This window comes from Prionailurus viverrinus, chromosome C1 (assembly GCF_022837055.1).
Source record: "Prionailurus viverrinus isolate Anna chromosome C1, UM_Priviv_1.0, whole genome shotgun sequence".
Lineage (NCBI taxonomy): Eukaryota > Metazoa > Chordata > Mammalia > Carnivora > Felidae > Prionailurus > Prionailurus viverrinus.
The window spans coordinates 47,438,054-47,726,411 of record NC_062568.1 but is presented as its reverse complement, the minus strand read 5'-3'; the positions used below and the strand labels follow the sequence as shown (position 1 = coordinate 47,726,411).

The window sequence follows — 288,358 nt, the reverse complement described above, 5'->3', positions numbered from 1 at the left end:
TTTTTTTTAAGTGATTTATAAAACTTCTTCATATGAGAAATTAAGAACATAATCCTTTGTCAGTTTTTTTTCAATGTTTATTCATTTTTGAGAGACACCGAGATGCAAGTGGGGGAGGGGCACAGAGAGAGGGAGACACAGAATCTGAAGCAGGCTCTGCTCTCAGAGCAGAGCCCAACGTGGGCCTGGAACCCACAAACTGTGAGATCATGACCCGAGCCAAAGTCGGACACTTAAGTGACTGAGCCACCCAGGCGTCCCCCTTTGTCAGTTTTATCGAAAATATTTTTCCTAGAGTATCACATTTTTACTATTTTATTGCATTATTCATTCTTTATCGACTTTTAAATGTTTTCTATTTTATATGCCATGCTTAGATATACCTTCCTTACCCCAGAACTACAAATTGTTTTTCTTCACTTGTATGCTACTCATTCATTAATAAGTTACATCAAAATACATTCCATATGAATTAAAGACAGGATCTAAGATTTTTCTAGGTTTTTGGCTTTTAGGTTTTGTTTGTTAAAGTAGAATAGCAACAAGTGTTTTCCTCTTTTTGCTTTTTAATTTTTTTAATTTAATTTTAAATTTTTTAAATGTTTATTTTTGAGAGAGAGAGAGACAGAGCACAAGTGGGGGAAGAGCAGAGAGAGGGAAACACAGAATCTGAAGCAGGCTCCAGGCTCTGAGCTGTCAGCACAGAGCCCAACATGGGGCTTAAACCCACAAACCAGGAGATCATGACCTGAACTGAAGTCGGATGCTTAACTGACTGAGCCACTCAGGTGCCCCTTAAATTTTATTTTAGAGAGAGACACGGAGAGAGTGAGAGAAAGCACAAGGAGGGGAGAGGGAAAGAGGAAGAGAGAGAGAGAGAGAGTTCTGAGCAGACTTCACTCTCAGCTTGGGGCTCCATCCCATAACCCAGATTGATTGAGCCACTCAGGTGCCCCAATAAGTTTTAAAAATAGTAATAACCAAGGAAAATGGAGAAAGATTCCAATGCTGATTATGTTCTATTGATAATCTATGCCATGAATTGTTACATTTATCATGTATTAACACCCATATATACCTGAGTCTCTTTCTTGACTCTTTATCATTGATCTCTATTGCAATTCAATATCGTATCACTTTAACCATTACAATTTAAAAAATACGGTTTGATACTTAGCTCCCTTTTTTCTTCAAATGCTTTTTAATTCATGAAGAGCTGTTCAGTACTTGGTTCCTTACTCTGCTTCCTCTCTGACGATCTTACTCAGGCTAATGCCTTTAAACACCTTCCGTAATGACAGCTCCCCTATTTATATCTCCAGTCCAAGACTCTCCTGTGAACTCCAAACCCAATTACTCCCTGGGATTTGAATACGCCTCTTTGTTTCAATATGTCAGAACTAAACCCTTAATTTTTCTTTTTTCTCTCTAGATGTCCTTATCCCTCCATCTTTCCCAACTCAATAAATAGCATTACACCAGCTATTCAGGTGATATAATGACAGCCAAACTTAATATCGTGGTAGCCAATCATTATATCAATGTAGAAATGGTTGGATTATTTTAACATATCAATAAAAATAGGAAATGTGGCTTTGGGGGGACAAGTTAAACCTACACTGAAACTAGAGCATCAGAATTCATGCCTGATTTAGCATGTGAATGAAGGGTGCTATAAAGGTGAGTCATGAACCCTTGGTCTTGTGGAGTAGTTTAGGAGTTTATTTTTATATTTTTTATTTATGGCATCTATTTATAGATTGTGTCTTCAGTCTCTTTCTCAAGGCTATTGTGGTTTCTTGTTCGTTCCTGGGGGTTAACACTGTTAATAAGTTAGTCCACAAGCAAAAAATGTACTATTACATTTCCACATTTCTCTTACAGAGGATTTTTTCTTAAAAATGCTTATATTTGGGGGGTGCCTGGGTGGCTCAGTCAGTTGAGCATCTGACTCTTGATTTTGGCTCAGGTCAGGATCTCATGGTTCCTGGGACTGAGCTCTGCATGGGACTCTGTGCTAACAGCATGCAGCCTGCTTGGGATTTTCTCTCTACCTCTCTCTCTGCCCCTCCCCTGCTCACAAACTCTCCCTCTCAAAATAAATAAATAAACATTTTTTTAAAAATACTTATATTTTGTTATATGTTTTAAATAATTAAAGTGAATATGTATTTGTGATTTGAAAAAGTGAGGTATCAAAGTAGTTTCTAAGAACATGCTACCAAGTGGAGATATATTATAGATTTCAATAAGAAGTAAGTTTAATATTAAAAATCACACATTAGAGGCTCCTGAGTGGCTCAGTCAGATGATCGTCCAACTCTTGATTTCAGCTCAGGTCATGACCCCAGGGTCACAGGATCCCAGAGCCTTCTGTTTTCTGCCTGGGCCTTGACTGATAAAAGTTCCAACTTTGGTTCAGTTGTATTCATAAAAGGAAGAAGCATAGCTTGTGAACTCTACTGTGATCATCCTTACAAAGCTATTACTGATGGCTTACTGCTCTTCTCTCACGTCCATTAAATTTAAACTTCCTTTGGGTGGTTTTTCCTAAGCCAGCCACCAAGCAATACTCTGGTGATAAAAAGAAAGATAAGAGTACCTGGACCTAAAGAAGCTTGGTTTATTCAGCAATTTATAAACACTTGAAAAAAGTTCAACAAGATAATGCATGACAGAATGTACAGAAGAGCCACTCGCTGCGAGTAAATGCAATTGAAAACAAAGAAGAAAATAATGATTTGAGCTAGCAGGAAAGGTGTCTTTGAGGAGGGAGGACTTTAACTGGACCTTGGAGGATATAAATATTCTTGCATATGACTCCACCACAAAATGCTTCCTGTTTCATCACACAGATAGTATATTTTGTTCCACTTGGATTTCTCTTTCAATACTTTAGAGTCACTTATGTACCATGTGAAGAAGTGTGCCTATGCATGACTACTAAACTGGTTTTCTTCCCTGACCTACCCTGTGCCAAGATATGTTTTGAGTGGTACAATGATTCCTTTGTTCACCTGTTTGATGCCCATTGTGCCAACACTGTGTTAGTCACTTAAGGTTTACATGAGGAGAGATCCAGATGACTTCCAGACAACCGTATAGGAAGAATTTGCCAAAAGTAACCCTCAAAAACTCTACGGGGAAAACGATGGCCTTGCTCTAGAATCATCATTTTTTTTTAAATTTTTTAATGGTTAGTTGTTATTGAGAGAGAGAGAGAGAGATCATGAGTGGGGGAGGTGCAGAGAAGGGTGGGGGGAACAGACAATCTGAAGCAGGCTCCACACTGACAGCAGAGAGCCCGAAGCAGGGCTTGAACTCACAAACTGTGAGATCATGACCTGAGCCAAAGTCGGATGCTCAACTGAATGAGCCACCCAGGTGCCCCTGTTTTTAATTCCAAACTTCTCCATCTACAAGTCATTTTACAAATTACTTAGGTAATTTTACAAATTACCTAAACTTTTGTGGTCTCTATTTCCTCTCCTATAGAACTTTGACTTTCATATCTTCTCAACAGGTTCATATTGAGTTCTACATGAAATGAAATACGAAGTGTCTACCACAAGGTTCACCCATTTTAAGTAATTTGTCATAAATGGCATCTGTTTATATACTACTACCTTAATTTTGCTATTGTTCTCATTATTTCTAATTATTAGATTATTATTATTTTACAATGGCAAGGTGCCTGGGTGGCTCAGTCAGTTAAGCTGCCAACTTCAGCTCAGGTCATGGGTTCTAGCCCCACGTCGGTCTCTGAGCTGACAGCTTGGAGCCTGGAGCTGCTTCAGATTCTGTGTCTCCCTCTTTCTCTGCCCCTTCCCCACTTGTGCTCTGTCTCCCTGTCTCTCAAAGGTGAATAAATGTTAAAAAAAAAAGAAAAAGAATAAGAAAATAGAAGCCCAAAAAATGAAAAACAAAAGAGATCTACAACATGAAAAAAATAAAATCATGCGCAGATTTTTCGTCTGCAACGTATGTAAAAAGAAAATGAGAAATGGAACAATGTGTACAGCTCTGAGAAGCAAATCACACCCCCAAATATTTATACATAGCCAAATTGTCTTTCATGTGTGGGAACAATAGAAGTACGTTCACAGATGTGCAAACCTTAGACAAAGTCTTACAGAATGGATAGCTGACATATCTATCTTGAAAAAACTAATTAAGATATATGCCAACCAAGGTAGAACTCCTCAAAATGAATACCTCAAGAATGGAAACGTTAAGAAATATTTCTTTGAAAGAGAGAGAGAGAGTGCAGGGGGAAGGACAGAGAGAGGGGAGAGAAAGAATCCCAAGCAGGCTCCATGCTGTCAGTGCAGAGCCCGATGTGGGGCTCAATCTCATGAACTGTGAGACCATGACCTGAGCTGAAATCAAGAGTTGGCCGCTTAACCAACTGAGCCACCCAGGCACCCCAAGATGAAAACTTTTTAATAAAATATCTTTCTCTCCAGGATTCACCATACTGCAATTTCTGCAGTTTGCTTTTCTTCACTTAAAATTTATTGTGGAGACTTTTAATTATTATTTTTCAACTCATTTCATTTCAGAGAGATTTTTTTCACCATTTTATGGCTTTTTTATAGCTCCATAGTATTCTATTTTTGTGGATTCACCATAAATTATGAAACCAGTCTGCCACTGATGAACATTGACGTTTTCAGTATTTTGCTATTTCAAAGGATGATACAGAGATAACAAATTGGAATTCTATGCACTGAGGCGCCTGGGTAGGGCTCAAACCCACGATCTGTGAGATCACAATCTGAGCTGAAATTAAGAGTCAGACAGTTAACTGACTAGGTCACCCAGGCACTGTAGCATATGACTTATATAATTATGAAAAATTAAATTTCAGGTTTTCTTCTTAAAACCAATATGTAAAAGTCCGTGCAAGCTTTAGGATCTTCATTATATTTAAAAAATAGAAAAACAATATAAAATACTTAAAAATATTAGCAGTGATTCTCTCCACATGGTTTTACTGTGGCTTACTTTTTTCTTCCCTTTATTTTTCTTTGCTTTTACAATTTTATAAGTCACTGAGTGTGACTAATCTTTAAAATTAAAAAATTAAGGTTTTGTGGTGAATGAACTGTCTTGTGTCATGTAGAGATTTAAGGTTATCCTCTGGATTTAAAGTATCATATGGAAATTAAATTTGTCACTGTCACTGATTCTCATTACCATTACTTAGATTTTCAGATCACATTTACTCATTCCTAACTTCCTTATACATTCATCAAAAAAGCATGTTGATTGCCAATTCCATTCAATTAAATATTTATGTAATTTTCTTAAGAAGTACTAGAGGAAATATGTTTCTAAACTTCTGCTTGAATAACTTCAAAACTAAAATTTTAATTATAAAAATAGAGACATTAATAGGTGCCACTGTGCTGATAGCAATGTCATAATTATGACACATTTGTTTATGATGGAATAGCAGAACTCAAAACAATTTCAGTTTGACATATCAGTTTTATAAGTTAAGTACTTCAGGATATTTTTTCAAGAAACAGCAAAATTTCTCTGAAACATAATATTTCAGTGGGTCATATCTTTAAATTTTAGATTTATATAAAAGGAATAGAAATAATTGAGCTTTTATCTATCTTTTTGATCTTTTAAATTTGTATTTCTTTCCATAATTATATCAAAGGGTTTTTTTTTTAAGTTATTTACCTTTGAGAGGGGGACTGGAGGGGTGGAGAGAGAGGGAGAGAGTGAATTCCAAGCAGGTTACTCACTGTCAGCATACAGCCCAGCAGCTCAGTCCCATGAACCTGAGCCGAAATTAAGAGTTGGTCACTCAACCAAATGAGCCACGCAGGTGCCCTTCAAAGGGCTTTTGAATGAATAAATAAGCAATGTAGTTCCAAAATGCCAGTTGAATACTCAGACATAATTTTATTACTGAAATCGAAGAGTCCATTCTTTCTTTCAAACCAAATTACAAAGTAGAACTAGCCTTTGAATCATGAATTTTAATTCTTAACATTTCACTTACTCTCTCCCTTCCATTTAATATTTTTTCTCAGAAACAGCTCCTACTTAAAAAACAAGCTCAGGTTTAGATTTGTAAAGCCTATCTTTATTGAGCTCAAAACAAATGGGAAATTTCCATAATCTAAGATGCCATGATCATTAAAAATAGTGCCCCTAACATCTTTACCTTATGTCTGACCACAGAAAGAGATGTAAAGTACAATTACAGCCAGAATTCTCCAAGCCAAATGTGTTTGTTAGGTTTCTTTATCCAGTCATACCACGTGCCACACAGCGGCCAACTATTTAGAGAAGGTTTACTAGGCACTTTTCTGTCTAGGAATTTTTCCTTTCTTTTCGATTTTCTGCCTCATATCACACTTGGGATGATTCAATGTGACTACATTAAGTGTTTTCTGAACCACTGCTATTTCTAAATAGCTCTGATGTCTTTGGGGGCATCCTTTCCTCAAAAGCCAGATTTCCTTGAAAGGGATTCTGGTTCAATTAATTAATTTAGCATACTGAGCATATAAGCTGATAAAAACAACCACAATTATTATTTTGTCAAACAATGGCCTAAGAACTCAGGCTAAAACATGAACATGGCACACAGATGGAAGTTTTTTATGGAGAGTACATTCTGGTGGGAGAGACCTAAAATCAATAAATAACCAAATAATTAAAAGGGAACATACGTGCTCTAATGATAGACAATGTAAAGAATGACTGGGTGACAACTTTTCTGGAAGGCCCTTTTCAGTTCTATTTTCTTTTCTTTTTTTAAAAGTATTTATTTTTGAAAGAGAGAGAAACTGAGGGAGGGGCAGAAGGAGAGGGGAACAGAGGACCCCGAGCGGGCTCTGTGCTGAAAGCAGAGAGCGCAGTGCGGGGGGGGGGGGGGGGGGGCTGAAATTGACAAACTGGGAGATCATGACCTGAACCAAAGTCAGACACTTAACTGACTGATCCACCCAGGGGCCCCTCAGATCTATTTTCTAAAGAATCTACAAGAGCATAGTTCATATCAAGAGGTAGAAAATCTTTATCATGCCCCCTTTCCCTTGTAGAAATTTTAGGAGATATAAAGAATGGAGAATTAAACAAACAAACAAAAACAAAGGACAGAGCAAAGAAAAGGAACTGGCTTGGTTATGACAGTAAACTAGCCAATGTGCAGGACCAGTGAGCAGGAACACCAGGACAAAGGGGCTGAGAAAACATGTGCCCACAGGAAGGGTGGGTGTCTTGAGTGGTCATCACTGTTACCGAGGCTCTAGGCCTATAGAGCTGGAAGTGATCTTTGGTCATTTATTCCAACCCTCCTATCTTAGAGATGGAGTGTGACGATGCTTGCCCATGTCATGGTTAGAGATTTAGAGCCAGAACTAGAAGTTAGCTTTCCTGGTATAGTTTACATCTCTACCAATGTCTGCTTTCACCTGGGTTCTTTGTGATGTGGATACTAAAAAATAGGATTCCTGAGGTAGAATCAAGAAGTGATAGTATGGGTTTAGGTATTCCCAAAATTTAGTATTTATTAGTTTATTATGTGGCAAATAATGTGTCTGTGGGTCAGGACATCCTGCAAATTATTAGTGAGTCTGGCTCATGACCAGACCCTTGCCATGGGGTTATAAAGAAATGCAGGTCTTGTTCCTTCACCCCAAAACCATGAACCAAAGCAGCTTAAAAAGTTAAAAGATAAAGAACTTCTGTTCTGTTGCAAGAGAGGTGCTTAAAAAGGCCCAAACTAGAACCCCGCCCCACCCGAAAGAGGATGATTAGCTCCCTAGTCCTTAGTTATTTGGAAGGAATTCTAGAAAAGATTAAAAAACACCATGGTCTGGTCTGTAGTTAAATCCCATGATATATAATTTTAGCAATCATCTGGGAGACAGCCAATCGCGGTGTGTAATTATGGAAATGCTGACATAGCAGAACACAGTGGAAACCAAATTAATTTTCAACATGCATACCCAAGACCTAGTAAGAAACTTCCGTTCAGGATGAGGAATATTTGGGAAATAGAAAAAGGTGAGTGGGAATACGTGAGCAAATGTAGAAAATGAACTGAAGTCTCCTTACTCTCTCTCCATGCTCTTTCCACTAGCTCTTTGATTCCTAATCTAAGGGAGAGACAGCGTCATGGGAATCTTCCCCCCCAAGTCCTCTGAGTAAAGGTGAGAAGCTGGATGAATGGCTCAAGGAACTTTCTAAAGCAAACTGCTTCTGCTAACGTGAGGAAAAAGTTAACTAATAAGAAAGATAACTAAAATGTATTTTTGAAGTTGGTAGGGGGAAAACAAAAGCATTAAATTACAACTTTATAACTCTCAATTTACTTGGACCTAGGTAGGGGCCCAGGAAAGCTATACGGTTGCACATGAGGGTGGAACTGAGAGATGGCGACTGCTTTGAGCCCCTTCCCAAACAGAAAAACAACAAGAGAAATAGCAAATCACTTAACGTTTGGGATTCAGAACTGTTGATCTAGGTCACACCTCTCAGACCGACCTCCTGTGGGGAAGACACCGCATTTCTTTTGGCTACGGAGTCTGTACTCATTAAAAGCCTATAATCCTCTTGTCAGAAGGAATAAGTGACAGTAAACACTTTGTCAGATAGGAGGTACCATGTGCAGACTGAGCCAGAAACAGAAGCAAGAGGTATCTGACTTCAGCTCTGTGGAACAGAAGTTTCAGAGAAGAGGAGGAAAAACAATACTAAGTAGGAGCTCTGGTAAATGGGATTCCCTGTCACTGTTTCCCAGTGTTGCTCATGGTATGGTATTCTTTATCTGTTATTGGCAATCTAATGCTGCTAACAAATTCCCCCCATATTTAGCATCTTAAAACAACAGTAAACTCATATTATCTCACACAGTTTCTATGAGTCAGAAATTCTAGAGGGTCTTAGCTGAGGTAGTTCTGGCCCCGGATGCCTTACAAAGCTGCAGTCAGAGATGCTGGCTCTCTCACATGGTTGTCAACAAGAAGATAACATTCCTTGCTGGCTGTGAGCTGGAGGCCTCAGTTATTCAGCACACGGAACTCTTCATAGGGCTCTTCTTCATGGCATGGCAGTTGACTCCCCTCAGAATGAATGACCAAAGGTTAAAACTGTCCTAGTCTTGGAAGTCAGACTCTTTCACTTCCACAATAGCCTATCAGTTACCAGTGGGCACTATTCAATGTGGGAAGGAAGTATCCAAGGGCATGAATACCAGGAGTTGAGGCCCACAGAGCCATCTTGGAGACTTCCCTGCCAGAGTCATTACACAGCAACATCAGAAGTTTTGCCTTTTCCACCACATGTCACTTATACGGTTACTTTTGTAATATTTTCCTTTGTATGAACTTTTAAAATACATCCATCTTAAACATTAATACCTCTGAAATCATGCATTTGATGCAGTCTTTATATTAACTTCCATATGAGAATTTCCAAATAGAAACGTAACTACTAAAAACAAATACATGTTTTTTTTCTTGTGACTCCTAATAGCATCTCAAGCATAACCAGCATTATATGTATCACCCTTTGGAAAACACGACCAGCCACACACCTGAGCTGGTGTCACTTGAAGGAGAGCCTTATAAGTCTAGGGCAAGTCGGGAGGCATTTGTTTTGTGTGACATCCTCACTGACACGGAATGCCCTAGAAGTCTAAGATAATAGTGCTCAGGGGTAAACTACAACACTACAACGAAGTCCATTTGCTACAGCGGTTATAACTGTCACTTGCCAGCTAGCTTTGTAATTACTTAAAACAGAAACAGTTTAAAGAACTGAACCATAAGGGTAAAGCAGATTGTTCTCAGGACATAAAACTAAACTCACCTTATTATGTATTGTTATACTGCTGTCCACTCTCATTACCAAAGGCTATAAAGCAATTTTAACTGTTCCCTGGAATGTCACCAGCAATAAGCGTTTTTGCTTTACTGTTCTGTTGAGCTGAATGTGATAGTTATATTTTAGAACTCTTACAGCTGGGAAATCTAGAAATGGCTTTGGGTCTTTGTGAATTCATTAAAATACTTGGTTTGAGTAACCTTGGTGTTACCTTAAGTAACGTTGGGGAAATCATATCATAATCACTGAATTTTATTAGCCACCAGCCCTTTTTAATCATCAAATGCAATGTTCTGAAACCGAGAGCCTGTTCTGTCCCATGCTGGTGACTTCACGTCTTCTCTTGGCAGTGTGTCCATGAGCCCCCATTATGCTTTCCTGAGGGTGCTGTATTTACTGACATCCTTCATGGCCAAAGTGACAATACAGACAATGTAAAAGTGTGGCTGGTGAGAAGAATCTTTATGCTGGGTACACAGACCCTCGCGCTCACTTCAGCCTACAAAGCCTGTGACCATTTGCAGAGTCAAGATTCTATGATTTTTATCATAAACCCATTAGCTTTAAATTTTTACTTCATTTGAGAAGAAATTCATCTCTTTTAACTTAATTTTAAATTCATTTCTGAATTAATATTATATTGTTACGTTTTCTTCGCCATTCTCCTTCATAAAAAGGGAGGAATTGTGGAGAGCTGCAAAGCAGTTTGTACGTCCACCATCCTGATGCAGTTATTTTCCAGAGTCCTTCCTCTTCCTACATAAGTTTCCGTTGATTAGGAAATATAACTTCCAAGAATAAGTGTTTTGCAACTTAAAACTATAGATTCCCAGCCTCTGCTTCAGTAAGACTAGGGAGAGAAAGATCAGCCTGGATTATTCTGGAGACAGTTAATACCCGGTCTTGATTATACTATAATGTGACTTGGGCATTTTTGAAGGTAATGTATGCAGTTATTATCTTCCTTTTCCTTATAATCAGGCAGTAAGTGCAGTGTATCTTCATCATCAAAACTCATTAAAGCTAAATTAAATAAAAAGAGATGTAAGGCTATAAAGGACCATTGTGCAGGTATCTAAGAAAGAGTCAAGTAGCTCTGGAGCTAAAAGTGGATCTGAAGGTCATGCTCAGGGTTTGTTGCTTCTGTTTCTCAAATACCATGTGTTTTCTGTCCTCATTTCTGTCTCTGCTTCTCAACTCTCTGGCAGCTTCTATGGCTTAGCCCTGGTCCTTAACCCCTTACACTGCACAACTATTTTATTTTTTTTTTTTAATTTTTTTTTCAACATTTTTGGGACAGAGAGAGACAGAGCATGAACGGGGGAGGGGCAGAGAGAGAGGGAGACACAGAATCGGAAACAGGCTCCAGACTCTGAGCCATCAGCCCAGTGCCTGACGCGGGGCTCGAACTCACCGACCGCGAGATCGTGACCTGGCTGAAGTCGGACGCTTAACCGACTGCGCCACCCAGGCACCCCTAACTATTTTAATGCCAGCAATCATCTAACAAATATCTCTGTATGTCACCATTCCCATTGGAGAAAAAGAAAGAAATCTGAATGTTATTTATACCTTTCCTGTAATAGATTCTAAGGATGATGATATTAATGATAATGTCTTGTTTAGTGAATGGGATGAGGAATATGGAAATGCAAAATTACACATGGAGAGAGATTTTTTTTTATGGAGAGAGATTTTTAATTTCCCTAGGAAAGAAAAGGAAAAGTTAAAAGAGATGAATTATCTTGTAGCCATTAAGAAACTTGGTGAGTCCTTCAGAAGGACATAAATGTTTAATCAGGACTTTTGCTTAGGTTTTGCTGTATATTACATAATGGAATTCTCTTTTTGTGTTTCCCCATCATGCCTTCTGCAATATCTATTTTTGTTCTCCTTTGTATTGTCAAGATTGCATTCTGGGGATTGAGATTAAGTGTTAAGTCAAGGTGAGTAGGGTTGAGAGCAGAGAGGCTCCACTCAGTGATGCACAGCCAAAAGACCCAGACTTCTTGGCTTCCTAGCTCACTTTTCCATGGTTTAGTACATATCTACTTTTTTAGCTTTATTTCCCAGAAGTCACCCTCGCATATGCAAAGCCCAGCTCGGATGAACTGGTTTGTAGATTCCCCTTGTGTTTTCATACTTCTGTGACTTTGCTCATGTTATTCTACCTCTTTAACAGAAGTCCATGGCAGCAGTGTCAACAGCTACACTACATCAAGACCAAACCCAAATGCCACTCTCTCTGCCAAAATTAGCCTCTCCTCAACTCTTAGAGCACTTGGTTTAGCGCTCACGTGATACCGCTATTGCATTTGTGCCCTGCACTAGACGTACTGATAGCTACCTCACCTGCCCTGTTGGACTGCAAGAAACATGTTATTCACCTCTCAGATTCCCCACATATGAAGTCAAGCACAGTGCACAGCACTGAATGTGAGCATTCAGTAAATGTTTCTTGAATTGAATAAAAATGGTCAGTAGCTCAGTTCACTGTGTGGTTTATATACAGTGTGTTCTTTTCTGATTTTATTTTATATTTTATTTTATTATTTTATTTTATTTTATTTTATTTTATTTTGCATATGGTGTGTTCTATTCAGATCTTTATATCATGATACTAACAAATAGTAGCCAAAACATGTACACTTAAGTAAATGCATTTCCATGATGAAGATATGTTGGCTTCTTGATGATAAAATAATAAGCTTTCATTTGCCTGCAACAGTATGTCCTGAAGATAAATGGGAACATGAACATGAAAAGACTTTGGGAAGTAAAAAAACATGCTACCATAAGATATTATTTGTTTCTGTAGTTACTCTATGGAGTAGGATAGGACCCCTATCACTCAAATGTCCCTCTATACTGTAGGTAATCATGCTAGTTTTGGTTAATCTGAACCCTCCAAGTCAACGCAACCCAAACTGTAAACCCTGGGCCAGTGTTGCTAATCCATGAACAGAAATGTTGGGAGTAAGCATTTAAAAACTTTTATAGCGGGGCGCCTGGGTGGCGCAGTCGGTTAAGCGTCCGACTTCAGCCAGGTCACGATCTCGCGGTCTGGGAGTTCGAGCCCCGCGTCGGGCTCTGGGCTGATGGCTCAGAGCCTGGAGCCTGTTTCCGATTCTGTGTCTCCCTCTCTCTCTGCCCCTCCCCCGTTCATGCTCTGTCTCTCTCTGTCCCAAAAATAAATAAACGTTGAAAAAAAAAAATTAAAATACTAGTATCAACAAAATACCAATAAAAGAAGATATTTAAAAAACCATATAATGAATGATAATGAGAAAAAAATCATCTGAAATATGACAGTTCTGATTCATTTTGATCAAAGTCTTTCTGAAACCTTTATGTACAGCTTTAACAGTCCTCTCTGCAAACTCCTCTTTCTAGTATATGGGCTTACATTCTGGAACTTCTAGAGAAATAACAATTTCTCCTATTATTACATAAATTTGGGGTTGTGTTTGCTTGGAGAAAACTGCTATGCACCCACTGAATTAATATCAGCAGTAATCCCCCAGTCATCTGTAAGTCTTCTCTGTGAAAAATTCCTTCAAGAAGTCAATAACTCAGTGTTTAAAATACAACTGAACTTTGGTAATTCGTCACTTCATCACCAATCTGATGCTCACTTATGGAAAAGTCTTCTTAACATAATTCAGGATATTCTGAGCAAACCGTGTGTGTTTTTTTTTGTCAGAGCATCTTGTTTCACCAGATTAGCAAGATAGATACATCTTACAGGGCTTCAGACAATGTTGTATGGATTTCTCATTCTATAGAAAATAATACTTGTCAGTGTCTTAAAATCTAATATTCATGAATCACATTGCAGAATTTGATTTGAGAAGTCTTGGATTCGTTATTTGGATTAGATCACAAAATCAGGAACTGGATTAGGTGTCAGGCTTTGTGTTGAGCCTAATGGGGCAGAATTGCTCAGAAACAGTTCTGAATGTTTGCGAGGCCGAGTCCTCGACACTGCACCAATCTAGGCAAAGTGGGAGGGCTTTTTTTGATCCATTTATAATGTAATTTTGACTTTCCTACATTTCATTTCCAGTTTCTTTCCTCTTCCTGCTAAACAAATCTGGCCCCAGACACTGAGGTTGTATGTGAACTGAAATTAGCAACCTCAGCAAGCCCTGTTTATGGTCCTCTGGGGTATATACTCCACTTCTACCTCTTTCCTCCCACTTTTCAGACTCAGATTGCCTTGACTCATTTTGCAAAGTAGACTATATTTCTTCAGCTTTTTTATTTTTTAAGGAACTAGAATGTTTTAGGAAGCTGACCATGTTCCAATAAAGAGAAAATTGGTTTCCTGCTAACCAAATTGCTTCCTATAATACATTAATCTGTTCTAAATGATGTGTATTTAAAATTCCCTCCTATATCACTGTTTGTGGGGTGAGAGAAATAGAGAAAGTCTATGTTAGAGTCATTAGAAGTTCTGAAAGCTTTGCTAATTTTTTTAACATTTATTTATTTTTGAGACAGAGAGAGACAGAGCATGAACAGGGGAGGGGCAGAGAGAGAGGGAGACACAGAATCGGAAACAGGCTCCAGGCTCTGAGCTGTCAGCACAGAGCCCAACGCGGGGCTCGAACTCATGGACCGTGAGATCATGACCTGAGCCAAAGTCGGACGCTTAACCGACCAAGCCACCCAGGCGCCCCAACTTTGCTAATTTTTTAATATGTTTTGATTTAGTAAACTCAGAGTTAAATCCAAGGACACAATTAAAAAAAATGAGGTGTGTTGATTTTTCACCTTATCTGTCTTTGCCTCTTGATCTTGCTATCTTAGGAATCCTTGATGGCTTTTGCTTGAATGTCTTTCCAGTCTGACTTTGCTTCAGATGTGGATCCTAAACCACATTATGCCCTTAATGCACTTCCTTCAGCTATGAGTTCAGCTGCAGCTGCTCCAGAATGCTCTCTCCACCTACACACCCTTGGCTCTGAGGACAGCTCTAGACTCCCTCATCTATCAGGCCATCCCTCACTGGCCCTCCCGTTCTCCTGCCTCTACACTTCCTCCTAATGGCCAATCCATCACTTCTAATCCTAGATTTTTTCTCTCTACCTGCTGCTTAGATGTGATGTTTTGATCTTCCCTGATCTCTCTTCCTGTCCTTACTGAAAATTCAGCCTCCCTAAACACATAGTATCTACCTCCACCTCCACTATCTCAAAGTTCCCTCTTTTCTCTTAAATTCATCCCTACTCCCAAACCCAGTTCTGGCTTCAAATGCCTGGGTGGGAAATCCAGATACTTTGAAATATTATCAGCCATGCTGATAACAAAATCCAAGAGCCTGAGAGTTTAATGATTTCAACAGTCACCCACCCTTCTTTGGCTCCTTACTTTAGTACTCTCTTGTCCTTGGTGAAGTTGTGAGTTCTGTATTGCTGAATGTAGTTGTATTAATGACATTGCTTTAGCTACACTTGATCACATACTAGAACTTAAGCCTGGAAATTCATGCCCTAACAGAAGCAAGAAGAGAGGCAGTCGAGCCTCATGTGTCTTGTTGCTTGCTGACAAAGTACTTGACAGAATACTTGCATCATCTCTGCTTATCTACCTTTGACTTTTAAAAAAGGTATCAATCAGACAGGGAAAGAAAAATACCATATGATCTCACTTGTGGAGTCTAAACAATAACAACAACAACAAACAACAACAACAACAACAAGCTTATAGAAACAGAGAATAGATGGGTAGTTTCCAGAGGCTGGGGGTAGGCAAATGGGTGAAGGACTCAAAAGCTACAAACTTCTGGTTATAAAAGAAGTCATGAAAATGTAACGTACAGCACAGTGACTATAGTTAATAATACTGTATTGAATAGTTGAAAGTTGCTAAGAAAATGAATCTTAAAAGTTATCACAAGAAAAACATTTGGTAACTATGTATGGTGATGGATGTTAACCAGACTTATTGTGGTGATCATTGCACAATATATGCCAATGTCAAATCATTGGACCACCTGGTGGCTCAGCCAGTTAAGTGTCTGACTTCAGCTCAGGTAATGATCTCACAGTTCAGGAGATCGAGCCCCACATTGGGGTCTCTGCTGTCAGCATGTAGCCTGCTTCAGATCCTCTGCCCCCCCCCCCCCGCCCCTTCCCCACTTGTGCCATCTCTCTCAAAAATAAATAAACATTAAAGAAACAAATATCAAATCATTACATTGTATACCTGAAACTAATATAATGTTGTATGTCAAATATGCCTCAATAAAAAAAGATAATAATAATACAATGAAATTTAGAAAGGTACTAACTCAGAAACCTGAAACACTGTTTCCCACTGTGCTTAGCGCTTTCCGCCCTCTGAGTCTGGTGTCTGCACCCTGTCTGTCTGTTGGCATCCTATGTGAGTATTTCACTTGGCACCAGCAGCAGCTGCTCCCTATGGCAAAGCAGCTGTGAAAGCTGATCAGCCAGGATTTTTCACTTGAATCAGTTTAAACTGAGCACACAAAGATGTGGCAGACACAACTAGACACGTTTTCTAGCCATTTCTTTCAAATTTACCTTCTTAGCCTTATGCTTGGAGCAGCATGTTTGGTCTGTGCCTTGGGTATTAGGAAGAATACCAAAAGCCTCCTGTCACCAATAACACCCTTTTCCACATTAACCCTTCAAATCTCGTGAATTTTTTGAGAACAGATAGAACTGATTTCCCGAGGGTCTGGCTTCTCTCTCGGTGGGTGACACCATAACACATTTTATCTTTTTGAAGTGAGCAATCTGTCAGCTTCAACACATCATTTCTCTTTTCCTCCCATATTTACATCTGTAGCCAAAATGGATTCTTTTCACTTACCAGCAGCTCTTAAAAGAATTAAGTCTTTTATCTGTCTACCCACTTATCTTTTTATTTATTTAATATAGCCACTGCCTTATCATCTGTCTTGAATGATCTCATGTCTTTCTCTTCCACTCACCCTAAGCCTATCCATTTGACCCTTCTTTCTTGCAATCTTGCTCTCCTGCTTGCTTTCACCACCTAATCCAAGACTGTCTTGCTTTGCTGTTTCCATCCTTTTCTATCTGTCCCTGTGCTCCTAGATTAACATAATCCTATTTGAGCCTTTCATCTTATTACCGCTATCGTGTATGAGCCTTGTTTCTAATTGATTCCATCTCAGAGATGCTAGTCTCTTAAGATCACCTATACAGATCACCTATACAGATCACCTATGCAAATCACAACTGTCAAAGAAGAAGGAACTGGATCCTGTCTACCAATCTGATCTTGGCAAGTGTGCTTGGGGAAGCTACTTCAGTGTTATCTCAAGGGTCTCTAATACTTATTTTTACATTGTGCTTCGTAGTGTGGACCATATTCTAAGTGCTGCATACATATGCACTCATCGAATCCTTACAATGCTAGGAGATATGGAGCATTATCATTCCTGTTCACAGGTCAAGAAATTGAGGCACAGAGGGATAAGTGCCTTGCCAGTCACTCATCAGACAGAAAGCAGGCTTGACCCAGGTGATTAGCTTCAGAGCCCATGCATGCTCTGAACCACCATGTCACAAAGCCATGTTTCAACATCCAACATTTCTGCTTTCTATCTCTTCTCCAGGTCCCATGAGCTTCTCCTACGGCCCCAGGCTTCTCATTCAGCCACATTCTGACAAGCCAGGGGAAAATCAAGTGTCTCTCTTGAACTCACAAATCTTATGACTTCCTCTTTCCTCACCATACTTTCATTTCTTTTTACAAATTGAACTCATTTCCTTTATGTCCATGGCTTTCCTCCAGATCCTAGCCTCCAATTCACTCTACCAAATATAGACATTTGCGGTCTTCTTACTGATGTTTCCGTCACGAGGTTCTCTCTGCAGAGGGAACACGGGCTCTGAAGATGCTCACAGCTCTCTTCTGAGTTCCCAGCTCTTGAGAGTCTAGAATGAAATTCCTGGCTTTCCTCTTTGAGCCATTTCTTGGCCATTACACAGTTAGTAGCACATTTTAAAACACAGAGGACTACTTGTAAGCCCTTACTTTCTCACTCTGGGCTTAAATTCAAACACATGATAAGGCAGGCTCGGAACCAGCACAGCCGGAAGGGGGGCAAAAAAGGAGCCCAGGAAATGGCATGAATTTCAACATTTTCAATGACTGAATCACATGTTTAATTTTCAGAAAGCGAGCATTCAAACTTGATGATCCAGTAGTCAAATGTTGTGCAGAAGTTTAGTCGCATGAACTGAAAAGTCTCTGCCTGATGTGAAGCTACATGACTTCTCCTCATAAAAGGGCAGGGTCTCTCTTTTCTACTTTTCCTTTGTGTTTTTATAATGACTAGCATCAACTCAGTGGGTGATATTGAGGAGTTTTCCCTGATTCCTCTTTATCTTTACCTCCCCCCTCCAAGCCATCAACTGAAACACTTCTTTCTCTGGTTTACAGAGCCCAACAAGTCCTGCCTCTGGTTATTGCTCTGACTTATCTCCCTATCACCACACACTCTGCCCACACTGGCCTGCTTGCTGTGCTGTGACCATCCTCAAGTAATTTTTTTTTTCCTGCCTTAGGACTTTTCTCATTAGCTCTTTCCTCTGTTCAAAATGATCTCTCTCCTGATCTTTTGCATGGGTCAGTCTTTCTTGTCAGTAGAAGCCTTCCTGAACCATCAAATCTGAAGGAATTGTCTAATCATCCTATCACATCGCCTTATTTTAATTTCTACATGGCACTAATTATAGTTATAAGGGTTTATATTGGGAATCTTTACCTAAATTTTGGCTGAGTTCATAAAACAAGAGGTGAAACATACTTCAATATTCTAAAGGGAGGTGTTTGACTACCTACATTGGACTTTTCAAGGAGGTGGACAAGTTGGTTTTGCAACTCTTGGTTAACCATGAATCAATTTACAGTCTACAAAATGGGTTGGTGGAGTCAAAAGAGATATTGGAGATTGAAAATTAACTTTTCAGAGGGAATTGATGGTGTGCTGTGAGCTTCCCCCCCGCAATACATACACTAAAGAGTAGGGGTAGGGTTGTATCCCCCTCTTTTCTGCCTTCTGGAGAGATTTTGGTAAGACTGCTCAGTGACCTCGACCTATGTCTCCTCAAATCAGGGGACACAGACTCACACCTAGAAGTGTGACAGACTCACAGACTCACACTAGAAGTGTCTAAAAGTAAAAGACTAGCTATTCTGACAGACAAGCAGGAAGAAGAGGCGAAGTCCCTGAGTTGAGAATGGTCTGGACTCCCAGAATTTGTTGGTAACAAATTTATTATGTCCAAATGATGGTCACAGGAGAAAGCCCCAACCCAGAGCCCTTCTAGTTCCTACCAAGAGGGCTGTGTAGAGAGGAAAAGTAATTTTTATTTTAATGTCTAACTACAATAATTTTTTTGCTAGAAGTTTGAAATCACTTCACATCACCCTCTAAAAATTAATCTCTGTCTTTAATAACAATGGTTAAACCCTAAAACTAGCTCCAATTACTTCCCTGTAAACACCAGACTGAGAGCTTCCCTAAACCCGTGTTTCATCAAGTCAGTCAAGAAATAGTTATTGAGCCATTTCTACAAGGTGCCGGATAATGTTCAACTCCTGAGAACAAAGCTTGGAACAACCCAAAGTTCTTGCTCTTACCTAAAAAAAGCTCCTTTTTTGACAGTGATAGCCTCTGTGGTAGTAATTAGGACACCTGACAGTATAGTTTTCCAGACTTCTCTGATAATGACTCACCCAGGTGGCTTAGTAAAAATACAGAGTTCTGAGCTCGTCTCCTGGAACTGCTGATTGATGACATCTGGGGTGAGTCCAACAAATCTAATATTTTACACACGGCCCAGGTTTGCCTAATCAGGCAATTGTAGGAAGGATTTGATGGAGAATCTCAGGGCGGGGGTGGTCTGAAAAAGCCTGCTAAAGAGGTGGTGTTAGAGTTGAGGCCCAAATGAAGAGAAAATATGGAGGAGGTAGAATCCAAGCAGAAGAAACAGCAAAGGCATAGACCCCAAGCACACAATGAGGTTGCTGAATTTTAGAAGCAGAGCAAGCCAATAAAATCAGTCTCACCAATTAGAAAACACTTGGCCAATGGAGGTTTAGACAGGGAGGCGGGAGCTATGCCAAGGAGTTTGAAAGTTTTCTAAACTCAGGGGGCAGCTGTTGGATGGTTTTAAGCTAGAGGAATGACAATCTGATAAGCATTTTGAAAAGATGTATTCAAAAACACTTTCATCAGAACGAGACTTGAGAATGTGCTTCAAAATCGCCTGGAATGATTTCTTTAAAGTGCCGTTTCCTAGTCCATATCCAGATCTTTTGAACTAAGGCCCAGTCATCTCTACTTCTAACAGGCATGCCAGGCCTGAATAAATACAGCCTGCAACTAGAACTCCCACGAGGGTCTGGACTCTATTTTGATAATACAATGGCTAGTGGAAATCTTAATTCCTGAGGATCTGTGAAACTTTTTAAAATGAATTATAAATGAACAACCAAATCTTTGATATTTAAAATGTAACTAACTTTTTTAAAAAGTCAGATATTTTATAAGCTAATTGGCATAATAAAGAAGATTATTAACAGTTCTTACATGTTTCAAACATTCTCTAAACAAGTAAACTATAAGCCAGAGGTTTCATCATATTTATTAATATATGAATGTAATAATCTGGCTCTTCTAATTGACCTAGATCTGGTTAGAAAAGTCTATCAATACAGAAGATTATTGATGAGTAGATGATAAGTAGATGATTGTTACAGATTATGAAAGTAATGAAAGTAATAAAGCGATAATTATGCTTTAATAGTTTTAGTTGCTTCATACTCAGACTTTGGTCACATGTATAGCCTCTATAATCTGGAATGGTTGAGGGGAAAAAATATGAATTGAGGCAAAGTCCCATAGTTGGACTATCAGCGTTTTTCTTCTAATGTTCACCTCCTGTACATAGACATGGAGAGTCTATGCATGGTGAGTTTGCATTTACATATTGTATAGTATATGTTGGTGATTGCAAATATCCTTTTTTTCCCCCCATAGGATCAAAAGAAATACTATAAAATACAATAACGATCTGTAAAACTTTGAAGAAAATATAAATAATCAAGCGTATATTAAGATATGCTCTGGGTCATAAAAAGGACAATGTAAACAGGAGTGATGTATGAGAATCAGTGTATTTATAATTAAAAACTACTAAAACTTCTTAAAATTCTGGAGAATAGCACAGATTGATTCATAAAAAAGTATTTCCAGTGTGAATACACATCAATTCCACAGGTAACATATGAAACGTTAAATGTAACTAGATCGGTTACAAGCCTGATCCAGACTTGGGCAAATGCTACGTCTTACTTTATCTTCAGAGAGTAACATAGCAGACCTTTGATAAATGTTTCATGAATGACTGAACAGTTGTCACAGTTGATATAGATCATGAAGTTAATGTGACCAAGTTCATGTTCATTCAACTGGACATATCTGTTTTCTTGGCACCAAGAGGCACTTTTTTCTTTATTTCTAACCAGAAAGCTACTGTATCCTTTTCCCATCACCCAATTTACTCATTGATCACAGAAGAAACAGGGCAAGAAAATGCATCCATCACAACTTTTCAATAAATACTAATAGTGTTATATGCTGAGACGAGGATAAGTATATATATATATATATATATATATATATATCCAGATCTACACTGATAGATGCACACACACACACACACACACACATATATGGATATATATGGATATATACACATACATGCACATAATGCCATATGTATATGAATACATGTGTATGTATACAAATTTAAAATATGTTAATCAATATTTTATAATTATATATAACATGCATCATTACATAATGACTTATTATGATTTCAAAGGGAAAAAAGTTAAGGCCTATTATCACAGGCCTGACACACATTATTGGATTTTGAACAAGTGTTCCAAAGAGATTGCACTGAAGAGTTAAATGTATTTAAAGCTAATAAAAATAAGAGGTTTTTTGAAAAAAATTATGTTGAAGCTCCTTACACAACCACTTTACTCTACTTTCTGTCAGAGCTTATGTGCTTCCAAGGGAGTGCAGTAATTTGTGCATTTTCTATTTTTAAATCATTCATTGTTCTAGTTAAATATTATGAGTGTATGCCAATTCCTAAGAGAGCCATGCAGAGATAGTAGGTGCAATTGTGTTGTACTCAAAATAAATTCACGGTTAAAGCAAATATTTAACAACTGTCAAATACTGGATTGCATGAAGAAAAACTAATCCTGTATAGCTCTGGTAAATTAAAACTTCAAACCAAACCTTCCTTCTGTGCTTTATAATTAGAAAACCAAATGAGGAACTCTTCTGAGCAGCCTGGTTTAAGAAACCCACCTGTTTTCTCTTCTGAAAAAAATACATCTCTGAAGTTAATATGTTTAAGTAAAGGATTTAATTGACCCAGAAAACTGGAATTGAATTGTAAAGAATAACCTCACATTTCAATATTTCTCTGTATATTTGTGACATAATGTAATTTGATAAATTGCTTATGAGGCATTAATTATAAATAACATGCACTAAAAAAGAAGCTCAGGTTATTCAAAGAAGACATCACCTGAGGAATGGAAACCATCCCATGGATAATCCTTTAAGTCTCATATCCAGTGTCCTTTATCTTTTCTCCACATCAGCCACCCAGGATCATGGCTGCATCTGGGATCTTGTCAGCATTCAGAAAAGCTATACTGAAGTATTAAACTTGGACATTCAGCTATCTGATCACCAGCCCCCCTCTATGAGCCCCACCACATCTGTCTTCAGTCTTTCAGGGACATTTAGTCTCTTGACTCCTCTTTTCTCTATCACTACCTTCCCCATTCAAATAAATTCCATGCTTCATTATTTCAAATACTTGCTTCCTAAGTCCCCAACTCTCTTCTCCTGTTGTCTTTCAGTCTGACTACTTAGAAAAACCCCACCCTGGACCAACTAATTCTTCCCCTTTTCTGAAAGAATATCCATGTTCTTCAGTGCTCCTGGACAAACTTCATACACACTGTGGATTGGTGCCAGCCTCTGTGCATGATTTTCACACTCAACAGGGTTCTCGAAGAGTTCTGACAAACCCCCTCCTCTTTTTCAGAATATTTAGAACTTCTCTTTTCTTCTTAAATCTCCTACCTCCTTGCTTACTCTCACTTTCATCAGGTGACCTTGCTTTCAGCTTCATGAGGAAAAGAGAAGCCATCAAAGTAGAATAGTTTCAGTCTCCCATTCTGCTTTCAGACTTCCTGCATGGAAATCATGCTTTCCTCCTTCCCTCCTATGACAATGGAAGGGGGTCTCTTCTAGGCTTTCTGTTAGGAGGATCCTATTTCCTTTCACCTCCTTAGGGGGACCATGCTCTAATTGCTAGCTTCTTTTTTCTTCCCCCCTGTATCTTTAAAATCACTTTCTCTTTTTTTTAAAAAAAAATTGTTGTATGGCAGTTATATCTCAATAAATCTGGAAAAAATTTAAAAAAATTTAATATTTATTTGAGAGGGGGGGACAAATGGGAGAAGGTTCAGGGGAAGAGGGAGAGAGAGTATTCCAAGCAGACTCCACACTATCAGTGCAGAGCCTGATGCAGGGTTTGAACTCACAAGCCGTGAGATCATGACCTGAGCCAAAACCAAGAGTCAGACGCTTAACCAACTGAGCCATCCCTTTAAAATCATTCTCTATACAGACTTATTCTCACAAATAATGAAATGATATTTGAAGTCTTCCCAATATGAAAAGAAAAAACCATAAAATTTCTCCATATTTTATGGCCCCTGCCCCTTCTCTCTGCACCCTTTGATAGCTAAACTTTGTGAAAGAATACTCCTACTTGCCCTTTCCTCTCCCTCACCTCCCACCTATTCTTTGATTCACCTGTAATCTGGCTTCTGCCTCCAAGACACCAACTGAAAGGATTCTCACCAAAGTCACAAAATGACCATCGTGTCAATCAAGACTTCAGTAGGAAAGAGAAGGGACATTCAAGTTGGAATAATTTGAAGAGAATACAATAAAGAGATTAAAGGCTGTTGAGAGAGTAGAGTGAACCCCCCACCCCCACCCCCAGGGATAGCACAATGTTGCAGAGCTAAAAAATGCAGGAAGCTCTTGCCCATACTGGCCCAAAGGGGGTAAACAGAGAGAACTATCTGGCATGAACAGAAAAGCGTAGCCTGCAGCTAATCCACAAAGAAGAAACTGAGGGAAAAGTATCCATTCTCCTCCCTTATTTCCTCCTCCTCATCTCCTGCCAGTGCTTGCCATTGGTCTCACTCAAACAGAAGATAGAAAATACAATGGCAATCATTGAGGTCATTCCTACTGGTCAAACTTCTGGGTGTGAAACAACTTGAAGAAGGATGGGGCAAACAGAATGTAACCAGCACGACATTATTGCTAAATCTATTGTGCAGCCCTTAGCCTTCATCTAACTTAGGCTGTTAGGAATACTTAAAAATGCTGGCCTCTTCTTGAAACTCCTTTTTCTTTTGGTGACACTTCTATGCCAATGTAATCATCCACCTCACCTCGTTGTCCTACACCCTTTTTTAAGTGCTGGTGATCTTCACGGATATGGCTCTTCAAAGACTGCTTTTCCCTCAGTGTCTCTCACTGGACTCATCTGTTCTTAGGGCTTCGGTCACCGTCTATAGCTTTGTGATTCTCAAGAATATATTTTGAACCTAGATCTTTATCCGAAGCATCCAGACCTACTTCTTCATCTGTCTCTAGTGCATCTTCACTAAGAAGTCTCATGGATACCTTAAGGTCCACTTGTCAAAAATTAAACCATCGTATCTACCCTCAAATCCATTCCATTTGTGTTTCTTATTTTAGTACAGGCAGGTCTGATTTTGTTGCACTTTGCTTTACTGAGCTTAACAGATAATTCCTTTGTTTGTTTGTTTGTTTTTAACAAATTGAAGGCTGTGGCAACCTGGCATTGAGCAAGTCTATTGGCACTATTTTTCCAACAGTGTTTGCTCACTTTGTTTCTCTATCACATTTTGGTAGTACAATATTTCAAACTTTTTCATTATTATTAAATTTGTTATGGTGAGGCCACGTCTGGGTGGCTCAGTCAGTTAAGTATCTGACTCTTGATGTTGGCTCAGGTGGTGATCTCAGGATTCCTGAGATCCAGCCCTGCATTGAGTTCTGTGCTGGCAGCACGGAGCCTGCTTGGGATTCTCTCTCTTTGCTGCTCTGTGCCCCTCTTCTTCTTGTGCTTTTTCTCTCAAAATAAATAAATAAACTTTAGAAAATTTTGTCATGGTGTTCTGTGATTACTGATCTTTGATGTTACTACTGTAATTGTGTTGAGACACCACAAATTGCACCCATGCAAGATGGCAAGCTTAACCCGTAAATGCTGTGTGTTCTGACTGTGCTGCTGGCCAGCCATTCCCTGTATCTTTCCCTCTCCTCAGTCCCCCTTATTCCCTGATTCCCTGAAATATTGAGGGGTGCCTGCATGGCTCAGTCGGTTGAGCGTCTGACTTCAGCTCAGGTCATGATATTGCAGTTGTGAGTTCAAGCCCTGAGTCAGGTTCTGTGCTGACAGCTCAGAGCCTGGAGCCTGCTTCAGATTTTGCATCTCCCTCTCTCTCTGCCCCTCCTCTGCTTGCCCTCTGTTTCTGTCTCTCTCTCAAAAATAAATGTTAAAAAAAATTAAGAAATATTGAAATGAGGCCAATTAATAATCCTACAACAGCCTCTAAGTGTTCAAGTGAAGAGTCACATATCTCTCACTTTAAAGCAAAAGCAAAAGTGATTCAGCTTAGGGAGGAAGGCATGTCAAAAGCCACAATAGGCCAAAGGTAGGCCTCTTGCACCAAACGGCTAAGTTGTGAATGCAAAGGAAATATTCGTGAAGGAAATGAAATGTGCTATTCCAGGGAACATACAAATATTACGAAAGCTAAAGAGTCTAATTGATGATATGGAGAAAGCTTTAGTGGTCTAGACAGAAGATGAAACCAGCCACAACATTCCTTTAAGCCAAAGCGTAATCCAGATCAAGGCCCTGATGCTCTTCAATTCTGTGAAGGCTGAGAGAGGTGAGGAAGCCACAGAAGAAAAGTTGGAAGTTAGCAAAGGTCTGTTCGTGAGGTTTAAAGAAAGAAGTCGTCTCTGTAACATAAAAGTGCAAGGTGAAGGAAGTAGCAGGTGCTGATGGAGAGGCTACAGTGAATTACCCAGAAGACCTAACAAAGATATTAATTAGGGTGGCTACACTACACAGCAGATTTTCAATGTAGATAAAACAGCCTTCTATTGGAAGAAGATGTCATTGAGGACTCTCACAGCTGGAAAGGAGAAGTCAATGCTTGGCTTCAAGGCTTCAAAGCTTCAAAGGACAGGCAGACTCTCTAGTTAAGGGCTAACATAGCTACTTTAAGTTGACGCCAGTGCTCGTTGATCATCCCCCAAATCTTCAGAGCCTTAAGAATTATGCTAAATCAACTGTGTCTGTGCTCTGTTAACGAAGCAACAAAGCCTGGATAACAGTACGTCTGTTTATAACATGGTTTACTAAATATTTTAAGTCCACTGTTCAGACCTACTTTTCAGAATAAAAGATTCCTTTCAAAATATCACTGCTCATTGACCATGTACCTAGTTACCCTACAGCTCTGATGGAGATGTACAATGAGATTAATGTTGTTTTCATGCCTGCTAACACATATCCGTTCTGCAGCCCATGGATCAAGGAGTAATTTTGACTTTCATGTTTCATTATTTAAGAAATACATTTTGTAAGGCTATAGCTGCCATAGATAGTGATTCTTCTGATCGACCTGAGCCAAGTAAATTGAAAACCTTCTGGAAAGGATTCACCATTCTGGATGCCATTAAAAACATTCGTGATTCATGGGAAGAGGTCAAAATATCAATATTAACAGGAGTTTGGAAGAAGTTGATTCCAACCCTCATGGATGAAGTTTAAGACTTTAGTGGAGGAAGTAGCCACAGATGATGTAGAAATAGCTAGAGAACTAGAATTAGAAGTGGAGCCTGAAGATGTGACTGAATTGCTGAAAACTCAGCATAAAACTTGAACAGATGAGGAATTGGATCCTATGGATGAGCAAAGACAGTGATTTCCTGAGATGGAATCTACTGGTGAAGATGCTGTGAGGATTGTTGAAATGGCAACAAAGGATTTAGATAGAATGTGACATAAACTTGGCTGATTCAGCAGCAGCAGGGTTTGAGAGGACTGACTCCAATTTGCAAGAAGCTCTACTCTGAGTAAAATACTTTCCAACAGCATCAAATGCTACAGAGAAATCATCCATGAAAGGAAGGGTCCCTCAATGTGGCAAACTTTATTGCTGTCTTATTTTAAGAAATTGCCACAGCCACCCCAACCTTCTGCAACCACTACCCTGATCCATCAGCAGCCATTAGCATCGAGTGAAGACCCTCCACCAGCAAAACGATAACTCTCTCGAGGTGCAGATGATAGCATTTTTTCCTATCAGTAAAGTATCTGTAAATTAAGGCACATACATGTTGTTAGCTTAATGCTATTGCATACTTAATAGACGACTGTATAGTGTAAACATAACCTTTACGTGTATTGGACAACCAAAAAACTTATTTGACTCATTTTATTGCAATATTCACTCTAGTGCAGTAAACCGGAACTGAACCTGCATTATCTCCCGGGTGCTCCTGAAAAGGATACCATCGTTCTTGCGGTTGCCCAAAACAGAAGCCTGGGATTCAACCCTGACTTACCACATTTACAATTAATTAGAATTCCTGTAACTTCTGCCTCCGCTATTCCTTAGTCTTATTGGTTTACATTCATCCTCACTGCCACTACTCAAATCTAGGCCACCTCAAACTCATATCTGGGTTCTAGAAGCAGCTTCTTACCCGGTCCTCTGCTTCTCTTCTTGGCCCATTCTGCACCCTTCAGCCAGAATGTAGTGTCTAAGCCAAATCTGCTGGTTGTATTTTTTACTTTAAAAACCTGCAGTAGCTCTATATTTTTCTTAGAATAAAGCCCGGATGTCTAATCGTGGTTTCAGGATTTCTCTTCTCCTTTCTTAGGCACCGCCAAGGCACCGCCATACTACATTCCCATAGAGCGAACTTTCCTTCCGTTATTTAAATAGGGTATGCTCAGTTTCACCTCTGAATCTTGACACGCTCTTTGTCTTTTCCTTTGTGTCCCGCTAGCCCATTGTTCAGCTGGAGGATTCCTGCTTTGCCTTCAGGCCCCAGTGTGAATGTCACTTCCTTTGAAAAGCCTTCCCTGGCAAGCCAAGCCTGAGTATTCTGGGTATGTGCCTCTGCTACCCTGTAGCGTATCGTGTTTCCTTGTGTGCACACCGCCCTAGACTCCAAGTGGCATGCACTCAGGGACTGTGTCTCTGATTCTCATTGCTGCGTCCCCAGCATGTAGCAGAATCACAGGCATTTTTTTTTTTTTTTTAATGAATGAAATTGCCTTTGAGGATATAAAGGCATTTGACAGAGCAGGAGTAAAGTAGATAATTGACAAAGTTCAAAGAGGTTGCATCATGGATGGCGTTATAGTTCTGTCTGAAGTTTCATATTTATTCTAAGGGCAGTGGTAAGCCACAGAACATTTTTAAAATAACAAGAGTGATAAGCAGAAGTTGTGTTTTAGAGACTGTAATTTTCCTGCTCTGTGTGGAATAAAACAAAAGTGAAGAGAATTGGAAGCTGAACAAACAATTTTGAAGACTGAGCAAATTCCAGCCACAGGTGATACTTTATAAGACTGCAAAAACAGGTACAGCTGTGGGAGCTTTTTGGCAAATATAAAGAGCGACCGTTGGACGTTACAGGCTAAGTGGAAGGAAGAAGGAAAACATGAGTATGATTTCCATCCTGGTAACTAAAGAAAACAGTTCTGTCACTTACCAGAATAGGGAAGTTAGAAAGGGGAATTTATTTGAGAGAGACATATAAAGAGAATTAGAGACTATGATAAGGTCATAACATCTAAGTAAGATTGTTCTGAGAAATGGGATATAGGACGAGACTGAAATATCTCTGTGGTTTCTTAAGGGACACGACTTTTCTTCTGGCCCTAAAATATGCTGTCAGGCATGAAAAGAAGCACTTTAGGACCTGAGTTCTTTTTGTGAGCTCCTGCTACTTAAATTCTGAGTCCTGGCAAGACTTTTAATGATGATGGACAGAGGACAGAGAGGTACAAACCGCGTTGTGTGCTGTGCATCACCTCTCTGATCAGAGGAATCGTTGAAGGACAGCGAAGAAAATTCCAAATCCTTGCTTTTGCTGTTGTAAACCACTGCTTAACTAAACACAGGCTTCTAATTGCTGTGTTTGGTCTCAGCACACGGCCTTTAATGGATGCTTGTTAATTAATAGGCAGCATGCTTGAAATGTGCAGGGAAGAGTTGTTTAGTAGTCACGTGCTAGAAAATCTGTGTACATGTGCGTGATGCATGTAACAGCACTTTGTAAGTGACCTCCATAGGCTCCACATGAGAAGAAGGCAATCACCATCTGACCAAAGCATCCCCACTATACGTAAGGATATTTGAGTCATTTTTTTAGAACAAAGCAAAATATATACTACAAATCATAAAACAATTTTATTCTTTTACCTCACAGCCATTCAAAGCTGTTTTGTGGGGCTGGCTCTTTCCCGCCCTCTGAGCTGTCTGTGACTTTTCAGTTTCTGTTATTTGACAGGTGTTTAAAGTGACTCTTTTCTCATATGGGTATTTTCCTGGACTCTTCTGAGTTTCGCTATCACTAGAGAGATCTCATTTTTGTCTCCCAGCTTCTTCAGCTGGTCCCCAGGAATTTCTCCTTCAGTCCCTGGTTATTTGGCAAAGTCACCTCGAGACTCTCAGCTCAGGCCTCCTTGAGCTCCATCAGCCTTGTTGGGAAGAACCCCTCCCCCTCAAATAAAAACCTGACAACTCTTATATGTGGCCCCCATCTGGGCCTCTGTCTGCTGGCCATGCAGTGACTTCCAAGAGCGGCACTCTCCTCTACTGCCCTGCTGAGTTACTTCAGCCAGCCAATTGTTCTCATGAGACTCTCAGGCATGACTCCATAGTTCCAGAAGATACATATGAAACTTCCTTTATGGCTTCCTTCAAGCCTTCCTCACTTGACTAGAGGTAACTAGGATATGCCTCTCTACCTTCTCCTCACTAGAAAGATTCACAAGTACTCTGACCTCTCTCTCTCTAGAGAATCCTCCTGGAAACCCTGTCGTCTCTCTTGAACTTCCAAGCTTCTTTATAAGTTGGAATCAGGTATTTAACTGTGAGTAGCAAAAGCTCCTTCTGGTACAAGTGCAGCCGGAGTTGGTTAGCACCTCACATGTGAGGTAGGAGTATACTTGTCACCTCTGGTTTAAGCCTCAGCTAAAACCCAAACAGGAAGAGCCCTGTTTAACATTCTGCTACCATTGAAATGTAGATATGTGTTAAACACTTACCCAAATCACCAAATTAATATTTGGCTGTAAGACAAATCTGGGTCAATAAAGCTCAGAGAAGGCTAAAAAGGAAAACTATGACCAGTAGGACGACAAAGCGCAAGTGCAGAAGACATGGAAAACTCATGGAACCCCACCTGTGGTTCTTGTTTCCATAGAAACTGTACTTTCAAACCCATACTGCACTTCAAAGGGGAAAATAAACGATTCTCTCCATCTATGAAGCACACTCACAAGAGAAACAAATGAGTCATATGACTTCATCGCAGACTATTTGCAAGTGTGCTCCATTTAAAAAACTAGAGAACTAATGAAGGATGTTTAGTTCAATAAACATGAAGTATGTTCCACAAAATTCTTCAGATATTGAAATAGATAAGGACTACAAATTTCTCCTTCAGCTTTTTTTGTTTGTTTCTTTATGTGCAGAAGGACCCACACGATGTAGGAAGAGGCCTGACTTTTGAAAACCTCATTTCAACCTTGACATATCACCTCAGAGTGACTCATTGGCTCTTTGGAATGTTTTTAAGCTTCACAATAGAGGCATACGCATGGAACAGATTATTCCTGAAAAGCTGCATTGTTGTAGGTTGAAATGTGACTCCTCAAAAGATATGGCGGACTCATTTCCCCTAGCACCTGGGATTGTGACCTTATTTGGAAAAAAGCTCTTTACAGATGTAATTAAGTTAACATGTGGTCATATTTGAAGAGGGCAGGTCCTACTCCAGTCTGAGTGATGTCCTTATAAGGAGAGACAATGCCATGTGAAGACAGAGACACACAGGGACACACACAGGGAGAAGGCCTTGTGATGACAGATGAAAATGCTGTGGCTACAAACAAGGATGGGCATTCTTCTCTGGAAGCCAGCAAGCGGCAAGGAAGGATTCTGTCCAGAGTAAGGGGGGGGGGGGGGTGCGCGGACACCTTGAGTTCAGATTTCTCAGCCTCTATCTAGAATTACGAGAGAATACATTTCTGTTGTTTGAAGGCATCCAGTTAGTGGCACTTTGTTAGGGTGGCCCTAGGAAACTAACACACGCAGAAAGGACCATTTCAGTTGTGAACATGGAGACAGTAGCGTAGTTTTCTTCTGAGATTCGGGCCTCTACTAAAGTAGTTGCCTGATGGAGAAAGTTGCTTGGACTGATGTCTTTTTCTGGAGGAGTGGCGCTTCCAAGTTGGGTGCTGATATATAGACTACTGCTGAAAACAGTTGTGTCAGGCCAGAAATTGCTCTTTCTTTCTGACTTGAGTATTGATCTAAATACATTGCAAGCCCCAGTGCTCTTTAGCAGTCCTAAGGGGAAACAGTCTCATTTCTCAGAATGATGACCACGCCTTGTAGAATTATTTGTAGGGATGCGTATATCAAAATATTTTCTTTTTCTTATTGGAGGAAAAAATTCTTTAGTTTGGGCAAACTCTGATGCAACATAAAAGTAATGCAGTTAAAATTTCATTCATTTTCATGGTTTGGCTGTATACTCACAGAAACCATGTTTACCCCCAAAGTCTGTCAACTCAGGAATTCTGGGTTACAAAAATCCACGAATCAAATAACTGTTCACATTAAAGCATCTATAATCATATTTTTACATTGTGCTCTCAAAAAGAAGTCATTTATTTGTGCTTGTTTCACAAATGTAAAAGTCAAGGAGTCTTTCTTTATGAGATGATGGAAATATTCTAACATCAAATTGTGGTGGTGGTCTTACAACTCTGTAAGTTTATAAAAGTCGCTGAATTGTACACTTAAAATGAGGGAATTTTCTGGCATGCAAATTATATGTCCTTAAAGCTGCTTAAAAACAAAAAACAAAAAAACAAAGATTCTATTCTCCTAGCAGGAAATATCAGTTCTGTAGAAATCCTTGTAGTCAGGGTTTAGTAAATAACAGTTGGTGATGGTGTTTACATCACTCTGTAACAGTTCAAGCAAAACAAAGATGCCTTACGTATGTTGTAATTTTGTCTTACCCAAGGATGAATGTAGATAAACCAGGACTCTGTTGGATGAAAGGAATTCCAGAGACAATGGCCCTCCAGAGGATAAATAAGTGCTTCTCCTGCAGTTGATCTCGAGCCTGGGATTAATCTTTTGAAGACCTTTCAAGGCATTATCTTCACAAGAATTTGCATGACCCCTAACTACACTTCCACCCCATATGTAAACACTGATCACTTGAGAAGAGTTTAGTCAAGCAATCTATTGCCTTGGCACCAATAAAGAGTTGTTTAGATCTAGAAAAGGTTCAAGTCTATGACTATTCACCACTAACCAATTGGTCTGTTCCATGACAGATCTTTTCATCAGTGTGGATAAACTAAGTTAGTGGATAGGGAAGAAGGAGAGAATGAGGAGGCCATTTTTTTTCATGAGTTAAAAGACATCCCATTTATTCAGCATGAAGGTGTCCAAGCCTCTTCCTTAAGGAAATCAGGCTGATCAAGAAATTACAAAAGTTTCACAAATGCCTTTTCAGAAACATTGACACTGCCCTTTGACATGCTTTTCCTTGGTGATTTTTCTTTTACCAACAGCTCTCAAGCTACTCGAGTTTTAGGAGATCTGAGTGGTACTGGAGAGTCTTGTTTCTCCAGGCCCATCCCATAAGCATCTCCATTCTGCTCTGAGTGTTGAGAGGCCGACAGTTATAGGCTGCATCAATTTACAACCCTGCCTCTTGCCCTAGTTGGACTTAGCCATTGGGAGGGCCTTGAAAGTGATTAAAGGATGCAGGGGAAAGAATTGGGGAATTTATTCAATGTCAGACCATGGGCTATCAGCAGCTTGTTTCCTCAGTAGGAAAATCCTCCTATGGTATAGCTCTCTATTAGCTCTACCTCACTCTCTCTCTCTCTCTAGGATCCAGTAACTGCCTCCTTGCCTTGCGCTTTGAGTCGAGTAATGGATGATACAGGTGCTCAACCATCCTTTTTACCTGCCCATAACCTTGACCTCACTCTTTTAAGTAGCTCCCTGATTAAATTACCTTCATTTACCCCTTCTGAGAATCCCATCTCTTTCCTGATACACCAAGAATTCTTTTTATAGAGAATTTCTGTTTGCCAAATTTCTCCTTGAGCTGGTCATTGATGTTTTTTTGAGCCTTTGAATACCTGGGACTCATTACAGTGTCCACTTGTTAAAGCTAACATCTTCAAGAGGGTAAGTTGAATTTATGTGTATCTGTTTAGGAGGCCACAAAATATTTCCCACAAAATGATTATGTACAGCTAAGCCTACAGCTCGTGGATATATAGCACTGTCACTGTTCACATCTTGCAAGTAACAAGATAATTCTAATCCAAAAATTACCTTTCAAAGTTAAAAGGGAGCTTAAGGGACATTTTTAGGGACAGAAGAAAAAGTCTGCAATTTTGGAAATTCGTCTGCAGACCCACTGATTTTAATGATCCACCGGTTGGGAGGCCAATGCACTACACCTCCTTGGTGCATTGCAAGGGAGCTCAAGGCAAAGCACTAAAAACTACCTGTGATCTAAATTTATTAGGAAGAATGTACTTTCTGGAAAAGTAGAAGTCTATTTTCTCTATAAACTAGTAGTACCTAAAAGTTGCTGTCTGGAGATCCTGCTTTATTAAAAGAAGGAGTGAGCTATAGTTTCCGTATCAAAGCCCAACCTGAGTTGAGCAGGGTGGTCTTTGGCAATTTCAGTGTTTGCACACCCCTCAAGTGTTTCAAAACAGTCCTCCCCCAGTTCTGGACAGACAGTATTCATTTTCTTAACAAGCTGTTCTTCCCCCCTTTCCTCTCCTCAAGAGAGAATGTGAAGATACACCACACCTTAGGTCTGATATGAATAATCACAAATTTTGCATTCAAGAAGATTGAAAACTTCACTTTGTTGTCTTTGCTTTTTATTTTTTGCATATTTTCAAATCCTACTCTGTTCACAGAAACTGTCTTAGCACAAAATGATTTATTTTATGGTGAAGTTTTAGTGAGTATGTAAACCCTATAGATTATTTGAACACCAGTTTTCAATAATGTTACATAGGAAAAAGGATAAAGCCATTGCATAAAGCTTCAAACATAGAACAGTGAGCTCTCAGTTGAAGTATTAAGAGTATGGATCTTAGAATAACTAAAATTATTGTAACTTATTCTTCTTAGGACCTAAATTCTGATATTTTATCTTTTTTTCATTTTTTTTAAGTTTATTTATTTATTTGGAGAGAGAGGGGGGAGGAGCAGAGAGAGAGGGAGAGAGAGAATCCCAAGCAGGCTCAGTGCTGTCAGCACAGAGCCTGACAAGGGGCTCAACTCCACAAACCATGAGATACTGACCTGAGCCGAAATCAAGAGTCAGAGGCTTAACTGACTGAGCCACCCAGGCAACCTAATCTCTTTTTCATTTTTAAAGTTGGTACTTTTAAGTACATTAATGAGTTGACAGATTATTCTCAGAAGACTGACTCCTGAAAAGCAGAATATTTTAAACCATTTTTCAGGGCAGTATAAATATTTTCACGTGCTCACTGTTCAATCATGTTTGCGGTCAAATTTTCTTTTCACTGTAGAATAGAAAATGGTGCAGCTTATTAGTTGAGCTACTAAATACGATCATTCATAAGATAAACTAGCTTGTCTGTATTTCTAACTAAGGCAATAGGTCAGGAATTTCTGCTTTCCTTTGATTTATGCTTCTGGATATATTGGCAAATGGTTTTTTTTTTACATTTTAATATGTACAGTAATTAAATAAATGAATGCAGCTATAAGTCATTTTGTGTGGAATATAAATAATGCTATACCTAAAAATCTAAAATCTAAATGTATTATTCGATTTTACTTTACACTAAGATACTACTAAGTAATATGTACTTTTTTTGCATTTAGAATAAAAATGTTTCCCTAACTTCCTTCCACTAAAAGATAATCTATAGCAGAATCTACATATGGATCTGAGCATAAAGATGACCAAATTCCTCCTACTGAGATAAATAATCCATCATCTGAGCTGATGTTCAATTGTACATTGGTACTTTCTCAGAAAGGACCTGCAAGTTTGAGAAATTACAGAATGAGATTGTCTATGATTAAGAAAACTTAAAATTAGAGGGCATATGTTTATTCCATGTGCTTAATTCAGTTAGTGACCATTAACATATTGATACTGTGGGGGCATGTTTTCATTTCTAGGTGTTATTCATAGTAAGCTTGAACAGTGCTAGATTTGGGGATTGATTTTTACAAAGTCAGAGAGAGTTAAATGATTTTGCAAATGATAGCTCTGGAACCAACTCTCTGGTACATGAATGTGTAGTTTATAAATCCGTGGCACTGAAGCACTTGCAAGATCAAATCAAGAAACTCCATTTAATGACACTATGGTAGTAGTCAGGTCCCATGAAGAGGAGGAATCCTGTTGCCAAAATGAGCTGATGGATGAATCAAGAAATACATTCTTGCATCACAACCCAATACATACTAACACACACACACACACACACACACACACAGAGTTATATACAATTGAAACTCAATTCCATGAAACAATATTTACTGGAATTATAGCCCAAAACACTGCTTTACTATTACTATTATTATTTTATTCATCCTATTTTTTGTATGTCAACCATGACCCAATAGGTTATTCCATTTCCCATTAAAGAGTACAACCCAGTGTAAATTAAAATGTGTTATAAAGAATGACATATACAACGAGCAGCTCTTATGTTCTGATTTCCAAGTAGGGGTGGCTAAGAGAACACGAACTTTCATTGATCAGTGGATCAGTGCCTTCTACAAATTCTTTCACTTTTACTCTTGCAAAGATAGAAAGTTGGAAGATAGAAGGCAGTGCTCAAGAACTTTGAGCTTTTAAGTCATGGAGGAAAGTAAATGGAAACCCCTGAAACATAAATTGGATCACATCATCTCATTAAATTTACTTACAGATAGTAGATAGCGATTGGTATTTATTTGGTTCACGACTGTGAGATTACAAATGCACTCTATGTTCCTCAGATTAAAAACTGGGGTAAGCTGTTACTTCTAGTCACCTAGAGAAGCAGTGGCAGAGATGAGAAGAACCCAGCCTCTTTTTTTCTCTCTTTCTCTCTTGGAAGGGGTGCTGAGCCCTGCTCTACCCTGAGAATCTGGTAAGAGAAGCTTCTTTCCATTTCAAACACAAGGGAAAGTCTAGCATTTTATGATATAATTAGACACTGGCATGGTCTGTGGACTTCTGCTTGAACTTCTGCCAACAACAAAAAATATATGTTCACCTGGATTAAGTCACAACTCTTAGGAAAACAATAAGTACTTTTAGGTGAAGTAATGGCCTATATAAAGTTCTAGAAAATTGAGTTCATCAGAGTCCTTTAAAAGTGCAAAACAGCTAAAAGAATAAATGCAACAGAACTTGGGACTTAGAAGTCAAACAGGCTGAGAGCATGAAGGAAAGAACCCAGAACAGAGCACACACTCAGGTAGCTTCCCAAGGGTCCTGGTGAGTGAGATGGCACCATGAACACAGAGCAGAATGTGACAGGAGAGTGGGGGGACACCAAGGATGGCTTTAACGCCTTTATTATTCAGTATAAAAGGCTAAGCTGCCACAATGCTATGCAAGTCAGTCTTAACAATAGAGAAGCTTTAAAAATGACTCCCCCCCCCCCCCCCCCCCCCCCCGCCCAGTGAAAATGAAGTCACATAGCCATGTTTAGCTGCAAGGATTGGGGGAGGGGTGGCAGTGCTAGAAAATGTAGTCCTTGACTTGGTAGTCAGACCCCTAGACTAACTGCATTGCTAGGGAATCAAGAGAGAATAAACACTGGTATACAGCCAGCAGTCCCTGCCACGGCTACTTCTTGGTTCTGGTTTATCGAATATTTCTGTGTCTACTGGCCAAAAACAGACTGTGGTGTGCCCAGGATGCAATGATTGTGTATAAAGCATTCTTACTGGTGAAAATTTTCCTTGAACATTTATCAGCAGGTCATTGACATAACTACAAAGGCTTTTGAAAAATAACTTCACATTAATTTTAATCCAATTTTTCTATTAACTTGGAATGCTTTATATTGCTAATATGAAACTTCTGGGACTAAGGCCATAAGTTAAAAGTGGATGTCTTTAATCAGTTCCAGATTTCCAATCTAACTTCTAATATAAATCTCGCTCCTTGAATTTAATATATACTATAAGACCAAGGTTGACAGACAAGCCATAAGCTTTTAAAATACTGGTTTGGACAGCAATCGGGCTACGTGTTAAAGTCTAACCATATCATCTATACTCAATATTCTTACATATAAGTAAAATTAATTTGGGTTCTTTGTATGTAAACCAATGCACAGCCCAGATAAAACTGGTCAATTTATGAATAACCTAGACTTGAATTTTAATATCTTGTAAGAAGTTTTTTAAGGAAGTTTTCTTTAAATAGAATTTGAATGTAAGGAAAGGATCAGTGTTGGCCTGAGTGGAAAACTGAAATTCAAAACCCAATATGTGGAAGACACCTTAGATTCTGTCTAATGCTGAACTGTTTCTTTGTCCATTTCAGTCTGTGATACTTTTTGAAGAATCATTTCCCCGTTCCTAAATCTTTAAAGATAGCTCTCCCTTATAGTGATGAGAAAAAGTCTCTGGTTCCAACATCGGTATGATAGTATTGTAGACTCGAGGGATGTCAACAAGGAGGCTCAGACAGTGGTTCCAATGGAATAGAAGGTAGAGAATTTCAAAATCAACCTTTGCAAATAGAATTGTTTAGCCTTGCTAACACCCAGCAAATTCATCCTCCTCTCTTGGTTTAAAGAAGTTTAAGGATATTAACTAGTTCTGTTCTTTTCTACACAGAGAATTTATAAATTAAGGTCTCCAAATGATTTCTACTACTCTGTCATCTTTACAAGCATCTTATCACTTCTTTTAACTGGCTGTGATGGTTTTCTCTTTCAGCTTTATAAATCTCATTCATTTATTCATTCCGTAAACGTTTGCAAGCCTACTATGTGATGCACTAAGTGCTGAACATACAAGGGAAAACTCATGTTTTAAGACCCTGAAGGCAATAGAAAATAGACAAGTATAAAAATATAGGACAAAAAAAGGTGGAGAAGAAAAATAAAGCAGGTGTCTTGCAGACCCTGACCAGGGAGGCTCTCCTTGAGGAGGTACCATGTGAACAGGAAATAAGGGAACAAGTGGTATGAAACTCTGAAGAATGAAACTTCAGGGCAGAAGAGAGAAAGTTCTGAGGGCACAGTGTAGAAAAGAAAAGAAAAGGAAAGAAAAGAAAAGAAAAAAGAGAAAAAGGAAAAGAAAAAAAAGAAAAGAAAGAAAAGAAAGAAAAGAAAGGAAAAGAAAAGAAAAGGAAAGGAAAGGAAAGGAAAGAAAAGAAAAGAAAAGAAAAGAAAAGAAAAGAAAAAAGAAAAGAAAAGAAAAATAGTCTGGCATTTTGGAAAAACAGGAAAAAAAAAAAAAAGCCAGGACTACTATCTGGAGTTTATGCTAAAAGAAATGGAAAGCCATTGGAAGGGTTTGATCAGGGAAGGATTGTGATTTATGTTTTGAAATGACCACTCTGGTAGCTGTGTGGAGAAATGATTGCAAGGGGACAAGAATGGAAGCACCAGGAAAATGGCTTTTACAGAAATGAAAAAAGATGGTGACCTGAACTGGTATGAAAATGGTGAAGGTGAACACATTTTTTTTTTTTAAATCTCCTAAAGGCTTTGTTAGATGCCTTCCTGGAAGCCATCCCCCCTTTCATTCCTTACTAATAGTCCCCTGATATTAACCTGGTACACCAGCCCAGGGTGGTAATGGTATCCTTACCATCCCATCACCCCTTTTTACATATTCACTTGCCCAACACAGCTTGAATATCCTGGTTATCCAAAAAGAACTCAGAGAAAGCTTCCTGGAGGACACTCCTACGAAGCCTTTCCTCTTATTGATGATAGAAGGAAAGGCATTCTGTCCAGCTATCCTCACGCCAACAACTTGATAAAAAAGAAAATGGAAAAGGGGAAGATTTTCCAAAGCATATTTCATGTATTCTAAATAATGAATTTGAGAAACATTATGATAGAGTGCAATAGGTTTATTCTCAAAGTATTTTGAATATCTGTGTATTTTATGTATGCCCAAGAGAGAGCTAAAGAACATAGATTTTTCTAAACATATGCAACCATAGAATTCCCATTTGGGGAATAATAATCCAGTTCACATAACTAATCTTCTTCAGAGCACCATTGTGTTAATATTGGACAAAAGACTGAATTTTACAGAATCAAATAATATTCTTTAAAATCATGGCATATCAGTGATGTGCTCAGAGAACCCAAAGCAGGCTGAAAATATCTAAAGATAGAAGTGTTAATGTCTTCTGAGATAAAAACAGATCAACTACTTGGGAGAATCTACCAACATAGATATTTGGTGTTAAGATTTGGATTCTCATAAATCTTACTTATTCTCAAGAATTAGAAGACTCATTTCAGGGGTGCCTGGGTGGTCTAGTCAGTTAAGCCTCTGACTCTCGGTTTTGGCTCAAGTCATGATCTCATGGTTCATGAGATTAAACCCCACACTAGGTTCTGTGCTGACAGTGCAGAGCCTGCTTGGGATTCTCTCTGCCCCTCCCACACTCTTGCTCCCTCTCTGTTTGTCTGTCTCTCAAAATAAATAAATAAACTTCTAAAAAAAAAGAGTCAATTCATAAGGATACAGCTGGAAAATTGCTTCCTGGATTTTCCTCCCTTTAAATAGACTCATTATGAACTTAAGTTATTCTGGAAGCTACTACCCTCATCCCAAGAAAGGAGGGAGAGAAGGAAGAAAAGAAACAGTTAAGAGTTGTTTTTCACTAATTTCTCATTCCGTTATTATTTTAAAAACCATGTAAGTAAAGAATATGAACTACACTAGAAATTTTACCATGACAATTTACAGACACTCATAGGGAGAGATAGGATTTCTGAGTATAATTCATTGAATTTGGTAGTAAAAGACAGCATGCTGCTAAATTTTATCTCATCATAAAAAAGGATTAATATGGCTTATAACTAAATGTCAAAATAGATTTTCATTACATATTCTTAGAATATTAGATATTCTAATTTAATTTCTCAACCACAAGATGTTAGCAGAAAAGAGTAATGTACACTTAGCTGCTCAGTTCCGATTTTCTTTGCTGGCATTTCTGACAATAGACTTTATACTTTGCTGCTATAACTGTATAATGAAAGTCAACTAAAAATATTCTCTTAGGGACGCCTGGGTGGCTCAGTCACTTAAGCATCCAACTCTTGGTTTCGGCTCAGATCACGATCTCACGGTTCATGGGTTCGAGTCCCACATTGGGCTTTGCACTGACAGCTGCAGAGCCCGCTTGGGATTCTGTGCCTCCCTCTTTGCCCCTCTCCTGTTGTCTCTCTGTCTCTCTCTCTCAAAAATAAATGAACAAACATTAAAAAAAAAAGAATATTCTCTTAAAACCTTATACTCAAAGTGTGATCCATAGCCTAGCAGCTTTGGCATTATCTGGAAACTTGTTAGAAATGCAGAATCTAAGGCTTCACCCCAAAGCTACTCAACCAGAATTTGCATTTTAACAAGATTTCCAAGTGATTCATAGGCTCATGAAAGTTTGAGATGCACTGTCTTAGAAGACATTCTCCAGGTGTTTTACTATCATTGAGGATTGTTCTGCCAACACCTGGGGGTGATCACCAGGTTTTCCTGAGATCGCAACACAGATTATAGCTCAACACCTTCACTGTGCACCCACTTAAAATTTGTAATGTGCAATACACAGAAAACGTATATAAATGGTGAATAGATATTAATTTCATATCTTCTACCCAGTCTTACTTAATGGGGCACAAGTTTATAAAGCATGGTGTGTGTGTGTGTGTGTGTGTGTGTGAGAGAGAGAGAGAGAGAGAGAGAGAGAGAAGGGGTGGGGGGAGAGGGCAAGTGAGCTGCCTGGATTCCAAGTTCACCAATTAGCAAAAATGCAAACAGCCAAGTCTTTAGCCATTGAGTTCCCCAGAACAAGATCCCCATTTAATTGGTAGCATTTGGCCCCTTTGAAATGCTTCCATTCTAGGTTCTGAACCAAATTTCTGAACCAAGTTTTTCTAAAACCCCCAAGTTTATTTAAAACTCAGCCCACTCTCAAAGAAGTCACCAGATTACCTGGGTGGTGTGAGCTCACTTAAAATGTCAAGAGCCTCCGATCTTCTCAGAGCCTGGCCTTCTCCACGCGCTATCACATGCTGGTCAGTCAGCTCAGCAGCACACCATAGGTCAATGATACTGGGAAGATCTGACATCTGATAATATGGTTCAGTGTGTTACGTTGAAGTACAACCACATCCTTGGCTGCTTTCGTTTTTCCTCCACTGAACCCAAGACCTGGCATTCCATGTAGACCCTCTTGCTTCCCTTCCTTTTTTCAACACTCCTTGGTACAGTTACATTCTCCATGTGAGGTTTGCAAGCACTAACGTTCATATGCCCACCATCTTGTTCCAAGAACCAACTCCTAAATTTGAGGAGACTGAGGTCAGCTGGAATTGGGATCAGTGAAGTTGCCCATGGGCAGTGGTCACCCTTAGCTGCTCTCTTTAGAGGATGATAGAGGGAACTAAAAGTTAGGACCAAGGCTGGTAGAGGTGAGATTTGACGGAGGGCTTGACATCTGGTGAAATCATGGGAAAGAGAGGAGATGAGGTATGAGCTGTCTGAAAAGGGTAGGGAGGGAAATGAGGAAACCAGCCATGCAGATAAACCAGCATTCAGGGAGTGGTCTTCCTTCCCAGGACTGACTTTTGGCTTTAGTGCTGGTCCCAAGTATAAGCATGTGATGCTCAGGGGGGCCCTCACTCAGGCCTCCCTTTGGAATGGAGCAGATGTGCAGCCCCAGGGTCATCCCCACGACCCGTCTTTCTTACCCAGCTTCCTCCAGGTACCCTAAATGTTTGAAAGAAGCCTTATAAATCATGTCTCCATAGATCTCCAAACTGCTAAATTCCCATCGTGTTTGTTCTGTCAGTACCATTGAACATGGAGGCCACTCTCGCTTTTCATTATTAATTTTTTTTATGTTCACTTATTTTTGGGAAAGAGAGATAAGTGCACATGTGAGCAGGTGAGGAGCAGAGAGACAGGGAGACAGGGAGTCTGAAGCGGGCTCTTTGCTGACAGCAGAGTGCCTGACTTGGGGCTCAAACCCAAGAACTGTGAGATCATGACCTGAGCCAAAGTTGGATGCTTAACTGACTGAGCCACCTAGGTGCCCCAGAAGCCACTCTCTTCTTAATAGTCTCTCCTCTTGGTCATCAGAAATATGACTTTCTTTGATTCTCTCATCTTTCTAATGATTTCTTCTTAGGCCAAATTGTGGGTTGCTTTTCCTCTTTCTTACCCTAAACTTTGGTATTACCCCAAGATTCTCTCCGATGCTCTATTTTCTCTCTTTTTCCCATGTGTTTGCCATCATCTACCTGCATGTTTATGATGCTACAAAGATTATATCTTTGGCACAGGTGTATCCCCTGAGGCCCCCAACTGTCTAATTGTCTCTGGAACATATTCACTTGCACATCTCTCAGAAAACCCCAGCTCCACACAACCAACCCTGTTGTAATTATCCTCCCATTCAGATCTGCTCCCCTCCTTTACCCCTTGTCACAGTGGATGGCACCCGAGGACTGCGGATACCATGCTTACTTCCTCCGTTGCCCTCACCTCATTCCTTTCTCTTTAGCCCTTTAAGACCCATTTAATTTGGGCTCTTGGTATCTCTCTCCTCTACTAATCCATCAGCCATGTAGACTCTCTGCTTCTAATTTCCTATTTCACTACAATCTCTCCAGGCATGTTTTCCTACTGCATAATTGTTTTTTTCTGAATAGAATAAAAATTCATATTCCTTAGCATGGCATATGAGGTTTGCATAATCTAAGTTCTGCCTACTTCTTTTGCCTCTCTTCCTACTGCTCCCTGATCTATGCCAAGTACCTCAAGTCCCCCTAAATGCACTGTCTTTCATGCTGTCTTAGTGCTCTACCATTGTATCCAGTAAGCACCTACTTATATGGAAAGATTCAACTTACATTCTCCCTTAAATAAGCTTTTCCCGACTCTGTGTTAACCACTCGTTTCTTTGTCCCCACATGGAAAATTGCAATTTTAAAAAGGACAGTACTTTACCTGTTGTATGTTGATCTCATGTACACATACTGTAACTTCCTTGAGTATGGGATCCTGTCTTATTATCTATGCATTTGTAGCACCAAGCACAGTGCCCAACATAGGGTAGGCATTGGTGAGAGAAAGAATAAATATATAGGCATGGAATGAATACGAGGGAAACGGGGAACTTGTCTACAGTTTACTTGTTGATGCCTAAAATTTGTTTTTCATGAAAAAGCCAGGTTTAAAATGAAATGCCTCTGAGAGACTAGACAGCATTCACAGTATGGGCTGAAGAAAAGATATCGGAGTCATTCTTGTGATGGAGGGGACTGAGAGGAAGCAGATGTGGGCCTCTGAAGGATATCCTCTGAAGGATATGGGCATGGACAAGTGGTCAGGGAGGTTCCAAGAGAGGAGGGGCAGATTTTATCTGTTAACAGACATCTGAGTTACAAATACAGAGCAGCACGAAAGGACAAGAAGGCTTACCCTCAGACTAATGCTTCGCTCTTAGGCTCAGCTCCCATACAGGAGAGCTTTTGATGTTGTTTACAAGTCAGACTATCATTTCACTTCAAACAGTATCCATAGCCTGTGTGTATCTCCTGTCTCTTCTAGCTGAGCTCTCTGTGGTGAAAAATGATGAATTCCTCTAAGCTGGAGTCAAAAGCCATTTGAAACTCCTGTCTGTGAAAGATTATCAAATGAAAGTTATGGAATCTGAGAGATTTTTTTTTTTTCTCTCTCCAGATACTTCTCCTGGCTTAAAACCAGGGCTGGTGCTAGTAACACTGTGCTTTAGGATGGGAGTCTGATGAGGGCAGTGGAAGAGACTTTTTCCTACCCTACCTCCGTTCTGCTCTCTGGTTTTTATTTTATAACCAGCCTGAGGGTCTCAGAGTTGCTAACATGCCCATTGGCAGTAATTACTGTCAATACCAATGCTGATCCCAAAACAAGGATTCATTTCATTCAAGCCACTAAAATTTCATTAGACTCAATGAAAGTTTTTTCAATGGAGTTATAAAAGCATTTTTGCTCATGCCCTAAACTATTACTAGTTGGAGATTGAATTGGATTTCATAAAGATTTATGAACACTTCCAAAATGACTTAACAGCTGAAAGCCACTTAATAACTTTTTCCATGTCTGCATAAAACGTGAGTCCTGAGGAAGCGACTGTTACGAAACAGCAGCGACATACATTTGGATCATTTCTGCCCAGACCGTGCTCGGTCTACCACAGGGCTCATGGGTCTGCTACCAACCAGTGTCAGTTGCCCCTGAAGAATTACACAAGCTTGCTGAAGCCTTGGAGTGCATTCTTTATACTATTAACTTTTTGGAGTTCAATTAAATGTTGGGATAACCGTAATTATTGGCAGAAAATAGAAGGGGCAATTATGTCTCAAGTGTGAACAACCTGAAAATTATTCTGAATAAGAGGTGAAGTAGATGTATTTTAAAAATAATTTTTTAATTATTTATTTTGAAAGAGAGAGAGCATGAGCAAGGGAGGAGCAGAGAGAGAGGGAGTGAGAGAGAATCCCAAGCAGGCTCTGCACTGTCGGTGCAGAGTCCGATGTGGGGCTCCATCTCATAGATAGTGAGATCATGACCTGAGCAGAAATTAAGAGTCAGGTGCTAGGAGCACCTGGGTGGCTCACTGGGTTAAGCATCCGACTCTTGATCTAGGCTCAGGTTGTGATCTCGCAGTCCTGATCTCAACGTCATGATTTCTTGGTCATGAGATCAAGCCCTGCGTTGGGCTTCCTAATGAGCATGGAGCCTCCTCGGGATTCCTTCTCTCCCTCTCTCTCTGCCCCTCCCCCACCGACGCACACATGTTCACACACTGTTTCTCTCTAAAATAAATAAACATTAAAAAAAAAAAAAGAGATGCTTAACCAACTGAGCCACCCAGGTGCCCCTATTTTTATTCTTGAATATAAGTCAGTCGGGTGATCCAGGAATTATTTTTAATAAAAAGTCTCATTATTAAATTGGACTTACATGGATCTAGAAAGCCATTCTGTGTAATTTCATTCCTTCAGGCTTATTTCCAGTACTTCCCTCTTATGCACAGGCAAGGCACGAGGCTAGGTGGAGTGGCTTCTCAAAACTACCTTGATAGAGTGGTGAAGAGTTTGAACTCCCAAGGCTTCCTTAATTTATAAGGAAAAAATATAAATCTGAATCCAACCAAGCTTAGAACTAAACAAGTACTGTCAACCTGTAATGGCAAGATTTCTTTAGCTACTGAGCTTCTTTCCTCTATACATAGCATAAGCCTTCAAGTGTATTGGAAATAAATAGTAAAATAAATAAGTAAATAAATAAATAATAAAATAAAATAAAAAAGTAAATTTGAATAGCGGACCAGACCTTGAATCTTATCTCAGTCATGTAATGACACTGTAATATGCCCCTCTCCCTGGGCAATCTCCATATGTTTTTTTTAATATGAAATTTATTGTCAAATTGGTTTCCATATGACACCCAGTGCTCATCCCAACAGGTGCCCCTCCTCAATGCCCATCACCCACCCTCCCCTCCCACCCCAGTCTCCATATCTTTAAGATATCAAAGCCAGTCAAGAAAATCATACATGCTTCAGCTTGGTTTACAGTGATTACCCAGGAACATTCAGACCTGCTCTTGTTTTGCCCATTTCCACCTGTTTCTGGAAACTTAGTTTTGCCTCCCCCCACCTCCCCCCCCCCCCCCAGCCATTTCTATTCTTCATTTGAATGGATTAATCTTAGTTTCTCTGACTCAAACTTGAGAAAGGTCTTTCTGGTTTTGCCTAATGCAGTTCCTGGAGATCTGAACCCTGGCAACCCCCTCAGATGGCTGTCCCTCTAGATAGGCCAATCTAGTGTCCTTACAAGGGAATGTGAGGGGGTCAGGAATGTAGTCGCAGGCCTTGAGCCAGCCAGTTAACACTTTGGAAGCCATTGCCTCATCTCTAAAATGAAAGAAATTATTCTCCCTCACTCAATATTTTCTTCTACGGGTCAATAAAGTAGAACATTAAACCTATAATAGAGAGTTTACTTAAGGAACCAAGAGTAAGACTTGGTAAGACAGCATTACCTCCTGCTTAACTGGTTAAGTATTCTTGGTAGCAGAGTATTGACTGCAATTTTTAGTTGAGATGCTTCTAGGTCAAAACTGGTATCTCAGCACTCTGTACTAAGAATAAAAGATCAACTAAGATTAACTAAACTCACAGAGGAAAGTGAACTATATATAATACTATTAACTTTAAAAAACATCAGCTAGGTTGCAGAATTCTTTTTTTTTTTAATGTTTATTTTATTTTTCACAGAGAGAGACAGAGCATGAGTGGGGGAGGGGCAGAGAGAGCGGGAGACACAGAATCTGAAGCAGGCTCCAGGCTCTGAGCTGTCAGCACAGAGCTCGACAAGGGGCTCGAACTCACAGACCTCGAGATCATGACCTGAGCCGAAGTCGGATGCTCAACTGACTGAGCCACCCAGGCACCCCTAGGTTGCAGACTTCTGATACTAAAATTTCAATCTCTCTGAAGCATTGGTAGTAATCTTTACTTTGTTGTGGCTAGAGGGGAAAACACAAACAAAAATGGTTATTAGCATGGGGTCAGTGCTATCTCTTGTCTATTCTCTTGACCTGGTTCCTACCCATTCTTGACCTCTATGCCCCAGTTTGTGATGGCATCACATTAATAAGACCTGTGGTGGCACCTCCTTCTATTAGGTCAGTTAATCCTAAGTATAGAGGCTTCTCAGTTTTTTTACATACAGTTCCTCAAAGCTTGATCTCCATTAATAGAGGTTACAGTGTTCTCCAATTATACTACAAAATGGTCTTTAATTTGGTCAGCACTGCTCCAGAAATATTCTGTCTCTGCAGTTCTCTGTGTCCCAGAGATCTAAGTGTTAGTGACTTGTCTAGATGTCTCTGAGTTGACAGTGCTGCTCTTAGTTGCTCATCTATTCATGAGAAGAGTAACTTCCAGATTAAGCCTGAGATGAAAATTATGTCCCTATACATATGTTTTTTAATTTAAAAGTGTAGCTTTGGCTACTATGATGCATTTTGTATTGTTTCCCTTTGCACCTATACAATACCCCTGGGATCTCAGGCTTCACTGATAATTATTTCACAGCTACCTTAGTGCAGCTTGGAAAAAGTACTTTGTAAATTGTAAAGATCCATACAAGTACAATTTTTTTTTTTGATCATTTATCAGAAGACCACATCTAGAAGAGTACAAAGGGAAATGAGTCTTGGGGAAGGCAATTGTAAAACACTAGTAAAGGAAAAACCTATTTCTTTTCTCTACATTAATCACTTCTAACACCAAATGTGTGGGTTTTCCATACCAGGTAATTCTCCAATTCTCTGCAGACACTATCAGGGTATCCTAAGATTTAATTCAAATTTTGACACTGACACCCAGAGTTAGTTTAGACCCTACAGGTTAAGGGCTCCATCCGACAAAAAAGGTGCCAGTCAAAAGCCTGAGCCCCCCCTATTTCTGACTGTCTGGTTAAAACTCAGGCTTCCCTGTGACCCTGTTCTTAGGTTCAATGATTAGCTAGCTGGGTTTACAAAACCCAGAGAAACACTATCTTTACTGGTTTATCACAAAGGATACAACTCAGGTAAGAGATGCATAGGGCAAGGTACAGGGGTAGGGGGCCATGCAGAGCTTCTGTGTCCTCTCTGAGCACACCACCCTCCCAGCACCTCAGTGCTCACCAACCCAGAAGCTCTCCACACCCCAACATTTAGAATTTTTATGACGTTTCAACATATAGACACAGCTGATTAAATCATTAGTCCTTAGTGCTGGAACCTGATTTCTAGCCCCCCTGCTCTCTTCTTGAAGGTTGGGGGGATGGGGCTGAAAGTTCCAACCCTCAAGTCACATGGTTGGTTCATCAGCCCTCGTTTTCAGAGGCTTTCTAAAAGTCAACTTCATCCTTACACAGCTACTCAAGGAGCTGGAAACAAAACCCAAATACTATAATCAAGATGGTTCCTTAATCTTTATCACTTATGAAATTATGAAATTTTAGGAGCCCTGGCTTGGAGCTAGGGACAAAGAGCAAACTATAAGGGCACCTGGGTAGCTCAGTCAGTTGAGCGTATGACTTGATTTCAGCTCAGGTCATGATCTCATGTTTTGTGAATTTGAGCCCCACATGGGCTCTGAGCTGACAGTGTGGAACCTGCTTGGGATTCTCTCTCTTCATCTCTCTGCCCCTCCCCAGTCACGCTCTCTTTCTCTCTCAAAATAAATAAATAAATAAACTTTAAAAAAAAAAAAGATTCTCCCTTTGTCTCTTCCCCTCTTGCCCGTTTGTTCTCTCTCTCTCTCAAAACAAAAATAAATAAATAAATAAATAAATAAATAAAATGTTTAAAAAAAGAGCAAAATACATATTTCTTATTATATCATAGTATCACAGCTAGAAAAGAGTGTTATCCAACTCTGGAAAGAAAAGTGAAACATTTCTATTTTGCACATATTTAACTAAGCCAGCATATGATAAAGAAAAGATAGATAGATGATTGATTGATAGATACCCAGCCAATTATAGATTTTGATAGGTGGATACATAAATGTTGACATGTATTCAATATTCATATTTTTCTTCTTGTTTGCATCATCTCACCTTCTTCAATAGTTATCAGCTAAATTGAACACCCTACACCTGCCTGTCTGTCTATGTCATTTCCTGATTCCTGTTGCAGGTTCTGAAAGAACAAAGTTCTCCAAATGTGTATGGTAACTAAAAACAGTAACATTTTGGAAACCGAAAGAACACTAATGACAACCTGAATGAAACCTTTCATTTTAATAACAAAGAAGCTATAAAAAAATATAAAGACCACTTCATTATTAGACTTCGGGTTTCCCAAATCACTGCATGGTCTAAAACCAGTTTTAAAAAAGCCTTCCAGGACACCTGGGTAGCTCACTGGTTAAGTGTCCAACTCTTGTTTTCGGCTCAGGTCATGATCTCATGGTCTATGAGATCCAGCCCTGTGTTAGACTCTGCACTGACAGCATGGAACCTACTTGGGATTCTCGCTCCCTCTTTCTCTCAAAATAAATGAATAAACATTTTTTAAAAAACATAAGAAGAGAAAAAAAAAGAAAAAAAAAGCCTGTCTATTCTGGGGTGCCTGGGTGGCTTAGCAGTTAAGCATCCATGCTGTCAGCATGGAGTCTGCTTGGGATTCTTACTCTCCCTTTCTTTCTCTGCCCTTCTCCCAGTCATGCTTTCTCTCTCTCTCAAAATAAATAAAACAAAACAAGCCCGCCTATTCCTATGTGAAGCATGAAAATAGTAAGAAATATCTCTACAGTCCGCAAAGAAAGTGTTTATATTATTATTATGTTGAATTAGTATTACCGTCCTTTGGACAATAATAAAAAGATGGGTCTGAAATGGATTCTTTTTCACATGTACCCACTATCTAATGAGTTCCTTATGAACAACATGTGGCTTTAAAACCAAGATGGTTTTTCTAGTTTCTTTAAACAAAGGAAATTTACTTTACTGGGTCAATATACTGTGCAACTGTTATAAACCAAGCTGATTTTCAGTGTGCACCAAAAATAGAACATCCAGTCTGTCTGCTGGTTTTCCAACACACAGACATGAGATAGGGCTAAAATTAGTTCCTATAGCATAATTCATTACACTTTGCTAATCCAAATCAGAAATAATTCTGAAGTTTCTGTATGATTTTAAACAATTCAGGAAACTTTGATACATTATTTTTCTTATTTCTCACTCTTATCCTTACAAAGTGGTATAGCCCCTTTCCACTATTTACATTCCTCCCATTTACCAATGATATTTTAGTCTCTGCTGTTCTCTTATCTTTAATCTGGTCTACAAAGCATAATCTTTTATGTTCTCCCAAAGTGGTCTGGTTTAAAAAGAAGAAAAGAAAGAAAGTTAGATAAATGGAAGATTAAACTAGATTTGTTTTTCCTTTAGTGTCCCTTCAAAACATTTAGCTACTTTGTTTTTTTGTTACATTTAGCTACTTTGAATACATCACTATTACATTATATAATTTGTGCCATATTCACAATGCATTTCGTTTGTTGCTTTGAAATTGTTTTCTGGTTTCAAGTTAGTGTGTGTTGTCTAATTAGGTTGCCAGAAATTCAAGAATAACAACATATCTTTAACTTCTTTCGTGTCTTCAAAGTGATTGGAACAGAGGTACATAAATGGTTGTTGTGTGATATAACTTCACCCACAATTAGCCAATTTTACACTGCTTATTCACCATTTCCCTTTCCAGAATGCCGAGGAACACTGTTTTTCCCGATGAGGTCTTCGTATGAGAGGTTTCAGACAAGACATGTTGTGTAGCACTTTTATATTGACTCTACCCTCTGATAATAGAAGAGATTGTGAACTATCTGTGTGTCATGTGAACCTCTGAGATCCCTGCGTGGACCAGTTGTTAAATCATTCCAGTGCACAAATCCAATCTTCCAGGTCAGATTACTTATGAGATAAAATGTTGTCACATAATAACTATGTGCTCTGAGGGGAAAATGGTTTTATACCAGGCCCTCTATATGCTGTAACAACAGGAGCAATTGTTTCTTTTTCTGAACTGAAGCATGAAATAGACTTGGTTTAAGAAGTTATAAAGTATCAGTAGTTTCAGGAGTTTTGAAAAGACTGTAAAAAGAAAATTTCACAAAACTGCCCTTCTACTCCAGAAAAATTGCCCCAAACACCCCAGCCAGAAGAAGTCCCTCTGTCGGTTGAATCTCTCCACTATAAATACTATTTTCTATGGCATTTGGTACCTACTGCTTTAAGTAGTTATTTATTCATCTGTTGATTTCCCAAACTAAAGGGAACATTTCCAGAAGGAAGGAGAAATAGGCTATGTTTGGGGTAGGTAAAAAGGAAGTTGGTTTGAAGCCAGGCATGGACAGTATTAAACCCCAGGTAAGAAATTCTAATTTAATTGGGTTGAGTTGGGGAAGGAACGATTAGGAGTCCCTGAGCAGGGCGATGATGTATTTATTCATAGTTACGCTGTAGAAAAAATGTCATCTACGTATGTATGTCAATGTGTTGAAAAGTCACAAAACTAAAAAGAGGAAATATTTATTATCATTTATTGCCTACTGCCTTTTGGAATGCACATGTAAAAAAGGACAAGGATCCCAAATTTTTATACCATGTTATGCACAGTGTGTCTCAACCACGCACAATAAGTGTTCATTAAGCGTTTGTTGAGTGAGTAAATAAATATAAGCAATTACAGACAGAAAATGCCTCTTATTAACATAGACAAGCTTTCACATGAGTCAGTAGCCCTGAGCTCAGATTTCCATACATTGTTTCTTTCTATATGTACTTTATTTCTACATAAATTATATCACTAATGATGATGATGATGATAAGAAAAGAAGAATGAAAGAGTAAGTGCTGTTATTTATTCTGTTTTCATTATGTGCTAAGCACTGTATTAAGTGCTTTACTCATTTTCCCCAACCAACCAGAGAAAACTTGAGGGATAAAAAACCAGGTTTGAGCAACACTAGTAAACCATCTAAAGTTTCGATTGACAGTTGTAACAGACACCTTCAATGACCAGTACCTGGGGTTACCTGAGCTCCCCTCCTGCTGGGTAGACAGTTTCAGCCCACTGGCAGCTTCCCAGGGAGCCCGTGTCTCTCCTCTCTGCCTGAGGACTTCTCCAGCACCTGGGAGTGGGCTTGCCTGCAAACAGGTGCAATCTGTAGGTATGGGGAGGTCAAACTTTCACCAGTAGAGCATGAGTCCTGGGATAAATGCTACAGACTCATTTTCCCAGTGAGAAATTCTAGGGTGTTTTCCACACAGTTTCACAGCAGGTTTCTCAACCCTTATGACTGAGAAGATGCATTGGTTCATGTTTCTTTAAAAGCAACCGTGCCATTGATATTCACATTCAAGAATCAGGAAATCTGATCTAATAGTACCTTTCAGGATAAAAGAATTGGAGCTTCCTGTTTGTTGTTGAGAACTTTATTACTGTAAAGACAAAACAACAAAGAAGCCCTTGTATTGTCTTAGTTTGAATGCCCCAAGAGCAGACCTTGGGACAAGCACTTGAGTGCAGTCAAGTTATTGAAGGAAGGGAAGGAGGTGCCTCAGAAGGGTGGATTAAAAGGAAGCAGGGAGAGATTGTAAACATTTTCTTTATGCATCACTAAATGTTTTACATATTGCATACTTCAGTAATTTTAATTTTTTATTTATTTATTTTTTTTTGAGAGAGAGAGAGAGAGAGAGAGAGAGAGCATGGGCATGAGTGGGGGAGGGGCAGAGAGAGGGAGAGACAGAATCTTAAGTAGGCTCCATTTTAAGTGCAGAGACTGGGATCATGACCTGAGCCAAAATCAAGAGTCAGACACTTAACCAACTGAGCCACCCAGGTTCCCCTACTTCAATTATTTTGAAAAGTAAAGAAAAAATAAAACTGGGGCACCTGGGTGGCTCAGTCGGCTAAGTATCTGACTCTTGGCTTTGGCTCATGTCATCTCATCGTTTCCTGAGTTCCAGCCCCACATCGGGCTCTGCATTGGCAGCATGGAGCCTGCTTGGAATTCCCTCTCTCTCCCTCTGTCTCTCTGCTCCTCCCCCACTTGCTGTCTCTGTCTCTCTCAAAATAAATAAACTTAAAAAAAATTTTTTTTAAAAGAAAAAGTATGGGGCACCTGGGGGGCTCGGTTGGTTAAGTATCCAACTTTAGCTCAGGTCATGATCTCACGGTTCATGAGTTTGAGTCACGTGTCTGGCTCTGTGCTGACAGCTCAGAGCCTGGAGCCTGCTTCAGATTCTGTATCTCCTTCTCTCTGCCCCTCCCCCACTCACGCTGTCTCTCTCCCTGTCTCAAAAATAAAGAAATATTAAAAAATTAAAAAAAAAAGAGAAAGCAAAAAGAAAAAAATAACACTTGCTAGACATATCTATAATTATTCCACCTTCTCAGGCTCATCTCTAAAACTCACCCAGCATTATCCAAACACATTCCCTCTTTTCTCTCCATTCCCACTTTTTCCTCTGTTGCTTTTTCTATTGTTATTTTCAGTATCACCATTGTTTCGGTCACCTGCCCTAAAAATGCCCCTGCTACCTTATTTCTCCTTATATTACCTGTACTTGGCAATTCATGTCAAGTTTTTACCCAATGTATCATACCAATTCTTTCATTTTCCCTGCCCTATACTTACCTAAATCTGGGTCTTGAGACTGCCCTTTATGCCTACACCATTTGTTAGCAACCAACTGTCCCTTCTCCCCAGTGTATATGACATTCATATTTGACTGTATTGTCTGGTTCTGTGAGGCATGTCATCTGTCTCCTTGAAATTTATAAGCTGCTTGAGAGCAAGACCTATCTTTATATGTCTTTGCATCTGCCAAGAGACTTCATACATTGCTTTGCGTGTAATAATGCATGACAATAAGCTCATAAACATCCAGGTTTCTCTCTGTTTATGGCATTAATAATGTAAAAAGTCCAAATCATGCCAGGGCCATTCAAAAACTACTATGGAGCACCTGCTATGTGCCAGCCAGAATGTCAGGTGCTGGAGATTTAGTGGTGAACAACTGCAACAACACAACACAAGTGTTCTCTGCTCATATTCTAGAAGGAAAGACAAAATGAAGTAAATACGTGTACGATTATGAGTTAAAGAGCTCTGAAGAGAATAGAGAGCATTGTCTGTGAAAGAACGATGTGGTGGCTTATGTTAAATGGATAGGCAAGGAAATCCTCCGTGAGGAGACCTTTAGGTTGAGACTGAAGACAGAAAAGAATCGTGTGAAAAGTCAGAGGTTGTGTGTCCCGGCAGAGGGAGCAATATGAACAAAAGCCCCTCGGGTGAAAACACTGTGATGCATTTAGGAAATTAACAAAGGCCTGTGTGGCTAAAGAAAGTGACCTGGGGCAAGTGGCCAATGGCAATTTTGCAAAGTCCTAGGGTCCGTGTCAGCCCCGTGGAGTCTGTACTGGAAGAGCAGTGGGAAATTATTTAAAGGACTTAAGCTAGGGAGTAGCATGCATGATTTGATAGAATTTAAAAGTTCACTTTAGCTTCTTTGTTGAAAATTGATAGTGTGGGGAGGGATGAGTAGGGAAACCAGGTGAGAAGCCCAGATGAGGTCTCTGCACTTGGAAGAGGATACCAGCAGGGCAGAAGACAATAAATGGATGAACTTGAGATATATTCTGAAGGTTGAATTGATAGACCTTGACAATTGATGGAGTGACGATTGATGGAGTAGATGTGGGGAATAGAGAGAAGAAGAAATCAAGGATTATTTGCCAAACTTCTGGTCTGAACAAGTGGGCAGATGGAGTGCTATTTGTTTGAAAGGAAGACACTGGGTGGAGGAAAAGTTTAGTCTTGAATGAGGAACGGAACTCAGTGTTAGATATGTTATGTTCACAATGGCCGCTGGACATCCAAGTAGAGAGGCACTAAACATATGTTCATAAACCCTATGAACCTGGAGCTCTCAAGAGAAACGTGGAGACGTGAATTGGGGATTCATGGTGGTATTTAATAATATTACGTAGCTGGTACTGAAAGATGCAGGAAATGGGTTAGATCTCCTAAAGAGGAGAAAGAGAAGGAAAGAGGGCTAAGAAGGAGCCCCGGGGCTTTACAACACGTGTGGTGTAGAGAAAAGAGCCAGCAAAGGACACTCATAGTGGCTGGATAGAAAAGGGGAAAAAAATCTCAAAAAGGTAGTATTCCAAGAAGAGAGGTTTTGAAGAAAGAGGAATGTTTATTCTGAGAAGCTGGTGAGCCTTTATTAGAGTCCTCTCTCCTGGGGAGGACTTCTTACCAAGGATAGAGATCACCTGCTATTTCAACTTTTGAGTCCTTGCTGAGGCTCCTGGCACACAGTGGGCACTTGAAATCTATTGATCAAATGATACATATTAACTGAATGAGTGCACATTTAAGTTTAGTTGAAGGTGAAGTGTAGGCATAAGTCATTTTGAAAAGTCCTCCTCTTCTCCCCACCCGTGCACCTCCCCCCACATGATTCTCACACTTGCCTACAAAAGCATTGATTAGAGACATAGCAGTATCTTCAGGCTTTTTCAAAGCAATATGAAACAAACACCCTTTATTTATACTGACTTAAGAAAAGTGAACTGTTCTGTAAGCCTTGGAGGAAGGAAACTCAGGGCTAACTAACATAGGGTGTGAAGTAGTTATGGGTGGTTTTTCTGCAAAAGTGGTGAAATTATAACCATAATCACAGAAATAAGTTCTTGCCTTATTAAGTGCCCTATTGACTGCTACTCTTCTTAATTATGTGATGAAAAAAATTATGTTGAGTGGATTTCATTGCATAAGAGTTTGGTAAAGGAGGGAAAGAAAGAGGTAGGTGTTGAGGTCAGTGGCATGGTTGGAGTCTGGAGGGTGTGGGAATGCTTTTGATATATCTGCTTCTCAAGCCTCAACTGAAAATGTTGTGGCTGCAAACCAGAGGGACCGCTGATTTCAGAATGATGACAACCTGAGCTAGTTGTAGACTGGGTTGAAATCAGCACATAGATCTACCCAGAAAGAAATATACCCTGAGTGGAAAAACAGAATGGGACCCTTCACCATGGGCCTCATAGCTACTTTTCTGGAAGCCATTTCATTTCATTTTTACAATAGATTTAACACAGCTTTTTTTTTTTCCTTTTACTTTGTTGCAAATAATGAGAGAGGGTTACTATTCCTCTTGTTTTGTCTGTTGGCCAAAGAGTAAAAATAATTGGATTGGATATGGCTAGAATATCCTAACATTCCACAAACATCTCAAACTCCACCTGTCTAAAACTTAGTTCAGCAACACCTGCCAGTCATACACGTTCACCTGTGCACACACACATGCATAACTTCATTCCCCCACTGTTTTTTTCTCTATGAATTAGCACCACATACCCAGATCCCAAACGGACACACTCTGACTTCTTCTCAGCTTTACATTCATATTTAACAGTACTATCACCAAGTTCTATTGGGTTCTAACTCTCAGATATCTCTTGAATCTATTTTTTCCTCCATCCCCCTTCCTAGTTTAGGGCAATGCCATCTTGACATGCACTGTTGCGGGAGCCTCTCAAATGAGCTTTTCTGTATTCAGTCTTTTTGTTGCAAACCTGCAACCCAAGACAAATCCTTCAATAGCTTCCTATCCACCCCAGCACAGAGTTAAAAATTCCTAACCTGGCTTAGGATGTTCATGATGTGTTCCTGCTTCCCTAGTCAGCTTCCTGTAGTACTCACCTGTGTGTGGGCAGATAAATGATCCAGCCAAGGCCTCCTCTCCATGTTCCTTTATCTGGCCTTCTGGGCACATCCCTCCTCCCTCCTCTCGAACTGCTCAGCCTAACTCACTCCTCTGTCCTTAAACTATCGTTTAAAGTGTTCCCAAGGCATTCAGAACTTTTCCTAGTCATGCAAAGTTTGTCTATCGTGCACTTGGCTAAAAATTTTCCTGAAGGCTTGTCCTGCTTTGCTCACGGTGGTATCCTGTGGGCTTAGCATAGTGACTGTTCAATAAATATGCTGAAAAGATGAACAAGTATTTTAATTATGTGTCTGCCATTACAACTTAAGATGTGCTATTTGTTTGGTTTTAATGAGCCTCTTTTCTTTCTTTTTTAAAATCCATACAGCAATAATAACTGAACCTGCATCTCCTGCAAATATCAGCTTAACTATCTATGGCGTCTCTCTGTTTGCTCTGGAAACTTAAGGCACATCTGGAACGCACTGGGATAAAAATCATCACCCATTTCAGGTATGTAGTGCTGTGGGTCTCCAGCGCATTTTCAGGGGCTTCTTATGGTATCTGTCTCTTCACCTCATACTGGGTGGGTCTAGACCCCTGATGGCAGGTGTGTCCGGTGGCAATGATGGATACCTGAAAGTAGGAGCATCAAGAACCAGAAGGAGATATCCGTTAAAGTGAGGCAAGTCACTGCTTCCTTAACCCAGCCTCCCTGTTGGACTCAGCAACAGCTGAAATAAACCTTGTGCCATTCACCCTGAACAGCTCACCACTAGTCTGCCTCAGGAACGCAGCCGGTACTTTAGAGGAAGCTTGGGGAGGAAGGAAGTGGGCATAGAAGGGTGCAGGGCACTGAGTCCTGAAGTGAATAGCCATAACGTCTTTGTCACCAAAATATGCCTCAGGAGCTTTCAGGGAGAGTTCTTTTTGTTTCTAGTTGCGGCCCTCTTGTTAATTTCTCTAGCGGTTGCTAACGCCCCTGCAAATCAGAGACAGACTTTAACTATCCACGAAGGATCCAGACGGTTCCCTGCCTCCGTCCTGGTGCCAGAGTTTGTGGCTGGCTTTTTTTTTGGCCACGCTGGGCAGGCCACGGAGACCCTATGCTCATAGCGGTGCTCGCGCGGGGCAGGTTGGGGCCACGCCGCTCCGCAAGCAGGCCTTAACTAAGGTTAAAAGGCTAAGTCCCGTGTCCCTTCCAGCTCCACTCTTGCAAAGCCCGGGAGCCCGAAGTCATCCCGCGTTCCTCGGGCTTGGAGGCCCCGGCCCCGGCGCGCGTCCGACACAGCGGAGGTCCCCTAGCGCCCCCTACAGCCACGCGCGGGGTGAGACGGCGCAGGGTCCTGTTCCTCCGCACCACGCCCGGGACCCCACCCAGCGGCGGGCGCCCCGAGACCGCGCGAGCGCCCGCACCTCCCGGCTGCAGAAACGGATCGTGGGGCCCGGCGGGCGTGCTGCATCCCAGATCAACTCAGATTGCTCCGCCCGCGGCGGCCCGACTTCCCCTCCCTTCCTCTGTCCCTCCCTTCCTCCCTCCCTCCTTCCCTCCCGCCCGCCGGCGCCGGACACGCTGCACTTCTCTTGGGGCGCTCTTCCCCTTGGCCGACCGTCTCATCCCGCGCAACTTTGGGACAGCGGCCTTTTGGTGTTGAATGTTCCCCTCCGAGAGCGCATGGCTGGGGAAGCGAGGTGCTGGCCGGGTCCCCGAGGGGCCGCCGTCCGGGAGGCGGTGTTGCTGCCGCTGCTGCTGCTGTGCCTGGGCGTCCCGACCGGGCGCCCCTACAACGTGGACACCGAGAGCGCGCTGCTCTACCAGGGCCCCCCCAACACCCTGTTCGGTTATTCGGTGGTGCTGCACAGCCACGGGGCGAACCGATGGTGAGTGGAGTGGGGCTCGGCGCTCTGGGCACCTGGGAGCCACGAGTGAAGGGCGCCTCAGGGATTCCCTGCCGGGTTCAAACTTTCCTCCCTCTGGAGGAGCCAGAAGGGGAGCGCTGCGACGGCCAGCTCGTAGGGTCTGCTCGGGAAACGAGCCGATCTCGGGGTGGCACGCCTCGGGTGCGCTCTGGCGCAAGGCTCTGGAGCTGAGGGGCCGGGGTGGCGGTTCGTTGCGCGAGGCGGTGGGCGGAGGAGGGGGGGGGGGGGGGATCGCCCCGCTGCCAGCTGCAAGCGTGTAGAGACCAGGAGTTCAGTGGGCAGCACGGCTCACGTCTGCGTGCACGTGCACATTTCTCGCTTTAGGCTCGTAGTGGGGGCGCCCACCGCCAGCTGGCTCGCCAACGCTTCAGTGGTCAATCCTGGCGCGATTTACAGATGCAAGATCGGAGAGAATCCAGACCTGACGTGCGAACAGCTCCAGCTGGGTGAGTTGGGCCTGGGACCAGGGGCGAGTGACCCTGGGGTAGCACAAGTCGTGGAAAACTCCATGTTGCCTATTCTAGTTTAAAGTGAGTGATTTTCACCCTTCCCTCAAAACCATTCTAACCTTGGTAGTGTAAAAGTGACTGCCTTCTTTCTGCCAACATTTTTCTCCCTTTTGCTTATGAGAATGATTGCAGTACTCTGGCAAAACTCTGGAGAGGAAAGTTCCTTATGATACATTCTCTTCACCTCTCCCTCTCTCCTCCTCATGTAAGACACATTTTAAATAAGTCTCTCAGCACATTAGGGACAGGATCCAGCTAAGCCATCACTTAAGAATTTTATTTCCATCTTTGACCTATCAGCCTTGTTAAAGAAAAGGCTAAGGGACAGGTCAGGGAAAGCAGTTGGAGTTGATCCCATATCCTGACATTTAGCTTAAGGACTTTCTAAAAAAGAAAATGATATAGTTTTATTTAGAATATGAAATGTAAAAGAAGAGAACAAGGAAAAATTGGCATCTCCATTGTTAATATAATTTAAATGAGGACTAAGACATAATTGTCAATTTTTCTCTCCCCAAACTCTCATGTTAAATGAATACATCTATTTGAAGTCATTTCTTAATGTCTCTTCTTAGTTATGCGACAACTTGAAAACAAATGTGTTTTTTGAGGCACCTGGGTGTCTAGTGGGTTAAGCGGCCGACTAGCTCAGGTCGTGATCTCGCTGTTCGTGAGTTCGAGTCCCAGGTGGGATCCTGTGCTGACAGCTCAGAGCCTGGAGCCTGCTTTGGATTTTGTGTCTTGCTTTCTCTCTCTGCCCCTCCCCTGCTTGCACTCTGTCTCTCTCGCTCTCAAAAATAAATAAAACCATTTAACAAACAGGCAAAAACAAATGTGTTTTCATGGGGGAGGGGAGAAAGTTCACATGTCAAAGCCAAAAACAAATTTGTTTTGTAGACACATGGAGGAAAAAAGGGGAACTAATATTAATTTAGACCTATCTTGTTCCAAACACTGTTAGACACTGCTATATGTATATGTTACTTAATTTTTTTTCTCCTCAAAGCACCAGTGGGTCATGGTTGGCATTGTTCCTACTTTACACGTGAAAATTCTGTGACTCAGAGGGTTGCAAGTATTTTTTCTAAAGTTACTCGGCTAATGAGTGAAAGATGGGATCTCAGGTCAGTCCAGTCAGCTTGGTTCCAAAGCCCAAGCCCTTTCCTTTCCTGTGTGTGTCTTCAGTGCAGACAAAATTAAATGAAGAGTCCAATATGTTGTCTGCTGTACTGATATGTTCTCTGTGAATGGTGAATAAAAGGTTACAACTGGTACCTTTTTCATATTTATCTTTGCCATAAATAGACTATTGGGATAAGCTACTGCATCTTTAATCCCTTTTTCTTTTTAGAGTAGTCCTTGCTTTTTCTCCAACTGGGAAGCTGGTTTCCCTCATTTAGAATGAATTCAAAGAGAGTATGCCCATAACTCAGAGAGCATCCATAAAAGTCTAGCAGTTGTGTGCAGCATGTAGAATAAACCCTAGCCTCTCATTAATTATCTTCCATCCCCAAAAGGCAGACTAGGAAAGCCTAACACGTTCACAGACCTACCCATTTGGAATAATTCTGCAAAGCATAATTTTCATTGTATGAGACAGTTGTGGGATGAAGAATTAGCGACTGGAGGACACAGAGTTGGTCTGCCAGAGTATCCTGACAAAGTCTCAGCAAGGAGAAGTTGCATTTCTGTCGTCCTGTCACGGTTTCCTGATCCATGGCATCATAACTACTGGCTTGTAGTACCTACTTCCTATCTGGAGGGGCACTGAATCTATTTCTAGATGTCTCTGTTTCACTGGAAAGATCACGTCATAATATTGCACACAATTTGAGATTAAAATGCCCGTCAAAATGGAAGAAAAACCTAAATTTGGGGGCATGTGGAGCATAGAGATTGACTATAGAAACATCCTCAGAGAAATGTATCCATGGTAGATACGGAACAAGCGTGAATTAAGCGAAGATTTATTGGATGGATAAACGAACAAAGGCAAAGTGGAAGTTTGATTGTCATCAACCTGATTGATGAATAGGGGAATAATTAGAAATGATAAGTCAAATGACATTTTTTAAAATTTATTTTTGATAGAGAGGGAGAGAGAGAGAGAATAGGGGAGGGGCAGAGAGAGAGGGAGACACAGAATCCGAAGCAAACTCCAGGCTCTGAGATGTCAGCACAGAGCCTGACACAGGGCTTGAACTCATGAACTGTGAGATCATGACCCGAACCAAAGTCAGACGCTTAACCAACTGAGCCACCCAGGTGCCCCACCAAATGACATTTTTAACTTTCACATTTTCAGTCAATACAAAAAGATATTGATGGAGATAAACAGAAAAAAGGAAGACAAGATTTTCAGTCAATCCATTGGTTGAAACACTTATAGCCTTGGTAATAGCTTGGCATATTTGTAAAAGAATTGACTGAAGTTGCCTCTCCTATAACATTTTTTTTTAATTTTTTTTTTCAACGTTTATTTATTTTTGAGACAGAGAGAGACAGAGCATGAACGGGGGAAGGGCAGAGAGAGAGGGAGACACAGAATCGGAAACAGGCTCCAGGCTCTGAGCCACCAGCCCAGAGCCCGACGTGGGGCTCGAACTCACGGACCGCGAGATCGTGACCTGGCTGAAGTCGGACGCTTAACCGACTGCACCACCCAGGCGCCCCTCTCCTATAACATTTTAAACAATATACCTTCTGTTCCTTAAATAAGGAAATCGTGTTTCTATTCAGAACAAACTCAAGTCACTTGAAGCTGTAAAATAAGGGATTGGGGATGAAGTCTAGCAGAGAAGCACTGAAAACAATAAATTGGTCATGAAAGACATTTAAGGATTTTCAGGTTTGTGAACTATGTAATATTTTCTGTGAAGAAGTTTTAAGAAAAATTTATGTAACTATGGACACACACAGTATTCTAATTCTGTAGATTATGAGGATTGCCTCAGTTTTCCTGTCTCAAATGTGGGTCACTATAATGTATAGAAAATGCTTAGCTCAATACCTGACATAGAACAGATATTTAAAAAGCATTAATTTATTTCCTTTAGTCTCTATTTTCTACTTAAATCTCTATCTGTATGTTATCTGTTATAGTCAGGTTGAGGGTGATAAATAGGTAATTAATAAACAAAGAAAAAAGTTACATGCATAAAGTAAGAGGTAACAGTTGAGATGAAACATGGTGAGAAATATTTTCTTGTTGACTCAACCAACAAAATCTTACAATTAAATATTGAGCTATGGTTGCCATGTCAGTAAGGTGTTTTCTTTCACTTGGAATGGATTCACTTACTATCAAGGAAATGAAGTTGGCAGGTCTCTTAAAACGGTGCCCATCTCCTAGTAATTTCAATACTATTCACTTGGACTGGTGTTTAGGTTTCAGAATTTCAGATCAAAGCTTGAATCAGATGGACTCCTCCCTTGAAAGAGGAGATCAATACCTTCCCATTACATGCCTCCACCCCTGGATGATGTTGTCACACACTATGGTGTATTCACTGTGGCCATAATCAGAAGTGAGCAGCAGATGCCCGTTGGTCTAAAACGTCCAGGGTGTAAGGTGTTGAGAGTAAGATACGCCTTTCAGTGAAGTGAATTCATTGTAGAAGAGGCACTTTGCATCCTGCGTGCAAAAAGGCTTCCTCCACCTCCCTGCCTGCCTAAGAAGTGTCTCTCCTCTCACTTCTTCCCTCCTTCCCTCTGCCAGCCAAAGGAAGGTGGTGTCCCCATCAGGAAGGCCTGAGCCCAGATATGTTCATGAACACTTTGTGTCTGAGGAGGCCATAGTGACTTCACATGTCCAGTTGCTTTTCCACTCAGATGTTCTGTGTCTTTGCTGAGGCTTTTTAAAAAATGTTTACTTAGTTATTTTGAGAGAGAGTGTGTGTAGGGGAAGGTCAGAGAGAGAGAGGGCGAGAGAGAGAGACCCAAGCAGGCTCCACGCTCAGTGTGGAGCCCCATTCAGGGCTCAATTTGACTACCATGAGATCATGACCTGAGCTGAAATCAAGAGTCAGACACTTAACTGACTGAGCCACCCAGGCACTTCTTGTTCAGGCTTTTTTAATTTTTAATTTATTTTTATTTTTATTTTTTTATTAAACAAGTTTTTTATTACATTTATTTATTTTTGAGAGACAGAGCATGAGCAGGGAAGGGGCAGAGAGAGGGGGAGACACAGAATCAGAAACAGGCTCCAGGCTCTGAGCTGTCAGCACAGAGCCCGACGCGGGGCTCGAACTCACAGACCACGAGATCATGACCTGAGCCGAAGTCGGCCGCTTAACCGACTGAGCCATCCAGGCACCCCTGTTGAGGCTTTTTTAAAAGAAACTGTGATCACAGATGACTCCAGAACTGTATGTAATCATAGACTGTCCATGGATTACCAATATTCAAAGCATTAGAAAATAATAAAATACATAAATGATTTAAAATTATACTAAACAGATTGTTTTTATTTGGTTATTCAGAAGATATTTTAGGTCTTTTATTACTTTGGAGTCACCACTAATAGCATTATATGCTTGCTACACTCACACACACACACACACACACACACACACACACACACCATACATACACACACACACACTTATCTGGGTAATAAAAGTCTAAAGTTACACGGTTACACTGCCTGATATGGTAGCCAGTAGCCACATGTGGCTGTTGAGCATATGAAATGTAGCTAGTTTGCAGCGAGAGGTGCTGTAATATTGGATTTCAAAGACTTAGTATAAAAAAAAAGAATTAAAATAACTCATTAATTTTTTAGATATTAATTATATGTCCAAATAAATATATTAATATTGATTACATATGTAAATGAGAATATTTTGGGTGTGTGAAATGAGGTATATTTTTATTTTTATTTATTTTTTTTAATGTTTATTTTTGAGAGAGAGTGTGACAGAGCGCAAGTGGGGGAGGGCCAGAGAGAGAGGGAGACACAGAATCTGAAGCAGGCTCCAGGCTCTGAGTTGTCAGCACAGAGCCTGATGTGGGACTCAAACCCACAAACCACAAGATCATGACCTGAGCTGAAGTAGGATATTTACCTGACTGAGTCACCCAGGCGACCCATAAAGGAGATTTTTTAAATTAATTTTGTTTATTTTACTTTTTAATGTGGCTACCATAGGGGCCCCTGGGCGGCTCAGTCGGTTGAGTGTCCGACTTCAGCTCAGGTCATAGTCCTGCAGTTTGGTGAGTTTGAGTCCTGCATCCGGCTCTCTGCTAACAAACAACTTGGAGCCTGGAGCCTGCTTCAAATTCTGTATCTCTCTCTCTCTCTCCCCCTCCCCTGCTCATGCTCTGCCTCTCTCTGTCGCTCAAAAATAAATAAATGTTAAAAAAAATTAATGTGGCTACTATAGGATTGAACACTTCACATATGGCTTATATAGTAATTTCTTTTGGACAGCACTGCCCCAGAGAATTATAAATTCCCTGCATGAGAAAACACCAACTTTGTAGCAGGTGCTTCCCCAGCGTCTGTGTGTAAATGAATAGGACTTTCACTTTTCTTTCCCAGACAAGTGCTGTATAGTTACTAGACCTTTACGGTTCTTGCTTGTGCCTCTCTTTTCTTTACTGGAAAGAACAGTGATCCATCGCAAGTTAGTCATCATTATTCCCCTTCAGATTTCTTTCTAGAATTTTATCACCCTAGTCAGCCTCCTGGCTCATTTTAAATAACCTGTTTGGAAGAGGTGAATTTAATTAGCATTGTGCCATTAAACTAATGATTACCTCATTCTCACTTCTGCCTGATTTGTAGGAATTATTAGCTTAACATTGAAGGGCAAACAAACCTCACACTTCAAATAATGTTGCAACTTCAAATAATGTTCTTGATAACTTTTCTTTTTTATTTGCAAACTCTTTAAATTGTAGCTTATGAAGCTGATACAGACTGGTCATTTTGAAAACTTCTCCCTGAACATAGGTTCTAATCATGCAGAAAATCAAGACAGAGAGCTTCATTAATAAACTATCATGTTAAGAAACGTAAGTTCCCTGATTTCTAGAAATTTCCCAAACTTCGTCTTTAAAGAATGCTTGCCATTGAATTTGAGAGGTGAGGTTTTCTAAATGCATTTTGCTTTTTGCCTTGAGTTTACTTGGTCACCCACTAATATTCCTAATGATTAAGAATATCTCCCCTTAGCAACAGTTCTAGGGCCAGATATGGCAATCCATTGTACACGTGGGTTGTTTATTCTTTCAGTCATTTACTGAGGACTGCAAAAGGGCTAGAATTTGGATGTAAGAAAGAAACACGGTCCTTGCCCCCAGGGGGGTTTACAGTTTCTAGCTCAGGTTCTTATAGGAAAGTAGGGTGAGAACATCTAATCTAATTAGAAAATAAGGTGATGGCTTCCTGAGCAATTGATGTTCAACTGGAGAACTGAGTAAAACTCGGGGGTTGGCTAGAGGAAGAGGTTTACGGGAAAGGGTGCCAGACAGAGCCAACGGTGTGTATGAAGACCTGAAGTCTTTGAGAGCATGGCATCTTTGAAATGCAAGAAATACGCGTACGACTGGACTGTGGAGTATGAAGTGGATGGTAGGTTGGAGATTATTTTTAATACAACTTTGTGAGCTGTCTTTAAGGAGTATGAATTACCCACTGGTAATTGAACCTGGGGACTGACCTAATCAGATTTGTGTTTTAGACAGATACTTCTGGTTGCAGAATAGTGAATGCTTTGGAGTAAATGAGTCAAGGCTGAAGGTAGTAAGACAGTTGTAGAAGGATTTTGTTATAATTTAGGCTACCTATGAGAAGTGCTTGTACTAAGGCACTGGCAACAAGAATGGAGCAAAATAGATATTCTACTGTTATTTAAGAGACAGACTCAATAGGACTTGGTAATTATTAAATGAGAGAGATGAAAAAGGAGGTTTCCAAAGGTGTTACCCAAGGTTCCGACCTGGGCTGTTGGATGGATGATGGTGTTGGCCACAGAAGACATAGGAGTAAATATCTAGTAGTCAGTTGGATGTATGGGTCTGCTGGGCAGGAGAGGTCTGTACTGGCAATTCAGAGTTCACTGCAACTGACATAGAGATGGTAATCAAAACCATGGGAGTTAATGAGTTTAACTTGGAAATTCTAGGATGAATAGATCAGAGGGTCCAGGATAGATCCAGAGGATTCCTACAGTTTGACAAGTGGCTTGAGCAGTGCTGCTCAACTCTAGCTGAAACTTGGATTCTCCTGCAGAGCTTTAAGAGTACCAGTTCTCATCCTAAATAAATAAAAATCTTTGCAGGTGGGTCTAGATAGGTGTGACATTGTGATTTATAGTAAGAATAATATATTTGCTTTTATTCCCTGTTTTTGGCACAGAGCTCCTAAAAGTCTTGAAATTTTCTAAGAAAGTTACAAAGGTGTCTTTTGTTAATGAGGTGGCTTTTGGACCCTACCTAAGGATGGGGGCTGGTTGCCAGTAGAGCCAAACATATGATTGGAGGGTTGGAACTTTCTGTTCTACCCCCTAATCTTCAGGATGTGGAGTGGGGTTGGAGGTTGAATCAATCACAAATGGCCAATGATTTAATCAGATATGTCTGTGTAAGGAAGCGGCCATAAAAGCCCAAAACGACAGGGTTGGGAGAGCTTCTGGGCTAGTGAACAGAGTGGAGTACTTAGAGAAAGTACTTTCCTCATGCCTTGCCCTATGCATTTGGTTGTTCCTGAGTTATATCCTTTTATAATAAATTAGTAATCTAGTAAGTAAAATGCCTTTCTGAATTCTGTGAGGTGCTCTAGCAAATCAATCAAACCCAGGGATGGAGAATTTGGAACCTCTGAGAACCAGGTGGCCAGAAGTATAGCTGACAACCTAGACTTTCAATTGGCCCCTGAAGTGTCTGTGTGTGTATGTGTATGTGTATGTGTATGTGTATTGGGAGAGGGGCAGTCTTGTAGGACTAAGTCCTTAACCTGTGGGATTGGGTGCAATCTCTGGATAGATAGTGTTAGAATTGAGTTGAGTTGTAGCTAGTGAATTGACCCAGCTAGTGACAGAAAATTGCTTGTTGGTGGTGTAGAAACCACTCTTCCACCCCCACCCTCTACAAAATGGAATTGAATGCAGAATCCTTAGTAGGGCATTAGGGTTTCCAAAGGTCCCCAGATGACACCAGTATTCATGCATGGTTTCGAACAACTGGAGAAGAAAAGAGGAGCCTGAGAAAATGACTAAGAAGGAAGAGCCAAAGAGGTAGCAAGGAAATCTGGTCAGTATGGCATTATGGAAGTCAAAAGGTGAGAGATCTTGAGAAGAGATGAGTGGTTGGCAGTATCGAAAGTTGCCAAGAGGTCAAGCAAGGTAAGAACTTAAGAGATTTCATTGAATATAGAGAGAAACTGTTCATGAATAACCTTTTGGTCAGACCAATTTTAGTGGTGAAGCCAGACTACAGAGAGTTGAGAAGTGAGGAGCGAGAAAATATTGGTAGCAGGTGTCAACAACTTTTTTTATCTGGTTTCTTCCTTCATTGATTAAACACATTTTATTGGTTACTTATGCCAGGTACTGGGAATACAAAGTTGAGTAAGACTTTGAAGCTCGCAAAGAATTCAGTTTAAATGATGAGAGACAGGTAAACGTTAGATCATTAATTATGAGAATATGCAATAAACGTGATGATGGAGACACAGTGGGGAGAGGAAATTGTTTGGGTGATGAGAGAAGGGTTCCTGGAAGAGCAGATACCTGAGTAGTTGAGCCAGTTCTGACCAGTTTTGACGAGAGTGTAGTAAAAGCTCAATAAATGTGAAATGGATGGATACATTTCTCAGATTTGGGTGATTCCTCTGCTGCACACGTGAGCATCATCCCAGGAGGTCTGGGCCAGCCTTGGTTTCCAGAGATTCTGCCTGCTCATACCAGGAAATCTAAACAATAATGGGCACTCCTGAGATAGGGAGCTTGGAACTGACCATCTTTAAAAACAGGGCTTTTTTTTTTTTTTAAGATAGCTGGAAGCATCAAAAGGGACCATGGAAGTGGACTTACAGGTGGTCAGTGATGCAGTGTGTTTGTTCTGATATCTGATGTCTGTTCTGTTAACCCCCAAGAATTGGGGGGGGGGGAGGAATCTTTTTCTTGTAAATTATTTGAAATACTATAATTCACAATAAATACATTCAGAAAGAGTAAGCATGCAGACTTAGTTGTTGAATCTCTTTTATGGGAAATATTGTGTGAAATGGATTAGAGGTGCCCTTTTAACATTACACCCTATATAGATTCTTTCAGTGTATACCCTACATTTGTGAAATCATTCTAGGTCTACCTCACCTGATACTATTCTTGGTTTCTTGTGAAAGCTTTCTACTATTCTTGAGCACATCACTTTGCCTACAAACCGTTGTCTCTGTAACATCTTATCCCATCCTTTAAACCTTGGACAGAGACATGTCTTCTGACATCCCTAACTCCTCATCTCAGTCTGACCCTCTACTGGATGATGCCATGGAGTTCCTGACTGACTTTTCTTTCATGTACTTCAGACCTTGCATCCTCCGGACCTCCTCCGTCCTACCGTGTAAATTCCAAAACCAAGCACAGTGATTCGATATTGACCACCTACCATTGAGTGAGGGCAGGTTTTCCTGGAGGTTTTGTTTTTGTTTTTGTTTTCTATTTTACACTTTTGTATTGCTCTTGTTTCAAAGACACTCAAAATGGTATCCGTGTATTAGTGATAGTCTTTCAGATGAACCCCTAAGTCCAAGAGATGAATTGCAAACCATGGAAATAGAGAATTTTCTTTCCTTATTTCCTAATATTGGAAATTAGTGTTATAATAGTAGGTTATTATAGACAGTGAATTAGTATAGGTTTATTAATAACGTCAATATTTGGATTCTTTCCCTGCTTCACAGGGAAAAGTACTAATAGCAATCATTGAAGGGTAGTACAGGGTGGCGGTTGACAGCATGGACTTGAATCCTTCCTTTCCCACTTTGAGCAAGATGCTTAATCTCCCTTTGTTTCAGTTTCTCCCTCTGTAAAATTTGGATTATGACAATAACAATATCTGCTCATAAGGCTATAATGAAAATTAAATGAGTTCATATATGTTTGCATGGATTACAAGTGTGCTTGGGTATATAGGAAGCATTTTATAAATATTAGTTGTTGTTGTAAGACAACAGTGCCTCTTTAAATTATGCTCACCAAATGTATCAGTTGTGGTACACTTTTCTGCTGTAGTTAGTAAAAAATAAAAATAAAACTTGTTTAGGTTTTCTGTAGGAATTTGAAGAAGTTTGGGCCTCAAGTCCCTGGAGGAGAACCCGAACCTAGAATTAAGCTCGTAAGTGACCTGGTTTTCTAGAACTTTGAGGTCTAGTGATGACTCAGGATCAACCCAGATTTATAAAATTGCAACCCTAAAACTTGGCTCTTCTGCTTGGGGACATCCACCTCTTTCTGAATACAATAAAGTAAAATAAATAAAATTATAAAGTAAAAAAGGGCTATTAAATAAAATGAAACAGAAGACACAAATAGCAGGCTTTTTCAGCCCTATGGTTATATCAGCCCTGTCTCACCTAAACTGAGTGTGATGATCAGTCATTGTCAGATATGGACCAGGAAGCCTGAGAATATGGCGTGTAAATACGTGTTTTCCCTGAAAGAAAATACTTTGAGACTGGTTTCTAATTTTGGTGTTTATTTTGATATCTCGCCTCTTGTTTGCTTATTTTTATATCTTGACTCCAGACAAGCTGGAGGAAATGGTCTTGGAAGTTCAGTACTCTCACGTCCCATATCATCTCTAAAACCTGGATATTTTCCTTTTCATGACTCAAAATTATTGTTATTGCTACTGAATTCATAAACATCACTGTTATCTTTTAGAAGCATCATCGCCACATCTTATTTGGTGTGTGGGAAAAGTACATAGTTTAATATAGTAAAAATAATGGATTTAATAGTAATTATAATTTGATAAGAAAAACTAAAAGGGGCCACTTGGCTTAAGGAGCAGAAGGCCGCTGATCAAATCTCACAGCACTGTGAGCGCCCTCTGCTGGTGAAGTCCAAATCAATGTAATGTGGGGGGATGTTGGGGAACAGAAGCATTTCCCATTTAATGAACACTTACTAGGTACCAGGCAGTCTTGTATCTGTTAAGAGTAAATTTTATATAATCCTCATAACCCTCCAATGGTATATTTTATACTCTTCATATTTGAATTGAATTTTTCAGTTTAATCCCATATGTTTTTCTGATATAATGAATTTAGGTAGAGGAAAGAATTATGTGATTAATTTTACTCGATAACTATTGCTTCTACAAATAAAGATATGCTGAAGAAATGACTCTTAATACAACAGAGAAGAGAACAATGTTCATCCATTCTTCAGGATTATTTAAGAAAAATTTGAAAAATACAGGACTCATCTTTCAATGGAAAAGAACTTCAACTTAAAAAAAAAAGTAATTGGTGGGGGAAGGGCTTTCAATATTTTTCTGAAACTTAAAATTAACATCACATTTTGGAAAGGTCAGATAAATGTGTATGTTGTTGTAGTATGGAGAATGTCAGACTGAGTGCTTCCCCTAACGGGGAAGCCACAGCAGTGTGACGCAGGCAGATAAACCAAACATGTCATTGCATGCAAAAGTCCCAGGCTCTCTCACTCACAAAGTATTTCACCCAAGTTCTCAACAAGTTATAGAAAGAAGAACTTGGGGTCTGATCTTTCCCCTTGGGCCTTCTTCAGTGGAAATGCCAACATACTGAGAACTGATCCAAATTGAGGAAAAGGGCGGGATGAGATAGGGACTAAGTCAGTGACATTTTTCTTGAGCACTGGACAGTTGACTCAACACTGTATGGGCAGGTTTGTGGTATTTTACACATTTGAAGCTGAAACAAAAGATTTAGAAAGTGAAATTGATCTCAGTTAATTCACACCTCTGAAATATTTGTATACACCATAGAGTAGTGTGAAATAACAGAGGTCTTCGATTTCTGACAAGTTTTTGACTTTTGTATTCTAATCTTTTTCATTAATCAGCCCCATGGATTCAAGGAAGTTACCTTCCTTCTTTAAGATTCAATTTGCTCATCTGTAAAATGGGATTGATAACGTAGTCCTCTGCTGCTCCCGTGAAAATTAAATGAGTGAAATGTGAATGATAAGGCCTGACCGCGATGTGCCATAAATATTTTATGGAGGAGGATATATGAAAGGACATACATGCAGCTTAAACATGGTTAGCTTAATCCTTAAAGTAATAATAATGTCAACGTCAACTATCATTTGCGTGCTTCCTCTGCTAGGCTCTGACGCAAGCACTTCCTGAATATCTCATTTACTCCCCCAAATCCTCACAGAAACCCTCTGAGATAGGCATCTCCTGGAGGCCCCAGCTGATTCTCAGCCTTCAATCGTCCTATTCCCAGAGCACACATTGTAAAGCTCTTCAAACCTGTAAATGTGGTTTCCCTTCAGACCATCTGTTACTGTCTTAATACTTAAGGAAGGGGCGCCTGGGTGGCGCAGTCGGTTAAGCGTCCGACTTCAGCCAGGTCACGATCTCGCGGTCCGTGAGTTCGAGCCCCGCGTCAGGCTCTGGGCTGATGGCTCAGAGCCTGGAGCCTGTTTCCGATTCTGTGTCTCCCTCTCTCTCTGCCCCTCCCCCGTTCATGCTCTGTCTCTCTCTGTCCCAAAAATAAATAAAAAACGTTGAAAAAAAAATACTTAAGGGAGTTAATATTTCAAAGGAGAGACAGAGTAGTGAAGGAAGAAGACCTCTCCAAAGCTTAAATCCCTGAGAGTTTGGTGAAAATTTTGTAGGCATATCATCATTCAAGATTTGACGGTAAAAGGTATTACCTCCCTCAGCAGATACGTATTTCGCTCCTGCCTACTGTCCATAAGGTCCTGTTCTGTGGGAATGTTGCAGTCAACAAACTAGCCAACCTGCCTTCATGAGGTGACATTCAAGATTGAATATCTAGTCTTCCATGGTCTGTCATACTTTGGCACTTGAGCGATGATGTGAAAACTGGTGATACAAGTAACAACAAATACAGGGATGGTGATGAATGTACTTAACTGGCTTTGTACTAACAACCTTTATATTCATCTAACAAATTTAACTGCTCGTTCACATTTATACACATGTGGATTTACTGATAGAATATCAGCAGATGGCGGGGGTGGTGGTTCCTGGAGGGCTCAGTGGGTCTAACTCTTGATTTCGGCTCAGGTCGTGATCTCCCGTGCATGGGTCCAAGCTCTGAGTCGGGCTCTGTGCTGATAGTGGAGAACCTGCTTGGGATTCTTTCTCGGCCCCTCCCCTGCTCTTTCTATCTTAAAAATATATAAATAAACATTTTTTAAAAACCCAAATCAGCAGATAGAAATAAAAAAATTGAAGTAACAAGCACACTTCTTGTATGTTCCTTCACAAATGAAAAATAATGGAAAAAGCAAAACTAGCCTAATTTTTCGAATAAAGGATATGGTTTTATGTGGTTTCGTATTTTTAATATATACTGAAAAAATGCAATCAACTTTGCTAAGATTAGTCATTGTAGTTGTATAAAAGCATGGGAAATTATCACATGTTAATTTGGCTTCCCTCCTTTATGTAAAACCATGTAAAGTACTTTCTCAATTATGAAGCTGATTTGATTTACTAACAGTTTAGATTAGAAATGTATGAGCTGAGTTGAAAACCTGCTTACAAATCATTTCAGTATGACATTTGGATAAAATATAAAGATAATCTGAGTTTATTTATGATGTTATGTCAGGGAAATTCACGAGAATTAACTCATGACAGTTCTAATAATAATCATTTCTGACACATTACAAATTCTGTATTTCCACAGGAAGAAAGTTTGCTTAACACTTGATATCCTATTTCAGTATCTAGCTGAAACCAAGGAGGACAAACAGCTAGTACTAGTATTTTGAAAATAGAGTATTTTCAGATACGATGTAGCCCAGGAGAAGGCACAATCGTTAACATTGTAGAGCACAAGCCCAGTTACACACACCTGTCTGGGGAGCCTTTCAAAAACTCTATGTCTAGGACACATGATCTGAGCCACCAGAAAGTGGGGACCAGGTGTTGGTACTTATTCGGAACTCCTCCCTGGTGATCCTAATGTCCAGTCAAGGCTGAGAACCACGTGCTAGAGGCGTGAACTCGGGCAAGCAATGTTAAGGGAGAGTGCTGAAGATGGTCCTGAGCATAGGCTGACGATGCAGAGGTCTTGCTTCTCCGACATGATTCTGCAAGCACTCCAGAAGACGAGGGTAAAAACTTCCTTGAGTTGAAGAAAAGACCCAGAACAGTGATGATGACTGACAGGCTGTTTTTTTTTTTTTTTAACGTTTATTTTATTTTTGAGACAGAGAGAGACAGAGCATGAACGGGGGAGGGCCAGAGAGAGAGGGAGACCCAGAATCTGAAACAGGCTCCAGGTTCTGAGCTGTCAACACAGAGCACAGAGCTCAAACTCAAGGACCGAGAGATCATGACCTGAGCGGAAGTCAGAAGCTTAACCGACTGAGCCACCCAGGCGCCCCAACAGGCTGTTCTTTGAATGGATCCTGTCTTGAAACCAGTGCAGAGAGTAGCTTGGCAGGACCTTCGCTGTTGGGTGCTGCCTCCGGGGCAAAAGCAGTGTCTGGAAGTGGGAAGGAGAAGCCTATACAAATGTGAGTGTGTGTTCACTTAATAGAATTAGTTTTTATTTCTCATTTGAAAGAATAATTGTTTCATGACTTTATGAATTTTCTTTCTGCCTATGCATTCATCCTTTCATACATGTTTTCCATTAAGATATGAAACACGAATAGAAGATACTTAAACTACCATGGAAGCTTTGAACTATTTTTTAATGTTCATTTATTTATTTTGAGAGAGAGCCTGCATGTGTGAGCGGGGGTGGGGGGGAGGAGCAGAGAGAGAGCGAGAATCTCAAGCAGGCTCGGTGCTGTCAGCTGAATCAGATACGGCTACAGGGCTCGATCTTACTTACCGTGAAATGGAGACCTGAGCCAAAATCAAGAGTTGGGTACTTAACTGGCTGAGCCACCCAGGCGCCCTGAACTGTGTTTTTAATTTACTGACCCATTTTCAACACATGTTCCTGGGGTCCGTGTTGGGGGCGGGATAATGGTGAGCAAGATGTGGTCCTAGACGTGATGAACTAGGTTGTTAGTGACTAAGCTTGGGAAGTAGGCTAGCTGTGAATAAATAACTGTAGTTGTATTAGAGTTCTCCCGAGAAATGGAACCAGTAGGGTGGGAGGATAATAGGTAGGTAGATAGATATAAGAAGACATTTATTATGGGAATTGGCTCCTTCAGTTAGGAGGCAGAGAAAGTCCCATGATCTTCCCTCTGCAAGCTGAAGAACTAGGAAAGTCAGTAGTGTCATTCAGGCCCAAGGCCTGAGTGGCAGCGGGCGGGAGGTGGGGCGTGGTTGGTGTAAGTCCAGAGGTCTGAGAGCTACACAAAGACGTGGAGAGAAAAACATTTGCGGGAAGTGACCTGGAGAGAGGTGGGAACATGAATTGTTTGGCTACGCTGGATGAAGCTCTGAGCAGTGATGATTCTGCCACGTCACCGGGTGAAGCTGATGCAAAGTGGAATCATCTGTGGCTCCAGGAAATGACTTAACAGTTTCTCTGGTTTTTGTTTTCATTTTTTTAACATTTATTCATCCTTGAGAGACAGAGAGAGGCAGAGCATGAGCAGGGGAGGGGGGGAGAGAGAGACACACACGGAATCCGAAGGAGGCTCCAGGCTCTGAGCTGTTCGTTGGCACAGAGCCCAACGCGGGGCTCAAACCCACAAACTGCGAGACCATGACCGGAACCGAAGTCGGAAGCTCAACTGACTGAGCCCCTCAGGCGCTGGTTTTCATTTTAAACTTGACGGAAGTTCACAGTTCACAGACGAACTTTTTGGCCATTTTTATCGAGCAACTTACAGGATATTTTGTGCAGCTCTGAATTACTGCATATTTATTTAACTTTGGGGTAGCAGCTCCAGAATGGTAAATTTGTTTCTAACTATTGGCTGTATTCAGTTGTGCAATCATGATGAAAACAGCGATCAGGTGTTATTTCTGACCTCCTTTCTCTCCTGTCCTTAATTTTCCTCTTGCTCAGGTGCCTTAGTCAACCACGTGGCAGTTTCACAAAGGCTTTGGTGTTTTCAGAGAAGATAGTTTATTTAGATGTCTGTTGTGGTAATTAGGAACTTCACCTTCAGGTAGACAGAACCTACCATTTATCTATTTTTGACATTGGCAAAAATAATGGGTAGTTCTTGTGAAAAATTTAAACTGGAAGTTGCATCACAGTGAGTTAAAATTTTGTGTTTGTCACTGTCTTTTTTACTTTTTTTCAATTAGGTTGGCATCATGTAGCCATGCTAACTCTGTTAGACCTTACCCACCCAACACTCACAATGGTCTTTCTCCCTCCTTCTCTCTCCTTTTCTTTATTTTTCCCTTTCTTCATTACTTTTAACATGGGGATCTTCTGTTTCTCCCTGGACCGTCTTTTATCAAGGTTTGGGCTGCAGCAGACCCCCTTTTCATTCCAGGTACACATTGCTTATCAATAGCATTATTTTTTCAGACCTATACTTAATCATTTTCAAGTCCAGTGCTCCGGGGAGCAGCTACCAAGATGTGGAAGTCTGGTAGAAAACTCTGTAAGAAGCCTGGCCAGAAAACTCTTATCCACATTCTATTGGAACAATATTCCAGACCATGAGAGTCAACTGGGGTAGTCTGGGCCTCACCTGGCCTTACTGAATCAGAACCTTCAGGGGAGCAGCTAGGAAACTTGGTTCAGTTCAGCTGTGTTTTACTGTTTGTCCTGAACAGCATTTTGGAGAACAACTGAATACACAAACATCTTCCCATTCTCATTGAGACAAAATTTCCTCCTACTCAGGACATTGCTGCAAATAATTTCACTTTCAAAATACTAGCCTTATCTATGTAGTTAGTATGAGTTTGCCTGGGAAGCTTTATGTCAAGGTTATAGGAGATGGAGTGCCTGATGATTTTGAGAATGGTCGCTATAAATATATGATAAAGTGGTACAAGTGACTAGTGTTAAGAGTTAAGTAAACAAACCCAAGTTCCACATCCTTATCCAGTTAAGCTGATGAAAAATGTAATCACCTGCCTTTGGAATTCAGTTCAGGTGGAATGGAACTGTCACATGGCAATTGAAGAAGGTAGACATAAGGTCAGTGAAAGGATTCCTAAGATACTACATCTTACTGTACCCCAAAATCACTTACTTTAAAGCATGTTAATAGGATTCTAGCTATAAAGCAAAGAAGTCACTCTAGCAAAAGAAAAAAAATTATCATTGGGAAGATCACTTTCTTTTGTACAGTTTAGAAGTGCTATATTACCCATGAAAATATTTATGTTTGGTTTTCTGGCTATTCATGCATTTGCCGAAGTACCTTTTTAAGTAACTTTTTTTTTTTTTTTTTTTTTTTTAGTTATTTTTGAGAGAGAGAGAGAGAGAGAGAGAGAGAGAGAGAGAGACAGAGCATGAACAGGGGAGGAGCAGAGAGAGGGAGACACAGAATCTGAAGCAGGCTCCAGGCTCTGAGCTGTCAGCACAGAGCCCAACACTGGGCTCAAACTTACAAACCGTGAGATCATGACCTGAGCCAAAGTCAAGAGGCAGACGTTTAACCGACTCAGCCACCCAGATGCCCCTAAATAACTTTTTTTCTTGTTTACTTATTTTTGAGAGACAGCATGCTTGTGAGTGCAAGGATGAGTGGGGGAGGGGCAGAGAGCGTGGGAGACGGGATCCGAAGCAGGCTTGTACTGACAGCAGAGAGCCTGGTAAGGGCTCAAACTCCAGAACCCTGAGATCATGACCTGAGCGGAAATCAAGAGTCCAGTTGAACGCGTAATGGACTGAGCCATCCAGGAGCCCCGCCAAAGTACCTTTTCATGTGTTTTATTCACTACTGAAAAAAATCAAGTTTTCCAGTCTTTTTTTTTTTTTGGAAAATAGTCACAATAAACTAAATGTAAACTGTAGGGCAGTTTGTCTTCAATGCTAGGCATTATTAATGTTCTGCTAATTAGACACAGCCACTTTCCATGTGCTCAGTCATCACCTCCCAGCTTCAATGCTGGAATGTGACTTAAATTCTGAGGACCATATTCTTGCCTTTTATTCCTAAAGTCTCAATGCAAGAAATGTCTTTAACGGTGCTCTGATAGGGGTGCACAGGTGACTCTTGGTTTCAACTCAGGTCATGATCTCACAGTTCATGGATTCGAGCCCCACATCCAGCTTTGTGCTGAGGGTGTGAAGCTTGCTTGGGATTTCCTGTGTCCCTCTCTCTGCCCCTCCCCTGCTCATTCTCTCTCTCTCTCTCTCTCTCTCTCTCTCTCTCTCTCTCTCAAAATAAGTAAACATTTAAAAAATAATGAAAGTATTCTGATAGCTTGTTCTTTAGAATAAAGTGTCTGAGGGTTGATGGAGGGAGGTGGGTGGGGCTGGGCTAAATGGGTGATGGGGATTAAGGAGGGCCCTTGTGATGAGCACCTGGTGTTGAATCACTAAGTTCTACACTTGAAAGCAATTTTACCATATGTTAACTAGAATTCAAATAAAAACTTGAAATCAAAAATTTTAATATAAGAAAACGTGCTCTGGTAATGTTGCCTGTAATGCTAGCCAAATGGTCAAAACAAAGGCACATTCTTTACCACAAATGACACCCTGTAATTGTATCTGCACAGCCTGTGTGGGTTTCAACTGGTCTCCTTGCCACTCTCTACCCCCAGTTGTGTTGGTTACCTGTCTTCTATATTGAGCCCATTGCTTCATGATGTTACCAGCTGGAGATGTTGTGTTCTACAAACACAAACCACCTGGTGAGAGAAAAGTTATGTTGGCACAGAGTAACTCACTGTCCCCCCCCCCCCCCCATACTGTGCACTGAGTATAAGGTGATAGAGGAACAGGAGTCAAGGACGTTTTATATGTGGTGAAGGAGAAAACTTGGGGATAAGCATGTTTATTTTCTCTGTTGTCCTATGGTTTTCAGGATAACTGATGGTATTTTTCCCCCCCAAATACTGTAGGTAGCCCTACTGGAGAACCTTGTGGAAAGACTTGTCTGGAAGAAAGAGACAATCAGTGGTTGGGGGTCACACTTTCCAGACAGCCAGGAGAAAATGGCTCCATCGTGGTACGCTATTGGGATTAGTCCACTCAGAAAATCAGGGGATCAGATATTCTGGGTGTGATGGTCACATCATTTGATCTACGTTTGTGTTTTATTCAGGCTTGTGGGCATAGATGGAAAAATATATTTTATATAAAGAATGAAAATAAGCTCCCTACGGGTGTTTGCTATGGAATGCCCCCTGATTTACGAACAGAACTGAGCAAAAGAATAGCTCCGTGTTATCAAGGTAAGGAATCATTTTGGTACTACCTGGATCAAGAAAAACAAGTGAATGCCTTTAATATTTTTTTAATTTTCAATTTTGCATATGCAGAGAGAGGAGAAGAAATCTTATTAAAATAGCTGTATTTTTAACTACTTAAGGTATTTCTTTTTTATTCAATTGCGGTAGTGTGAGTGCAAAAAATGTGCTTTGTGCTTTTAGGAATAGAAATTTGTACGGTTACATTTGAATAATTCTAGAATTTAGTTGATAATTACCCACTTTTGCACTAAATATATTTTGAACTCCACATGAATGAGTCTAATGTCCAGAATATAGAGGACACTTAAAATCATGAAATTATGATGAAAAACTTGAGATTGAAAAGTCTGGGAAGATGAAAACTGTTTAGGTTTCTTGTTTTATCTTTAGCCTTCAAGAATATTTAGAAAGATTCAAGTGTAAGTGTAAGCAAATCTTTCCCACTCACTGTGTCTTTATTTTTTTAATTCACCAATCCCTTGTTGTTTCAACGAATATATGTATCTTAACTTTGAAAATTTTTCCCATGAAAATTCTAGATTGTTAGGTAGCAGTAGTGTAAGCAGAGTTGGGACGTTAACACCTGAAGTGAGCAAAATTAGGGGTGAATGTCAACAGAACATTAAAACCTATCTTAACAGAACTAAAATTCTAAAAATGTATCCTTGGAAAACTCAGAATTAAATATATATGCATTCCATTTTCCACTTTTTCTAACCAAAATGATCACTACAGTGTCCAAATAACCTTTCCCTTACCTGACAAAATTTTGACCATGCATGCAAATTCAGTTATTCTGTTAACTTTGGGGTCTTCTGTGGTATGGGATGTCTTGGAAAAACTCCTAATCTCTAATTGGCCTTTGGACATCCAAGAAGACAAAAGGTGAATTTTAAATTCTTAATGAAGTGAAACTCAGTCTAGTGTTCTGTATGTTTATCCTTCTCTTTTTCTCCGGGGTGTATGGTTGACACTTTAAAACCTTCTCAGAGTAGAATTTTGTGCTGTTGTTCAGTTATACCCAGCCACATCCTGCAAAACATTAAACTTACCTTGAACTTAAAACACCTAAAACTATGAGGAAATTTATTTTTAAAAAGGGTGGGGGATATAAAAAGGAGTGAAAAATCATGCCAAGGACTATTAATTACAAATGACTTAACTGATTTAACTCTTCCAGTTAGCAAAGCCAAAACAAGGATGTGGGCCTGATTCTTCTATCGAGGTTTACCTACATCCGTTCCCTGGGAGAAGCAGAGCATTGTCTTCCCAGTAGGTTCCAGAAGCATCCAATTCATGGGTAGTGGGAGACCTGAGCTGAAGTTGGCTGTTCAACTAACTGAGTCACCCCAGGCACCCCAGGAAATCTATTTTAATGCAGACCTGGACTGGAAGACACAAATTCTACCCCTGTCTTAGATACTCACTTGACAGTTTTTTCGAGTGTATGCTGCATGTTCTTTCCATGAGAAAGAGGCAGAGGTAGCTGTTTTTATTGCTATTTTGCAGGAATATTTTGGGGGATTAATATGGAAGAGATTTTTTATCTTAAATTTTATCAAAGCTACTATCTTAAAAATGGGTTAGTATAAAATATAGACTCTAAAAGGTATGTTAGTAAGGATTTATAAGATAAACAAAATTATGCAAATTTTGTCTTTTTCAATGAAATCCTGAATTGTTTTTTGTTTTTTGTTTTTTTACTTCATTTTAGATTATGTGAGAAAATTTGGAGAAAATTTTGCATCATGTCAAGCTGGAATATCTAGTTTTTACACTGAGGTAATAGCTCCTAAAATACAGAATTTTAATTCTTAAGATTCAGACTTCTGGTTTACAGGTGTTACGCTTTATGGTAAAAATTGTATAACACCTAAATAATAGTTTTCTTAAATTTGAGTATATTACAGCTTAATTTTCAACACTCAATATTCAACATATTTCGAAAACCGGTTAATACTTAAGATGGCTGTGTCACACAAGGCCAACTAAAAGTCTACACTAAAGAATATGACTTGCATCAAAAATTTAATAAAAATAAAAGGAAGCTATTGTTATTTGTTTTAACTTATACATTTAAAATATTCAAATATGTTTTTAATTACTAGTTGAGGGGAAAAACATATGAATCCACATCTTTCATTAAAATTATGAGATTTGAGAGATTGAAGAATTTAGTATCCTTTTAAATTAGACGTATTCCCAAACTCTGTTTTTCTCTAACATTCCAAGCAGGATATACAATCAAAGATCACAGTTGTATTCAACTTCCAAATCTCCCATTTTACCTTCAAAACCCATTAGGAATTTCTGAATGTTTTCTGGATCTATGCGGTCAGACTATCAAGCCTTGAGTTAACAATTTCCATAAATATTACCTAAAAAAACCACTTTATACTTAAATTGACCTTTTTATAAGGTCAGGATCATTTAGGAAATTTAGAAATATGTTAAATAGGTTTGATCACTATAAGTTTTCATATTTCACCAAATATATCTGTTCATTCTGACTTTACTTTTGTTTCCTTTTCCTAAATTTGTATTTATCGTCAAATATGCCCCCAAATTCCATTGGATTTGTTTTTTTTTTCTAAGCTAACGTTGTTAAGGAAACTAGTCATTGACTCTTAGCAAATAGGAATAAATTAAATCCACTTTTTACTCTTCAGCAACACGTGATTATCTCCATAATAAGCACTAATGAATTATCCAGATTCGATTCACTTGATTAGAAACCACATTACCTGTCTCCCAAAAGCTTTCTCTAGTATTCCATGATTCTTCAATTTTAAGGTTCACTGATGAGTGTGAAGGGAGAGTTTCTTCTATGAGATTGTGCTTGTAGGTGAAAATTCATTAGCTAGCTTCTCTGGCTTTTTTTCTGATATGTTTTTAAATTCATAAAATGCTCAGATTTTAGAAATGTATTATCAAAATGTATTCTTGTCACTACTTAAAATGTATATTTGGAGGATGTTTTGAGTGGATTAAACTTTGAAATGATGATAAATTGTTTTTTTTCTTACAGGATTTAATTGTGATGGGAGCCCCAGGATCATCTTATTGGACTGGCTCTCTTTTTGTCTACAATATAACTACAAATAAGTACAAGGCTTTTTTAGACAAAGATAATGAAGTAAAATTTGGAAGTTATTTAGGTACTGTAAAAATGGACAAACTCCAGTCCTCTAGGTCTTATAGATACTATTTCTCTTACTTATGATTACTAGTCTCTTCAAAAGATCAAAATGGCCAATAGCAATTAAAGAGTTCATAAACTGTCACTTTAAGGGTATAATCGATGAAACTTTAACTTAATGATTGTAATTATGTTAAATATTAATATTTACTTGTTAGACTAGAGAACTGGTTTAGTTTACTCTTACAAGCTTGTATCTTGATGCAGTAAACATGTTATCATAAAGGTTGCATCTATTGAGTGCTTACCGTATCCAAGGAACTTTTGTTTTTAAGTTTATTTATTTGAGAGAGAGAGAGAGAGAGAGAGAGAGAGAGAGAGAGAGAGAGAGAGAATGAACATGTGGGGGAGGGACAGCGAGAGAGGAGAAGAAGCGAGAATCCCAAGCAGGTTCCATGGGCTCTGTGCTGACAGCAATGTGGAGCTCAAACTCACAAACCATGAGATCATGACCTGAGCCAAAATCAAGAGTCAGAAACTCAACCAACTGAGCTACCCAGGCACCCACCAAGGAACTTTTATAGGCATTCGACACGAATTCATTGAATCATGTATGAGTAAGTGTAGTTTCTTAAAGGACCAGCTGAAAGTCAGTGGGGCTATCGACAGCATTCTACACAATGAGTAACATTATGAAGCATACGGATCTAAAAACAGCTCATTGACCTTAGCCTCATATGTTCTTAGAAAATATTTCCCAGCGTTTATTCTTGTCTTTCTCCTTCCTCTCCTTTTCCTCCCCCTCCATTGCCTCCTCATCCTGTGTAGTAGGACACTTTATAGTCTGTATTTCTACAGAAACCCAAGATTTCTCAGCATTGATTCCTGTTACAGTAAAAAGGGATGCTTTTCCCATAGCTTTTTAGAAAATACAGATTTGTTAATCATATGTGCTTCAAATGTAAGCAACCTATACTCAGAAATAATTACAATAAGAAAAAGTGGTGTTATTTTTTCCCATTCATACAGTAAGAATTCTTTTTCAAACAGAGGGAATTTGCTTACAATTCAACATTTAATTATTTGTGGTTGAAGTATATCTTGAAGTATTATAAGAAATATAACTTAGCATTATGCCTTTTGTCTTGTAACAAAATATCTTACCATTTGTGTCCTCATACGGTTTTATCACTGTAGGAAGATTCCATGGTGAAAGAGTTGAAGTTTAGGGAGTTTTTGCTTAAAGTTTAACATGTTAAATTTTAGATCTCTAAAACATTTCACTTGTAATACTAGAAGCTAGCATATTCTGGTACTACATAGAGACCAACAGACCAGATGTAAAAGTGCTCTCTTTAATTTCTAGGACTTGGAAATGAAAGCCATGTGCCTAGCTTCATAACACAGACTAATAATTGCTTAAAGCATATGATAAATGAACAGTTTTGAATATTGCTATGCTAAATATTCTTAAAACCGTTTAGTGTAGTCTTTGGAATTCAGTCTCCTTTGATTCTGTGAATGGATTTATGATGATATATTTTACCCATTGCAAATAATGATTCCCATGGTTGTTGTCCACTTTCTTTGAAGGCTACTCAGTTGGAGCTGGTCATTTTCGGAGTCCGCATACTACCGAAGTAGTTGGAGGAGCCCCTCAACATGAGCAGATTGGTAAAGTAAGAATTACATTTTTACATTAATTCTTGACAAAACTTCAAGGAAACTGCATGAGAGAATGAGATACTAAAGGAGAAACTGCAAAAATTCTAAGGAATGAAAACTAAAAATGATGAGCTGTGCACTGCCTTTCATGGTGAAAGTTGTATGGCTTTTAGATTAAATTTAACAGAAAAGCTTAAAGGAAAATTCTGAAAGTCAAATTGAGGCTTTTCTTTCTTTAAAAAAAATTTTTTTAACATTTATTCATTTTTAAAATTTTTTTTTCAACGTTTATTTATTTTTGGGACAGAGAGAGACAGAGCATGAACGGGGGAGGGGCAGAGAGAGAGGGAGACACAGAATCGGAAACAGGCTCCAGGCTCTGAGCCATCAGCCCAGAGCCCGACGCGGGGCTCGAACTCACAGACCGCGAGATCGTGACCTGGCTGAAGTCGGACGCTTAACCGACTGCGCCACCCAGGCGCCCCCATTTATTCATTTTTGAGAGAGACAGAGTGTGAGCGGGGGAGGGGAAGAGAGAGGGAGACACAGAATCCAAAGTAGGCTCCAGACTGAGTTGTCAGCACAGTGCCCGATGCAGCCTGATGCAGGGCTCAAACTCATGAACAGTGAGATCATGATTTGAGCCAAAGTCAACGCTTAACCGACTGAGCCACCTGGGCACCCCAGAGGCTTTTCTTGTGAGTAAATTGTTTTGGGAAAAAGAAAAAGATCTCAAGATGTCTAGGGAATATATTTACTGGTTACCACGTTTCTAGGTGAAGGGATATTGAGCGAGCTGTATGTTTTGTGTAAGACCAGAAAGAATCAGATGTTCTTTCTGGTTCTGGGTTTTTGTTCCACTGTAGTGTGGACATCACTAAACTTTTCTGAGCCTTACTTTGGAAAGTGAGGCAAACAGTACTTTGTGCTCTAAGGGATTAAGACCGTAGTCCCTGAGAAGATAGTTCAAGGAAGGCATATTAATGCGAATGTGGTTCCCTAAAGCTTTTGAATTACACCCAAAAGGATTTTTTTTTTTTTAACTCTTTGGGCAGTTACAAGTTGTGAACGTTGATGTTTTGATCACCTGAGGATTTTTTTTTTTTTTTAACGTGATAGCAGTCTTAGTTTTTCTAACTCTGTTCCTAATTGCAGGCATACATATTCAGCATCGAGGCCAGAGAACTAAACATCTTATATGAAATGAAAGGTAAAAAGGTAATGTCTCCACCTTTGGTATCACCGAGGGCTTTCGTGAATCACCCTGCTGCTTTTCTCGGTGACGGGATCTGGTTTGTTTTGGGCAGCTTGGCTCCTATTTTGGAGCTTCTGTCTGTGCCGTGGACCTCAACGCAGACGGCTTCTCAGACCTCCTCGTGGGAGCTCCCATGCAGAGCATCATCAGGGAGGAAGGCAGAGTGTTTGTGTATATCAACTCTGGCTCAGTAAGTCCAATCACTCACCAGCTGCAGTCCGTCTATGATATTATGATACAAACTGAAGTTAGTTCAGGCTTCTGAGGCTATAGATTCTCAGGCTTATTTTACCGATGAAAGTAGAAACTCTGCTATTGTACTAATGCTCTAAAAATGAAATGGAACATTCTGGTGGATGGGAAGCAGTCCCATTTTGACATTCCAGAAGTAGGAGATTAGTTGTTCTGGTGTTTTTCTACTGACATCTTGAACTTCAAGTAAAGTTTCTTTTAGTTTTATTATAATGCAAATCTCATTTGAAAGAATGATTTTTATCTATCCCTCAAAATGTAGATTTATTATTGGTTCTGTAGTGAATGTCTTTGCTTACAAATATTATCAGAAGTAGAAGATAAAGTACAAAATGTTTTTAATTTATTTATTTGAAAAGAATAGGAAACAAGATGTGTTTGGATAAAATGTTAATTTACACAATTTATGTAGATGATATTCTTGATATAAGAATATAAGGGAGGGACCCGGGTGGCTCAGTCGGTTAAGTGTCTGGCTTCTGCTGAGGTCATGATCTCACTGTTGGTGGGTTCAAGCTCCATGTTGGGCTCTGTGCTGACAGCTCAGAGCCTGGAGTCTGCTTCAGATTCTGTGTCTCCCTCTCTCTCTGCCCCTTCCCTGCTCACACTCTGTGTCTGTCTGTCTCAGAAATATTTAAAAAAAAAAAATTGAAGAATATAAAGGGCACCTGGGTGGTTCAGTCAGTTAAACATCCAACTTGGGCTCAGGTCATGATCTCACAGTTGGTGGGTTTGAGCCTCACATTGGGCTCTGTGCTGACAGCTCAGATCCCAGAACCTGCTTTGGATTCTGTGTCTCCCCCTCTCTCTCTGCCCCTCCCCTGCTTATGCTCTGTCTTTCTTTCCCTGTCTCTCTCTTAAAAATAAACACACATTTTAAAAAATGGGCATGGTTCATTCCAAAGTAGATACAGTAGGTGTACAAGTAAGTAATTACTGCTTCTGGTTGAGTTATAAATTATGGGAGATGTTGTGGAGTAGAAACTAACCACTTCACAATTCAATTTAAAGAGTTCTGTTGACCTTATCTTGCCAGTCTGTCTTCTTGGCATTAAATAAAAACAAAGAATTGATAGGGCCTTGATGGAGTCTTCTTGGTCTGTTCCTTTGATTTAAGAGAAAGAACGGAATTGTGAGAAAAGTGACTAATTTCTTAAGGCACAGCAATTTTAGTTAGGATTCAACAAAGTAAAATCTGTTTCAAGAAAGTATTTGTAGTCTTAATCAATGGTTTTAGAGCATTTGATAAGGTCCTATATTAAGCACTGGCCTAAACACTTTATGATTTGAGAGTGAATAGTCTTATACAGTTAAAAGATTTTCAAAGTGCCGAATACAGAGCAGCAAAGTTGTTAATTGGGATTCCCTAGACTGTGTTTCCACTTAAATTTAATAGTCAAGGCATATCATCGACAAAGTGATCATGCATATCTCCTTAACAGTGATCTCAAGCATTAGGTTTTTTTGCACAGATATTTCACATTCCCCTACTCATAAATGGTCATCTTATACTAGCTACATCCTCATCATGCATACTTCTCTTTATAAACTAAACTTTTTGGAAACAGCTTAAAAAGTAATCCTATACACCTAAAATAAGGCAGTATGTGATCTTTTTTTCCTCGTTGAAGTCTAAAGCAATCCTAATGGGAAAAACAAATAAAGTGTGTTCCTTTGATTTAAAGGGCAAGGAAGGAGCTGTACCCGTTAGGCTACCCTCTTGTTCTTCTCTCATTCCTACCTGGAGGCACCACTATTGAACATGGGGTAATTTCATAACTGATTGCGGTTTTTAACCCTTCTGACCTAGATTATTCTTTCTTTGTTCCCTTCTTACTTCCTATTTGTTACCTCTCTAAAATGGCACTAACCACTGCCTGGCAATATATTAGTTTGGCTTGGTACTGTCTGATCTTCTCCTGGAAGTGTTTTTCTACTGCTGTGTTTTTAGGGTTTGAAAGAGGACTGAAGAAATAGGTGCTCAGTAATTGTTTCTGAATGAACTGAAGGGAGAATGATACTTGAGTGAATCTTGCTTCCACCTGCTTCTACGAAAATAATTCTTAGAGGTCGCCAGAGGTCACCATTTTCTGACTGGAGAATACTTGAAGAGTGATCACTACTTCTTGAAACCCTCTTCGTGGAACTTCAGTGCCATTCTATTGTTTTAGGTCTATACCTTCTCGTCCTCTCTGGAGCCCATTCTCCCTTCTCTTTAAATTAGGATTTCCCTTGGAGTCCAGCTTTTTCATCCCTTATTCCCTGATAAAATAATTTCTGTTTTCGGTGCCAGTGATTTTTGTCTGCAGAGATGATTCATTAAAAAAAAAAAAACACTGAGCAAATATCTGAAATGTAACAAAACCTATGGAAATAGCTAAGAATAATCTTAGTTCTGACCTCTAAGACCTCAAGTCTAGAAAAGACACAAACATGAGAGTAAAGAATTTAAGTTTAGGAGTTGTTTGGTTGGAAAATAAAAGTGGAAGGGTATTTCGTAATCAGAAGGAAAAGAACCTGTGTGATTAGGGGATTATGAAGAGACTTATTTAAGAAGAGGAAAGGATCTATGATGAGTGCATGGATTTTTTTTTCTTACTACAAAGGAGTGACATAATCAGAGTTTAGAAAGAGGTCTGGCAGTTGTTACTGCAGTGGCTCAATATTGCAACATTATTGAATGTCTCCTTGTTTTTTTTTTTTTCCTTTTATTTTTGAGAGACAGAGCACAAGCACGGGGGGGGGGGGGGAGAGAGAGAGAGAGAGAGAGAGAGAGAGAGAGAGAGAGAGAGAGAGAGAGAGAGAAACACAGAATCTGAAGCAGGCTCCAGGCCCTGAGCTGTCATCACAGAGCCTGATGAGGGGCTCACACTCATGAACTGTGAGATCGTGACCTGAGCTGACCTCAAGTCAGAGGCTTAGCTGACTGAGCCACCCAGGTGCCCCTGAATGTCTCCTTGTAATACCTCATCTTCCAACTTAAGAGATAGCAGTTGACCAACCCATGTTTCATTGCCGCTAGGATAAGGCTCAAGGCTAGCTTCCGTTGTGCCAACTCCTCAACTCAGAAGCCTTCAGTGGCTTCCTGTTCCCTAAATGGAAATAAATTTCCCTCAGTATTCAAAATTCCACACCATAACACTTTGGTTTTGTTTTTTTTTTTGTTTTTTTTTTTTTTGTCTCCTTCATTCTACATACCGTTCATAACAGCCAAATTCTTTGGAAATTTGTTTTGCTGATTGTATTCTCTGCATATTAAAATTGTGTCCATCCTTCAACAGCCTCCTTGAATACCATCTCTTATGAAATCTCTCCTTGCTTTTACAGTTAGATATGCTGTTCTTGATAATACAAAGCAGTCTGTGCTTCTCCGTCATTTCCGTGTTCGTGCTAAGCCTTCCATGTAACTGGGCTTCTTCAGGAAGGGGAGACTGTCTCCTACACACACTGCTTGGTCCTCCTTCGCCTCCTTCCTCTTTGCACAGTGCATTGCCTTTAGTAGGAACTCAATAAATATTTGCTAAATTGAATTATCAAAATGATTTATTGGATTTTCAAAGCCAGGGATCATGAGTTCGACAATTTTTATGTCCTCTGAGCTCTAATCATACTATTATATGTGTTGACATACTTGATAAATATTTATTGAATGGAACGGAGATGTGTGTACTAAAGCTCAGTCTGTAGTTTGTCCAACTTGTTTGAAGCATTAGAAAAAATCCATATCCAATTACAACAGTAAATCATGTGTAAAGTTGTCAGAGAGGGTTATAATGACATCTTTTCTCCCCTTTTCTGTCTAGGGAGCAGTAATGAACGAAATGGAAACAGAGCTCTTTGGAAGTGACAAATATGCTGCAAGATTTGGGGAATCTATTGTTAATCTTGGAGACCTTGATAATGATGGCTTTGAAGGTAATGAAAAGTATCTAATTTGGTACTTGACTTCTGCTTTTAAAATGGAACATGGAAGATAATATGATTGGAGTTTTAAGTTGTTTGCCTTTCTGTAGAAAATGGAGCCAAAATGTTATGCTAAGCTCATTTTCTTTTTGGTGTTGTACCTGACTTCTCCTCACTGGTTAATTATTCTTAATTGATTGCAGACTCATTAGACCAGGCTATTTAACTCTGTGTACAGTAAAGACACTGACAAGACCCAACAGAGGCTGGCTGCAGAGCTGGAGCAGGGTTCTAGAGGACCCCGTTGTGCCAGGCATCCCTTGTTCAGGTGCTACGTTGTGGGACGATTTGGTGAATGGCAGGAGAGCACGCTTAGCAGTAGTGAGGGGCAGCTGGAAGACCCAGTAATATTGGCTATTGACCAACTTATATGGAAGCCATTCCCTAATGCACTAGATAGTTCTGTCATAACTGTGCCTATTGCCTGGATATCAGCCCTGCTGTTGAAATACCTGTGTCTACCAGCCTTTCCTCTTAAAATTTACTTTTTTTCAGTCTAATATGGAATGGTAACCAAGTCTGGTAAAATTGTGCATAGGATGATGAATGGGTTTGAAAGGAGGGTGTGCAATTTGTAGAGTTCAGTAAATAACTATTTGATATTTTCAGGGCTCAGAATTGTCTATCTTAATGTAATCATTAGCAATTGGTATATGGTAATAAGTTGAAACTGAGTTGGATACAGGAAATAGATGAGGGAGCACTATAAGTTCTCGCTTATTTTTAATACCTCTTACACCACAAGGCTTCACTCTAATTGTTTAAAATGTGTTGGTCTTTGGGGCGCCTGGGTGGCTGTTGGTTGAGCATCCGACTTTGGCTCAGGTCATGATCTTGCAGTCAGTGAGTTCGAGCCCTGCATTGGGCCCTGTGCTGACAGCTCAGAGCCTGGAGCCTGCTTTAGATTCTGTGTCTCCCTCCCTCTCTGACCCTCTCCCACTCATCCTCTGTCTCTTTCTCTCTGTCAATAATAAATAAACATTAAAAAAATAAAATGTGTTGGTCTTCAAGAAGAAAGTTAGTGGGTTACTGACTATATATTTTGAATACTTTGAATATACATTGAATAGATATCACATATTGAATATATGGACTCTATTAAATGTAAGAGTATAATTTGGTATACAAATATTACCATTTCTAGAGTTTTACTATCTTATTAAAAATAAAGGAAATTAAGTATATATTTTTAAGGTTATGGTTACATGTAAGCTTTACATTAAAACTTCTATAAGGTTTTATTATGCTGTATTTCACAAGAGTCAGCAATTCTGATGTTTATTGAGCGCTTACTTTGTGTCAGATGTACCATGCCAGGTGGAGAGTATATGCCATAATAAATGTAAATAAAAGAAACAGTGACACCCTTTTCTATAATTTTAAAATCAAATGGAATATAAAATTAAGACCTTAAAAAAAATCTTAAGTGGTGAAATTTAGGGAATTTACCTAATAAATATCTATGGATAAAGCCATGTTGATGCACCTTGACATTTCATAGATATTATGAGATAATGCAGTTCTTTCCTTGAAAAAGAAAATCATTCAGTAAGATACTTAGTTATGATTCCTTATACATCTTGTTTTAATTGAGACATTTGAGGAAAACCATTTGCTGTTTTGAATGTACTAAAACATGGGTGAGTGCACATGAGAAGTGATTTTTTTTTTTTTTTTTTTTTTTTGGTGGCATCAAAATGTCAATGACAAATCTGAATTCTTAAAATCAGATATAGTGGTGAAAAGGTCATGGACATTACTCCTGTAGCGAGGAGAATCCCAGGCAGTTTTCCAGTGGCGTGTGAAGGACAGAAAGTGTTCTGTCCATGAGACTTAGGAAGAGGAACTAGGGGAGACCTTGGGGGTACGAGGCGGTCTTCCAGACTGCATGTGAGAACCTAGGTTTCAGACAGCACTTTGTGTCCTAAAGTCTTCAGCTCTTGACTCCTAAAGGTAATGGCTTTACGTGTTCTATTCAAACGCATATGATTATATGATTTAGGATTCTATTCAAATGATTATTTCTCATATTTCAGTATGTTTTTGTGCTATTACAATTTCATTTATAATTTACCTCATATTTACATTTAGTGACTCTATTAATGCTGATTCACTTCAGTGCATGCTTGTTTATCTTTTTCTACTTTATCAGTTCTAATTTTTTTTTTAGTTTTATTGAGATGTGACTGAAATACATCGTGTAAGTTGAAGGTATACAACAGAATGACTTAATATATGGATGTAGTACAGAATGATTACCACCTTGTGTCTAGTTAACATCTATTCCCTCACAGTTAATTTTTTTTCCTTGTGATAACTGAAGATCTACTCTCTTAGCAACTTTGAAATAGATGATACAATATGGTTCACTCTAGTCATTACACTGTACTTTGCATCTCCAGAACTGTATCTTAGAACTAGAAGTTTGTACCTTGACCTTTTCACCCAATTCCCCCTACCCCTCAACTCTGGCAACCACCAATCTGATCTGTTTCTGTGAGTCTGATTTTTTTTAGATTCCACATGTAAAAGTGAGATCCTACCGTGTTAGTCTTTCTCTGGCTTATTTCACTGAGTAAAATGCCCTGAGTTCATACATGTTACCACAAATGGCAGGATTAATTTCTTTTTTATGGCCAAGGTAGCCTTTTATTTTTGCCAATGAGTAAGCATTTTGCACGTTTTTGATCTTAACAAGACTGTGCTGATTTGCAAGTGGACTCAGCGTGTTGTACTTCTTCACTGAGGTTTTTAATTCTTCTCTACCATATCTGCCTAGGTGAGAAAGCAAGGAACCTGTGTCTTATATTTCTTTGTTTCCCTATTCTTTTACCGCATCTTCTATCTTATTTAATTATTCTGGAGTAGATGGGTGAAGTTACTTTTTGTTCATGGCAGTGTGTGGGATTGTGTAGAAAGGGGATGAAAATCTCACCTGTTCTTTTTCCTTCCACGTCCAGTCATAGATGCAAACAGACTTAAAGTCTTTACTATTCACACTTTCGTGGTGCTTTGTAGAGGAGACAAGTTATTTTTGCATTCATTATATCCTGTCCTTTTTCTTTTTTTTAAATCAATAAGAAAAATCAGGCTGAATTTCCTGTGTACTTAGAAAAGCAATGCAGGCCATTTTCTAAGGAGATAACCAATTTGGCAAGAGTCCAGCATAAAAATCTCATCAAGAGTGTGAGGAAGTTAGGGAATAGGTACATGAATAAACCTACATGATGGACACAACCGACAGCATTTTGGATTTCATCCATAACATTGATAAGGAAAAACCACTTATATTTTGGCTTAAGTTTTTTCACCTTGAGCATTGACTTCTAGACTGTATGTTTGAGTATTTTTTAAGCAGAGCCATAATGAAGTATAAGCTGTGTATTTATGTGCCCCTGAAATGTTGATATATTATCACGTCATTAATTGAGCAGTTCTTTTGACTGCAGGAGTTTGCAGGAGAGGAAAACACTGGAGATAGTCTGTAGTGTTCATGATTCCGTAGAGCATGGTTGATGGGTGAACACAGGCTCTGGGAGCCAGACCGCAGCACTTATATCCCAGCTTCTTCATATCCTAGCTCTGTGCCCTTTAGCAAGTTACACTCTGTGCCTCAGTTTCCTCATCCAAGTTGGAATCAAAAAGTACTTATTTGATAAAGTTTAAGAGTTACATGAGAAAAGCCCCTACTACAGTGCCTGCATTATAATAAAATTGTGTTTATTTCCATTGTTAGCTGATGTTAAAATTATTTTGATTATGCCAATAATTGTTACAGTTTGCACTAACAATGAAATAAAATGTTCTAAAAATTGTCAGTGTTTTGCTCTGTATGTTGTGTCCCAAACTGACTTGGATAGGCATGAAAAAAATATTATTAATAATACGTATTTTCCTTATTCCTGTAACGTTTGCTAACATTTAGTATGTTCTGTAACAGATCCAAATGTAATCATAGGAAATAAGAATTTGGATCTATATATAAGAAAGGAAAAAACTGAATATAGTCCACAAGTCTTCTGCTTGAAATGACATTGATTTGGGCTTTTTTATATTTCATTTGAAAGGGCACATCTGTATCGTGTCAAGACTTGTGCCTTTCATCACTAGTGCTAGTGACTTATTGCGAGAATTTCTGTGTGTCAACAGCTTCATAGCCCCAGGCTCGTTAGCTTTACGTATCATCGAGAATGAAGATCCAGGACTCTAGTTTACTAATGATGTAGCCATAGTAGTTGAAGTATAAACCAGCCCTGACTACTGAGATCTGTGACAGGTCTTGCCTTCAGTGGCCACGGGATGCTTTCCCCCCACTCCTTCCCTTACCTCCCTCTTCCTCTCTCCTTCTCTCTCTTCCTTCCCACTCCTTCCCCTTATGTACCTGTGAGTATTTAGTTTGCACAGGTATGGCTCCAGCTATTTCAAACTCATTGCCATTGTTCCTGTGTCCCATGCTGCCCCTTAGTCCCCTGTCATGATGCAGGCTATTGTCTCTGTCTAAACTGCCTTTACCCCCCTTTTTTTTTTTTTTCTCACCTGGCTATGACCTGTCACTACTTGAATCTCAGCTTGGGTGTCCTCTTCTATGTGAAGCCTTTCCTCATTTCTACCACCTTCTCATATGTGGTGCTTTCATTCTGGTTTTACGTTCTCTTCTTCCCTGCTAGACCACAGTCCCTTTTCATGGCCCTCTCCTGTATGGCTGGTTTCTGTCAAATGCCCAGAATACAGTAGATGCTCAGTAGTTTTCCACTGAATAAATCAACAAATGGTTATAATTGCACATGAGGATTTAAAATAACTGGCACAAGTCAAAAGAGCGCAACCTTATTATGTTTAAACAATATATAAAGTATGTCTATTATTTACTTTTAGATGCCATTAGAAATTGTACAACATTTGGCATAGAATCATATCAAAGAGGTATTTATTCTCATTGAAATAGCAGTCAGCAATTACCACCGTAGCTGTTAAAAAGGTTTCAGATCTGATAAACTAAGAAGTATTGACTATCATGAAAGCAAACTTGCTGTATTTTGGGTTTCTATGAAAGTAATAAGAAAACATTGCATGTAAATGAACCTATGACTAAACCCAAATAAATGTAAAACTAATGAAATGCTCTTGCAGCTGTAGAAAATTATTTTTCTCCTGTGTGTTGTATATTTATGGCCCTTAAGCAATCATGTCATTCCTAGTTTGTTTTCTTTTGCTTATGTCAGTTGATGAACTCTTTTTTCTCTTGGCATCATAACCTGATACGAATCTCCATAAAGTCGTAAAGATGATGTAGTCATTACTTTACAGAACAAATTCAGTTTCCGAAATCCAGTTTGCATGTTTATACATGGGTGGGTGGATACAGATGTTCTTAACAAATACCTTAATACTTTCATTAGAACAGGAATTTAGAGGTCATTTGCAAATAAAGTAAAACCCAGAGCTCAAAACAAGGACTCTTATGGTTATAATATTCACAGATGATAATTTATTATGTGCTCAGGTCTGCTCTAAGCACTGTACATGAGTTATGTCCTATGCTGAGGGTGAGTTCTCTCATGATCCCAGGCTATCTGTGAAGGAACTGAGACACAGGTTAAGAAGAGGGCCCTGCTGGGGGTCATGATTTGGTGGTTTGGCTCTAGAGGCTGGACCCTTAACCATTACTAGAGTGTCTTTCAGAGCCATTTGCTCTTCTTATTCCATGCACAGACTGTTTTATACCATTCTGCACATTGTTATGATGACGGATGCATCTTGTGATGTTTGTTTTCTGTGTAGTGAGTATTCACTTCTTGATAAGGAACTTTCATATGTGATATGAATTAAGTAGCATGAAAGTCTTCAGAGTTGCATTATTTCTATTAAGAATTCATTTTTTCTGCCATTTAAATCCTTGAACAGATGTTGCAATTGGAGCTCCACAGGAAGATGGCTTGAGAGGTGCTATTTATATTTACAACGGCCGAGCAGATGGGGTCTCACCAACGTTCTCACAGGTAGGATACTATTCTGCTTTCAAGAGAAGCATTGATGATAAACGGTTCCTGAAACTTCCAGGGTTAACGTAGATTTATTTTTCTTAATTTCCTCTTTCAAGTACTTAATGTATTCTATTTCACCCTTTTTCTTATAATAAAAGTAGTTGGGGGGCGCCTGGGTGGCGCAGTCGGTTAAGCGTCCGACTTCAGCCAGGTCACGATCTCGCGGTCCGTGAGTTCGAGCCCCGCGTCGGGCTCTGGGCTGATGGCTCAGAGCCTGGAGCCTGTTTCCGATTCTGTGTCTCCCTCTCTGCTCCTCCCCCATTCATGCTCTGTCTCTCTCTGTCCCAAAAATAAATAAAACGTTGAAAAAAAAAAATTAAAAAAAAAAAAAATAAATAACAGTAGTTGGTCTCATTTTGAAGGTCATTAATAACTCTTTGGAATCACATGTTTTCTCCATAACTAGGAGTTCTGGTTCACATCCATTCTAGTTTGTATTTAATCTAGTAAGGATTTCCTCTGGGGGCTCTTGGGTGGCTCCACCTCTTGATTTCGGTTCAGGTCGTGATTTCTTGGGATTCTCTTCCTACCTCTCTCTCTGCCCCTGCCTCCCTCACACACATGCATGCGTGCTCTCTCTCTTGCTCTCAAAATAAATAAACTGAAAAAAAAATAATTTCCTCTGCATTCCATCAAATTTATGTTCTGAGATAGTATCCGTACTCTTTCAGATAAGTCCATGTGGATTTGATTAACTGTGTCTTGCAGTGTGCCTAAAGTCCCATGTTTCAGGGAGGTCGCACAGGGAGAGCAAACACATGATACTCTGATTCTTTCAGGAAGCAGCCGCAAGATGGGAGCTTTTAATAAAGTTCCCTGGTCTAACTCTGACTTGACTTTTGTCTTTCGATAAATCGGGGTATTTCAGTGTATAGGAAACACTACATACATATGCAGAGAAGAAAAGTTTTTCCAAAGATCTTTTTGTGGAAATATTAGCTAATACTGTTATCCTTGACTGAGCAAAATAGGTAAATGGTTCTCCATATTGAACATGAAACCTCTGTACTTGTCTAGTAAAAACTATTGACTTTCTTAGTATGAATAGTGGCCAGACACGAATAAATCTATCCGGATGTGAAATTAGACATATGGAATAGGAAACACGTGTCTGATGTCAGTTGTCACATGCTAGGAAGCAATCTGGCCAAATGAGGTGGCTTTCATCATAAGCCTGAGTAGTAGGGAAATAAATACAAAGCCTGAAAGAAGACTGGGGAGAGAGAGAGTGTCAGGACTGTTTAAGATCCCTTCTGTATAATTTTCTCTTTGTGACTTTTTCTGGTCAGAAAGTGATTTTTTTCTTGGCAAAAAATAGATGTTATCTGCCCAACTCAAGCTGGCAACTTTCATTTCTTTTAGATGCAAGTATTTGACTTAAATGCATTTTGTTACTAAATGTGCCTAGGTGTTGTAAGGCTCATGATTTAACTAGATCGTTGCTGCTTTGAGATATTCTTTGAGATATTTGAGTGTTAAGAAACTGCTTCCTACTTACCGATTTTTCAGAGAATTGAAGGACTTCAAATCAGCCAATCATTAAGTATGTTTGGACAGTCTATATCTGGACAAATTGATGCAGATAATAATGGATATGTAGGTGAGTATTAAATTGACTATTTCATAAATTGAAATGAGCTCTATTGGGGTGTTGCCTTATTACAAAGTACATAGAACTGGTATGGAAAAGTCCTAATTTACTGGTAATTTGTTTCTTTCCTTTTTAAAGCTTTTTTGAATGCAAGGATGGGTCAGAAATGATCAAATAATTAGTCAGTTGTACCGTGTTAGTTACTTGACATTTTATTCCTTGTTCTTGAAAAAATGAAAGGCACCCATGAAAATTAAACATGAGGTGCTGGAAAAAAAGACACTTTTTTGTACCTTGAGAGGAAATTCCTGGGTGACTATGTGTAGTCTAAACGTTGAATTTTTTAGTAAACTTTATAAGTTTTTATCATAAAGTTTGTTTACATTATAAAGGGATGAATGTTATTACAGATGAATAGACTCTGATAAATGTGGAATGAATCCTAAGATGTAAGTATATCTTTTGTAATTAATTTTCTGTAAATAGTGTTTTGATACAGTCATAAGGTGATACATAGGTATTTGTGGCTGGAAAGCAATTCTTTTTGACTAATGATGTTCATTAATCTGTTGTTTTTCATCCTCCAGATGTGGCAGTTGGTGCTTTTCGGTCTGATTCTGCTGTGCTGCTGAGGTAAGGTTGATGCATTTCACTGCTTAATGACAATTGGGCTTAATTGTAAATGATGGGAGGCAGTTTTTAAAATTGGCAGTTGTGGTGACCTCATAATGCTTTTTTCTTGGTATTATGAAATTTTATTGAACTTTAGGATTGTATTTCCATCTTACGTGGCTATTATAATTAAATCCTCAGGCAAAGCCAGTATTTTTAGAAACTCAAATGAAAATTGCTCTTGATTCATTCACAGAAATGTAATTGAGTATATATGCACTTTCTACTAATAAGGCAGTTTCGTGAAGTTACTTGGTCAATGGAAACTGAAAAAACAAATCCAATTTTTTCTAAAGGAAAAGTAATATTGCTAATTTTATTTCCTTCTTAGGACAAGACCCGTAGTGATTGTTGAAGCTTCTTTAAAACATCCTGAGTCAGTAAATAGAACAAATTTTGACTGTGTTGAAAATGGATTGCCTTCTGTGTGCATGGATCTAACACTCTGTTTCTCATACAAGGGCAAAGAGGTTCCAGGTTATATTGGTAAGGATGGCCTTACAGAATTTACCCTGAGTGGGTACTTCACTCATTAATCTCATGGTCGTCTTCTGAGCCCTGACATTGTTTCACCTTAGAGGTGAATACTCCTTTCTGCCTCATCTTTTGGATTCTCAAGTTACTCTAACCAATGAGTGGGCAACAGTAAGAGGCTGTATATAGTTTTCTGAAAATTATGACAAGAAGTAAATCAGGAGTATCACCTTGCTGTATTGGGGTGAGCTAAACTGAGCTTAATATATGAAATATCTTTAGAATAGAAAGAACATGACCATAGCTTCTTCTTTGTTTAACTGGGCTCCTTTCACAGCTGGAGCTGGCTTAAATTGGAAGTCCTGAGAGGGAGATTGTTCTCTTTATATTTTGTCTTTTGAGTGAGTGAAGAAGCTTATCTCAAACCTAGACGTTGATTTCAATTTCCATAAATAACACACATCTCTTGAGGATTTCCTATGACTGTCAGCTTCTGAGAGCCATGTCCATTCCCTTTATATAGGTACCTCTCAGTTGCCCGCTCTGGAGAAGAGAGTATTGATAGGGCTCATGCAAAATTGTGGTTAATCTCAAATCACATATATGTGACTTTATACACATTAAATTTTTTCTAGCAGGTTATGTTCCTAATTATGTTATACTTAAGCTAGTATTAGAATAACTACTAGTGAAACTAGCCAATGGTAGAAGAGTGGCATACTTGGGTTTATTATTTGGACATTAAAATTAGATAAACTTCATGAGCCACCCAGGACCTATCCAGAGTTGATTGTATTCATGACCCTGCAGACTCTCATCATCTAAACATCACAAAGGGCAGCAAATACACCGAATCAAACTATGGATATGTAACAGAAATCTCCTTCTGAATCAGCCTACAATGAGAGGTATAGAATGAGCGTAGTGTATCTACTTTAGAACAGACTCACTTTTCATTGTGCACTGCAAAAGTCCTGGCTAGGCATACAGTAGTAGGAAAGTGGGCAAAACTTTAACCTGGTTACAAGAAGTGGCATTTTCAGGGCATGACCCCAGTAACACAGACAAATTGATGGATTAGCTGAAAGACAGACGTTGAATTGATACGACTGTCTCCCTTTATGTAAAATCCGTGTTTGTTGTACTACCGATTCCATTGTGACCAGATATTTTTAAAAATGGTTGAAAACAAATGTGACACTCGTAAATAATCACAGCGCTGTTACAAAAGCAAGCTTTAGAGGTGCATAGAATGAGTCCTTGGGAGAAATAATTCACATGGTAAGCATTTTTCATAAAAGCCGATGTTTTGCCACTTACTGTGAATGGATTTTTATTCACCCTTTTTTCCTTTACTTTTTGCCTGAACTCCTGGTGATGAATTGTGGATGGCTGTTTCAATTACTCTTTCATCTCTGAGACACTGAATCTCCGCTATTGTAATTTTGAAGCCAATTGATTGGGACTTCATTGTTTATTTTATAAATAAAAGTCAGGTTAAAAGATTTATTTGAAACTTGTAGGAGTAATATAGGTTTTATCCTTATGTTTCCTTGAAAAAAGTAGATAAAATCGCTCCGAAAGAATAAGTTACTCCCAAGATGTAAATGAAAACTTCAGGAATTATATAAATTCTTTAAAATATCACTTATGAATTTATTGCTCCTATATAATGAGCGATATCTCAGCAGACTGTTAATGTAGCTTGTTTTGCAAAGAATTCTTTTAGATTAAAAAAAAATTGCTCTTTCTTTGTAATATCTGTCTTGGATTTTTTTTTGGATACTTATTAAATTTCCTTATATTTTTGCTTATTGAGGATATTCTTCAGCAGATGATTATCTACTATGTGATATTTGAAGTAAATATTACTAAACTGCCAGAATATTTATTCAGAAGATGTCTATATTTGGCACAAACCAGCACTGGAAGGTCAAACTGGAAACCAATAAAAACATGGAGGAGACTAATCAGGGTCTAGGGCTGGAAAAGGAGACGCCTTTGGGTGAACTGTTTATATGGGTTTGACTTTTGAACAATTTGTTCACTTTTCATTTTGAAAAATAATAAAAATCAATCACCTCTCAAGTCAGAAACAACAATGAACCCCACCGTGTATAAAATTAGTGATACGTGATACGTGAGTGCAGTATTCTGTCTGTGGCTCTTTAGTTGGACATTCTAAGAACAGAAGGATTCCAAAGAAATATGAAACTTAGAACTTTTATGAGTAGTTACAATTTTAGTATTGTAGTTTTGAAGCATATACAGGAAGATTAAGTAAATACCTGAAGATGGTAACAGTTAAAACTAGAAACCTAGAGAAAAGTTGATTGATATTTTATAACAATTTTTTCAACTTGTGTTTTCAATATGTGTCGTCTTCCAGATTTCAGGTTAGTTTTGAAAAGCCACTGAAATAAGAAAATACTGGATATCATTTTGACTATTTTCATTTCAAAAATAAATGCTTTTAGGTACTTATTTGCATTAACTGCAATTCTCTCTACATTTTTGCAGTTTTGTTCTATAACATGAGTCTGGATGTGAACCGGAAGATAGAATCTCCATCAAGATTTTACTTTTCTTCTAATGGAACATCTGATGTGATTACAAGCAGCATGAAAGTGTCAAGCAAAGTAGCTAACTGCAGAACACATCAAGCATTTATGCGGGTAATGTAGACTAGTTTTTTATTAATGAATGTGTAAACTTCAGTATTACCACTACAGTGAAAATCTTACTGCATTGGTATCTTTTTATAAAATGTGGTTTAAAAGCAGATGTGATTCCCTCCTGAACTAGCTGGCCTATTGTTACAGGTTAAGATGTTTGGCAATCCTGTGATGTGGCTAATGCAGAGTCCGCATTTTGCATCTTCTTTATTTCACATTTATCACATTTTTACTGTGTCATTCTTTTTAAAGATTTGCCTTTTCCTTTGTACAATTGCTATTTTCCTATCCCTGTTTTATATGCTTCCCTAGAAATGTACATATTGAGTAGCTCTGCTGCTTCCAGGTAGGTTTTTCTTGACAGGGGTGTGGTAGGGAAGGGTAGGGTGGGGGCAGGGAAGTTGGTTTGTTTTTCGTGTGACTCTAATGAAGCAGAAGCCATCGTGACTGCGTTTGGATCAGGTCTTTGTCCCCATGCCAGCATTGTTAGTGATGTCAGTGGGAACTCGCACAGTTGCAGCGTGGTAGGGATCATCTGTGGGCCAGGACAATGACTCTCAAGATGTTTGGGGGTATGTCCTGCCAAAGCACAGCCAGTTTCATGTTTCTTTTATTAAAATACTCATTCCCAAACTGATCATCACGTTCCTTGCGTTGGTCAAATTTTATCCTATGGAGCAGTGCCAGGTCGTTTTCATTAGGGAATGGTGTACTTCATCAGAAAATCTATGGCCACAAAGAAGCCAAACTATTCCCAGGAGCCCCTTCTGGGATTGCAAATAGTAGCCTCCGCTTAGAACTTAATTTTCCCTTGGATACTTATTCCAAGCAAATGCAAACAAGCATCAAGGTTCTAACACTATTAAATGCTAAGAGCAATAATCCCTATGCTACTTCCTCATTTCCCTTAACACTTTTTATTGTACTAGAATAAAGCTATGAGATGGTTGAGAACCAAAAACATAGAATGATACTAATGTAACCATCATCTATATGTTAGGGATGAAAGAGGGATTTTTTTAATGCTATATAGTTGAGATTGTACTTAGTCTCCAAAATTGACTCACCTATCATTGAGACCATTTTCAAGGCAGTAAAAGGGCTGACATTAGACATTCACAAAGAAACATTGTGTTGAATTTGTATGACAGGAAACTGATCTGACTTGCTTAGTTACTCCTGTGTTTCTTGGCATTGTTCCAACAAGTAAGAGTTCATCAAAAATTGTGTATTTTCGTTGGGATACATTTGTAGTAGAAATGACAATTTAGCAGAGGTTTCTTGACACACACTTGTAATGTTACCCTGGTGTTGATGGTGGCAGGTTAACGGCGATTGACTTTCGGCCATATTGTCAATGTCAAACAAAAGCATTTACCTCTGGGATTGGTACACAGTAGGGACTTTTTAAAAAGTGATTGACACCATTATTAAAATTAAAACAGGTCTAGTTGTTATTCAGGAAGATATGGGAAGATAATGAGTGCATTGTCCATTCCCACCACCCTGGTAACTGGAGGTATTTCACAATGCTAATACTACTGTGCTTCTAGAGTCCAAAAGAACCTGATAGTCTTTTTTTTTTTTAATTTTTAGAAGATGTATATTTATTTTGAGAGGGTGAGAGAGAGAGAGAGAGAGAGAGTTGGCGAGGGGCACAAAGAGAGGGAGAGAGAGAATTCCAAGCAGGCTCCACACTGTCAACACAGAGCCTGTTGTGTAGCTCGATTTCATGACCCTAGAAACATTACTTGACCTGAAATCAAGAGTCAGACAATTAACTGATTGAGTCACCCAGGCACCCCAGAAACTGATATTATTCTGCCTTCTTAATGATAGTAAAAAAAGAAGAGCAGTGGTCAGGACGCTTGGATTGTCTGTCCCTTTGTTCCATAAAACTTGTCCAGTATCAGGAATATTAATGGTCATATTCTACTTCAACGTCACTTACAATGAAGTGGGGTACACTTGTTAATTATGTGGCCTGGCCCACAGCCTCCACTTCTCACAGGACTCTCTGTCTGCCAGTTGGGCACACTTTCCTCCTATGGTCCTTGGCATTGGTCATACCAGATAAGCTCCACTTAATTGAGTAGGTATTTGAGTACCAACATTCTGTTTGAGACACTTGTATATATCAATGAAGGAAATGTAAAGAGATTACTGCCCTCACCGTGTTTATAGTCTAGTGGAGTGAGGTAAACAACATGATAAAAATGTAAATTTTAGACTATTTTACAAGATAAACATGATCAAAAAAGAAAAGGGCAGGGCGCCTGGGTGGCTTGGTCAGTTAAGCGTCCGACTTCGGCTCAGGTCACAATCTCACAGCTTGTAGGTTTAAGTACCACATCAGGCTCTGTCCTGACAGCTCGGAGCCTGGATCCTGCTTCGAATTCTGTGTCTCCCCCTCTCTCTGCCCCTCTGTCCTTCCCTCCCTCCACCTGTCTGTCTCTCTTTGTCTCTCTCTGTCTCTCTCTCTCTCTTTCTCTCTCTTTCTTTTTCTCTCTCAAAAATAAATATTTAAAAATTTAAAAAGGGCAGAGTACAGGAAACTGTGGAGTGCTGGAGAAAAAATGAAGGGTGCATTTTCTTTTATTTTTTCAAGTATAATTTACACACAGTGTTAGATTAGTTTTAAATGTTTTATATAATGATTCAATCATTCTGTGCATTAGTGATGATCACAAGTGTCCTGTTTTTAAAATTTTAACTGCAGTGTTTCACTAGTTGCAGCTGTACAATGTAGTGATTCAACGGTTCCATATGTTACTCAGTGCCCATCAGGATAAGGGTACACTTAATCCCATTTATCTGGTTCACCCATGTCCCCAACCTCTCTCCCGCTGTTCTCTATACTTAAGAGTCTGTTTTTACCTCTTTTTTTCTTTGTTTTGTTTCTTAAATTCCACAAATTAGTGAAATCATATGGTATTGGTCTTCCTCTGACTTACTTTATTGAACATCCTACCCTCTACGTCCATCTGTGTTGTTGCAAATGGCAAGAATGCATTCATTTTTATGGCTAATATTCCAGTGTGTGTGTGTGTGTGTGTGTGTGTGTGTGTGTGTGTGTGTACACACATGCCACATCTTTATGCATTCATCTATCAGTGGACACTTGGCTTGCTTCTATGTCTTGGCTATTGTAAATAAGGTTACACTAATCATATGGGTGCATATTTTTTTTGAATTAGTGTTTTCATTGTCTTTTGGTAGATATCCAGTAATGGGATACCTGGATCATATGGTAATTCTATTTTTAATTTTTTGAGGAACCTCAATACTGTTTTCTAATAGGCTGCATTAGTTTGCATTCCCACTGGAAGTCCCAAGGGTTCCTTTTTTCTCCACATCCTCACCAACTCTTGTTTTTCTTGTGTTTTTGATTTTAACCATTGTGACAGGCTTGAGGTGACATCTCATTGTGGTTTTGATTTGTATTTCCCTGGGGATGAGTGATGTTGAACATCTTTTCATGTGTCTGTTGGCCATTTGTATGTCTTCTTGGGAAAAATGTCTATCCAGTTCCTCTGCCTGTTATTTAATTGGATTTTTAAAATTTTTGGTGTTGAGTTGCTTAAGTTCCTTATGTAGTCTGTATATTAACCCCTTATTGAATATATCATTTGCAAATAGCTTCTCTCAGTAGGTTTTTTTTGTTTGTTGATTGTTTCTTTTGCTGTGCAAAAGCTTTTTATTTTGGTGTAGTCCCAGTAGTTTATTTTTGCTTTTATTTCTCTTGTCTCAGGAGACAGGTCTAGAAAAATGTAGCTACAGCTAGTTTCAAACACATTACTACCTATATTTTCTTCTAGTTTTATGGTTTCAAGTCTTTCATTTAAATGTTTAATTCATTTTGAGTTTATTTTTGTGCATGATGTGAGAAAGTCCAGTTTCATTTTTTTGGCATGTAGCTGTTCAGTTTTCTCAGTACTATTTGTTGAAGAGACTGTCTTTTCCCTATTGTATATTCTTGTGGGTTTATTTCTGGGTGCTCTACTCTGTTCCATTGATCTATGTGTCTATTTTTATGCTAGTACCATACTGTTTTGATTACTACAGCTTTGTAATATAACCTGAAATCTGGAATTGTGATACCTCCTAGTTTGTTCTTTCTCAAGATTACTTTGGCTGTTTGGGGTCTATTGTGGTCCCATACAAATTTTAGGTTTATTCTAGTTCTGTGAAAAAATGCTTTTGGCATTTTTATAGGGATTGTATTGGATCTAGATTGCTCTGGGTAGTATGAACATTTTTTTTTATTGGTTTCAGGAGTAAAATTTAGTGACTTATCACATACACCCAGTGCTCATCACAAGTGCCCTCCTTAATGCTCATCACCCATTTATCCTATCCCCCCCCACCTCCCCTCCAGCAAACCTCAGGTTGTTCTCTGTTTTTAAGAGTCTTTTATGGTTTGACTCCTTGTTTTCATCTTCTTTTATTTTTCCTTCCCTTCCCCTATGTTTATCTGTTTTGTTTCTAAAATTCCACATGAGTGAAATTATTTGATACTTGTCTTTCTCTGACTTATTTCACTTCGCTTAGCATAACACACTCTAGTTCCATTCATGTTGCTGCAAATGGCAATTTCTTTTTCTTTCTTTCTTTCTTTCTTTCTTTCTTTCTTTCTTTCTTTCTTTCTTTCTCTTCCTTCCTTCCTTCCATCCTTCCTTCCTTCCTTCCTTCCTTCCCGATGGCCAGTTAATATTCCATTGGGTGTGTGTGTGTGCACATCTTTTTTATCCATTCATTAGTCGATGGACATTTGGTCTCTTTCCATAGTTTGGCTAATGTTGATAGCACTGCTGTAAACATTGGGGTGCATGTGCCCCTTCAAATGAGCATTTTTGTATCCTTTGGATAAATTCCTAATAGTGCAATTGCTGGGTTGTAGGTAGTTCTATTGTTAACTTTTTGAGGAACCTCCATACTGTTTTCCAGGGTGGCTGCACCAGTTGGTATTCCCACCAATGTCACAAAAGTGTTCCCCTTTCTCTGCATCCTTGCCAACATCTGTTGTTGCCTGAGTTGTTAATGTTAGCCATTCTGACAGGTGTGAAGTGGCATCTCATCGTGCTATTTGGTCTGTATTTCCCTGCTGATGAGTAATGTTGAGCATCTTTTCATGTGTCTGCCATCTGGATGTATTCTTTGGAAAACTGTCTATTCATGTCTTCTGCCCATTTTTTTTAATGGATTATTTGTTTTTTGGGTGTTGAGTTGGTAAGTTATTTATAGATTTTGGATGCTGACTCTTTATCCTATATGACATTGGCAACTATCTTCTCCCATTCCATCAGTTGCCTTTTAATTTTGTTGATTGTCTCCTTTGCTGTGCAAAAGCTTTTTATCTTGATGAAGTCCTAATAGTTCATGTTTGCTTTTGCTTCCCTTTCTTCCAGAGACTTGTCTCCTAAGAAGTTGCTGCAGCCAAGGTCATAGGGGTTGCTGCCTGGGTTTTTTTTTTTAACATTTTGATGGTTTCCTGTCCCACATTTAGGGTTTTCATCCATTTTGAGTTTATTTTTGTGTGTGGTGTAAGAAAGTGGTCCAGGTTCATTCTTCTTCATGTTGCTGTCCAGTTTTCCCAAGACCATTTGCTGAAGAGACTGTCTTTTTCCCATTGGATATTCTTCCCTGCTCTGTTGACAATTAGCTGACCATATAGTTGTGGGTCCATTTCTGTGTTCTCTCTTCTGTTCCATTGATTTTTGTGTCTGTTTTTGTGCCAATACCATACTGTCTTGATGATGAAGCTTTGTAATACAGTGTGAAGTCTGGAATTGTGATGCCTCCAGCTTTGGTATTTCTTTTTCAACACTACTTTGGCTATTTGGAAGTCTTTTCTAGTTTCATCAAATTTTAGAATTGTTTGTTCTAGCTCTGAAGAATCCTGGTGTTATTTTGATAGGGATTGCACTGAATGTGTAGATTGCTTTGGGGTAGTATAGACATTTTAACAATGTTTGTTCTTTCAATCCATGATCATGGATTGTTTTCCATTTCTTTGTGTTGTCTTCAGTTTCTTTCATAAGTGTTCTATAGTTTTCAGAGTACAGATTTTTACCTCTTTGGTTAGGTTTATTCCTCGGTATCTTATGCTTTTTGGTGCAATTGTAAGTGGGATTGATTCCTTGATATCTCTTTCTGCTGCTTCATTATTGGTGTATAAAAGTGCAACAGATTTATTTATGAACATTTTGACAATACAGTTTCTTTCAGTCCATAAGCATGGAGTATCTTTCCATTTGTGTCCTCTCCAATTTCTCTCATCAATGTTTTATCACTTTCAGAGGCCAGGTCGTTCACCTGCATGGTGTATTCCTAGGTATTTTACTCCTTTTGTGCAATTGTAAATGGGACTGTTTTCTTAATTGCTCTTCTACTTCATTATTAATATGTAGAAATGCAACTGATTTCTCTGTATTAATTTTGTGTTTTGTTACCAGACTGAAAATATTTATTAGTTCTAGTAGTTTTTTGTAGTCTTCAGAGTTTCCCACATATAGTACCATGTCATCTGCAAAGTTTTAATTTTTCCTTACCAGTATGGATGCCTTTTAATTTTTTTTTTTCTTAGCTGATTCCTGGGGTGGGACTTCCCATACTGTGTTAATAAGTAAAGGTGGTGAGAGTAGGCATCCTTGTCTTCTTCCTGATCTTAGAGGAAAACTTTTCAGTTTTTAACCATTGGGTATGATGTTAGCTGTGGGCTTTTTATATATGGCCTTGTAATGTTGAGGTAGGTTTCCTCTAAATCTACTTTGTAGAGAGTATCTATTATGAATGAATATTGTACTTTGTCAGATGCTTTTCCTGCATTTATTGAGATGATCATATGGTTTTTATCCTTTCTCTTGTTGATGTATCACATTGATTTGTGAATATTGAGTCCTCCCCACCCCCCTGTATCCCTGGAATAAATCCCACTTGATTGTGTTGAATGATTTTTTAATGTATTATTGAATTTGGTTTACTAATATTTTGTTGAAGATTTTTACATTTATGTCAATCAGAGAAATTGGCCTATAAGTTTCTTTTTTTGTAGTGTCTTTGGTCTTGGTATCAGGGTAATGCTGGCCTCATAGAATGATTTTGGAAGTTTTCCTTCCTCTTCTAATTTTGGGAAGAGTTTGAGAAGAATTGGCATTAACTCTTCTTTAAGCATTGGGTAGAATTCACCTGTTAAGCTGGTCCCGGACTTTTTGTTTGTTGGGAGTTCTTTGATTACTCTTTCAATTATTATTGGAAGCAATTGGTCTGTTCAAATTTTCCGTTTCCTTCTGATTCAGTCTGAAAGATTACACATTTCTAGAAACTTAGCCATTTCTTCTAGGCTGTCTAGTTTGTTGGCATATAATTTTTTCATAACATTCTTTTGTAATCTTTTGTATTTTTGTGATGTTAGTTTTTTCTCCTTTTTCGTTTCTGATTTTATTTACTTTGGTCTTATCTCTTGTTTTTTTCTTGATGAGTCTGGTCTGAAGATTTATCAATTTTGTTGATTTTTTCAGAGAACCAGTTCTTGGTTTCCTTTATCTTTTCTCTCTCTCTCTCTCTCTCTCTCTCTCTCTCTCTCTCTCTCTCTGTGTGTGTGTGTGTGTGTGTGTGTGTGTGTGTGTGTGTGTATGTTGTCTCTATTTCACTTATTTCTTCTCTAATCTTTATTATTTCCTTACTTCTACTGGTGTTGGGTTTTGTTCTTATTTTTCTTGCTCCTTTAGATGTAAGGTTGAGTTGTTTGCTTTAGTTTTCTCTTGTTTCTTGAGGTGGGTCTGTGTTGTATAAAACTTTCCTTTTAGAACTGTTTCTTTTGCTGCATCCCAAAGATTTTGGACAGTTATGTTTTTATTTTCATTTGTTTCCATGTATTTTTTTATTTCCTATTTGATCTCTTGATTTTCCCGTTGTTTAATAGCATGGTGCTTAGCCTCCACATGTGTGTTTTTTCCAGTTGTTTTCTTGTAATTGATTTCTAGTTTTATACCCTTGTGGTCAGAAAAGATGCATGATATGATTTTAGTCTTCTTAAATTTATGGAGACTTGTTTTGTGGACTAACATATGGTCACTCCTGGAGAATGTTCCATGTGCACTTGGAAAGAATGTGTATTCTGCTGTTTTTAGACAGAATGTATATATCTGTTAGGTCTATCTGATCTAGTGTAACATTCATAGCCACTATTTCCTGGTTTTCTGTTTGGATGATCTATCCAGTGATGTAAACGGGGTGTTAAACTCCCCTAATATTACTGCATTCCTGTCAATTCCTCCCTTTATGTATGTTAATAATTCCTTTATGTATTTATGTGCTTCCATGTTGAGTGCATAGATAAATTGTTACACCCTCTTGTTGGATTGTACCCCTTATGTAGTGCCCTTCTTTGTCTTTTGCTACAGTATTAAGTATCTTGTCTAATAAAAGTATTGCTACTGTAGCTTTTTTCCCCCACTTCCATGTATGTATGTTTTTTTATCCCTTCATTTTCAGTCTGCACCTAGTATCTTTAGGTCTGAGGTGAGTCTCTGATAGACCGTATATAGGTGGTCTTATTTTTTGAATCCGCTCAATCACCTTGTGTCTTTTGATTGAAGCATTTAGTCCATTTACTTTTAATTATTGGTAGGCATGTATTTATTGCCACTTTATTGCTTGTTTTATGATTGCTTTGTAGTTCTTCTCTGTTTCTTCTCTTGTTCTCTTCCCTTGTGGTTTTATGGCTTTCTTTAGTGTTATGCATGGATTTCTTTCTCTTTATTTTTGTGTATCTATTACAGGCTTTTGATTTTTCAGTTACCATGAGGATCATATATAACATCCAAAGTATACAGCAATTTGTATCCAGTTGATGGTCACTTAAGTTTGATCCCATTCTAAAGGCACTAAATTGTTACTTTCTCCTCCACATTGTATGTATATGATGTTATATTTTGCATCCTTTTATTTTGTGTATTCCTTGACTGATTTTTGTGGATGAAATTGATCTCACAACTTTTGTGTTTTAACCTCCATATTGGTTAAAAGAAGAATGGGTATTAACTCTTTTTTAAGCGTTGGGTAGAATTCATCTGTTAAGCTGGTCCTGGACTTTTTGTTTGTTGGGACTTCTTTGATTACATAAGTGATTAATCTGCTACCCTTATTGTGCGATCACATTTGCCTGTGAAATTGCTCCCTTTTATAATTTCCTTCTAGTGGAAATGCTTCATTTTTTACATCTTAGTGTGTTATCTGTTGAAATTCTCTTCTATTAGATGTCACTCTCCCTCTATGATAATGTTCCTTGTCCATGTAAATATATGACGATGAATCTTTGCCTTTGCCATATTCATATATATAACTTTATTAGATCCTAATGATTTCTGAAAACAAGATCTTAGAACAAGGGATAATTTTGAGGCTGCTTTGATTTAGGTAAACTCAATTAACAATTGGCAGCAGTTTTTAGAAATGTCGGAGCAGCCGTGGTGAAGTGAGACTTTGCTTAAGGCTTTTATAGATGGTATTTATTGGTTGATCTTGATGGAATCTCTGCATCAAATTATTCACTGATGTTTAAGAAGAGAAGAGGGGTGGTAAAGTGGGATGACAAATGAAGTAACAAGATTCTCTCCCTGCTTGCAATATTTCCAATAAAGCTAAAAATATGTAGCTTAGGCATCTGATCAGGAATGCCTGCCACTGTTTATAATCTGAGAGACCCAGTGAGTTCAGTGGCCTTAGCAATATTATATAATTATGAAATCAACCTGCCTACATGTATAGTAGATTAGTTTGTTCTTTCCCTTGGTTTCTGAACTTTCTGGATTTTGGATTTATGAACTAAAACAGTTTTATTTTGTTATGTGAGTCTTTAGGCAACTTCTAAAACCCATCTTTTTCAATAATAACTTCAAGGAAGTTAAGGTATATTTGGTTTGTAATTATATTTTATTTGTATTTTATGTATTCATTTATACTGTTAAACTGTACTAGTACATAATTCAGTGAGCCGTTATATATTAACCGTTATATATTAACCAAAGCCATTCTATATTAACCACAGCATACTATGGACTGATCCATATAGGCATATAGTTGTCCAAGTACAAACAGACTATATAATTATACTGACATTATGGTAGTCAGGAAGGGGATTAATTATTCCAGGATATGTTAATTCTTTGTTAGATTGGAAGGTGTTTGAAGACAGAATATTACTTTTTGTATGTTTGCATTCCCTTAGAGTTAATACAACTCCTTACATAAGGTAGAAATCCATGAATATTCTTAAAATTGATGAGTGATGTTTCTCTGTGCTATTTAAAGAATTCTATAAGGGAAAATCTGAGAATGTTCTATTGGTGTTACGATTAGAGCACCTGTTTGGGGGCTGCTGTCTTTTTTCAGGATGTTGGTAGTGCCAGCTGTTTGACAGTTCTCCACTTCCCAAAGCAAGCTTATACTAGATAGAGTGGTTATAATTACAGATGGTGGTGCTGGGTTAGGTTCCAATCTATGCCTCAGCCTTACCTTCTCCCTCCCCGATCCACTTCCCACATTTGTACCATTTGTACAAAAACATAAATCTGGGGGCACCTGGTGGCTCAGTTCGTGAAGTAACTGATTCTTAATTTAGGCTTAGGTCATGATCTCATGGTTCATGAGATTGAGCCCTGCATCAGGCTCTGTGCTTACAGCATGGAGCCTGTTTGAGATTCTCTCTTTCCCTCTCTCTCTCTGCTTCTCCCCTGCTTGCTCTCTCTCTCTCTCTCTCTCTCTCTCTCAAAGTAAATAAATAAACATTAAAAAAACCCACAAATCTGATCATATTCCTTGCTTAAAATTCTTCTAAGACTTTCCAGTCCTCTTTTTTTTTTTTTTAATGTTTTACTTATTTTTAAGACAGAAAGAGCATGAGTGGGGAGGGGCAGAGAGAGAGACACACAGAGACTCTGAAGCGGGCTCCAGGCTCTGAGCTGTCAGCACAGAGCCCGATACGGGGCTTGAACTCACGAACTGTGAGATCATGACCTGAGCCGAAGTTCGATGCTTAACCAACTGAGCCACCCAGGCGGCCCTCCAGTCCTCCTTTAAGTGTAGATTAGGTGCCCCTCCTTCTTCTGTACTTGTGTGTACTTACACTGGAATGCTCATACCCTACATTGTATGTAGATTTATGGATTATATAGATGCTGACATAGGTATTGACTTTCAGTTTTGTGTCCCCAGAGCCTTCCTTGTACTTGGCAGACCCACGAATAGATACACTGAAATGTTTATAGTGCAGTATCATTTTTCATTCAGTAAACCTTATAAATATTTCTGGCTCCACCCTTTAGGTTTTTCCACTGCATACACACAATAGGAAGACATGGACTTACTGCTTAGTGGCCATAAATACAAATTTCTATAAAAGTTAAACAAGAAGGCAGACTTTGTATAATTTCAGACATGTGGTAATTTGCATGCTTATGGGTTGCCCTATTTTATGTAATGTCCATAAAAATGTGGCATGGAATCTTCATTATTTTTAATATAGATAGCACGTGACCATCCAAATGAAAAATTTTAAGCAAATCTATTTTTTCCCTCCCAAATACGTAATTAGTCACTTCAAGACATTTTTGCTATTCTTGTCTTTAGGTGGAGCTGTTAAAGTTAAATAAGTGTGAATATCTGTCAAACACAGTTCTTGCAAGAGTGCACGTACATTTTATATATTGTGAGAAAAGCATAATTAATAGCTAATTAGGATAATGAAAGTAATATACACCAGATGTAGAGAAGACCTTGTGGAAAATTAGTATGAATTAGGTAACATGTGATTTGGTCAAAGCAAGCTTGTTGAGAAGAATTAAAACAGTGGACATGTGGAGGGACAATCAGTGGCTGTCTAGCTCCTACACCTAGGGAATAATTTAATCAAGTTTGCTATTGTAATACTCAGGGCTTCAAGCTGTTCGTTTTTCACAAGTTGATAACTTGGGATTTGGGCCTTGATTTGCAGCATTCCTATATGGTCAAAGTTTCATGTTGAGATGATCACTTTTCAAGTAATTTAATAAAATCCTCTCCATGTATAAGAATGGAAAAGTAATAAGAGATCTCAGATACTCTGTTTCATGCCCCAAATCGTCCAGATACCACTTAATTAATACAAGTCTAATACTTGGTATGTAACTCATTTTCTACTTAATGTTCATTGATTGGCAATAGTCAGATTTTCTTTTTCATTAAATTCCTTCCAAACGTTCACCTGAATATCCTATTATAAGAAGCTGAAATTCAGTAATATCTTGATTGGTTTATATAGCTATATTTTGAAGCGACATCTACATAATCAATTTCTAACATCTGTTGATATCTGAAATGCCAGGCATTGTTCTCAGTAAGTATTTTACAAACATCATACCACTGGATTCTCATAACAATAGGTATAGGCATCATGAGAATCATCATTATCCCCATTTTCGATGAGGTTAATTGAGCCATAGACAGACGAAGTAATTTGCTCAAGGTCACACAGATACAGATAGGGTTGCACCTGAGACTGGCAGCCCAGTTACTGTACCTCCAGGCCTCTTGTTTTTAAGCATGGTATACATATATTGGTAGTTATAAATAATGTAAAAAGAAAAATTATCTTTTTTATTTACATAAGGACGTAGAATAGTCTTTTAAGTGATAAATCCTCTTGATTAATTTACTTCACTGACTGTATCCAAAGTTACTACAGATGTAAGTAGCACAGCCATCATCTGTATTACAGGCATTTTTTCCTACCCATTCGGGATTACTAATTGAGCTTTACAAATTACTTGTTCTTCATTTGCTTTCAGGCAGTAATGTTTAAGCCATATTCTAATCTTAAAATGTTTATAGGTACTAAAACCTTGTTCCACTAACGTTATGGACTAGGAGTTCTGTAAATAACAATGCCATGGATCTACTCAGGAGCTGAATAAATAGAAACCTCAATTATGGGTTAAGGTAATATATCTAGCCCTGATGCAAACACTTGAGTCTATTTAATGTTTAAAAGGAACTTTGTTGAATTTCTGTTTTAAAAGGAGAAGACCCTAGAGATTGAAATGAGTATATGAAAAGTAGAGTCAAACTGTGATATAAAGAAACTAATTTTGGGGGCGCCTGGGTGGCTCAGTTGGTTAAGCGACCGACTTCAGCTCAGGTCATGATCTCGCGATCCGTGAGTTCGAGCCCCGTGTTGGGCTCTGTGCTGACAGCTCGGAGCCTAGAGCCTGTTTTGGATTCTGTGTCTCCCTCTCTCTGACCCTCCCCCGTTCATGCTCTGTCTCTCTCTGTCTCAAAAATAAATAAACGTTAAAAAAAATTAAAAAAAAAAAAGAAACTAATTCTTCAAATATTTCCTGAGTATAGTAACAATTCTAATATCAAGAAAAGTAAAAATGGTCTAGTTCCATGTAGATAGACTTTATCTACTGATTGTTAACTGCGTTCTCAAATCCTGAGATATAATGTCTCTGTTTAATTTTTGTTGTGCTTAAGATACTTGTTTTATAGGTTTGTCATCAACATATCTCATTTCATGCAATTTAATTAAATTGTCTCCTGAATTCTGTTAAAATCCTCCTGGATTACTTTATCAGTAAAATTTTATTTGCCTACCTACTTAGAGAAGGAGAAAAAGAAAGGAGTCTGTTTTTGTCAAGTACACTTTGAAGATCTCATTTCGGTCTAAAGAGGGCTCAGATTAAGGGCTTTTTAAGCAATACCATGTTTTATATATTACTGGACTCCCATATTTTTTTATAGACCTGAGATTCTAGAACAATTTTACTGTCAAAGTTATCCTTTAATTGAATGCTAAATGATTTCAAAGTTATTTTCCTGTCACTTATTTTACTATTGGTACATATATGTGTGTTAGGAAACAAATTTGATAGTATGTAGTTGTATCCTTTGGGTAAATACCTTTTTTGTATCCTTTGGGTAAATACCTAGTGCAATTGCTGGGTCATAGGATAGTTTTATCTTTAACTTTCCCAGGAACCTCCACACCGTTATCCACAGTGGCTGTTCCAGCTTGCATTCCCACCAACAGTGCAAGAGGGTTCCCCTTTCTCTGCATCCTGACCAACATCTGCTGTTTCCCGGGTTGTTAATTTTAGTCATTCTGACAGGTGTGAGGTGGTATCTCATTGTGGTTTTTGTTTTTCCCTGATGATAAGTAATGTTGAATATCTTTTCATGTGTCTCTTTGTCATTTGTATGTCTTCTTTGGAGAAGTCTTCTCATGTCTTCTGGCCATTTCTTAACTGTACTATCTTTGGGGTGTTGAGTTTGATAAGTTCGTCACAGATTTTAGATATTAACCCTTTATCCTATATGTCATTGGCAACTATCTTCTCTCATCCCATTGGTTGCCTTTTAGTTTTGTTGATTGTTTCCTTTGCCAAGAGCTTTTGTTTCCCTTGCCTCCAGAGACTTGTCTCGTACGAAGTTGCTGCAGCCAAGGTCACAGGGGTTGCTGCCTGTGTTCTCTTCTAGGGTTTTGATGGTTTCCCATCTCACATTTAGGGTTTTCATCCATTTTGAGTTTATTTTTGTGTATGGTGTAAGAAAGTGGTCCAGGTTCATTCTTCTGCATGTTGCTGTCCAGTTTTCCAAACACCATTTGCTAAAGAGACTTTTTCCCATTAGATAATCTTTCCTGCTCTGTCAACAATTAGTTGACCATATCGTTTGGGGTCCATTTCTGGGTCCTCTGTTCTGTTCCATTAATCTGTGTCTGTTTTTGTGCAAGTCCTATACTGTCTTGATGATGACAGCTTTGTAATACAGCTTGAAGTCAAGAATTGTGATGCTTCCAGATTTGATTTTTCTTTTTCAATGTTACTTTGGCTTTTCAGGATCTTTTCTGATTCCATACAAATTTTAAAATCATTTGCTCTAGCTCTGTGAAGCATGCTGGTGCTATTTTGATAGGGATTGCATTGAATATGTAGGTTTCTTTGGGTAGTATAGAAATTTTAACAATATTTGTTCTTCCAATCCGTGAGCATGGGGTGTTTTTTCCATTTTTTTGTGTTGTCTTCAATTTTATTCATAAGTGTTCTATAGTTTTCAGCATACACATTTTTTTTAACCTCTTTGGTTAGGTTTATTCCTAGGTGTCTTAATGGTTTTTGGTGCAGTTGTAAATGGGACTGATTCCTTCATAATTCTTTCTGCTGTTTCATTATTGGTGTATAGAAATGTAATGGATTTGTTGATTTTTATATCCTGTGACTTGGCTGAATTCATGTACCCGTTCTAGCAATTTTTTGGTGGAGTCTTTGGGTTTTCCACAAAGAGTATCATGTTGTCTGCAAATATTGAAAGTTTGATTTCTTCCCTGCCTTTTTTCTTTTTGTTGTCTGATTGCTGAGGCTAGGACTTCCAGTACTGTGTTGAACAACAGTGGTGAGGGTGGATGTTACTGTTATGTTCTTGACCTTAGAGGATGATATTAGCTGTGGGTCTTTGATATATGGCCTTTATGATGTTGAGGTATGTTCCTTCTATTACCACTTTTTTGAGGGTTTTTATCAAGAAAGGATACTGTATTTTATCTAATGCTTTTTCTGCATCTTGAACCATATGGTTCTTCTCCTTTTCTTAATGTGGTATATCACATTGATTTGCAGATTCTGAGGAATAAATCCCACTTGATCATGGTGAATACTTCTTTTAATATACTGAGGATTCAATTTGCTAGTGTCTTAGAATTTTTGCACCATTGTTCATCAGAAATATTGGTCTGCAACTTTCCATTTTAGTGGGATATTTGTCTGGTTTTGGAACCAAGGTAATGTTGGCCTCATAGAATGAGTTTGTAAGTTTTCCTTCCATTTCTTTTTGTTGGAACAGTTCCAAAAGAATAGGTATTCTTTTTTGGATGTTTGGTAGAATTCCCCTGGGAAGCCATCTGGCCCTGTACTCTTGCTTATTGAGAGATTTTTTTTATTACTGATTCAATTTCCTTATTTGTAACGGGTATCTTCAAATTTTCTAGTTCTTCCTGTTTCAGTTTTGGTAGTTTATATTATTTATTCATTTGTTCCAGGTTGCCCAATTTATTGGCATATCATTGCTCATAATATTCTCTTATAATTGTATTTTTGTGGTTTTGGTGGTGGTCTCTCTTCTTTCATTCATGATTTTATCAGTTTGGGTCCTTTCTCTTTTCTTTTTGGTAAGTCTGGCTAGGGTTTTATCAATTTTGTTAATTCTTTCAAAAACCAGTTCCTGGTTTAGTTGATCTGTTTTTTGTTTTTGTTTTTTCTATATAACTTGTTTTTGCTCTAATCTTTGTTATTTCCCTTCTTTTGCTGGTTTGGAGCTTTATTTACTGTCCTTTTTCCAGCTTTTTTAGGTGTAAGGTTAGGTTGTATATTTGAGATTTTTCTTCCTTCTTGAGGAAGGCCTGAATTGCTATATACTTCCCTCTTAGGACTGCCTTTACACTTTTGGACTGTTACATTTTCATTTTCATTGGCTTCAATGTACTTTTTCATTTCTTCTTTAATTTCCTGGTTAACCGATCCACTCATTCTTTAACAGGATGTTCTTTAACCTCCATATATTTGAGGGCTTTAAATTTTTTTCTTGTGGTTGACTTCAAGTTTCAGAGTGTTGTGGTCTGAAAATATGCATGGTACGATCTCGATCTTTTTGTAGTGGTTGAGGCCTGATTTGTGACCCAGTATGTGATCTATTCTGGAAAAAGTTCCTTGTGCACTTGAAAAGAACGTGTATTCTGTTGTGTTAGGATGAAATGCTCTGAATATATCTGTTAAGTCCATCTGGTTCAGTGTGTCATTCAAAGCCATTGTTTCCTTGTTTATCTTCTGCTTAGATGACCTATCTATTGATGTAGGTATGGTGTTAAAATTCCCTACTATTACTGTATTATTATCAATGAGTTTAAGTTTGTTATTAATCAATTTACATATTTGGCTTCTATCAAGTTGGGGGCATAAATATTTAAAATTATTAGCTCTTCTTGTTGGATAGACCCCCTTTATTATGATATAGTATCCTTGATCTCTTACTATCATCTTTGGTTTAAAATCTAGTTTGTCTGGGGGCACCTGGGTGGCTCAGTCAGTTAAGCATCCAACTTTAGCTTAAGTCATGATCTCATGGTTTGTGAGTTCTAGCCCCATGTTGGGCTCTGGACAGACACTGCTGAGCCTGCTTCAGGTTCTCTGTCTCCCTCTCTCTCTGCCCTTCCCCCACTTACACACACTCTCTCTCTGTCTCAAAAATAAATAAACATTTAAAAAATAAATAAAGTCTTATTTGTCTGATATAAGTATGGCTACTCCAGCTTTCTTTGATGTCCATTGGCATGATAACTGGTTCTCCACCCCTTCCCTTTCATTTTGGACATGTCTTTGGGTCTAAAATGAGTCTCTTGTAAGCAGCATATCAAAAGGTCTTTTTTTTTTTTTAACAATCCATTCTGATGCCCTGTATCTTTTGACTAGAACATTTAGTCTATTTACATTCAGAGTAATTATCAATAGATATGATAGATATGAATTTAGTGCTGCTGTATTACCTATAAAGTTGCTATACATTTAGATTGTCTCTGTTGCTTTCTAGTCTTTGTTGCTTTTGGTCTCTCTTTCCTACTTAAAGGGTCCCCTTTAATAATTCTTGAAGAACTGGTTTAGTTTTTGCTTGTCTTGGAAACCTTTTATCTCTCCTTCTATTCTGAATGACTGCCTTGCTGAATAAAGTATTCTTGGATGCATATGTTTCCTGTTTAGCATGATGAATATATTATGCCACTCCTTCCTGGTCTGCCAACTTTCTGTGGACAGGTCTTTTGCTAACTTTATGTGTCTACCCTTGAAGGTTAAGGACCTTTTGTCCCTAACCGCTTTCAGAATTTTGTTTATATTTTTCAGGTTTCACTATGATATGTCATGGTGTTAACCTGTTTTTGTTGATTTTGAGTGGAATCCTCTGTGTCCCTTGGACTTGAATGCCTATTTCCTTCCCCCAGATTAGGGAGGTTATCAGCTATAATGTGTTCAAATAAACCTTCTATCCCTTTTTCCTGCTTTTTTTTTTTTCTGGGACTCCTATGATACATATGTTATTGCACTTTGTAGAATCACTGATTTCCCTAAGTCTGTATTCATGATCTTACAGTTTTCTTTCCCTCTCCTTTTCAGCTTCATTATTTTCCATAATTTTATCTTCTATATCACCTATTCAGTCCTCTGCTTCCTCCATCCTTTAATCACATCCAGTCAGTTTTGCATTTCAGTTATAGCATTTGTTATTTCAGCCTGACTAGTTTTTAGGTTCTCTTTCTCTGCAGCAAGGGTTTCTCTGGTGTTTTATATGCTTTTTTCAAGCCTAGCTAGTATTCTTATGACTGTTATTCTAAATTCTTACTTAGATATATTACTTACCTTTTTTGAGCACATCCCTGGCTGTATTTCTTCTTGATCTTTCTTTGGGGGAGAATTCCCTGTCTAGTCATTTTATCTAGTTTTCTGTCTTTTGTGTTAATGAAAGCTTGTTGTATTTTCTGCTCCTAAATGTAATGCTATATTAAGAAGGGGTTATACTCTGTCTAGAGCATGGTGCTTCAGGAAATGCTTCTGGTGTGAAATGCTTCTGCTGCTTTTTCCCAGATCAGTCCTCTGCAGAGTTCCTTCTTGCTTTCACTAGGGAGTGTTTGGATCTTTAACTAGGTGTGCTTTGATTTGTTTGTTAAAATAAGCCTGATTTAAAAACAACAACAACAAAAAACCTCATCCAGAAAAAGAGAAAAGGAAAAGGAATAAAAAAGGAAACAAAAAACTATAAGCCTGATTCCAAAGAAAAAGAAAATTAAAAAAGATGGGAAAAAAAGAAAGAAAAGAAATAAAAAGAAGCCTGATCAAAAAAAGGGAACAAAAAACTATAAGCCTGATTCCAAAAGAGAGGAAAAAGACAAGAAAAAGGAAAAAAAAAAAAAAAAACAAAAAACACCTGCTCCTATTTCCACCAGAACTGAAGAAACTGATACCTTAGAGTACTCTGTGATCAGTAGACTTGGTTGGAGTGTCTACGTTGGTCCTCTGGGGGAGAGGCCGGCTGTGCTGGCTCACAGAGCTGACCTAGTAAAGATGCTCCTGCAGGGTGGGGGTGGGGTTTGGTATAAGTGACTCCACCCTCCACTGGGGGCACTGTGTTGCTCACTGAAGTCCAACCCCACTGGTAGGCAGGGGGGAAGATGGTGTTACTCTGCTTTCTAGTCCCCAGGTCTGGGAGCTCTCACCAGCCACTGTTCAGGAAACCCTTACAGACACGCACACAGTCTCCCCTCCTGCGCCCCAGACTTCCATCAGATCCTTGCACTCAACCCGTCTGTGCCTGGGCCACTGACATGCCTGGCGTCACAGCTCTTCTGTGTTTTAGTTTTAGTGCGCGGCTGGGATTCAAAACGCCAAATCTTTTTTTTTTTTTTTTTTAGTATAATTTGTCAAATTGGCTTCCATACAACACCCAGTGCTCATCCCAACAAGTTCCCTCCTCAATGCCCATCACCCACTTTCCCCTCTCCTCCACCCCCCATCAACCCTCAGTTTGTTCTCTGTATTTAAGAGTCTCTTATGGTTTGCCTCCCTCACTCTCTGTTTAGTAACTTTTTTTTCCCCTTCCCCTCCCCCATGGTCTTCTGTTAAGTTTCTCAAGATCCACATATGAGTGAAAACATATGGTATCTGTCTTTCTCTGGCTGACTTAGTTCCCTTAGCTTAATACCCTCCAGTTCCATCCTCGTTGCTGCAAATGGCCAGATTTCATTCTTTCTCATTGCAAAGTAGTATTCCATTGTATATATAAATCACATCTTCTTTATCCATTCATCAGTTGATGGACATTTAGGCTCTTTCCATAATTTGGCTATTGCAAAACTCTAAATCTTAAAGGATTACACTCCTCTTCTCTGGAGTAGAGCCTTGCAGTGCTGTGCCTGGTGACTTTCTGTCCCAGAAAAGCAGCTGCAGGGCTGTGCAGGTGCCTGGAGTTTATGGTGAAGCACAGAGAAAAGCTGCAACCAGTTATCTACCTTCTGCACATGCTTCTATCCCCTGCTGTTGAATGGCTACTCAAAGGTGCCACCCAGGTCTTTTGTCCTTAGGAAATATATCCTTCCAAATGCACTCCAGGAAGCAGAATGTTGTCTCCCAGAGTGACCCAGGGGATCCCCATACCACTCCGTCCACTCTCAGGGGCCTCTACCCTCCTTCTCCCCAGGAGCACCAACACCCTCCTAGATCAACTCCGGTGAATGGCATGAACTTCCAGAACCTCAGAATTTGAGCTCTAATGTTGGCAAAAACTTGTGATAGTCCATTCCTCCCAATTCCCCAGTCATTGGTTTTAGGGGAATGCTTTTTTTTTGCCTAAACCCAATGGGATGCTCACACTCTCTTGCTCCTGCGTGCGTGCGCGCGCGCGCGCTCGCTCTCTCTCTCTCTCTCTCTCTCTCTCTCTCTCTCCTGTGCAGAAAGGGTTCCCTACCCTACATGGCACTATAGCTTTTCTTTCCCCCACCTCGTGTCTCTGCAACTCATACCTCAAATTATGAAGATTGTTCTCTTAATCCCTAGATCGATTTCCTAGGTGTTCAAAATGATTTGATATTGCTCTAGCTGTGTTCAAAGGACAAGACTAGCCCAGGGTCCCTTTACTACACTGCCATCCTGACTACTCCCTCTGTAGTATATTCTTTTTTAATGAGGAGGCTAGTGAATAATCATATAAAAAATAATTTAAAAACTTTTTAATGTTTATTTATCTTAGATAGAGCATGAGTGGAAGAAGAGAAGAGAGAGAGGGTGACACAGAATCTGAAGCAGGCTCTAGGCTCTGTGCTGACAGCTCAACACGGGACTCAAACTCACAAACTGTGAGATCGTGATCTGAGCTGAAGTTGGATGCCTAACTGAAAATACAGGAAATAACTTTCCTACATACCATTTATAATCTATTTAGAAATATAATTGGAAAAGCTCCACAAAGAATAGCAAAGAAAATGATATATTTAATAATAAATGTAAAATCAAATGAATCACACTGAATTAAAACGTTACTGAGAGATATAAAAAGAAAACTTGAATAAATTGAGAGAGATCTCTTATTTCTACAGGTCTGCTACACAGAAATGTTAAATAGACTAAAATGTTGATTAGTTCTTTGAAATGATTTACAAAGAATTTGTAATGGAAAAAGCTTATGATATAATGTCAGGTGAAGACAGGTATGCCAAGAAAATATCACAAAAGTATGTCCAAATGTAAAACTATGTAACTATTACAGGATGGATAGGTTTTTTTCTATTTTTACACTTTTTGTGTCTTTTCCAATAAACATAAATGCTTATGGAATGTGGAAAAAAACCCACATTCAATGTATTTTAACAATTTAGATGAAAGGGTAAATTGTTTACCTTTCCTATGTTTGGCCTTAATGCAAGAAAAGAGGAGCTTTATGTCTATGTTTTTTGATTCACATGCTTATTCTGATTTGTAACTGATGGTTTTATATTCCCTTAGAAAGATGTGCGGGACATCCTCACCCCAATTCAGATTGAAGCTGCTTACCACCTTGGGCATCACGTCATCAGTAAACGAAGTACAGAGGAATTCCCCCCACTTCAACCAATTCTTCAGCAAAAGAAAGAAAAAGACAGAATTGAAAAAACGGTAAGAATATTTTCCTTTGTTCCAAACATTATGTGCATATAACTCAGTTTTTGAAATATTGCATAATTCTGGGGAAATGAATTCTCTTTCTGAATTCTTTAAAATTTTTTAAATCAATTTTCTTAATATACGGAGAGATTTATGCTGTGCCTTATTTTCCACTTTTCTTTACTTTTTATATTCCCTTTAGGATATTGAGCTCTGAGTGTGTTTCCATATGCATTTAGTTCAAGAAACGGTTTCCCATATACGTGAGATGTTAATTTTCCTTCCTTGATACTTTCATATTCAACTATAGGCTTTTTAGCCACATCCCAGGACCCATTGCATTTTGAGATGGATCCTGCATTCTAACCAGTGGGCTGCTTTTTCTAGTGTATCCCCTAATAGCTCCATTTCACTGGCAGATTGTTTACTCCCAGGAATCCAGTTGTTCGGACCTTTACTGTCCAACAGTGTCATCAACAGGATGTTTGGAGGCATGTTTTAAAGCATTTGCTAATGGCACACAGTGTAAAAGGCAGAAGTGACATTTATTATTTTTTTAAATATGAAATTTATTGCCAAATTTGTTTCCATACAACACCCAGTGTGTTCATCCCAACAGGTGCCCTCCTAATGCCCATCACCCACTTTCCCCTCCCTCCCACCCCCATTCAACCCTCAGTTCTCAGTTTTTAAGAGTCTCTTATGTTTTGACATTTAAAGGGCTAGTTCATATCCTGTTTAGAGTAATTGCCCTTAAGTCACCTGAAGATATTCGAGATTACAATCATTGCTCTCTAGAATACTAGATCAAATGAACATAACTTAAGAGCAAGTTTTCTTGATACTCTTATGAGTATAATTGTGGAAATCAGTGTTTTCACTCTTCTTTTGAACTTCAATTGTCAATATCAACTATTTTTAAATATGTTTAATAATGAAAAATTCAATATTGTAAGTACACAAGCCAAAACCTTAGCAATTTATAGTTACGTTAGAATAATCTGCATTTTGGGGGGCGCCTGGGTGGCTCAGTTGGTTAAGCATCCAACTTCAGCTCAGGTCATAATCTTACGGTCTGTGGGTTCAAGCCCCGCATCCTGCTCTGTGCTGACAGCTCAGAGCTTTAGATTCTGTGTCCCCGCCTCTCTCTGCCCCTCCCCCACTCATGCTCTGTCTCGCTCTCTCAAAAGTAAATAAATGTTAAAGAGAAATTAGAATAACCTGCATTTTGATTTTTAGAACAACCTGCTTTACAAGTAAAAGTGGTAGGAAAAATATCACATTTACCTCATCATTTAGAGAAAGATTTACACTTCCCTTCTGCTTCCCCAGGCTGAGGTAGTCTGTGGTCTGACACCCTATCTGACAACATGCTAGTCATTTCCCATTTAATGAACCTAGCTCCTTCTCTGACTTGGTAGATTTCTCTCAGCATCTTTCCCTTTTTGCCTGTTCCTCTTAGCTTCCTTTTTATCTCTCTCCTCTTTTTCCTCTATCTTAGACCTCAGGTCTTCCCACATACCTCTTAGTATCTCTGGGTCCTATTAAAATGTTCCGAGTTAAATAAGTTCTGGAACCCTTAGGATAGACTATCATTTAATTTAGCTCCAGTAAAATTTCTAACTTTCTACATTTTGCTGTTTTCACTAAATGGAGGCTCACCTCCCATCACCTGTGAAAAGTGCATGCCATGCTTCTTAGTCATAAGTGGGATCGCACGGTAGCACCAGAAAATTGAGAGGAATTCAGCGAAGGACCCCCTGGCAGCACAGGCTTTAAATACCTACCTAGGGTACTACCTCAGTCTGCCTAAACTTATTTTTTTATAGCAATTGTAGAAGAAACACTAATCTTTCCATTGAACACATCTAGGCTTTATGTTAACCTGTTGGAAGAACTTGGTACCTTTTAGTCCTGCAGTTACTTGTCATTGGAACTGTGACTAATTATCAAATCAAACTCCAAAAGGGACAAAATGAGGTGTTCATCAATTTTATTTCACTTTTCTCGTGTACTACAGATGGCAATTTCTTTCTAAAAAAAAAAAAAAAAAAAAAAGCATAGAAGCATACCTCCTTATTAAACTAACATAAAAAATACTGTTCTGTTTTACTTCCAGATAAATTTTGCAAGATTTTGTGCCCACCAAAATTGCTCTGCTGACTTACAGGTTTCTGGGAGAATTGGATTTTTTAAGTAAGTGTAGTTTCCTGTTCCTCACTGAGATGGGTAACGGGTGTGTGCTTGTCTGTTCTGAAGAGACTAATCCTTGGGGATTAGAGGCATTCAATGAATTGAACAACATTCTGCTGAGAGAGATGAAGGGGTCTGTATATCCCTCCCTGAACATATATACTCAGAGTTAAGCACTTTTTGAAAGAATGAGAATATGTGAGCACCAAGGTTTTAATCTTTTACTGACCACTCAGGAGATATTTCAGGATTTAATTGTGCCTTGGGTTATCATTATTGTAGTTATGTTTTAGACATTGTAAGTGCCTGTTAATAGAGTTTAGGTGGCAAAACGGGCTAACATCCACTAACATAAGGATTAGTTTGTTTTTTTTTTTATCATCCACAAACTGGTTACATAAGTCAGACTGATGTACAAAACAAAAGAAATACCTAAATGTATATATGACACATTTGAAAGGGAATAAACCACTTTGCTTCTCTAAATTCATGGATGGGGGGACAGTAAAAAGAAAATACATGTATCATGCCAAGAATAATGCCTCCACAAGACATAGTGAAAATTAGATAAAGGTTGCTTGCTTTTACTATTTTATCATGGGAAATAAGCCACTGCAACTTTGTATCCCGTCTAAATACCTTATTTGGAAATTGCTCTGTGTACTAGAGGGAAGATAGGAGAAATGAGGACCAGAGAGAGAGAATCTAAACTTAGGTTGAAGGCTCACTGTGTACAGGAAGTGAAAGAGGAATCAGTGGCAGGACAGGAAAACAGTAAACGATTTTGTGGAGGTAGGGATAGAAAGGAAACAAGTTTAATTGGGGCATGTTGAATCTGGTGCGATTTCCATATATGCAGCTTTCCTCTTGAAAATCTAGTTCAGGATTGTATTTGGAAGTCTTCTCCCATTAGCAGTTTGTGAGCATGTAGGGCTCGGGGGTGGGGAGATGTGTGGAGATGGGAATTTCAGAGAAAAGAACCAAGGATCAAGTTGGGGAGGAGTCGATTTTATTTAAAGATCTTAACAAGAATAGCAAGTCCCCGGGGGGAAACTGAAGAGGTATCTTTGGAGAACTAAGAAGAGAACCAAACCCATCGTGAAATAGCCACTGGAGAATATAGAAAGAGGGATTTAATACCGTAAAATTTTGTAGAGAGATCAGATACCATAATGCCTGAGGAAAGGTCATGGGAATTGGCATTTAGAATGGGACTGGCGGGTGAGAAAAGGCTGTCCCTGGCAAATTGTGAGATGGGAATTTCATTGCAGTAGTAGGCAGTCAGGTCTTAAGGGAAAAATAATATACCGGGGACGAGTAGTTTCAACTAAAGAATTTTTATGTAGTGATGAAATCTGTTATTTATTTAATCATGGAAAAACATGAACACGCGTGAGGGTCAAAGGCAGAGGAAAGACTAAATCCAAGAGAGAAATGTTCTTAAAACCAGGGGGCACTTTTCAGACTCGACCTGAACTCTCCTCTGAAACATCTGACAGCCGCTCACTTCACCTTTTGCACATCTTTGGCTTTAAGTTCCATGTTGCCATAGAACTCGCCTTCTGCTCCTACTTCTCTAGCTTTTTCTCAGTTTTTCGAGGATCCATGCTTTTGGCTCTCCTGGGTTCCTGGACCATTCTCTCTCACCCCTTTCTCACACTCCCATATTTTCCCTGGGTAATCTTGCCCACAGCTGTGACCTCCCCTGGCCTGTCTACACTGCTGTTGCTCAGTATCTCAGAGTTCCACACCTACACTGGCAACTGTCCACTAAGACAGGTCCTGTTGGGGACCCAGTCACTGTCTACCAATGACACACCGATAGTTACCAAGGCCAACAACCTGGAGCTCAGCCTGCATTCTTCTCTTTTATCCCTGAAACACAATAAATTACTTAGTTCTGTGATACTACCACCTAAAGGTGTATTTGTTAATCTGTCCTACTTTTCTATCTCTACCACTATTGTTCCAAACCAGGCAAACCAGGCGCTCAATATCCTCCCTGGATCACAGGCTTTCCCACTTTCTGGCCTTTGGGCCTCTGGTTTTGTATTCTAGTTCCTCTACCTGGGGTGATTCCAGAGTGTGAGCTTTCTGACATAAACTCCCTAGTGTTGTTAGCAATGCTGCAGGACTTTTTTCCATTGATGGCAGGATACTTCAGAGTTGCTTGGCCCCGCGTGCTTCCCTGAGCCTCTGTATCTTTTTGTTTCTCCCACTTACCTACCTGATTAATTCTTATTTACCTTATAAATCTCAGCTCTTTTCTAGGTAAAGCCCCCTTTGTCTCCAGCTACCCGAACCCAAGTCCTCCTGTGACCCTGGTCCCACTGCACTTAGGTTCACCACCATTACTGTCTGTCTCCACGCTATCCTGTGAGCTGCATCAAGGCAGGTTTCTGGCTTTTCATCCCAGTGCTCCCAGTGTCTAACACAGTGCCTGGAATGCTACAGGTGACTAATGGATGTTTGCTGAGAACAGAGCAAGGGCCTAAGGAAACAGTATGTAATGCGGTCAGACTCAGATGCAGGAGTTCGCCTTAGAGAGAAGTTAAGATTCTCCTTACCCTGAGCTAAGAAATTGTGAAAAGGTGCTTGACAATAGACTAAGAGAGCTCTGTGCGGAAGGAAGGGAAATGCAGAGAATTCATGGATGGCCAGGATATAAAGGGAGTTTATGTATGGAAAGCGAAGGCTTTGAGAAAAGACTTGAGAACTTGAAGGGAATGGGAAAAGATTCAAACGAGCTGTTAGGATAAATGGGATAGGAATGAGTAAAAAGGTTGACAAACAGTGTTGAGTACCCTGCTGGGGTGGGATCACATATGGCAGAGAATAAATTAATTCTTTTCACTTAGTCAATGCCAGTATAGCCTTGAGCATCCACAGTTGAGGGCCAAGAAGCCCTAACCTATTTGATTTCTAATTGGACTTTATACTTAAATTATCCAGATTAGCTGTTCAAAGAGCCCAAAAACAATGACTACTAACTACTTTGTACCCCAGCATGTAATGTGGTGCCTTTGTTGAGTTATTAGATGAATAATTTACAACCTTCCCATTCATGTATTTATTTTCTTTGTCAAACGCTTAGTTTTCTTAGTGTTTTTGCTGTCACCGGCCTTTGATAAGAAGAGCTGTGTGGGGGAAAGCTTATCTAAGCTATAAATAAGTCATGTTTTCATTTTCATAAATCAGACACTCCCATTGTCCCTTTTGTCACCTTTCTCTGCAACCACTCTGGCCGATGAAAAAATGGGGCGTTGAAGTTTATGTGAAAATATCACCATGGATGCTTCTTTCCTGAAGAATGAAAGTACATCTTATTGAATTAAGATATTCTCTCACAATAAATTATATTACCTACTTTACATTTTTAATTTGATCATTTTTCTTGAAATCTATCAAGTTTATTGTGATTTTAAATAGCAGCCAGGGAAGGATAAGGCAGTGTTTCTGAAGGTGTGGCCTTTGAGTCACCTTTATGAGAATCACCTGTAATGCTTGTGAGAAATGGAGTTTTCCAGGCCATACACCATCCAAATAGGAATCTATGAGTGCCAGGCCAGACATGTTCAGTAGTCATAGGGCTACGAGTGTTTCTTATCAAACTAAAATGTGGGCAGTGATGTTGTAGTTGAGTTTCAGGTTCGGAGTCAAACTAACCTGGTTCAAGTGGATCTACCATTTACTATTTGAATGACCTTTTTAGAGAAGCCTTATCAGTTCTGTAAACCTCTTTCCTCATTGATAAGAAAGTAAAATCATACCTACTCTACAAGGTTGTTTTAAGATAAAATGCAGTGATACAAACCGAGGGCATAGCACAAAGCCTGGAATACATAAAGGTTCCTAACAGTTATTGTTGATAACATTGCTGTTGGCATATGTACAGCCTTTGATTAAAAAATAATAATAATAAAGTTAGGGCATCTGGTTGGCTCAGTCGGTTAAGCTTCAGACTCTTGATTTCAGCTCAGGTCATAATCTCACAGTTTGTGAGATCCATCCCTGCCTCAGGCTCCATACTCACAACAAGGAGCCCGCTTGGGATTCTCTCCTCCCTCTGACCCTCTCTGGGTCACCTGCACATGCTTTCTCTTCTCTCTCTCTCTCTCTCTCTCTCTCTCTCTCTCTCTCTCTCTCTCGATAAAAAAACATAAAAATTTTTAATTAAAAAAGTTTTAGGGGCGCCTGGGTGGCGCAGTCGGTTAAGTGTCCGACTTCAGCCAGGTCACGATCTCGCGGTCCGTGAGTTCGAGCCCCACGTCAGGCTCTGGGCTGATGGCTCAGAGCCTGGAGCCTGTTTCCGATTCTGTGTCTCCCTCTCTCTCTGCCCCTCCCCCGTTCATGCTCTGTCTCTCTCTGTCCCAAAAATAAATAAACGTTGAAAAAAAAATTAAAAAAAAAAAGTTTTAGTTTGGTGATAAAATGAAATAGTGCCAAAGAATCCTAAACATTCTCCACATATGTACTGGTTATTTGCCCAAAGTTTAATGTCTCTTTGTGTCCCAAGAAAGCCGCTGATTGACTAGGTCAGAAGTTGTTAGTTTCACGAGGTTTGAGGTGGCAAGGATGCCAGTGTAAGGTATAAGTCCCACATCTTTTGTACCAACTAGGAAAGTTACAGGCTGTTTCTGTTAGGTAAATGATAACTTGAGAAATTTTCAAATGAAAACTCTTAATTAACTTTTAGGCCCACAATGAAGGGTTCTGAAAATTGCTTTGCATTATAACAAATTCTATGCTATCAGACAGAAGTATGCCTCTCTCACCTAGAAGTCCCCTCTCCCTTGTTGGTAATAGTAAGCACACGTGACCACTCGTTCTATACGTTCCCCTGAATATAACCCCACTGATACTAACGGTGTTCATGTGCCTCAGAGCTAGAAACCTGCTTTAGCTAAATGCATTTATTTCCTCAGTAAAGAACATGAGTTGTGAGGACTGTGGTAGCAGACTGCCTAGAGCAAACTATATAGCACACAGGCACACTCTGTCTCATGTCTTCATTAAGTGGAGGCTTCCCCCGAATGTCTAAATTCTCAGGACAATAAACTCCAATCAAATGGGCTTGCACTGCAAAATGATCAACAAGGATGGTTTTATCAAGATCACAAATCTAATAGCAGGTATTAGCCATCACATAGGCTGTTTCAAATCCAGCCTTTCATATAGATTACTGATACAAATGACACTGCTTCCCTTGTCTACCTCAGTCATGTGTCCCAGGCAAGTGGTGTAGCTTTTCCTGAGCAAGTGCATTCATATCAGTTAGGAATGCATTTCACTGCAAGTAAGGATACTTGATGAATAGTGCCTTAAACAAGGAAGGCACTTAATTGTTTTGCATAAGAAGCAGAAGGTGGTGGGGCGCCTGGGTGGCTCAGTCGGTTAAGCATCCGACTTCAGCTCAGGTCATGATCTCGTGTTTTGTGAGTTCGAGCCCCGCGTCGGGCTCTGTGCTGCCAGCTCAGAGCCTGGAGCCTGCTTCAGATTCTGTCTCCCCCTCTTTCTGCCCCTCCCCTGCTCATGCTTTGTCTCTCTCCCCAAAATAAATAAATATTAAAAATAAATACAGCAGTAAGTGGCTGCAGATTAAATGGGCAGCTAGCAAAATTGGGACATGCATGGTTATCTTTCTAGTTCTCTTGGCTTTTCCCTCGTGGTCACCCCATGGCTGTAGCAGCACCTAGATTCCCAACAAGAGAAAAGGGGCAAGAGTAAAATTCTGGGTCCACTTGAGGCTGCCTTTCTAGGAAGGGAAGCATCTTTACAGATTTCTTCTTCTGATTGAGACCTTGTCACATGCTCATCCCTGAATCTGTCCTGGTGGAAGAATGGAATCATCATGACCATTCTAGATCAATCATAATTCATTCCCTGAAGCTAAACTAGGGGCTTCTCTTCTGAAATTTCAATGGAATACAGCCTTCTGCCTGAATAATCTGGGGTTCTTCTAGCAGCTAAGAAGGAAAATTACTGTTGGGTGGACAGTGGGCAATGCACAGCCTCTGCCACTATGCTGTTTGTCCCCAAAAGAGCAAGTCTAACAAAATTGTCTGTTTTTAAAACGGAGATGGTAGGAATATATGCTTCACTGATCTCAGAGTTTTAGAAAGATGAATTACATGCTTTATACATGAAAACATGCTAATTACTAACTGTATCTTCCAATCTGTGTTCTTCTGCTGTACCTCTTGGGACATCAATGAGTTTGCCCCTATTCAAATGCAATCTTCTTAAATGTCAGTTAACTGATATATTGTGGTTGATGAGAATTTTCCAGTGTTTTATTTTCTCCTGAGGTCAGTAGTAAAGAAAAAAAGAGGATGATTTGTCACATGGACCTATAGGCCACTTGCTGCAGGCTAGGTTTTTGTCAAAAATAAATGAGTCCTGTACCTTGACACAAGTACATTATCAGTTTACAATTAGATTTTGTTCTAACATCTTGATTAAAAACACATTAGCTATGAAGCATTAATTCATTCTATCAAGGCAAACTGCATTCATTATACTAAGACTTGAGGAGGATTTCTTATAAAATAATACTCAGGGAAAACAGAGCCTCGTGCTGAAATACATCATTTTTCTATCTTTCCTCTTTCACTTATTAAGTTATGATTCTGTATGTACACAGTACCTTGATTTGTTTAAATTATGTGGGTTCTCGGCTGCTTTGTAAATTTCAAGTGTGCATTATGCACGTTTTAATGAAGAATGAGCTACGATTCCCGGGGAAAGCTCTGGTTCAGCCTTGTCGCACTTCCAGATGTGCACCTGGTCCTTTATTATGTCTCACATAAAAAGCTGGTGGGTATCTTTCTGACGGCACCTTGTTAATGAATCAAGATACAGTAAGATGTATATTAAAAAAAAAGAGAGTAGAGTTGTAATTATGGTAATGTGGCAAAATAGCTTAAAAATGGAAAATAAACCAGGAGTATAGCCGCTGAAATGTGAACATTGTGTTTCTCTTTAATTTGCTGTTGTCTTGGAACCTAGCTGCTTATGCAGTACTTTCACCTTCTGTTGCTTGTCTAAGTGCCAACTTCTTTCCCAAAGGTGTTCAGTGACTAATGCTTTGGGTACAAGCCAGAATATTTTATAAATGTCTATTTCTAGGCAGCTCTTCTACAAGTCTTAATTAAACTTTAATGTCAAGCTGAAGTTTACTTTTAGAACCTCCTAGGCTCCTGTAGTTGTGACGGGACTGTAGAGCAGTGGGGGGTAATGTAGGGCAGCCGTGTTCTCCCACCTTCCCTCTCTGCCCTCTAACAGCTCCACCAAGCAGACGTGTACTTATGTAACGTAAAGGTTTACGCCATAAGAGTGATCAGTCACAGGCATTCCCTACGATGGTGGGAAAAATGGAGCCTGCTGCCACAGAGTGGCATTCTCCCACCTGAAATGGTAGCCATGGTTTAGAGTGACTGTTTTGTTCAGTTGATACGCATCCTTGCAGAAAAGCTCCAACTTCTCAAACCCAGGGCTTAGAAACTAGAGATGCTATGTATGAACATGTTCCTCATTCCCTTCTCCTCAATGTCTCCCGAACCAACCAAGGAATTATGAGGTCTGAGGCATTGTTTTCTCTGATGCTGCATCTGATGCCATCCGAGATAACAAAGCCTTTGTTACTGCCAAAATAATACAGATTTTAAATATAGTCCTATTATGTTGTATGCTTATTTTGAAACTAATGGTATTTCTCAGTCAGATTGGTCTGTGGTATAGCCAGCAAACTTTTTCCATGAAGGGACAGATAGTAAATACTTCAGGCCCTGTGGGACAGAGGTCTGTCTCAGCTACTCAACTCTGCCATCATAGTGCAGAAGTGGCCACAGATGAATGAGCATGGCTGTATTTCAGTAAACCTTTATTACAGACCTGGACAGGGGCCCAAATTTGGCCTGTAGGCAGTTTTTGAAACCGTACTCTATGGGATGTTGGCTTTTTACATGACAGTTCTGTGGTACATTTTTTATTTATTGATACACTATAATTCCCTATATTTTATTAAATATAGTTTGTTGGTATAATTTAAGATGGTTGCCAAACTTAACCAGATTTGGAGATTTTCAAGAGTTAATCCTGGATTAACAAACTATAGCAGTCTGCTCAGAGACAGACTAACCCAAAAGAATTATATTTATATGTTCACCAAAAGACTGTAATAGCTCCAGACTAGGATTGCCCAAATTCCCAATAATTGAATGGATAAATAAAATGTGGTATATTTACAAACTGCAATTTATACACCAGAGAGCATAAACAATTTAGAACTCCATGCATCAATAGAAATTAATGTTACAAGCAAAATTTTAAGTACAGAAAGCCTGATATTTAAAAATTCTCTGTGATTCCACTTACATGAAATAAAACTGGGCAAAGCCAGTCGATACTAATAAAAGGAAGATGATGGGTGGGGACAATAACTGGAAGGGGGGGCAGAATATCCTATTCTGCCGTTAATATGTCTTCTTGATGTGGGTGCTCCTTTCTTCAATGCATTCAGTTTATAGTAATTACTGAGCTGTGCTCTTAGGATATGCATATTTTTCTCTTTGTACTATCGTGATAAGTAAGTGTAAAATGAAGAAAAAATCAGGATGAGAGGGGAAGAATTTTTAGGTTTAAGTGAACTGTCTAACTTCTTAGAGCTATACCATTTAAAGTTAAAGAATACGGAGAAGTGTCTAAAATTTGCCCATTCCGAGGTTCATAAAAATAATTCTCAAAAATCATACTCTTTCCAGTATGGATCTTGCCATTAATGTATTGGTCAATTCAACAATTGTATTGCCACTACAATGTCAGTTGTGTGATGGGGTACAGATCATGTGAATGTAGTAGATGTTTACTTAATGAAACACTTAGAATTCACAGAACACTGGGGCGCCTGGGTGGCGCAGTCGGTTAAGCATCCGACTTCAGCCAGGTCACGATCTCGCGGTCCGTGAGTTTGAGCCCCGCGTCGGGCTCTGGGCTGATGGCTCAGGGCCTGGAGCCTGTTTCTGATTCTGTGTCTCCCTCTCTCTCTGCCCCTCCCCCCGTTCATGCTCTGTCTCTCTCTGTCTCAAAAATAAATAAAACGTTGAAAAAGAAAAAAAAAAATTAAAAAAAAAAAAAAAAAAGAATTCACAGAACACAGAACCATGACTGTAACTTGGTAGAATTTATCATGATGAGTTAATGAACTTTTTACAAACTTGTATCCAGCATTTTCTCCACTCTTTTCTTTAGTGTTACCCAGCCCTTTTTAAATGTTTGATACAGTTGTATACCACGTATATTTTTTGAACACTACTTACATTTGCAGGCTCTGAGAAAGCAGTGGTAATCATGATTTAGCATCTGCTGTCTAGGAGAACTTATTCTAGTGATGACAAAAGCCAAACCATGCGAAAATACTTCCTTATAGGGGTGTCCAGTGTGCTTTGGGAGAGGGAGAAGCTGCTTCTGTTAGGGAGAATGCAGTGCTGAGTGATAGGGGTTAGCACTGAGTATCCACGGGAAAAACTTCTGAGAACTAGTAACACTGACACTTCACTGAGTCTTGAACATGAACAAATCACCCAGAGACGTGAAGAGGGAAGGTGTTAAAGGCAGAGAGAGAGCTTCACAGAAGGTACAGAACGCAGGTGTTTGGATACCTGTTTGCAGTTAAGTATGGCTCAAGCAAAGGAATGAGTTGTGCAGAGTAGTGAGGCCTCATGTGCTGTGCTAGTAAGTTAGCACTCTGTCTTGAAGGCGCTGAAGGACATTAAGTGGGCCTATGACGTTATCAAGTTTGCTTTCTTTTTTTTTTTTTCAATATGTGAAGTTTATTGTCAAATTGGTTTCCATACAACACCCAGTGCTCATCCCAAAAGGTGCCCTCCTCAATACCCGTCACCCACCCTCCCCTCCCTCCCACCCCCCATCAACCCTCCGTTTGTTCTCAGTTTTTAACAGTCTCTTATGCTTTGGCTCTCTCCCACTCTAACCTCTTTTTTTTTTTTTTCCTTCCCCTCCCCCATGGGTTTCTGTTAAGTTTCTCAGTTTGCTTTCTGTAAAGTGACCCTCCCTGGCAGCGTGAAAACTGGATTGCAGAAGGAGGACTTGAGAAATCAGTTAAGGGTATAATCCACATTAAGTCATGTTCAATCATGAAATTTTCATACCTTTATATTAAAAAAAAAAGTACTCCCAAAATTAAATCTAAATAATCAGAATGGCAGAAAAAAAAGAAGCAACATGCCTTTGCTACCCTAAGGCAAAAGTGGTTCCTGCCTTGGTTTCCCAAAGCTGCTTATTCACAACTCCTTTCCATGTATTTACAATATTTGTTTAAATTTTGTTTATACATCTGTCCTTTACTGTATATGCTCTAAGGGTGGGAATTTATTTTTGTATCTGGAATAATGAATGTCATGATTATATAGGAGCTTCCAATTACAGTTGATCAGTCATTCATGTGTCTTCACAGCATAAATTTTGAAACCTGTTCTTAAACTCTGTTCCCAGACACCCTTTGTTTGAAATCAATTCAGCAATAACTATTAAATGCAGACTGTATGTTTAGTTTATCCAAACACTAATCTTCTATACAGATGTTGATTAGAATGATACAATGTAAACATGGGGAAACTTTCTCTGGTACTAGGTGAATATTTACCTTTCTAATTGTTAGTATTATCCTCACCTGATGCTTTGCCTTGGGTCACATCCTTCACTGGTTAAAAATTAATATCTAAGAATGTCTGTCTTTAAGGAGAGATTATAGAATCATTGTGTACAAGTTTTCTTTGACTCTTCTAATTCTCTAACTGGTAGAGAGACTGGGCTGTGCAGACATTTACCTTGAGACTTTAGAACATTCCTGCTGTGATACTTTGAATCAGTTCCTTAAGCCTGAGGTTTTTTATATATCAAGGTATTTTTCTGTGGATTTCGTGGGCTGTGCATGAGCCAAACCTTCAGTAATAGTAATTATTACTATTACAGATGGTGACTGAGGCTTAAAAATGCTAAATGACTTCTACCACCCAAAAGAACTAGGCCAGAGCCAGAACTTGAACTCACTCACTCCTATGTCTAGATTCACAGCAACCTTCTCTTTCCAGTTCACGGGACGATGAAGCATGGCTGCAGTTCTGTGTTTAACTTGGTCTGGTTCTTGGTAGAGGTGGCCAGCCTGCCTTAAGACATTGAAGGTAGCGCGACAGACTAGTGGCTCCCACTTGCTGGGCCTGGCGGTCCTTTTCATGCGCTGTGCTCACTCCACCGAAACATCCTCTGTTTTGGTGGAGGCAGTCTCTCTCTTCTCCTTTTCTCCTACTACGCCCCATTTCCCCCTTCGGTCTGGGCAACAGCTAGTTCAGTGTCTTTCCAAGGGTAAAGAAAGAAAAGAAATAAACATCTTCACTTTTGGGGAAAAAAATACTGTGAAATATGAGAAAAATCTGTTAAAGTATAGAAGAAGTGAAACAGAAAATGTAAAGCAGATTTGCTTAATTATAACTAATTAAAAATAACAAACTTCCTGGGTAATAGTTGGCTGAATTTATCTGAAACATGAGAAGTTGAGTTCTTTCAAGCATGAATTTGCATCTACTTGCGTGAGATCATCTCCCCATGGTGTTTTTCTAAATTAGTATTGTATGTTCAGGATAAACGAGGAGATGGGATTTTTATTTCCCAAACAAGAACTAAATATTAACATCAATTTTCAGGCCACATGAAAATAAGACCTATCTTGCTGTTGGAAGTATGAAGACCTTGATGTTGAACGTGTCCTTGTTTAATGCTGGAGATGATGCGTACGAAACGACTCTGCACATCAGACTCCCCTCCGGTCTTTACTTTGTTAAGATTTTAGATCTGGTAAGTTTCAAAAACCACAGTCGCATTCGTTTTTGTTTTTTTTTTTTAATTTTTTTTCAACGTTTTTTTTTTTTTATTTATTTTTGGGACAGAGAGAGACAGAGCATGAACGGGGGAGGGGCAGAGAGAGAGGGAGACACAGAATCGGAAACAGGCTCCAGGCTCCGAGCCATCAGCCCAGAGCCCGACGCGGGGCTCGAACTCACGGACCGCGAGATCGTGACCTGGCCGAAGTCGGACGCTTAACCGACTGCGCCACCCAGGCGCCCCTCGCATTCGTTTTTTAAAGTGTAAATGGGGGCGCCTGGGTGGCGCAGTCGGTTAAGCGTCCGACTTCGGCCAGGCAGGTCACGATCTCGCGGTCCGTGAGTTCGAGCCCCGCGTCGGGCTCTGGGCTGATGGCTCGGAGCCTGGAGCCTGTTTCCGATTCTGTGTCTCCCTCTCTCTCTGCCCCTCCCCCGTTCATGCTCTGTCTCTCTCTGTCCCAAAAATAAATAAACGTTGAAAAAAAAAAAATTAAAGTGTAAATGGTATACTGCATTTCATCAATGTTAGGCCTACATATTTGGGGTAGATGCAGACTTATCACTCAAGCTTCCATTGATTTTTGAGACTTCGTTCATGTTCCTGATCAAAATGACAAGTTCCTTGGGATCTGAGATCAAAAGAGCTTCCTGCTTCCAAATGCTACTTTGTGAGAGACGCAACTGTCCAATTGTCCAAGCAAGCTGTTCGGGTGCCATTGCTTTTCTCACAGATGACATGCTCATTTGGTGCTACGATCCTGCTCTTCTTGGCTGGGGTCCCTGCACAGGCAATATTGGTCCTCTAAGCTGAGCTCCCATAGTTACTGCTCTTCATTTTAAGTTCACATGCCCAGTATTGTTCCCAAAGAACTTCCAACAAATACTGTACAACCACCAGTCTTCCACAAATTCTGACATCTTGGTGCCAACCAGATCACAGGCAATTTCTCTTTTCCTACAAGAGTTTGAAGCACCTAGAGACCTGTTCTTACCACCATGCCTCAATCGTCAACACTTAAATCCATCATCCAGGCATTAATAAGGTTGATTTCAAAGGGAAAAGCCTGTCACTTTCTCTTTTTTTTTTTTTTTTTAATTTTTTTTTTTCAACGTTTATTTATTTTTGGGACAGAGAGAGACAGAGCACGAACGGGGGAGGGGCAGAGAGAGAGGGAGACACAGAATCGGAAACAGGCTCCAGGCTCTGAGCCATCAGCCCAGAGCCCGACGCGGGGCTCGAACTCACGGACCGCGAGATCGTGACCTGGCTGAAGTCAGACGCTCAACCGACTGCGCCACCCAGGCGCCCCAGTCACTTTCTCTTTTGATGCCTATCTTATCCCTTAGCAAATGTATTCCTCTCTTATCCAGAGGCCATCTCTTCAAACCAAGGACATGTAGAGAGGTCTTTGACGCCTCAGAAATAAGTTACCCTTTTCTCTAGAGCATCGGCAGCCTATTTGCAATAGTATGAGAGAAAAGTCAAATATTCAGTGTATGTGAATGTTATATAGTATGTATAGTATATATACATGTCTAGTGTATATACATCTACAGTATATAGCTAACAGTGTATATTTATATACATTTCTCTGAATATTTGACTATATATATCTAATTGTGATGACCGTTATTACAATTATATACTTTGTCACGTTCTCACATCTCAGACAAGAGGGCCAAAGAAATATGGACTTCCTTAATTCCTTGTTTCAAGGTTTTTCAAGGAACTGGATCTTGAATTAAATAGAGAATACAAACAGGGATGAAAGCTACAGGTCCAGGAAGTATTCTGTGGAAAATTTACATGAGTATTAAAATATACCAATATATGTGTATCCATGGACACACATATTTATAAATTTTTATTTACATATTTATAAATTTTATTTTTATTTCTATTTATCCCCAAGGTAAACAGAAAAAAAAAGTCTTCCAGGAGAGCAAATTCTTCAGGGATGACTTTCTTTTAAAAAACCATTTTCTAACATATGTTATAAACTTCAGGTTTCCTTCTTACCTAAGCCAGTTGTTTCATTTTTCCTTTTAGGAAGAGAAACAAATAAACTGTGAAGTAACAGACAGTGCTGGCTTAGTAAAACTCGACTGCAGTGTTGGATATATATATGTAGATCACCTATCAAGGGTAAGCATTTAGCATGTTTTACTAACATGAATATAAAATATTTTCTATTTCTTCCATGTTTATGCCACATGCAAATATAAAATTTACCATTATTATTTATTTGCTTAGAGTAAGCAGCTAAGTGATGAAATAAAACTCCAACCAACTGGGCTTGAGATTTTTGATATTGTGTTTATATTCTTGGCAATGTTCACTGAAAAAAAAAAATTAAAAAAAGCGGGGGCACATGTTTGTGTCAAGATGGGCATGTGAATGTGTGGATCAGGATTCTGCTACCCTGTCTCACCCTTCTCCAACACTCCCCCCACCCCTCTCCACCCCAGGTGGTCCTATCTGCCAGGCATGTTACCTCTGCTATACAAAAAGGTGTTACTGGCAAGAGTCCTCACTCAAGTTGTTAAAGCATCTCTAATTTTTTCAGTCTGGACCTGCCTGTCTTTACATTTAGAGGCGGCTTTGTCTCTGAGTGTCACTTGTGGAAACGCTGGTGCTTGAAAATTGCCACAAACCCAACAGCGTCCCCATAGCTCACCGCCTAAGAGAGGGGTAATCTGTGCTTCCAGAACTTAGTCTCAAATCTGCATTCCACAGACCATAAACATTAAGGGAAATTAAAATTCAGATTATAAAAAATATTACTTCTACATTAAAAAAAAATGGGCATGTCCCTCTCTGCATTTTACAGATAGATATTAGCTTTCTCCTGGATGGGAGCTCACTCAGCAGAGCAGAAGAGGATCTCAACATCACAGTGCATGCCACCTGGTACGTTTCATTGTGAAAAAAAGAATTGTGCTAAAGGAAATGGACCCCTGACTTTAGGGTGTCAGTAGGGCGGGGGAGTTAGGGAGAATCATTGGAGCTGTGTTCCATTGTCTGCCGGAGAAAATTTCGCTTGTGTGATCTAAGGAAAAAAAAATCTGTCTGTGGAGCAAATAACACTGTAAATAATGGGAGCAAATTTTTGCCAACCCTGTCATAAACATTTCTTACTACTGCATCTGCTTTTTTCTCCACTCCCCAAAGCCTCCAAGTATATTAGGTATACATGGTATGTGATTAGTTCTCTCTGAAGATGATTTTTATGCTTGACGGATTCTAACAGGGTGTCTTCTGTTTGCTTCTGTAGTGCAAATGAAGGAGAAATGGACAATCTGAAGCGTAACAAAGTGACTTTAGCAATACCTCTCAAGTATGAAGTCATGCTATCTGTTCATGGGTAAGTAAATACTAAGGCCTCCTATAAAGCCGAGAGCTGATTTTATTTTTTCATTTTTCAGATGTTGGTTTATTTTTGAGAAAGAGAGAATGAGCAGGCTTAACGCCGTCAGTGAAGAGCCAGACACAGGGCTCTGTCTTATGAACCACGAGATCATGACCTGAGCTGAAATCAAGAGTCAGATGCTTAACTGACTGAGCCACCCAGGAACCTGGAAAGCAGATTTTAAATTCTGTTTCTTCTTACATTATTGGTCTAAAATATATTTAAGTTTTTTTAAGGAAAGATCCTATGCTGTTTCTGTCCCTTAGCCCAGACCTTAAGTGTTGCATTCCCTTGCTTATCTGTTCGTTATTTTCATGCACTCTATAATCATTACTGAGACTTCTTCAAACTAGTACCCAATTGGAGATTTCTTATTGGAAAAGTCCCATAAGCCTCTAGCAGGTCATGCCCAACCTTTCAGTTTTATGCTGTGCAGGCCAGGGGCCCCAGTGTGGGGCAGCATTCAATTGGAATGAATCAAGCTCAGTGGCTATGGCAAGCGTGAAGTTCAGAGAAGCATAAGCTTAGTCAAATCACCACTCTCCAGAGCCCACATCTACTTCTGTGCCAAAACGATTGAGTTATGAGAGAGCCAGCTGCAAGGTGTTCCCTGTCCACTCTCCATACCCATAAATTATGGAGTTTCTCACTTGTGGCCTCGGAGCCAGCATTCACTGGTTCCCCGCAATGTTAGTGATTGATTGTGTGGACCCTCCTCAGATCAAGAAGGAAATGTATGGAGAAAGATTTAAAGGGTATTGAGAAAACCTTTTGTGATTTTATTGGAAATGACTCAGGCTATTAGTCTTTAAAACCATTATTTTTAAATTTTTTTTTCAACGTTTATTTATTTTTGGGACAGAGAGAGACAGAGCATGAACGGGGGAGGGGCACAGAGAGAGGGAGACACAGAATCGGAAACAGGCTCCAGGCTGAGCCATCAGCCCAGAGCCTGACGCGGGGCTCGAACTCACGGACCGCAAGATCGTGACCTGGCTGAAGTCTGACGCTTAACCAACTGCGCCACCCAGGCGCCCCAAAACCATTATTTTTAAAGGAATAGAAGATAGGAGATACCAAACACATGGACTGATGAGCTTTTCTTGTTGCTGTAAATAAAACCATCGCCAATCATTTTTTAATCACCCATAGAGATGACATGTAATTATATAAAGAAAAAATGATGGGGCACTGGGTAGCTCAGTCGTTTAAGTGTCCAAGTTCGGATGAGGTCATGAACATGACTTGTGAGTTCGAGCCCCACATCGGACTCTGTGCTGACAGCTCAGAGCCTGAAGTTTGCTTCAGATTCTGTGTCTCCCTCTCTGCCCCTCCCTTGCTCATGCTCTGTCTCTCTCAAAAATAAACATTAAAAAATTTTTTTTAATAAAAATGGTGTCTGCAACTGAAAATATAGAGTATCAAGTTTGCAAGATAAAACAAGCAGAAGAAAGAGGAAGCCATTCAGGAGAGAATCTAGTGAGTCAGTGGGGAGCAGAGAAGAGCTGATGGCATATTCCTGGTTTTGAAGCCTCATCTCTCACCTCCTTTTCTTGATCCTCTTATGAGGAGTGTCCTTTACGTATGATTTTGGGCAAGAAATGTTCTGAGTATAAAACTGCCTAAATCTATAGCATTTCAGTATTTCTGTGTAACCAGTCTTTAACATGTATTACTTCACATTAGCTGACAAATGAAGGCAACTGCTAGAGTTGGGATTCCCAAGAAAAATACTTCTTAAAGTCCACTACTGATGTATATGTCTAATCACAGGCAAAAGAATGACAACCTTGTATTCTTAACCAAAAAGTTGACCATACTTACTGACGTTTGAACTGTTCTCCTACCTTGGGTTTCATTACAAATAGCCAGCAGAAATTGGATTATAGAAAGAACTCCAGGGCGCCTGAGTGGCTCAGTCAGTTTAGCGTCTGACTCTTGATTTCTGCTCAGGTCATCTTCCCACAATTGTGAGATTGAGCCCCATGTCAGGCTTTGCACTGATAGTGAGGAACCTGCTTGGGTTTCATTCATTCATTCATTCATTCACTCACTCACTCTCCCCACCTCCCAAATAATGAAACTTAAAAAAAAAAAAACTCAAAAATAGGTAAAATAGGTTGATTTATAGGAAGATAATAGAATTGTAGGGAAAAGCTAAGAATTTTCTCCTAATTGTCAAATTGATGTGAATCATTTGAGAACTAAGAGAGAAGGAATGGTCAGTGCTGGGAAGACAAACAGAGGATATTAGTGAGAAAGAGCACATGGCTTTCTGCTTTCATTACATTTCACTAAATTCTTATCTTACCAAGAAACCAAAAATATTCAGTGGTGCTTAGGAGGCATCTATAGTTGGGAATATAGTCTTAAATGCCATATTTAAGAGAGATGCAATAATCCAGACCAAAGAGAAAGACTGTTGATAATACTCCATCAAGTAAGACCAATCAAATTTGAATTTGTTTCTTTCAGGTTTGTAAACCCAACTTCATTTGTGTATGGACCAAAGGAAGAAAATGAGCCTGAAACATGCATGTCAGAGAAAATGAACTTCACTTTTCATGTAAGAGAAGTTGATTGTTGGGATATTTGTAACAAACTGAGAGCTTGTTCCTGCTGTATGGCTCCAGAGGACATCATATGCTGTGATGTCCCTCAGCCCAGGACCCCCCTGGCTGACAGCAGCACGGTTACTCATGGACTTTCCTCCTGGGTTCTTGCTTCCCCCTGCCACCCTCCCAACCCTTATCTCTATCCTGTTACTGAAGCCCACAATTCCTTACAATACAGTGGGAAGGAGCAAACACAGGAATGGAGGTAACTGCTGAAACACACAAAGTTATGGGAGGAACTGCATCCACTCGAGATGCACACAGAAATCAGGATAGGTTGAGGTGTAAATCCATGAACTCTCTTCTGATTCAAGCTTTTATATAAGCGCTGACATTACCCAGTAAAGGAAGCTCTTACCTCCTGCATCTCCATTTAAGATCTGCTTGGTCAGCCTTTTAGGCCATAGGTAGATGGCCTGTCATAAGTGATGTGTCATTTATTAAATAATCTTTTTAAAAAGAGTATCATTATCCAAACATATTAATATAAAGCTAAACTTTTTTTTAATGTTTACTGTCAAAGTTTTGATGCATCATGGATGGTGATAGTTGGAGATAATGGCCACAAAAACATTTTTTGAACCAAAAGCACTGCCCAAACATTCTTAGAGCCATAGAACAATCTATAGAATGTCAGTGAGTCTAGATTTAGGTACATTAATATTTTGTAAGGTCATTTTTTTTTTTTTTTGGTAAGGCAGTGCTTTTAAAAATGGATATCAGAATCAGAATCACTTGAGGTACTTTTTCAAAATGCAAATTCCTGGGCCCTGCCTCAGATTTAGAGAATGACCTTGGAATCCTACTGAGTCTACGTATACCCAACTTTATGTTATACTAATGTACATCAGTGTTGAAAAATATAGCTTTCTACTTTGAAGTCCCAAGAAATGCTCCTGTCAGAGCCCAGTGGGAGTTTGTGCTCTGTTAAACTAAAACAGAAACTGTGCTAAACTCTAGAAGGTCTATTTATTAATTTATAATAGGTTTTTTTCCAGTTAAATTACAGTGGAGTGACTGGGACGGGAGGTACTTTGAATCTCTAGGTTTGGTGAGGCTGTGCAAGTTTGAAAATGTTCTTAAAGGTCTCAACATTACTAGACAAAGGTGAAGAATATTTTAGGTTAGACTGATCATTTGCAGGCATGAGGAAGATGTCGTCTGAGGGTCTGGGCAGTGCTGGTTACCCACTGCTTGAAACTGCCTTTTGCAAGTGCCCTGTGCCTCCAGGGCCTAGCAGTTTTCATAGGCCAGGTACACATTTGTTCTTCTAGGTCATGTGCATTCTAAAGATTACTGCAGATCTATGAGTGATGCTGTTTCATTCAGATTCTGTGGAACATCAGATATTGTATTGGTTCCATAGTTACATGCCCAGATGGCAATTATTTTGGCCCAATTTCCTTCTTCAGGGAGCTGCAATCCCAAGATTTATCAATAAAGAAATATCATCTACCTATGCATTATTCTTTATTCATTCATTTTGAGAGAGAGAAAGAGAGACAGAGCAAGTGGGGGAGGGGCAGAAAGAGACATGGGGCTTGAACTCATGACCTGAGCTGAAACCAAGAGTCGCATGCTTAACCGACTGAGCCATTCAGGTGCCCCATAACTACGCATTCTTTTTTTTTTAATTTCAATGTTTATATTTGAGAGAGAGAGAGTGCAAGCAGGGGATGGGCAGAGAGAGAGAGGAGACATAGAATCTGAAGCAGGCTCTCAGCTGTCCGCACAGAGCCCAGAGCCAAAGTGGGACTTGAACTCACGAACCGTGAGATCATGACCTGAGCCGAAGTTGGACGCTCAACGCACTGAGCCACCCGGGTGCCCCCCCCCATGCGTTATTCTTAAAAGGCTAGATGTGCATTACTATTAAAACCCAATAACCTACCCCCTTCTGATTTTCTGAGTGTATCAGCATCATCATTACCCTGAACTAAAATATATTCTTATTCGCTTACTGTGATGATTATCCTCTCAACAAAGTGGTTTTGTGAAAATAAGACTGAGAATTAGAATACCTGAGTTTTGGTCCTAATTCTTGTCACTTTTTAACCATCTTAGGCACATCATTCACATCTCTGAGACTTTTCCTGAGCTGGAGAATAATAAAACGTCAGCTCACCTCATGGGACGCTTGTGAGGATCAATCGATCATGGTTTTTTTAGACACATAATGTCCCATACAAATGTATGCTGTTGTCTTTTTCTTTAGACTATTTCTGCAATAATTATCAGCCTGGACGTTTCAGCCTAATCAATATCAAGGAGAGGGCTAGGAATAATGAATAAATTATTAGCAAACATTTTTAAAGTTCTGGATATGGATATTCTGTCTCCTTTTGCTATGCAACTGCCAACTGCAAACCACCAGCACTATAAATGTTGCATGAAACCCATGCCTCCCCCTGAAAAATCATTGATATCTGTACCTATGTTTACGAAAAATATTCTTAAGTTGCTAAAACAAAAACTTTTCCTCCTTATCAGGTTATCAACACTGGCCATAGCATGGCTCCAAATGTTAGTGTGGAAATAATGGTACCAAATTCTTTTGCCCCCCAAACTGATAAGCTGTTCAACCTTTTGGATGTCCAGGTAAAAATGGGTTCCTTCCTTTAACCTAAGTAATATTGCTAAAATGGATATGTCTGTTAACGTGTTTGAGTCCCACTGTAAGCTGTGAATTCGCCATGCAATTACTGAATATACTTTGAGTGTTATACATTACATAGAACTGTGAGGCTGTAGCAACTTCTGCATTTGACGTATACAGTATAGAACAGAACTCTGCTCTAGCATCTTCAGTGCGTTTTCTTTGTGAAATGGCCCTGTGGAAGTAATTGTTGGTGAGATTCTCTATAAATCTTGAGGCTGCTGTTGGAAAATCAGTATTTCAGCCTTTTTTAAAATTTTTTTTCAACGTTTTTTATTTATTTTTGGGACAGAGAGAGACAGAGCATGAATGGGGGAGGGGCAGAGAGAGAGGGAGACACGGAATTGGAAACAGGCTCCAGGCTCCGAGCCATCAGCCCAGAGCCTGACGCGGGGCTCGAACTCAGACCGCAAGATCGTGACCTGGCTGAAGTCAGACGCTTAACCGACTGTGCCACCCAGGCGCCCCAGCCTTTTTTTTAAAAAAAGAATTAATATTCTTATGTTGATGATTACATCAGAATTATTTTAGCTTACCATCTTCCAGACAACCAGCCAACAAATAAATCTGCTATGTAGATTCGAGATCTAATTTTAAAATTTACTTGAATTCCAGATTTAGACAGTAGGATATGCTGATATGTTACTGTTTTGTGTCTAAAGCAAAAGAAATTTTAATTTCATGGTAATGTCCAAATGTCCATTTTTTACATTGCCTTTAATTTCTGTAAGGTTAGGCCCTGTATCACTTTAGCATCTGTATCCCACCTTGTTAAAATGTCTCTGGGTTTTTGTGTTTGTGCCATAGAGACTTAATCTTTCCCAAATCTGTCCAAAAGATATTTTCACAATTCAGAGATACTTGATATATTTTAGAAAAGGTAACCAATTGGACCTTTCAAGACCGTGTAGCTTCTGCCGTTCTTTCCAATATGGAGTAACATTTTTCTGTCTTTATAGACTACTGCTGGAGATTGCCATTTTAAAAGTTATCAAAGAAAGTGTGCATCAGAGCAGGATAAAGGTCCACTGGAGACCCTGAAAGACATTTTCAGATTCTTGTCAAAGACTGATAAGAAGCTATTGGTAAGTTTCATTTTTTTAGGTTGTAGGTTTTGCTTTCCAACACACAGAAGTGAAACCTTAAAACCAAGAACCACTGGGTTTGAACTGTCAGCTGAGTGTAGGAAAGAAACAAATTAATACACTTGCATGGGAGGAATAGACATGATGGGAGAGATAGACCCAGGGTTAAATATACTATACAATTTCATTATTTAGCTAAACCAATGCCTACTTCATGCCAGCCAGACATTGTTCCAGACCCTGTAGAAGGCCAAGATATAGTACTCAGCTGAGCAGACTTTGTGGCATGAGATTATCACTCCTTTCATATTAGTGAATTTATGAAAAAAACAAACCCCCAGGAAGCCATCTCACATTCAAATAATCCAAGTTTAACAAGGAATATGGAACATGTGACTTAGCAAGGCTCTGATTAGGAGTCTTTGTTGTAACTCTGTCTCCGAAGGTTAAGTTCATAAGAATGAGACCACATGCTTCAAGTTCAAATACTTCTTGTTATAATTTATAAAACAAACTCCACTAATGGGAGATATTTAATTCCATGTAAAATATTTTAGCCGTCTTTAAAAAAGTTTTAATGTAGCTTTTTGGTTATTTTTTTCAAGTTCTGCATAAAAGCTGATCCATACTGTTTAAGTCTTTTATGTAATTTTGGGAATATGGAAAGTGGAAAAGAAGCCAGTGTTCACATGCAGTTGGAAGGCCGCCCATCTCTTTCAGAAATGGTAAGTCTAAAATACAATGACAACTTTGTGGCTAAGTTTATACAGAATCTACAGATTCAGGCATCTTATTTAGGTAGGATGGTATGTGAGGAGGCATTGAAGTAATTAAAAAGGTATGAATAGTAAAATTGGGAGTGGAACTCTAAAAGTGTTTCCGTTTATCGCTTTAGCTGAATAGATGGTCTAAATGATACAGTTTTTGTAATTAAACAGATAAGATTGTAGAATAGACTATGGAATAATTAAGAGGTTTATTTTAGAAAGCATGTCCAACTATTTATGAACCTTGATTAAGTCACAGAAATGGACTACCTTAACATTTTATCTAACCTTAAGGTTTCTCCTAAACTACTTGAAATTATGCATAAAATTTAAGAAGCAAAACTTTCATAAAACCCAACTAAAACATCAACATTCATCAACAATAAAACAGAAATGTACAATAACAAATAAACATCTTGGACTTCTTCCTGGAAATGAGTATGCATATTTATGATTACTGACATAAAATTAGTTTTATCTGGAGTTCTGTTCTTCCATTTCCTCATCTGATAATCTCTTGCAGGGGTGTTACAGACTAAATGAGATACTTTTTTTGTAAAGCATTTAGTGCATGGCATATAGTAAGCCAAAGAAAATCGGTGGTTTTGTTTTGTTTCAAGAGGAGTATTTGAAATAGCCACACAGTGGTAAAGAGGATGGGGGGGGGGTGGAATAGATGCAGCAGATAGGGAATTAAGAAGTCTGTTGTCATTCCAGTTGTGCTAACAATTGTTAGGAGACCATTCAAGTTATTTAAACTTTAGCAGTTTGCCCTCTCCTACTCTTGAGGTCCAGGTTACTAAACAGTGGGCACTACTGGCATTTTGGACCAGATAATTCCTTCGTGTTAGGTGCTGTGCTGTGCATTGTAGGATGTTTAGCCCATTGCTGGCCTCTACAAACTAGATGCTGGTACACCACTTCCCAAGTCCTGACAGTCTAGAAACTGCTGACTGTCCTCTAGGGGATAGAAGCATTCCTGTTGGAAACCACTGCTTTAATAAAGTATGTAATCTATTTTTACCCCTAAAATTCTCCGTGTTCTTTCCAAAACATTAAATAACATTTGTGTGGTAGTTTTAACTTTTGAGGGTCATAGACTTCTTTAGTAAAATTCGTAAACAACATATTCTCATCTACCTCAATGAATACATATATGAGAAAAAACCCTCAATTTTACATGCAATTGTAAAAGGTCATTAGAGTCTGTGGAGCCCATCCCCAGATTCCTGAGCTCCATGGATTCTTGGTTATAAAGTCTGTCTGTTAGATAGTAAAGCTCAGAGTTCACCTACCAATTTTATACTGGCATGCTATAACTACCTGTATCATATTTTTCCATTACGGTATTAAACTATAGGTATTTTACAACAGCAAGATGATAACACTGTTTTAGAAAAAAAGAAAAGCCTAGATAAAATAAATTTGAGGGGCGCCTGGGTGGCGCAGTCGGTTAAGCGTCCGACTTCAGCCAGGTCACGATCTCACGGTCCGTGAGTTCGAGCCCCGCGTCGGGCTCTGGGCTGATGGCTCGGAGCCTGGAGCCTGTTTCCGATTCTGCGTCTCCCTCTCTCTCTGCCCCTCCCCCGTTCATGCTCTGTCTCTCTCTGTCCCAAAAATAAATAAACGTTGAAGAAAAAAATTAAAAAAAAAAATAAATAAATAAATAAATAAATAAATAAATTTGAGGAACCATTTATCAGGTGAAGAAAGTCACCTTTGGGGAAAAAGACTGACTAGGAAAAAAACACACTGCTATTACAAATACCTAAATCAAGTTATCTGCAAAGTAGTCATGTTTAATAAAAGGATTTGAACAAAATGATGCCAGGAAAATTAATACCACGGCTGTGCCTTTGGAAGCAAAGAAAGCATTGCATTACAATTAACCACAAGTGGTGAAATACACTGGGGAAGATAAGTTGTAAAATTCTGAGATCGTAGGTAAGGATCATGATAAATTACTAGTACATCTTCATGAAATAAAACTATGAGTCAGGCTACAGTGATCTTTCTTTTATTTAACAGGATGAGACTTCAGCACTCACATTTGAGATAAGAGCAACGGCTTTTCCAGAGCCTAATCCAAAAGTTATTGAACTAAACAAGGATGAAAATGTTGCACATGTAAGATTACCACTTTACCTGAAACATTACAATTATAGGGAAAACCTGCTGGGGTGTTTAGTCAGGAAAATAGATTGACTAGATCATGGAGGGCTTGAAATAGTTTACTGAGATTTGGCATTTTCCGCAACTGGTGCCAGGAAAGGACACAGATGGCTCGTTCAGGAGGCAAACTTGGTAGCATTAACCAGATGAAGAACCATGGTGCAAGGCCATCCAGCTCAACAGTTACCAGTGTTTCCTAGGGTTATTAGAACCGGCAAGAGAAGGGGACGGGTTGTTCAAACTACTATGGGAATCATGGGTTGGGGTGAGGGTGGGGCTTCACAAGGAACAGAAGCAACTTTTAAACTGGTGGCTCTTTCTTTTCATTAATTTATGTAGGTTTTCCTTGAAGGACTACATCATCAAAGACCCAAACGTCATTTCACAATAGCAATTATTTCAAGTAGCTTGCTACTTGGCCTTATTTTACTTTTATTGATTTCGTATGTTATGTGGAAGGTAAGTCATTAATAATTACCAATGTCAAACCAAATACAACATTCTTGCCTTTCACAAAGTGACTTTTGTGACTCCCAAGTTATTAAAGTATTGCAGTACTTTTAATGTTAACTTTTTAAATTCCCAAATGAGAATATAGTACTGATCTCCCATTTCTCCAGACTTCAGCCAGTATTCCGACCATAACACTAGTTTTGAAAGATGTTCTGGAAAAAAAAGCATTTGGATGGGGTGCCTGGGTGGCTCAGTCGGTTAAGCATCTGACTTCGGCTCAAGTCATGTTTTCACGGTTCACGAGTTTGAGCCCCCTATCAGGCTATGTGCTGACAGCTCAGAGCATGCCTTGGGTTCTGTGTCTCCCTCTCTCTCAAAAATAAAAATTAATTAAAAATAAAAAAAGCATTTGGAAAACACTGCATATTATTTTTAATGTCCATTTTGGAGAATGTGGGTCACTGAGCAATCCCGGAGTAACAAAAATAATGCTCTTTAAACCCAGTATTTCCCATCTAGATTTTACTGTCTACACGGGACAGTGAGTTTTCAGGTATCTGATAGGAGTGTAATATGTTTGTAGTAATACACTAATGATTATGCAATGCCATTTTCAGGTTGGTTTCTTTAAAAGACAGTACAAATCTATCCTACAAGAAGAAAACAAAAGAGACAGTTGGAGTTACGTTAACAGCAAAAGTAATGATGATGATTGAAGACATCTTTCAAATTGAGAGGACAACGGACTCAGGTTAACCAAAGAAACTTAAGATGTTGTTTACAACACTGACTTCTTCTATGTACTTCTTTTACTCATGACCTTGTGACATATTGGGTCTCCATGCAAATGAAAAATCTACGCAATGATTACTCTTCGAGAGGAAAATAACTGCAAAGGGAATATTTAATATATCCAAAGAGAATCTTTCAGCTCTTAAATGGATAGAAAAACACTAAAGCATACAATTTATTCAAGGTAAGTAATCCCTCGAAGATATTGCATCTGAATTCAATCATATTGAAGAAGTAAACAACTCATTTGGAGAAGTCTTGGACTTGAAATAGCATTCCTTTAAAAGAAATTATTTACCATATGTGCTTGCTTCAGTAAAATAAATTCCATGGATAGGTAATGATTCATTTCTAATAGATCTTTGAGACTTGTTTGAAAAATCCTCAATATCTTCAGAGAACATACTTCCAAGAGCTGTTCCTAAATTTTTGAATGGATACAAGAAGACCACTAATGTTTTAAAGTGGATTTTATCTTTAAACACTTTTATTTGTAATACCTTCATGATGGGCTCTGATTTATTCAGACTATGTAGGAGGATTATGATCCTGATGAGCAAACTTCAGAATGAACTTATACACTGGTTTGAGCTTAATAAGATGACTTCTGAATAATTGTTTATACAGCTATGGGTTTTTTTTTTCTTTCTGTATATATACATAATGTTTTAAAAGAATATATGTTTATAGAGGTATAAATCTGCTAGTCATCTTAGAACACATTTTTATTAAGGGTACCCAGGAGTAAATTTCTAAAATCCATTTTCAGTGAAATTTTTTTGCTTATGAAAACAATACTTAAAAATTCTAATTTATATTCTGAAACATTGTGAATATTGCACTTTAGCTGATATTTCAAATATTAATACACTGATATATGTAAAATATGGAAACTGTACCTCACTAATGACTCTTAAAACCAAAACTCTACAAAGAGACTGATTAGAGGCCAGTATTTCATATAAATTAGATACTGAGTAAAATATTGACTATCAAATTAAGCAAATGCACCTCCTTGTTTAGATGTTACCCTTTCTCTTCAAATCTATGTATTAAATGTGTTTTTATCAGGTCTATAAGAGCATTCTCTTCTGCATGGAACTAGAGAAACAAAATTTAGAAATCTAACTTTACCGATTTTGCTTGTTTTCAGTGAATAAAATGTGCCATCAAAATTTCCATCATAGAGGTTTTAGTGACGAGTGAAATATTGCCTTTTCATTTGCAGATACATTTTTTATAATAGTTATTCATGCATATGACCTAGATTCTGATAGCTGCAGATTATAATTTCATCTGAATTTATTTATTCTGTCTTTATAACCTCTATAAGGAAGCTGTAGGCAATTTTGAAAATCTTATTGGAAGTGATCAGATAGTAAGACTTCCCTCTAATTTAGCTATTAGGGAAAATATCTCCTTAGCGGAAGCCCTGCCACCAGCTGTCTCTCTCAGCTGAAATTTCTAGAAGTTACCTCTTCACAAGCCCTCAGTATATAATTGCTGGCCCCAGAACAAGGTTGTGAAAGTGACTGGGTTTCACTCCTCAAATGCTGAGAGCAGGAAACCTCCTGAACTCACTGTCTACCGGTAGTAATTAAGCTTTCAAAACAACCCTTTATATAAGCAAAAGATCTGTTTTTTCATTACCTAAAAAACAAAGTAAGTCTTTCAGGAGAACCTCTGGGATCAGTGGTGGAGGATGATCCCTGAGGCAATTGAAATTTGGCTCTTTTCTGAAATGATAGCATTTTCGGTATTACTGAGTACATTGAAACCAATGTGTTATAATTGTTGGCTAACAGGACTTTCAGAAGCACAAAGAATGCATCTCCTAGACCGTGTGATATTTTGTGTAACTTAAAATTTGCTATAAATTTCATCTGTGTTACAAATTTTAAAACACTTTAAAGAAAATCAACAGTTTTCAACTTTCAGGGAATAGTCACAAAATTGGTACCATAACAATTTCTTTCCTTTTTTGGCAAATAATGTAGATGTTGGAAAGATTTGAAATCTAGATTAGTACCTCATCAGGGCATCCTTACATAAACTCTAGTCCACGTGTACCAGGCTACAGGAAATTTCATGTCAGGACTGATGGACTCAAATCCTGAAAAGTTAAAACAATCATCCTGTAAAATCAATAACTCCAAAGTAAAAGAATTTACATGTTTTAAGTATATGAAATAGTTTCCATTCCAATGCTTTCCAAAACCCATAATTTAAATCGTTATATTGCCTAATTTTTTTAAGCTCTAGAAGCTAATTTTTAGTAACAAAATAGCAAATTTCTTTAAAAAATAAGAATTTTGTTTCCTATTAGGCTATGTTTAAAGAATGACCATATTCCCTCCCATTAAAATTCTATTTTGTACATTCCTTTTATAAACAATTACAGTTAACTTCAGAATCATTCATTTCTTCCATGCTTCCTCCATAAAGATTGATAAGTCTTGGGTGTAATCTGTAAAAAAGATAGGTGTGATTATTTCATCAACCTATCATTGTTCACCTATAGAGTATGGTACATGATACCCAATACAAATCTACCGATAGTTAAACATTGGAAGAGCTGCAATCTTGTAAAACTGGGGGGCCTGATAACTCAGCACCAGTGATTACTATAAAATCCAGGCATTTGTGCCCATAGAAAGCTCACAGCTAGTGGTGTGCTCCTGCATACTTTTTACCCATTGAGGCATAATGCTTACCAACAATGAGTTTGCATAGTCTTAAACTTGTTTGTGCCAGTTGTTCCTGTTACTTAGACAGTATGTACAATTGTGTCTGCATGAAGTAAGTTGAATGCTTTGGAAAGACTGGAAATATCAAATGTAAACTGTAATCCTGCATTATCTGTATAGTTTAGGGAGAATGATAATTTTACAATGCCAATAGAGACTCATAAATTGTGGTTGAGTCTATATGAAAATGCTTTCGGTGTATATAACTGAATAAGTGTAAAGTTATTTATTAAAATTGTACATCGGTCTTTTTATGCTTCCCTAACTTACTAATCTAAAAAAAAAAAATAGTCACGACAAGGAGACTTCCATTGCACTCAGTTTTGTGTCTACTGGTGGACACTTAAGGCGGGGAAATAATTACACTTACTTAACATGGACCTCTGATGCGACTTCCACTAAATCACCATCTACATTCCAAGGGAAATTGTTTTCTGAAGCAGCTGCATGCCTCCCAGCATCCTCCTCTAGATTGGGTGCGCTATTAGTCCTCGGACGAACTTTAACCTCTTCAACAGTGTAAGTCTCAACAAATGGAAAATTGAACTAAATAAAACAAATGTAAATCATCATGGTACTTGCTTTATCCCTACACTGCTAATGAAAAGAAAGTTCACCGTGTTCTCTCTTGCATGTAAATATCAACATGCATGATGACATTGTTATAGCATTGAAAGTCCATGCCAGGGATCCCCAATTTCTTTGGTAGATCTAGCTACTGGCAAACCTGTTTTATGACCAATAGTAGATGTGTATGCATTTGTATACAGTAGCATACAATTTCCAATTAAAGACTGAGTTTTTAATAGCTGTTGACACAGAAGATTTATATAATCCCACTAACTTGTCAACTTGTATGGGTGAGGTCAAGCAAACTCTTAAGTTTCACACTTAGAATTTAATTAGGAAGAACCTCGGTCTAAGCTTATGAAGGAGAAAAGAGAAAGTCGATCTGATGTGAGTTTTGCAGGTGTTCTTCCTGCCTCATTTCCCACTTTAAAGATGCACACATGTTGCAAGACAGTTGTTTGTTTTCTGAGCACTTCACATGGTACAAAGTATCTTCAAATTTCCATTTTTCTTGTTTAAGGAAAGTTTAGTGGAAAAATATTTATTCCCATAAATAATATAGCCAAATACCTTTTTAGTAGCAATGTACAATAATAACTCATTTATTTCACTTTTTAGGCAAATGACATGGGGTTTACTCCCATTGTTTTTTTCCCCCTTCCACATATGAACCTCAGTGAGGTACAGAATTTTAAAGTTGACAGAAAACTAACATTCTCCCCCACACCCTTATTTTACATATGTAGAAACCTAAGTCCAGCAGATTTTACAGTTTATACTGTATAATGCAGTGGATTACGTAATGGTTTATACTGGGTTTACATGGTGGCATCGGCTGTTCTAATTGAGGTATAGAATTAGAGTGCCCCAAGTAGCTCTCTGTGAAACTGCTTGGCAGTCACTGCATTAGACTTCCCTTCATCTCAGATATAAAGCCATGGGGACCTCATTCCATGTTAATTTGTAAAAAAAGAATGTGTTTTAAATGAGTCATTGATAACTGGCTGCTATGGGTTAAATTGTATTCCCAATAAAAATACGTAGAAGTCCTAACTCTTGGTGCCTGTAAATGTCACCATATTTGGAAAGAGGGTCTTTGCAGATGTGATGGAGCTAAGATGAGGTCATCTGGTTGAGCCCTAATACAATATGACTGATGTCCTTTAAAGAGAAGAATGCCATGTGACAAAAGAGACTGCAGCAGACAACTGTAAGCCAAGAGATTTCAAGAAGTGATGGCCACCACCCGTAAGTCTATTATCTTAAATCCTCAGTTTTCATGTGCATACTTCGCAAAATGAAGCTCCATGCATCCTAGCAAATTCATTTCCTACGAAGCCACATTGGTAGATGGGACTTTAGGGAGCCATGAGCTTAATACCTCATGTGAGGGTATGTTTAAGATGTGAGGAAGAGAAGTGAACAGTTAAAATTGTGATACATACAAGTGCCATGATGGTGTAAGCATAGAGTTAAAGGACAGAAACAAGAGGCAAACAGGCCCAGGATGTTGAGTGAGCTTCCCATGTGAAGGAGTCTTAACACAGAAGAGTTAGCCTGAAGGAGGAGAAGGGAGGAAGATTTGGAGAGGAAACATTTGCTAATAAGTATGGAGATACGGCAATCATCACACAATTACAAAACATTGAGCATACTGTGATATTGTAATAGTGGTGTTCTGTCACTTACTTTTACAGAAGATATAAATGCCTGTGTTTGATTTTTTTTTTTTTTTTTTTTTTTTTTTAGAGACATAGATGGTATCATGGGCTGAATTGGGTCTCTCCCTCAAAGTCATAAGTTGATATCATAACCCCTTATACCTTAGAATGTAACCACAGTTAGAGATAAGGTCTTTAAAGGCATGATTAAAAGGAGGTTTTTAGGGTAGGCCCTAATCCGCTATGACTGGTGTCCTTAAAGGAAGAAATTGGGACATACAGACACTAAGGGATGTGCATGCATACAGGAAAGACCACGTGAAGACATAGCCAGAAAGCAGACATCTCTAAGCCAAGGAGAGAGGCCTTGGGAGAAATCAGACCTGTCAACACCATCTTGGACTTCTTATCCTCAGAATTATAAAAAATAGATTTCTGTTAAGGCACCCAAATCTATCATATCTGTCATGGCAGCCCTAACACGAGTACAATGGCCAAAACATAGGAAATCTGGCGAGGATGGCCAGAGGTGAGGCAACATAACGGCCAGAATAAAAGGGCCATGAATTCTATGCTGAGGAAATGAGATGTCATCTTGACAAGAATGAGCAAGGCATTGAAGAATTCAGCAGGAGAGAAACAGGTTAAGTGTTTTAGAAAAGTCCCTGTAGAATTAAGTGTGGAACACAAGACCAGAGAAAAAGGAAGATCAGAAGGAGGTTGCTGTAAGAAGGGATTAAGGTTCAAATTAAGGTGAAAGAAATTTCAGAAACATCAGAGAGGAGAACGAACAGAACTAATTGGTGGGCTGGTTGTACGGATTAAGAGAGGGAGAGGAATCCAGAGTAACTCCAGGATGGGTAGAGTTTCACACCATCGCCCTGTGCAGGGAATCATAGAAGGAGCACCTTTAGGGGAAAGACAATAAGGTCAGCTGTGAACGTGCCGGACTCCAGATGCGTGGGTTTCACAACTTGAGCACACAGGAAAGCACAGTGGTCCTACGATCAGCAGAGAAAACAGAACCTCCAAAGTGTGCAAAGCTCAGACGGTGGCTCAAACAAGGGGGAGGACACACTCAGGACAAGGTATCACAAGAGAACGACAAGGCAGCACACAAGTCCTCAAGGAAGGACTAACATTTGAGGGTCTTAAACTCCCTACCAGAAACAATGGTCAAAGTGAATGGAGGAATGGAGGACAGAGGAAATGGAGGCCAGTGAGAGGATAGAGTTGAAAAGAAGGGTGGTATTTTTCTATTTTCGCAGAGATGGGGAAGGCAAAACTAGTCACCCCACAGACAGTGGTTTTCATTATGCTCTAGAACTGTTAATATATATGTAGATTCAGTTAACCTGGAAAAGATGGTTCAGAGACCTAGACTGTGGCTCTCCTGAGGCTGCAGTGCCATGTTGTCCTTTCTGGATAGCACAACTACTACGAATTAGTGAATTATATATAATCTTATCTGTACGTGGTCTTTATCATGCTCCATGATTTATATAAACTTACATTTTTGAAAATGTCACCATGAAGGAAAGACACTAAGAGACTACAAATATACACACACGTGTACATATGTGTATTTTTTAAACATCTCACATTAACATTGCTTAAAAGCAGTGACCTTGGGAATCGATCTACTTATGTATATATACCATTACATCGAACATTTTTAGAATTTGTCAAAAAATCACAGAGCAATAGCATGGACTTCATTTTAGTAAAGAGCTAAATCAATCAGAGTTAAGTCTAATGACCATGCTCCCTCCCTCCCTCCCTCCCTCACACACACACACACACACACACACACACACACACACACAGTTTTTCCATCACAAACAAGACATGGCCAGTAAGTGGGAAAAGCAAGTTATAATATATCTTGCATAACATGATCTCACTTTAAAAAAAATTCTTTCCCTATATAGAATTCTATTCACTCTGTCATTGCCTTTATTTTTATAGTATTTATTACTTTAAAAATATGAAGAAAGCTATTTTCATGTTGAAAAAAGGATGTGTATGGAAACTACCTTAGAAATTTGCCCCTTAGGCAACTCCAAAAGAATTTATTTTCATAAATAATTTGTGCAGTAGGTACCTCCCTAAAATAAATACAGAGCTTCTCAGGGTAAGTAACCTTCAGGTTAATACCCATTTAAGCACTCACATTTATTTAATAGAAAAAGATTAAGAAGTTTATACCAAGGTAATGACACCAATGATCTCTTGGAATATCCAATTTTGAGTATTTCTACTTTCTGACTTAGGAACAACAATGAACGTACGGCCTTTAGATTAAGAAAAATAATATTTCAAACAATATGAGTCACATCCCAAAAGGCATGCATTCCTTTGACAATCACTACCTTTCCTAAACACACACACACACGTGAAGTTACTACTTCAGCTCACAACCTACCTTACGTCTGCCTTTGTCTACGTTGGGACTATAATTTTTAGGATACAACTTCCTAAAAATTTCATTCAGTTGGTTGCTCAGTAAACACTCATCTAATAATGTAGTGGGTAGTAGAGAACTGAAACTTCAGGGGAACTGCGTATGAAAGTTTAAAATTATAAAGGGGCAAAATGTGAGTCACCACGGCCACTTCTGCAAGCAAGATTCAGCTGCTCGTGGTTGACTCAGTGTCCTCTCCTTGTCTTCCTGTTTACTCTCTCCAGCTACATCCAGGTACACTTTTATGCCTTTAGGGAGTGAGACTGTAGGGTTTTACAAGCAGACTGATAAACTTCAAGACTCGTAATTTCAGAAATCACGTATTTCGGGACCAGTTACCTAAAAACTGGGTCAAAATCTCTGCCAAAAGAATGTGGCTTATAATAGTTATTGCTTCTCTTTAAAACAAATCCCGTAAGTAGAAGTACATCTTCTCTCCCTCTACAACCACACATCATAGTTCTGAATAGAATAATGACTAGCTAAACGTGGTGTGTTTTAAAAATAGGTCTGCCTATCTATTTCAATGAGCGAAGGTAGGCAGATCTGTAAATAAAAGGCAGGAAAATCTAAAGGTCATAACTTGAGAGAAAGTCTCCTGCCATAACATCAAGATTAAAATATCAGATTTCACTACTTTTCATTCTGAAGAACAGCTGAGTATATAATTTTAGCTTTAATTTACTTCACATTTCAATATAACACTACACTTTCTATTTTCTCTTTGCACGTGTGTGCACGCACACGCATGCATGTGTGCGTGCGCGTGCACACACACACAATATACGTAACTGCCAATTCCTAGCTCAAAAAGGGCAAATCTATATTAATATGGTAGATACTTTTAAAAACTTGGAGGAAACACAAATTTGGAAAGAAAAAAGATTAATCTATTTAGAAAAAACGCCTTCTTAGGAAGCCGGATTTTATGTCAACTCTTGCAGCATATCTCTCCATGATTAATAGCTTTGCATATAAGTAGCCAAAATAATGTACCATACCTGATTCTTAACACTGGCATATCTTTTCAGGTGTTTTATAAATTCTGGTCGAGAAGTATTTCGTGCAATTATAAGAGCCATGCTTCCGTTATTTAATCTGAAATTAAATTTTTATACGGGAAACTGAGAAGTTTATTAAGGGATTGCAACCAAAATTACCGTGTATCATTCCTTCCAACAAACATCATGTTTACTAGAAGTTTTAGGTAAGATAGATTAATCATCATCACATTAAATTTACCTTAATTTCTTAAATCTTATCTCGCTGTATTATTTTAAACAGCACAGACCTTCAAATTAATTCGATTAAACAATTGACTCCCTTCTGAGCAAGCTCTTATATTAAGGGCTTTTTAAAAAAATGAACCATCAGGCATCCTATTCATGTATCAAGACATCATTTAAAATCCAATGTATTTACTTAAGGATTCTAAACGTGAAATCATGTATGTTTTTAGAAGATGTAAAATAGTGAATAAATACAAATGGTATGACGATTGTTCTTTCTAAAAACCTAGTGTGATTTAAATATTTATTTATAGGCAGATCTAAGTGACATAGGAAAATAAAGTGGCCCTTGGATGGATGAGAGGGACGCATGCTACCACACATGTTCAGTTAAATGACTGAGCATTTTAATCTTGCATAACTGTTCAGTTTAATATAAGACACTGCAAATTTAGAGATGTGATTTAGTGCCAAAAAAGCCACTCACAATTGCACGTAGCTTTAGAAGGCAATTTGCAGAAATATGTGCAAATGACTTCTAGCTTGATTTCAAGGCAAATATAAAGTTATTCCAAGAATAACAACAACATAAAAAAGAGCTCTTTAAGTCTTATGGAAGCTCAGGGTAGAACTTGTAAGGGACCCTGGAGATTATCCAGTCATTCCCTCAGTTTATATAGAAGGAAAAGAGGACCCCAAGTTTAAATCAACTGTTCAGAGGCACACAGATCTGAAAGCAAAATGATCACTGGTACCAGATCTCTTAATTGCCAGGGTCCAATGTTCATTTTACTCAACATCCCACCTCTTCCCACCTGCAAATAAATAGTATCAAAACACATTCAGAGTAATGTTTTGTGTGTTTATTTTTTAAAAATTGCTGAATTTTTACTCAGAAATGTGAAAGCACTTCATGTCTCCTTTCAATACTTATTAGTAATTGAAACACACCCTATATACTTGTCACTGTTCTAAATGGTTTTTTTAAACATATTATGCATTTATTCTCTGAACACTTAATACTGATTTCTATCGGCAATTTGCACTGATGCCTTTTGAATTAAATTATACTTTGCTGTGGAAAAAAAAATAAAATTGAAAGTTGAATCTCCTGTGCAATGATCCTGAATCATTCAGAAGATTAATCTCTAAATACCTCTGGTCAGCTAAGACCTGGTTTAAAGGCCTTTGTACAAAATGGTGTGTTTAATTACAATCCACAAAGGAAATCTCTAACTAGTCACCCTCTAAAAAATTCATCAATACTGATTGAACCTGGAGAGAATCAGTGGTGGAATTCAGGCAAGCTGAAAACTGCATGGAGCAGCATTGAAGGAAGCATGAATTGACCCCCAGAAGAGCAGACTACCTCTCATGAAGGTCCTTGAGCAAGCATGACAGTCAGAGAGGAAGGAGGGTTAGATAAGTATTGTCCCAAGTCCCGTAGAACATTATTCCAATGTCAGCTAGCTGTTTTTCACTTTTAGTGAGGGAAACCACATTAGGGAGGCACACAGCTGTCTAGGATTTCTGAGGATGTAAGGAGGGAACAATTAAGCTCAATCACTCTATCACATGAGCTTCAAAATACTCCTTTCAAGTTTCAGCACTGGAGATAATGAGGACACTGGCATCTAGATAATTAGTATCAAACTATCCAGTTTTTCTTCTCCTCTAACTTTGGATGTTTCCCTGTTACCTTTGTATCAACTGCCAAGAAAAAAATTTTAAACCAGTCCCCTTTGCTAGCTGTTCATCATTCTGGTTAAATATTTTGCAGAGAAGATGAAACTAATCATTAAAATTATGTTATAAATTGCCAAAGCACATAGTCATTCTTTTATTCCACTTCCAGAGAAAATCTAGATTTGACTATATTATACAACACTCATGATCCTTTCTTCTATGCTTTCTTTGGGAGTGGGAGAGAAACATTTTCAGAGCAGTAATGGACAGCTGCTTGAAAAGAATGTACAAGAGATGAAATATTTATATTTTCGTAGATAAAATCATATAAAATGTCTCAAGAAAGTGTGGGCAACAGATTCACACTATCCACACTAAATATAAATAACTGAAATTCAGCTTCCTTTGACTATATAGGTACCAAATATACCTGCTTTTCATGCTGAGGATATTTATGTCTGTTCTAAAATTTGAAAGTAGAGATGTTCATAAGAAATACCAGGAATATAATGTTTTCAATGACCAGCACATGAACATCAGCAAAGTAGGCATAAAGTGACACAATAAAATCATGTTAATAAAACCCCAGAAATATTATAGCCTCAGTAATATTAACAAATCAGTGGTTGTCTAATATTTCCAGTTTAACAGTTGGTGTCAGCTTGCTCCAATAAGTCCCTTAGAATCTCTAGTGTTATACAATCCAAAAGAGACTACCCATTGATAATATGCTAGCCAGCCAAAACTTAGCAAGGTATTCTAAAAGAAAAAAAAACTAGTTTATAGAAAACTGTCAGTTATTCAATAAAAATGCTTACTAACCTGGTATTAGGTGCCAAGCCTCGAGGTGCCACTGAACACAGGCAAGGAATTGCCATAATGCTGACATTCAGGATCTGACCCTGGATCGTTTGCCACTGATCATTACTCACTAAAGGTAATGGAAGTGATTGGTTACTTTCCCTCACCAGAGCAACATGTCTATAGAGCCTGATTTAGTTCTCAAAGAGGTACATTTAGACTCACCAGATTTGGGAGATCCTTCCACCTTCCTAAAAGTAAGAAAACAAAACAAAGAAAACTACATCACACAAAAAATGACATCTATTAAATTGGGAAATTTCAAGAACCTAGTATGTCAGATATTATCTTAGATTAGACACAGTAAGTAAAAACATATAATTCCATTACTGCATTACATGATGTTGGTTCATTTAAAGGTGGTATTATCCATAATAATGATTTTTCATTTCTTTCAAAAACCAAAACATTTCCTTTGTGTAGCTTTGAGTAAAGTTTGTGTTGCATACTAGACTGAAATTCTCATGAGGGCAGAAACTAGGTGTTTTGCTTTTTGTTGTTGTTGTTTATTGATGTATCCAAAGTGTCTGGCATACAGTAGGCATTCAATAAACAACTGCTGGATAAATGAATGAATCATTTCATGGATGGACGGAGTGAATAGTTGTTTCTGAAGACAAAAGCCAAATGACATGGCCTACTAGAATCTCACTACTCTATATTCTTTGCTAGTATTTTAGAAAAACAACCAAAGATCACAAGTCTAATAAAGTATGCATATCAAACTATGTCATGATTTAAAGAAAGATATAGATGTTTACATTACTTTGAGCTCTTTACCTACCTTTCTTGTAAATTCTGAGAGCTGATAAATGGTAAAAATGATATTTCACAGTCTTCAGGCCTAAAATACAAAAAATTTGCTATTGACACTCATTGACTCTGAGATACAAAATTTTTGGTTTACGCAAAAAAAGACTTACTTAAGTTTTGCCAGTGCCTTAATTATAGCAAAATCCCTTCGTTGGTTGGGTGACATCCATCGATGTTTTTCTGCCAGAGCCAAAGTTCTTCCCCCAAAGCCAAACATGGCTGAGAACCCAAAGCGAAGAAATTTGCCAGTGGTGCTGAAGGTGCAGACATCGACAGGTTGTATGTGTCCTTGAATATTATGTTGGATATTCGTCAAGCAGGGAGTGCAGTAGGGCCAGTTGTCAAAATGGCAAGCATAGAAAAGCCGATTTATTTACTTATAGACAATCTCAAGTGACTTCATACAATAATAAATATCCTTTCTTTTCATCTCTTTCCCTGCAACCACTGAAATTGCCATTTGTAATTTTTTCAGGTACTAAGGGAGAAACACAAAGTAGTAAATACGGCAGCATATTGTTATTTCATGTAAAACAGGGTTGTGGTGGGGGGCACCTGGGTGGCTCAGTCAGTTAAGTGTCCGACTTTGACTCAGGTCATGATCTCATGGTTCGTGAATTCAAGCCCTGCGTCGGGCTCTGTGTGGACAACTCAGAGCCTGGAGCCTGCTTCTGATTCTGTCTCTCTCTCTCTCTGCCCCTTCCCCGCTCGCGCTCTGTCTCGCTCAAAAATAAACATTAAAAAAATTGTTTTTAATTATCAAACAGGGCTAAGAAAGTAAAATTGAAGTACGTGTGCAAAGTAAACTTAGATTTAACACTAGTGTTGCATTGTATTTATCTGAGTTTATAGGCTTTTCATCAATTGGGAGGATAAATATTCTAGTGGATGTGCAATGAATTTTTCTTCTTTTCTTATGTTTTTCTTTTAATAACATAATCTCAGCCCTAGAGTCTTGGTATAGTCAAACAACAATATCTGATATACTTAAATAGTATACACGGATTTTCTTGATTATAAAATTGTGACCTTGCGTAAACTTCATTTACTGTTCTTTACAGGACCTGTACTCTAAAAAGGGAGGCAGCCCAAATAGTGAAGCTTTGTCTAATTGACCTTTGGTTTTTAGTAAAACACGTCTCTGCATTGAGAGACAAAGAACCTGTCCTTCCTTAGATAAGTTTGACAGAAATAGCCATAAATAAATATAAAAACTTCCCTATAAAAAGCTTCCTTACAAACATGAACTTCTTTGAAAGAATTCTTACCCATTATAATGTGCAAAGTTGCAGTTACCACATGAGGGATTCCATGAAGAGAATGTGCCAGTACGTTGGTAGAGCCTGCCAAATCAGTTTTAAAACACGTAAAACAATGTAGTGTATGTTTTAAGTTATCCAGTTGCTCCTACTTTACACAGGTATCCCTATGCAATGTGCAAATAAAAAAGTAATAGAAGTTTATAAATTTTCACTCATAGCTTAAATTCACATCAGATGTTGGCTGTATTGTTCAACCTTTAAACCACTTAAAATTAGAAAACGGTTTATAGTATCCACTTGCTCACAGCTTTTGCCATCATTAATGTCCATCTTCTACCAAAACACACTAGCTATCAAAGTCTACTCCATCCAATTTCAATGAGTGGGTTTCTAATTTCTATACCTAAATGAGTACCAACAGCATAAGGTTGTCTCTGGGAAGCAGAGACAAATGAATAAATATATAAATAAAAATCCAAATAGTAATGAAGAAAAAAATATAAAATCACTGTAAAGCACAAAAGACCTGTTTTAAATACTGTTAATGAATCTTAGAGGTAAGCTTTCATCCGAGGGGATTCTCCTGTTATCTGACAAATGGTATCCTAGATGAAGAAAACATTTAATTCCATGGCATTTGCCATGCTATAAAAGTCTATTTTGAGACATTACAGATTTCTTATTTCCGTAACCATTAGGATAATTTATGATCCACATGAATTTCTGCCACCAGCCTACAGAAGAAAAGAACTCTCTCAAGTCAGACTTTTTTTTTTTTTTTTACGTTTATTTATTTATTTTGAAAGAGAGACCACAGGGGAAGGGCAGAGAGAGAGAATCCCAAGCAGGCTCCATGCTGTCAGCACGAGCCCGACACAGGACTCCATCTCAGGAACCATGAGATCATGACCTGGGTCAGATGCTTAACTGAGTCACCCAGGCACTGCTCAAGTCAGACTTCTATAACATTTATGTTTCTCTGAGATCTTGGATAAAAGCCTTCCTCTGAAGGGGAAAATACCAGTTAGCTCCTGCTGTTCCCAGGAGATTAAGAGGGTTTAAAATTAAGAAGCTACACGTTTTCTTGAATTACAGAACGTAAGAAAGAAATCAGTAACAGCCAAGAACTTCGAAAGCGTGGATGTGGAGTGTACTACAGCTATCAAGGCAAAGGCCAGCTCCCTGGATTTGTTAATCAGGAACATTTCTGTGTGGTCATATGTGATCTATTCAATTTGTGTCACTTGAACTAATGTGTGCTAGGGTTTTTCAGCTGACAAAGCTGAGGCAGCTCAAATGTTATCAATGAAGACTGTCATTAAAATAATGATAAGGGGCTCATCTAATATTAATGATTTTCAGACCTCTAGCAATACCAATTCAAAGAAAAGTCTACCTCAACCAATTAGTAAACCTGTTCCCAGTGGTTCATCAAAGGGCAAATTATGCTCTGACCTTTGTTACTCAGAATATGGCCCACAGTCCAGCAGGATACGATAATACCTTGGTGCTTATTAAAATGTTTACTCTCAGGTCCCCCTCCAGACCTACCGAGTCAGAGTCTGCATTTTAAAGCACTCTTTTAGAATGCATTGTCCAGAGATCAGCAACATCAACCTTATCTGGGAGCTTGTTTAAAAGGCAAATTTCTGGGTCCCACCTCCAGCCACCGGATTCTGAATGTCTGGAAGCAAGGTGAGGCCAGGATGTCCATGCTTTAGCAAGATTTCAAGGTGATTCATATGCACCCTAAGGTTTAAGAACAAGTGGTCCAGAAACCTGCTACTCAGTGGATCTTTACCCAGGAGTCAATTACAGGAGCCTTTCCAATTATCCTTTGACCATCTACAGCCTGCCCTTTGGCCATCTAATTGCTAATTAATCTGGAATGGGTGGGAGGGAAGAGAGGAAACAATCTATTTTGCTTCCCAATCAGATTTATGGTAAAGGTTTTGGAGGAGGCCACATAATTAGAGTGAAATATTTAGGATTATCAATGGATTACAGTACTCCATGAAACACATTTCCTCCATTACCATGGTTAATTAGGAATAGACCATAAAAGCATTCCTCTAGAAAGGCTATTAAAAAACATAATGTAATGCTGTCATGTGCAATAGAGAATGATACATATCATGACTCAAGAAAATAAAGACCATTTATTCCCTGGGAGTTTGAAGTATGCTAACCATGCCCAAGCACAAATCCTTCTAGACCGTTAAGGATCTTTTTTTTTTTTTTTTTTTTTAGGTCTTAGGCTTTGCACCTTTTACAACTTTTACTTCATTCCATAGAATTTGGCAGACAGGCATGACCACACGTCAGGAAATGCTTTTAGTCATCTTCTACCCTGATTAGCCTGCACCTTAGTCCTTAAGAACGGTTTCTTACATTCTGAATTAAAAAGGAAAGTGCATGAGGAAAGTGGATATAAAGTTGTAATACTATAGACTGCTCTATATTTTTGTTTGGATAATCTACAAGATAGAGTGCAGTTTCTAGAAACAAAATGTGATCTATCTGAAAAGATGTCTCCATGCCAAAAGAACATGCTGCTCACATAAATAACAACTATGTAATTTTAGAATCCTCACCAAAGTTATAAATGCTCTACCTCAAGGTAAACATTTTAATTAGCCTGGAAAGTTACTTTTCTTAACAGCCAGCAGCTACTTTGCTCACCACCACCTCCCCAGACCTGCTAAAAGGTGCCAAGCGCAAAGAAGGTAAGGACAGAAGTAGCAGTTCATGTAAAGCATGAATGATGGAAGTACCAGGCAGCAACTACGGAGGCAAAAAGAAAAAAGGAAAAAAAATTGTCCTTGGAAGTGCAAGCACTTCTGCAGAACAATTAACTTAATTAACCAGACACCATGAATATTCATAAGGCCGTTAATGTCTCCCACATCCAAACAGATAAATGTGATGTAATGACTTCCTAGTCAAGCATATCTAAAATTCTCATGAAAACTGCACCTACATTTTGGTTCTTTGCCTGAAATATCATAGAAATTAACAGTCCCTTGGCAATATTTTATTCTCCTCAAATTAATTGGAAAGCATGAATTTATTTATGTGAACGCCATACGAATATATGGTTCGCAGCCATCAGTATGTGGATTGAGGCTTGTTTTACAACAACTGGATTGCTTTTTTATTTTTATGTCCTCTCTGGCTTTTTCCTCTGTCCTCCCCCACCCCTTTAATCTGAATCTCTCTGTATAGTTCCTTAGCACCGGTTCCCATGGCAACAAACACCATTGCTAATGGCCAGCAGTTCAAATACAGGCTTCCCCACATCTGATCCATGTGAGTCTGACCATAATTCAGCAGCTTAGTCTGTTGGCTCAGTGGAGTAATTTACTAAACACTCTCCCTCTGGGCATCTCTCTCCAGGAGGCAAATGGCTTCAAAGGCAGACAATCTTCTGCATGCAGCTTGGAAACTTCCTGCCTAGCTCTTGTTCCCATTCTCTGTCAAAGCCCTGATGGGGGCGTTGAGTCCTCCTAGGAGTACATCCTGCACAGGACTTTCCCCTCCTATTAGATGGAATCCATAGGCTGGAATTCTGATGTAACGATCCCAATTTTGGCAACAGGCTATATTTTCTAAACAAAATGCATTAAGTGGCATATTAAAAAGATAAGCATAACCACCAGTTTTTCTAGCTAACTATTCACTTTCTGTCAAATGCCTACCTGTGAGGATACCCATCTTTTCACTTCTGAATTCACAGCAGTAATAAGTGACCTCAAGAGTGTAAGCACTAGTGAAGAGGAAATGACCTAAGCACATCCACTTTGCATGGAGGGAAATGTTGAAAAGCTCCACCATTACAGACAGAGCTACTAAAATGACACGAAAAGGTCAAAGTGCACCGCTCCACTTTGCCAGCATTTTTTTTTTCTCGAATTGAGGTTATTTTGTTCCCTTCTGCTTCAAGACCATCAAAGGTTTTTCTCTACCTGCTTTACAATTATCAGGATATATCTAAATATGCCTCTCCTTTTTAAAGCCTTGGTTTTTTGAAAGACTTCACAGTCTAAAAGAGCATTTGTATACCTTTTGTTCTTTGTCACTTAATGCTAAATATACCGCAATCCATCCTCAATGAATGTGGTTATCAAATGGATAGAATATTGAATTTTTTTAACCATGTGCATTATTTCCTATTTTCATAGGAAACAATAATTGTTTCTGCTTTTCTTGTTGAGCTAAGAATGTGTGAGGATTTCAAAATGAAATCATTACTTTCCATCACTATTGTTTGTTTAAATAATTTGGGAGGAGTGGCTGATATAATGTAATCAACTTGTGAAAGACATTTTCCTCTTTCCTAGATGCCAGTGCTGCTTCAGTGTTTCTCCCAGGCTTGGACCTCCACTGTCCCTCCCTGCCCCTCATCACCAACCCCCCTTCCCAGGCTAGCAGCAGACTGTTCCCTGGCTCTAAATCTCCCATTGTTCCCTACTGTTTATCAAATACAATTCAGACCCCTCCCCGTGGCATCCAGGAGCCACCATGGTTTAGGTTTATTTTGATCCCATCATCACCCGACAAATGGCCTCTTTTCTATTTCTCAATGTTCCTGGATTTTGGCATTGATTATTTTTGCAACGAAGAAAATAACTCAACCTCATCTTCTCAGTCCAGATTCCTACCCATTTTTACGCCTAATTCGAGTGGTAATTAGGTCTTCTTCACATTCATTCACTTAATAAACTTCATTGAGCCTTCATCGTGTCATGTTCTATTCTATTCTATTCTAGCTGCTGCAGCCCAGCCGTTAGAATAAATTTTTTGGCATTCTCAACTCTAGGTTATGTTTATACTTTGATTATGGGAGTTACTACATTTTACATTGTAAACAGCTTGACCTGTTTTGAAATTTCATATCTGCTACTGTGTAATCATTAGACCTTTATATTGGAAGGTAGAATAATCATCATCCCACTTACTGACTGCTTACCTATGTATCAAACCCTCCACATATACTCCAATAACCTTGTCATTAAGTGAATATATGTGTATCTCTGCTTTACAGATTAGAACAAGGAGGTTCAAACAAATGAAATAACTTGTCCAAAGTCTCAGATTTGCTAGTGGAGATTCCAAACACGGGTCTTTCTGATTCAGAGTGCATTTAACTCTGTGCTACACTGTCTAGATTAGGAAGTAAGACAGAGAAAGATAGGAAGAGAGGTTCCATTTAGCAAAGCCATGGCCACTCCCTCACCTGCTGGTATTAAACCCAGAGGGAGCTCTGCACGGACAGGGGTGAGGATGTGGTCCGTTTCTTTCCCAGCATTCTTCTGGGCTCTAAGAAGCAAAGCATGGGCGATTTCACTGGCCGATCCATCTCCACCAACACAGACAACACTAGAAAACAAGACACTGAGAATGCAGCAGCTTTAAAACAATTGGTAATAATTCATGAAATCTCAACTTCAAAATGGTAATCTTGCATGTCCGCGTGCACGATCACACATACATACCTTCAAACATTTTAGTAAGGGTCAACGAATAAGAAGCTTCCAGCACTGCATAAAGTTTACTTCACAAATACAATACTTACACGATATCCCATAGACAAAATATTTTAAGTGAGTTAAGAGACATTAAAACATTTCAACACGTTAATTCATACTGAACCTGCATTTACTCTGTTAATATCCAAAAGTATATTGTTCTCATTTTATGTTAATAGTCATGTGCAATTCACTTAACTGCTAATTTTTTTCAACATAGCTCCAAAAAGACAGGCAGCTATAAGAATCACGTAAAAAGCTTTTACCATCAGTATGTAAATATAGTAATTGCAAACGTGAACTGTTTTTTCTCTCCTGGACATTCCTCCTCTATGACACTTTTAAAATTACTGTTACTACCATTTTGACTATAGACAGTACTGCTAATAATTTTTTTTTAAGATCTCATGGTAAGTAGAGCATAACAGAGGTGGTGGTGGGAATCTCTGAAAGTAATACATAAGACTTCAGAAAGTTGTTTCATAATCATTTGTATTAAAAGATGCAAAATAGGGGCACCTGGGTGGCTCAGTCGGTTAAGTGTCCGACTTCAGCTCAGGTCACGATCTCGCGGTCCGTGAGCTCGAGCCCTGTGTCGGGCTCTGGGCTGATGGCTCAGAGCCTGGAGCCTGTTTCCGATTCTGTGTCTCCCTCTCTCTCTGCCCCTCCCCCGTTCATGCTCTGTCTCTCTCTGTCCCAAAAATAAATAAACGTTAAAAAAAATAATTTTAAAAAAAAGATGCAAAATAGTCTTAAGTAGCAAAATCATATTACTTTACACAAAAGGAGGAAGAGTTTGTGTTATTGAAAGCAGGTGTTATGGGGCGCCTGGGTGGCGCAGTCGGTTAAGCGTCCGACTTCAGCCAGGTCACGATCTCGCGGTCCGGGAGTTCGAGCCCCGCGTCAAGCTCTGGGCTGATGGATCAGAGCCTGGAGCCTGTTTCCGATTCTGTGTCTCCCTCTCTCTCTGCCCCTCCCCCGTTCATGCTCTGTCTCTCTCTGTCCCAAAAATAAATAAACGTTGAAAAAAAAAAAGAAAAAAAAAAAAAGAAAGCAGGTGTTATAATTCAAGCCTATAAGAGTCCAGCAAAAATGGAAGAGTATACTGAGTCTCAGTGGGGGGACAGATTATCAGCTCCAGCCCACTCACATCATCTGGGAGGCAAGCCTAGAGGACCACATCCTCTGATTTTTCTAGAGAAACCACAGATTCTGATTTGCGGGCGAGTCTCCTAATTTTTCAATATTATCAACCAGTATTCAATACATTTAAAACCCCTATGTGCCAAACAAAACAGCCCATGGACCATGATCAGCAGGTTTTAAATGGTTCCCTAAATTTAGGAAGCTCTGGAATCCAGAGGGTCCATGGAGTCCCTCCACCTTGCTCTCAGCATTCCAGCCCCTGCACAGAGCTGAGGTTCAGCCAGTGGCTGCACACAGCCTGCCTGGGAGATCCAGATCCACCATAGTTATAAGAGACTCCAGGACATGGGATATCACCCAGATCACCTTTGGCTAGGGGTATTATTTTATGTCTGAAATAATCCTAGGGGTTCGCAATGTTGCCACTAATTCAGAAAAAAGTGATAGTATCTACTGAGGGTCAACTTTATGTCAGATAATGTGTTGATTCTTTTCTATCAAATCCTCAGAATTCTATAAAGTAGGCATTTGCCTCATCTTTATAAATGGGGAAGCCAAGGTTTGCTGTGAACCTTAATCAGTGTGATTTCAAAGATCTCTGTGTCTCAGAGAAACATTCTAGAAACGTAATTATAACTATCAGATTCATGCCTTTTCTACCTGCTGAGGTATGTGTGATCTAAAAGGATCACCTAAAATAATCCAACAAAGCATCTAATTTAGCATAGAAGAAGTTGGCTTTTCCATTTAATATAGCAACATCTGACCCCTGGGATCCTGCATCCGGTTATAGCATCTTGCACATCACATGTTAACTCATTGCTAGAATTAATAGAGATGCCTCCTCTGTGAACATACTCTGCTACAAAAGCCTTTGAAATTTTTTCATAACACATTCTATGTTAAATATTTTGAAACTATAACAAATGATCATTGCAACAATAAAGTAACATTTAGTGAATAGTTACTATGTACTGGAACTGTTCTCAGCACCCTCCATGTATGAACTCATTTAATTTGAACAATAACTATATGCAATAGATGCTTTTACCTTCAATTTCAAATTAGGGAACTAGCACGTAGTAAGATTAAGCAACTTTTCCAAGGTCATTACACAGTAAGTGACAGAAGGGGGAATTGAAACAGAGGCAATTCAACCTTACAGACTGCACTACTAGTATTCAATGGATTATAATCCTTTCCTATAGGTGAAACCTAATGAAAATCACCTTATGAGAGAGGTTTACTATTTTGAAAATCAGTTTGCCAGTAGAATCAATGTGGAACTAAATTTGTTAGGAAAAAAACATATTTATGTTGACAACTACTGTATCATTAGGATCAGCCCCAGGTATAGTTACTCAACCTAAGGGATATACTTAATGCGAACCTATCACAAGAGTCTGGACATAACAAGAAAAGGCAAAAACAAAACAAAACAAAATGCCAAAAAATAAAACAAAAACAAAACAAACAAAAACACCCACAACTTTTTATAACAAGTTGACCACACTTGTGTTATCCTAAAATATAAACCTTAAAGTAATCTTTCACATGGGGTACAGCTTATGTTTTCAGAATAAGTAAACTCCTTCTTGCCATGCCCCCAAATACAATGATTCTGCCTAGAAAAGTGCCACTGGGGCTGATACCTTACTTTTCTGTATAAGAAGTGACACGTTTTTTTAAATGGGTGTTTATTTGTTTATAAACCAGTATCATCCTTGAAATGTTCAATATATTATTAGGTTTTGATTTAAACTTTCTCTTTTTTGAAAAGAGGTACTTTTTAAAAAATACCTTACTTAACAATACAGGTATCATGGACAATATGATAAAATGTCAATGTCTAAATCATTATGGGTCTAGTTAATGGTGAAATTAACAAAAGGAGAAAAAAAACTGTTACTTAACAAATTCAAATAAAATACTATGAAGCAAAACAGGAAAATATTGATATTTTTACAACTGCATAAGAGCTATAGATTAGCTTAACCATATTGATGCTTGTAAATTCAATTGTTACTGCTTCAAGTTTGTGCAGCTGACATTACTCTTTCCTCTGCCTTTACAAGACTTTCTATTCATGCAGAGGGCAAGTAAAAACTGACACTCCTACAAGGTTTAGCAATGGATCTTAGAGTGTTTGCTAGAACACACTAGAGCTGCACAACAGCTGTCTTGAGTACTGAGAGATGCATTCCTGTTGGCTCTTATCTCATATTGTGTCTTCATACAAAATATGTAACTCATTAAAAACTCCAAAATTTTAGCAAGTGACATTTCTTAAACAGTATTTGCCACCATTTTGCTTTATTAAATGACATGCACAGAATCATTCTTGGATCTTAAACTCTCCAGTCTGTGTCTAAAATACCTTTAGGTGATATCCTAATCAGGCAGAAATGCTTCAGGCTCAAGTTCTTGAAGGAATGTGAGCCCCTCTTCATTGAAAGATCATAGAATCTTGCAGGTACCTTGTCCCCAACCTTGAATCTTTTGTACCTATTTCTCAAAAAGTACTCCAATAACCTCTCTCTGATCAAGTTCAGAAATAGGGAACCCATAAATAGAGCGCATTCCATTTTCAGATACTTGTGAGAGAATTGTTCTTTCTTTTCAATTGAAGCATATTTGACATGTAACATTTTATTAATGTCAGGTATATAACATAATGACTAATGCATTGCACTGCATAATGCATTGCCAAGTGATCTTTACAAGAAGATCAGCATACAATGTTACCCCCCCCCCAAATTATTTTCTTGTGATGAGAACCTTCAGGATCTCTTTTAGTAACTTTCAAACAGGCAAAACACTATTATTGACTACAGTTGTCATGCTCTACGTTACACTTCCCTGACTTATTTATAACTAGGAGTCTGTGCCTCTTGACCTTCTTCACCTATGTCACCCACCCCAATTCTCCCATCTGCACCCACCAATCTGTTCTCTTATCTTGCCATTTATGACAACATGGAAGGACCTAGAGGGTATTATGCTAAGTGAAATAAGTTAAAGAAAGATAAACACAATAAATATGATTTCACTTACATATGGAATCTAAGTAACAACAAAATTCATACATGTGAAGAATTTTTTTAAGCTGTCTAAAGAAACTGTTTCCATTGTTTTCCATATATACCTATTTACTTCCAAGTGGAGTGACTTAAAATTAGCATTTTATTAAGTTTTCCCAGCTCCCAGTGGGAAAAACTGGGCCCATGAAAATGAGATATTTAAAGAATCTTACAAAATAGATGCTTTTCAATAGACATTTTAAATTATTAGAAGTCCTAAATAAATCAGCATGCTGTACAATTCAGAAACTGTTAAATCACTGGAACTTATATCATAGAATGGTTAGGTCAAACTCTGTGGTTAAAAAAATGTGGATAATACAGGGTGCCTGGGTGGCTCAGTTACGTGGTCAACTTCGGCTCAGGTCATGATGTCATGGTTTGTGGGTTTGAGCCCCACATTGGGCTCTGTGCTGACAACTCAGAGCCTGAAGCCTGCTTCAGATTCTGTATCTCCCTCTCTCTCTGCTCCTTCTCTCCTTGTGCTCTTTCTCTCTCTCAAAAATAAATAAATATTAAAAAGTTAAAAAAAACGTGGATAATAACTAAAAGATCTGTGTGCGTTTTAGGGCCACACTGCTAAATAACAATACCTGCCATGTGAAATAAACAAAAATTTAAGTATTTTCAGTTAAAGAAAACAGCATTACTATACTACGCTTAAGCAATAGTCTTTCATCATTCTGCAAAATTTCTCTTGATCCTTACCTAGTATAATTACCAGCAGAACTTATTTATACACACCACATTTAGTGGAACACTTCAAAATGCTGATGGGCAGGACCAGGTCTAATATCTACGATATCTGTTATCCTTATTATTTATATGATCATATTTTGAAAAAAGGACTTACTTGCAATACAGCCACACTCATATACTCACAAGTTGTGTGACTATGCAGCATATTAAGGTGGTAGCTCACGGGCATGATTCCTCCAGTTACTTTTCTTAAATTGTATACTTGCAAGATAATTTCCCAAATGTAGCCTGTTAATCAGTCTGTCTGGCTATAAGTATAAAGCTCTTAAGTAGTCTCTTACCTTATACTCTTCATCCTCAATATTTATATAATGTTGCCATCTATTTTTACTCTTCTCAAATTCCTTTTATAAAAGTCTTGTTTTGGTGCCCCTGGGTGACTCAGTCAGTTAAGCGTCCAACCCTTGATTTAGGCTCAGGCCATGATCTCACAGTTCTTGGGATCAAGCCCTGCGTCAGGCTCTGTGCTGACAGCATGGAGCCTGTTTGAGACCCTCTCTGCCCCTGCCCCATTCATGCTCTTTCTCTCTCAAAATAAATAAATTTTTAAAAAAAGTCTTATTTTACTTATCAAACTTTCTTCTTCATCCACTAATATTGTTTCTTACCAAAAAATATTAAGCATTTCTGGAAAAACAACCTCATCACTTTCCTCCCTAAAACATTCTACTAGTTCTTTGGGAAAAGCAAAGCCTTCCAATCTACAGTTAAAGAGACACAACTCTCTTGTCTGAGATTATGAGTACTTGTTTGTTTCCTGCCCATCTTCATGTGACACAAGTAATTTACATGCTGGTCACCTTTTAAAACTCTGAAATATTAACCCTTGCAAAAAATCTTCCCTAAAATGTTTGTGTCTTACACATTAATCCATCACTTTAGCAAATTGACTTGGCTACTTTTTTAAACTGGCCATTAAAGTATAAGTCACTTGCCTTGTTTCTAATGTTTGCATGACAGTGAACAATTTCTATGCACTCCAGCAACGTATTGCCAACGACAGTTTCCAATGCCTACTGTAGATAACACACTTAACTGGTAGCCACTAAATTATGAAAGAATTAAGATTAGCATCTTTTATTCATACTGAAAATAATATATTTGTTTTTATAAAATATTTACCCTCAACCACAGCCAAATTAAACAGTGGGTAGCTATGAACACCATCAATAAATTTGCAAAAGAGAATCACAATACAGTTCTACCATAAGACCGGTGTATCTTCCATCAAGGCTTTTCTAGAGACTCGTATGGTTAAAGCCAAGAATTAAGGACTGCCGATGCAAATAGATGCACAGTAGGTCAGTAGAACGTGGTACCCTTTGATTTCCAAGTACTTCTATAGATTTCTTCTTTTGCTTTCCTATGCCTGATCCTGAGAGGTAGATGACCACGCCATGTTATCATCATTAATTGTTATTACATAGATATGAACGAAATGGAGTCTAATTACATGTACCACGAATACTGAAATATTTATCAGTCCCAAGTACGTCACTAAAAACTAATGACAACATTTCATAACATAAGCTATATTATATATACAGATTGATAATATAACCTACCCATCAAATTCCTGGAGTTCACATTCCTTTAGGAGTGACAGAGCATGTCCTTCATATTCTGTTACTATTTAAAAACAAACACACAAAAAAGGTGAAAGTTTTAAACAGTGATCTACACTTTTTAACTGAGTTTGGCAAAATAATATCATAAACATATGGTCAGGTCATAAAACAACATTTATTCTTGAATATTTATATTTTAATCATGAGAAAGAGGATTAAGTGTTACTTGCCTGATGTGTTTTATAGCTTTATGTAAAAGAGGGTCATATATTTGTTCCAACTACGTAAGTCATTTGGGGACATCCCACATACAGCAGTTAGATCATTTATCTTGGTGCCTGTCTGTTCAGTGTTCCCTTCCTGATATTATAAATAAGATACATTTCCTTTAAATCAGAAGCCGAAGAGCAGCAGTATTTTGAAAATAAGGCATATTAGCTGGCATCAAGACAGTCAATGTTAAAGCGCTTTGGCAACCTCACACGGATAAATTAGTTGAAAGGTTTGCGTAAGATTTACATACTAGAAGAATGTGTATCTGGAACTGCTAGACTACAAAGAGAAGCTGGATGTGAAAAAAGGAAGCAAAGCCAACACCAATGATAACAGACCCAAAGCCGAGGAAGGTGGTGGCATGGACCCACCAGAGCCGGATCCTCTGAGGAAATGAATCTGTCACTCCCTATCGCTGTCTCTACAGTCACGATGCCCTATGCAGTGTTGTAAATGCCAGTGGAGACAGGGTAAGCTGGCACACTGCAGATGGCACCAAGCATCCCAGCCACATTTAGCATTTTCTAGGGCAGCACTGCCAGAAGAGACAGCCCAGCTGTATCCACCCATCAAAGATTTCTGCTGACTGACATGACATTGCAGATGGATTTTTTGTGTAAGAATGTGCATCATTGTATGCAAGATTACATTAATCTTTCACGCCTGTCTGTCCCTGGTGCCAGCATGGTTCAAGCTTTTCCCACAATGTTCTTAGATATTGTTAAAAATTATTAGTCTTGGTGTCTAAAAGGATCATTCTGTATCCAGCGAACATTACATTGTAATTCTCCCACAGCTTATTCAAATGCTGTTAACATTCACATGAATAAAACTTCTCTCGATTAAATTCTAATCAGAAGAAAGCTATAAGAAAACTAAGTATAAAATATGAATATTAATAAGCTTGGAAGGTTAAGTTATCATAAATGATTGTGTTGATCATTTATAGCCTCAGCAAGTAGTTGCAAACTTCAAAATACAAAATGTTACCTACATACACTGAAAATACTTAATGATATTATGAAGAAATATTTATGCTGAGAATCATTGGATCAAATCTCGCTTTTTAGGCTAAAGCTCACTTTGGTAAAGCTTTTCAAATCCAATAGAAAATTAGCTTTCAAATTATGCTATGGCTAAATGCTATCTTAATTTAGGAAAAATTTTAAATAATACTCTCTTTGATCTTGCAGGTGGGGTTTGACTATATATTGATGCAAATTACCCAAGAAGAGTGATTTTTTTTAATGACATTGTAAAAATTAAAAAGAAAAAAAGTGACCTGGAACAGAGAGAAAAGATGAAAGAAATTTGATCACAATATAGAAAATTGAACAAAAGGAACGAAGACTTCCATGTCAGGGAGCTCACATTCTGGGGACAGACACTAGACACTAACTTTAAACATGAATGCATAGGGGCACCTGTGTGGCTCAGTCGGTTAAGCGTCCGACTTTGATGCAGGTCATGATCTCACAGCTCATGGGTTTGAGCCCCGTGTTGGGCTCTGCACTGACAGCTCAGAGCCGGGATCCTGCTTTGGATTCTATGTCTCCCTCCCTCTCTGCTCTTCTCCCACTCATGCTCCCTCTCAAAAACCAATAAACATTTTTTTAAAAATAAAACATGATTATAGAATATAAAGTAGCAATAAGTGATTATAAAGAAAAATAATATAGGGAAAAAGGATAGAGAATAATCTGGACTACTATTTAGATACAGTAGAAGGAATTGAAATATGCATTTAGACAGAATATTATGGGCCCTGGAATTAGAGCCAGATTCAAATCATCCCACTCCAAATAAACATAAGGAGTAGACTGCTGGGCAAATGTAGTGTCAAAAGGTTACTACTACCCTTTTCTTTCACTTGCTTTCTTTTTCTGATGAGAATGACACCCTATGCCCCTTCTATTCAGGAAATTTGGAGGTTCCATTCTTTACAAGGCTTTGAACTCAGTTCTCATTGCTGGGACTCCCCACTCACCCTAACCATTTTAAATATTACGTCCTCAAGAAGACAAGATTGGAGGAAAGTAATGAGGTTGATACTAAGTGTTGATGAGGAAATAGGCTGAAGTAAAATCAGATGAGATTTGGACTTACGGTAACATTTCTTAGTCTGGGGATAAAATTCTATAATGGGCTGAGATACTGAGATGGCATTTTCTCTCCTGTTCTACAGGTGCCTCATAGTAAGATCAAAATGGAATCTGTCATTTCCACCTTCATATTGCCTCTCAAATACATTGTTCCAATATCCCCTCCTTGCTGCCCAAGACAGGAAAATTAATTCCTAGCTTGTCCCTCTCCTTCCTCTCCCAACCACTTCAAGGCCAAGACCAGTTGTTTTGGTCTTTATTGCTGTAGCATCCCATCTCAAGCCAATGCCCATGATCCAGCCACTGCCTTTTTAATGGGGATAGTAGTCTTTACCCTACTCTGCCCAGAATGACTTTCTCACTTATTTGATCAAATCCTTTTCCTACAAAACCTCTACTGATGACTCTTTATTGTCCCCAGAGACAAAACTCTAACTCCCTGACATCTGAGTATTAGAAACAAGATTGGCCAAATAAATCCACAATTATTTACGGGATAACAAAAAGAATCTTTCACACAGAAATCTCTCTTTAGCTGGATATGATACATGAACAGCTCCTCTTCAGATTTTTATTAAAATATAGGTTAAATTGGAAAGATAGAATGCCTCAACTTACTAGCATCTTTTGTGATTCAGTTTTATCAAATTGCCTAGCTGTCTGCTAGGTGAGATCAGGAATAGCGAGAGGCATTTCCAAGGAGGGAAGGCTTTAAGGAGAGACAAAGAGCCAAAGAGGAAAAACACAAAATGAAAGAGGAGATTTGGTCAAAGTATTAAAAGTTAAACTCATGACCCTAGAAGGAGAAAAAAATTTTTTAAATGAAACTGATAACAAACTCCACTTTCATGATAATTCTACCAGGGCCAGACAGGATGTAAAAATTATCTGGTGACTAGGCACTCCCATGGGCCCAGAGCTGACAGAGATCAAGGCTAAATTCAGAGAAGTGTCTTTGATCGTGATAATGACAGTGAGTATGATAAGGTCTAGCAGCTTTGTTAACAGAAAGATTGAATGAAGGAGATGGAACTGCCTATCATGAATGAGAGAGATCAAGGGCAGACACAGTATCTGTTTCGAGTATTTCAGGGACTCTTCTATGCACGATGGGACACACATAGTGTGCTCAAGCAAAGGCTGGGAGCTCATCCACGAGGAGTATCATCACTACACCCACCACATACAGGGAATTCAGCTGGATGGCTTCTAAAGCTCCTTCCAGTTTGATTTCTCTGTTGCCTTTTTTCACTTTATTGTTTTATGAATTATCCTACGGATCCATGATCTTCACAAATTCTCTCACGCCTTAGCCAGTGTAATTCCTAAAGTCTGCTGTTTTGAGAGGAAGATAAAGACATGGTATGATGTCAGCATGGGCTGACCACTTGTTTTTCTGTGATTCATATGCCATCAAGTTATTAGAAAAAAATAACCCCGTTTTTTTTCTAAGTTCTTCCACAAGTTTTTCTGATACCATTATTAGATAAGATACAGCATTTGCACTGGTAGCAGAGGGGGAATACAGCTTCAGCTCAACTGTTTCAAAAGATGCATACTCAGAAGTGGTCAGGGTTTCAGCAGTAACCAAAATGAAAAGTATATTTTTGTTAATGTGGTGATTCTTTTTTTTTTTTAAATGAAGTTTGTACCTTTTGACACCCTTCACCCATTTCTCCCACCCCACCACCTCTGGCAACCACCCATGTTCTCTGTGCGTGTTCAGTTGTTTTTGTTTAAGATTCCACATACAAGTGAGATCATATGGTAATTTATCTTTCTCTGACTTATTTCACTTAGCATAATGCCCTCAGGTTCATTCGTGTTGTTACAAATGTCAGGATTTTCTTATTTTTTATGGCCAATTATTGCATTGTAAGTATGTGTGTATATACACACACCACATTTTCTTTCTCCCTTCATCCATTGATGGACACTTAGGTTGCTTCCATGTCTCGACCGTTATAAATAGTGCTGCAATGAACGTGAGGGTGCGGATATCCTTCAGATAAATATCCAGAAATGCAACTGCTGTATCAGATGGCAGTTCTATTTTTAAATTTTTCAGGAACCTCCATAATGTTTTCCACAGTGGCTGCACCAGTATGCATTCCCACCAACAGTGCACCAGGGTTCCTTTTTCTCCACATCCTCACCAACACTTGTTATTTCTTGTCTTTTTTTTTGATAACAGATGTGAGGTGGTATGTCTCATTGTGGTTTTAATTTGCATTTCCCTGATGACGAGTGGTGCTGAGCACCTTTTCATGTTCCTACTGGCCATCTTTATGTCTTCTTTGGGAAAATGGCTATTCAGATCCTTCACCCATTTTTTAGTCCAATTATTAATTTTTTTGCTATTCATTTTTAAAAGAAATATATAGAAAACAACCTTTTAAAGTGTATGTACCTAGCTAGAATTTTTCAAATCCTGCCTCATTTATATGACACTATCTCCTTGTGAATTCATTATCATGTAGAATTTATTATGTAACTTGTATTCCATTTAGACTCAGCAATGCACAGAAGATAGATTAAAATAATGGTCACATTGGATGTGCAGAAAATACATACCTTTTCTGCTTTAGTCTTTCCTATATTCTTTTTCTTTCAAGGTGTTAATTGAATCTTATTGTTACATGATTTATGAAACAGACATGCATAGCATCTTTCTATAGAACTTCATAATATACAAGGAGTGTCAAATACATTACCCGACTCAAACTACAAAACAATACCGTGAAACAGGCAAGAAGATTCTAAAATTTTTCAAGCATTCCCATGTTTATTCAGTCCCTCACACGAAATAGGAAACTTTTAAAATATAAATATTTAGCTAATGTACCTACCAAGGTGGGTTTATAAGCAAAAGATGTAATTTTATAATTTTGCCTGTAGGAGGAGTGTTAGGCAGCTAATAATTAGCCATTCTGCACAAATATATAAGAAAATTCTACATTTGCTTTATGTAATGTCCTGATTTTATTTTACATTAAACTAAATATAATATTCAATAATAATTATAAATTTAGGGGAAAAAAGAGCCAAGGACATGAAACTTTTCTCTCCAGTGCAAAAGGAGGAAAGGACATTCTGATCATTTCCTCTTAGGTCAGGTTTCATCGTCTACCAGTTTTCTTTCCTCTATTCTCTTTCTCCTCCTTCCTAATCTCTGTTCTGCTGGCAGAATCATCTTTAATAAACCAGAGTACAATGCTATGATAAAAAATTTACACCAACTTCGGATTAATACATGATGAGTAAACTCCTGAGTGTGGCCTCATCCATAATCTGGATTTAAACTTCCTCTAGTGCACATTGTTGGGAGCCTTTTCAGAAGCCATTTGGACCTTTTCCCCCCTCCCTAATAGAAGCCAGATTTGGTTAAGGTATTTTCAGACTTCAGGAAAAGGGAGTCCTACTTCCAGCCCACGCAAAGGGTCTGAATATTTAAAAGACTGACTGCTCCAGGTTGGTCACACATAATAAGACAGTCACACTGACAGGAAGAGATGTTAATCCTTGCTCAGTACTAAAGCATGTTAGATCTCTCACATATACACACCTTTCCCCATCCCATTTGATTTGAACGAAGAAGGACCCAGTCCGCTGAACGATTTTATGATGATGGAAAAGATCAAATTTATGATGAAGTCAAAACTGAGGAAGTCAAAGCAAATTAATGAAATAATTCCAAAGATATTATGGGTACAACACACATGCTGAACTGAATGATATATAGTAGTATCAACATCAAACTTCTGGATATTAAATCAATGAAACAAAATAATTAATGTTATAAAGTTTACCAATAAGTTTATTCAACTTTTAATTGTTTCATCCTAATATCAATTTCAAACTTTTCTTCTACCAATCTTTGAAAATCTTCAGTGGAAAGGGATGATAGATTTGCATTGTTTCTTTTCCTTACAAATCACTTCTAAGTAAGCCAAAAGCCACAAAGGTAGAAGATTAACTTCTCACTACAATTTTATTTCAGTTCAGAAATTCCTCTTGAATTTTTCATGGTAGTTTCTTTTGAACCGCCATTGTAATAGATGCCTTTTGGAGTGGCTGACCTTCCTAAAAATATGTGGTTGAGTTTTTTGTTTGCTTGCTTGTTTTTGTTTTTGTTTACTTTTTGTAAGGAACTTCCTTCTACCTCAATCCGTCAAGTCAGAGGTGAGGGCATCAAGTCTGATTTATATTGTGAAACCCATCTCTATGGTTACAGCTGAGCAAAACCACATCACTCTGAATCCCTTCCCAAGGAATTTATAAATGGGACTAGGAGAACCCAAATACATTCCGACTTTGTTTCCTGGATAGGTTTATTATGCAATACTCTTCAGCAATTTAAATTTACAAGTCTGCACTGTATGTTAGTGATGTGACATAGAAATGAAATCAGACAAACTGGGGTTATGATTTTTGACAGCATCAACTCTCCTTTTCAGTCCACCCCCCATGGGAGAAATAAGAGACTCAAAGGAAACAAAGGAATTTGGTCACCAAATTCAAAAAGTTGAAAAGGATTTTGCTAACCTTCTTTCTATTAACTTTAGCATTGGCCAATTTCTTTTTCCTCAGCAAAAACCTAAGCACTTTTCTTATTTTAGGCAATGAAGTTAAGCTACTGGCTTCCCAAAATTCATCTAAACCTGCAGTTACATGCTTAGTTTTGACCTAACCAGCAGGGGTCAGAGTCAGAACAAAAACCACCTAATGAAGGATTCCATGGGAAGACAAACATTTAAGTGAGCAAAAACCAACTGCTTGCGAATCTGCAGAAATAATGTGTAAATAATAAACATCTCAATGAATATATCAAAAAGTATGCAGCTCCTCTTGAAATGATTCCTAATAATTTTTAAAGTCTGAAAAAGGGGGTCTAAAGAGAAAATACTGATATTCTAATAAAAATAACACAATAAAAAAAGAAAACAAAGTAAGTTATAATCCCGGACCTGACTGTGGTAGGTTATGGAAGCACATAAAAAAGCTTTAACTATCATAGGTAGTTTCCTCAGTTTGACTTAAGAACAAATACAGGTTATTTTGCTTCCTTAAGTATTATTTTTTAGTGGCAAAATTATACTGTGAAAATGACTTACTTGTTACGTCAGTCTTTATTCCTGCTGTCCTCAACAGTGGTTCAACCTTCTCATAATAGACCTGGGTAGCTTCTTTTTTGTGGCTTTGGGGGTTAAGAATTATTTTTAATGACTTTGGTCTATTTGAAAAACCTAAGAGGAAAACATAAAGACAAAGGTATTTTTTCTTTCCCTTTAAAAACGTACATTAAGTCCAATTAGAATGTTATTCACCCATTTAAATAGCATTTTCTGTTTTTATTTGAAATTCTTATAAGAGTTTTCCCAAACATGGCATGATTTTAAAACATTTACATTTCCCTAGCAGTTAAATAGGTATATCCCTCTTAAATCATGAGTTATAACAAAGCATTTATGAAGGAAAATGTGGATGAAAGCAACTTTGTGAATATTATTAGGCAATGTACACTTATCAATCACAGATAATATATCAAATGCCCCGTTAGTATTTATTTCTGAGGGAAAAAAGCAATAGGCTGCAAAGAACAGAAAGGTTCACTTCCTCTCCTAAGATAAATATGCTCATTATTGGAATTGGGCACTCCAGTGACCCCAGGGCTACCCACGCTTGACCTGTGGATGAGCCCAGGGTGGAGCAGAGTACACAGGGCTGGGTCAGGGTGAGCACCCAGTGCAATGCATGCTGGGACCTAAAAAAAAGGGTTAGGTAGAAGTTCAAGCCTGAAAAGGGGCCAGGGGAGAAAGGACTCTTCCCCTGAGAATTGGGAAAGAAAGCCTCTCAGTGGGGATTCGATGAGAGCACTGCCTCACAGTTGGGGTTGAGATTTGATACTACAATTTTCTGGGCTTGCAAGATGCTTATCACTTAGACCCAGTTGGAGCAGGTGCAAAGCAAATTTTCTGTTAGGAAGTGCAGGAGGGACAGAGGAGCCAGAACACTACAGATCACTTCTTCCAAGGTAAGCTGCTGTCATAAGACCACGTTTCAAGGCTAAGAAAGCAGTTACTAGCATCTGCTCTTAATAAAACCATTCCTAAAGCCAAATGGAAAAGTCCATTACACCAAAGTCAGTTTTTTTGCACTTGAAGACAACATTTCATTTCTCATCATATTTGATAGAAGGAAATCTTTCAACAGCACATACTGTTTTGAATTCAGGGAGAGTATTAGATGAGGAAGAGGTAGGACTGTGCTGAACTGCCTACATTCTCTGTAATTGTCCCTGTGCTTAATATTTTGCTAAGAGGCCATTGTCAATCTCATCATCAAGTCTTAAAATCTCAAAACTACGTTCAATTCCTTCCATTTTTGTTATTTGTTTTTCTTTTTTGTTTTTGGTGTGGTTTTTTTTTGTTTTGTTTTGTTTTTTTTCCCGCTTCTGATTCCTACATTCCTACAAACCAGTGCCCAGATCCAGATCCACGAGATGGTAACTATTTGCTTCCACGCCTTCTGGCCTTCCTAGTTGTTGCCCTCTGGCTTCTCTGCGGCTGCTGCAGGGACAACTCACTGTCCTTCCCATTCCCCTGAGTCCCCCACATCATACCTCCATCAGGCCTGTATCTGTCAAAAGCTGTACCTGTCAAAAGCTGCGTGTGGGCAAGCCTGAACCCCTTAACATGTCATTCAGAGCACTTCTCCAACCAACTCCAACCTATCCTCTCCTTTCCCTCTCCCATGTATTCCATAAACATTTATTGAGCATTTGTGCTGACTACCAGAGCAAAGTGATTAAGATGTGGTTTGTGTTTAAAGGAGAAAGATAAATCCAGAAAATAGAAACCCCACAAAACAAAATAGAATCATTAACAGAAAGGCACCAATAACCATGGGAGTGTATGAGAAGAGGGTGGTTAATTCTTATCAGGGATCCAGGAAAGACTTTCCGGAGAAGGGAGCATTGGAATGGGGCTTTTGGCTCCTGTAGATTTTCACTACTTAGAATTCCCTCCTTCCTCATACCTCATCCTCTCCCCTAGCAAAACAGAAGGAGCAAGGCCAGAGAAGAAATTCTAAGCAGAGACCAGCACGAAACTCAGTAAGTGCAGAGGTTTTTCTGTTCCATTTCAGCTGCCTCGTCATGCTCTGACACCACTGAATTTTACCTGCCGAATACCAGGTAGGTCAGGCTTCGTTCAGACAATTTCTTCCCTTCCACTCCACCTTATCACCATTTCTGTGACAATTTTGCCACTTTTTAAAAAAAATTTTTTTTTCAACGTTTATTTATTTTTGGGACAGAGAGAGACAGAGCATGAACGGGGGAGGGGCAGAGAGAGAGGGAGACACAGAATCGGAAACAGGCTCCAGGCTCTGAGCCATCAGCCCAGAGCCCGACGCGGGGCTCAAACTCACGGACCGCGAGATCGTGACCTGGCTGAAGTCGGACGCTCAACCGACTGCGCCACCCAGGCGCCCCTTTTTTTTTTTAATTAAGTAGGCTCCATGCCCAGCATGGGGCTCCAACTCATAACCCTCAGATGAAGACTCGGCATGCTCTACCAACTGAGTCAGCCAGGCATCCCAAATTCTGCCACTTTTTAAAAGCTTACCTCAAACACCATTTTCTCACTAAAGCCTTTCCTAATCACCAACAGAATTCACCTCTGTGGCTTCTCATTCCCACTTTATTCTGTGTGCCTCTATTAACTACTTTTTGTTACATTTACACACACACAACACAATGAAAAACCCCAAATCTCAGAACTCCTATTGCCAAACCTGGGCCAACATGAAATGGAGTAAAGACTATAATATATCATACTAAGGAGGAGAAGGAAAAACTCTGTCTTATAGAATGACAACTACTAAACACGGAAGAAATTACAGAGTTAGAAAAATCACTGTGTTTACCACCCAGCTCTATTAATAATAGATCCAGGCAAGACTCAGCAATGGATAGTAAAACCATCAGTGACAGCCAGTTGGGGAACAAAATATTTACTTACTGTTAAACTCTGTCCCTCTTTATTGTTGTCATTACAAAGAGTTAAGAGGGACATTTACAGTGGGGAAATCTAGCAGACACCTCCTTAGTCAAGTAATCAAAGCTAACCATACCCTTAAGGTACAAAGGATACATAAGCGTTGTAATACCTTGTGATATGTAATTCACAACACCAAGGACACAGCACTCCTGTGGTGCATAATGTGGCTCCAATGATAGAACACTCAGATGAACTCTAGTTGAGGGGCGTTCTCAACATAACTGCCTTAAACTCTCAAAAAATGTCAGTATCGTGAGAAACAAAGAAAGTTGAAGACATGTTCCAGATTAAAGGAGACTAAAGAGAGGAGAAATAAATGCAATTCTGGATCAGGTAAAACAAAAACAAAAACAAAAACCTGCTATAAAGGATAAGACTGCTGTCTTTTAACCAGGAAGGACAAAGCAGTTAAAGCTAGGGCTCACTTGCATTAAAACCTGACAAGGACAAGAAACTTGTTCTACATCTCAGAGGCCAAGACTCAGATTAAATATCCAAATTAAATTTATCTTGCCCGGTATTTTTATCGAAAGACCCTGCTTCATTTCTCAGGCCCAGCATGCAAAGTGTCTAGGCACTAAATGTCAGTCATCAAATGTTATAAAAACCAACTTTTATTCCCCCCCCCCTTTCTATATCATGACTGAGGTAACAGAAGATTTTGGAAATAAGAAACAGTCATTTGGGGCTTATGAGGATAAGGACATTGTAGTTGAAGGTTTATAGCCTTATAAATATACATATACTATATAAATATAGAGTATGCTATATGTCCGATTCAACCTTTGTGAAACAATCCCCTTAGTCAGGAAAGAGGCTAGAACTATTAAGATTTTCTTAAAAGGTTTAAACAAAGGGGTGCCAGGGTGGCTCAGTCAGTTAAACGTCAGACTCTTGGTTTTGGCTCAGTTCATGATCTCATGGTTTGTAAGATCATGCCCTTCATTGGGCTCTGCGCTGACAATGTGGAGTCTGCTTGGGATCCTGTCTCTTTTTCTCTCTCTGCCCCTCTCCCACTCACACTCTCTCAAAATAAATAAGCAAGCTTAAAAAAAAGATTTAAACAAATTAATTTCATTCTTAAGCCCCAGTTTACAATAGCAATAGAAACTAAATAAATTAAGCAGAATGTTCCATTCCTTAGACACCCTGATAAATTGCAGTCTTTTTAAACATAAAACAACAAAGCCAATTTTTCACCAGAGCATGTATTCATTTTTCTCATTTATCTTTTCCTTTTGGGTGCACTTAATATGATGATTATGAAGCTAGAGTCTAAGAATATAAAAATTAGGTAGCAATTTGATACCTATTTAGAGATCAGAAGGGGGGATTTCTATTGAATAAAGCAGGATTTTTAAAAGATTTTCTTAATTAGGTGGAATAAAGAGAGATAATTAAAAAGTCTCCAACCTCTCTGCTCTCAGGCTCCCTCCTCAAGCTTCTCTCTACTTTATTCAGCTCCTTCAACACACCATGCTCCCTCTACCACAGTGCCATTTCACCCACTCTGCCTTGTCTGCCCACCTATGCTTGCTGCTACTTTGCTTAATAAACCTGTACTCTTTGTTTTGATCTCGCCTTAGTCATCACTTCCTTGGGAAGGACTTCCATGAACCCCTTGGTTTTGTGACGTTAGCTAGGTCATTTCCCCCTTATCATTTGTTCTTACAGGTCCCTACACTTTCCAATCTTGATTCTTTTAGCATTATAATTTTATACCTATTATTTGTTCTCAGACCTTAGACTGGAAACTCTGGGGTTTTTCTCCATATCCTATCTCCTTAGTGCGAGGCATATAATAGATGATCACATATTTGATGAATGAATAAAAGGGTAGTATTAACCTTTAGCCATATGGATAGTAATGGCATCCATTCATTTACCCACAAATAACTGCATGCGTACTATTTGCCAGACAGGATTCTGGAAGCTGAGGCTCTATCAGTGAACAAAGTTTCTGCCTTCACGAAGCTTCCATTTTAATGGTAAGGGACGGAAATGATAAGAGAATTTAGAGTATGTCAAGCGGTAATAAGTTCTCAGGATAAAATGAAACCCCAAAATGGGAAAGGAGGAGGACAAGGTAGAAGAAATGACTTTCTGGCCAGGGGAAATCCTATCACTCCCAGCCTTGTAGGCACTGACAAGGACTTTGACTTTTGTTCTGAGTGAGAAGAAAAGCATGGTGATTTGTGACAGCATAGCAACATAACCTTGCATGTTAAACGGATCACCCGAGCTGCTCTGTGGAAAGCAGACACTGTAGGTACAAGGACAGACAAAGTAAGAACAGGTGGGAAATGACTGTGTTTGGATGAAGTGGAGATTCTAAGAAAAGTTAGATTCCAGACATATTTTAAAGGTAGAGTTGACAGGATTTTGTTTACTCTTTAGGTGTGTTATGTGAAAGAGAATAGTCAAAGAGTAGTCAAATGTGTGGGTAAGGGGATAGTGAAAACACAAGAAGGATTAAGAATTAATGAAAACGTGGTATAATCAATTAACTGTAGTCTCGGGATAGGGGTTGAATAATTTTAGGAGTTGGGAGAGTAGATCAAGTGAGGTAGAAAGACAGAAGCCAATAGCCACATGCAGGGTAGCATGTTTGAAAGTGAGACTGAGTTACTGGTAATGACAATAATAAAACCTGATGAACTTCATATTCATCAGAATCATCTGAAGGGCTACTTAAAACACAGATTTCTGGTTCCCAGGTGCAAGAGTTTCAGACTCAAGTCATCTGGGGTCTGAGAATTTAATAAGTCCCCAGGTGACACTGATGATGTTGGGTCCAGAGATCACACTTTGAGAACCACTGCTCTAAAAGTATGATTACAGGAGGTGGATGAAGTGTAGATCAAGATCTTTAAAGGAAAGGAAAGCTAAAAACTGAAAGAAAATCTATAAAAACACATAAAATTAGGGGTGCCTGGGTGGCTCAGTCAGTTAAGCATCCGACTTGAGCTTAGGTCATGATCTCGTGGTTCTTGGGTTTGAGCCCCACATCTGGCTCTTTCCTGACAGCCTGGATCCTGGAGCCTGTTTCAGATTCTCTGTCTCCCTCTCTCTGCCCCTCCTCTGCTCGCGTTCTGTCTCTGTCTCAAAAATAAACATTTAACAAAATTAAAAAAAAAACACATAAAACTATTGCAGTTATAATGTTGGAGAGAATGACAGTAAGACAGAAGCTAATATCTTCAAGGAGTAAGAAAAAAGGAACCAGTAGTCTGCATAGGACGATAACAAGCTAAGCTAGTGACATCTAATGGACTGAGCTTCAATACTGAGGATTTTTTTTTTAACATTTTTTATGTTTTTTAAGAGACAGAGCATGAGCGGGGGAGACACAGAAAAAGAGGGAAACAGAATCCTAAGTAGGCTCCAGGCTCCAAGCTGCCAGCACAGAGCCTGATGTGGGGCTCAAAATACGAACTGCAAGATCATAACCTGAGCTGAAATCGGACACTTAACCAACTGAGCCACCCAGATGCCCCGTCAATACTGAGGATTTTTAAAGAAGGAGAGAAAATGGTCTCAAAATAGCAGTGAGATGCAAGACAGATATGGAGACATTGACAACACCTCCAGGACCAGTGGTCTGAAATGCAAGATGGAGAAAACAGTCACCACTTGAGGGCTGCAAGAGAAGCTATAAATAAACTCCTGGGAGAGCTGGGTCTCTCTACTAAAGTAAGAAGGTAAGGGAAATTTGGGGGAAAGTGGTTGACAATATAGGAGATTTTGCTCATGATGGACTATTCATTCCACAGGGCAGAACAGTGTCTGGAGTGAAGCAGAGGGGGATGATGTCAGGCTGGAGGGTATATAGAGCTTTAGACAAATGGCAACCCAACTGATGAAGGGCCTTGGGCAGTAACACGGCATGAGAGAAATAAGAATTGTTTGCAGCAGTTGGGATTGGAGAGTGGAGTATGAGGAGTGGGGTCTTGCCCCAAGCACACAGAGCTCTAAGAATTTATCCTCCCTCCAGCCAATGCCAAAGCTGGGGGAGGAGAGATGTTGCCTGGAGCCAGAAGAGCTACAAAGTCTCTGTCCCTCTCAGTAGACCAACCAGTGTTTGAATCTAAACCCAAGTCTGTCTGAGGCACTAGGTTATGCTCTTCATACAGTGATCTCAGTGCAAATGTTCTATATTTGAGAATCACATGGTCAGCTGTCTCCTGTACAAACATTTTCATGGTAAAAACTTCAAAATCTGTTTTCAGCTCATTCCTTGACAGCCAGTTCCCCTTCTGGATGACAACCACTAGTATCACTTTGAGAATCCTTCCAGAAATATTCTATGTAAAAAAAAAATAATAATACAGCAAAAAAAAAAAAATATTCTCTGCATATATAAAAATGCATGTGTATGTTCTATAACTTTTTACATAGATGGAGCATCCCTACCCACTATCCTGGATCTTGATTTTTTTCCATTTACCATATTTTGGAGATGACTTCATATCACTACATAAAGGATCATTCTCACTTTATTTAAAGCTGACTAGTACTTTGGATGAACCTCAATTTAATTAACTAGTTCCCTGGAAATGTGTATTTAAGTTGTTTCCAATCTTCCTTTACTGCAAACAATACTACAATGAATATCATTTTGCATCTATTTGCATGTAACTACAGGACAAATTTCTAGAAGAATTACTGGATCAAAGGGCATGCACCCTTGAGAGTTTATCCTATTGCCTAATTACTTGCTGTTGAAACAATTTAGAGTTGTAACCCCCACCCTCCTTGACAGTAAGTGGGTGTTAGAATCAAAGTCAGTGATTTAAAAAAAATTTTTTTAATCTTATTTATTTTTGAGAGGGAGAGTGAGTGGGGGAGGAACAGAGAGAGGGAGACAGAATCTGAAGCAGGCTTCAGGCTCCGAGCTGTCAGCACAGAGCCCGATGCAGAGCTCAAACTCACAAACTGTGACATCATGACCTGAGCTAAAGTCAGACACTTAACCGACTGAGCCACCCAGGCACCCCAAAGTCAATGATTTTAAATCTTAGCTCTCCCACTTACCAACTGTGTGACTTTGGGTTATTTGTCTAATTCTCTGTTTTTCAATTTCCTGATCTGTAATATGAGGACAATAAGAGTACTTCCTACAAAAGGTAATTGTGATGGTTAATAAGCAAATTTAAGTGCTTAGAAAGTACATGGCACATAGTCAGCAATTTATTACTACCGATTTATACTCCACCAGGAACAGTGACTATTTTCTTACACCCTTATAAACCCAAAATATCTTCAAACTTTTTGATCTTCGACAGTATGAGAAGAGAAATATTGTATCTCATGCTAATTTCAATTTACATTTCTCTTTATGAGAGAGGCTGAGAAATAAAAGTATCTAAGATACTTTTATTTTTCTGTTAACTATCAGTTTATAGCATTAGCTAATTCATATTGCCTTTGCCATATTACCATAAGATTAATCTTTTGTTTGTTATGTGAGTTACAGATACTTTTCTGTGTCATTGCCTTTAATTTTTAATCATGCCATTTTTTTCTGTTTGAGAAAGATCTTTATTTTTTCTGACAGTTTTAATTTTATGCACCTATTGTTAAGTTTATCATTTTTATGGTTTCTGAGTTTTGTCATATTTAATAGTTTCCTTTTGTGATCCAAGAAAACACTGTATTTTTCTTCTAATAATTTTATGGTCTTTATTTTATATTTTTACTTAATCCTATCTAAAATTTCTCTTAATAGAGGTATAAAATTGGAATTTGACTTCACTTTTTTTGCCAGATGACTATCCACCAGTCCCAACATCATTCATTCATTGGATAATCTTTCTCTTAAAGATTTCAAATGCCACCTTCAGATAAATTTCTGAATGTGCTTGGATTTCTTCTGATCCATTTAATCTGAAGTCTACTGATCAATTCATATGTCAGTACCATAATGTTTCTAATATTATAGTTTTGAAATGACTTAATAGTTGGGAGGGTTGTCTCTTTTATTACTTTTAAGAATTTTCATGTTTATTTTGGCTTATCTTTGCACATGAATTTTTTATGTTTATTTTTGTGAGAGAAAGAGACAAAGTGTGAGTGGGAGGGCAGAGAAAGAGGGAGACACAGAATCCAAAGCAGGCTATAGGCTCTGAGCTGTCTGGACAGAGCCTGATGCAGGGCTCAAACCCACAAGCGTTGAGATCATGACCGGAGTCAAAGTCAGACACTTAACCCACTGAGCCACCCAGGTGCCCCTACACATGATCTTTAAAATCAGTTTGTCCAGCGTAAAAAAAATTCTACTGGAATTTTATTGGGATTAAATTGTACAAAAACATGGTATGCTTTTCCATATTAAGTCTCCTGTGTCCCTCAGTACCATGTTAAACATTTTTCAGCTAAATACTGAACTATTCTAGATTTTTTTTATCTTTTCTGTTACTGTCAATATGCTCCCAATTTCTTCCCAACTGACTATTTACCACATCTATCAAAACTATTAATTTCTACACCTAACATATTTCTTAATTTTCTCATTGTTCATCACAGACATTTCCTTTATTCTTTTGGATTTTCCAGGCTAAAACTCATTTCATCTGCAAATAATGGTAATCTGACTTTCTCTTTTCCAACTGTTATTCACATTTATTTTCATCTCTAGTCTACTTGCATTGGTCGGCTCCACCAGAAGAATATGACTAATAGTGCTGATAAAAGATACTCTTGTCAGTTCTAGAATTGAACTGAGAATACCTCAAAAGTTTCTTCATGGAACCTCTAAAATGAGATATGTATTTATCATGTTGACAACATGATATCCATCTATTTTTATTAAGAGTTGCTTGGTACTCATAAATAGACCAATCTATAATTTTCCTTTTTTGGATCTGCATCATCAGATGTTGGTATATATTTCATGCAAACTCTGTAAACAAAATCTGGGAGTTTTCCTTCTTTTTCTATGCCCTACAATAGTTTAAATAGTATTGAAGTTTTCTGTTCCTTAAAGGCATGGTAGATATCTCTGTGAAAATATCAGAGTCAGTGTTGTTTGTTTGTCCTTTAGGAGTACAAAAAAAATATTGCCTCAGTGGTAATTGGTCTGTTTAAGTTTTCTATGTCTTCTAGAGTCAGTTTGGCCATTTTTATTTTCCTAGACGATAGGCTTATTCACTTCATCCTACTCCTAGGATTGCCCAGGTTGCCCACTGGGTTTAGACACAGTCTTCTTACTGAGTAGTAGTAGCTACACTATTTCCCCTTGATAATTAGAACTGATCACCTTTGGCAGCATAGCAGTTTCATTATTATTTTTTCCATTTGTTGCTCATATTTTTCCATTTGTTGGTTCAATAATGTAGTCAACTAATTCTCAATGTCCAATTCAATTGAACCATTGTCACATTCCCATATGAAATATTCTTCTCTCCTACTAACACCTCTAAAGCAGCAGAGTTCAGAGTTGTAGGGGCAGGAAATAAAAATCTTACGAGGGGGGTCATTGGAGGTGAAGTTAAGAGATAATACTTTTATCTTCACTTCTTGGTTCGTAGACCCATGTATTTGGTTTATAGAACAGAAACTACTTTAATTTCCCAAAATTTTGTCTCCTGGGTAGAACACAATGTAATACAACAGGAAACATGGTAAGACCAACAAATCCCATAGTTGTCAGCCAATTGCCTCACTTCTTTTAATATAAATGAGTCCCTTGATCAAAAGCAGCACAGAATGTAAATTCATGGAACAAGGTATTTAGTAGGGTCCCAGATGGTAGTGTTGTCAGTAACATGGTGGATAGGAAATTCAAATCCATACCTAAAGTAAACATTCATAGCAATGAGGCCTAACCACTGACTTTCCACAGTGGAGGGATTCCAACGTAATCAACCTGCCACCAAATGGCTGACTGGTTGCTCTAAGATACAGAGCCATCTTTAGACTCAAGGCTGATCTGTTTACAGGTAGAATACTCAGCAATAATGGGAGTCAAACCAGGCTTGGTGAACACAAGTACTGGCTATTATTTCCCCCATCTCTGCATGAAGGCCACTTTGTGTATGTGCTCATTGTGCAAGCCTTAGGGTTGCTCTGAAAAGATGCTTACTTACATCTGTAGAATGGGGTAACGTGCTTGCCTAATTATCTCCTCTTTTGAAATAAATGCTCTTTGGTTAGCATTTACACAAAACACAAATCTCATATTCTGTCCTTATTCTGTGAAAACCAACCATATACGTCTGCCTCCTACATCCTTGTCACCAAACTTCTAATTGTTTCCTCCAAGTTCTTGAAGCTCTTAACCATTGTCCATGCATTAAGATGGATCTATCCCTCTGGCCATCACTCCTTAATAACTAGTATCAATTGTCTGAAGTTCTGCCCACCACAAGAATTTTCTTTCCCTATCTTTTAGTAACACTCGAGTGGGGCTGTATGCTTCAGTGGCTAATTACTATTGTATCATGAAGATACCCATTTCTTTCCTTTAGTTTACTAGTCCTAGAAAACATCTCACGATGCCACATATGTGGGAGCAAGAAAAACAAAGCAATGCAGTAACAGTTGTAGGTCACCAGCATATTCAATTTACTAGACCCTTCTCCTCTAGCCATTTCATCATATTATCTGTATAAAACAGCTTTTTATTTAGAATAGCTAGAGTATTTTATGTTTTATACAACTGAACTCTAATACAGATGTCTAATAGACATCTCAAAGTTAACATATTCAAAACTGAAATTCTGATTTTCCCTACCAAATGGGGTCCGGTCTATCTACCCATAGTCTTCCCTATTTCACTAAATAAGAATTTCCTCTTTCCACATGCTCCAGTCAGAAACTTTACTCTGAAAATTGGTAATTACAAATAACTAGTTATGAATTTATCCTGCCTCTTTAGTAAGTACTGCATTTATGAGTAATCAAATAGTACCAGTAGGAGAAGCAACATCCCTTTTTATAAAATAATAAGACTAATTTAGAAATAATGATTAAGCATAAAAATTTTCATGATCTACCTTTATTTAAACAATTAGTTCAGGCACAGATGATAAGTGATAAAACTATTAAGTAAAATATTTATTGAAAACTATTCTCCCTGGTCCATGAGTATTACCCAACAATTATCTACTGGTTTCAAATAGAAATGTTACAATGGAGAGATCAAGCCATCATCCCTTTGATTCAGGGATCAATCTTAGCCTTGGGGAAATCTTATCCACGTTAATCATGAGATAGTCAGACATTGCATATCACCTGAGATAATGAAATATGAAGTACCCAGTACCACTCATGAAGTATTCTTGCCCAATATGAACCTAATTAAGCCTTTATATTAGAAATACAGTTTTCAAGAGAAGGAATAGAAGAACATGTTAAATGACACTACCAAGAAGTAATCAGACAGTGGTACAACACTACTGCTCAAAGGGTGGTCTTCAGAAGGACAACCCAGAATCACCCAGCAGTTCAGTAGAAAGGCCCATACCAGAGACTCACTGAGTCAGAATTTCTGGGAGTGGGGACCAGTAATCCATATTCCATAAGGAATACATAATTATTCCTTATGTAGGAAATCTACAGTACAACCTAAAGACATCTACATGACAACCTCATCTCTTCCATAAATCAATGTCAGAATTTAAAAAATGAGGAGGGGAATGTTTAGTATTATAGTTTAAATATACAGTGAAACTTGGTTTGCAAACATAATTCATTCCAGAAACATGCTTGTAATCCAAAGCACTTGTATATCAAAGTGAATTTCAGGAACCATTGGCTCAGTTGTGATCATGTGACAGTGTCATGTACTACTCATATTGCAAGACATTGCTCATTTATCAGGTTAAAACATATTAGAAATGTTTGCTTGTTATGCAGAACACTCACAGAACAAGTTACTCACAATCCAAGGTTTTACTGTATCTAATTTGACGAATGATCTTTGATTGAATACTAGTTGGTACAAATCAGCTATAAAAGACATTTTGGAAAACATGGGGAAAATTTCAGTATGGACCAGGTATTCAATGATAATAAGAAACTATTGTTCATTCTTTTGGTAGGGTAATGATATTTGGTTACTTGCAAAATGCTTTTTTTTTTTAGAGATGCATACTAAAGTATTTCAGAGAGAAATGTCATGATGTATGTAGTTTAAAACGTACTAACAGAATAAAATGTTAACACAAATATGGAAAAAATGCTAGGAACTGTAGAATCTAGGTGTTAGCAATATTGGTGCCCAGTTTTTTAGGTGTTTTATATTATTTGACATTTTCCCTAATAGGATAAAAAGATCTTGTTGCCATCATTGGCTTTTTCTCTCTTAATATCCCTCCCCCATACCTCCAATGTCAATAAATCCAGACAGCTCTATCTCAAAAAACAAATCCAAAATTTAATCAACCACTTCCCACCACCTCTCTTGCTCCTGCTCTGATTTAAGTCACTAACTTTTGCCTGGATTATACAATTTCCACTTAACTGGTCTCCTGCCTCCATCCTTTTCCCCACTCACAGAGTCTGCTCTCCACTTAGCAGCCAGAATATTCACTCTCAAAGTTTTAACACATCACTCCTTTGCTTAAAACTCCCCAATGGCCCCCATTTTTCTCAACAAAAGTAAAAAAAAAAACAAACATACAAAGCTTGCCAAGACCCTTCATGCTCTACCCCCCAAACATGTCTGTGACCTCATTTCCCACACTTAACTCCCTCTGTACGTGACTTTCTTGCTCAACCTTTTATGCATACTGTTCCCTCTGGTTGGACCATTTTTCCCTCATATATCCATATGACTCCCTTTCCCATTACTTTCAGCCATCTTCTAGAACTAGACATAGCATTAGTTAGTTTTGAAAGGCAGCCTCAATGGTCTTATCTGGGCTTGGACTCAGAGTGCTGTTCTCTCTGTCACGGCACTTGTGCTTCATCATCTCACAAGAGAAAGGAAAATGCAAAGAAGTAGGTGGCTAAAGAAATGGCACCAGTGAGTGATGATGAAGGCAAGACAAAGAGTGCCAAATGATTTAGCAAAACTCTTTGCCATAGAAATAACTAGAATAATAAAAGCATTTGCAGACCTTGAAAACTATGTTAGGAAGGTATGAAAGAGGAAAAAGTTAAGTTTTAAGGAATTTAATTTATTGAAAAACAAATAGGAGACAGTTTAATTTTTTTCATGACATGATAGACATGTACATTCTAGTCCTCTTGAAACCATAAACGTTTCCACGTAATACAGAAACGTAGTACACTATAAAGACTTACATAAAATCACTAGCTACAAGGAACCCTGGAAAACATTTTAAGAATGCAACACAAATCATCAGGCAGTTACGACCTGGCTCTTCTCTCATAGAATCATGACAAACTGTTTAATATGAAAGCGATATTGAGACACTTAAATCCCCTGAATGCCCTGGGGAAAAAAAAGAACCTCAAAGTAATAATAATCATTTTTTCATAATTTCACAATAGTATAAGCATCTCCCAAATAGATAACACAAGATTAAAATATAGGTATAATTCAACATTAATACGCAACTGACTCAGTTCTCAGTCTTCTTGGAACCTCTCAATTCACACTCCAGAGTATAGACCTTTTTAGCACGCCAGTTTGCAATGAACCAGCAATGTAAAACAGAATGGCCAACTGTTCCTCTGTTAGTAACAAATGTGCTAATATGTACTAGTTTAAACTTGATCTATCAGTGAGTCAATGAACCATGAAGGGTGGGGGTTAATCAGGGTGTTCTCCAAACAAAGGCTCATGAGAGCAGCAGGGACGCCACTCCCAGACTCACATCTGTGCTGTTTTGAGTGCAGCACGATGGAAATGACATGGTGTTCATCAAAGTTAAGAGCCCAGAACCTTGTTATAGTATTGGGTATACTCACAACCATTTTATACAAAGAAGCAACCAAACTGTTGCATAAATAAAACCCAAATACAGGAAATAAAGACCTAGATTAACCACGATTCTCAGGAACTATTAATATTAAACTATGCCAGTTAATATGTAACAATGATGGTAAAAAGCCTTTCACACACAAGATGTCACAACTTCCCAGCAGAACTCAGAATTAAAGGTATTTTATATTAGGAGATTTATATTAAAATGCATTAATTCCTTATTAACAAATAAGGAATTTTTATTAACAAATTTTATTGATGCACATGATTACATATACAGATGAAAATATTCTCAATGTTATAGTCTACTTAAACCCAGTAACTTGTAAATGCACACGCAGCCCACCAAGGTGAACATTTCTAACAGCTGAGACAAGCTCAACAGCAATTAGTAGAAAGAATCACCTACTACAGGAAATAGTCACCTCAATACTTCAGTATTTTAATCATGAAGTAGTCAAAAGTATACATAGAGGGAGAGTGAACAGAAAAGAGAGCAAAGAAAGAGGGAAAGAAATTTCAGCCAATTATGTTACTCATTTATTTTTATCAGATTATTATTATCCTCATAAAATAAATTATTATTCATTTTGGAAGATGCTACAGAGTAGACATATTCACAACATCACTTTCCCCAATTAAAAATGCAGAGGTCCATTTCAAGATGGAGGTGTACGAACACCCCAAACTAACTGCCTCCATAGACATACCAAATCTACACCTATTTATAGACCTGAAGAAGAACAACTAAGGGCTATCTGAACAGCTTCTGTGCAATAAGAGAACAGCAGGAGAGATGATGACACAATAACAAAGAGAACTCCTACCCTAGACAGTGTGACAGGATAGTACTGAGAGCAGATTCCTCTGCCCTGGGGCACAGAAAAAAAAGGCATGGCTTATAAGAGCAACTAGTATATAAAAGACGAAGCCCTAGAACCCTGCCAAATGGCAAGAGACCTACAGAACTGCTCTGGGTTGGAGGGGTTTGTGAGCATCATGGCTTACACTCCTCCTCCACCTTGATAATGCAGCCAGGAACAGGGCTCTGACCACCATAGCTGGTGGGTTGCCTCAGTGAACACGGGCCCCCTAGCCCACACCAGCCCCAGATGACCAGGGGCACAGACAAGAAAGCCACTGTTTAAAAGAACAACTAGCCGCAGAATCCTGCCAAATGGTGGGGAAGTTGCTGGAACTTTCTGGCCAGAGAAACGGGTTAGCACCATGGTTTATGTCCCCCCTTGACCTTGGCAATATGGATGGGAACAGGGTCTGAGCACTCTACATGGCCTACCACCTCAGTGAGTCCTGGGCCCTGAGTCCACGCCAGCCCCAGCCATCCCCAGCCATCCCACTACAGTGACACATGTGCAAAGCACACAGAACACTTCAGGCCCACATCACTTTGGTTTCAGACAGCTAGTTAGGGCACCCTCGGCACTGAATGCTCCAGGACCTCCTTGCTGACACCTACTTCAACACTAGCTAACCAGTCAGTCTGCCCCCTGCTCAGAACACACTAGGAAGCTCCAGCCTGTACCCACCTCAGTTCTACCTGCCTTGCCAGGGCACCTCCTGGAAGAATACCCCAAGTTATCCTGGCTTGCACCCACTTCAGCTTCAGCTTCTTACCAGGGCACCCTCACTGTGAGGAGCCCCAGGACCACCCCAGTCCTAAATCTACTTTCCTACTACTGTCATGCCAGGGTGTCCCCCTGTCCCGTGCCCCATACCTTGGCTCCAACCACTGCACCAGGGTACCCTCTGCATAGAGGTTCTCAGAACACCCCAGATTCAGCTTCAGCTATCTGGGCTTCTGCACATAGATCTCTGGGCCTCCAGCTTGTACCCCTTATGCTTCAGCTGTCCTTCCAGGGCACTGTGTGGAGAGGCCAGGGACCGCATTGGCCCATGCCCACTTCGGCTTCAGCTGTCCTGCTAGGGTGCCCTCTGTGTAGAGCCCTAGGACCCTCCCCCTCCACCACAGTGTTCATGCACTTCAGCTTCAGCTGTCCTGCCAGAGCACCTACTGCACGAGAGCCCCAGGACATCCCCAACAACCCCCAGCTTCCAAGCACTTCAGCTTCAGCTTTCCTGCCAGACAGCTAAATACAGAGAGCCTCAGGAACACCTTGGCCTACCCGCTTCAGTTCTGGCCATCCCACCAGGGCAGCCCCAACACAGAGTGCCCATAACCCTTAACCCACATGAGCTCCAGCTCTAGCCAGCCAACAAAAGTCACCAGGCACACACAGTCTACACAGGGGATGGCTATATATAAGACCATTTCTTCAAGTTTAGAAGGAGATGTTCTAATTCAGAAAAGAGAAACAGAAATCAAGCAGAATGGGGAGACAGAAGAATATATTCCAAACAAAAGAACAAGACAAAGCCTCAGAAAAACAAAATAACAGATAAACAATATGCCTAAAAAAAGAATTTAAAGTAATGATCATAAAGATTCTCACTGGACTATAGAAAAGAGTGGAAGAACTCAATGAGAACTTCAATGAAGATAAAATATAAAAAGCTGATCAGAGCTGAATATAATAATTGAAATTAAAAAAATACACTAGAGGGAATCAACAGATTAGTAGGTGTGAAAGAATGGATGAGCAATCTAGACGACAGAGTAATGGAAAGCACTCAAGCTGAACCTCAAAAAGAAAAAAAGGGGCACCTGGGTGGCTTGGTCAGTTAAGCATCTGACTCTTGATTTTGGCTCAGATCATGATCTCACGGCTTGTGAGTTCGAGCCCCACATTGGGCTCTGTGCTGATAGCATGGATCTTCTTGGAATTCTCTCCCCCCTCTCTTCCCCTCCTCTGCTCTTCTGCTCTTTCTTTCTCAAAATAAATAAAAACATTAAAAAAAAAAAGAACTTTAAGGATAAGTTAAGGGCTCTCTTGGACAACATCAAGCAAACATTTGCATTATAGTAACCCTAGAAGAAGCGAAAGGAGATGAAAGCTTATTTGAAGAAATAATAGCTGAAAAATTCCCTAACCTGGGAAAGGAAATAAACATTCAGGTTCAGGAAGCACAGAAAGTTCCAAATAAGATGAACCCAAGGAGGTCTATACCATAACACATCAACACATAATTAAAACATCAAAGATTAGAAATAAAATAAAATTTTCAAGAAACAACAAGTGTTGGCAAGAATGTAGAGAAAAAGGAACACTTTTGCACAGTTGGTAGGAATGCAAACTGGTGCAGCCACTGTGGAAAAATAGAGAATTTTTAAAGTAACAAAAGAAAAGCAAAAAGCCATATACAAAGGAAATCCCATAAGGCTTTCAGCTGATTTTACAGCAGAAACTTTGCAGGCCAGAAAAAAGTGGCATGATATATTCAAAGTGCTAAAAGGAAAACAACCTACAACCAAGAATACTTTACCCAGCAAAAAAAAAAAAAAAAAAAAAAAAGGTTAAGGGAGTTTATCACCACTAAACTGGCCTTACAAGAAATGTAAAGGGACTTCTTTAAGTGGAAAAGAAAAGGCCATAATTAGACTAAGAAAAGTATGAATAAAAATGTAAAATATGATGGCATATACATAAAATGTAGAGGCGGAAGCAAAAATGAAGTTTTTTTGGAATGTGTTCAAAACACATCGTTCTTTTGGGGCTCCTGGGTAGCTCAGTCAGTTAAGTGTCCAACTACAGCTCAGGTCATGATCTTGTGGTTTGTGAGTTCCAGCCCCATGTTGGACTCAGTGCTGACAGCTCAGAGCCTGGGGACTGCTTTGGATTCTGTATCTCCCCCTCTCCTCCCCATCCCCTGTTCACACCCTGTCTCTCTCTCAGAAATAAACATAAAAAAAAAAAAAAACTTAAAAAAACCCCACATTGTTCCTTTAAAACAACGACTGTAACAAGAGACAAAGAAGGGAATTACATAATGATGAAGGGATCAATCCAGTAAGAGGATATAACAATTGTTAACTATTTATGCACCCAACAGGAGAGCCCATAAATACATGAAGCACTGATTAGCAGATGTAAAGGGAAATATTGATGGGAATACATCATAGTAGGGAACTTTAACACCCCACTTATGTCACTGGATAGATCATCCAAACAGAAAATCAACAAGGAAATGGTGGCTTTGAGGGACACATTAGACAGATGGATGTAACAGATATTTACAGAACATCCCATCCAAAAATAGCAGAATACATATTCTTTTCAAGTGCACATGGAACACTCTCCTGGACAGATTACATGTTAGGCCACAAAACACATCTCAATTAGTTTAAGAACATTTAAATCATATCATGCATCTTTTCCAACCACAAGGTTATGAAACTAGAAATAAATCACAAGAAAAAAAACTGAAAAAAAAAACCCCACAAATGCATACGGGCTAAGTGACATTTGACTAAACAACCAATGAAGGGGTCAACGAAGAAATCAAAGAAATCAAAACTCATGAAGACAAATTAAAATGATAACATAGTGGTCCAAAAATCTTTGGGATGTAGCAAAAGCAGTTCTAAAAGGAAAATTTATAGCAATACAGACATACCTCAAAAAACAAGACAAATATCAAATAAATAATTTATACTGAAAGAAAATAGAAAAAAGAGCAAAGTGAGTGGAAGGAAGGAGATAAAGATCAGAACAAAAATATAGGACATAGAGACTGAAAAAAATGGTAAAGATTAAGGAAACCAAAATCTGATTTTTTGAAAAGATAAACAAAATTGATAAGACTTTAGCCAGATGCATCAAGAAAAAAAGTGAGAGGAATGAAATAAATAAAATAAACAAGAGAGAATAGCTCCCACCACAGAAACACAAAAGATTATGAGACTACTACAAAAAATTATATGCCAACAAACCAAACAGCCTAGAAGAAATGGATTAATTTCTAGGAACATAAAATGTTTCAAACTTGAATCAGGAAGAAATAGAAAATCTAAGAAATAGAAAATCTAAACAGATGAATTACTAGTAATGATATTGAATTGGTAATCAAAAACTACCATCAAACCAAAGTTCAGGACCATATAGATCCACAGGTGAATTCTACTACTTTCAAGCTATTCCAAAAAATAAAAAAATCAAAAAAAAAAAAAAAAGGAGGAAGAAGGAAAGCTTCCAAATACTTTCTGTGAGGTCAGCATTATCCTGACACCAAAACCAGACAAAGCCATCACAAAAAAAGGAAAACTACAGGCTAATATCCCTGATGAACATAGATGCAAAATCCTCAAAATATTAGACAACCACATTGAACAATACATTAGAAAGATCATTCATCATGAGCAAGTGAGATTTATTCCAGGGATGCAAGGATACTTGAGTATTTTTCAATCAACATGATATACCCCATTAACAAAATGAAGGATAAAAATCATATGCTTATCTCAATAGATGCAGAAGCAGCATTTGACAAAATTCAACATCTGTTCATAACAAAAAAACTGTCCACATGGTGGGTTTATATAGAACATACCTCAACATAATAAAGGCCATGTATTTAAAAACCCTCAGCTGATATCATACCCAGTGGTGATAAACAGAGCTTTTCCTCTTAGATCACCAACAAGACAAGGACATCCACTCCTGCCACTTATTCAACATAGTACTCAAAGTCCTAGCCCCATCAATCAGACAAGAAATAAAATGCTTCCATGTCGATAAGTTAAACTGTCACTATTTTCAAATGACCGGATACTATACATAGAAAACCCTAAAGACTTCAAAACAACAATAAGTAATAAATGAATTCAGTAAAGTTGCAAGACACAAAATTAATACCCAGCAATCGCATTTCTATACACTAGTAACAAAGTAGAAGAGAAATTAACAATTGCATTTATAATTGTACAAAAAAGAATAAGATATCTATAAATAAACTTAATCAAGGAGGTGAAAGACCTGTATTCTGAAAGCAATAGAATGGTGATAAAACAAATTGAAGACAACATAAACAAATGGAACAATACTCCATGCTCATAAATTTGAATATTGTTAAAATGCCCACACTACCCAAAACCGTCTACAGATTCAACGTGATCCCTACCAAAATACCAATAGCATTTTTCACAGAACTAAAATACTAAAATTTATATGGAACCACAATAGACCCAAAATAGCCAAAGCAATCTTGAGAAAGAATGAAGCCAGATATCACAACTCCAGATTTCAAGATATACTACAAAACTATAGTAATTAAAACAGTATGGTACTAGCACAAAATTGACAAAGATCAATAGAACAAAGTTTTCTTGTCCTTTTTTCCTCACTGCTTAGAAGTCAACCACAGAATTAGTTAAAATAAATAGCATTTAAATATGATTAATTAGGGGTGTCTGGAGGCTCAGTCGGTTAAGCATCTGACTTCATCTCAGGTCATGATCTCATGGTTCGTGGGTTCAAGCCCCATGTTGGGCTCTGAGCTGACAGCTCAGAGTCTGGAGCCTGCTTCGGATTCTGTGTCTCCCTCTCTCTCTCTCTCTGTCCCTCCCCCACTCATGCTCTGCCTCTCTCTCTCAAAAATAAACATTAAAAATTTTTTAAAAATAAATATGATTAATTATTCCAATTATGTACATTTATTATTAATAAGCTATTAAATTATGAAAATGTTAGAGAACAATTTCGTGACCATTTTTTAATTCAATGATTTTATCAGTTAGCAAGCCTTTTCAACATATCATCTCTGGATTATATAGAAGTAATTAGATGTGTCTTTTTAGAGAGTTTTTAGGTATCTGCAGGGCTTCAAAATAATCGGTATTTATTATTCCAAAAACATGTTTCATTGTAAAAACATTCTTGAAAAAGTTTATATACTGAAATACATGCTGTCAAAGAAAAACTTGAGCTGAACAGTAAAGTGATAAAAACAGATTTTATTCAGAACTGTTGCAACGGGGGAAGAGACACCTCTGTATATACAGCACTGGAAACTGGAATTTATAGCCCAAGGAGCAGGATGGGGTCAGTGGATGGAAAATTACTAAGTGGAAACATCACAGGTAAAAGGGACTCTTGCTGAAGACAGACCAGGTGATCAGATATCATGGAGTGCTAATGTCAGTAATGTCAGATATCAGACATTAAGGGTGATTAGATATGGGGGGGAGGGGACACCAGTTAAACTGACTTAGCTGGGCTCTTGCTAAAAATGTATTTTACAAGGAAGTGTACAGATGCATGTCGGGGAAATTTCAGAAGCCTGATATTTCTATAAAATTAGCCCTGTATTATTCATGATAGTAACAGATGTTTCCAAAAGCCTAACAATCTAGTATAAGAAAACAGAGAAAAAAATTGGAGGGATACTCTTCATCAAAATGATACTGATTTAGGATTTTCATTTTGGGAGATTATGGCAGCTGCCTGAACCAAATTTTGCCATGCAATCTCTGGTCCAAGATGTCAGTTCTTCTTAAGTTTATTTATGTATGTAATGTGCTCTCAGTAAAAATACCAAGCTGTATTTTCCAGATCTAGACAAGCAGACAATAAAGTACTTATCTAAAAATTAACCTGCAAAAATAGGTAGAAACACTGAGGGTGAGAGGGAGGTCTATGAGAAGAATGCATCCTACCAAATACTGAAGCATGCTTTAAAAAAAGCACTACCACATGAATGAATAGACCCGATGGGACAGAAAAGAAAGTGCATGAATCGACCCACATCCATAGAGACATTTAGTATATGATAAAAGTAGGATCTCAAAACTCTGGGACAAAGACAGACTTTTTAGTAAATGGTGTTAGGACAACTGGATAATTATGTGGGAGAAAAAATAAGGTCCCTACCTTACACCACATACAAAATAAACCCCAAATAAATTAGAGATGTAAAATTTAACATTACAAGTACTTGAAGAAAACTTGCATGATTTTCTCTATAACCTGGTATAAGGAAAGGCTTTCTGCTAGGACTTAAATATCAGATGCAATAAAGAAAAACTGTGAAAAATTGGTCAATGTAAAAATTTTAAAACAAAAACTTTGAATGAGGGGCTCCTGGGTGGCTCAGTCAGTTAAGTGTCTGACTTCGGCTCAGGTCATGATCTCAGAGTTCCTGAGTTCGAGCCCCGCATCAGGCTCTGTGCTGGCACCTGGGAGCCTGGAGCCTACTTTGGATTCTGTATCTCCCCCCCTCTCTCTCTGCCCCTTCCCCCGTTTCTCTCTGTCTCTGTCTCTCTAAAAAATAAACAAACATTTAAAAAAACTAAAAAAAAACTTTTAATCAAAATCACTATAAGAAAAGTCAAGAAACAAATTATATATCAGGAGAAAAATATTTGCAATATACACCACAGAAAAGGGCTAATATAAAGAACTTTTAAAAATTGAGGGGCAAAAGACCAAAAGTATTATAGAACAATGTGCAAATGATATGAAGACAATTCACAAGATATTTAAAATGGCCCTGAGACATAGGAAAAGATGTTCAACTTTATTTGTAACTTTTAAAAATGCAAATTCAAACTATATTAACCCACCATTTATCACCTATAACACTGGAAAATTTCTAAAGCATGAAAGCACAGTCTGTTGGTGAGGAAAGTCACTTTCATACACTGCTGGTAAACATGAAGAATGGTACCAATTCTGTAGTAGGGAACTTGCCGATATCTAATAAAACCATATATGCATTTACCCTTTAACCCAGAAGTCTACTTCTATAAAGTTGCCCTCAAGATGCAATATGTACAAAATTGTTTCTTACAGAATTTGTGATTGGAGATATTAGAAACAATCAAAATGCCCAAACATGAGAAAGTAATGAATAAAATATGGTACAAACCATGTAATGGAGTTTTATACAGCTATAAAACAAACCAGCAAAAAATAAAACCCACCACCAACAGCCAAAAAACCAATTTCACTTGCTATTAAGTTATTTTTAGTATATGTAGTTAGGTGAAAAAAGCAAAGTACAGAGGACTTTATATTGTATGTTACATTTTGTATAAGAAAGGAATTTTAAGCATCTGTATGTCTGGTAATTTTGCCAGGAGAAATATAAGATACACCAGAAACCAATGGACTTGGTACATATTGGGACCTTAAGAGAGATGAGGTGAAGCGGACATTAAAAAGGATTTTTTTTTCTTTTGGAAACATGTTTATGTTCTACACATTCAAAAAATATAATTAAATCAATGAAGACAGAGAGGAAAGAAAAAAAAACAAAAACAACCTAAAACAGAATACAGAGTCAAATGAATAACATGACTATCAGGAAGGGAAAAAAGCTAATCCACATAACTTTTGAGCACAGTATCTGCATTGTATTTTAAGTTGAAATTGAAAATCTATTGAAATTTGAAATTTTCTTGTCTACAAAAAGTAACATACAGTATAAAGTCTTCTGCACATTTTTTTTCACCTAACTACATATACTGAAAATCACTCCATATCACTTCATGGAGAGGTCACATGTTTTTAAGGTGCCAAAAAAAAAAAAAAAAAAAAAAAAAAAAACAAAATAACCCCCCCAAAAAAACCACAAAAAAATGCCAACAAACCTTGAACTCATTTAAATAAAAATTTTAGCACTTATTTTTGAGACAGAAAGCACAAGCAAGAAAGGGACAGAGAGAGACGGAGACACAGAACCCGAAGCAGGATCCACGCTCTGAACAGTCAGCATAGAGCCTGACATGGGGCGCAAACCTATGGACCTCAAGATCATGACCTGAGCTGGCAATGATAATAGTATCCATGTGAAGGATATTGTAGAAATTAATATGAATTGGTATAAGGGACACAGTACACTCCCTGGTGCACCAAAAAATCATGATGATGATAGTAATAATGATGAATTCTATTAGTATATATTCTGTAGGGAACTGATAGTCCCTCTCATCCTTCCCTCTGAAAAGATGATGCTTAAACTTAGTTTTGAAGAGCTAAAGGGGTCTGGAATAGAAATTCTAAAGAAGCTTAACAAAACTTTGGAGAGCTTTGTGTAAGAACAGTTATCGTTTATTGAGTGTCCACTGTTTGACACACATTATACATTTAAGTATCACAATAACCTAGCTAGGTTGGCATTATCAACTTTATGTTTACAGATAGGAAGCCAAGGCTCAGAGAAGTTAGGGCGGTAAGATACCAGCTAAATTAAGTGGCAAAGCTGAGAACCAAACCTCAACCATCCGAATAAAAATCTCTTCATCACAATGACCCCCTCATAAACTCAGCAATGATAGACTTTTCATTCATGTAAGTAAAAGGAGGACAGGGACCCCTGGGTGGCTCAGTAGGTTAAGTACCAGAGTCAGGTCATGATCTCACCAATCGTGGGTTCAAGCCCCACGTTGGGGTCTGTGCAGATAGCCCAGGGCCTGGAGCCTGCTTCAGATTCTGTGTCTCCCTCTCTCTCCACCCCTCCCCGCTCACACCCTGGTGTGTGTGTCTCTCTCAAAAATACTAAACATTAAAAAAATTTGAAGTAAAATGAAGACAAAAAGAAGAGCCAGTCATGCTGCCATCTTGGAGTGATCATCCTTTCCATCTATCTGTTCTGTCAGAACTAAGTCATCCTATTTCTGACAGATTTATTAGTGTCCATGGTAAGTAGTTTAAGTTTCAAAACAACTTGTGGAGTGTGAACTTGAAAGTCTTTACTCACTGCCAAATGGAGGTATTTTTGATAGGATAGATGCTTCTGAATGAAGAGTAACACTTTCAGGGAGAAAATCACTAGTCAAAGTCGGGCACGTATCCTGTCAGACTGTTTTCAACCTTCCAGTCTTGCTGCTCCAAACTTGGGGAATAGGAAACCCTACTTCCTTAGATTTCACAGGGGCCCCTTCTTTGCTAATATCAAAGTTTTGGCATTATCGGTCTTTCCCGGCTGACCAATTTCATCAGATTCTCATCTTCCAGAAATTCTTCAGCCTACGTGGCCCAATGATGTCATCCCCTTCCAGTACTGTCACAGACTCTTAAAACATATATATTTGATAATAATACATTTAGTTCCAGATACATGGCATGGTCTGTTATATTTTGCGTTTTAATAAACCGATACAACTCTCTTAAAATATATATATATATAACATATACATATATATATACATATATATATATTAAGGTTTTAAATCTTTCTGTTGGGAGGCAGTATAGTATAGTGAAAACTGGATGGATTTTTTGAGTTAGAAAAGCCTGGGTTTGAATCTTATTCTACCACTTTGTAACTGTGTGACCCAGGACAAGTCAGTTAATCTCTCAGAGCTGTTTCCTTGGCTATCTGTGGGGATTTAAAAAAAGTTTTGACCACGATTAAGTGTTGTAATAAAGACTCAACGAGTCGGCTTATGTTAAAAGCAGCCAGGACTATGCCTAACACACATTAGACAAGTAATATATTGGGATGCGTGGATGGCTTAGCCGGGGTCTGATGTTGGCTCAGGTCATGATCTCATGGTTCATGAGTTTGAGCCTTCCATTGGGCTCTGTGCAGACAGCTCAGAGCCTGGAGCCTGCTTCGGATTCTGTCTCCCTCTCTCTCTGCCTTTCCCCACTCATGCTCATGCGTTCGCGCTCTCTCTCTCTCAAAAATAAACATTAAAATTTTTTTTTTAAAAAGACGAAATATTCAGTTCACTTCCCCAACATTTACTGAGTTAGGTAAACATTTGTAACATAACATAACAAACACTTATTGAGTACTTCCAATATGTGAAACCCACTTCCACATGCTTAGAAAAAGCTGCTCTCAAAAGAGCCTACAGTCTAATAAGATATCACCTACATAAACCAACAATTAGAATGTAAGCGACTGCTGGTTCTAGCAGAGCTATGAGAAGTGCCTGATTTTGCTGTGTGGGTTAGCTTTGCAGAGGATTTGCTGGTTATACCACTTGAACTGCAAACTGGATTTCACTGGGCAAACAGGAGATGATAGAAACAGAGGGAAGTTTCTACCTTTGCCACTTAGGACGTGGGAAGGCACGGAGGTACAAGAGAACACAGTCTGGCATTAGATGCTGCAGAGAGCCCAGGAACCCAACAATACAAGTGGCTTCACTTGTGCCCTGTTCTCTTCTCATTGGAAAAACAACTCAAACGTGTGACAAACAGAAGGTGAACTTTTTTCAAATTACCCAAGTTTCCATTTAAGGTAATTTTTCAAAGAATGAAATAATAGGTGTTTTCTGTTTAATGATAAGGACAAAAAAAAAAATGATTGGTTTGAAAATCCTACCACCATGTTTTAGTATCTAGCCATCACAAAAATCCACCTACCTGCCTCAAAGAGCAACAAATATATTCATACAAGATTATAATGTCTGGAGTTACACTTAATATCTATATAAATAACACACAATTCCATTAGCATTAATGGTAGTCTAATGAATGCCAGGGGGCTTAATAATTTGTCACTTTAATATGAAATATTATGTGTTTCCTACTTACACATACTGTGAGGATGCTGCTTTATTACTTTACTTCATTTCTTTCCAGTGAAAAAGTTGTTAAATGACAATCCATTATACTCTCATTTTAGGATTGATCCAACTTTCAATCTCTCCTGTAGGCTTACAGAATTTGTGATTTGCTTAGGAAACTCTGCTCAACACAAAGTCTGGAAATCAGTCACAACCCATTATGTTTATATGTGTTTTTAAATTCCTTTAGGCTAAAAAAATAAACGGCTATCTTTTTCATAAGTGCTTGCCAAATTCACTTCAAGGAATTTGAGAAATCTCAATAATTGTGATAGTCATGATGAGGAATTTTTTTTTTTAAAGATTAAGAAATGTGTTATAATGTCAACTGCTCACGCTAACTGTTGGGAAGACATTTTAGAACTCCAAGAATCTAGAGTTCTGAATCATAATGCTGGTGAAAAAAGAAAAAAATACTAGAAAGTGATAATCTTCAAACAAGATGACATAGTTCTCCCCTTATAACAAAACGGTTTAAAGCCTTTTTTTTTTTCAGAGTCCAAATTGTACAGTTATACAATATACTTTTGAACTTCAGAGTATACCACTGACCCAGTAGGTAATGGCACATCAGTTAAGGGTTCATGCTACAGATGCAGACAGGTCTGGCTTTGCTCCCAGCTTCTCTACCACATATTAACTGCTTAACCCCAGATCCGTAAAATTTGAATCTATTTTTAAGCCTTAGTTTTCTCATATATAAACTAAGAGATAATGAGTATACTAATAAAAATAATTTAGTTAATTATGCTATTTGCTGTCATGCATTATTTTAATTCCTCAAACCTCAAAACAAAACTCCTAAGTAATAGTCCCCTTTTTACATGAGAACACATTTATAGTTCTTGATACTATGAGGGTTTAATGAGATAATCAATAAAAATTACTCACAAAAGTGGCACATAAATGCTTAATAAATGTCAGCTATTATCATTAAGATTTAAAAATTTTTAAATAATGACTTATCTATAATCTAGTAAAGGAAGAAATATTAACTAATTTATTTAATAGCATGACAACTTAATGCAACATATTACTGGAAATATTTAAAGAAATCCTTATTTAGCCTTTTGAATATAATCACATGGTAAGATGTGACAACGCATCCCTAAATGTTTTCTCCAGAGAAGAAATTTAGTTACACAAGAGGCTTAGTCAAGAGGACTTTTATCTAGCACAAGAATTTGAAATATATCAGAAATAGCTTCAGAATATATACCTCTTAACTCCTATTCTCAAAATACTGTCAATGACTGCAGCAGGAAGATAATTTTCTTCTATGAGATACCAATTAACTGTTTTTAAATATAATTATAGTCCATTACATTCAAAAACATATCCCTCCCTTAGGATGAAAATGTTGCAGAGGCCAAAAAGAAGCTCTTGGGAAGATGGTCTCGTGTCACTTATCCCAAGTACAAACAACATTAACAGTTTCTCTAAAACTAATTCTAACTTGCCTTCAGCTGAAGGAGCAATGGCTGTGAATTAGAGCTCATGCTAGTAAGAAAGAAACTTCAAGGGGCAAGAGAAACTCTTGGCATTCCTGTCAGCCTTTACCAGGCTCTCCTGAACCAGTCCCAAGGTAATACTTCTGGAAAATAAGTGATAACCTTATGTGAGTCAGGAAACAGCTAACCTTTAAGAACATGTTCACACAGCAAGAATAAGAATATGTCTATAATTAAGCCCTGCAAAGACACCTTTAGTAAGTGTGGGGTACAGAGTTTTACATATATTCATTAAATCAAACTTGTATTGGTCAAATCTCTGACATCTGTGGTTTTTGGCCCTGACAACATATTAGAACCTTACTTCAAGGAAAATGATGCCTGATTCCTTGAGACTGGTTTAAATCAGAACCTCTGAATTCTCAGAATCAGGAATAGCTAAGTCCTAAGAAGAATAAATTTTTTAAAAATGACATTCACGCATACATGCCCTACCAGAAATTATATCCTTTTCAATTATACCCCATTTTTTTATATTTTCAATTTTTAAATCATTTCTAATGTAGTATTTTCATATTCTCTGCTTGCTCTAGCATGTGAAGTTCTTGGGGGTGCATCTACTGCTCAAGTTTTTGTTATGTCTGGGGACTCTTATTCACAGTGATTTTTCACACTGCTAATGGCTAGAATGAAACAATGGTACAAAATGTCAAACTGGTTCGAGATAAATAGTATTTGTTCCTACACATTATTAAGCAAATTTTGCATGAGCACAATGTTTCCGTACAATTATATTTTCAGTTACACATTGGATGAAATTGAAGGTTTGGTTGGAAAAGTTTTTCTTTTTAATACGTTAACATCCTTTGAAGGCCTAAGCAGCACTACTAATCAGTAAGAATTTAATAGAAGCTACGTTAATTTCACTGTTTTTCTCTGAAAATCCAGCTAGAAAGCAATAAAAAGTTCAAGAAAGAGAAAACAAAAATCCAAAAACTTTGAAGTAAACTTTTTAAACTGAATTTCAATCTCCGATTTGATCAAATGTTTTCCTTATCTGCAAATTGATTTGTAAGCAATACTGTATAAAATTATAGAAAAGAAACACACATTTAAGTATATACTTAAAAAGCAACTTTTATCAAAATTTATAGAATTATGTGGACAGTCTCTGATAGTTAAAAATCTAGAGTGTATGGGTAGCTAAAAGATATCCTGAGGTCTTTGTGTGTCCAGCAGTCAGCAAAAAAGACATGCATGACAGGTTAAAAAATGCTGCAGGGTTACCATCCTTAGGGATTCTTGAATCAGGGATTTTCAAATGCCTTCATTTTGGAAGCTGTCTTCAAAACAAAGCCCTACACAATCCTATTAAATATAAAACATATAAATTAGGAGCTACACTTGCTCAAGGGTGAGTGACAGGTGCAGACAGGTTCCCATCCAGGAGGCAGGTCCTGGGAAATGGAATGGTGACACTCTGGAGCTCAGTCTGAAACCACTATAGGAAGCAGATATCACATGACCTTTGTTGGACAGAGTACTTCCAGTGGGATTGGACTGTGATATTTATATGTAAATAAGCTTATACATATTCAATCAGTATCTATATCATTTTAACATATATTAATAGTAAAAACATATTCAAAAGTGACATGCATAATTTTGATGTCCAACTCAACTGGCCGTAAAACAGTCTTAAATTACTTTGAAAAGTAACTGAAAAGAGAAGCCACCCATATTTCAGACACAACGTCTTTGCAGAAAATAACTTGTCCCTAAGGAGACAAGTATTGCCAATTCAAAAAGTACACAATGAAATATCTGAAACTATCACACATCTGACGTATAACAACTGCTTATTTTTAAATAATCATTATAATGTTGATTTTCATTTTATTTTTCCTAATAAGTACATCATTTGACAGCATATCCAAGTAAAACTTCCTATCATTCTGTTCTCTCATTAAGAGAAATTCTGCCTGATTCATCATAATATAAATGATACAGCTTGGATTAAAAACCAAAACATATTTCACCATGATTTTCTTACACAAGACAATATAAATATTAAACAAAATCAATGTTTTAAGAAGCCCTGGCTTTTGCTATCAAAGAAAGCATCCTTGGGGGCACCTGGATGGCTCAATTGGTTAAGCATCCAGCTCTTGGTTTCAGCTCAGGTCATGATCTTGCATTTTCGTGGGTTCAAGCCCCTGACAGCTCAGACCCTGCTTGGGATTTGTCTTTCTCTCCTTCTCTCTGCCTCTGCCTCTCTCTCTCTCCCAATACATAAGCTCAAAAAAAAAAAAAAAAAAAAAAAAAAGCACCCTGTGAAGACCAACATTATCTCTGATGGGAAACAGATTTGACATTCAGGAGAAACCAGAAAAAAAAAATTACTCTCCTTAGGAATAAAAAAATAAGTATTTAAGTAATTTTTCCACTTTCTCTATTTTTCATAGCTGAAAACTGAGCAAGGCTGTTAAAACAGAGTTTACATTACAAGGCCAAAATGTATTCAATAAATATGGATCATTTATATTTGCCTACTTCATGAAATTAGCACTTAGAAATGAAACAGAAAAATCAGAAGTCACTCAACCAAATACATGCTAAAAATGCCTCCATTAACTGCCTCTGGATAACTATTAAACATTACAAATAAGTTAGCAAAACCTAAATATAATAACAAAATTCAATGGTTCTATTTTAGAACAGTTTTGTTTTTATTTTTGTTTTTTTAGACCATGCCTTCCATTTTTTTATTGTTATTGTTTTGGCTTTTGTCTTCTGTGCCTGTTTTAATGTAGGAATGTCCCCCAAGATTCTGTCTGTAGCTCTCTGCTTTTCTTTTTTTTTAATAACTCCATACTACTTCCTTACAAGCTTTCATCTTGCCCATTACATCAACTCTTATTCATGTCCTTATGTATTCCTCTCAAAAGGCCAGCCTGCTCAACATCTCCAACAGGGTATTATAATAAATGCCAAATGTGTCTAGAATAGAACGCCTTTCCTTCAAATCAACTACTGTTCTGATTCTGCCGTGTCTGTTTATGACATTACCATTCTCCAAGTTACTTGAGCATGAGGCTTTAGAATTTTTTGGTTGGTTTGGTTATGGTTTCTAAAGAAAAGGTTGGCTCGGGGTCCAGAGAAGCTTGCAATTCACCATTTCCGGGAAACCAGATATGTAGAGATTAGGTCACACCCTAACTGAATAAAAATTAATATATCTAGTGTACACACAGACTGTATTTAAAGGTTGTGTGTTTGTCTTTGCATCACAGTTATAAAAAAAAAAAGCAGAAAAGACTATTACTTTCACCATAGTAACTATATATTAGGTTTATCAGTGACTATATACCAGCCTTAATCAATTGCATTTTTTGGAGGTTTTAATTTCTGAATCAACGATCAATGGTTTTGCTCCCTTTTGGTCTGTTCATATCTTCAATGGGGCCTTTAACACATTTATAATACATATTTTCTTGTCTGTCTCCCAGAGCAAGAGGGTTCTATACAGGCTTACATCTCATTCATTTTTATATTCCCAGCAATGAACACAGTGCCTGACACAAAATGTGTGTTGGATAAGTTAACCTACTATTGCTTATTAGTCAATAAAATTAAGGTGACTTTTCTATTACTAAGAATAAAAAAAGATACCATGCACAACTATGTTTAAAAAACAAAATGTAAAAGGACTTATTTTCAAACAAAAATTGAAATAGTTCTAAGACTCCCTTCTTATAAAAAGAAGTATAAATGTAAATATAAATATAACCTTCATTTTGGTCATTTAGTGTCTATGTCTTAAAATGTCAAGTATGTCCTCCTTCTAGGGCTGCCAATTTGTTCTTTCCTCAAAAACTCATCACATCTTAGTTCAAAATACAAATATGTCTATTTGAAAATAATTCTTCATATCTAAATATACTATAATTATAATTGTTAAACTAATTAGACTAAAGGACAAACTAATTGAAGATTTTAGTGTCTTCTGCATATTTATCTTAAGAGAAAAAAAAGGAGTGGGGGAAGATGTAAAAGACTGGCAGGAAAAAAATCCACTTGCTGATTAAAGACATCATTCAAAATAAATCCATACAAAAATCTATTTTTTAAATCTGGTTTTGCCACAGAACCAGTTAAAAGCAGGATTTGGGGACTTAAAATAGTGATGTCTAATATTCAAATATATTTATATTCATATTTTTGTGATGTAAATTTTGTAACTTATAATTTGTAAATTTCTATGTATTGCCCTCTCTCTGCCCCCCCTTCCTGAACTTAAGTCTGGTACAAACACAAATTCCTTGGGTAGGGACTTAAAAAAAAATTGGAAATCGGCAACTACCATCTGCCAAGCCTGATGCAATGTAGCATGGAATAGAGACAGTGAATGTGAGATAGGAAGATAATCCACAAATAGACCCAACTCTGTGCAAATCAGAGCCAGAGAGGGCCAGGAAAAGCTATCGCCCTCATCCCCTCCAGAGGAAATACTGAAGTCCTCCTCCATTTATGGAATGAGACTTGAGCCAATTGTGTTTGTCTCTCAGATGATAGGCACTTTAATGAACACGTGGATTTGTAAGTAAAAACTTTAAAAAGCCAAGAGAAATATTCTAAAATTGTAAACTTAAAAAAGAAATGTCAGTATAATGTAAAGTTTGGTAGAGAGATTTGGAGCTGTAACCATGCATTTGTGTATGATGAAACAGACCCGGGATTGTCTTTGTGAGGCATGGGGATGAGGGGGGATTGGCTTCTCAGACAAGACCTGCTAAGTCCACTTGGGGGCGAAGATCCAACAGTCATTCATTCAGAACATCTTGTTTAGGTTCCTTCATTTTATTAGAGGATTTCGACCCTCCTTTGTTTGTTTGCATTGGTTGATTTCAAATGTCAATCTATTTGCTTTAATCAGCAAAATCGCTGTCCTGCAGGAAACTTCCCAGGGGACATGACCTCATATATTTTATTATCTCCAACTCTTGTCAAAATCAAAATTACAAAAAGCAACATTCCCTGAGGATTATATTCTAAAAGATATGTAAATTTATTCATTTCTGTAATTTTCCTATATTTTAATCCTAGACCAAACTAAAATATCATTCATTAAGCTGAAAACATATTTGGACAGCGTTTTGGGTGTGTTTGCTCCTTGTGTATGTGTGGTTTTTGTTGTGTTTAGACAAGTCTCTCTACTCCTATAAAATTGCTTTTACTAAATTGAACTTTGTTGTATATTCTCTGCTTACTTATTATTGGTTTTATGGGTGAGATACATTGAGCAAGTTGCCTCTTAGGTCACTTAGCCAGGCTTTCATAAGCCCCATGGGAGAAAATTTTCTCAGACCTTCAGTGAAAGGAAGAGCTTTGCCTCCCCTAATCAAATGGCACATTCTTATCTTATAGAACATGAAAGTCTCCTGATTACCTGCCCATGCAAAGAAATTTAATTCAGTGGAACTTAAGTTTTTCATTTTTATTTAAATTTTCTAAAATCTCTTCTCACATGTATTTAAAATAAGAACACTATAAAAGACCTACTGTTAAAGTGGACTGCTTTTAGTTAAACATATATATTCACTATATTTCCAGAGACTTGAACTATACTATAGTCTCTATCGTTTCTTTGCTTCTTGAAAGTAACAGCTCTCCTTGAAGGTCCCAAAGAGCCAACAAGGAAGCATGGGTCCACTTAGTAACAGGGTATCCTAGTTTTAATATGTCACTTCAGCTCATTGTCTACGGGCATGACCTTCTCAGTTGGCTGCCCTTGGCCAACTTGGGTCCTCGGACTTCTTGATCAATAATGCCTGGCCTCCAACTCTCTAACATCACCATGTGCCTGCTCTTTGTCTGGCACCCCTCTCTGCCTTGTGTCATCTTACACCAAATTGCACCATCAACTACACCAGCTGCCTCTACCCTGATCCATCTGGCAAACAGAATGAAATGGGCACAAAAGGAAACAAGATTTACAAATCTCTGAGGAAAAAAAAATCAATCCTGAAACTCAGTTTGATTATGTTTCAACTAGATACATTCTAGAAATCCAAATTGCATATTTGTATTCATGTATTTATGTAAAATATAAATGCCATTTAGAAATTCCAGATATACTTAATTCATTATGAGATAATATTTTAATACATATATGCTCTGTCCTCTGGATATTAACTTTTAGAAAAACCTTGTCTACCCTTGAACAGACAAACTCAAGCAACTCAGGATATATATGCACTTGTCATCAGAACATATGTGGAAGGAAAATAAATTCTAATATAAGCTCAAATGACATGAATAGATAAATAAATATGCTTTCAAAAACAATTTAAGTGGACTAAATTACTTAAGAACTGTGCTATTTCAGATTATCAGAGCTTCTTCATGGAAGTGATCATTCAAAAGAGTTACTGTCCAACTCATTCTATGATGCTTGCATTACCCTGATACCAAAAGCCAGATAAAATATATAAGGAAAAACAAAACAAAACTACACACCAACATCTCTTACAAATATTGATATAAAAACTCTCAAAAAAATACCAGCAAATCTGGGGTGCCCAGTCAGTCAAACATCTGACTCTGGATTTCAGCTCAGGTCATGATCTCATGGTTTGTGAGATCAAGCCCCACAATGGGCTCCATGCTGACAGCGTGGAGCCTGCTTTAGATGGTCTCTGCCCTCTCCCACTTGTGCTCTCTCTCTCAAAATAAATAAATAAACTTAAAAAAATACCACCTAACCAAATTCAGTCACATATTAAAAGGGTTATATACCATGATCAAGTGGGACTTCTGGAATGCAAGGATGGTTCAACATAAAAAAATCAATATACCATTGTCAACAGAATAAAGGAAAGAAATATGATTATCTCAATTGATGTTGAGAAAGCCTGTAACAAAATTCAACACCTTTCATGAAAAACACACTCAGCAAACTAGGAATAAAACAAACTATCTTAACATAATTAAGGATGGCTGTACTCATAAATACATCATGTTGAGATTAATAACCTACAGCAAAGAAACTCATTAAAATTTCCCACCAGGAGTACTTACCAGCCAAAATTTTCTTGAATTGTTTAAACCACACATCACAGTGGTCTTCACTTAAATTAATAAGATCAAGCGTAGAATCTTTTAATTTATTTTGTTCCTTTTTCAAACATATGAAGAGTGTGATACCTAATAAGGTACCACTTCCCTGCTGTTTAACAGAATAACGCCGTTTCAGTTTGACAGAGAATATGTCCTTGAGTTCAATAAATTCTTCTTTACATAGAACATCATACTTGGAGTCACCTGAAAAAAAATAAATTTTCCAATTAAAACCAGTGTCCATATTTTATATGTATGAATAATAAAAAGTGAAAGCCCATAAAACCTTTATCATATTTATTTTTACCAATTATGCTTCATATAAGTCCCTGTGTGAGTTGGGGAGGGAAGAAAGGGAAAATTGGGTCTATTTTCCCAAGAATTAAAACGGAGAAAAATGGCATCAAGTCCCTGTCCAAGACATTCAAAAACTGAAAATATTCAATAGAAGAATTTAAATAATATAGACAAAGCAACATTCCAAGAAAGAGTCTCCTTGGTCCTAATAGAGACAGAATAAAATGATGGAAAGAACAGAATTCACTAACAGAAGTGAGTTTATAACAAGTATTAGAGGCAAAGTGTAAGGAAAAAGATACGTACATTCCAGGTAAAGTAAAACATGTACAAAAAGGAAACAGAGGAAGATTACTGTATGAAACATAAATCCCTGCCAGTGTAGAACGAAACATCCACCTGAATTGAATTTTACCACAATCAGACTTTATTTTATAGTGGCATCAAATTTTACTGGTTATGTTTAACCTCCAGTCAGAAAACGTGTGTTGTGGTAAAAGACCATTTCAGTGGACTCTCAAAGTAGGAGTGCTTTATACTTTTAAAAAATACTTCTAAAATTTCTACTCTGGCCAAAATGGAATCACAGGGACTGGTTTACCTTCTGCCTGAAATAACTAAAAGGGTGGGCAAGATACATGAAACCTCAGTTTCCAGACATCTGCCATCAGGTAGCCCAAAACAGTATTCCCTGAGAGAGGGGAAACAAAGGAACCATGGGAGTGTTCCAGGCTACCGTCTGGGGAGGGTTTCCAGGCCACAGTGCAAGTCGGGAACCCTGGTGGAACCTGGTTGTCTTACTGGGTGAAGCAGGAAGTAAGAGTCCAGAAAAGCCACAAGGACTAAGTTCACTAGGCAAATGACTGTAGAGAAGGAAGCTGCAGAGAAGTGGGAATTCTGCAGATTTGCAGAGGGCCGCCTTGAATCTTCAGCTGAGTATGAAAGACATACGTGCAAGGCCAGGGAGAGAGAGACCCAAAGGATGAGACAGAACAATGCTCAGAGATCGCACAGACATGCCCACCATGAGCTTAAAAGCAAGCCTCAAAAGGATTAAACTGTCTCCTAGTAATTCAATTACATCCTATAATAAAGTTCAAGAATACAGGGAAACAAAAATGTTTACCAACTTTACATGGCAAAATTCACAGTACCTCTCATTCAACCAAAAATCACAATGCATGTAAAACAGCAACAAAACATGACCCATAATAAGAGGAAAAAAAGCCAATAGAAACAGATGCAGAACTAATACCAGTGTAACCAGCCCCACAAATCAGAGGTCCCCTCTCTCGGCTTCCTTGGCCCTTGAGCAGGCACAATACACTCAGATTGGAGCAAGGACTTCCAGGTACATTAAGAAGTTGCTTCCCAGCTTTCTCAGTGACTGTTTGGGCCTCTCCCAACCATTCTGCAAACTATGTCCAGTTGTTCACAAAGCACACATACCACGGGGGAAAAAAAAAATAAGCCCTTTTCTCAGTGTTTAAGGTGGGGGGATAAGGTGAACCCAAAGTCAGTTTTAGGGGCCTGTCATCTCCTTGGAAAGCTCAGGCTTCAAGTACAGCGCACTTCTATTATTGTTACCCAGAGGCACATGGCCAGGGTCTCTAGAGCACTTCAAGAACACTTCATACCTTCAAGGATGAGAGATAGCAGGCTTGTTAAAGGTGCTTCTTCCAGACTAATCTTAAGATATTGATTATGCCCTCCTCTCTCATACAAATTTAATTTTTTTATGTCGTATAGCACACAAGAGCTCTGAAGAAGGATGAAAGGAAACAAAGAACCACTGAGGGAAAGAAAAAAAAATGCAAAGGATGAAATCAACTCCCCTTTTCACTCGAAGACCTGTATTATAATCTGAATTCTTTATCATGTGTGTGCTTTACTTTGGCAGTGAACAATTCAATAGCTATTCTAATTTAAAACCTCTTATAAATTGAAAATTTAAAGATCCTACAGCAACATCCAAGATCAAACTTAGTAGGAAAAGCCAGAAGAATTTCTGGAAACAGTACAAGAATACCTGTTGCCACTTTTACTATTTCAAATTATTCTGGACATTCTGGCTGATAGTATATGAAAGAAAAATGAAATAAAAGGCAATTAAGTGGCAGAAGGGGCAGGAGGAGGGCTAAAACCATAACTATTGATAGATGATATCACAGTATGTTTGTAAAATCCAAAAGAATATCTTTAAAATCACTAGAACTAATAAAAAATACCCAGTAAGGAAACAGGTTACAAATATACCAATAGCCAGGTAGGAGACATAATGGGGTTAAAGATATCCCATGCCAATTAGCATATTATACCTAGGAATAAATTTAGCAAAATGATCTTGGACTTGTATGGGGGAAAAATGCTAAATAAGTGGAAATATATTAAGCTCCAAGATTACATTTTTTCCATGCCTCATTATTAAATAACTACTGATAATGCTATTCCAATCAAAATCTCAATGGTATTTTCTTTGATGTAAGGGGGCAAGGAACTTAATCAAATGATTTGCAAATTTTCTTGAAATAAATGTATTACATTAATGAATAAAATGTTTTAGAAGTACAGCAACAAGGGACGCAGAGTATATGCCTGATTGGATATTAGTCTTTTGTAAAGCTATAATAATTAAAATATAGGAATAGATAAGAGAATGGTTCAAAGAGATTTGTATACGCTTAAAAATCACTAATATGATAATGGTGGTATCTAAGCTCAGTGGGAAATATTCAGTAAAAGGTGATTTAGAGCGGATTAATCTTTTGAAAAAGGAAAAAAATAGAGCCTTATTTCATAATATATACCAGTATTTCTAGAGTAGAAAGAATTTCATATAATCATCAATTAGTAAAGCCTTAAGAGTGACAGTAAAGGCAGATATACAGAGACTGAAATATGTAACATAAAAATTATTCAATGCCCACCTGAAACTAATATAACACTGTATGTTAATTATACTTCAATTAAGAAAAAGGAAATTATTCAATTGCTTATAAAGGCCTGAAGAACCATAACTAGATGTCACAAGCAAAAGCCAACCAGGCAGAAATATCGGCAACACATGACAATTAAATGATCTATTTAATCAAAGAACGAACACTTTAGTGGCAAAGTACATAAAAGGCCCAAGCAGGCATTTCACAAAAGAAGAAATGCAAATTGACCAATAGACATATGAGAAAGTTCAATCTAATTAGTAATCAAAGAAATGCAAATTAAAACAACAAGATACCATTTTTTGCCTTTTAGATTGGCACAAGATCAAAAATAATGCTCAACGATGGTGCACGTAAAGGGAACCAATCCCAGTGCTGGTGGGAATGCAAAAATGGTAGCTGCTGGAGAACAAGTTGGGAATATGTATCAAAAGATTTCAAAATGTTAATTGCAGCAGTATGTAGAGAAGCAGAAATATTTAAAGCAATGCTCAAGTTCTTCAATAGGAGAATGGTTCAACCATAGTTTTCTGCAGCCCATAAACGAGCAAGTTAGAACTCTAGGACATTCATGTTAAGAGGTATGAATAAGTAGAATAAAAGCAAGTCACAAAGTAATCTGGGGGATTTAAGCTCAATTTCATTAAAAAGAAAAAAGAAACAAACTCAAGTAGAAAACACACAACAAATTTAATACTGGTCACCTATTAAAGAGAAATATGAGGGAACAGGAGATTGTTTCCTATAAACCTCCATAATTTCCCTTTCTATAATCAGCATTGAATTTACAATTTTTAAAAATGAAGAAAAGGAAAAATGCTTTAAAGTATGCATATGTTTGATCCAGCAATTTACTTCCAGGAATTTACCCTAAGGGAATAGATAATATGCACAATTTAACTAGAAGAATGTTTACCCAAGCATTATTGGAGTGAAACTTAGAAATAATCTAAATGAGTAACAGTATTGGTTCTATAAAGTATATTTCATATAACAAAATGCTATTCAGCTATTGAAATGTAGAAATCTGACGAGAAAAGGGTCTAAAGTAGCACATTTCTATTATTGTTTTGTATGTTTACTGAATACATTGTGTACGTGTAATATATTTTCATATGCACATTTATATGAAAATGCATATGAAAACTTGGAAGGGTAGTCAGATTGTGATTTTGTTTGCATATATGAATTTCTAATTTTTCTACAATGAGAATACTCTATAATCAATTGAAAAAGATTGTTTCCTTTGCTCATCCTAAAATAGCTCCTGATATTGTTTAATTTTTAAAATTCCATTCCCTAAAAAGAGTAGCTAATATTTAATGAGCATGTGCTGTATGCCAGACATTGCCCTAAATGCTTTACATGTATTACTATCTCATTTAATCCTCACAGCAATCCTAAGAGGCAGATGCTGTTTCCTAAATGAGAAGAAATTCAGGACAGAGTGTGTGTAACTTGTCCATGGTCATACATCTGGTAGGGACAGACCCAAGATTTTAATCCAAGCACTTTAGCTGGTCTTTACAACTTTGTAGCAACATTGGGCTGACCTAAAGAGCTTCTTCAGGTAAACATACTCTCATCTGACCTTCTGGATCGGTTTTTATTATTATTATTTTCATATTTATTTTTGAAAGAGAGAGAGAGCACACACACAAGCGCAAGCAAGGGAGGGACAGAGAGAGAGGGAGACACAGAATCTGAAGCAGGTTCCAGGCTCTAAGCCATCAGCAACAGAACCCAATGTGGGGCTTGAACTCACGAACTGTGACATCACGACCTGAGCCAAAGTCAGACGCTTAACCAATTGAGCCACTCAGATGCCCCTTAGATGGGTTTTTAAGTCTAGTCAAACTTAAAACACTAGGTGAACAGCCGTTGTGTCTCTAACAGCAAGACAACAAATGTGTCCCTTAACAGAGTAGTACTACATCAGACTGAGGTGACCACGAGGGAAATGTGAGGTTAGATTACAGCAACAAGGAGCTTACAGAGAACATTCTGAGAATTCCTTTAGCTTTTTTTTTAATTTTAATTTTAATTTTAATTTTAATTTTAATTTTTTTAGTTAGCTAACATACAGTTGGTTTCTGGAGTAGAATTTAGTGATTCATCATTTACATACAATGCCGAATCCCTGTAACTCGAAGCCATATTTCCCACTCTTTTTGCTCAGGCTTCCAGGGTCTTTTCCCACATTTGCCCACAGATTCAAATTTGGGGGTTTTTATGCGAATGGTTACTTTGCTGAAGCGACAAAGGAAGAGACTAAGAGGAAGACCTACAGGTTTAAAGCAAACATTGTCCTTTTATTTGATAGGAAAATAAGGATAATTGATCTGTGAATAAAACACTTAAATTTTTCATGATAGATGGATGTTCTTTGCCATTGTTTTTCTCAGCAGCTACATCAATCTCTCAGGTACCAATTTCCTACACGGAATCCCTATTATTTATTTCTGCAATGGTAACCATTTACATAAGTCAATCTGCCCAGTTTTCTAATCACAGATTTCACTTAATTTTGGATGAACTGTTTCCTGACATTTGAAGATGTGTACAGTATTACTCGTTTTACAGAAAACTGTTTTTTTCATTCTGAATATAGTCTTCAGGAATAAACCTTGTTAGAATTCTGTGAACCTGAATTAAAGATGTTTTTATTTAAAGGCCTGGAACTGTTTATTGTTTAACCAGACATCAGATTGGGTGGTACTTTTTTAGGCCTTTGTTTTGTTTTTGAAGTTCTTAAGATATGAGTGGGGGACCAGCTGGCTCTGTACAGCAGCAGGACACTGGTTTCCCGGACTTGAAAGAGAGCTAGGGCCGGAGGTTCTTCAGGTTTCCAGGTGGAAAGCCCTGAGGCTAACTCCTAGTTAAGGAGGACGGTTCTAGAGATCATCTAATAGCATAAACTGAAAAATCTCAGGTCACTGTGTCTCCTCAATCCCCACTCCAAAACACTTACTCTTCGGGGTATACTTAGAATACACACACATTTATGAGAAACTAGATTAAGGAGAAAAAAACCATTCTGAGAGAAAATACTATTGCTCTGGGTCTATAAAATTGCCCATTTATCTGGACCCCTTCGTAGTAGCACCTTAAGAATGATTCAGACTCTATTCTCCAGATTAAAAACATACTGCTTTGTATATCTAAACTATTTATAAATTTATAAATGCTGAAAAAAATTTCGGTCATATATCTGCTTAAATTTTCATCCACAAGATAGCTGCTTCGATCCCCATACTAGCCACCTCTGTTATAGTACAACCAATTTCCTCCACAAATAAAAGCAAATGTTTTCATAATTGTATGCAAAACCCACATTTTCACATACAACCAAGCACAGGCAAACTGTATGTTACAAGAGGAGTTAAAAAAAAATACTTTGGGGCATGTATTTTAAATGCAACTTTAATTTTACCTTAATGTTAAAAGACATCTTTATTGGTGAAAAATGTGGAATAAACCTTCATCCATAGAATAGTATTTTATAACAGTAGATAAAAATATGGAAATCTTCCATATACTTTTTTTCAGGTTATGAAAACGTAAACCTTACAGATGACATGTAATTTTTCTTTGTGGCATGTGGTTTATTATTTGAAATCTATTGGTTCATTAGTATCATATTGGTTATAGCTAGTTGTTTCAGAACATTAACTGTCCTCTCACATTACTTACAGAGATACTGGGGACCATCTGTTCTTGCAAGGGATTTAAGTATATGTCTATTGGATATCATGCTATTTATTTAATTCAGCACCCACTTCCTATTGTTGTATTTTCTTGGGGGGAAAAGTCAATTTAATTACAGGGAATAAAGATAACCTCTCCTGGCAGGTGACCCTGTCACCACGAGAGCAAAGCAGGACCTACTTAAAGTAGGTTACAGTGGTTAAAAGAAGAGTAAAACCAACAACACTTAAGAATATTTAACAAAGGTTTAACAAAAATAGAACAGTGAATGGCGCTTTTAAAAATATTACTGTAAGCCCAGGGCTTGTCTAAATCAATCTTGGCACATCTGTCTGATGCGGACCATAAACAGGATTAGAGCGGGATTTATCTGCTTGGCGTTAATTGTGCTCACAGTTTCTGCACATGCCCACTCTTTAAAATACTGCCTGAAAAACAGGCCTGCCCGATACACAGCTCCCACAACACAGTGCAGACACACACGTATGGTATATTACATGGTTAAGCAATGTGATGTCTAACAATTTTTTTTGGCTCTTCAGAATTACTTATCTAATCCCCTAATTAAAAATACAAAATTCTGTTTGAATACACCACATACTGAGATAAATCTGTGAAGCAGGGGACCAATAAATTTGAATACACTTTAATTGTAAGAAGAAAACACAATTTAATTGTTAATAATCAGGTTAAACCAGGGTTTAAACAAATAGGGCTGCTCCTATAATTTACTGAAAAAACCTTCACAATGCATTACTATCCTCAAGAATTAGGACACAGCATTCGTTAGCAGAAAAAGTTTCTAAATACATACACATATCAAGAGTGACAAGATATAGCATTCTTATCTAGTAAAAAAAAATTATACAGGAAATTTTAAACTTCTCAGAGAAGTAGAGAAACTGCCAATCCAATATCCAAAAGTCATATTTTTATCACATCAGATAGAAAATTAATGTTCATTTTCTACCTGTTTTTTTCCCCACTTATTCTATCATGTGTAAACAGCTTAGATAGAGTTAAAAATTTGACTAATTGGAGATATTTAGGTATTTTTCCAAGAAGTCCAAAATGAACTAGCCAGTCAAAAAAATGTAAGTATCAGTCTTTGGTTTGCAGATTTGACATGTAGGCAACATGTAATTCCTTATTCCAAACAACATTTAATGCCTATGATGCTAAGTGATGTGAGAAGTTTTAAATTACTTAGTATGTTTTAATCATGAACATATAAAATTGTTAAAGAACAGTATAATTGAAAATTTAGGTTAACTTTCAATCATAGGCAATCTTCGGCTTTAAAACTTTTTTGAATCAGAACCTATTCATGTTCTAAATATCTTAGTGAGCTCTTAGAGATCAGTTTCCCCCTAAATCTCTATTAATAGACGGTAAGACTATACTTTTACTGTTATTTTATACAGAGCAGATAATCAGGAGAACTTGACAAATTAAGTCAATCATTTAAATACTTAAAACACCCAGCAGCAGTTCTCAATGTAGGGTCTCAGAGGTTTTACGTTGTCAAACTGATCTTTAGGATAATTCTAAACATGTTATTTGCCTTTACACCGCGTTGGCATTGGCACTGATGTTTCAAGTGCAAAAGTGGTGATGTGTGCATCAAGGCAGCGACACTTTTACCAGTATTGTTGCATTCTTTACCATACTCCAAACTCACAGTTTAGAAATTAAAATGTCCATTTCACTTAACTACCCCTGATGAAGTAGGAACAATCTAATTTTTTTTTTTTAATTTCCACCCTGGACTACATTTTTCTTTAAATATTATGTGAGATGAAATGGAAACTATGCATAAAGCATGTCTGCTACAAATGAAAGTGATGACTGTCTCCAGGAAAAGCACTCATACTTTTAAGTTGCAATTGAACTAGCTGGTTTTGTGGAAGACTATTTTTACTTGAAAGATCCACTGACAGACAAGCTATGGTATTCAGACAGGAGTATTTGGCAAACATTCCCTGGAAAAATGAGCAAAGTGAGCCAGTCGCTCAAGAAAAACAACTAAAACTGTCAATGACAAAATTCAAGCTTTAGCGTAAAAAATTAGAATTTTATAAAACTTGTATCCATCACAATGAGTTTGACAGCTTCCCAATACTTAAAAAATTTTCTCATGAGACTGGTGGTCATATTAATGTAGCTGATATTTTTTTTAAATATTGGGTATTATAATGTGTCAACATTTAGAAGCTCTATTTAACTCAGTACATCAAATTTTCCAAATATGCAATGCAGGATGTGATAAAATCATGCACGAGTAAGAGATTTATTCAAAGTGCAAGACAAACCAGTAGATTTTCAAATAGACTACATAACTACATTGCTGTGTTTTCAGATTCAACATTATAACTAGCCTTACTAAACTGGCACTTGAGTTTTGTTGTAATATCAAAGGATAGCCACAATTATCTGAAAACATGATTAAAATACTTCTCCTCTTCCAAATATACATCTATATGAAAATGGATTTTCCTTATATACTTTAATCAAAACAACATATTCACAATAGATTGGATGCAGACACAATTTTTAAAACTCAGCTGTCTTATATTAAGCATCCTATTTTAAAAAGCTAGGTCTTCTACTAAAGACATTTGAAAAAAATGTAAGATAATGAAGTGGCATAATAAACTGGCATTTTTTAACTTTAGAAAATAATTGTTTTTAACAAAAATATTTTATCTTAAATGCAATGGATTTATTACTACTATATTTAATGGATATTTTAAATGTCTAAGTCCTAGTACCAGAAGTACCAAGGGGTATAATTTTTATAAGCAAAAGCTCTTTGTGGTTTTTGATAATTTCAGACTATAAAGTGGTCCCAGGGCTGAAAAGCTCAAGAGCCCCTGCACTATAGTGTTGTGAACATAGGCCTAACCTTAAGAAAATGCAGCCTAGAGATGGCATGATTCATGCATTTCATCTTTAACCACCTTAAATCAAATATGATGATACTAGGTTATTTTTAGATTCTGCCATGAGTCCCTATTACATCTGAAACCTAGCAAAATTCACATTCTATAGCAGGCCTGATCATGCAATGTGATTGGGTTTTGTCATTTTCACTTCAGCAAGAGCATTAATGTGCTACTTCCTTTGGGACAATTTATCCTTGACTTGATGATCTACTTAGATATTTGCCTCTGCCTGCATTTTATATGCTCACTTCCATTTCAATTCCTCACGAAAAGCATTTAAAAATGGAAAGTGTCTGGGGCACCTGGGTGGCTCAGTCAGTTAAGCGTCCAACTTCGGCTCAGGTCATGATCTCGTGGTTTGTGAGTTCGAGCCCCACTTCAGGCTCTGTGCTGACAGCTCGGAGCCTGGAGCCTGCTTCGGATTCTGTGTCTCTGTCTCCCTCTGCCCCTCCCCGACTTGTGCTATCAAAAATAAATAAAATGTAAAAAAAATAAATAAAAAGGGAAAGTGTCTGATAATGGCACCAATAGAAAATATGGCCTTGATTCATCTTAACCTTATACTCTAGTCATTTGGCAAGCATTATCAGTTCAGGTATGCATACCATGATGTACAGTTTACATACATCACACCAGACGGCCTTTGTGCAGATACCCCTTGAACCTCTGAAGTACGGCAATTGGTCTTCCTTTCTCTAGTCTCTCAGCAATTCACTTTAACAATATCTTCATCGTCCTCCTGGTCTCTAATCTCTGTATCCCAGTACCTTGCGCTATGCTTCAGACATAGGCTTGGCTTCCAATAGAAGTTTGTTATTGACAGTCTTTACCATCAGTCAGATGATATCTCAATCACACTGTATGCATTTCGACCTCTGAACCTTTGCTCCTTTATTTCCCAGGAAATGAAAGGCCTTCTTGACTCCATTTTCAAACATTAACCATCTGTCAAAGCACATTAAGAGACATTCTTCATTTCCCAGTCCTTCTGAGCTCCTATGGCCCAGTACACAGTTGAGATTCAATCACATATCAGAAGTTCCTAACTCACCAGAGGGCAAAAGCACAAAGGTCCTTTAAAGCCTTTTAAGAACTTAAGTTATATATTTTTACCATACTAACTGATGGGTCAAAATGGTAATGGGGAAGGGGTTAGCTAAAGATGAGACTGTAACTCTTTAGGGTAAGCCCAAAAGTTTACTATTTCAATATATTTGAACACCTGCTATATTTCAGGCACTTTTGTGTGTATATTAAAATGCTAATACAAATTTAACAATCTCCATGGATCACTGTCTCTATGAGAACAAAGGTTAAGGAGTTCATCTTTCACGACCTGGAACTCGCTGGGCTGTGGGAACAGGACTATATGTATCTAAGCCAGAGTGAGGATCTCTAGCGCCAGTGTCTAACATAGCCTGGTCTGGGCTTTCTGTCAGGTAAAGGCTTTTTCCTTCTGAGGACCTCAAAGATTGTCACACCAACTTTGTTTTCACCTCTGCCATTACTAGCCACCAATGCCCTACTGTGCAAGTCAGATCCCCCATTACCTCACGGTAGTCCCAACAAAGAGATCACACAGCCCTCCAGATAATCTGATGGGTTTTGCTACTGAGAGACACTAAGAAACCCACTTTTATTACCAATTCCATTCAGGTTTACCCTGAAGACAGTAATTATTTGCTCCCAAGATAACAAGAAAATATTGAGAATAACTACTCTAAGTCCAGGACTACTGAACTAAGCACATGCAGCCCTGTGTTGTTGGAAGGGAGTAGGAAGAGACAAAGCAGTAACTTTTCCTTGATGAAGGGACTGGTCCTAGCACCAGAAAGTAAGAATTTCATCTGAGGAGCCAAGACAGTGCAGGAACAGAGTGCCACAGTCCTGACTGTCCAGAAACAGACTGGAAGAGATTCACCTAATCAGCCTCCAGGACATCTGAACTCACTATCAGTATATCTTCCTGGGGCCAGAGTTGGCCCTCTTGCAGTGAAGGAATCACTGTGCGTGGGGGAGGAAGGGAGAGAAACTGTCAGAAGCTACATATACTGAACATACAAAAGCAAACTTAAAATGTACACATTTACAATAGCCACGATATGGAAATAACCTAAATGTCCGTCAGTGGATGAATATAAAGAAAATGTGATACACACACACACACAGTGGAATATTGTTCAACCTTAAGAAGAAATCTTGCCATTGTAACATGGATGGACCTTGGGGCACTGTACTACGAAGGGAAATGTAAAAAAAAAAAAAAAAAAAAAAAAAAAAAAAAAAGAAATACCACATAGTCTCGCTTATATGTGGAATTTAACAAACAAACATAGAAAAACTGAGCTCAGAGATAACAAGGAACAGACTGATCATTACCAGAGGTGGGGGGTGGGCAAAATGGGTGGAGGTAGTCAAAAGTTACAAACTCCCAGTTACAAAATAAATAAGTGTTGGGGACCTAACGTACAGCATGGTGTCTATGCATTACTGTACTGCATACTTGAAAGTTGCTGAGAGTAGATCTTGCAAGTTCTCATCACTGAAGACAATTTGTAACTATGTATGGAGATGGATGTCAGCTTACTGTGGTGATCATTTCAGAATATATACAAATATCCAATCATTATGTCCTACACCTGAAATTTATATGCTACATGCCAATTACATGTAAATAAACAAATGGACATAATTTGAGATTTTCTAAAAATATTTGTAAATATTTATTCATTTGAGGAGGATTTGCAGACCTAGACTTAGTGGAGACAAAGAAAGTAATGCACAATTTTAATATAGCCTATCATGGTTTTATTGAAAAAATCTAATTTTACATTCAAGACAAAGTTCATGTTTATTTTTAATATGCTAGGCACATGGGGGATATGGCCCTTATTTCATTTCCACCATTAAAAGCATATAATTGACAAACATGTTTGGATTCTGTTTTGTTTTCAGCATTCAAAAACTGGCTAAGTAAACCCAGCGAGAATTGATTCACTAAGAAAAAAATTACAATGAAATTACTTATGAAATGTAGCCAAGTTTCCTAACTTCCTCATTTACTTTCAGTTGGATTTAGGCAAAATGTAAAGAACAAATGTAAGTGTTAGTAAACAGACATACACATACATACACACACACACACACACACACACACACACACACACTCTATAAATTATGCTGGTCAGTTAATACCATTTAGGCTACTATTCACACAAAATATGATCCTCTACCTATACTTGAAGTAAAAAAAGAAAACTTAAAGCTATTTTGGAGTAAAAATTGGAAGTTAATTTTTTTCTGAAAAATTTTAAATTAATTCAGAGTCCTATATGAAAATAAGCTCAATATTTGACCTTGGTGTCCTACATATATGGTATTTAATGCAAAGGTGTTCTTACTGAAAAGGAGTTTTGTAAGAATTTCTTCTCCATGCATTTCATCATAATATATTTTCTACCATATGGTTAGGATGATGACAGAAAGACAAAATTAAGGGTAAAAGTAAGAAATTGTTACCTGATAGTGTAAAAATTTTAAAGAAAACTTAAATACTCTAGATGAAGGATATATTTAGCTACACTATATAACATGTAATCAAAGCAAAATAGCTTATGGGATTACAGCAAGCCATCTCCTCTGTGCTGTAATACTACTGTCAGGTTTTTTTTAGAAAGATAAATTTGATATCAATACGATGTGACACAACTGCATCAAACCTTAATTTCACTCACAGTAAGAAGTCACAGGATTAAATAACACTGTGCAGTCTTTTAGAAAAGTTTATTGCTTCCAGATGGATTCAAGTTTCCTTTCAGCCCTGATTACATCTAATATGCACAGGGTGCCAACATTATAAAGGACAGAGTCAAAAATATCATTTATATAGATAGCGAGGGGCGGGGTGCAGGAACTTTGGCTCCCGAATAGATTATGCTAGCCAGGATCTGTTTTAAGAAATAACAAACATTTAATAACAATAATAATTAATTTAAAAAACACCATATTATGTAAATGTTTTGAATAATGGCTGTCCCATAGAAAAACACAAATTTGCAACAAAGTATCCAGAAAATGACTCCTAGCTCAAGCTGCATGCTCTCTGCCCCCATGTTGGGTTGCGCCATGTGTCACACTGCATGAGGCTTGCTACCAAGATGTCCACCTGTGCCTCTGTGGCAGGAGAGGCATCCATGTTTATTTCATTTAATAGCACTGTTGAATATAAGCCATTGTGGTCAGACACAGATCTTCAAAAATACTATCTAAAGGCATGTTTGCTAAGTTTAAGGCTGCAAGTAAATTACTGCTTGTATTTAAAATAGCATTTTCTTACACAACTTCAGTAAGAAATAAAATCCTCTCCATAGAACCCAAAGAAAGCTCTCTCCATAATGTGAATTAAAAAAATAAAATCACAGCTGCTGTATCTAGTCTGTGAGAGAAAAAGCAATAAAAATTCATAATTGAAGAATGATTTCAGTCTGTAGATCAGGGGCCAACTTTTTAAAATACAGTAAAACTCCAATAACATTTCCATTTTCTCATTTTCTTAAATTCAATCTTTCCAATGTTCTGAAAAAGTCATACAAATTACAAATCTGATTGAATATAAATGTTAAAAAATTATGTATCCTTCAAAAACAGATTCACAATTTAAATAAAATTATGGTCTAAGAGCACAAAAGAAGAGAAAAATGATTCATTTCTAAATGTATGCAATATCTTTCCTGCTTGAGTGCCACTGGGAAAAGTGGTACTACAATGATTCCACTCATACCTGACTTTCTTCTATGGATATTCAGCCAAAACTAAGACAAATAATAATATAGCACTTTGTTACACTTTCTGTAGAGAAAAATAATTTCCTTTATGTAAGGTATATAACAAATATTAAAATTGCAGGTGATTTTAATAAAAGTTATTCACTTATTTTCAACTTTATAAGGGATACTTAAAAATGGATGAGTATTAAAATGTTTAATTTTAATTAGATTAAAATAGTGGCACTATCCTTGATCAATTGCTTGAAATGCTCCAAGACACAGGGTGATCAGAAAAGGATCGAGTTATACTAAAAAGGGATTTAAAGTTACATGACAAATCAATAACAGATCAAGAAACAGGGTCGAACCGATTAGGCTACCTGGCACTAGAGTAGATAATGGGTTTTATATCAGCAGATGACTCATCCATTAACAGTGTCTGATATTCTAAATACTAATATGTATTTGAGGGGCGCCTAGGTGGCTCAGTCGGTTAAGCGTCTGACTTTGGCTCAGGTCATGATCTTGCAGTTCGTGGGTTTGAGCCCCACATTGGGTTCTGTGCTGACAGCTCAGAGCCTGGAGCCTTCTTCGGATTCTGTATCCCCCTTTCTCTCTGCCCCTCCCTGGCTCATTCTCTCTCTCTCTCTCTCTCTCTCTCTCTCTCTCTCTCTCTCTCCCCCCTCCCCCCCAAAAAATATAGATAGTAATAATAAAATAAAACCTTAAAAAAATCTAATATGTATTTGAACTATCACTAATCAAATAGTATTTTGTTTTCAACAATGGTTATTCTTAAACTGGTCATACATTATTCTAAATAACACATATTTAAGTGAAAAATCATTTCAGCTTTATTCCTTCTTTCAATAATTGTTAACTAGATACTTTCCACATGTCAGATTTGTTCTACAAAGAGAATCTTAGAGATCTTCCCTGGCTACCCAATAATCACTGAATAAAGATTGGGGAAAAAAAATATATGGCAACAAGTCATGTAAATACAAGTTGAGAATCTCTCATCTGCAATTCCAAAATTCCCAAAGCTCTGAAACTTGTACATTTTTTCTTAAATCATTTGGGAGCAAAGCCTGAGCTGACCTCATTTTGTAGCAAAACTGGACCCAAACTGACAATGGCATTTTAAGTCTTTACCCCACTTAGCATGGATGCTCCTCATGTTTCATTCAGAAATATTAATATTCAATTATGGGATGCTACCTGAGGCTCATTTTGGGTGTTACATACACATATATGCCCTATATTAGCTTTCTAAAATTAGTAAACATCTCAATTTTAAGATCTAGCTGGTTCCAAATGTTTCTGGGCAAAGGGAACAGCAAGTAACCCAATATTCCAGGTGAGAAACGATATCTCTTACTAACATGGCAGTGATGCTGCTCAATTTTGGATATATTTCAGAGGAAGAGGCCACAAGATTTGTTGATGGACTGGATGTAGAGAGATAAGGAGTAGAACATTTCCATTTCTAGCACGTTTCCAAGTGTTTTTGGCTTGGGTAACTACAAAGATGAAATCTTCACATACTGAGATGGGAAGATCCATAGAAGGGTGTAGTTGTAGGCTGTAGGAGGGAATATGGGGTTTATTTTAGAATATGCTAAGGTTGAGAAATCTAGTGGACTTTTAAGTATGTCTAAGTAGGCAGTGAGGTTTATAAATCTGGAGTTCTGAGATGATGTCTGGACTAAAGATAGAAATTTGAAAGTCATCAGCATTTAGATAGTATTAGAAGCCACAAACTAGAGGAGGCTGAACCGAGTGAAAAATAGACAATAAAAGGTCAGGGAACAGACATGGGAAAATGAGAACAGCTAAGAAAGAAAACTGACAAGGAACAGGCCAATGGGGACAAGAGAGAATCAAGAGAGTGACGTCCTAGAAGGTAAGAAAAAATTGTAGAGAAAGAGCACTGTGATATTTTAAAACTCTGTCCATAGGTCAAGACAGATGAGTACTGACTTTGACAAGTGAGCTGTAGACTCACAGGAGTCAAAAGCCTGATCATAGAAGATTCAAGGAAAAAAAATGAGAAACTAAGTGGAGACAGTGAATGTATAATTAGTCTAGCTAGACTAATAAATCAGGGTGTGTGGGAAGGGCCAAAGAAATGGGACCAAGTGCTCTATGTGGATTATCTTAATTAATCCTCATAATAGCTCTGTAAGGTGGAAATTATCTCATTTTATAGATGAGGATGTGCAAATTAAGATAAGTAGTGCACCAATGATTTAATGAAAATGCTAGATTTTTATTTCCGAGCACATGTGATTATCAAGTTCATCCTCATTCCACTGTGCAGCTTCCTATGAATTCACCATACAAAATAAATATTGAGAAAATGGCATCGTCTTCCCAGAAAGGACACTGGTGTAGGACTTAGGAGACCTTAATTGGAGCTCTAGCTTGGTCACCAATCTTGAGGCTATTCCCTTAACTTTTAAGCTTGATAGCTCATTCCTAAAATCAGGAGATTGGGATAGATTCATTTATTCATTCAGCAAATATTTATTCAGTCTTTATTTGCTGGATACTATTTTAGGTGTTAAACAGTGGTTTATAAAAAAGGCAAGAACTAACCCTTTGGTAAGGAAGATGACAAATATTCAATTTAATGTTTCTTTCAGCTCTAAAATACTTTAACAGCTGTTTGATAAGTATTAATAGACAAACTGCACTCTAGGCTAGTGTCAAGAGGTTTACATTTATTTTATTACTGAAACCCCACAGCACTGTAAACTAGGTACTGTTATTATGCCCTGTTTTACAAAAGGTGGGGAGGGAGACAAGCTGAAAGCTTAAATAACATGTACTACAGTCACACAGGAAGTGACAAAGTTTAAATTGTAACAGTACTACTCCAGGAACCCATCCTTTAGTCACTCTCAATAGTATGGTAAGTTACTATTATAATATTTTATTTTAGGGGAACCTGCCTCAGTGGGAAGAGCAGGTGACTCTTGTTGATCTTGGGGTTGTGAGTTTGAGCCTCATATTTAGTGTAGAGATTACTTAATAAAATCTTAAAAAAATTTAAAAAATATTTCAGGGGCGCTTGGGTGGCTCAGTCGGCCAACTTCGGCTCAGGTCATGATCTCACGGTTTGTGAGTTCGAGCCCCATGTCAGGCTCTGTGCTGACAGCTCGGAGCCTGGAGCCTGCTTCTGATTCTGTGTCTCCCTCTCTCTCTCTGCTGCTCCCCTGCTCATGCTCAGTCTGTCTCTCAAAAATAAATACATGTTAAAAAATTTTTTAAAAAGATTTCAGTTAAAAAAAAAATAAAAATTAAAAAAAAATAAAAATAAAAATAAAAGATTTCAGTTTACTAGTGTTTAACTTTCCTGTTATTTTACTTTTCTGGATGGGTCTCTAAATGTTCAAAATGGGAAACAGGAATAAAAGGAAAAAAAATGAAAATTCAGAAGTAGAAGTGAATAGTGATACAAAGTCAAAAGAAAACCAAAGCACTACAGTATCATGAACAAAAACCAGGTCTGGAAGGAGTAGGAGAAATAGCAACAGCTCTTCAGATGGTGGCCCACAAGACACCGCAGGTATAACCATATAGGACAACAGACAGGCCTTGTCAAACGCGGCTCCAGAGTTGCTCTAACAGAGGGGTGTGGGGGTGTGTCTTCTATTCTGTTGCCAAGTCACTCAGACACATTGTCCACTTACCAACCCTACTGAGAATCAACACTTCCAATAAACTTAAAGTAAATACAGTCCCTAAAATATTTCATAAAGGAGCCCTAGCTACTTTCTCATACTCTTTGTTACAACCACATTAAAAAGGAAAAAAGCTCTTGAGCGTTAAGAGCTGAAATCCTTACAGGAAACAGAAGAAGAAAGGAGGCAGAGTTGAGCTGCCTGGTCTGACTACAACTGAGGCTACCCTGGGATTTTCAGTAGAGCTCCAAGATTGAGCCCCTCCCTTTACATCAGGACCTTTAGCCGAAACCAGGTGCACAGGGAAGCCTCTGTAGCCATTTTGTTTTCCCTCACTTTCAACAGAGAATGGTGACATTAGAGTAACTGGGTTTCTCCCTTTGCAGAACCATTCTGAGCTAGCACTTTTCCTAGTATTATGAAGATTATTTCAAGATCATATTGCTTTATAAATTTTAGAGACAGGAAATAATATAATCCATTGAGTTTCAAATTCTGAGTAGCTACTATATGCCAGGTGTTTTCTGAACTAAATAGTGATTGAAGGATGATTAGATATGGTTCTGTCCCTGTAGCAGTTTAGTATATTGGCGAACAAAAGCACACTGGGTAATTTACCATCGTGGGGAACTTCAGATTATTCCCAAATTACTCCTTCACAAAAGGACAGTGGACCCACTGGAGATTCTAAGAAACAACAATCCGATATGTTTCTCTATTTGTCACTCTAGTTTTCTATCTAAAGTACCTTTTCAACAGAGATTCAGATTCATTCATGTGCTCTAGAGGCCTCTTTAAAAAGTAGTCTGCATTAAAAGGTAAAATGAGAACTAAATCTCCCTCTGAGAAACATGCTTTTATGTTTTCCCTTACATATTCTTCATTTGTTGAAAATTTCTACATGGAGTACAATGTATGCATATAATCAGGAAAAAAAAAAACATTTCAACCGGTAGTTTTTACATTGCCTGAAATTAGTTCTCCATGCCAAATGGTTCTGTGCTTTATTAACTACTATGGGGCAGCTAAGAATGATAGACAAGAGAGGAAAATATTGTATTCAGAGGCTCAGCTATTCCCCAAGTTCTCGGTAGATATAAAGTTAATACTAAGCAATAAAACTCCTCTCTTTGCCAAATTACCTTACTATACATATATTCTATTAAGATTGCATCATCATGCAAAGTAGCAGCCAGTTCTTGCTGTAAATAGCATGGCATAGAAACACAGAGAAATGGCTAGGCACTCAATCAGACACTCCATCTCATTTGACTCTAAATTATCTTCAGGTTACAGTGAGAATTAAAAAAAAGATAGCCATCCCTGTTTCTTGATTTTAGAGACCAAACAGATCCTCAGAGAGGCAAAGGGGCTCATCAATGACAGATGAAAATGGCAGAGCCTTAACTGAAACCGAAGACTGGACTTTAAAGCTCATGTTCTTTTCTTCTGTTCTAGAAGCTAGGAAAACTTGTAAAGAACCACACTTGGGTGACTCAGTCAAGCATTGGACTCTTGATCTCAACTCAAGTCATGTCTGGCTCTTGGTGACAGATGGCATGGAGCATTCTTGGGATTCTCTCTCCCCTCCCCTGCCTATTAGTACCTGTATGACCTTAAAGAAGTTAAAGTTTTCCTCTTCTGTTTTCTCATCTAGAAAATCCAAGTGATAATAGCCCCTACCCTCAGAGGATTTTTGTCAGGATTCATGGAGTTAATAAGATGCCGGTAACGTTCCTGGCACATCCAATGTGCTATGTAAGTATTGGCTATTATTACCTGAAATAATTCAACAAACCATTTGCAGTCATCACACCAATGCCTGAATTAGATAAACTAGAAAAACAGCATGTATGACCGATGATAATAGGCAGGAATGATTTGAGTAGGACTCTACCCTACACTTAAAATACAAAAATTCTCAGGCCTTATTTCAAGTTTACTAAGTAGCTCCTATTAGAAGGGGTCACCCTGAGTGCCTTCCCTAAAGCAGACTAGGAAACTTTACTTGGTCAAGGGTCTACTAAGGCACTTGTGGAATAGGTTAGAAGGAGAAAAGTAGGAATTGAGAGTATAGAAAATAATGGATTTGTGCTCTCTCACTCCCTAAAAAATAAAAAGAAAGAAAAAAGAAAAGAAGGGGGAGATATATTACAAATAACAGGAAAAAATAAAAATCACTGGAAGTTGACTCACATTGCTCTCATTACTCTGATCCTCATCAGGCACAAGTATTTTCCCCAAATACTTTGGGAAATGTATCAGGCTCAGTTTGTATGCATCCTAAAAGGGCTTGTGTGCCCCACTCACAACACAAAGTTCTTCCTCAATTCTCCCCCGGGATGGGACAACAGCGTTTTTGAGAAGCACTAATGATTATGTTCTGTGGAACAGAAATTTGATCACAATCACCTGGTTTTATCGTCTTGTGGTTTTTCTTTGGATCCTGGATTTTGTTATGGAAACACGCAGGCTGTGCTGCTGAGGAGGAAAATCTTCACACACTGTCTGGAGAGAAACGCTAGACATGAGGGCAAACCAGCCCTGAAATGTGCCATTTTCCCAATTCACCACTTCAGCTTCTCAAGAGATGTGAAAAATATGTCATAGCAACAGTTTACAGGTGAAGGAGCTGCTAAAAATTTGAGACTAGGTGATAGCATAGCTAAATGATCATCAGTAACAGCAAAATACATGCCCATCACCTAAGATACACAAGATCCATAGCATAATTATTTCAGAATTTCCTAAGTCTGCCTTTAAGGTTTCATTTGTGTTCAAAATCTTTTTGTGGGGGGAAAAAAGTAAACAACTCTCCATTCAGATGATCTTGGTGCTAAATTGGTATTTAAACCACAACTATTGACAAATTCTTATTTAAAAAAGATTCAGACCAGGGCGCCTGGGTGGCACAGTCGGTTAAGCGTCCGACTTCAGCCAGGTCACGATCTCGTGGTCCGTGAGTTCGAGCCCTGCATCAGGCTCTGGGCTGATGGCTCAGAGCCTGGAGCCTGTTTCCGATTCTGTGTCTCCCTCTCTCTCTGCCCCTCCCCTGTTCATGCTCTGTCTCTCTCTGTCCCAAAAATAAATAAACGTTGAAAAAAAAATTTTTTTTTTAAATAAAAAAGGTTCAGACCAGGGTGCCTGGGTGGCTCAGTTGGTTAAGCATCCCACTCTTGATTTCTGCTTAGGTCATGATCTCACAGTTCGTGGGTTCAAACCCTGCATCTTTGCTGACACTGTGGAGCCTGCTTCAGATTCTCTCTCTTTTCCTCTCTCTGTCCCTCCCCCACTCCCTCTCTCCCAAATTAAACCTAAACTAAAAAGTTTCAGACCCAAACCCAACACCATCAACTTCTCAAGTTTTTGTAAGGACCTCTACAACTCTATAGCTGTATATTTAAGAAACATTTGATACAGTGGTTCTCCAAATGACTTTCACACAATTCTAGATCTTCCATGACAGGACCTAAGTAGCTCTGTTTGCTACTGTTTTATCTATTGGGGGGGAAGGGAGAGTGGGTGCTTTAAGATGCCCTTGGGATGAAGACACCAAAATTACAGAAACCACTGTGTTAGTATGGTTATTGGTACAACCAACTATGGATCTTACAGTGCCTAATTCGTTTCACAGAGTTACTTGGGTGCTGGAAGGTTAGAGATCAATTTATTTATTTAAAATGGTCTATTTTTAGTGGGCATTTAAAAAAAGGGGCAGTAACCTTACAGAGACATGGTAAAAAACCAGTATTATTAGGATTTGGAATCCTGGAAATCTTTCCCAAAGAGCTGTAATAATTTTAAAAAAATAAAGAAAGAAAGAAAGAAAGAAAGAAAGAAAGAAAGAAAGAAGAAAGAAAGAAAAAAAATTGAGGGCATTTTCTGCTCTTTAAAGGGATAGATGAGCTAAAGTTTACACAAGTTCATTTTCCTTTTAATGTATTTTAGAATTACATTATTTTTCCAATGCATGGATGCTGTTACCACCTACACAAGATTATTATAATCTATCCCAGGTAATTACTGCTGAGATCAGCAATTTAATGCCCTTTGTTTGCCAAATTTTTGTTTTCCCAAGAACCAATTCCACTCTATAAAGATGTGTTTCCAGGATACATATAATTATGCTGGGTGTAACATCTGTCGCTTTGCATGTTCAGAGCCTTACCAAACCAAAGGGACACGCTTGTATGTCAACCTTAGGGAGAACGATTCAAGTATTAAAAGCTTAAATACACAGAATTTTTTTAAGCAGTATTTATCAAAAGTAAAAGCTATTTCTAATTTAAATATTTCCAAATAGAATTAACTCATTTCAGTCCTTAGATTTTAATACAGCTATATCATTTTTTATTATTTAATAATCATGAGTTATCTTTATTATGATTTCATATAGAAATCTTAGTTGAATTTTCTACTTCAGTTATCTGTCAGAAGCAGACCATCGAACAATTAGCAACAAAAGCAACCTATAATCAAGGACAGAAGAAAAAATAATGCTGGTGACCTCTTTTCTCTATTTCACCCTTTAATAGCACAGTGGATTTAGATAACAGGACAGTGTTGCACTTTCAAATGTAGGTCAGTATTTTGATTACACCACAAAAGTGAATTGTTCAAACTTGAAGAAAGCAGGGCAATAATGATCCAAATCACTTCTCTGCATAGCCTTTTAAGGTTGCCTAACCATCGGATAATCCTGAGAATTTTTCAACATGTAAGATATTTATTGGCAAGATGTTCCAGAAAGATAGAGATGGTGAACATTGATTTCAGTACCAAATCTGAAATGAACCCTTAATGGGAGAAAAACAAATCAGACACCATCCTCTCTCACCAAACATTTGTAATCACAGACCAAAAATTCAAGTTATAAGTTCAGCACATTTTCAGAAAAGTTTAGTAGGTCAAGCAAACTCCTGACTCTGTCTGTGGTACTCAAATGTATTTCACTATCTTTTAAGAGCTGCTATTATAGAACCAAAAGCTTACTATTTGGGCTGCATTTAGACTGATTAGATTGTCCAATTTCATAGAGATTTAGAGTTGAGGAAACCTACTTTAAAAGAAATAACCCATATTTCCAAACCATTTTAATATGATTGATGCTCCTAACAATTACTACTTCTTAGTGTTATAAACAATGTAAAAGTAACCATGCATTAACCATTATATTAAAATTCAAAAAGAAAAAAATACCTCTTACTGTTAACAGGAATTTGGAAGAGGCGGTAAAATGACTTTCAGGGTTGGAAAAGATTTAGCTAAACGAGTAAATCCACCTGTCATGGACTGAATTGTGTCCCCCAACTCCAAAATTCAGATGTTGAAGCCCTAACCCCCAATGCAACTCTATTTGAAGACAGAGCTTTTAATGAGTAATTAAGGTTAACTTAGGTCATAAGCGTGGTACCCTAACCTGACAGGACAGGTATCCTTATGAGAAGAGGAAGAAACCAGGCTCTCTTTTTCCCCATGTGCACACAGAAGGCAGGCCACATGAGGGCACGGAAAGAACAAATGAAAACCTAAGGAAGGATATAGGTCTGCCAGGGCTGCCATAACAAAATGCCACATGCTGGTGACCTTTTGTCTTATCACCATATCAAGCGAAAGATGACAGAGAAACTGATCAAATGTCTTTTTTCCTTCTAAAAGCTTTACTTGCCTCGTTTATCATTAGTTAGAACACCAGACTTACACAGAGAAGACACTATTTTAGGTGAGAATTCATCAAAATAGCAAGCGATACAATCTGGCCCAGAGAAGGCAGGTGAAATTAAGTGAGAAATGTGTGTAAGCTTTGAAAGCATCATTTACATTCCTCTCTCATGTTGCCTCTCTATAGCATTAAATAGAAAATCTTTCCAAAGTCCTTGATATTTTTGCTCCCACCAGAACTAGAACCAGTGCCTCTTTGAGTTTCCAAACCCAGGGGGGCGGAGCACCGCTATGCCTGGGAAACTGGGGTCAAGACTGACCCAGAATTAAATGGAGAGACAGGGCAGTCTGAAAAGGTCCACCAGAGCCCAGAAACGATCAACTAGAAAAATGACCCTTCGTCTGCCTTCACACTTCACTCTCCTCTGCTGCCCCTAACACAGCCTCTTCCTGAGAGCTCAAATGTGGATTTAAGGGGCTGAAGGGACAGCTTTAAGAAAGTCCCATATGGAGGAATACTTTGCCGCAAGCAAAATACTCCCCCTTCTTACACCACTCATCCTAGTGTTTGTCCTCCCCCAGGCTCCCACATGATTTAAGAGTCTTAGAAAAGGGCTCTGGAGTATGCAGACAAAAAAAGAGAAGAGGCAGGGGAAAAGAGCTTTTTCTGTGAATTTTTCTCAAGTTACAACTGCTGGACATCTTGCTTTTCCCCTGTATCACTTGAAATCTTAACCATTTTTAAGCTAAACCATCTTCAGATATTAAAATACCATCTGAAATAAGAAATATGTAATACTAAATTTGGTATTTTAAGGGCAGGGTTAAAGAAAGTTATGCAAATAAGGAGTTTATTTGAATAATTTATTGCAAAGAGCAACACATCATCTTTCACAAGTGTTTCCACAGCCGCTATTGTTCTCAACCAGTTTCTGGATCTTCCCCCTTCCCAAACATAAAATAAGTTCCTCACCTTAAATTATTTTCTATTTTTTACATGATTTTCTACATTATCCATAAACCTTGAGAGGTGTTAATAAAATTCAGTGGTTACGAGAACTATTTAATCTAGAAATATGTATTACCCTAAGACGCCATTAGATTTATTCTCATATATAGGGATCAGGGAAACAAATGAAAGAAATCCAATTATTTAAGACAGTAATCCTTTAACACTGGGATTTTGTTTTAATTATGAAGAGTGTGTCTTATTAAAAACAAAACAAAGCTTTATCCTTCAAGGGAGAAACCCCATGTTTCTCTAGTGAACATGCATACAAGATTTCCTAAAGAATGCATCAACAAATTGTTTTTGCTATTTTTCCATTTCCCATTATATAATGGGACTTCTTAAAAAGAGCATCAAGTAAATAGTTATGGGCCCACCTGCTCATGATGTCATACCAGGCACCATAAAATGTTCTTGGAAATATGCTTAATTCTGCTTCCCCTCTTCCACCCCACCATGATCATACAGACAAAATTCGCTGCACTAAAAACTAATAACAAAAAGCATAGACAGTAAGTAAAGTAAAACCACTAAATAGTCTCTCTACTTCAAATACAACTCCAGATATACCCAACATCTGAAAACCATGAACATCCCCTATCCCTGTGGTTCCTCCAATGTCTCACATAGGGTAGGGGGGACAGAGGCATGGAAACTAGTAAATGGCCTGCTCTGTAAGAGGCAAGAAAAGTCACTGGGGACTTCACTTAGATGGTCCAATACCCATCCTACCCAGAGGTAAACTAAACCATAATTTGGGGGAATTATACTCCCCTTTGGGTCCAGGCCACTAGCTCACTTAAATGGTTGAGCCTTGGGCCCAGAAGGCTGAGGGAAATCCCTCTTTCTCAAGGGACATTGAGGCCCCTGCCTCTCCTATTTCAGGCCTAAAAGAAAGCTGCTTAGGCACTCAACATAGCCTCGCTTGGTATTACCACTGAAAGTAAAGCTTTCAGTAACCCTTTCACCCATCACAGAACCAAGTTTTGGCATAAAAAGCACACAGACATCACCAAGGCCAAAGATGAGCCACAGCAGGGCCAGCACCTCAGGTAACTGGCAAGGACCTCCACTCAGTTTCAGCCAAGGGATGGCAAACAGGGGACAGAAGGTTGTCCTAATGACATAAGTCACCCAAGGGACAAAGAGAGCCTAAAAGCAGCAAGGGTGACTGAATGAGCACAGAGATGTAAATGAGGACATGTTTAGAGTCTAAAGGAGTCCAACAGCTGATGCATGGAAAAGAGGAGAAAATAAAAGTAAGCTGTTCTAGTTACTATTTGAACATAGACATCAACTATGGTTAAGACTATTACCTCATATATATTTACTCTGTTGGGTTTAGATTTGGTGCAAAATGTCTAGGTAAGAAATTTTTATACACAGCGTCATCTAATAAAATAAAGGGAATTTGAAAAAAATTCTGTTTATATGTTTTCCACTGGAAAACATGAACCAATATTGCTATTCAGAGACAGTTCTTTCATTTGGATGCTTTAAGTACCATAAATATACAGCCGTATTGCTTTCTTTGAATCAATAGCTAGGTCTTGGGGAAAAAAAGTAGAATAAACAAAGAGGAAGCAGAAAAGAAAATTCCAGATAATGGAAATGTGTGATCTTTGCTTTCTGGTCAGGGTCATACCAAAGTAAAAGAAGGGATCCCACCTATAATAGAATCAATAGCTCATATTCTCTACAAGTTTTTCCAGTATCTTAAAGCAAGGATTTCACAACGTCATAGAAAATTTTCTTTTCCTTTGCCTGCCCTTCTAAACCCATCAAAGATACTAAGAAAGATTAGCAATGAGCACAGGATATGAATTAATGATATGCCACAACTAGTACACATTTTTATAAAACTCAAAGTAATTTCAGAACCATTAGAAAGCAATTTTGGACGTAAAATTTTGGATGCTAAAGGATCCACTAAAAGGGCTCTTTTCTATTTTAAAGTATCAATGACAAAAAAGTTAAAACAGCAACCATGAAAAGATATTTTTAAAATAACGTGCATGGGCGACTTCAGTTTCTTTCTGAATTATGCCATGAATGTTATTAATTAATATCAACAGCATAAGAAACCAGACAGCCTACTATAATGAAATACTGTATAGTCACATTAAAAAGTGACTGACAGGTCAAATTCTAAAAAAGAAACAGTAGATACCACCACAAAACTAGCAGATGTTTCTTGAGGTCATTTGTACAAAAACATAAGCATATGTTAAAGAAATCTGACACTATCATGGAATCAGTTGGTGTCTAAAATAATAGCAGCTCCTTATGGCAATATGGTAATATCCGTATCAAATGCACAACACATTATGTTGCAACAGTATGTGCAGACAAAAGAGCATCAGTGGCAGCAATAATGACCAGTGCTTTCATTAAGGTGAAAAAATAAAATTAGTGTGTTATATCCACGGCATGCTATTGTTTAATGGTAAACTGAACATGACAGACAGTAGGTTGAATTTTCAGAGTTCGCATTTAACTGATTTTATTGAGACTCTTATCAAGGCAGAATATTAACCAAATAAGAACCCTAAAGGTTTTATAGGAGCCTCTAAGATGGGTTTTCTGATTTCTTCAGGCTACCAAGAATAATGGTGAAGACAGCTCTTATTTTCAAACCTAATGATAATACTTGATAAGTCTGGGACATGAACAGGAATTCTTCAGTTCAAAATCAATGCATTCAACCTGGTGTCCTATACACTGTATTTAAGCAATTGGTAACTGCTAGGTCACTATTGTAATGTAAAACTGCAAATAATTTATTAAGTGTATTATCAACCTCAACCTCAGAAGTCTGAGACCTTCTATGGTATTTCTTTGGAACTAGTCCTATCGCCCCAAAGTATACAATGCACACAACCGATGCTAATTGTTATAGACTAAAGATCTTTCAAAAGTCAAAGCCAAAAGGCATTGCATAACTTTTTACACTAATTGTTGGGACTCACGTTATACCGTAGCAAAGTTACATTTGAAAAGGCTCTTAGAATTTCAATGACATAGTTTGCATCTAATGCTTCTGCATGGAAGAATGAATCTGGCATACACCTAACAAAGTGTTCAAGTATCAAGAAAATTGGAGTAATATTAGGCTCACCCATAAGATGTTTCCATGGCATGAAGCCCTGTGACAGAGTAGGCTTAGTCCTGTAAAACATCCAAGTAACCTGGAAAATGATAGATTTGTCTCTAATGCAAAAGCTAGAATACCAAGATATTTTTCCCCAAATGTGAAAAATGCTAATTCTAAGAAATGGAAATATGATTTTTAGAGAAAACTTTATTTCTACTTCTAAAATAAGAGATTATCGATCAAATCCCATGACAAAAGTCTATCTATATTTTTTTAGTATACCCTAAGTATTTAAATAAATTATCTAAAGTAACTGGGTTATGGATGGGATTTTAAAAATGCATTATATCTGAGATTTTAACTATAATAAGCATCTACCTATAGAATGAAAACAACAACAAAACATACACTGTCTTCCTTTACACTTTCAATACATGAAAACATGGCTAAAACATAAGGAAACCAATATACGCTAACAGTTGTTCAGTTTTATTGATCTTATTCCTCCTGCACAGATGGACATAGAAAGTACTTTGAATTATGTGTAACATTCAGTACACTTAAAAGTCTAACATAGAATATTTGTACTAGACAAAAAACTGATCTTACGAAATGAATTTTTTCGGAGTTTAAAATGATATAGAAGAAGTTCTTTTCTACATATAAAAATTGATGTGTTCATTTTTTTCATTTCAGTAATACCTAAATATTATGGCTGCATAAAGATCATAACCTTATTTCCAATATTTAATGAACAATGTTTTCCAAAAATACCTTTAAATTTTAAGTAGCCTCAACCGAATAAGAAACAGGACACAAGAGACATCCCAAGGCTCACGAAAAACACAGACCTTAGGCTTGATAGAGTTCAACGTACAGTCCCTTCAGGAGCCATTTCTCCAGCTTATGCATTCAATTTTAAGCTTTCAATTTCCTTTATGTTTGGACATTTTGCTAGTCATCAGCATAGTTGATGCATGGTACAATACATGTCAAGTAAGATACTTTCTCATTTTGCTGATCTGAGAATTTTAGCAGTGTTCAGTATCCATTCCATCATTCAAGTTAAAAATCTCGGCATCACCATGGTTTCCTCCCCTTCCCTCAAGTTCCACATCCTCCAAATTCTCTGACAATATTCGTTCACTTAGCCTCACATTTCCATTCTCCCTGCCACATACACACTATTCCTGGATCTTCTGGTATACTAGTCACTGAAATAGGCTCTCCAGTGTACTGCCCATTTAAAATCCATCCTGGTTCCATGATGGTCTTCTCGAAACCCAAACTCACTTAAAGAACAAAAACCTTCATGGGGCGCCTGGGTGGCGCAGTCGGTTAAGCGTCCGACTTCAGCCAGGTCACAATCTCGCGGTCCGTGAGTTTGAGCCCCGCGTCGGGCTCTGGGCTGATGGCTCAGAGCCTGGAGCCTGTTTCCGATTCTGTGTCTCCCTCTCTCTCTGCCCCTCCCCCGTTCATGCTCTGTCTCTCTCTGTCCCAAAAATAAATAAATGTTGAAAAAAAAATTATAAAAAAAAAAAGAACAAAAACCTTCAGATTTTGCTACCCCTTACTCAACCCTTAGGTTTAGACACCAACTTCCTAGCCTGTTATTCAGGGCCTTATACAAACCACTGACTTATCACCAAGCACTGTCATCTCTTCCATTAACACTCTCTTCACAGACTATGGTCTTATTTTCCAAATGGGTCAAAGCATGCTCTCCTGATATTCCCCCTGCCAAAAAAGTTATCATTTTCCTAGAATTGGTTTCCTTACTCTTTTGTGTTGCCAATCCCTAGCCATGCTTCAAGGCCCATATTCAAGTTTACCCTCACATTCCTCTGTACCTTTACCTGACCTCTTCCTCCACCTCCCAACAAAATGATTTTCTCCTTTAGTTACATTTCCATGTATGTGTATAATGCCCTATAATATCTCAATTGCACATAAAATAGACCATCAGTAATTTTGCTGGTAAATCTTCCTGCAGATTATGAACACTTGGAAGCAAAAACTATGTCGAATTGATTATAGCATCTCTGGAACCTATCAGAAAACTCAGCACATAGTAGGTGCTCCCTAACTGGGGAAGAAAGAAGCTAAAAGTATGAATGATTTAATGAGAAAAACAAATTAAAACTATGCTGAGATACCCTTTCTCATCAGATAGGTTTTTTAGAAGGTTCACAATATACTCTTTAGAAGAAACTTCACAGAAACAGGTGCCCTGATACAACAATGATACAAAGGCAAAATAGTACGATTCTTATGAGGTAATTTGGAAATACTGAGCAAGGTATACAGGCAGGCATGGAGTGCATGGAAGATCTTTGCATGTTCTACTCAACTTTGCTGTGAACCTAAAACGTAATTCTAAAAAATAAAATTGAATAAAAATTACATACGCATTTATTCTTTTAGTCAACAATCCCACTTCTAGGAATCTATTCCGAAAATATATTGAAAAAAAAATCAAATGGACACATAAGGTTTTTCATTACACCACTATTTTCCATAGCAATAAAAGGCTAGAAACAACCCAATCTTTCCATAAACTATAGTACACAATAGATTTTTGTGCAGATATAAAAGGAAACGTAGACTCTCACCCTAGAGTGATATGCCAGATATACTGTTAATTTAAAAAGAAAGTAAGGTGGAAAAAAAATATGGTATGCTACCATGCATTTAAGGAAGTGGGGTAGGAGTCGGGTAAGGAGAATATATATACATATGCATATAAGTATATACATATACACGATTGCTTATATTTACAAAAGAACAACCCCAAAATTTGAAAAGACAAATAAGCTTACCTGTAATAGGAAGGAAGAAAAGGGTAGAAAGGACCCAGATAAAAAGTTATATTTCCCAGAATATAGTTTGTTTAGTAAGTTTGAGTCTGGAACCCTATAAATAGTTTATATAATTACAAAATAAAATTGAATTTTAAAGAAGTAATGCCAAAAATCAAAAACAAATGTAAATAGACAATTCTGCATACTGGGTTGAGGATAGAACATCACAGATAGGGAGGACTGTAAGCGTCTTTAAAACACAGTAATTTGGAACACCTGGGTGGCTCAGTCGGTTAAGCGTCCAACTTCGGCTCAGGTCAAGATCTCACAGTTCGTGGGTTCGAGCCCTGCATTGGCCTCTATGCTGACAGCTCAGAGCTTGGAGCCTGTTTCACATTCCATGTCTCCCTCTGTCTCTGCCCCTCCCCTGCTTGTACTCTGTATCTCTCAAAAATAAATAAAACATTAAAAACATTTTTTTTAAACCCCAGTAATTTGACTACACACAGCACATACCCTGGTATGTACTCTATACACAACAATAAAAAATTACAGAATGATCTTAAATGACTTTCAGAAGTTGTACTGTTAATGGTAGCATTGGTGTTGTTATTCTGTGATTTACACATGTTACAAGATAAAGCAAATGAGCAATGATATGGATGGCAATGATACTGTTGCACTTAGAAATCAAGATTTTAAGGAGAGCAGAAAGGAGACAAAGTAAACACCTTTTAGTCCTGAATTTAAACTGGAAGTATCAGCATAATTCCGTGATGTGTTTTCTTTTTGGAAGAAAAATACATACTTCCTTGCTGTTTCTGAAAAAACTGGAAAACGGAAAATATTAGCAATGAGCACAACTGGAGCTCAAATTGTGGTCTCTAAATACCCCTACTCAAAGGAACTAAGCTTCCTTTTAATGATCAGGTTGATGCTATGTCTGGGGCATGACATGTAGATTAGCCTGGAATATCTTGCCATTCAAGAAAGCAAGAAAGCTATCAGAGACAGCCAAGGGAATGTCAAAAAAACTTAGAAGTCAACTTGGAGGGGTTCCCATTCATCCAAAATGCCAGAAATTAGGACAACTTGAGAATCAGTAAGAACTGGCATTCTGCAAATTGAAGCCTATTTAATACATTTGAATACCTGAGTTCATAACGATGACAGTAAACCTCACTGGTCACTGAGGCTGCCGTCCTGTCCCTTTGAGGAAGAACTTTCCTTTCTGCTGCAAAGAGTGCAGTTAGCTAACAGCCAGCCTCCAGCTGTTGGTCCCTTCAAGGCTTCTCCTAAGCTTTGTTGCTGAGGTCACACTGTTCCCAGGACAAACACAGCTGAGGTTTGGCTATTTATGCTCAAGGCAGGACTTTTATTTTTTTTTTTATTTTTTTTTTTTTATTTTTTTTTTTCAACGTTTATTTATTTTTGGGACAGAGAGAGACAGAGCATGAACGGGAGAGGGGCAGAGAGAGAGGGAGACACAGAATCGGAAACAGGCTCCAGGCTCTGAGCCATCAGCCCAGAGCCTGACGCGGGGCTCGAACTCACGGACCGCGAGATCATGACCTGGCTGAAGTCGGCCGCTCAACCGACTGCGCCACCCAGGCGCCCCAAGGCAGGACTTTTAATGGGCAGTCTTTTCCCCCAAAATCTCACCATACGTAAGCAGAGACCTGACCAGATATGCATCATGGGCCAAGGTTCTCCCTGCCCCTGCCTGCCTTATCCTCCTTTTATAGGTCTCAGAGTCACAAGGGCATCCCTCCCAATCTGTCTCCCCCCACCTTTTATCTTTCCCAGACATTTGCCCCCAGTAGACATCTCCTATTCCTACAGGAGAGACAGAGAGAGACAGAGCGTAAGCAGGGGAGGGGCCGAGAGACAGGGAGACACAGAATCCAAAGCAGGCTCCAAGCAGTCAGCACAAAGCCTGACATGGGGCTCAAACTCACAAACCGGGAGATCATGACCTGAGCTGAAGTCAGACACTTAATCTACTGAGCCACCCAGCTGTATCCCTAGTCTTTAACAATTTATCCCTAGTCTTTAACAGGGATCCCTAGCTGTATCCCTAGTCTTTAACAGCTGTATCCCTAGTCTTTAAACAACGATGGTCCGTTCTCCCAAATTGCAGAGAGCACAAAAATGCCTAGTCGAGGCAATACTATCCTGAGTACCCAAAGTACTGCCATGGCTCTTTGATTCTTTAGCTTTACGTTTAGACTTCTGCAAGTCACTTCAGATCTTCCCACTTCAGACAATCCCATCTGGATTTACCTCTCTGGTTTACTGACCTTGATCCAGCCATTGGACCCTCAATTTTTAAGTCCCTTGGCTTCAGCACATGTACTGTTCCCCACTCCTAGGAAGGTATTTATGTGCCAATTGTAGCCCCAAAGATCCCATGTAGGAGAGGGCAAAAAGAAGGGGGACATAATAGATCAAGTTTTTCAAAGTACTTGCCTTCAGATAGTGCCACATGGTTAAGGAATAACAATATGCAGACTCCTCGGGGGTCAGGGTACACAGGCCAGGGCAGTTATTTTGTATATACTATTTTTATAGTAAGAAAGATATTAGTTTGCTGAATTTCAGTTCAAATAATAACTATGAGGAATAACAATTTTTATAGACAAGACTTCAACTTTACTATCAAATGATTTGCAATAAACAAAGTATTTTTTGTATTCACAAAATACGTGAAAGGACTTTGCCACTTTGACATTTCTGGATTAAGTGGATTTATCCTTAAATAGGTAGCTCAGGTGGTATAACCATATCAATTGTACATTAAGATTTGAAATTTTGCCTTCCTATAAAGATTAAAACCAATACCTAGGAATAAAGGAAATAAACGATTTCAACTCTGCATGCATTAAAGCCAGGGTGTCCAATGTGATCACCACTAGCCATATGCAGCTATCAAATTAAAATTAAATAAAAATTCAGTTATTCAGTCACACTAGCCACATTTCAGGTAGAATAGCCACACATGGATGGTGCAATCTGGACAGTTCAGATACAGAACATTCCATCACCACAGAAATTTTAACTGCACGGTCATGCTTTAGAGATCCATTCTGCATTTGTTTCTCTGTGTGGACCAATTTACTTTAATGAAAAGCTAATATTTATACAATATAACTACCTAATATTTATATAATAGGTTAACAGACCTTCCAAACCATTTAAAAACTTCATTAACAGTACATGCAGTTACAGGGTGAGCTTGATTTTTCACACCCATCTTTTAAAAATTCCTTCAAATTTGACAGTGTAGGAACAGATTGTCAATTTTTTTAAAGAAGTATTTTCTTAACATGTACACTGATGAATCAAAGCATCAGGTTTTACTGAGTAATTAATCCTTCAATAATTCACGTAACAGGTCATTTTGGGGTTTAACCCCTGCTTCCATTATTTCTGACCACAAGGTCCACCGACAGATGTCTCACTTTGGATGTACACAACAGAAGACTGGGATCTGTTTCACGTACATCTGTTCCCAAACAGCTTAGGCAGATTAATACTTAGAATGTACCCAGCCCTGCTAAGTCCCAAACAACCATTTACTCTTGTTTTTAAATTATTTTCTCATTTTCACATTTTCCCACACTACCTTTCACATTGGTAAGTTTCCAGCAAATATAAAGCAAATCATTTTAGCTCTCACAAAAGAGACCTTAATTTGTAGCCCAGCTTTCTCAGATTTTCTGGTTACTGCTCTCCTTCAACTCAGCTAAGAGCTGAGTTACAAACAACCCTTTGGAAAAACCTAACATGAAATTGTGTAACCTGCAGTAGTAAGTCCATGAAAAATAGAGATTTTTAAGCCCTAAGATTTGAAACTCTTTGTTTTTAATATTTAAAACATAATTTTCAGATGCTAACCAGACGTACTGTAAAATCCTTGCCCTGAACTTTGATTAAAAGGTAGAGGAAATGAGGGGCACCTGGGTGGCTCAGTCGGCTAAGCATCCAACTTCAGCTCAGGTCACGATCTCACAGTTCATGGGTTTGAGCCCCGTGTCGGGCTCTGTGCTGACCACTCAGAGCCTAGAGCCTGCTTCAGATTCTGTGTCTCCCTCTCTCTCTCTGCCCCTCCCCTGCTCACATTCTGTCTCTCTCTTGCTCTCTGAAATAAACATTAAAAAACAATTTTTTTTTAAGGTAGAGGAAATGATATTGAAGCTAAGCTAGTCCTTTTGCCCATAAAAAAAAAAAAAAAAAAAGTCTGATGACTAGCTTGACCAATAATTTTCTATCAGAAAATGGTTTCTTCCTCTCTCAAGGCAGGCCCTGTGCTGAGATGACCCTCCACCTCTCATCACTATGCCCTGAAGCTGGGGAAGGGGAGCAAGGGGCCCGTATTTCCCATGTTTCTTCTAATTAGAAGTTCATTAGGGTGGAGAAGCTCCTGCTGGAAAATACAACACCTCCCACACATCACACTGTTGACCCTTGAGCATTCAAACCAGAGACTTACCTACGATGTCCTAACATCTGAAGTCTATAAAAATAGGTATTTTCTATAAAACACAACTTGAGAGTTGGTTTTCAATGATTATATACAGCTGATCCTTGAACAATGCAAGGCTTAGGGGTGGTGACCCACATACAGTCAAAAGTCCACGTCTACCTCTGGACTCCCCCAAAACTTACTAATAGCCTACTGTTGACCAGAAGCCTTACCCATGATATGGTTAAGACATACTTTGTATGCTAAATGTATTGTATACTGTATTCTTGCAATAAAGCTACAAAAAAGTCAAGAAAATCTTAAAAGATTTGTAGTGCTGTACTGCATCAAAAAAAAAAAAAAAAGAAAGAAAAACTCGTGTGTAAGTAGACCTATACAGTTCCAACCCAAGTTGTTCAAGAGTCAACTGTAATATAAATGCCTCATTCTGCAGATGAAAAAGTGGAATTAAATTACTTGCCCAAAGTCAGTTATGGTCCTGTTAGTTGCAGACAAGACCTCATATCCTTTGGTGCCCACTCCTGAAAATGTTCCTACATCACAGACAGGAGAGTACAGACAGCTGGAGCAGGGAGCCTATAAAAGATCCCATCGTGTTTTTCCTATGTCAAGGTGCTATCCATTAGTAAATGGTGAAGTTCCCACTGTGAAATGGCAGACACATTTGTGGGCATTTGGCATTCGTGTCACAGAAATTCCTAAATCGATCATTCTTAACTGTACTAAAATTTGAGCTTAATACAGTGTAATCCTACCCATTACGAACTCTCCTCACCCGTAGCTTTTCCTTTATGGGAAAGCATTATCACCCAGTCACACAGTACAGTAAGCAGATCCCGATTTGGGGATGCACAAAAATGCTTCTACCTTCTGCTTCCATCTAACATTTCAAATAGAAGCTTACTACTTGCTAAGCAAACATGCCTAGAAATTTGTCCTTGGCTGAGATTTAGAACAATGCCAACAGGCAATCTGTGATATTTTTGAAAATATTGAACTCGGAATGTATTTGATCCAGTAACAGCACAAGTGAAGGGCTACGCTGTAAAATATGCAAAATTGTCTAATACATCTGCCCATGTCCCCTTTCTGTGCGCCCTTAATTTTTGACACCTTATTCCCCAATTTCAGAGACCGTTGGGGGCTACCCACACTGTGGTACTACCCTTGATCTGCTTTGCCTGGTCTGGGTTCCATGCCCCAGACTTGCCTGACTTTTCTCACGAAGCCTCAAAGAACTCACCTGATCCCTCTATTTCTTCTGGATTCTGTTCCTTTCTAGGTCACAGCTAACTCGGTAATTACTTTATACTCACATGCATAAACTCGTGATTTCACAAATGGTCAAATTTTAAGATTCCAATAGAAAGATCATTAAGCAGTTTGTGGTTAACATTTTCTGAACAGATGATGCCCTTTTGTGTACACATTTTGTATCATAGTGGTGGCATCCTGGTCAATCTATGTCCAGGTCAGTGCTTACCACCTTGCAGCTTAGCACGATGGAACCTTCTGGCCAGGATACCCACAGTGGAGAAGTAGGCCAACATTAGCTTAAGAAAGTTTTTATAGAAAAGAATTCCAATACCTTAACAAAAGGGGAGAGGATACTCTTGCAGGTGATGAAAAGTCACAAGTAGCTGTGTAGTCAGTAGTACAACGCAGTAGGCAAAAGTAAGGTTCATGAGGCCAGTTAACAAATTCATTCAACAATGGTTTTCGTGTCAGGTACTCTTCCAGGTACTGACAGCAAACAAAACAGGTTCCGAACAGCTTTCCTTTTCCCCATCTAGATCCAGTCTGACAGTTAAACCATCAGCTCTCCTGCTTCTCAGACCTTCAGATTTGGTCTGAATTATACCACTGACTTTCCTGGTTCTCCAGTTTGCAAATGGCATACAGTGGTAGAGCTCAGCCTCCGTAACCCCATGGTTGATCTCCTTAAACATACAGCCAAGCTTCTGTTTCCCTGGGGAACCCCAAGGCACACATCATTACAAGTTTGTCAAAACCCACAGAATGTAAGACACCAAGAGCGAACGGTAACATCAACTATGGACGCGGGTGATGAGGTGTTCACGTAGGTTCATGAATCGTAACAAATGTACCACTCTGATGAGGAATGTGGATAATGGAGGAGGCCGTGCATGTGTAGGGGGCAGAGAACATATGGGAGATCTCTGTACCTTTTGCTCAATGTTGCAGTGAACCTAAAACTGCTCTAAAAAACGAAGTCTACTTTTAAAAGCAGCAACTAAGGTACTCTGAGATTCAAAAACTGAGTGGTGTTGCAAATATTTCCTATGTATGATCTAATAAAGCCCGGTGGATCCCACACTCCACCCCCACCCTTCCTGGAGCCTCCAGTCACGGCCTGGGGCCAATACACCCATGGTCTCCCCTGCTACATCCTCCTATACCCTGTCCTCCCAAGCATGGTAACCTTGACACAACTTATCCTCTATTATCTGGACAATCTCATTGGTCTTTCAGCATTCACATCTAAACTAATTCTACATCAGAGATCATTTCATTTAAGTATACCTCTTACTCCCTTTTCTTTTCCCCACTCCTTTTACTAGGTAAAACATCTGTTTATAAATACAGGTTCTTACTAAGGTGCTAGGATTCCGTATTTCCAATTTTAAAGGCCTGAAGAAGTTTGCACACTAGGCCTTCATTAAGAAAAAAATACACCTAGGTGAAAGAAAAGTAAGGGGTTTCAAGCAAAGTTTAAAAAAAAAACAATCAAAACTTTCAACCTGTACAGTTTTTAAATTCTACTTCCATGAACACAGAGCAAGCCTGCTTTTCCTCCATCACCACTTAATTTACAACAGCATTTTTTTTTCCGTGTCATTATTTGCCTTTTTGTGTCCCAGTACCGCAACACTTATTTATAGGAGCTCTCACTGAGCAAGGTCTCGTTTTAAATTCTGTAGTATTTCACCTTCATTGTAGGTTAAGCTGGCTCTTGTAGGCTCACCTAAACTTCATATAACTTAGAAACTTCTAGATCTCCCAAATTCAAACGGACTTAAAAACTTCACGGAATAATTCTACATCCATATCCCTCGGTTTTAACTCAGAGGTTCAATAAAACACTCTACCTTGGTTTTCATGACACCTGAAAACATTTTAATTAAGGTAGAAGGTAATTTTAGCTAAGCCTACTCAGTGCATTTGTAAGCTTTTTTTGCACGGGAAACTTTAGAACAGTGGCATGTTTCTATACTTTACTAGAAGTAGTACAGGGCGCCTGGTTTTGCAACGGAAGGCAATGTTTTAAAAATAATTTCTTAAGTTTGTATTTAGCCAGGAGAGACAGTGTCACATCCGAAGGTTTTTTGAGCAATCTTCTCTCGACGAAGACTTGAAATAGTTGTTGTAAATACAGCACTGTAACATTTCCAAATAACTAAAGTCAAGTCAATAAAAGGCGAGTGCGATAAGCAGCATGAGGACTTTAAAGTCAACACTTTAAAAAAAAAAAAAAAATCAAGGGTTTCTACGTAGGTAGAGGGCTTGATCCTAGACAAGGCAAGGAATGTGAGGGATGGAGAAGTCCAGAGAGCCCAAAAGGGGATTAAAGTTTCGGAAGTCAACAAAGTGAGAGTTCGATTCAGAACCCACGTGTAGATGTACTCTGTAAAGTGGTTATACTTTCAGGGGACGGGCAGAGGTTGATGGATTCAAACTCCACCAGTTTGGAGCGAAGGAGAGGACCTTCCCGCAGTTTGGAAAACACCGGCCCTTTGGGGCTCAATTCTTTTTTCGGCCTCCTAGAGCAGAAGCTAGCCGTGACTTTGCTCCAGGGAATGCACCCAGAGGCGGGGAGCCAGGCGGGCGGGGCGCGTAGCCTGAGGCCCCCGGGGCCGCGAGGAGACTGGACTGCTCTCCCCAGTTCGGAAGGAGCGGGCGGGGGCTTCGCGACGCGGGGGGGAGGGGGGGGGAGGAGCCTGGGGAGGGCGGAGAGGAGGCGCGGGCGAAGTTGCAGGGAGGAGGCGAGGCTGGAGGTTAAGGTGCCGGGACACTCACCCGCGGGGCGCTCGGGTTGGATGGGCCGCCACCTGAGGGCCCGCTCGCTCAGCACCACGTCACAGCTGCTCCTCCCGATCTCGAAGATGCCACGCAGCAGGACCTGCCCGGCCGCCGCCTCCGGCTGCAGCTGGGACGCCCACAGCGCCGAGGGCACCGCGGCCGCCGCCGGGGGCGCTTCCTCCTCCGGGCCGCCCTCCAGGGCGCTCACCCGGCCGCCGCGCCTCCCCCGAGGCATGGCGGAGACGCTAGCTGAGCGGCACCCTGGGGTCTGTGGAGGCCTTTGGAGGCGGAGGTGGAGGCCGCGGCAGCCTCGGCTCGATCTGCGTCCGGCGCTGCCACAGCAACCGCGCGCCGGGCAGAGACCCAGGAGGGAGGCGGGGCAGGCAGGCGGGGCCGCCCGGACCTAGTCCGGCATCTTGGGCCGCCGGCTTCGGGTCGCTGCCGGTCGCTGCCGCTCACTACCAAAGGTCCCCCATGCTGGCAGACGAAGAAGTGGCTCCCTCCGCCTAGCCCTCCCTGTTCAGTAGGATTTAGTGCACTGAGTTTCCCACAGTTCTATACGCCCTCCCTTCTCAAACTTACCCCCTGGGCATCTTGTTAAAATGCAGTTTCTTACTGTTGAGGTCTGAGAGGAGGCCCAAAAGGCTGTCTTGCTAAGAAGCCCGGGATGACGGCGACGCCCATGCCACTCGTCCTCGGGACACACTTTGAGTGGCAAGGGCTTCTCGTTTCCCCACCTGCTTCCCAGTGGGCTCCCTCAGAAGGCAGAGGTCATGCTACATAACCGTGCTGGCACACCCCCGGTAGTTAGCTGATCTTATGCACCTGGTAGAGAGAGCTCATTTCCCAAAAGCCCCGAGAGGAAGCCAAAGTCTCTGGTTTACATTCACAGATTCTCACCTGACAAACAGAAGGTGCCTTATCATAATGAGCACTGAGTAATGTTTAGAATTGTTGAATCGTTATATTGTCCTCCTGAAACTAATATATTGGATGATAACTATACTGGAATAGGAAAAAAAAAAACACCTTAATGAATAAAAGGTGACTTTGTGCTGTCAGTGTTGAGGGTCCTAATTTCCCCGGAAGATTTCTCCTTTGCAAACTCGTCTTTGCCTGGATCTGGCACTCTCTGGAGGGAGATTACAAGCAGCCAGGCTTGTTCTCTGGAAGGCTGTTGCTACAGTGTAGTGTTACTTGCAAATGGAGAGAGCCCTGGGGGGTGGGTTTATCCTTCCCTTTCTTCTGATAGTAGAGATTCATGAAATTAGCTGATAATTTGTTAGCACAGAGTCTGGAGGCATCAGTTCTCAACTGTGGCTGCACGTTGGAGTTACCCCTGGGGAGTTGAAAAAAAAATCCAGAGGCCCAGGCTACACTTGAAGACAATTAAATTGGAATCTCTGGGGATGGGACCCAGACTTCAGGAGTTTTTAAAGCCCTCCAGGTGATTCCAATGTTCAGCTAGGCCGGAGAATCACTGCTGAAAGCAGTGTATTCACAGGGAGCTGACAAATTGTGACAATGAAACAGAGAAACGGAGTTCTCTGGAAGAGGAGCATCGTGGGAGGTCAGTCCGCAGCCTTTTTAGAAAGTCAGAATAATTGTATCAAGAAAACTTAGGGGTGAGGGAGGTAAAGAGCAAACTGAGTTTGAAGACTCGTGGATATAGCTCCAGGGTGCTGGTGCCGAACCAGTGACTTCAGCTACGCAAGCTCCTCTCATTCTCTTCTTGTCCTGCTCACACCGCAAAGCCAGACAGAAGAGCGCATGGCAGCAGGAGTGTCTCAAGGTTCTCTGCTCAAACTTGGATTTCAAACAACCAGGGAGGGAGACTGGAGGCCTAGCCAAATCCCTTTCAGAGCCGAAGCGCCTGTGTGCCAGTTAAGCTGGGACTCTCACCGCTTAATGCTCTGAAAACAAATCCCCAAGCTTCCAAGCGAAGCAGGGAAGAGCCGCTGTTTGATCTGATGGCAGAGAGCTGTTTCTTGGAGCAGAAGTGCAGCTGCTGCTGAACCCACGCAGGCTTCAGGTGGCTCAGCCCAGCAGTCACTCCTGGGGAGGCTGGTGCCCTTGCGGAAGGAGTTGCTGCTCTGGAGTCAGCATCTTGTATTCACAGCTGTTGGACCCTCAACACAGAGCTCACTGGCATTTTCAAAGCTGAGAGCCAGGGCAAATAGGCCAAGGCAGTGGCTACTTCTTAGGACCTTTACAAGTTGCCCTTTCTCCTGCTTCAGTAGGTCAGAGTCAGAAACACTGGCTTTATGTTTGTTGAGGATGAAAGTAATGGCTGTGCTCTGGTCTTTTCCCTTGATGAGCTGTCCCCTCCCAGGGCTCTGAAGGTTGCAGTGCCCATGGTCTCTGTCCTCAGGATTAGCCACACGGGCATCAGCACCATGGCTTCCCATCCTCCTCAGGGCTCCTTGAGAGATGTCACCAGCTCTAATCACTCCCCTGAACTTGAGGCTCTATGTCCAACTGCCTACCTGACATCACCACTTGGCTGTCCAATAACCATTGGAAACATATCTAAAACCAAATCTACGATTTTCCATTATAAATCTATCCTTCCCAGAACTTTCCAAATCTCAGCAAATAGGTTCATCAAAATCCTTGATGTCATTCTTATTTCTTATTGTCTCAGGCCTCACATCCAATCCGCTGGCAGATCCTGTCAATTCCATCTGCAAAAGACACTCCTTTCAGCCTATTGCTTTCCCAGTCTGTGCCTCTATACCTCTCACCTGGACAACATCAACAACCTCCCAGCTCTTTGCTTTCCCTTTTGCCTATACTGCCTCCTCCAGCTCAGAGTCTATTTTCCACCTGGCAATCACATTGCTCCTTTTTAAAAGTAACAAAATCATATCATTTCCTGCTCACAACCTTCTTCTGATCTCCCATCACTCTTGGAACAAACTCAAAATTCTTGGCAAGTGCACAAGGCCCTACATAATCTGGGCTCTGGTTACCTTTCTGAGGTCACTTACTCATACCCTCCACCTTGCTCACTCACACAAGCCTCCATACTAGTCCTCAGACACACTGAGACTAGTCCCTTCTCAGGGCATTTGACTTGCTGCTTCCTCTCGCTGGAATGCTTTTCCAGCCAGCCAACCAGATGGCTCCCTCCTTCTGCTGAAAGATCACCATCTCTAAGAGACCACTGCTGACCCTCCTCCATCATTCACCTTCCCTTAACTGTGTGTATTAGTTTTCTATTGCAGCTGCAACAAATTACCATTAACTCAGTGGCTTAAAACAACACAAATGTTTTATCTGACATTGCCGGGGGTCAGAAATCCAAATTTGGTTTCACTGGACTAAAATCAAGGCATCAACAGGCTTGAGTTCCTCCTGAAGGCTCCAGGGGAGAATTTGTTTCCTTGTCTTTTCCAGTTTCTAGAGGTGGCCTGGATTTCTTGGTTCATGGCCCCTTCTTCCATCTTCAAAGCCGCAGCCAAGCATCTTCTCTCTGCTTCCATCCTTCCATCTTCTGTTTCTGACTCTGACCTTCTTCCCTCCCTATTATAAGGATCCTTGTGGTTACACTGGACCCATCTGGACAATCATTAACTGCAACTTCAAAGTCCGTTTTGCTGTGGAAGGTAACACATTCGCAGGTTGTGGGGACTAGGACATAGATATTTGCAGGCCACCATTCATCTACTATCTCCTGCTTTATTTTCCTTTACATCCCTTATTACCTCTTGCTGTATGTTTACTTATTTGTTTATTGTCTAGATTTCCCATTGAATGAGTTAATGCACTTAGTAACAGTGCCGGAATACAAGAAACAATAAATGTTAAGTGTTATTATTGTTGCTAGAATAAAAGTTCCTTGATGTCAGAGAATTTATCTTGTTCTTCATTAAATTCTCAAGTACTGGCACAGGGCTTAGCATGTAGTATGTGCTCAAGAAATATCTGAAAGAATGAATGAATTCCTTTAACACTTATTTGTAATAATAGTGTTAAAGTACCTCAATAGTTTTCTCCCTAGTTCTTAAGGATCAGTTGTCCCATAAGTGGTGCATATATATGATCCACTAATGCATGAACATTGCTCTCTGAAAATTTTCAGGCAGCTTCCTGAACATTGCTTTCCCTGCTTTGGATGAAACTTGGGGATTAGTTTTCAGAGCACTAAACATTAAGAGTCCTAATATAACAGGCACATGGTTGCTGTATGTTTGGAAGATATTTGGCTAGATCTGGAAATACAATCTCCACCCCTGTTGTTTTTGTTTTTGTTTTTTTTTTTTAGAAATTCATGTCTGAGCAAAAGACTTTGAAAAATTCTCTGCTATTAACATTGTTTTCAGGATATCATTAAATATCTGGGCAAATCCAGGAGAGTTAGAACTAATGGGACAGCCTCCTGAAGTCAGGGACACCTTAGTTCCACGGATGGAGGCCGGTGAAGTTACAGCCCGCTGAGACATCAAGATCTACTGCATTAAGGGTAGGGGCAAAGAATTCTGATGCCTGAGCTTTGGCCAGTGGATAATCTTAGATCATTCCCTTTAATCTCACACAGTCTCTGTTGGCTTCAAAGTTTGGAGTTTGTGTGAGCAATAATGAGTACTGGTGTTATCAAATTACCATCAACATCGTCTTTTGCAAACTCCAGTTTACTTTAGAGAACAGTTTTTATTAAGGACTGCTCCATGCAGGTAGAATAAAATACAAACTCCCACCATGGCGTAGGAGACTCCTTATGATCTGACTCCTGCCCACCCACTCAAACCCCATCTCCTATCATTTTTCTTCCATTCTTTCTATACTTGTGTCCAACTACACTGGCCTTCTTTCCATTATTCAATTAAACCAAATTTAGTCCTCATGCAGGGCCTCTGCTGTTGTTATTTATTCTGTGTGGAACAATCTTTATTATGGCATGGCTTTGCATGGTGCCCAGGTCAACTTCGTGTCACCTTCTCAGAGGCTCTTCCCTGGCCAGTTAAAAGTTTACCCCTACTCAACGTTATTTTCCTCATTGTACTTCCCACTATCTGAGTGTATGTCATTGTTTTTTTTGTTCACTTCTTTTCTGTCTGTCTCCCCTTTCCCATCAGATGGGTACCTCAATGATAGCAGTGACCTGGTATGCTTGCTTATGGCTCTATCTCATGCCTAAAGAGTGCCTTGAGAAGAATAAATGTTCAATAAATGTTCATTGAATCCATAAAGGAATAAATTGAGTTCCTGCATTAATTGTTGGTATCACTGAACATATTGTATCTCATGGGTAAGGAAAAAAGAAAAATTCAGGACATATTTAATTTCTCCATATCAACATACATTGTAGGTGAAGTGAGCTTTAATTGTGTCCAGCTCTCAGTAATTTCTTTTTTTTTTCTTTTCTAATTTTTTAATGTTTATTTTTTTTTGAGAGAGAGAGAGAGAGAGAGAGAGAGAGAGAGAGAGAGAGAGAGAGAAAATTCTAAGCAGGCTCTGTGCTTTCAGAGCAGAGCCCAACATGGAACTCGAACTCACCAACCACTAGATCATGACCTGAGCTGGAGTCAGGGGCTTAACAGACTGAGCCACTCAGGGGCCCCTCTCAGGTGTTTGTAATGCAAAATGGGAACCTTGCCAAGGGAGCCTCCCTCTCATCCTGAGTGGACATTTTGTCAGAATGTTCCTGCTGTTCTGGCCTCTGCTGCCTAAAAGGTAGAGGGCAAAATGTCTCTGCAAAAATTACAGAATCAGATTCAAAGTCCAGATCACATAGGTTTTTTGTGCTCCTTGTATTCTGGGAAACTGTGAACTACAAATATAAGTTATCGGCCCCCCACATCAACATACAATGGGGAGAGGTGCAGAGAATAACCACAGTAAATGCTCCCACTGGAAAACCGAGGGTGGGGGTAAGGGTGGGCAGAAAGCACATCACAATCACTTGTTCAGAGCAATTCTGAGATTCAAGCAGGCATGGGTTGCTAGATCACATGTTCCTTATCTCACGTTCAGCTCTGCTCCCTAGGAGAGGTTCTCTAATTCACTGTTCTCCACAGCTCTTACCTCCAACCTCTGCGATTTTGGTTCTGCCCTTTATACCATTCTTCTTTTTGACAAGAAATTGCCCACGATGACAGCTGAGTCGTTTTTAAGCCTTTTTTATCCGTAAAAAGTTGGAGGTCAAGAGGCTTCTTTTAATTTTGAAGTGTTAGTCCAAATGTGTATAACTCCTTTAGAAATTTTGTAAGCTTTATGTTGTTCATATATATATGTATATATGATATATGATATTTGTGCATATATATATATAATTCATATTCTATAATATTATACAGGAGATATTTCCACAAATCTCTTTGATATTAGTCCCTCTATACTTTGGACTCCAAGTCAGAATATTGGGGTATAATTCTTCTAATATTTTTAGAATTACTTTTGTCTAGGGAAACTGTGTCTTCCAACCATACCTTTGATTGAGGCTTGACCTGAAGACTTATTTAACTGGAAGCAGCCCGAATTTCATCTTTGATTTGAGGCCACTTCTTGCTCTTTGAATATTTTTTAAGCCAGACTGTCTGTCCTGGGCCTTCTGTAGCTCCTCTGAATTATGCTTGTTTGTCACTTTTTGATAAGACCCTAAAAGAAGCCAAATAATATTCTTCCAAAGAAAAGAAAATAAAAAAAGATTAAAAACAAGATAGCATCCCAGATTTATATAAACTAAAACTTATGATTAATTGAATACCTTCAGAAGATATAATCAGTAACTGGTATTTTGATCAATCAAAATAGTCAACTAATGAGATGTGTTGCCCTACGCAACTAAGGTTGGAGTGGCTTGAACTCACAAACTATGAGATCATGACCTGAGCTGAGGTCAGTTGCTTAACCGACTGAGCCGCCCAGGTACCCCTATCCTTGGGTTTTAAGCTTACAATGTGAGTATTGGCTCAGGCCCTAAATAACCTGGAATAGGTAGATAGAACTTTTAGAGGTCATGGCAGTTAAATTCACTTGGACCATATTATTAAAGATATTTTATATGGGGCACCTGGGTTGCTCAGTTGGTTAAGCGTCCAGCTTCATCTCAGGTTATGATCTAGCCGTTTGTGGATTCAAGCCCCGCATCAGGCTCTGTGCTGACAGCTCAGAGCCTGGAGCCTGTTTCAGATTCTGTGCCTCCTCTTTCTGCCCCTCCCCTGCTTGCCCTCGGTCTCTCTCTGTCTCTCAAAAATAAATAAACGTTAAAAAAAATATATTTTATGTAATTTTGCATGTCATAGAATTGTATGTTAAATGTTTGTAAAACAGGGAAAATGTTATATTTTTCTTTTGAGAGGTCCATCTATTAGTATACATGCTGCCCCCACATATAGAATAAATATGGCATTTTTCACATGAAGAATAAATGGCAGTTTGTATTTTTAAATTCTATAAATATAGATATATTTATAAATTCTAGGCTAAGAATTTTAAACAAAATCATCCTTAGATTATTAAGTAGGCCCATTCACACTTCACTAAATCTAGATGTCAGTTTAATAATTCACATGAATAAAAACCAATAAACTTTAACATAATTCAGATGCTTATGAAATAGCTATTATTTGTCAGCTTGTTCAAATATCAAACCTAGTATTAACTGAAATAAGCTAGTAGTTATGTATTGTGTCACTAAAACTTCATGGTAATATTCTCACAAGAATTCAAATGAACTCTCCCATATTTATGCATTTTTAACATGAGTTTATTGTAGACTTTAGCATATGTATTGGCTTCCTAGGATGGCTATACCAAATGACCACAAACTGGGGAGCTTTAAAATAACAGAAATGTATTGCTCACAGTTTTGAAGACCAAGGTCCAGAATTAAAGAGTCTGCAGAGTTGGTTCCTTCTTGGGGAGTCAGAGGGAAAATCTGTTTCATGCTGCTCTTCTAGCTTCTGGTGATTGCTGACAATTCTTGCAGATCTTGGTGAATAGATATGTCAGTCCAATCTCTGCCTATATCTCCATTCTCCCTGTGTGTTCTGTCTGCATGTTCCATCCTCTTCTAATAAAGACATCAGTCCTCTTCTTATAACGACCACTTGAATCCAGTATGACCTCATCTTAATTTACATCTTATACATTAGGATGTGTTACTTGGATACTGTTTCCAAATAAGATCACACTCTGAATTTCTGGCTGGACATGAATTTTTGGGAATTGGGGGATGGGACTCTTTAACTCAGTACTATATATGTGTGTGTGTGTGTGTGTGTGTGTGTGTGTGTGTGTATATATATATATGCATATATATAACAAATGCATGTTTGTGTATATATACATGTTTATGTATATATATATAACAAATGCATGCATATTTTATATATGTGTGTTTTTTCCTTGGCAATATATTTTAAGATAAGTGTGTTATTGTTAATTAGGCAAAAATGAAACCTTGGGAAGCAAAAGATCCCTTTCCTCAATATTTTTAACATGCTAGCCAGAGTAAAGGAAACATTAAAATAGAGTTTCTATAACCAAAAATCTCATGTTGGAATTTAAAAGTATATAATAAGCAGCCTTGCCTCTATTAACTAGGAAATTCTTCCAGTAAAGAAACATTTTGATAAATAACCCTACTTATCTTCTAGTTATAATTTGCATGCATTTGTTACTATTGTTTGCTGTGTATTTAGTCATCGTCTGGAGTAAAGCTGATTCAGTTACCTAACAATGACAAGTGATGTTAGCCCAACTCTCCTTTTTAAAATGCTTTATTACCCTCTCTAGTCTTGGATGTGAACATTTCTTGGTCACATACCTGCAACCTACCACAGATTATAAATTTATAATGCCCTACTATGAGGAGACTAGCCCTACCATTGTTAGTGACACCAGCGGTAAGGAATTAACAGTCTCTTAAGCATTGTAATACCCCTTCATTGACGTCACCGAAAGTGGGGATGATCTTCTAACTGACATCATTTAGAAAGAACACTAAAGAAATAATAGTGATGTGCTAGGTTTACACAGTGAACATTTTGAAGTAGAAATTATAGGTTAGGTAATTCAGCAGCATTTACCTCAACCAGGAACACACACTGTGTATTAATACGAAGATGTGTATTAATACAATGATTATAAAGAACATTAGCTGTCCTTTCATTTTCAGTGATTTTAAACAAAATCACCTCCCAAGAATACTGATCCTTTGATGTTTCTGGTCCCTGAGCACCTCTCCTAATAATTTATGCGCAGTGCTAAGATGAATACCTGATGTTGCTAAAAACAACTACTCTGTGTTCTTCTTTCATTTGTGTTGTATTGACAAAGACGATTACTTTCCCCATAAACTTAACCACTTTTCTGTTCTAACTGATACTTTGAAAGAAGATAAATTTAACAAGAAACTATTGTGATGACACAGTACTCTCTTTTATATTGTGTATTTCTACTTCCGTGCTATCATCTACCTATGGGTAACCTATTTTACTTTTTATTTGTTGAACGTTACTCAAATTCTCAAACTCATTGCTAGACTACAAAGTACTTATGGGTTAGATTCTGGTCTGCTGTCATCTAAATTCTTCAACGATGGTAAGGAAGTTCAGGACAATTTTATGTAACACCAACAAGAACAAGAACAATCGCTAGAAGAATGATGAACACAACAGAAAAAGGTAGCATGCAAGCTCTTAAAGAATTTTTTTAAAAAAGCAGGGTCTGGAAAGAGCCTACAACATTTTAGTTCCTCTTTTATTACAGTTCCAAAATCATACTTAACAAATTGATGTTAACAAAAAGAAAGTACTGCTAAGTCATGACTTTTATCGTAAAGCGGAGTGGGGGTAGGGCTGTTTGGTGCTTGCTATGTAGTACGAAATTCATTTCAATTGTTCTCTTTTTCTAGAATTAATGCTTATAACTTTCACTGAGTTGAGCATCATTTGTGGTCCTCTCCCATTCTCAACTGACCTGATTTATAACATACGTTTGGCATTAGAGTTAGTGTGGTTTGATTTTCTTGTAATGTTAATACGTATGGAGGATCTCCTAGGTCTTCTAAGCACCAGCGAAACAACAAACAAGGGACAAGGCTTCTGTCCTTATGAAGCCAACGTTCTACCAGGAGAGAGACGATTTAACAAAAACAAAACAAATAAGGAAGCAAGATAACATCAGATAAATGCTCTGGAAAAGGGAATGGGCAATATAATTTTGATTTTGGTGAGAGTGAAAGCGGTTGAATACTTCAGCTGGGGATTTGGGGAAGCGGCATTTGCGCTAGAACCTAAATGAAGAAAGGAAACCAGTAATGTAAGGATCTAGGTATCCCAGGTTCTTGCAGTCATTCATCTGTAAAATAAGGCATATGGCTGCTTTGGTTATGAAATGTGTAAATTAATAAAGAGCAGAGAGTACTGACCCAGTAAGCCTGTGAGGCCATCCTCTGTAGATGTGTCTTTAAGACATCAAAGCCTAAAGCAGGGTTAGCTTTTAATCTTGTTAACAGCAAAATGAGTTACCAAGTTGCCTCATCAATGTGAGATAAAATTTATTCTCTTATCTCTACATGTTATTTTACAAGTGAATCCATCCCTTTGGATTGCTCTATACCTGAGGATCTATAAAAATGATTATTGTCACTCCCCACTTACTTACCTCTATATTAGCAAGGCAAATAGCACAGTAATGTTTCGATGGCCACATCCACATTTAATGTATCTGAAGGCTTAGTCCAACATTAACATAATACTCTGCATTTTAAGATATTTTAAAATCAGCAATTTAAACAGAAGTCCCCCAGAGGCTGTGGTCTTGTCTTGTCAATGCCACTAGTTTGGTTACCCAGCTAATTCCATCAGAGTCATTGAACCAAGTGTTAGTGTGTGTGAAGAGTCTATGAGTCAATTGCCAGCACAAAATTCTTCCTGACATGGGAAGGCAGATGATCTCAACTTTTCAGTGCATACAGCACAAATTTCTAGTTGAATGGTTCTTGACAATAGTGTCCTCTGAAACATAATGCCTGGCGAGGAGCCAATGATTATGCCACCATACAAATCACTGTGTATCTGACGCCAGAATGCCTCTGTGCAATGGTAGCAACAAGAGTTCTCAGTCCTGGTGTTCCACAAGATGTTATATTGGCTCCTTTATTCTTTATCAGACCCTGGAATTAAAGATTTTATTTAGACGGTTCTTAGGAAATGAATGGTGGAGGGAGATGAAAAGGGAAGAGAGGAGGTTGTAGTGTACTTTAAGAAGAGCTTTACTGTTTTACAATCCCCATTAGGACAAAATCGGCTTATGTTGGAAGCCTAGTTTTATTAACTGTTTAATAGATATTTTCACTTTGAATCTCTTGTTTAATTATAGAACTAAAATAGCTTAGTTCAAACTGTTAGCTAATGATCCATATATCATTTTAGTAATTGCTAGCTTCTTTCAGAAATGCATTAATTTTGTAAGAATTATAGACTTTCGAGTGTAAAAACATGGGGAGTTTTTTAAGATTAATACATTAGAACATTTACAATTTGTTTCAAGTGTTACTTTACTGTACCATATTAGAAACCTAAAATTACCAAAATATTCTTAAGATACTATGATCCTTCATTTTAATTTTCATTTAACTGTATTTTTTGGATTAAAAGTAGATAGATCATACTCTATGAATGCAGTTGGTAATGTAAATGAAATCTAAGTTATGCAGTGTTCTATTCAAAAGGAATTATGCATTGGTTAAAATATTTAGCTAAATTTCATTTCCCACTATGAAATTGTCTACTGATTTTAAATACCATTTTTTTTCTGGAAATAACTCTTTAGAACATTTTCACATTAAGTAAGTAGATCTAAGCATCTTATTTGATAGGAATAGTAATTGCCCAAGACGAAGGAACACATAAAACCCTAAATGCTACTCATAACAAGCAATATACAGCAACACTAAAAAACATTTTTTTTTCCACGAAGCCAAAGTCACCAGTGTTTCTTCTTTTTGGCTGGTTTTACACTTAGTAAAATATTTTCTTTTCTTATAAGCTAGATATAGGCATTAGCCAATTATAAAAACCGTGTCTCTTTTAAACATTGGTAGCAATTCAAAAAGAAAAGAAAAAGATAATTGAAAAGGTTTCTTGTGGTTTGAAAATGCCTTCCAAATATTCATTAAACATTTAAGTGAGTAAATTTGTAGAATATGTTTCTGACATTGGCACTGGTTCTGTGGTATTTCTCTGATCAGATGGAAGTGCTGTGTGTTATGCAGAGTGCATTCAGTTCATTCATGCATAAACAATATCATTTTCATAAATTAAAACCTCCCCTGCAGAAGGAACATCTGTGCCTGCCTTTGAATAAAAGATGGTGGCATGTGAGTTACTCCTTGACTGACTGAAAGAATCCTTATGTTTTAGAATGAAGTTATATAGGAAAAATTGAAGGGAAAAAAAACCCAGCTTACAGTCCGAATTTCTACCTTACATACAAATATGTACATATATATATATATATATATCCACAGTATAGATTTCCTTGCTTGTAGTCTTAAAAGCTGGAATCTTTAAAATGCATTCTCTAACTATTTCTTCTGTTTACTAAGGCAACAGATTTTGGTTTGCATGAAGATGTATAATTTTAATTATAGGTGAAACTGAGCTGCTGAATAGATCACATCAGATCTGAATGTTCACTTCATGGCCTCCTAGGCTGGAAGGCTGACAATGTTCAGCTATCGTATCAGTATTATGTCTCATAAAGTAAGAACAGTGAGAGCAATCCTAGAAGCAACAGCTTGATTTCAAAATAACAACTCTGATTCACTTGGAATGAGATTATTGCATTTTGGATAAAGTTGAGACTAACTTAAAAGTATTTCTGTCATGTGATGAAGGCTGATGGAAAACATGTTAAAATGATATATTTTAAATTGAACTCAAACATTTTTTAATGTTGAAATATTCCTTACTGCTACTGTCACAGCTTGACATAGCCCCATTGGCAATGTTATTAGTATGGCTAATTGTTCCCGTCCATTAGATTACTCACATTTTTCTGGAGCAGTTTGCTAAATGAGGTCAGCTTTCTGGAACCCCTAAATCACCAATGAGAAGGAGATTAAAGGAACAAGCTTGGGAAGAGAGGTAGTCATCCAATGTGGCATCCGAATCAGAGGAGGAACAATGGAGTTACTAATGACAGTAATCAGAGCACCATGGTAGAGCCAGGGCACAAGTGCCAAAACGTTATTCCCTAGGAAGCATTCCTGTCAGTCAGTACATCCAGAGGAAGAGAAATGCCAAACTTTTTTTTTTTTTTAGTGGACTTAACAATGGACAGAGTCATCTGTAAGTTTTTCCACTGAGTTGTATTTAGTGTTCCAAAAAAGGGAAGGGACACAACTGTATCATCCTATAATATATTATACTACAAATAGTATGTTCTTGAACACAAATAACTTACTATCATTTTCTCCTGGAAAAAAAAATTTTTGAAATCATCACAAGATGTTCATTAAAAAATTACAAAGTGCCACTTCTTCTTGGATTCTTTAAATTAATTAAATCATTTCCTCCTGGCATTTTCTAAAGGTATTTAACTTTCTTTTGGGTTATTACTGGTTTGCAATCCAGTACTATATTGCATGCTGCTATTGTATAGTGCTGGTTTGCAAAGTGCAATGGTACTGTGATAGTACTGATTTTCAATTCAGTTCAGGAAAATATACAGATAATAAAGCACTAAGAAAATGGTAAAGTTTTCTTATGTATTTTTAAATATATAGACAAACTAAGTTAGGGCGCTTGTTTGCGTCTCCTTGTTATAATTAACTAAATACCCCTTTTTAAAAAGTAGGAAAAATCATAATACAATCATTTAAAAGAATAAAACCCAAAAAGCTAAAAGTGAAGATACTTAAAACAAAGAAAAATGAAAACCCAACTGTTTGTCTCTCCACCCCACCCCCCCAGCCTCATATTCCATGTAATGAAATATGAGTTGGTTCTTTCATTATCTACAAAAGCTGGTGACTCCCTAAACAAGATCAACAGACTGGAGACTATGCTAAAGTAAACTTTTATTTTATTCTACAAATAGCATTTAGTTTTAATTCAGTGAATAAAGCATCTATTATGCTTAGGAATTATTTATACTTTAAAAAATCACTTTAAGAAGGAATGCAACAATTGGTCAGATTTTCAATACTAGTTTATTGCAACTGGATGAGTGTTTTCTAAATTGTGCATTACACCATAATATACAGGATTACAAACAAGATTACAGTACAGATCGATTCCAGTGGTACCAGTATCACATCTCAAACAGCACTTATTCTGGACTGCATTTTACATGCAATAGCTATTGTTCTAATTATGAATTAAATGGTTTGAATTTATTTAAGCTACTGTACTAATTGACTACAATAGGTATAAATCCCAACATTAACAACCTGATTAGATTTAGGCTCAGATTTATTACATGAATATATGACAAACCACCATTTGTGTGACTATGTATAAAATCATGCATTTATATTTTCTGGAAACATCAATAGCTTCAGATTCTTTGTAAAATCATGGAATGCAAAGGAGTAAAAGACTAAAAATAAACAGTGCAAATTGTATGTGATAGTCAAGCAGCTTTTGATTTAAAGAAGGGTATGTTGGCATTTGTTTATAATATGTATATACAAGCTTGTGCAAGTAATGTATTGAATTGATATGTTTTGATAGGGACTAAATCTCTTTTTTTTTTCATCCTCTTAAGAGTTGTGGATCTGGTTTTTGTTTTAAGGAGAGGGAAAGACTTTAAAGTGAAATGAATTGCTCAAATTGTGCAATTTTTTTTTTTTTTACAATTAGAGAGGAAAGAAGTGCTAAGGCAACACAATAACTTTCTAAGCACTTTTCTGCTGGTTTAAATTAGTTAAATTATTTTGTATAAATTAGATATAATTCTACCTTTCTGATATGTATAAAAATTGATGAAGCTGCATGGTTTTAAAATAGGAAATCCACATTATAAAAAGTCATTAAAAATTCTGTACAAAATCACAACAAAATAATTCAGCATGGGAAAGGTAACAAGTAGTAAAATGCTGGTTGAAAAATATATATTTATATATATTTTAATTGGCCCGTTACTAGTTTAAAAATTGCATAGATCCTAATTATTGCTTGTGATTTTGTTATCCCGATCAGATAATTAATATGATCTGAAAACAGCTACACCAAATTTGTGGTGTTTTTTTTTTTTAACCATATTACTTTTTTAAAATAGAAGAGCTATAGAAAATAATACATAAGGTTAACAGGAACTTTGATCCCCTGTTTCTTCCAAAGGCAGTAACGACAATAAATACATATATCACTTGAAGCTTGGAGTATTTGCACTTTGCAGCAATAGTACCCAAAGGGCTGCCTTTTGTAAACACCACAGTCACTGTAAGCACAGTGGGTACGTTTCCCGGGGATGGTGAAACTGACATGCCTCTAATCGTGAAAGATGGCATTGAGCTGGGCACTCATGACTCGCTCATGATGTGAATGGCTATCAAAAGACATGATATTGTCTATAGGGATCTCGCAGCGAGGGGCAGCGGCGCCCGAGAAGATTGATCCGTGGCTTTGGGCCCCTGCCAAGGTCGCTGCAGGATAGTGCATGGTAAAGGCATAATTTTTCTCAAACTCGGCGGACGGTTCGTGTTTGAAAGAGAAGTTGCCATTGATACTGAGCGGCGGGCTGAGGGGTCCGTCAAAGGAAGGGCTGGTGCAATCAGTCAGGGGGCTTTCAAAGAAGGGCTCCAGAGCAGCGCTGTAGGCGTGCGGCGGTGGCTTAACGTGGAAGACATGGGAGCTGTCCATGGTACCATAGGGCGGGCTGGGCAGCCCCGGCGACTGGTAAGAGTAGGGGTGCACAGGGAAGGAAGCGCTGGCGGTAGGCAGGTGCGGAGGCATGTCCTGGTTCTGCTCAGGCAGAAAAGTCCGAGGATTAAGCTGCAGGCAGCCGGCAACCAGGTTGGTGGTGGGCTGAGATAAGCCCTTGCAGAGAGTCTGTACGAAGGAGACCAGATCAGGGCTTTTGCCCGAACGCAGGATCTCCGACAGAGCCCAGATGTAGTTCTTGGCCAGGCGCAGCGTCTCGATTTTGGACAGCTTCTGCGTCTTGGAATAGCAGGGCACCACCTTGCGCAGGTTGTCCAGAGCCGCGTTTAGCCCGTGCATGCGGTTCCGCTCCCGGGCGTTGGCCTTCATGCGCCTTAGCTTAAAACGCTCCAGGCGTGCCTTGGTCATCTTCTTCTTTTTGGGGCCCCGTCTCTTGGGCTTTTGATCGTCGTCCTCCTCTTCCTCTTCTTCCTCCTCTTCCAGATCTTCGTCTTCGTCCTCCTCCTCTCCCCCGTTCCTAAGTGAGTCCTCTTCCGCGTTCATGGCTTCGAGGTCGTCCTCCTTCTTGTCTGCCTCGTGCTCCTCGTCCTGAGAACTGAGACATTCGTCTGTCCAGCTGGGAGGACCCTGGGGCTGAGGCTCCCCCATCAGCCCACTCTCGCTGTAAGATTTGGTCATGTTTCAATTTCCTACATTCAACGGGGGGGGGGGGGGGGGGAGAGGAACAGAAAGAAAAGGAGAAAAATGCTACATTTACGAACTACCTGTGCCTTCAGCTACCACTCACTACCTAACTTTATAGAAATCCATGTGAAGAGAAGTACCAGCTCATTACAAAATGGATGCCCCTAAGGAAAAGTTAAATGGCTTGTTTTATAATGGCGTGTGTGTGCCCCACTGGCATACAGGAGACAGGGCAGAGCTGGAGGTGGGGGAGAGAGTAAATATATGTGTATGTGCACTCCTGTGTGTATGTTTTCTAATGATTGGCAAAAGTGTGTTTATGGTGATTATGTAGCAGGATGATATGCACGAAAAGGAGCAAACGTTTCACTACTTCATTGTTATCTGCATGAGTTCAAAGTCACAATCCACACACAAAAAAATGATGACTTTGAAAATTGCAATTCTGTTTGTTCCCTTCTCTTCCCTGGCTTCTTGGCACTTAGCGATTACAGTTAAGAGACATTACGTAATTTACTCACAGTGGCAGTGATTTTTAAGACGATTATACTAACCGGAGATTGAAGAGCAAATTCATGGGGGAGAAAAAGTAGTTTCCATCAAATTATTTCACCATCAACGAAACATTTGGCAACAAAAGTGGGCAGGGGTCTTGCATGCCACCCTCGCCTTTCTTTTCTCGCCTCCCAACACTACCCCTCTGCTGAATTTCCACCTTGTACAAAAGCACTAGCTATATGGCCAGGGCTGGGGGCACCGCACAGAGCACCCTTCCATGTGCTTGGGATCAGGTGCGGAAGGCTCTTCTCTAATAAACAGCCCATTGAAATAGCCGCCCGCTCTTTATTGGGGCTTTTCAAAGTTCGCCTCAAACCTCTTTTTAAAAGATTGGGTAATTATAATGGTCAGCGATTGGCAATAGTGAAGTTGCCGCTTCTGATAAAGAAAATAAAAAGCCTTTAGTGAGACAACTGAATTTCTGGCTTCTGCAGTGGCTGCTAGGGACTTGGCTGCCTCTGGAGCAGTAACAGGTAGCAGGAGTTGGTTCCTCTCCCTTTCTCCACCTTTTTTCACTTTCTCAACTAAACTATCTCTCAACACAATTATTTCTCAGGATGTGTGTACCAAGGTATCCGTGTCCCTTTTATGCACTAAAAAAATAACTTGGCACTTCCAATGCGCACAAAATACATGCACACAAAACACATCTGGTAACAAGGGCTTTTCTTTTTTTCTTTTTACTTATTGGAAGAAGTGAGAAAGTGAAGTAGTTATTTGCTTTCAGGACTTTGAAATCACTACTAGCAAATAATCAGAGTTACTGTGCGTTATTTTTTTTTTAAATTCAAATAGCTCCTATAATTTCCCTTCAAAACCAAAACACTAACACATTTTTTTTCTTTTTCTTTTCTTTTCTTTCTTCTTTCTTTCTTTCTTTCTTCTTTTTTTTTTTTTTAGAAAGCCTGCGGTGGGTATTTGAGTAAGGCAAGTCGAAATGTGTTAGTACTTGCGGGCAATCAAGGGAAGGAATGCCCGCTTCAATACACATACACGCGCTCACAAACGCACACATTCAGAATATGTGTAGGTACATCCGGTCTTCAATTACTGCTTTTATTCCCAAACAAAAACGAAAGGGTTGTAATTACCTGCAGTTGTTAGTAGGTCCTGAGTGATGGTCTCATAACCCTGGGGCCTCCGGATGCCGTGCCTTCTGCGTGGGGCGAATTCCTCGTGTCCCCGCCGCACGGGCGCTCAGGTTATATAGCCGGGTTGGTGATGCTGAGCGCAGGCGGGGCCCGGGAGCGGAGCGGCTAGCAGGTCCCTGCGTCCCGCGTCTGCGCACGCGTCCAGGCTGAGCGCTCTCTTCCGCCCGCCCCTTCAGCCTCGCTCCTCTCCCACCCTCCTCCAACTCCAGCTCCCCTCTCCCCCACCCCTACCCCCGCCCAGTCTCCTTCCTCCCCGGCATGCGCCATATGGTCTTCCCGGTCCAGCCAGGAGCCGGGAACCACGTGACCTGCCCATTTGTATGCCGCGGAGCGCTCCATTCCGGCCCCTTTGTGGCCAGAAGAAAGTGGCCCATCTGTCGCCAGTTAGAGACTCCGCGGACCTGTTTTTACCCGCAGGAGAGATTAACCCTTTCAGGCGGCAGAAGGGAGAGGGGGCAAGGGGGGGAGGGGAATTGAGGGAAGGGAGCGGGAAAGCTAACGTAGACTGGGTTTAGATCGGAGTGAGTGGCCTGCGTAGGGGCGGAAAGTAGGGCGGAGGTGAAAGAGGCCGAAGCCTGGAGACTGAGGCGCTCAGTGAAGCGTCCTGACTCCGTAGGATGCCGCGCCCAGACATTGGCTTTCTGAGCACCAAGACTTTCTGCCCTCTCTGAGTTGTCCATCTCTTGGTTTCCCCCGCTTGGCAGACGCTTTGCTTATTGGCGCCAAAGGGTGGCTTCTCCTCTTCTCCATCAAACCCTTAAGAAAACGCACGCCATATAAAACGGCCTAATCTGTGCACTCGGCTTTGATGCTAGTCCTCTAGCCTCTACCTGGATCACTCACTCCCAGCCTCTACAGTACCTGTCACTCTACCTCACCATACATGCAACCTGGCGTGCCCTCACCTTCAGCTGCCTCTGTCCCTGGAGACACCTCAACACATCAACCTCCGTCCCCACAGAGGTCCTTGTCCTCGGCGCAAGCTAGTCCACGCTCTCAGGCCTTGGCTCCTTTGGCCTTAGAGCTCTCGATGTGAAAGCTGGGGTATTCCTCTGATGCTTGGATTCTGCCTTTTAACCAAGGCCATTGGATTGTTGCAAAGGATGCCCTCATCGGATGCCTCTTGTTCCGTGCCACAGGCTGGCACTCCCCACTCTTAGGCCTGTAAATAGGTACTTGGTTCAGACAAGCCTTTTCAATGGGAGGATGCAATGGGCCTATGTTAAATATTTCTTCTCTCTCTTCTTTTTGGAAAGGGTTAATGGCCATGACTCCTCCAGACCTCAAAGACTCTGACTTGATGAGTCTTCACCTCCACCTTGCATGTCAGGCAAAGACCAGAGATTCCAGACTAATTCTGAAGGAGCCATATTTGTGTTTAAATGGCGATTCTTTATTTACTCGTTCCCACCAAGGCATGTTTTAGAATCATACATTATATATTACATCTTTTCCATTCCTTCACCACCAGCTTCATCTCTAATCCTCCCTTAACTAAACCCCTATCCCTCCCAGACCTGTAGCCCCCTGAAATGAATTTGTCGAACTTGGATTGCTTATTTAAAGGCAGTTGCTTTAAAAGCCCCTTGAGTTTGCAAACAGTGTCAGGGTTGAGAGGCTGAAGCTAGGTGCCTCTGGGAACCAGAGGGGGGACGCTGTGGAGAGGGGAAAAGGGTTCTATCGAAATCACCGGTCTCTGGAAGACGGTGTATGCACCCTTCCCCATCCAGCACAAATCTGAAAAGGGGAAAAAGGGGGGGGGGGTGTGCTCTCTGACCCGCTGCGGAAAGCGTGACGTGAATTGTACTGAGTTTCCAAGAGAAGAGCTGTAGAGAGTCTTGCTTTTCTGCGTTCACTCGTCAGTGTACGAAGAGCACAGAGGAAGATAAAAGAATGCACCTAAGAGCCTAGTCTCATTATTTACCCCTGCACCGTCTGTATCATCAGTGATGGGCTAAAACTCAAGGGGCATCGAAGTTACCCGCCTGAAGAGGCGGGTCCACGACACTGGTGGCCAGGCTGGACCAAGTGCTCCTTGCAATCCTGGCAGCCGCCCCACGGGCTAGCGCACCGTGCTGCTGGGATGTGGAACTCGAGCCCTAGCTCTTACTCCTCTGTCTTAGAGGAGCTTCAGGGGAAATGTTGGGGGAGGATGCAAGAGATGGCTCCAGCTGCCGGAAGACTTGGGGATGACCTAGGGGATCCCTCTTCCCCCTGGGTAGCAGAAACTTCCTCACTTTGCGACTTCCTGTGGAATGCAGGAGATTCTTGGTGGAACCAGATGTTCCAGGCGGGAAAGAACCCGGGTGTTTCGCCAGCCTGGACTCAAATTCGCAAAGTGCAGGAATTATTAGACGCGTTCCTTCCCTCTCCTTCTAATAAATTCACCCCTAATCCCACTGCCCGTCGTCTCCCCAGGCCTGGGAATGTGTACAAAGAAAAGGCTACTCCGGGATGTTCCAGAATCCTGGCGAGGTTCGGTCTCACGGTGGCTCTCATTGAGCTTCCCTGCCCACAGAGCTTGGGTGCAAACACCCTCCTCTGCGCGGGGAACGTCGATCCCCCAGCGAGGGAATTTTTGGCGCCCAGAGAGTGTGGCTGGACCTCCCCCAGGCGGCAGCCGAGTAGTCAAGCGGGGAAGGGAGGAGTGCAGATTAGACCTAGATTAAGGTGCTTTTTGTTGAGAGGGGACAGCGCGAGAGAGTGGGGGCAGAGAAGAACGGTGGTGGCGGTAACGCTGGAAAAGGACGGACTGAGGCACAGTCGCCGACCCCGCCTCCTTATTTTCCTCTCCCTCTTTGGACTTTGTTTCGACAGTTGCACACTTTTCCCCTCCCGATTCCCTAAATTCTCGCCCCGTCTCTCTTCTCTGCCCGCGCTGCCGTTAGCTGTACTCCTCCAGCTCCGGTCCCCACTGGGCGCTGCAGGCTGCTGAGCGGCACGCGAACCGCACGCGCGGGTAACAAAAGCCGCTTTCATGACTCACTGCCCTCGAGCAATGCCCCAAATCTGTCGCCCCCCGGGTCCCCGCTTGGAGCGCGCGGCGCGGGCCGGGCGGTCCCGGCCGTTAAAGCGGCAGCAGGAGCGCCGGCGGGAAGGAGGGCGGGAGGATGCTTGTGGCTGGGGTCGGGGAGAGGGGGCTGTGGCCTGGGCGGGGACAATGGGGGGAGGGAGGCGTGTGCCACCGTGTACGGGAGGGGGATAGAAGGAGGCCTGTGGTCGGGATGAGGGGAGTGAGAAGCGTGTAGCGGGCGGCGGGGGGTGGGGGTGGGGTGTTCAACGCTTTCGCGGGGCCTAGATAAAGAGCAGGGGCAGGACCGCCGATCCCGGCGGTGACCTGTTTCTCGCGGAAACAGATGCTTGCTGCTTGCAAAGGGAGGCTTGCGTTCCATGAAAGACTCAAGTGTGGCTCGGGTGGCCCCACCGACCTCGAGCGGCCCTAGCGTCCTCTCCCTTCCCCTCCCAGGAAAGGGGTGTTCTGGCCTGAGCCTGTTCCAGAGGTGGGAGGTGGTGGGAGACTGAGAGACGGGCGAGACCATAGGGCGCTGGGGCCGAAGAAGCCCTAGGGCAGAGAGCTGTACGTAGGTCTTTCAAAGGCCCGGCAGCTCAGAGGCCCTTGGGAGGCCAGAGGACAATGTTACGGGCTCCTTCCAGATCGCCGGCGCGGCGCCAGGTTTGCTCCTATGCCTCCAGGGAGGCCACTGGGCGCCTAGGTCCTGGCCAGAGGCTGGAGCTGCCCGGGCTCGACAGGCAGGCGGCGGGGGAAAGCCGGGAGCAAGAGAGAAGCTATTAAAATGCCTCGCCGTCGCCCCGAGCGCAAAACCCGTCCTCCCCAAATCTCCTGGGCTTGCGGCATAATCTTAATTAAGATAATTGATTCATATTGCACCTGCGAGAACGGAAAAAAAATTGATTCCAACCCCCAACCCCTCAAATCGCTTAGAGCTATTGGATGGAGCACAACGCGGCTGTGATTTGGGAAGTGATTTAGTACCGGGCTTCCCCAGCTCGGCCTGCCTGGGCTCTTTTATTTATTATTTACGTTCTCCTTGTCCCGCCGGGGCCTGGGTAGCTCCCCTCCTGGCGCCTGTAGGGCTCCAAGGGACTTCTTCTCTGATTTTCCGTCAGAAGTGAGGGGCTTTCCTTAAACCATCCAACGCCCACATCCACAATGCGAAATCAAAGCAACTCTGAGCATTGTGGCAAGTATAGGTCACCCACACGAATGCTCAAGGCCTGGTGGGTTAGATAAGCTATGCGTGTGAGTGTGCTTAAGCGTACAAGTGTGTGTGGATCTGAGTATGAGTGTATGAGATTGTGTGAATGAGCGTGTGCGATTGTATGTATGTGAATGAGTGTGTGAATGTATATGTGATGTGTCAGGGAGTGTGTCTGAGTTATGTGAGCGTAAATGTGGGTGAGTGTGTGCATGAGTGTGTGTTTGTGGGAGCTTCTGTTCTCAGGTGGGGAGGGTAAAAGGAGGGTGCGTGTCTGTTTTGTGAGACTTGAGGAACAGCTTGAGGTCTAAAGGGGACCACAGGGCTGGGTAGCTGACAAGCGCCTACTTTTGCCTTAAAAGAAAGCAACAAGCAAACAATCCCGGGTAAGTGGGTGTTGCTGCGGGTACGGAGAGCAGAGAAACACCGACGACGCCCTGAACAATGGCTGCTTCGGGGTTGGGGGAGGAGACCGGGCAAGTTCCTGGATTGCACAGAAGCCAGGCAAGCCAGGTTTAGAGCCCCAGGCAGCTTGTAGGAAAAATAGTTTCCTTAAGGTATCAGCACCGTGGACAACTCCCACTTCGTTGGCCTTGAAATTCGCGGTACTAAGATTCAAAAAACAAAAACAAAAACAAAAACAAAAACAACAAAACAAAACAAAAACAAAAAACAAAAAAACAAAAAAACAAAAACCCTTTCAGCAGCTTTTGCTTTTTCCTATTTGCCTTCTTTCGCAAAAACATTGACCACCACATCTGAACTTTTAATGAGAGAGCCCTGTAAATCTGCGTTTAATTAGCCACCTTCTTTTCAGAATAAGTTTCCTGGAAAACTAGAAATCCAGGGAGGCGAGAGAAGGGCTTAAATTATCATTTGAGCTAGGGAGTCTGAAACAAAGAAATGATAGACTGAGTAACTTTGAGAAAGATAGTTGTGCTTATTTGCCACACAGCATGAAAATCAAAGTGAACTCTTAAATTTGCTGTGCACAGAAATAATAGAGCATCTAAAATTATTTTTTTAATTTTGCTTTTATTGTATGGAGTGTACATTTTATTGATGATATAAATCTTTTCCCATCACCATCACCCTTTCAACTCTCAACTTATTTCATATTATAAACAATTTCTATTAAATTAATGGGGGAATAAACCAACTGAAGTTAAATGGCATTATTTACTCAGATTTGGTGAGCCACGTTATCTAAATACTGGATTTAGAATGTTGTGTCTTAATACACATGATATCCAAAATATACTGGGAAAAGTCTAGTAGAGATACAACTCAGAAGAACAAGCACCTTGGTGGTTTAAACATCTTAGAAACATATGCCACAAACCCCTCCCCCATTATTGATGTAATTTTAAAATGTCATTATTATTAGCAATCAAAATCCTTATAAAATATTCAGACTTTATTGAAATGGAAAATACATTATTTTTGATCCAAGAATTTACACCTAGAGTCTCACTTTCTTTAAATGAAATGTTTCCTTTTTTCTTTAACAAATACATTTTCATATGAATTAAATATTGATAATTTGACCTTTTATGTCTCTAACTAATCAAAAGGGGGAAATTCCAAATGTAGATCTTGGAGTTTGGCCCTGGTGGGTCTTTCTGCTTGAGTAGGCACTGAGATTAAAGGAGTCAAACTTCCTCTTTCACTGCTCTCTCCTTGCACTAATTGCTTATGCAAAAAATGCAGATTTGTATTAATTAGTAACTCCACTGATTAGTTCTGTGGTATTTTCACATAATAAATCATGCTGCAGACATGAATTTTGGCACATCACCCAGTAGTGGCTCAGGCTGCAATACAGATTTCATATTAAAATAAAATCTCTGACTAAATCTACCTTTTTGATGCAGGTACTGTGAACAGCCACCTGCTGGGAGCACCTGCCATGGGAAATTACTTTCATTCAGTGACAAGCCTCTTTTGGGGCCCAACCAGGAGGATCTGATTATGAAGTTGGGCTCTAATAATAAATAAACCGATAAATAGTTAAACACATATATACATACCCAAATGACACAAATGTGCCTAAGCTCTAGGCATTTTACAATGATGTCATAAAAGGATCTACTTGTCATGGGAGTTGATTTTAAAAACGACTTCCTAGGTTATGGATAAACACCTCAGTCTATTTTCCTCCTGTGAGATCTTTGCTCCTTAGTGAGATGGTCTGATCTGAGACTTTTATCACTCATACTCATTGGCTGGTTCCTTTCCTAAGCAGGCAAGCTAGTTTGTAAGAAAAATAGGCATCATTAAAAAAAAAAGCATCATGGGGAAGAGTATGAATGCTGAGAGTTATCTTGAAGGGAATTGGCCACCCCGGTGATCCTAACATATGGTGAGAAGCTGTGAGGTGAGGCATCCACAGTTGCCTGATGCAAGACACATTTTCCTCTACCCATTTGTAACTATATGTGCTTCTACATAATTCTTTTTCTTTTCCTTGATTATGGTTTAATTTGATGAGGCAGATTACAGCCGATATTGCCAAGATTATAAATTAGACCCTGGCATCTGCTTTGCCCCACACTAACCCTTTACATGTTCTTGTTTTCTTGATACTGGTGACACCTTTCCAAGTCCCCTCAGGTGCTCGAAACACCTTTATACTCTTTCTGGTCCATGCTTATTGGTGAAAGGAATCTGTAAGTTCATACTTCTTAAGAGGTTAAAAGAGAGAGATGCTACTTAATTTTATGCCTCTACCTGGAGCACTTGCAAAGTAACAAGGTACAGTGAAAGAAAATGAGTACTTGGTATTGGCATTCATAGACGAATAAGCCTAAGGGAAGTATATTTTGGATGGAGGCTGGAGAACCATGTCCTGCTGCAGTTGTATTATGCAGGTTACAGTCTCTCTGACTACTGTTGAGACTGGTCCTAAGGTGGTGGTATATGTGGCTAGGGACTGAAGAGGGTCCAGCCTCTTGGGATGCTCTGTCTCTGGCCATCATTTACTGAAACTTTCAAATGCTTTGATGGCACAAGGAGAAAGTCACAAATCTTGTGGTCTTTTATCTATTTATTTTGGATACGGAGAACTTTATTTTTCAAGGAACTAAAAATAATAATAATAATAAGTAGAGAGAAGGAGATATAATTTAAAGCAGTCCTCCATTAAACCAAATGTGGTTTTTTTTTCTCTTTTACATTCACTCCTGGATCCCACCTCATGTGGCTTGATGTGGAAAAGATTGATCATCTCTGATGGGGCAAAAAAGTCCTATCTTTTCATGTTGGTTCACAATGCTGGGGTATAGAGGCTATGTACAGAGCCAGAGCTGGACATATGCAAAGGCTCTAAAGTTGCTTCAGTTTATTTTTTGGAGAGCTTGTCTCTTCATTACTTTCCTTCCAGAAACTGCCTGCTTCACTAATACATGTATCCTGCAAATCTATATTGAGTGCCACTATGTGGCGGGCACTGTGCTACCATTACGTGTTAGGCATACAGAGCACATGGAAACAGACATTAGTCTCTGCTTTCTCAAAGCTTTCTATTTAGTGAAAGAAATAGGACTTTAATAAGATTGACTCACAAGTGAGTGTGTTCCCATCAGACTTGAAATAAAGCACAGGAAAGGAAAACAAAACTCACTAGTCCATAAACCTGAGGACAAAAGAACCTGGTAAAGACTGATGTGGAAGGGCTCCCCACATTAGCAGAGCTGAGGCAATGAGAAATATGTTACCCAGTGAAGGGGGCTGATCTGGGGGGCAGTCTTCCAAGCAAGGGAAAGAATATATGTAAAGCGCTTGAGGCAAGAGTAGCATAGGAAGTTTAAGAACCTAAAAATATACAGTGCAGAACTAAGGAGAGGAGGGATAATTGTAAGAAGTGAGGTAGCAAAAAGGAAGACAGGTCCCAGAGCCTGCTTTCCATTGAAGAGCTTTGAGCTGTTGGGAGCAGTTGAATGAAACTTGAGTAGGACTTACATTTTTAGACAATCACTTTTTTTAAGTTTTTAAAAAAATGTTTATTTATTTTTGAAAGAGAGACAGAGACAGAGTGCAAGCAGGGAGAGTGCAGACAGAGGGGGGAACACAGAATCCAAAGCAGGCTCCAGGCTCCAAGCTGTGAGCATGGAGCCCGATATAGGGCTCGAACTCCTGAACCACGAGATCATGACCTGAGCCGAACCGACTGAGCCACCCAGGTGCCCCTTTAGACAATCATTTTAATCGCAGTATAGAAATCTGATTACATAAAGGGTGAGTCAAACAAAGGGAGGCTGTTGCAGCTTTCCTTGCAAGAGATGATGTACTTGAACCAGGCTGGTTGCAGAGGAAGTTAGTGGACATATTTCGATAGAGTTAGAAAGATTACCCTAAAACCACAACCTAGTTTCACACGAATTACCCAATGGCCACCAAAAACCATGATTCTTTACAACTTTGGATGAATATTGTTGGTTTCCTCAGAAGTAACATACTGACTTTAATTTAGTTCAATAAGAACTTATGAATCCATTAAAAAATTACAATCTAATAGTACTGCCTACTTTGCAAAGCAGGTAATAGAACAACAGCACACATTTATTGAGTACTTAAGACATTCCAAGTGCACTGAGTTAACAACAATGATAATTCTCATTTGACAGCTGAGAAAAATTGGGCTTATATACGTCAGGTAATATGCCCAATGTCAGGTCTACTTGACTCTAAAGCTTGTACCTTTTAGCTACTACATTGTACCAAAAAAAAAGGATATTACCAAGATTTATTTATAAGCTATGTTTTATAAACACACACACACTTTAATTTTGTTTCAAACAGTTTTAAGCTTCAGTTTAATCCTTTAATCTAAAAATAACATTAATAAATACAACTGTACTATAAATTGCTGAGTCTTTCTAGAAATAAGAATGGTGGAATGGTAGCCAGTAATTTCGTCAGTTTTATGCATCCAAGTTTTGTAGGCAAACTAACTGATAAAATGTATCAAGTTGGAGGAAATCATACAGATAAATTGTTCCACATCATAGGAATAATCATTGTCATTGAAAGCCCATTATTTGAGAATTACACTAAAATTTGTTTTCCTTAAAGAGTTCAAATTGTTTTGGCTCTGGACCTACCTAGTTCAAAATAAGAAATCCTTACTTAATATGCTTCTACTTTAGCCTTTAATAAAGAATTGAAGATTTCTTTTTCATTCAGAAAAACAATCTTATTTAGTTGTAACTCAGCCCTTGTTCCTTAGCAAACACATTGCCTAAAGGAGTATACTTTCACAAGGAGATGGGGGGAGAGCAAAGGGAAACCTTGTACCTGGCATCGCTTGTTAATGTAATTAGTTTATTGATGATCTTCTTAGTTTCTAAACATGAAAAGATTCAGAAAGTCAATAATACATGTGTTTCAATTTGGGCAGCTAATAAGCAGATACATCAAATGCATGGCTGGAAAGCAGAAAAATAAAGTTCCATTTTTCCTTCGCTGAAGAAAGTCATTGTTAGTTTCATGGAAACCATGCTGTAAAAGTTGTCTATTTCAGAAAACACACTGGATGTGGTTTTCAGGGTTATTTATACATTAAATGTTAGTGTTTCCTACTTTTACATACACACATATACTCACTCATATCCTCCATTTGCTCCCTTCTCCACATATATGTGTGTGTGTGTGTCTTCTTGAACTCTTTTTCCCATTTAGTCCCTGATCTGGTCAGTAAAGCCTTGCTTTCCCCCAGTTCATGGATAACTTTTCTGGTTATTCTTGCGTGTCTGGACAAACCACCACTTGAGGGAAAATGTTGCCTAATTATAGTATATAGTCTTTGGGAACTTACTGTTTTTTAATATGTAGCATTGAACTGGCAAATTGTTTATGTTCTGAATGCAATAGAATTCTTTCATTGAAAATAACCAGGTATGTTATTTTTCTATTTGAAGATGATAAACCCTATGTGTATAAATAATTCAACATTAGTTTTAGCAATTAGATTTTGAGAGTTGTGGCTTCCTTAATTTCTTATTTTTTGTTATATTAATATCTAAAAACTACTGTGTATAATCAAGCATCAATATTAGTACATAGAGAAGGGAATCCTATAAACTATTAGTTTTGAGACAATGTAATCTGAGGCATAACAGAGTCCATGAGAGTAGAAAGGAGGGCTACTTAAGAATCCTGACAAATACAACCCAGATCAACAAAAGCATTCAGCTGACTCATAGATACATGAGAAATAATAGTTTGTTTCTTTAATTTACTACATTTTGGGTTAGTTTTCCAGACAGCAATAGTTAAATGATACACTACTATGAAAAAATTCAATTTCTTCCAAATTGAGTAGGGATTTCAATGTTTTGATTAATTAAAAATATGTGTTCAGGTGAGACTTTCCATCAATAGCCTACACTTATAAGTATTTCAAGAATTTTGAAACTGATTCTATACCTCATAATAAGTATTAAACTAGTATGTATGTGTTCGGGGTTGTGCCAAATGATATAGAAAAGTTATGTCATTTATCTTTAACAGCTCTATGAATAGGTATTATTATTTTCATTATTATTGGCATTCTATAGACGAGGAAACAGAGAAGTTAAGTATCTGGTTCAAAGTTACATATCTAGAAAAGGGTGAAGCTCTTTTACTTTTTACCCTTTACTTTTATTCAGATTAGTCGATTACCAATTTAATTAAGTATGACGTTTTGGAAAACTTTGTGGCCCACCATGTTCTGGTTCCACTTTCCCGTCAGCATTATGATCCTCTCAGTGCCTATTCTCTTTTAGCCAGCCAAGCACAGTCATACAAATTACACACAGCACTTTCTACCTGGAACAGATACTATGGATTGGTTCACTCAGCACCTAATCTCACTCCCTTTCTGCATGCTTTTGTAGAGTGAGAAGGCTGGAGAGCCACAACAAAGGAATACATTAAAAATGTTTTCTACACTCCCCAGATGTGTTTTTGCTAATCATATGCACTAGGCTTGAGTTTAGAGCAAAGTTACATGGGGGGGAGTCAGAAGACAGGGGATTTATTCAGTTGGCACAAATTCTGGTGCAATGTAGTGAAGCCAGCAGATGCGGTGGTGGCTTTTTGATTTGTCAGCTTTCTGACTCTAGAGAGGCAGTATTTTTCTTCTGTGATATACTTTGGGATCTCACACCTAGAATCTCAGCTCCAGTTTTTCGTCAGGCCTCGTATCATTTCTGTGAATTTTCTATAACCACTATGAAATCCATTTGCACAGACTCCAGGTAGAGTTGATCATATTGTCTGTAATTAAAAACTCTTCCCTGTATAGTAATTGGTACCAGAATGGTTTACGGGCAACAGAACATTAAGAAGATGGGAATACGTGATCCAAATTTTTTTTTAAATATATGTGGTTGGGTTAGAGCTTTTAAAAGAAGAGATGACAGTAATCCATGGCACCCAGCAAAAGATTAGTTAA

General features: G+C 38.7%; 3 protein-coding genes across 4 annotated transcripts; 1 reads left to right on the top strand and 2 right to left on the bottom strand.

Moving 5' to 3' along the window:
- The first annotated feature begins 57,942 nt into the window (after positions 1 to 57,942).
- Positions 57,943 to 153,637, top strand: ITGA4 (integrin subunit alpha 4). Of its 2 annotated transcripts, XM_047869539.1 has the most exons (28): positions 57,957 to 58,781; positions 59,145 to 59,266; positions 78,485 to 78,591; positions 78,688 to 78,817; positions 80,550 to 80,617; positions 81,864 to 81,993; positions 83,568 to 83,653; positions 84,795 to 84,857; positions 84,947 to 85,084; positions 88,950 to 89,061; positions 95,014 to 95,108; positions 96,663 to 96,753; positions 97,332 to 97,377; positions 97,748 to 97,902; positions 100,411 to 100,565; positions 122,141 to 122,290; positions 124,398 to 124,474; positions 136,192 to 136,342; positions 138,419 to 138,514; positions 139,200 to 139,279; positions 139,644 to 139,733; positions 142,254 to 142,344; positions 144,884 to 144,991; positions 146,009 to 146,134; positions 146,740 to 146,859; positions 148,930 to 149,028; positions 149,413 to 149,532; positions 150,144 to 153,637. In XM_047869539.1, the coding sequence occupies exons 1-28, from the start codon at positions 58,576 to 58,578 to the stop codon at positions 150,240 to 150,242; spliced, it is 3,111 nt and encodes a 1,036-aa protein (XP_047725495.1). In that variant the 5' UTR covers positions 57,957 to 58,575; the 3' UTR covers positions 150,243 to 153,637. The 2 variants fall into 2 exon arrangements, with proteins under 2 accessions (XP_047725496.1, XP_047725495.1); XM_047869540.1 differs by lacking the exons at positions 122,141 to 122,290; positions 124,398 to 124,474; positions 136,192 to 136,342; ... (8 more) ...; positions 149,413 to 149,532; positions 150,144 to 153,637 and having other exon boundaries at positions 57,943 to 58,781; positions 97,748 to 97,792; positions 97,878 to 97,902; positions 100,411 to 100,559.
- Positions 152,704 to 258,733, bottom strand: CERKL (ceramide kinase like). The gene is made up of 13 exons (XM_047869541.1): positions 258,466 to 258,733; positions 218,994 to 219,236; positions 183,182 to 183,313; positions 175,690 to 175,753; positions 168,848 to 168,990; positions 163,618 to 163,692; positions 162,460 to 162,637; positions 162,321 to 162,380; positions 161,702 to 161,727; positions 161,498 to 161,606; positions 158,762 to 158,858; positions 153,436 to 153,611; positions 152,704 to 152,785 (listed from the first exon to the last, which is right to left on the bottom strand). The coding sequence occupies exons 1-13, from the start codon at positions 258,701 to 258,703 to the stop codon at positions 152,704 to 152,706; spliced, it is 1,623 nt and encodes a 540-aa protein (XP_047725497.1). The 5' UTR covers positions 258,704 to 258,733.
- Positions 258,734 to 273,917: 15,184 nt separating this feature from the next.
- NEUROD1 (neuronal differentiation 1) lies at positions 273,918 to 274,988 on the bottom strand. Its single transcript, XM_047873241.1, has one exon. It carries the CDS (start codon positions 274,986 to 274,988, stop codon positions 273,918 to 273,920), a length of 1,071 nt encoding a protein of 356 aa, XP_047729197.1.
- Positions 274,989 to 288,358: the final 13,370 nt, after the last annotated feature.

Bases quoted from the DNA above. Each gene is read 5' to 3' on its own strand.
- CERKL (XM_047869541.1), bottom strand. From the start codon at position 258,703: ATGCCTCGGGGGAGGCGCGGCGGCCGGGTGAGCGCCCTGGAGGGCGGC. The intron at 175,754-183,181 runs GTAAGTCATTTT...GTTTTTAAATAG, and splicing joins AATAAAGACTGACGTAACAA to TAACAGAATATGAAGGACAT. The intron at 161,728-162,320 runs GTAGGTAAAGAG...TCTTACTTTTAG, and splicing joins TCTCAGAATTTACAAGAAAG to GAAGGTGGAAGGATCTCCCA.
- ITGA4 (XM_047869539.1), top strand. From the start codon at position 58,576: ATGGCTGGGGAAGCGAGGTGCTGGCCGGGTCCCCGAGGGGCCGCCGTC. The intron at 78,818-80,549 runs GTAAGGAATCAT...ACTTCATTTTAG, and splicing joins AATAGCTCCGTGTTATCAAG to ATTATGTGAGAAAATTTGGA. The intron at 138,515-139,199 runs GTAAGCATTTAG...TGCATTTTACAG, and splicing joins ATGTAGATCACCTATCAAGG to ATAGATATTAGCTTTCTCCT.
- NEUROD1 (XM_047873241.1), bottom strand. From the start codon at position 274,988: ATGACCAAATCTTACAGCGAGAGTGGGCTGATGGGGGAGCCTCAGCCC.